Source organism: Mastigoproctus giganteus, chromosome 5, assembly GCF_048544385.1.
Source record: "Mastigoproctus giganteus isolate SK-2022 chromosome 5, ASM4854438v1, whole genome shotgun sequence".
Taxonomy (NCBI): Eukaryota; Metazoa; Arthropoda; class Arachnida; order Uropygi; family Thelyphonidae; genus Mastigoproctus; species Mastigoproctus giganteus.
In genome coordinates, this window is record NC_143579.1 from 103,018,058 (window position 1) to 103,238,427 (window position 220,370).

The 220,370-nt window shown below is 38.1% G+C and overlaps 1 protein-coding gene across 1 annotated transcript; it reads right to left on the reverse strand.

Moving 5' to 3' along the window:
- Positions 1-58,590: 58,590 nt before the first annotated feature.
- On the reverse strand, positions 58,591-213,095 carry LOC150085599 (condensin-2 complex subunit D3-like). Its single transcript, XM_090374612.1, has 6 exons — positions 211,239-213,095; positions 165,562-165,902; positions 134,006-134,241; positions 113,144-113,295; positions 85,720-85,909; positions 58,591-60,531 (listed from the first exon to the last, which is right to left on the reverse strand). Exons 1-6 carry the CDS (start codon positions 213,093-213,095, stop codon positions 58,616-58,618), a joined length of 4,692 nt encoding a protein of 1,563 aa, XP_090230738.1. The 3' UTR covers positions 58,591-58,615.
- Between the last annotated feature and the right edge of the window lie 7,275 nt (positions 213,096-220,370).

Genomic DNA, 220,370 nt, shown 5'->3' on the forward strand with positions numbered 1-220,370 from the left:
CACACACACACACACACACACACACACACACTTAACCCATCTTACCCTCCAAGAATTTGTCTAGTTCTTCCTTGAATCTATACAAACCATCCTCTTCCACAACAACAGATGCAAGCTTTTCCAACAATCGACCACCTGCTGATTGAAGGTAAACTTCTGCACATCTATCCTGCAACCATCTTATTATTATTATTAGCCATATGGTGCAAGGAAGCCCGATAATTATGCTGCACTGGCCAAACAAAAAAACCTGAGTTACCCTGAAAGAGAGTCAAAAGTAAAAAGGAATCACCAAGAAAGAGAAGAATGATGATATCCTACTCAGGACCCTGGGTTTGCCAAGCCCATACTCAGTCATTTGAATTCAGCTTACTCAGTCCATTCAAGGCCATAAACACATCAATCAGATCAAATCAACCCACAGGTGCCTAGTCTCCAAATGCTGCAATTTGTAGAACTAGCCTTTCTAGGTAAGAGCACCCTTTTGTTATCTTCACCCTTCTCCACACCCTATGACACTATAGATGCAGCCTAACCATGGCCTTCTACAAAGGGATAATCACCTTCTTATCCCTACTAGCAAAGTTTCTGTAAATCATTGACAAAATCCGATGAGCTGTCTTGGGACCATGTCTGCACTGCTTAGAGACTTTCATATCTGACTGCACAATTACCCCCAGGCCTATTTCATTTTCCATTACCCTGAGTGTACTACTAGGCAGTTGATAAGTTACTTTGGGATTACTGCTACCCATATGCATTTGCATATAGGTACCTTGCATTTGTCAATGTTAAACTTCAACTTCCATTTCTCAGCCCATCAGCCTAATTTTTCTAAATCTTGTTGCAGTAGCAAACTGTCATTAACCACCCTGCCAATCTTTGTATCATCTACAAACTTTGACATTAAGCCTGATATACCTTTAATAAAAACATTTATAAGTATTGAAAACAAACAAAGGGCCCAGCACGGAATCCTGGGGAATCCACTAATAACATTAGCCCATGCAGAGCAGTGTCTATTGATTTTCTCTCTCTCTCTCTCTCTCTCTCTCTCTCTCCCCCCCCCCACTCAACCATCCCTTTATCCATATTAGCAACTTGCCCTTAATGTTACATTGCTCCAGTTTATATAGTAGTCTTTCATGTTCAACAGTATCAAAAGCCTTCCTGAAATCCAAGTATATGATATATCAAAATTATTATTTGCATCAAGTTCCTTGGCAAATTCATCATAGTAACCTATCAGATTGATTAGACAAGACTGCCCCTTAACAAATCCATCGCTGACCGGGCTAGCAAGGTGGGTAAAGTGCCTGCCTGGCAACCCAAAGGTAAAGTGCGTTTAGGGTCAAACGGCACCAGGGGTTTCCCCCATCTCCGCGTTGCTTTCATTGTGGGTGAACCAGTTCGCTGGGAAATGCCAGAGATTTAAAAGTGTATGGATATTGTATATGTGTAGTGTCATGTACCGTTGTTCATCTGGTCGTTTAGCCGCTGGACCCCTACTGAGGCCCAATGTTGCCCCACTTTCGCCCCGTGGAGGCAGACCAGGAAACACCAGTAGACTAAGATTTACTCTGGCAGGTCCTGCTGCTTAATTTCCTGAGATTTCGGCGGCTAGGACCTAAAAAAAAAAAAAAAAAAAGAGAGAGAAAAAAAAATAATAATATATATGTATATTTGGTAAATTCGATGAGGAATAACGCTAAATTTTGAAAGGCCGAATGTATGGGCGAAAAATGTAATTTGGAGATGATTAAATCAATTCCGAAGTGTAGGGCATTCGCTTGCATATGTGTGGGTTGAGTGGGTGGGGAGACTGAAGCCTGGGGGAGAAAAGACAGAAGTATGGAGTCGAGAGGAGGCAACCCCAAGTCACAGTGGGTCATGCCCATGCCCCATCAGAAGGGAAAGTGGGAATGGCAAGGAGGGGAGAAGACAGTAAGACCGTCTCCCCCCACCGGGGATAGGGATATTAAAGATGAAGGAGGCTAGGGCGCCCTCTTCAAGTCGCCAAATGGCGTTTGGCAGCTGTGCTGCGTTGTCTCTTTTCTTCAATGTCGAGTCGATTTCAGTCCAGTCGCTCATGGGGTAAGCCCCGTCCTTGTGTTTTTCACTTTCTTGTTTCAGGGTTTTTCTCTGTAGTAACTCCATTGGATGGTATTTTATGGTCTTGTATAGTTTAACTTGTGGTGGTCTTTCTTCAGACACGATTTATGGTAATTAGCAGTTTTCTCCTCTCGAAAAGGTCCTGCGCATATTGAGAAAGTGCTCTGTATTCCTCTTCTGTGTCAATGAAGTGGGATTCCAGTCCTTTCGGAAGGTAGTGTATCTTTGTGATCAGGATGCCTCTGAGATCTTCATACTCTGGGCAGTCGTAGACCAAGTGATTCCAGTTCTCGACCTCCCCACACGTGCAGTTGGGGTCCTCAACAAGGCCGAACCCGAGCAGCTTCTCCTTAAAGGGGCCATGACCAGTAAGGAGCGAAGTCAAGTGCTTCCCTGGAAAGTACCAGGCCGGTTGTTGCTTGGGCCATATTTTGCTGAGGTCGGGGAGGAATTTTCTTGTAATTTCTCCTTTTGTTGTATCGGTCCATCTTTGTTGCCACTCCCGAAGTAGGTAGGTAGGCCTGCAATCGGACTTTTTCTGTTTTAGTACTACTCGCTGGGTCAATTATGAAATCCTGGAAGGTGGCAGCAACCCCCTTGGCGTGCAGGAAGAGCAAGCCAGCTTTTACAGTCTCCAAATCAAGGGGGAGTGCTCCAGCAAGCACCTGCAATGCCAGTGTGCTTACTGTTCTGCATGCTCATGTGGTTGTTAATAAAATGGTCCTTTGTATCATATCCAGAGTTCTCCTGTTGACTGCAAGCGTTGTTTTGCTGTACCACACTGCAGCAGCATAAGTTATCACAGGGATGAAGGTTGCCTTATAATACATCATTAGTGCTGTTTTTTTTAATCTCGTCTTTTCTCGTAACCCTCGCCACCATTGCCGAGTAATGTCTTATCTTCGTCCTTATATATTGTAGGTGAGGTTGGAAGGATAAGTTTTTGTCTAGGATTACTCCTAGATGTTTAATGGTCACACCTTCTATTTTAATTTGGGGTGGGCGCCGTATTTGCAGGGTTCCTTTTAGTAGAATAGATGTGGTTTTTGTCGGTGAAATTTTTAACTGGTTTCTTGTAGCCCAGTTTTGTATTTTCTGAAGAGCTTGGTTTGCGGTGGTTTCCAGTTGGGCTCTTGAGTCAGCCTCAATGGTAAGAATAAGGTCGTCCGCAAAGGCCTGGGACCCAATCAGCCCCAGGTCCAGGAGCTCGTTGAGGACCATGTTCCAAAGGAGTGGCCTCAAGGCAGACCCCTTCTTGTACAGAAGGGGTCTGTCTTGGGGCCACTGTGTACAGATCTTGTGACTTTTTGGTAGTTGGCATTTATTTCTACTTTCCTGCAAGATAGGTAGTCCTCCATTACCTTGTATAGGTTGATAGGGACTGCAGCCACCCTTAGTCTGCCCAGGACGCTCGGCCACCATAGTGAGTCGAACGTCCTGGCAAAATCAATTGAAATGACTAATAGGTATTTTTTTCTGCATTCCTGTGCCTTCTGAAGCAAGTTTCCAAGTGCATCCACTGTGGAGGAACCCGGCTTAAATCCGAACTGATTTCTAGCTGCCAGGCAACCCAAAGGTCGCGGGTTCGAATCCCGCCTTGGGCTTGGATCACAGTAAAATTCAAAAACCTTGGGAGGTGCATTATGGCCATAGAAGCTGATGCGCCAACAACTAACAAAAAAAAAAAAAAAAAAAATCCATGACTGCATTATAATTGCATTCTTGTCCAGATGGTCTTGCATTACTTTAAACCGTGACTACATTATTTTCCCTGGAACTGACAATGAACTGTTAAGCTGACAAATCTGTAATTGCTCATGTCACCTTTTGACATGAGCAATTACAGATTTGTCAGCTTAACATCAGCTTAACATACAGGTAGTTCTCAACTTTATGAGTTAATTCGTTCCTAGCGTGCGCTCGTAAAGCGGGAATTTATATGACATAGACATAAGGTTAAAAATAGGGGTTACGTTCTCAACAATGAAATTAGTTAGCTAATTAGTTTGTTTAAACAATGATTGATTTATCCAAAGAAATTAAAACATAGCCTGTAAAATCAAGCAAATTATAATAATAGAGAAATTATTTACGACTTACAAATGTTAAAGAATGTTTATTCTTCATCATCGACTAAATGCACACTCGGTGATCACTGATTATTGGCTCGGCACTCGGTTTGTTGCACAAGGAGTCGTCGTCTTCAGAAATGTTTCAAGATGCAAAATGCATCTTTGCAACGTAATCTCTTAATTATTTTAATTATAAATCTCTCTCTTTTAATTATATATTTCACGATTGCATGCATAAGCATTTTTTAATGGCAAACACAAATTGCAACTAACACGATTCGCGTGGAGTAGCAAGTTTACGAAACTTAAAAAAAAAAAAGAAACGAAAAGAAGATTCTGAAAATTTATTTGTTTTTTTTTTTATATGATTGAAGATTTCAGTTAAGGGGAAACACATTTTACCATAATAACGTAAAAACCCACACAATTCCAGCTATTGGTATTTTCACAAATGCAAGAAGATCGAGTTTACTACCCGTTTATAATTGCTTGCACTAACAGAAAACCCCAATAAACTGGAAAGTGCAAATTGTTTTTATTGTTTTATGGTCTCCAGAAATGTGCTTTAGAAAAATATCGCAAAGCCATTCAAAATTGGTTCTTATAACGGAACATATGATAATGATGAAAGTGTAGTGCATTTTAATGATTTGAATTGATAACTAATACAATTTACAAACTATGTATGACCATATAAAAAGCCATATACGACCTTTTATATGGCCTTAAGGTCACACTCATCACCTTAAAAATGACATTTTAGAGAGAAATCGCTTAATTATACAGCGAAAATTTTAACTTCTGAGATCTTGAAACGGATTACCAAAAACAATGTGTTATTGGGTTCACATTACAATATTTTGACGATACGATGGTGTCTCCGGAACTGATTATTATCGTAAAGCTGGGTACATTGTATTGTATAGCTATGCACATAGTTTGATATGTGGTATTTATGAATGTTTAATTCACTTTTTTCCAATTAATATTCATATTTTCGATTTTGTTGATACTTGGGAAAAAAAACTCATAAACCTGAGAACTCGTAAAGCAAGAACTGCCTGTATTTGTACATATCCAGTACATATGGACCTCCCCTGAATCCAAGGATACTGTTAATTGTGGCTGGGATTTGCTCACCTCCTTTGCTGCCTTAATATGATTGGATAGATCCCATCCACACCAAGTGCCTTTTATCTGTTCAGCTTCAATTTCTCTCCCACTTTCCTTTCATTTATCAGAAAATCATTTAGCTGCTGTTGAAGTTTGATAAACTTTTGACATCCCCTCTCATAAAGAATTCCTCATGTGTTAATTTAGATGGAAAATATCTATGCAACCTGAGCAGGGTCATCAACAGTTACCGTATTGTCATCAAGTGGCCCAATGTGATTTAAGTCTTTTCTTCTGCTGTTAAAATACGCATAGAAGTCTTTGCTGCTTTTTTGGCATTCTTCACCAGAGACTTCTCATTATCTGCCTTAGCTTGCCTAACCTCCCTTGTGAGCAGGGTCATCAACAGTTACCGTATTGTCATCAAGTGGCCCAATGTGATTTAAGTCTTTTCTTCTGCTGTTAAAATACACATAGAAGTCTTTGCTGCTTTTTTGGCATTCTTCACCAGAGACTTCTCATTATCTGCCTTAGCTTGCCTAACCTCCTTTGTGACTTGATTACCAACCATTTTATATGTACCATAGGCTTCTGAAACACCTGATAATTTGTATGCAACCGTGCAATTTTCTTCTCTGCCTCGTGTCTCAGTAGTTCATCTGGCATCATTTAGGTCTAAACCTTAACAGTGTTTCTTCACTGTTATGAAAAGCCAAGTAGCGTCTTTCATTATTTTCCTGAATGCTTCCCATTTAGAATTTGCTGTTCATAACATCATCACTTGGTCTCACTGCATAGAATTTATAAACTATTTGAGACTAATGTAATCATCCTTAAGAAAGCAAAAGCCTTTACCTTTGACAGTAGTAATGTTTTAAATTAAATTCGGCATTAGTACACTGTGAATGCTGCCACCCAGTGGGTCTTTTCATGCATATAGAGTCACTGCTGATAATCAGACCAAGACTGTTGCTTTCCTAACATGCTGCTCTAGAAAACAGTCATTCAATAAAAACACAAAAGTCTTGCTAATGTGTGAGTAACCAACCTACATATATTGTGGGTTTGTCAACCAACATTGCCTTATATCTTTGTATAAGGCAATGGTCAGGTCACACCTTGAGTACTGTATACAGGTCTGGAGGCCTCATTTTGGGAAGGATGTAGAATTGCTAGAACGAGTACCGAGAAGGGCAACAAGATTGGTGAGAGGAACAAAGGGGTGCACTTATGCAGAAAGGCTTAAGTTGTGCATATTGCAGCATCTGGAGACTAGGCACCTGCGAGGTGATCTGATCGAGGTTTATAAGACTGAATGGTTTGAGCAGGCTCAATGGTGACGAGATATTTCTGCTTTCTCAGATTAAGACCCTGAGGGGGCATAGATTCAAATTGAGGAAAGACAGTTGTAGAATAGATGTGCGTAAAGTTTGCCTTTAGCCAGCGGGTAGTTGATTGCTGGAACAGGCTTCCATCTGTTGTGGTGGCTTAAATAAATTTAAGGTTGAACTAAACAAACATTTGGAGTGACTGGATGGGTGAAATGGGAAGGGATTTTTTTTTTTGGCTGATGCTGTATAAGCTTGCTTTCTTGCATCATAGGCCTAAATTAATGATAATGCTAATATTCCAGTCATCTGGAAAGTTAAAATCCTCCATTACGAGACATTCTGATTTGCTGGACCACTCTATTTCTCTGTATAGCTGTTTGGTATACTCATCACTGTCATTAGGCCTATAACACACTCTTACTCAATTTTGTTTTCTCACTGCTTATAGACTGAGTCAACAATGCACTGGTAACCCGTATTGACTGGATACACTGCGTTAGATTTAATATTTTTAACTAAGAGTAATACCTCCACCCCTGTCCTTCTTGTATACATTGTACTAGCATTAGCATTAGTAGAGGCATTTGATGCAAGAAAGCAAGCTTATGCAGCATCAGCCAAAAAAAAAAAAAACCACATCCACTTCACCCCTCTGTTCGTTCAAAATACCTGTCCAGCTGAGCCTTAAACTTATTTAGGCTATCAACTTCTACGACAAGGGATGGAAGTCTGTTCCACCAACCAACCACCCGCTGGCTAAAGGCAAATTTCCGCACATCTATCCTACATCTGTCTTTCCTCAATTTGAATTTATGCCCTCTCAGGTGATTATTCTGAGCGAGAGGAAGAATCCCATCAGCATTGAGCATGCTCAAACCATTCAAGGCTTTATACACCTCTATCAGATCACCTCGCTGGTGCCTAGTCTCCAGACACTGTAATTTGCAAAACTTAAGCCTTTCTTCGTAAGAGCACCCCTTTGTTCCATTCACTAATCTTGTTGCCCTTCTCTGTACTCGTTCCAGCAGCTCTACATCCTTCTTGAAATGAGACCTCCAGACCTGTATACAGTACTCTAGGTGTGGCCTGACCATTGCCTTATACAAGGGAATAATCACCTTATCCCTGCTAGAAAAATTCCTATATATCATTGACAATACACCATGAGCCACTCTTGCAGCCCGTCTGCACTGCTCAGAGAACTTCATATCTGCCTGCACAACCACCCCCAGTCCCTTTCATTCTCTACCACTGTCAGTGTAGTACCACAGAGTTGATACGTTGCTCTGGGGTTGCTGTTTCCCATATGTAGTACTTTACATTTGTCAATGTTTAAACTTCATTTGCCACCTCTCAGCCCATCTGCTCAACCTTTCCAGATCCTGTTGCAGCACATAGTGTCAGTAGTGTCCTTGACATCCCTGCTAACCTTTGTATTGTCTGCAAACTTGGACATTAAGCTTGATATACCATCATCAATATCATCTACAAATACAGAAAACAATAATGGACCCAACACTGAACCCTGAGGGACTCCACTAATAACATTAGTCCACGATGAGCAGTGTCCATTGATTACCACTCTGTCTTCTCCCCCTCAACCCTTTATCCATAGCAGCAATTTGCCTCCAATGCCACAATGCTCCGATTTGTGCAGCAGTCTTCCATGTGCAACAGTATCAAAAGCCTTTCTAAGATCCAAGTATTAATATCAAAGTTATTCCCTGCATCCAGTTCCTTTGTGACTGCATCATAGTATCCAGTCAAATTGGTCAGGCAAGACTTTCCCTTAACAGAACCATGCTGTGTCTGAGCTATAACTGAAGTCTTGTCTAAATGTTCCTGCAGTGCTTCTTTAACTAGTGCCTCCATTAATTTTCCTGGAACAGAAGTTAAACTCGCACGTCTATAATTACTTGTGTCAGCCTTTGATCCTCCTTTGTGAATTGGGGTCGCATTTGCACATCTCCAGTCTGTGGGTACCTCCCCTGAGTCCAAGGAAGCTCTCATAATTATGGCTAAGGGTTTGCTTACTTCCTCTGCTGCATCCTTTAATATAACTGGATAGATTCCCACCACCCTGCCCATATTTAAATTCAGCATCACTTATGTTTGAGTGACACCATGTCTCTGCAACCCTTACAATGTCTGCATTTGATGACTTAATCACTACTTAAAATTCATTGAATTTATTTGCAATGCTCCTAGCCTTGGTGTTCTTGCAAATGTACATGTTCTTACTTTTAGTTACCCTTACATTCACTGGTTCCATAATGACCCACAGTAGGGCCTGTAATCCCCGACACCTTGCTTCTCAGGCTGCTGGAAAGCAAAATATCTTTCCAATGGAAACAGTACAAGAATCGCCTTCACCTCTGCATGCAACTATTATTAATCTATTGGTCTGTGTATCCCCCAAGCTACCAGTTTTCTGACCTACCTAGCAGTGCCCCAATAGCATCACCAAATATTCTTGCACCCTTTTTATTTAAATGTATCCTATCCTATCCCTGTAAAAACAGTCTCTGTCTCTCCTGTTAACAAGCACAGACCAAGCCAAGAAAAATTCTACCCCATGAGCCTTGCACATTGTCTCCAGGGCTGAGGTGATTGACAAGGCTCTCAACATGTATTCCCTCCTATTGCGTCAGGGCAGATTTGCAGACACTTTTGAATTCAATCCTAACTCATGACTTTTTCCATACATTGCTCTGTGCTTGTTGAGTCGTCAGATCTCTTACTCTTAATATTATTAGTGTCAACGTGTACAAAAATATCACCTTTTGTGCCCTTAAAAGATGATATCTGCCATAGTTCATCTGCCATCCATTTAGGTCTAAGCCTTAACAGTGTTTCTTCACTGTTATGAAAAGCCAAGTAGGTTCTTTCATTATTTCCAAGGGCAAAAGTTGATAACAATGTTAACAACTTTTGCCCTTGACAGACATACCTTGGTCCTATTCCACCCATACGCTTTTGGCACAATATATTTCCATTTTCTTGACAATAGAGCCACCGACAACAGCTAGCTACTGTGGGACCAGTACATTCTGCCCTGGAGATTGCCACTGTGTTGCCTGATTATCAAGTGCAAGCTCTGGCATTGATCTGGGCAGCTGAGAGCTGGATGGGCCCCTCAATTTAAGTCCTTCGAGGGCATTCACCCTGTTCTTCAGACTCACATAAAAGCCCATAACAATGCTGAGTTGGTGCCTAACATCCTCACACTCTCTACATCAAGCACACACAAAGACATCCCCCTTGCAATATCATGTCCTGTTCCAGAAAGTTCAGCAAACATTGCACAAGTTGCACATTTTGTTAGGATGTGATTCATAGAAGAATCGCCCCTTCAGTTTTCCCCTGAGCCACAGCATTCCGTCTGCTTTGTGCGTGTTGCTTTGCTACTCTAGTGTGAGCATGATTTCTGTTTAAATACAGTTTAATTGATCATCAGTGAAAATTAATAAAATTTAATCACTTGAGTGATACGTATTACACTATCGAGTTTTACATTATACCTTCTCTTTAACATTAAAGATATACGTTACACTACCATTACGATCACAGTTTTAAATTACCTGTATCCTTACTAAAAAGGCGCCTCCGTAGCCAGGTGGGAAGGAGCAGCAGTGTGTAGCACACGCTTCTTGATTAGACCGGGGTTCGAGCCCGTCACCACCAAATACGGAGGATGTGGAAATGTCAGGGAAATGACCACTGCATATCCCAGAGCAATATGGCCTTAGTTGCTAATGCTCCAAAAACCACATAACAACTAGAAATGAAAATTTCCTTACTAAAAATTAAAATTTCCTTCAGCTAAAAACAAAAAAAATATATATGTAAGCATAACAAGTGATTAGAATCTTTGAGCTACTTATTTATCACAATTAGACCCTACTATTCCACTAAACCTCAGGCCTCCGTATCTGAGTGGTCATGAGCAGGAGTGCAGTAGCACATTCTCTTTGAGTAGACCGGAGTTCAAGCCCCTGACTGCTAAATACGGTTGATCTGCCAACCCACACTGGACCAGCGTGGCAGATTATGGTCTATTTCCCTCAGCATGAATTGTTGAGGAGGCTTTGATCCTGCAGTGGGTTGATAATGGCTGCAGTTTACCTTTTTTTTTTTTTTATTCCACTAAACTAGTTACATATTACAATATTCATGTCAAAACAGCAATACTATAGCAGTACAAAAATTTGTCGTAATTTACAAAGTCACTAGCTAAATTTAAAAATAAGCTAACAAACATGCCAAAGACTATTAAACCATTTGGTAAACATAATTTAAGATGTTAATTAATCAGAAATATGGTAAACATTTCCAAATAACTTATCCATTGCCACAAGCTCATTTCGTAACATTATCACTTGGTCTCACTGCATAGAATTTACAAACTATCTGAGACTAATTAGTCACCCTTTAGAAAGCAAAAGCCTTTCCCTTTACACTTGACAGTAGTTATGTCTTTAAAATTCTAAGTATCAAAATTCTTCAACCTCATTCTAATAATACTCTTGTAGCAAGATGTAAACTAACCATAATATAGTAAACAAATTGGATGATCTTCTGCTTAGGTCATCAAAGACAGATTTTGGGGTTATCAAAAACATGGTGACACTTAGATATAAGAGGTGCAGAATTTGAATATAATGAATAGAACGTGGACAGAAGAGTTAAGAAGCACATAAGGATCTAAGGTAGTACACTCACTCGATGTGGGTGGTAGGTGCAATGTTGAGTCATTTGGGTGTGACATAAGCATAGGGAAAACAAAAATGAAAATAGGAGTGTTTAGGATAAATAGACTTTCCAAATATTGACTGGAACTTGTTGGTTCTTCACTTACACAATAGCAAACCTTTTCTGGATTTATTGGATGACCATTTTCTATACCATCATATTAGAGAGGCATCAAGGAAAGGCTGTATTCTTGCCTGATTATTGGCAGTGACTCCTCGTGCATTAAGAATATCAGATAAAGGAACTACTAGATAATAATGATTATAATTTATTGATGTGGGATCTACTTAAAGATATAACTACTGTAAGTGGTAAAGGGAAATGTTTTGGTTTTCATAAATTCTAAATGGGAAGCATTGAGGAAGGTAATTATAGAAGCTGTTAAGCTTTTTATGCTTACTAACAGATCTGCAACCTTTAGGGATGCCAAATGAAATAATGAGACTGGTGGGAGAAAAGAAAAATGTACAGAATGATTATATAAATTAGCAGCAGTCACAGAAATGTACAGTAAGTACAAACGTATACAATGAAGTCACTAGGGGGGGGGGGGTTAGGCAAGCTAAGGCAGATTACGAGGCCTTTGGCTAAGCGTGCACATGAAAAAATAACAAGGAATTCTTTGCTTATATTAACACATGAAGGAAAGAGATTGCCCTAGATTCAAATGATATAACTATTGATGGTCCTGTTCAGGTTGCTAATGAACTGAATAAAAATGTTTTGCCTTTACATTCACGCAATGAGATGTTTAGAGATGGGAATACTAGAGGTACACTAAGTTATAACTGGAAGCAAAATGATTTTGTGATAACTTGGTGTACCTCTGGCATTCCCATAGAAAAGAAATTGTTGAGTGAAAATTAAATAAGGTACCTGGGGTGATAGGATTTATCCAGTTACATTAAAAGAAGCAGCAAACCTTTAGCCATAGTTATGAGGGCATCCTTAGATTCACGGAAGTCCCTATGGACTGGAGATATACAATTGTCTCTCCAATTTAAAAAGGATAGTGAGTGATTACAGACCTGTATGCTTGACTTCTGCTACAGAATGGGGTCACTGGTTAAAGGGGTAATCCAGGACCATTTAGATAGGAATGGAAGGTATACAGCAATCACAGTGAATTTTAAAGAGCAATCTTTTCTGACCAATCTTATTTGTGGTAACAAAGGAACTGAGTGCAAGAAAAAATTTTGACATATACAGTCAGTCCTTGTATAGCACGATAGTTGTGTTCCTAGAAACCCTCGTGCAATATAAACAACAGGCCCTATGGGAAAAATAGGGTTAGGTGCTGACTACCCAAGACTGAACACACATTTGTTACCAAAACATTACCAAGCAATGTTTAAGTTCTTACGTATTTTATTACGACTATTACATAATAAAATATTGCTAATGCTTTTGCTTCTACCGTAAGAAAACTTTTTTGTTTGATTTTCTATCCAAACAGATGACAGCCATTCCATCTCTTCCAATTCTTTGTGTCTTAATCTAATGGATTTTAATTACACTTTGAGTTGTTCCTGCTATGAAAGTTTTTATTTTCTCTGCATTCTTTGTAATTTAGGCCTGTAGCATGTGCAATATCACATGGTCTTTCATTTCGCTCAAAGTGTTTCACAATTTCATATTTTTTTTCTCTATCGACAGAGGTGGACTGGCCATAAGCCTTGCCAGGGAAACCACGGTGGGTCGGAGGCTGGTGTGATTTTGGCCATAAATGCTAATATGAGGCCACTACAAATTTTCCCGGGTTAAGAATTTTTGACCCAATCTGCCTCTGTTTATTGACATTGCTTTTCTTTTTCTGTCTCTGAATCTGTAGTGTCTTCACCAGGACGCTTCCTTTTCACACATTTTAAGTATTTTACTCATTTTTAGGGAATAAAGCACAATTACAAAATGAGGAGCGCTTGATACATATAAACAAAGCTGTACACGTGTAGCAACTGAATAAACAACACCGTAAAGGCAGAGACACATTATGAACACCTCACTAGCTCACATTTAATAAAGCACATTTCTGGGGGTTACTTGTTTGTTTATTTGGTTTTTAGGAGCATTAGCAACTAAGGCCATATTGCTCCGGGATATGCGGTGGTCATTCCCTGACCTTTCCGCATCCTCCGTATTTGGTGGTGACGGGCTCGAACCCCGGTCTAATCAAGAAGCGTGTGCTACGCACTGCTGCTCCTTCCCACCTGGCTACGGAGGCGCCTTGGGGGTTACTACCATAAAACAATAAAAACAATTTCCAGTTGCGTTTCTGCTAGTGGAATCTGTTATAAACTGGTAATAAACTCGATCTAATTGCATTTGCAATAATACCAATAGATGGAATTTTACGTTATTATGGTGAAATGTGTTTCCCCTTCACTGATATAAAAAACATAAATACATTTTCAGAATCTTCTCTTCATTCCTATTGTGTTGCGCTTAGTTGGGGTTATTCCGCATCCAACTGCCATTTCTTGTAAAACACAAAGGCAAATCGTGCATAAGCGAATTCGGTTCGTGTTATATAAGATATCGTTCCCCTATTTATAAGTCGTGTATGATCGAATTTGTGTAGTGTAAATACGTGTTATATGAGGACTGACTGTACTTTGATTTCAGAAAAGCTTTTGATGTTGTTGCACATAAGACTGCCATGCAAATTGGAACTGTGTGGCAATAGGGCCAGGCAACTGCTCTGAATAAATTCTCAGTGAGAATTTATTTAGAGCAGTGAGAAATGACAGAAAGTAGTCATCAATGGGCACTGATTTTCTTGTACTAATGCTCTTAGTGGGGTCCTCTAGAGTTCAGTGCTGGACCCATGGTTGTTTACAATATTTATTAATGATATTGATGTTAGGGCTGCCATCCGTCCTCATTTTTCCGGACAGGTCCTAATTTTTTATGTATCATGGACTGTCCGGGAGGAATTTCTAAAATTTTGAAAATATCCGGAATTTTGGCTCTTAAAATTTGAAAATCTCCTGATCCTTATCATTGGTAAAATTTGTAAGGCATATGCCAATCATCTTTGCAGAAATAATCCCAAGAATCTCCACTTCAGGCTGTAAACAACGCAGATCAGACATTGAAGAGTTTATCATGCATTCAGAGTTATTGACATTTTGTTTGTGCAGTTTGACTTTTTCACTCCAGTTTTTTTTTTATTCTCTTTTACATTCTTGGTGAGTAGACAATTCAGAATAAATTTTCTCTCGTTATTTATTTTACCTGAAATTCATTTTTTTTTTTTTTTTTTTTTTCCCTCACCTTTTTCCCATTTTATATATATATATATGGAGTCAGCGTTTTATTGTTTTGGCATGAAATTTTTACGGCCGGATGCCCTTCCTGACGCCAACCCTCACACTTTATTCGGGCTGGGGATATGCGGTGGTCATTCCCTGACCTTCCGTATTTGGTGGTCATGGGCTTGAACCCCGGTCTAATCAAGAAGTGTGTGCTGCGCACTACTGCTCCTGTCCACCTGGCTATGGAGGCGCCACCTGAAATTCATACTAATTAAGTGAATTTATTCTAAATTAAAATTACGTTTTTTAAAGAGATCTCACATTTTCTATTCTTCTTTCAGCAGTTCATATAAACATTAATTTGATATGTCCAGCTTCAATTCGTCATATTTATTTACGAGTAAGCATAGTTTTCGTATGCAATATTTCTTAATTATCAGTTGATGAAATAATCAGTCGCTTCTTCAAATAATTTTTTATTTCTACTATTTAAACTAAAATAATTCTTTAATTTACATAAATTTAGGAATACCCATTTTGCTGAAAAGGAAGTGCAAGTTTATGGATGACTTGAGGATGAAATATCCAAGTTTTTGAAAGGGAAGCATAAATGAGGAGGCAGAATGCATCATTTGCGGTCCAGAAAGCTACATCTTGGTTGCTAACAAGGGTTCAGGTGATTTGGACATACGTGAATTCAAAGAGACATAAGAAGAACATTAGATTTGAAAAATCTTGCAGCAAAAGGTAATGAACTTTTTAGTAAAATGCCCCTAAAAGGCTTGATGCAAGAGTTTCTCTTGCTGAAGGAACCCTTGCCTTTCATACAGTGGCACATCACCACAGCTATAAATTGATGTCTTGTACAGCAGAATTATTAAAGTCACTAATGTCACTAATCATGGATTTCTGATGTCATTGAATCACTGATGTCACTAATCATGGATTTCTGAAAATTTTCCCTATTCTTTTGCATTATTTTGACTGGAAAAATGGTGGCTGAAAGGTTAATTAAACTAATAGAATTAAACAGAAAGTCAGATGAGACTGCAGCTGGTATTTGTGGCTATGTTTGTGAGACCTTGTGTAAAAGTGGCCTGGATAAAAAAGAAATGTATTACATATGGTGGAGATAATTGTAGCACCATTTTTGGAGAAGTGTGGAGATACAATGGGAATAATGTATTTTCAAATTTACATAGATTATTTGGTCGATTGCTAATAGGAGCGGGCTGCTCCGACCACATTCTGCATAACTATCGTTATGGAGCACATGCAGTTGTAGAAATTGACTCCATTGTTCTTAAGATTTTTAATTATTTCAGTGTCTACACTGTACATGTTGAAAACCTAAAAAAATTCTGCGAATTTACAGAGGCTACCTATAAAAAACTTCTGTATCATACCAGAACACGCTGGCTTTCTCTATTACCTGCAATTGAAAGGATTATAAGTATTTATCCAGCCCTAAGGTCTTTCTTTTTTCTCAAGAAAATCCCCCCAAGATTTTAAAACTTTTCTTTGAAGATGAGTTTAGTGAAACCTATCTTGTTCATTGCCAAACTGTAATGTCAGTTTTCAATTCACATATAATGAGCACTAAAGGAATGACAATTCTTTGATAGAAGTTATTAAAGCTCTTGCTTCCGTAAGGGATATTCTGTCAGAAAGAAATAAATGTTAGTTCGTTTCCCTCAAAGTAAAGGAAATTTGGAGAAGAGGCAAGAAGAGGGATATACAAAGAAATGTGGAGTTTTCGGGAGAAATATTCAGAACTTGTATTCCTCATGAACTTGGACATATGGTTGAAACCACTCGAAGAAGTTTCTTCATTCAGGTGGATGTCTTTAAGAGTGCCATTTGAATGGGATAGTGCGGTTTCAACAATTAGGTACCTTCATACAAAAGGAGTGTGTGTGGATGATGTTGAAGTGCTTTGATCAGTTTTGTAATTTAAAAAAAATTATAGCAGAAATTAAGGATACTGATGTTTCTTTTCCTTGTAATGCAATATGGACTAATTATTTTAGCCACTGTAAGAATGAAGAGTTTTTCTCAGAGCTGTTAATAATTGCTCAATTTTTCTTTTCCATACCACCACATAATGCATTTATTGAAAGACTGTTTTCAATGATGGAGAAGCAGTGGCCTAAGGAAAGAAACTTGTTTACTATTTACTCTAATCCCTACAAAATTCAATTTCAGTGACATGCTGTTATTGGTTATTTGGTTTTTTTTAGGAGCATTAGCAACTAAGGCCATATTGCTCCGGGATATGCGGTGGTCATTCCCTGACCTTTCCGCATCCTCCGTATTTGGTGGTGACGGGCTCGAACCCCGGTCTAATCAAGAAACGTGTGCTATGCACTGCTGCTCCTTCCCACCTGGCTACGGAGGCGCCTGTGACATGCTGTGACATACATGTGAAACCCTCGTGCAATGCAAAATCGTGCAATATAAACAACAGGCCCTATGGGAAAAGTGGGGTTAGGTGCCGACCACCCAAGATTGAACACACATTTGGAACCAAAACATTATAACATTGAACACACATTTGGAACCAAAATCGTTATAAAATACTTACGTATTTTATAACAATTAAAATACGTAATAAAAATAATATTATATTATAATAAAGTATTTTTAGTATTTTTTAATACTAAAAAAGTATTTTTTACGAATAAAATACGTATTTTATTCGTAAAAAATTTATTATATTAAATAAAATAGTCGTAATAAAATACTTACGTATTTTATAATACGTAATAAAATATTGCTAATGCTTTTGTTTCTATCGTAAGCAAACTTGCTTTTTGTTTGATTTTCTATCGAAAGAGATGACAGCCGTTCCATCTCTTCCAATTCTTTGTGTCTTAATCTAATGGATTTTAATTACACTGAGTTGTTCCCGCTATGAAAGTTGTTTTTATTTTCTCCGCATTCTTTGTAATTCTCGGCGTTGCCTTATTTAGGTCTGTAGCATGTGCAATATCACATGGTCTTTCATTTCGCTCAAAGCATTTCACAATTTCATATTTTTTCTCTATCAACAGAAGCGGAATGGCCATAAGCCTTACGGGGGAAACCACGGTGGGCCGGAGGCCGGTGTGATTTTGGCCATAAACCGTAGAATGAGGCCACTATAAATTTTCCCGGGTAAGAATTTTTGACCCAGTCCGCCTCTGTTTATCCATATTGCTTTTTTTTTCTCTCTCTGAATCTGCAGTCTTCGCCAGGACACTTCCTTTTCACACCTTTTAAGTATTTTACTAATTTTTAGGGAATAAAGCACAATTACAAAACGAGGAGGCACGCTTAATACACATAAACAAAGCTGCGCACGTGTAGCAACTGAATAAACACTGTAAAGCCCGAGATACACTATTAACACCTCACATTTTACTAAAGCACATTTCTAGGGGTTACTACCATAAAACAATAAAAACATTTTCCAGTTGCGTTTCTACTAGTGGAATTTATTATAAACTGGTAGTAAACTCGATCTAATTGCATTTGCGATTATATCGATAGCTGGAATTGTGTTGGTTTTTACGTTATTATGGTGAAATGTGTTTCCCCTTCACTGATATAAAAAACATAAATACATTTTCAGAATCTTCTGAAAATGTATTTATTCATTCCTATCGTGTTGCGTTCGGTTGGGGTGATTCCGCATTCGACTGTCATTTCTTGTAAACACAAAGGCGAATCGTGTATAAGCGAATTCGGTTCGTCTTATATAAGATAACGTTCCCCTATTTATAAATCGTGTATGATCGAATTCGTGTAATGCAAACACATGTTATACGAGGACCGACTGTATTTTGCCAGTGACTGTGGTATTACCCTATTATCATAATAAACTGTTATTAAAGACATAGGCATTTTTGAATAGACTGTAAGAGAATGCAAGGTGTGTTTTGGTACAATAGGGAAAGGCGTCCTCAAAAGTCCCGAGTTTTCTGCCCAAATGTCGTCATTTTTAAGGTTAGAAAGGCGGAAGCCTAATTGATGAAAGCATATCAGGCTTGATGTTTAGAGATGATATAAAGGTTGATTAATGACAGTAATCAGGATGCAACAAGATCTAGAGACAAATTAGGTAGATGGGCTAAGAAGTGACAGTTGAAGTTCAACATTGGCAAATGCAATACTGCATGTGGTAGTGGTAATTCCAGAATAACTTACAAACTGTGTGAAAACAAACAGAATGAAAAAGACCTGGGGGAAATTGTGCAGTTAGACATTGAGTTCTCTGAGTGCACTGGCTGCTAGGACAGCTCATGGCATCTTGTCAGTGATATAAAAGAATTTTCTAACAGGGATGAGGAGATAATTGTTCCACTATACAGGGTGATTCACTACCAGTGCGACAAACTTGCAGGAGGTGTAGGGGGCACAAAGACGAATCGGAATCACATAGCATTGCAGGGTCCAAAATGCCTTCGTCATGCTGTAGAGGACGTTGAACGGGAGGTCGCGTGAACAGCGATCCCGCTGGAAGTCAGCATTTGCGAACCGGTTCCCGAGGCTGTAGGATGGACGAGTATTCAAACGTTGAACTGGCTGACATGCACCTCGTGTATGGAGCTGCGGACTGTAATGGGCGCGCTGCTCTGCGCTTGTACCAGGAACGTTTCCCGCACAGGCATGCTCCTCATCATACGATTTTCGCATGTGTGCACAGAAGGTTTCGTGAGACTGGTTGTTTCACGAGAGGTACCATGAATCGAGAGCAAACGACGAGGACACCAGACAATGAGGATAATGTCCTACGTCTTGCAGAAGGCAATCTGAGTACGAGTACTCGAGCGATAGGCCAACCAAATGAGTTCATACCATCTGCAACGCTTCCAGTCAGTGGAGCCTGCGGATTATCACTCTGGAGGACTTTTGCTACTTGGTTTCTTCAACAGAAACGGTTCACAAATGCTGACTTCCAGTGGGATCGCTGTTCACGCGACCTCCCGTTCAACGTCCTCTACTGCATGACGAAGGCATTTCGGACCCTGCAATGCTATGTGATTCCGATTTGTCTTTATGCCCCCTACACCTCCTGCAAGTTTGTCGCACTGGTAGTGAATCACCCTGTATAAGGAAATGGGATGGCAACATATTGAGTATTGCACACAGGTCTTAGAAGCCTTATTTTAGGAAAAATGAGTACAGAGAAGAGCAATGAGATTATGCTTGTCACAGGGCTCTTACCAAAAAAGACCAGTTTATTGCAGTGTCTGGAAACTAGGCACCTGCAAGGAGATCTCATTGAGGTTTTTAAGACTTTCAGTGGAATGGGTAAGCTAAATTTTGATGACATAATCTTGCTTAGACAATACACGTAACAGAGCATAATGTTAAATTAAAAAAAAGGATGGTTGCATAAATGTGCTGAAGTTTAATTTCATCAGCCTGAGAGTAGTTATAACAAACTTCTATCAGGTGTGGTGGAAAAGGTGGTGGTTTGAATAAATTGAAGGAGGAATTAGACAGATTATTAGAGAGGATGTATGGGTGATGTGGGGTGTTTATTTTTGACTGATGCTGTCTAATCTTGCTTCCTTGCATCATTCCCAATACTAATACCTTCATTTTTTCAAGAGAGGCAATGTGCTGGAAAATTCTGACCAACAGCCACAGAGGATATCCCATATTTAGGAATGCAAGTTTGCTTTTTTGATTTCTTTGTATGAAATTTTTATTCCTAAATGTGAGGTATCTGTTAAACTGTTATTAAAATTTTGGCCTTCTTTTGCTTGCATTTGTCCTTTCTGTACTTCTCATTTTTGCTACTGTAATATATAACATGTTTTGATCATTGAACTAAGGAAATATCCTGCATTTAAATCAAAATTAAATGCATTTAAGTTTATTATATGATTAACTTTTATTCCTCTATTCAGAGTATAGAGCTGATTTGAAAGTGTGTGGAATCTTGGCTGAGCACAAGAGGAAGAAGTTATTTTAAGGGAGATAATGCCTGTTGATTATATATGATTAGCTACTATGAGGTCACCACAAAGCAGCTGGATAAAAAAGAATAATTTTAACATTATATACTTATTTCAGATATAGTTCCACATGAAAGAAATTGTTGTATAATTGGAGTAATTTCATAAGGGGAAAGTTACTAGCAGTAGTTGAAGGCATATGATGCAAGCTTATGTAGCATCAGCAAAAAAAAAAAAAAAAAAAAAACAAACATTTCACACATCCATTCCCTCTAAAAGTTTGTCCAATTCTTCCTTGAATTTATTTAAGCTATCAACTATTAATGATGCTATTGCACTTATATATACATAGCTATCAACTTCCACAGCAACAGATGTGGAAGTTGATATTCTATAACCCTCTTTCCTCAGTTTTGAATCTATGCCCCCTCAGGTTTGTAATCTGAGCAAGAGGAAGAATCCCATCAGAATTGAGTCTGCTCAACCCATTCAAGCCATTATACACCACAATCAGATCACCTCGCAGGTGCTGAGTCTCCAGATGCTACAGTTTGGAGAACTTAAGCCTGTCTTGGTAAGAGGACCCCTTTGTTCCTCTCACCAATTTGTTGGCCTTCTCTGTACTCGCTCAAGGAACTCGACATCCTTCCTAAAATGAGGCCTTCAGATCTGTATGCAGTACTCAAGGCATTGCCTTATACAAAGGGATTATTACCTCCTTTTCCCTACTAGCAAAATTCCTTTAGATAATTGACAATACCCCATGACCTGCTCTGGCAACCTGTCTGCACTGCTCAGAAAATTTCATGTCTGACTGCACAATTACTCCTAGGCCTTTTTCATTATCTACCACGCTAAGTGTAGTACCAAACAGTTGGTATGTTTCTCTGGGGGTTACTTCTACCCATATGCAGTACTTTGCATTTTTCAAGGTTAAACTTCAGTTGCTACTTATCAGTCCATTTGCCCAACTTTCTAGATTCTGTTGCAGTAGCACACTACAATTACTGTGATTAACAACCCTGCCAACCATTGTATCATCTGCAAACTTGGACATTAAGTGTGATATGCCTTCATCACTATCATTGATAAATATACAAAACAACAGTGCGCCCAACACCGAACCCTGGGGGACTCCACTAATAACATTAGTTCACGAAGAGCCGCATCCATTAATTACTACTCTCTGTCTTCTCCCACTCATCCACCCTTTTATAAATTGTAGCAACTTGTCCTTAATACCATACTGCTCCAATTTGTACAGTAGTCCTCCATGTGCAACAGTATCAAAAGCCCTACTGAAATCCAAGGATATTAAATCAAAATTATTTTTTGCATCCAGTTCTTTTGTAACCACATCATAATATCCAATCAGATTTGTTATACAAGATTTTCCCTTAACAAACCCATGCTGTGTCTGAATTATTACTGCAGTCTTGTCTGGATGATCCTCCAATGCTTCTTTAACCAGTGACTCCATTATTTTCTGTGGAATAGAAGATAAACTAACAGGTCTGTAATTACTCGTGCCACCTTTTGTGAATTGGGGATACATTTGCACATCTCCAGTCCATGGGGACTTACCCTGAGTCCAAGGATGCTCTCATAATTATGGCTAAGGGTTTGCTTACTTCCTTTGATGCCTCCTTTAATATAATTGAATAGATCCCATCCACCACAGGTCCTTTCTTATATTTAACTTCAACAATTTCTCCTCCACTTTACTCTCAGTTATTATAAAATCATTAAACTCCCTGTTAAAGTTTAATAAGCTTCTGACCTCCACTTCCCTATAGAATTCCTCATGTGTGAATGTAGATGCAAAATACTTGTTCTGTTTGTCAGCTATCTGAGCAGGATCATCAACAGTTGAACCATCAATATCAAGTGGACCAACCTGATTCATCCCCTTCCTTCTAGAGTTTATATAAGTAAAGCAGTCCTTGCTGTTTTTGTTAGCATCATTTGCCAAAGATTTCTCATAATCTGGCTTTGCTTGCCTAACCTTATTATTATTATTAATAGCCATATGGTGCAAGGAAGCCTGAGGCTTATGCTGCACCGGCCAAAAAAAAAAAAAATTTTCCTATTATCCTGAGAGAAAGAGAGAGATATCACCAAGAAAGATAAGAATGGTGATATCCAGCTCAGGACCCTGGGTGTGCCAAGCCCATACTCACCAGATGTGAGCCCCTGGGGGTAAACTCCTACAGATTAAGGGATGGTTAAGTGACAGGAGACAAATGTGTGATTATAAATTGCCACTTTTCTTCATGGACTGATGTGATAACACAGGGTCAGTGTTGTGCCCTTTACTGTTTATAATACCAGTTAACAATAGTGATGTATGAATTTCAGGTTTTATATCTAAATTTGCTGCTGATAAATTTGCTGGCGAGGAATGTTAACACTGATGACAATAGTAGACGAGTTTAAAAATGGCAATTCAGATTTAACATAGATAAATGTAAAAGATTGCATACCATTTGAGTACAAGACTCAAGGTAGTTTGTAACAGAAAAGACCCAGGGTTAATTATTTTCTCATGAAGTTCTCTGAATAATGTAGATAAGCTCCTAGGATAGCACACATAATTCTGTTAATGATATATAGCAACTTTCCTGAACTGACAAAGAGGTGATTATCCCATTGTATAAAGCAGTGGTTAAGCCACATCTTCAGTAGTGCATACAGATTTCAAACCTAAGTTTAGGAATAAAGGTGGATAGATCATTTGTAAAGGGTCAAGATATTGTGGTTTTGCTCCCAATTTTACCTGTTCATGAAAGTGAACCAGTATTTATAACAGGTATGAACATACACTTGTTAAGACATGGTAAAAAATGGTGCATTATGGAGTAAGTTGCTGATGAGTCTGAAACCCAACAGCAACAAGACAAGGATGTGCTTGTTCGATGCAGCTGACTTTCAAACACAAAAAAAAAAAAAAACTCTGCTTCTTTGGGCGTTCTTCTGGCTGTTATTGCAAATTATAATTTAAATTAATTATAAATAATATCAGTAATTATTTTAATCATATGAGTAAATGTAAAGTGTATTGATGTCTAACGGCATCAGGGGTTCCCCCCCATCTCCATGTTGCTTTCATTGTTGGTGTACCAGTTCACTGGGAAGGCTAGAGACCCCTGCTGAGGCCCAACATTGCCCACACTTGGCCTCATGGAGGCAGACCAGGTATACAGTAGTATGAAGTTTTACTCTGGCAGGTCCTGTCACCTAGTTTCCTTAGATTTCAGCACCTAGGGCATATGTAAAAAAAAAAAAAGAAAGAAAAGATAATGCAACATGCGGCAATTTTCGGGGTAAGACGCTAAAGATATTATTAGAGACCAGAAGGGCATTCGTGACTTGCTTTGAGCAATTAAAATTTTGGTAGTGTGAGACATACGCTATGATGTTTAGTCAGAGTGGGGGAGAACTGAAGGTTAGGGGGGGGAATGTCAGAAATATGGGGTCAATGGGGAAGACGACCCCAGAAAAGGTCAGTGGGGCATGTCCATGCCCCACCAGGTGGAAAAGAGGTGATGGGTGAGGGGGAGAGGAAACAGCAGAGCCGTCCCCTCTCGCCCAGGATAAGGAGTAAAAGCACTGCAAGTGAGCACAGGTGTAGGATCGCCTTATGATGTCGGCAGCATAGCTGCGTGTAATCACAGTAGTTGAAGTGTCCAAGCCATGAAAGTTCATCATTCCTGGGACAGTCCCATCCCGTCCGGTTGTTAGTTTATCCACTTCTGTGCAGGAGTGGGTATCCGCACATGTGTCACTCATATTTCTGCGTCTCTATCAGGTAGGTCATTGTCGTAAGAGTTGTGTTTTGCGCTGGAGGGGGAAAACAGTTCCTGCGCAAATTTCTTATTATTGTGGTTCCCTGTGAACAGCAATTTGTGTTCTGTTCTGGGTAAATAACTCCTGCGCAAATTTGGTTAGTGCCTTGTACTCTTTGCATGAATCTAGTAGGAGCGACTCGAGATGTCTTGGGAAGTATGTGGTTGCTGTCATAAGTCTGCAGTGTAGGTCTTCATGGTTGGTGCATTCATACATTATGTATGTCAAGGTTTCTGGCTCCCCACAGGAGCAGCGTGGGTCCTCTAGGATTCTGAAAGATGCTAATTTTGTGTTGAATGTCCCATGGCCTGTCAGCAAATAGGTTTTGAGGAGGCTGGGTTGAAAACAGGGTGGGGACTTGGGGTACACCCTGTCTATGGTGGGCAGAAATTTCTTTGTAATTTTGCCTTTGGCTGTGACAGTCCATCGCTCCTGCCATACCTGCTATAAGGTTTTTTTTTTTTTTTTTTTTTTATGAGAACCCCAAACACGAGAGGTATTGGAACCTATAGTACTTAGTACCGTGCTTGGGTTGGAGGTTGAAAAGACGAAAGAAGATATTTGTTGACATTGGACTTGAACCTCTATAGATTGTAATTTTCAGGAAATACGTATGAAGGAAGGTTGTTCCAGAAAACGGCAGTTGAATGAATAAATGAGGAAGATGAAAAGTTGGTTCTGTGGGTTTGAAGCTGGACAGTAAATGGATGTTGGCTGGTGGCAGCACGTGTTCGGGCTGTTTTGAAAGAGAGAGCGGGAATTATAGAAGCCAATTCAGAAGAACAGTGCCCATGGAAGTATCTGTAGAAGAGGCATGCAGCAGAAACAGTACGTCTATGAGAAAGCGAGTGGAGAGACTCTGTTAGAGATGAATCATTAATTAACCAAACTGTCCTCTTCTGAATGGAATCAAGACGCCTGAGAGAGGTTTTGGGGGCACCACCCCAGATGTGGGAACAATATTCCATGGCAGGGCGGATTTGCGATTTATACAGAGTGAGCAGCTGTTTGGAAGAAAAGTAATGCCGAGAGCGAAAGAGAAAACCAAGTTTTTTAGATGCAGAGGAAGCAATATTTGTAATGTGCTTGTGCCAAGAGAGATTAGAAGTCAGGGTAATCCCCAAAAGAGATATATCATTTTGCCTAGAAATCGGAGTGTCACTAAAGATAAGCATAGGAGCAGAAGAATCCTTTTTGCGAGATATAAGACAAGACTGAGTTTTAGAAGGGTTGAAAATCAACTAAGTTGTCTTTGCCCCACTGGAGAATCACCTGAAGATCGGCATTTAAGGAATTGGCAGCAGATTTTTGAGAACTTGAAGCTGATTGAGCAGGACAAGGTTTCTCAAAATGGAAAGTTGAATGCAATGTGCTATTATTGGCAAAACCATGGATAGGATTTCCAGTCAATGGAAGAAGGTCATTGATATACAAAAGGAAAAGAGTGGGGGAAAGAACTGAACCTTGGGGGACACCGGCATTAGTGGAGAAGTTAGAAGACAGAGAGCCATCTACCATCACCCTCAGTGAGCGATCAGAGAGAAAACTGGATAACCAATTACTAAAAACAGTTGGCAAACCATAAGATGGAAGCTTGTTTAGAAGACCTTTATGCCAAACACGATCAAAAGCCTTTGAGATGTCAAGAGCAACTACTTGTGTTTCACCGAACCTTTCCATTGAATTAGTCCATAAATGGGTAACATAAGCCAGAATATCACCAGTGGATCGACACTGACGGAATCCATACTGTCGATCGTTGATCAGACGGAAGGTTTCTAGGTAGTTTAAGAGTTGCCGGTTAATTGATTTCTCCATTACTTTAAAAAGAGTAGAAGTCATTGCAATGGGACGATAATTGGATGGGAGGGATTTGTCACCCTTTTTAGGAACTGGCTGGATATGAGCAAATTTCCAAGCAGAAGGAAAAACACCTTTGGAATAAGAAAGTGAAAAAAGGCGGCAAAGAATAGGAGTAAGTTCAGGAGCACAGGTTTTGAGAACAAGTGGAGAAATACCATCAGGACCTGGAGCTTTCTTAGCATCAAGATTCATCAAAATCCTTCTGATATCCTTTTGACGGAAGACCACAGAAGGCATTGAATGGAGCGTGTTAGGAATGGTGGGAGGTGTTTTACCAAGATCATTAATACATGAGCTGGAAGAAAAATGGGATGCTAGCAGGTCAGCTTTATCCTTGGCTGAAGTGACAACAGAACCATCTGGTTTGGACAGAGGTGGGACAGAGATGGGCAAAAGTTGCGGCCAATAGCTTTGGCAAGAGACCAGAATGCTCGGCTACCATTAGGGCAAGAAGCAAGTTTTCTACTCTTAGCCTATTCAAACTCTAGTTTGGACCGATTAATAACTACTTTACAATTGTTGCGAGCTTTGGTGTAGGCAGAAAATGAAACTGAAGAATTAGAAACAAGCCAGTTACCATATGCAACATTCTTCTCTTGGACAGCCTTAGCACATTTGTTGGAGAACCAAGGTTTAGATAAAGGACGAGATTTTAAAGTGGAGTGTGGGATAAAGGATTCCATTCCTGCAAGAATAATTTCACTGACACGATCTGAGCAAACGTTGACATCAGAAGTTTTGAAACAGTAATCAGACCAAGGAAAAGAAGAAAAGAAGTCTCGCAGGTCATCCCATTTTGCATTCTTGTAATGCCAAACAATACGAGGTTGGGAATAGCCATGAGATTAAGGTTCCATTGGAGAAGAAACAATCACCAAGTTGTGATCTGAAGTGCCTAAAGGACCTCTCACTTCGACCTTGTACTTAGAAGGGTTGTTTGTGAGAAAAAGATCAAGCGTATTTGCTGTATGATTAGGATTGTCCGGTATTCTTGTAGGTAAATGAACAATCTGTGCTAGGTCATTAGTAATTGCAAAAGCCTCAGCATCTCGACCTGCTGGGTCGGTGTAACTAGAAAACGGAAGCCAGCTGGAGTTGTGAACGTTAAAATCACCAAGGAAAATTACCTCACTGTTAGGAAAGTTGGACTGGAGAAAGTCAAGTTGCAAAGAGAGGAAGTCAAAGAGCTCCAAGTGATTAGTGGAGTTGGGAGAACGGTAGAGACAACAGATGAATTTGACACAATGAGGTAGAGAAATTTTAAGCCAGAGAAGATCAAAGAGAGGAGATTCCAAATTGCCAAGTCTCTGACAGGGAATATCAGAACAGACATATGCACAAGTACCACCTTTGAGGCGAAAGGAATCATGCAGCAAATAATTTGGAGATCTGAGATGAGCAGTAGTTGAATCAACTGATAACTGAGATTCAGTCAGAAAAAGTACATGGGGTTTGGAAGACTGCAAGTGGAAATGGACATCGTTGAGATTGGAATTGAGACCACGTATATTTGTGAAATGAATTAGGAAGTCCTTGGGAGGTTTAGATCTTTGAATGAGTATTGAATGATTCAAGGGGAGACTTTTTCATTGCCAAATGAAATAGATGAGTCCGCAGATAAGCTTGCTCTATTATTTTGACAATTCATGGTGTATTCAATAGTAAGAAAAAGTGGGTGGGACATGCTGTATGAAGTAATGAAATTTTTGGATATGGCGTACATGTGGTAAGAATATACCCAGATCCTTGACATAACGTGGCCTCGACAATGCTCCCCGCATATACACTATTCGGACTCCCTCCAGTCACTATCTGGCAGAGTAGAGGTAGCAAGATTATACACTAGCTGATCCGGAAGCTTCCTAGAGAGTTACCAATAGGTTTGGTCCGGTGTACTATCTAGCGGCCAGCCTGTGAACACCGTTTTAGAGCTGTACCCTCGAAATGTAAGGAATATTGGATCTCGCCGTGACATTCATCATAACCTCAAAAATCATCAATCATACTGCATGATGGAAGAGATAGGGAAGGGTTGACCGGAACTAGCTCTAGAGACTAAACATGGGTTCCACCACTTCAAGCCTCCAATAAGCAAAGTGGTGGTATTTCACCGGTTGATGAGAGTCATCTACCACCTAGTACTGCCTGGTAACATAGAGGGGCGGCGTTCCTCCATGTGGTGTGGGCGCCACACCACATGGAGTGCCTTTGTAGTCTGATTTTTTTCTTCTTTCTGATTCGCAGCTGTGTTTACTGTAAAGCCAAGGAAGGTGCAGGGTTGTCCTTTTGCAATGTTGTGAGTGATACCACAACAAATTTTTTAGAGAAGCCTCTAAGTTCAGGGGGAGGGCCACTGTTAATACCTGTAGGGCAGAAGCGCAGTGCTGGTGGTACAGCGGGCACAGGTGATGGTTAGCAGTGTTGTCCGTTGAGTGGCGTCCAGTGTCCATCGATTTACAGCGGTTACATCTTTTTGAAACCAGGCTGGAGAGGTGTAGGTTATTGCTGGTAGGAAGATTGTTTTATAATACAGTGACAGGGTGCATTTGTTTTGAGCCCCCAATCTCATCTTGTGATTTTGGCCACTAGTGCAGAGTATTTCTTAATCTTTGCTCTGATGTGTGTCAGGAATCTTTGCTCTGATGTATGCACTTGAATGATAGTTTAGGGTCAAGTATAAGGCCGATATGTTTTAGTTGGTCCACCAGTTTATTTTCCACTTCGATTTGTGGTGGCCTGCGTAGGTCAAGTGTTCCTTTGAGCAAAGTCGAGGAAATTTTGGTTGGTGATATCTTCAATAGATGAGTCTGCATCCACTCCTGAAGTATCCTTGGCCTGGTTCGCCTTGTTCTCTAGTTGGGCCCTCCTGTCTGCAGCGACCGTCAAGATTAAGTCATCCACAAAGGGCTGGGAGTGGACTGCCCGTGTCCAGGGTCAGGAATTTATCAAGGACCAGGTTCCACAGGAGCAGGCCAAGAACAGAGCCCTGTGGACCAGTGTCCACAGGGATATAGATGTTTTCTGCCATGTGGGTGGGCCCACGCCAGAAAACCTCTATCAGACTATCAAATTAAGTCATGAGTATTGAATGATTCAAGGGGAGACTTTTTCATTGCCAAAACACTACCTATTCAGTTTGGCCTTGAACCGTACCAAACTTGCCATCTCAACCACCTTGAGGAGTAATTTATTCCAATGAACTATAGCATCCTGGATGAAAATTACTTCATGACATCCAGCCATTTTCTGCCCCTAACATTTTATTATTTGTTTCCCCCATTATTATCTGCCTCTTACTAGTTAAATTCATTCATTTTGGTGCCTTATTCATCACTAAATCAGATTTCCTCTAAAGAATCTTGTGGCCAAGTTCTGTAATCTGCATCTTCTAAACTATTCCTCATAAAACAGTGATTATCAGGGCCTACAGTGATTACATATAACTTAAACACATTACAGCTTAGGGACTTACATTGCATGAACTTGGCACATCATAGCCTTAGTTACCCATTTGGGCCATAAAAACAAAAATCACTCACTCACTTACCCCCCCCCCCCAACACACACACACATTACAAGGGACCTCACTCCATCTTAAAAAAATCCTTTTTTAATATTGCAACAGGGGAATTGCAAGCATCACAAAATCATGATAATTTTTGTTATGGTTTTGACTATCATTGTTAATCATTAATCAGTTGCTTCTTTAAGTGACTTGCTTGCCAACAATAGTAATCAATAGAATGAGAATGTTCTGCTGTTTACTGATTTTTTTCTCTGTTGTCTATTTTTCTTTCTACCAAAACCAAAGAATTTGTGCAAAGAATAATTTTTGTGATGCTGTCACACACGTGTTCTCTCTCTCTCTCTCTGTGGTATCTCAAGTTGGGCTTGCTACCTGGGAGTCTAACATTGATGGAACTGATATTCAGTTGACACTGAAGTCAAGTGGACCGAATTTCAGCGAAGCCCGGTTGGTCTGTGACAATTAAATCTTCTGCTTGCACTTCACAATGGTGAGTCTGTTGGCAGCCCTGGTGATTATACCCATATCCCTGGGTATAACCCTATGTGTAAGTCCAGAAATATGGCATCTAGTATACTGCAGGCGACCACCCAGCTGTTGAACCAACCTAAGCAGGAGTAAAGGTGTGGTGGCCACGCCACATGGACAGTGGTGTAGCCAGGATTTTTTCTCAGCAGGTACATTCACAATAAAAGGTGCCAATTGCTTTATAAAAAGGTGCGACAATACCAGATTTCGGTGTCAGGAGGTACAATGTACCTGCTGACCCTTCCCTAGCTACGTCACTGCACACGGATGAATGGCACCTCTCTGTGTTACCAGGTCGTAGATCCCTCATCAACCAGTGCAATACAACCGATTTAGTTATTGGAAGCTTGAAGTGGTGGAACCCATGTTTAGTCTCCAGAGAAAAGCTCCAGCAATCCCCCCCACCAATTCAGTATGTCTTTTGAGGTTATGATGGATATCATGGCAAGATCCAATCTTTCTTACATTTCAAGGGTACAGCTCTAAAACTATGTTCGCATGCCGGCCACTAGATAGTCCACTAGACCAAACTATCATTGTTGGTAACTCTCTTGGAGGCTTCCAGATCAGCTAGTATATCACCTTGCTGCCTCCACTCTGCCAGATAATGACCAGCAGGTATCAGAGTAGTGTTTATGCAGGAGGCATTATCAATGCCATATTATGTTGAGGAGCTGGATATATTCTTGCCATTTGTAGCCATATCCAAAAATTTCATTGCTTAATACGTCTTCACCACCTTTTCTTACTACCGAATACGTCATGGATTCTCAAACTAATAATACAAACCTATCTGTAAAAAGATCTAAACCTCCCAAACATTAGCTTGTTCGTTTCTCAAATATATCTGGTCTCAGTTCCAATCTCAATTTTTTTTTTTTTTTTTTTTTTTTTATGAAAACCGCAAACACGAAAGGTATCAAAACCTATAGTACTTAGTACCGTGCATGGGTTGAAGGAGAAGTATGGGGGGGGGGATGCCGGAAACTTTGCTCTAGAGACTAAACATGGGTTGCATCTATTTCCACTTAGTCTGCTAACCACACATACTTTTTTGACAGAATCCCAATTATTAGTCGATTCAACAATCACTGTTCATCTCAGTTGTCCTAATTATTTGCTGTATGGTGTACATTTGAAGCAAAATACTTTTGCTTCAAATGTGGTACTTGTGCATATATTCTCACTGATATTCCCTGTCAGAGAGAGTAATTTGGAATCTCCTCTTTTTGACGCTCTCTGGCTTAAAATCCCTCTATCACATTCTGTAAAATTCATCTGTTGCCTCTATTGTTCTCTCAACTCCAGTAATCACTTGGAACTCTTTGACTTCCTCTCTAAGAAAGATCCAGGTCCTGATGGTATTTCTCCACTTGTTCTCAAAACTTAGTTTATAAAATATAAACTAAGGTAACTATTAAAGTAACTATTTAAGTAAAAAACAGTGAATCAAAGGAATGTCAAGTTGACATTAATACAGATCTATTTTTTAAATATTATATATATTTATAATGGTTTCTTTCTCCAGTCCAGCTTTCATAAACAGTGGGGTAATTTTCATTGATGAATTTAATGTTCACAACTCCAGCTGGCTTTGTTCTCTAGTCCACATGAACCCAACTGGTCGACATGGAGGCTTTTGCAATTACTAATGATCTGCACAGATTGCACATTTACCTACTTGAATACCATACAATCCTAACCACACAGCCAACATACTTGATATTTTGCTCACAAACAATCCTTCTAGGTACACAATCAAAGTGAATGGTCCTCTAAGCATCTCAGATCACAACTTGGTGATGGTCTCTTCTCCACAAATATGCATTGTGAGTAATAATGCATATTTGTTTTTTAAAAAAATGTGGTAAATTGGTATTAATGCTTGCCTTTCTAACCCTAAGCACTTACCTTTAATTCAAGTTTAGAATTTCATATTCAGCCTATAAGTCAACCATGAAATTTTAGTCATTTAAATGTCAACTTAGGGTATGTATGTTTAGAAAGCAGATTGAAAAGACCTTCATCTATTATCAGACCTAGAACCACATTAACCTGAGTAGCGACTATGGATACATAGTACCAGGAACTCTTCTTGTGAAAGCCATCAAATGTGCCACTCTTTGTGAGTAGCACATGAGTAGGAATGCAAACTTCTAAAAATCCTTAAGTAGGGTGATTTTTAAGATTCCAAAAGTTGTCCATATTTTTGATATTAAAAAACACCATCACAAACTACAAGTAGATTAGGACTGCCACATATCTAGGTTTAAGCCAGACAGTTTTTTGCTTTCCAAACAGGGTCCTCCATTGGATGCAAGTTGTCCAGCTCTCAAAATTAATATAAAATAAAATTCAAGTAAATAGGTGTGTGTGGTTTTGTAAGATTCCTCCTAGTTTGACACCATTCTGAGTGTTTATTCTAATTTGTCCCCATCCAATTTCTTTCGGATACATACTGGCTATCAACTGACACCTGTGCATATACAGAGTAATCTTATTTTGGTGCAATTCACAGAAACTGCAGGCACTGTTATGTGACAAATGTACTGGTTAGTTAGTGTTTGATTGTGTTCCCATATTAAAAATGCTAAAACAATCAGCATTATACTTATAATCATGGGGGAAAAGGATATCCTTGTGTAAACAAAGTGTAATGAAGACCAAGATTATGCATACTGTTTATTGTATAGGTGTGATATTGAGGGGACCATACTAAGGTAACTATTAAAGTAACTATTTAAGTAAAAAACAGTGAATCAAAGGAATGTCAAGTTGACATTAATACAGATCTATTTTTTAAATATTATATATATTTATAATGGTTTCTAAAAATTGTGTGTTATATATTGGAATTCCATATTTCATTCAGGGGAAGAAAAAAGAAGAAAAGTTTGATAATTTTTTTGGAGGAATTCACCAACTTTGGTGCCTTCCTTTTTAGATTGTAAAATGTTGCAACTTTAATGTAGATTGTACATTAATGAAAAACTACCTTTTAGTCTTTCACTTAAAGCATGTACATTAATTTAACTGCATCGTTGATTGTTGAATCAGGCTGACGTTCAGTATAACATAATGCTGCATCTAGGGCATTTTTGACTGCTGCATGAGAAATATTTGGCTCTGGATGTGAGCCAGTCTTCATATTTAAATCAATCTGTTTCTCTTATGGCATGTATGATTTTTTTGCATTGTCTCTAACTTCATTTTCCAAGAAATCGTGACCATAAAGCTGTTGTATATCTTATTGCTATTGGAACTTTTGGTTTTCCAGAAATCTGTTGATTAAAAACAAAAACAAAAAAATTCTTGTTTATATTCCGGCATGACCACCACAGGTCAGAGGAACTTACGATAAATCATGAATACAATCATTAATCATATTTAGTGGTCACAGGCTTGAACCAGTTAGTCCACTAATAACCTGCACACCTGTGTGTAGGTTATTAACAGATGTCATGAATGTCTTGTTAACCCTATGCAAATGCTACTACATTTGTGTGTAACACCACTTCGTAATTAATTGTTTTTGCTTATTTATATTGGACTAACAGATGATTTTAAACTTGTGGAACCTAAGATGTTGGGAAACATGTTACACTGAACCTGGTGTAAAATCATTCTGAACATTGATAAAAATGGTTTAATACTTGATAAACTTTCCTGCTAATAATATTTATTTAGAGAAAACTAAAATTTATTTAGTTTGCAATTACAAAAAGTAGTATAGATGATTATATTGTGTTAGTTATAAATATATTTAAAAAAAAAAGTTCTGACATGCACTTACTTTGTACTTTCCATTAATTTACGACTCATTTAAGCTAAGTAGAGATGCTGGTTTCCTAGAAAGCATGCTACCTAGTTTCTCTGTGTTCTTACCATTACATTCTGAAATATACTATACAGCGATTTATTTTCTTTGGGATATTTCTTTTTACAAATTTAAGGTTGCACTTGAGTATTTTATAATAAGTCATGAAGAATGCAAGGAATATTAGATTATTGGTAAGAACAATATTTTTCTTTTAAACATTGGTAATCTCAAGGAATAGACTAGCACCCTTTAGACTAGCATGCAGTCATTACACAATCACCATTACCCAGCTGTGCTGGTAGCAAAGAAGCTAGCAGGGTACGAGACGTGCCAATTTAATTCGTGGAAAAGGTTTTTTGACTTTACTTGGATAATATCAATAGTTTATATTTTCTTAATTGATTGTAATACAGGGTTTCTCTCCCCCCCCAAAGTTTATTATTAGAAAAGTCCATAACTTTTGAACAGTCATTTACATTCATTGTTTTGACAATTACAAATAATAGCTGAAAATCTTGAGTCTCCCCCATGTAGCTCTAAGGATGTCAAATCTATACTTGACCTCATGCCATACATTGCCTAGCATTTCAGGCAAAATCAAAGAGATTTTTTCAAATATTTTGTCCTTAATGTGGGAAAATCAGGAGCTGTTGTGAATACCTTGTTCTTAACATAACATACAAGATAAAATCAAGTGATTTCAGGTGACTGAGGTGGTGGCTATTCAAATGGCCCACCACAACCAATCCAGTGATTTGCAAAAACACCATCCAGATTGTTACGTACAGCAGAATACTAATGAGGTGGTGCCCCATCCGTTTGAAAAAAAACATTTGGCTGATATTCTACTAGTTGTGGGAGTACATAATTATCTAAAAGGTCACCGCATCGTTACATTAATTGGTTTCGAGAAAACTTTATTTAATTTTCTCTAAATCTAAATGGAACAATAATCTGATCATGACAAAGCCCACACCACATATTGGCCTTCTGACTGGACTGTCATGCAATTTTTCACACATTGCATATGGGTTCTTTGACCCCCAGGTGCAAACATTTTTGCCTATTTTCATGTCCTGAAACATGAAAAGTTGCTTCATCAGAAAAGCATTTTTTCTGATGAAGCAACTTTTCATGTATAATAATTTTCTAATTTTCATTAGAAAATTATTCAATTAACCTCATTATTGTGATGTCAAGCAAACCATGTGCTCGCCTGTCTGTTGGTAATGACTGCTACCCCTTGAAATTTATAAGCAAATAATTGAAGCCTTTTATGAAAACTGTGTACTGTTGATTTTGGAATTTGAAATTCTCCTAAAACATTGCATTAACATCTTTGGTTTTGATAGGGTGCTGCATTATGAATGTTCTCCTGAACTTTGACAGAGATTCAAAGCTGTCCAAGACCTTTATCATGCAGCAACTCCAGTTTCCTTGAACATAAATCCATACATAAGAGGTTGGTACACTTGGTGGAACCTTTCTAAATGCCCAGCGATAATTGCGTTAAACTGAATCAGTGAATTTGTGGCAGTAAGCCACAAAGCATGTTGGTCTTTCTCTTGAGCAATATCCATTTTGTTTTATGGCCTACTGTAGTGCTGGCTTCGAACCAATGGAAAACAAAATGAATTTATTGTAATTATGAAAACTACAGCTAATATTTCATGTAAGATTTCATTTCTAATAAAAGTTTTTTTCAGACACACTCTGCTTATTGTGTGTAACTATTTTTTTAATATTTTTTTTTTTTTTTAATTGAAAGAATTGTTTTTTTATGCATTTCATTTTCAAAAGGATGTTGAAAGTTAAAAAAAAAAAAAAAAAAAAAAAAGAGCATTTTAGATAAAATATAAACATGAATCTAATAGTCCCTACCATTTTCCACTTTAAAAGACCACTAAATGTGCATAAATAGTTTAAAAAAAATTAAAAAATCTATGGAATATATTAGATACAGTACACTGAATAGACAAAGAAACCAGAAATCATGGGATACCTACCTACCTAGTAACAGGTAGGCCCACATTTCACCCAGATAAGGGGAGGCACTGAGTTCACGAAAGCATCCATGCTTGCTGCACCACTGTCCATAATTCCGTCGCATTCCTGGGTGGTGGATCCAAAGCTCGAACAGACCTATCCACAGCATTCCAAAGATGCCCTACAGGGTTCATGTCCGGTGAACAGGGAGGCCATTCACCACAGCTATGTTGGGAGGCGCAGTGCCCTGTAGGTGCACAATGATCATAAAGGCATACAGATGATCTGCAAGGATGGACACATAACCTGCACTGCTCAGAGATGCATCTAGACGTACCAGAGGTCCCAGTTTGAACATGCCCCAGACCATTACCAACTGTCCACCTGCTTAAACAGTTCCTTGTTGACATCACGGGTGCATAGCTTCGTGCAGTTAACGTCAGATACGCACCATCCCATCCGCTCAAAATAACTGGAAACTGGACTCATCGGACCAAGAGACCTGTCTCCAATTGTCCAGGATCCAGTGCTGATCCAGTCTTTCACCCAGTTGAGGTGTTAAGAGTCCTGGGTCATGGTGTTAGCAATGGGACTCTGGTGGGTCAGCAGCTCCCATAACCTATTGTGGCTAATGATCACCTGATGGTCTTAGTGCAAACGTTTCTGGCACCTCCCTCATTGATTTGTGCCACTGTCACTCTCCGGTTGGCTGAAACAATGTGAGACAGACGACAGCCATGTTCATCCACCACCTTTCTCCGCCCACAGCACTGTCCACGATGATATGTTATTCCAGAAATGGCGTATTCCAGATACACTCTTGATACTATCGAACAAGGATAGTACAATTTCTGTACCACCTCTGCAATAGAGTGACCGGCTCCTCTGTAGCCAGGTGGGAAGGAGCAGCAGTGCGTAGCACACACTTCTTGATTAGACCAGGGTTCGAGCCCGTCACCACCAAATACAGAGGATGCGGAAAGGTCAGGGAATGACCACCGCATATTCCCGGAGCAATATGGCCTTAGTTGCTAATGCTCCTAAAAACCAAATAACAACAACAACAATAGAGTGACCCATGCGTCATCCCTCTATCAAAGTCGGTTAAGGTTTTGAGAGCAAGTGGAAAAATACCATCAGGACCTGGAGCTTTCCTGCAACAAGATTGTTCAAAATCTTGACATCCTCTTGATGGAAGAACACAGGAAGCATTAATTGGAGTATACTGAGAATGGTAAGTGTAGGTTTACTAAGCTCATCAATAATGAAGTTATAAAAAAAAGTAGGATGCCAGCAGGTCAGCTTTATCTATGGCTGAAATGGTAACAGAACCAACTAGTTTTAACTGGTGGGAATAGAGATGGTCAAAGTTGCAGCCAGTAGCTTTGGCAAGAGAGCAGAATGCTTGACTGCCATTTGGACAAGAAGCAAGTTTTCTACCCTTGCCCTTTTCAAAATCTAGTTTGGATTTATTAATAACTGCTTTACAATTATTGCGAGCTTTGGTGTAGGCAGAAAAATGAACCTAGAGATAGGGATACAAGCCAATTGCAATAGGCAATGTTCTTATCTTGAACAGCATTAGCACATTTATTGGAAAATCAAGGTTTAGAGAAAAGGTGAGATTTTAAGGTGGAGTGTGAAATAAAGGTTTCCATCCCTACAAGAATAATTTCACTGATATGATCTGAGCAAATGTTGACATCAGGATATTTCAAACAGTAATCCGACCAAGGAAAAGAAATTTTGCAGTTCATCCCATTTTGCATTCTTGTAATGCCAGACAACAATAGCCACGAGAGCAAGACTATTTTGCAGAAGAGACCAAGTTGTGATCTGAAGTGCCTACTACCTTGACTGCATATTGAGAAGGATTTGTGAGAAAAAGAGTGTTGGTCACATGGTTAAGGTTGTCTTGTATTCTGGTGAATACAAGACAACTTGGGCACTCACCAAAAGAATGGAAGAGACGCTAAGAACTACACAGCGAAGAATGGAACGAATTATATTGGGAATCAGACTGTTAGATAAGAAGAGAAACACATGGATTAGGCAGCAAACTCAAGTAAAGGACATTCTTATCAAAACTAAAGAACTAAAATGGTCTTGGGCAGGACACATAGCTCAAAGACATGATGACAGATGGACTAAGAAAGTAACAGAATGGTACCCAAGAGGAGCTAGAAGAAAACCTGGAAGTCAAAGGCGGAGATGGATAGATGAAATTCATGAGTTTTTGAGTAGTAAATGGATGGCCAGTGCTCAAAACAGAAGGAACTGGAAAGTTGCTGGAGAGGCCTTCATCCTGCAGTGGATTGAAAATGGCTGATGATGATGATGATGTATTCTGGTAGGTCAAGATGTGTTTGTTTTAAGGTATTTGGTCTCCAGGGTTTCACCTATATGCCGCTGCAGCATCTGAAAAGGCCAAGGCCAGAAAGTGTATGTACATAGGTGTGTAAGTATGTGTGTTGTTATGTTGAGTGCCAGCACCCGGTAGGTAATTGAACAATCTGTTGATATAATTAGTAATTGCATAAGCCTCAGCATCTCAACCAGCTGTGACTTTTCTGAGCAGCTCATGGTGTCTTGTCAATGATATACAGGAATTTTTTTACCCAGGATAAGCAGGTGATTATCCCCTTAGTATTAGTAGAGGCACATGATACAAGAAAGCAAGCTCTTCATTTGTTCCAAATACCTGTCCAGCCCATCCTTAAATTTATTTAGGCTATCAACTTCCACAACAAAGGATGGAAGTCTGTTCCAGCAACCAACTACCCACTGGCTAAAGGCAAACTTCTATCCTACATCTATCTTTCCTCAATTTGAATTTATGCCCTCTCAGGTGATTACTCTGAGCAAGAGGAAGAATCCCATCAGCATTAAGCATGCTCAAACCATTCAAGGCTTTATACATCTCAGTCAGATCACTTTGCAGGTGCTTAGTCTCCAGACACTAATTTGCAAAACTCAAGCCTTTCTTCGTAAGAGCAACCCTTTGTTCCATTCACTAATCTTGTTGCCCTTCTCTGTGCTCATTCCAACACCTCTACATCCTTCTTAAAATGAGGTCTCCAGACCTGTATACATACTCAAGGTGTGGCCTGACCATTGCCTTATACAAGGGGATAATCACCTTATCCCTGCTAGAAAAATTCCTGTATATCATTGACAAGACACCATGAGCTACTCTTGCAGACCATCTGTACTGCCCAGAAAACTTCATATCTGCCTGCACAATTACCCCAGGTCATTTTCGTTCTCTACCAATGTCACTGTAGTACCACAGAGTTGATACGTTACTCTGGGGTTAAGATATGTAGTACTTCCCATATGTAGTACTTTACATTTGTCAATGTTAAACTTCATTTGCCACCTCTCAGCCCATCTGCTCAACTTTTCTAGCTCCTGTTGCAGCAGCAGCGTACTGTCATTAGTGTCCTTAACAACCCTGCCAACCTTCATATCGTCTGCAAACTTGGACATTAAGCTTGATATACCATCATCAATATCATTTATAAATACAGAAAACAACAATGGACCCCAACACTGAACCCTAAGGGACTCCACTAATAACATTAGTCCACGATGAGCAGTGACCATTGATTACCACTCTCTGTCTTCTCCAACTAAACCATCCCTTTATCCATAGAAGCAATTTGCGTCCAATGTCACACTGCTCCAATTTGTGCAGCAGTCTTCCACGTGCAACAGTATCAAAAGCCTTTCTAAGATCCAAATATATGATATCAAAGTTATTGTCCAGTTCCTTTGTGACCACATCATAGTATCCAATCAAATTGTTCAGGCAAGACTTTCCCTTAACAAAACCATGCTGTTTCCGAGCTATAACTGAAGTCTTGTCTAGATGATCCTGCAGTGCTTCTTTAACCAGTGCTTCCATTAATTTTCCTGGAACAGAAGTTAAACTAACATGTCTATAATTACTTGTGTCGTACTTTGATCCTCCTTTGTGAATTGGGGGTCACATTTGCACATCTCGAGTCCATGGATACCTCCCCTGAGTCTAAAGAAGCTCTCTAATTATGGCTAAGGGTTTGCTTACTTCCTTTGCTGCCTCCTTTAATATAACTGGATAGATCTCATCCACCCAAGGTGCCTTTTTAATGTTTATCTTCAACAATTTCTCCTCCACTTTCCTCTCAGTTATTACAAAATCATCTAGCTCACTGCCAGAGTTCAATTCACCTCTGGCATTTTCCCATCCCTAAACAACTCCTCATGTCATTAGGCCTATAACACACTCCTACTCTCAATTTTGATCTGCCAATGCTTATGTCACACCAAACTGACTCGATACTGCACTGTTCAGCGATGTCGACTGGCTTCACTTCCTTGGATTTTATGTGTTTCTTAACTAATAACATAACCTCTCCTCCCTTACTACATACATTGTACTTCCCAAATTCCAGTTCTGCATTCTTTATATCTGTTTGACACCACGTCTCTGATATCCCAACAATATCGGCCTTTGATGTTTTGAACAATACCTCAAATTCATCAAATTTATTAACCAAACTCCTAGCATTGGTGTATATGCAAGTATACATGCACCTGTTCCTCTTCTTAGCTACCCTAACAGATCCCATGTGTTTACATGTACCGTAATGACTCCCAGCAGTCTCTGAAATACCCTGCATCTTGTTTTTCAGACCCTTGTATAAGGCAATGGTTAGGCCATGCCTAGAGTACTGTATACAGGTCTGGAGGCCTCATTTTAGGAAGGATGTAGAGCTGCTGGAACAAGTACAGAGAAAGGCAATGAGATTGTGAATGGAACAAAGGGTTGCTCTTATGAAGAAAGGCTTAATTCTGCGAATTTCAGTGTCTGCAGACTGGGCACTTGCAAGGTGATCCGATTGAAGTGTATAAGGGCTTGAATGGTTTTGAGCAAGCTCAGTGCTGATTGGATTTTTCTTGCCCAGATTAATCACCTGAGGGGAATATAAATTCAAATTGAGGAAAGACAGTTGTAGAATAGATGTGCAGAAATTTGCCTTTAGCCAGCATGAGTGGATGATTGCTGGAACAAACTTCCATCTGTCGTGGAAGTTGACAGCTTAAATAAATTCAAGACAGAACTAGACAAACATTTGAAGAGAATGAATTGGTGAAATGGGGTTTTTTTTTTTTTTTTTTTTGGTTGATGTTGTATAAGCTTGCTTCCTTGCATCATATGCCTCTGCCACTGCTAATGGTGTTATTTAGACCATTGGAGTGCGGGGCACTGTTCGACAGAACCGGTTGAACACACTTGTGGGCAGCCCTGCCTGGAGGCCCAAGAGGAAACCTTTATAGCTGGAATTAATGCATTTTGCAGCATTGGTGGCAAAAGTATTGATTATAAAGGGAACTATGTAGAAAAGTAACATGTTACTAGACTTCTCAAATAAACCGTTCATACCAGCCCACGATCTTTTCAAACACCCCCAGTATGTGTAAAACTTCTTGTCTCCTTTCTTTGCTATGTTAGCCAACGATTTTCTTATAGCTTCTGTCAACATATGGTTTGAGGGTACAAACTGCATTAGCATTAGTAGAGGCATATGATGCAAGAAAGCAAGCTTATGCAGCATCAGCCAAAAAAAAAACAAAAAAAAAAAACCTTTTTTCCATTTCACCCCTCCGTTCGTTCGAAATACCTGTCCAGCTGAGCCTTAAATTTATTTAGGCTATCAACTTCCAAAACAAGGGATGGAAATCTGTTCCACCAACCAACTACCTGCTGGCTAAAGGCAAATTTCCACACATCTATCCTACATCTGTCTTTCCTCAATTTGAATTTATGCCCTCTCAGGTGATTATTCTGAGCAAAAGGTAGTATCCCATTGGCATCGAGCATGCTCAAACCATTCAAGGCTTTGTACATCTCTACCAGATCACCTCGCCAGTGCCTAGTCTCCAGACACTGTAATTTGCAAAACTTAAGCCTTTCTTCATAAGAGCAACCCTTCGTTCCGTTCACTAACTTTGTTGCCCTTCTCTGTACTCGTTCCAGCAGCTCTACATCCTTCTTGAAATGAGGCCTCCAGACCTGTATACAGTACTCAAGGTGTGGCCTGACTATTGCCTTATACAAGGGAATAATCACCTCCCTATTCCTGCTAGAAAAATTCCTGTATATCATTGATAAGACACCATGAGCTACTCTTGCAGCCCGTCCTGCGGTTGAAGAATTGTGAGCTTTTGGAAATGGATATGTTTTTTGAAAAGTTTTGCCCTTTTTTTTTTTAATTACATTAAATTGGTTAAATGAATAGTTTTAATAGTCCTAGATATGTTCAACAGCTTTATCTAGCTAGAAATTTTGTAAGTTACAACTTATTATTCGACTTAATATCGTATCTTGTGACTAGTAGTTAGTGGGAATGTGGTGAATAGGTGGAACGAAAGTTTTGATTGTAGGTTGACATATGTTATGTTTTTTATTGTTAGGTAATATAAGATAATTAATAGATAATTTTGTCTATAATTAATTTATAACTACAAGCGTAACAGAATAGCATAATATATAATGTAAACTTGCTAGAATAGTACGTATTGTATTATTGTTGCATAAGTTTATATAAAGTCACAGAATAGTAAGATACAGAGTGGACACTCTCATAGGCAATAATGTTAATTCCTTTTACACGTTAAAACACAGAAAGTGGAGCCCATTGTATGAATATAGAGATGGGCTGGAACATTGCAGAGTTCCTGAAGAATTTTCTACAGTTTTGTAATTGCGGTGGACAATATGTTGTTTCACTGATTATTAGTATGAGATAGTTGCAATTAATTATTATTCCAATACAAAAAAGATGCTATGAAATATGGAAGAATTGCGAAATATAAACATAGGTAAAGATTTCAAGAAGAATATAATAACGGTTGTAGTGGCTGTGTGGTAACATTGAACAGAGCTATTTTGTCCTTCCTGAGTTCAAATTCTTCCATTTTCACCCCTACCTTTTTCTCTCCCTTTTTTTCTCTCTTCTGTACTTAAATTAATTTCTCCTAATATGTAATTTACTTATGTTTTCACATATACACACACTGGTGTTCAAAGAAAGTACATCACCTAGGAATTTCACATTTCTTACCCTTTTTTGCGATTATGTTACATTAATAACTAGCGTCACAAATAGAAATAGAAATAAAAGATATTTATTAATAGTTAAGGCAAAACTAAGTAATATTTGACAGGCGCTCTCAAAATATTCCAAAATGAGCATTTGCAACCGTTATACAACGGTTTTTGGTAAACGTGGCAACTGTGGCTGAAATGTTATCAGAAGCGATCAATTTGCTTCAGTTTATCATTTTAAATGAAAAACAAAATGAAAAGTTCATCAGGTGCAAATTAATATTTAGTTGAACAGCCTCCGACCCTGATGACAGCAGCACACCATTAAGGCATTGACAAGATCAATTTCTGAAGATAATCAACTGATAGTTCATGGTTCCAAACATGAATTATGGCTTCCTGAAGTTCACGAAGGGTCTTTGGTTTCTTTCTGGCAACTGCAGATTCCACACGATGCCAACAGTTCTCTCTAGGATTCAGGTCTGGGCTGTTTCCTGGCCAGCTAAAAGTTGTAATGGACCATTCTTCCAACCATTCTTCCACCTGTAATAAATGTAAACACATTACTGTCGAACCTCTAATGCAGAAATGAAGCTAAAGTAACTACAGAAGTGCCTACTTACAATTTTCCCCCGATAACAAGGAGCAGAGTTGTCCTGAAAGATGCAGTTACTTGGCAGGTTGAAATGGACTCTAATGGTTGGCAGCAATTTGCCTTCCAATATAGCCAGGTATCAGTAGCATAGCTACCCTTTTTCGGGCGCGGAGGCAAAGAACATGTTCGAGCCCCTACTTAATTAATGAAAATTGCAAAAAGAGAAGACGGCGGGGGCCCGAAGGCAATTGCTTTGCCTGCCTACATGGTAGCTACACCACTGCCAGGTATCCATTGACATTTACGGAACCTTTTATAAACTGCAGGTGACCTACTCCATGATACAAAATGCACCCCCATATCATATGGCTGGTAGGGAATTTCGCTGTAGACACCATACAGTCTAGATGGTATTCTTCACTACATCTGCAGCGCATGGGATAAACTGCGAGACTTCTTTTCCTTGGTCTGATTACTGTTTCAAAACTTCTGATGTCAACGTTTGCTCAGATCGTGTCAGTGAAATTATTCTTGCAGGAATGGAATCCTTTATCCCACACTCCACTCTAAAATCTTGTCCTTTATCTAAACCTTGGTTTTCCAATAAATGTGCTAAGGCTGTCCAAGAGAAGAATGTTGCATATCGTAATTGGCTTGTTTCTAATTCTTCAGTTTCATTTTCTGCCTACACCGAAGCTCGCAACAATTGTAAAGCAGTTATTAATCAGTCCAAACTAGAGTTTGAACAGTCTAAGAGTAGAAAACTTGCTTCTTGCCCTAATGGTAGCCGAGCATTCTGGTCTCTTGCCAAAGCTATTGGCCGCGACTTTTGCCCATCTCTGCTCCCACCTCTGTCCAAACCAGATGGTTCTGTTGTCACTTCAGCCAAGGATAAAGCTGACCTGCTAGCATCCCATTTTTCTTCGAGCTCATGTATTAATGATCTTGGTAAAACACCTCCCACCATTCCTGACACGCTCCATTCAATGCCTCCTGTGGTCTTCCGTCAAAAGGATATCAGAAGGATTTTGATGAATCTTTATGCTAAGAAAGCTCCAGGTCCTGATGGTATTTCTTCCTTTGTTCTCAAAACCTGTGCTCCTGAACTTACTCCTATTCTTTGCTGCCTTTTTTCACTTTCTTATTCCAAAGGTGTTTTTCCTTCTGCTTGGAAATTTGCTCATATCCAGCCAGTTCCTAAAAAGGGTGACAAATCCCTCCCATCCAATTATCGTCCCATTGCAATTACTTCTACTCTTTCTAAAGTAATGGAGAAATCAATTAACCGCCAACTCTTAAACTACCTAGAAACCTTCCGTCTGATCAACGATCGACAGTATGGATTCCGTCAGTGTCGATCCACTGGTGATATTCTGGCTTATGTTATCCATTTATGGACTAATTCAATGGAAAGGTTCGGTGAAACACAAGTAGTTGCTCTTGACATCTCAAAGGCTTTTGATCGTGTTTGGCATAAAGGTCTATACAAGCTTCCATCTTATGGTTTGGCAACTGTTTTTAGTAATTGGTTATCCAGTTTTCTCTCTGATCGCTCACTGAGGGTGATGGTAGATGGCTCTCTGTCTTCTAACTTCTCCACTAATGCCGGTGTCCCCCAAGGTTCAGTTCTTTCCCCCACTCTTTTCCTTTTGTATATCAATGACCGTCGTCCATTGACTGGAAATCCTATCCATGGTTTTGCCAATGATAGCACATTGCATTCAACTTTCCATTTTGAGAAACCTTGTCCTGCTCAATCAGCTTCAATTTCTTTGAAAATCTGCTGCCAATTCCTTAAATGTCGATCTTCAGGTAATTCACCAGTGGGGCAAAGACAACTTAGTTGATTTCAACCCTTCTAAAACTCAGTCTTGTCTTATATCTCGCAAAACGGATTCTTCTTCTTCTTCTGCTTATCTTTAGTGACACTCCGATTTCTAGGCAAAATGATATATCTCTTTTGGGGATTACCCTGACTTCTAATCCCTCTTGGCACAAGCACATTACAAATATTGCTTCCTCTGCATCTAAAAAACTTGGTTTTCTCTTTCGCTCTCGGCGTTACTTTTCTTCCAAACAGCTGCTCACTCTGTATAAATCGCAAATCCGCCCTGCCATGGAATATTGTTCCCACATCTGGGGTGGTGCCCCCAAAACCTCTCTCAGGCTTCTTGATTCCATTCAGAAGAGGGCAGTTAGGTTAATTAATGGTTCATCTCTAACAGAGTCTCTCCACTCGCTTTCTCATAGACGCACTGTTTCTGCTGCATGCCTCCTCTACAGATACTTCCATGGGCACTGTTCTTCTGAATTGGCTTCTATAATTCCCGCTCTCTCTTTCAAAACAGTCCGAACACATGCCGCCACCAGCCAACATCCATTTACTGTCCAACTTCAAACCCACAGAACCAACTTTTCATCTTCCTCATTTATTCATTCAACTGCCGTTTTCTGGAACAACCTTCCTTCATACGTATTTCCTGAAAATTACAATCTACAGAAGTTCAAGTCCAATATCAACAAATATCTTCTTTCGTCTTCTCAACCTCCAACCCAAGCACGGTACTAAGTACTATAAGTTCTAATACCTCCCGTGTTTGGGGTTCTCATAAAAAAAAAAAAAAAAAAAACATCATTTGTCTCCCATCAGAGCCATGCAGGTTGAATTTCTTCTCATCTGAGAAAATAACTAACTTCCACTGCTCGGGGGTCCATTTGACACACTCCTTACACCAAATCAATTGGGCCTTTTTCATTTTTTGTGTGAGGAGGGGCTTCTTAGGACGACAAGCTACAAGTCCATTTTTGAAGAGGTGTCTTCTGACTGTTACTGCATTTGCTACCACTCCTTATGTTCTTCCCAACATCTTTTCAGCTCAGAAGAAGAAGCTTTACAGTTTTTAAGGCATAAGCGCTTGAAAATGCAATCCTGTTTTGGCGTAGAGACTCATTTTAGTCCACTTCCTTTTTTCCTATCAGCAGAACCAGTACTCTTGCGTTTGGAAAGAAATCTCACTGTCGACTAATTACAAGACACTCTATAAGCAATATGACTGGAAGAACAGCCTTCCTCACATAAAGCAACAATAGCACTCTTTCTTTGTGGCGTCAATTGCATGTAACTTGCCATCCAGACACAAACAAGAAATAACTGCAACTCTTGCAGAGCGTGCTTATATAATTAAAATTAACAGCTGATGCAATATTACATCATCACCTATGTTTGTCAATCTTATCCAATGCAATCTGTAAGAAATATTGCTATATACTTACATTATTCAGACGACAATTGCAATTTTAAAGGGTGATGCACTTTCTTTGAACACCAGTGTATAATAATTTAATAAGTAATATTTTTAAATATTTTGAATGATTTTCATAATATAACGGCCAGACGTTGACTAAAATGCACAGAGGCTAAAATGTAGCCTAGAAGGAGGTTAAGATGACATTAGTGTTAATGTTTATTGCAACTGGTGCATATGACTGTCATCTGAACTTCCTTCTAGGCTGCATTTTAGCCAATGCCTGGCCATTATATTATATTTTACCATAAATCTACATCTGGTCACTTTGACTAATCTCAACTCTTGTTTTAGGTTTCTTTTTAATGAATTGAACTCCTTTTGATTTCAGTTTTAATTTTTAATTCTTTTCCTTTATTTATTAATTATTTGGTAACATAGTGGCCGGTAGTGGAGGAAAGGGACTTTGGTGTTAGGATACAGTCAGACACGAAGTTCTCCGAGCATTGTAGACAAGTTTGCAAGGAAGGCCCATGGTGTCCTATCGATGATTTATCGAACAATTGCTAGTAGAGATGTCATAATCCCATTATATAAGGCTAGTGTTGACCACACTTGGAATATTGTGTTCAAGTATAGAGACAGCACCTAAAGAAAGACAATGTGCTTCTTGAAAGGATCCAAAGACGGATAATGCCTGGTGAGATCGTCAAAAGGGCATCCATACGAAGAAAGACTTCAAATATGTGGGTTGGAAACCAGGCACCTTAGAGGAGACTTGATTGGGGTGTTTAACCTTCTGATGACTGGGTGACCCAAACACTACCTTTTATACAATATTTATCCCAATTAATGTCTTAGAGGCTATCTTTTTAGCTGAGTTTTTCACCTTTTTCTAGATCTCTATGGGGTAATTGCTTAAAAAATTTAAATACCTAACTTAGAAAAAAATAATTTGTTGATCGGGGTCACCTAGTATCCTGTCATGCTTGATTTCAGCAGTCCGTAGCTAGATGATGTCGCATAAGTATCTCACTGAAGCTGAACTTGAAAAGTTAGTAAATGAAGAGTTTGAGGATATTCCTGATGAACTGGAATTGTTGGAAGATGAAGATGTGTTACTGGAAGCCATTTCACAAGTCCAAAGGCAAGAAATTAGCAATTAATCCAATGAAGATGGTGAAAGCAATAATTCTGCACATGCTAATGATAATGGCAGTGAAAATAATAATTCTGCAAATACAATTTTGACTAAAGATGACACTCAGTGATCAAATAACCAACCATCTGCATGAAGACGTCTTGCAACAAACATTGAACAAAAAACATGAAAAAACATTACAAGTTATAGTGAGATTATGACACCCATAGAAGCATTTGACTTATTCATAACTGACAATACAAAAGTTTTGATATACAGCCAGGCCTTGCATAACGCAAGTTCGATTAACATGTTTCAGTTACTGCTATTTGAAAAAATTATACCACTTTTCACTTTACATGATGCAAATTTCCAGTTAATGCGATCTTTTTTTTTATGTGATAGTTGAAAAAGATTTGAATCGCACGTTAATTTTTTTTTTTTTGTTAGTTGTTGGCACGGCTTCTGTGGCCACAATGCACCTCCCTAAGTTTTTACATTTTACACTGATCCAAGCCTGAGGCAGGATTCGAACCCGCGACCTTTGGGTTGCCATGCAGGCACTTTACCCACCTGGCTAGCCCGGTCAACTCGCGATTTGGACGGGCAATAAACAAACGTTTGCCTGCTGCCCACCTCAGTGTGTTCAATCAACCATTGGAAGGTGATGGATGGAAGTAAATCAGTAGAAATGAAAGCATTCGTAGGCCTGTTGATTATTGCTAGTTCACTCAAAGCATTTCAGGAACTCATTCTAGAATTATGGAGCCTTTTCTGCAACCATGTCACGCACTAGAATCAAGGATTTGCAAAAGATTCATTAGATTTGACAATACAGAGACTCGCCCACAATGGCGAGAAGAGAGTAAGTTAGCAGCGATTAAGGATATATTCCATGGTTGTTTTGAATTGTAAAAAAGTGCATATTCCCGGTGGCGACTTATGCATTGATGATTAGCTTGTCCCATTCTGTGGCCGGTGTCCATTATGTGTTTATATGAAATCCAAACTGGCCAGGTATGGGATAAAGATATGGACCTTATGTAATGTAGATTCTTATTGCTGGAACATGCAAGTTTATACTGGAATGATGATGGCACATCCGAAAAGGAACAGGGCAAGAGAGTAGTATTAGATTTGGTAGAGGGTTTGTCTTCAGGTTATAGAGTTACCACCAATAACCTCTTTATATATTTTGCTCAAGAATTATTGAAGTAAGGTAAAACACTAAATGGAACTATGTGGCTCAATTGAAAAGGTTCCTCAAGAATTTTGCCCAAATAGAAACCGTATAGTGCACTCAACTAATGCTGTATTTACTAAGGATGCTATGATTTCCTATGCTCCCAAGAAAAATAGGAGCATAGTTACTATCAACTCAGCACTTTGATTTGAATATATCAGGAGAAACAACTGATTTCAAACCCCAAGTGATACTAGACTACAGTAAGTGCAAAAGGGCTGTAGACACTTTGGATCACATGGTAGATAATATACATGCTCCCGTAACACTAAGCATTAACCATTGGTGATATTTTTTCAAATTCTGAATTTGGCAGCAGTCAAAGGATTTGTTCTGTTCACAAAGAAATACGAAAGTTACAAAACATGGGCGGTAGAGGAAGATGCCTATTCCTTGAAGAATTGGGAATGAATTTTGTAAAACTGCTAATAGCTGCACATTCTCAAGAACGGCTACCCAAATACATTAAAAATGCTATTAGTATGATTTTGGAAACTGAGAATGCCAAGGTTTTGAAAAACAGGAACCATGTGGGCAAAAGAAAACACCTGGAACTGGTGCGAAACACGGTCGCTGTACTGCATGCACCAGGAACCACGCCACTGTAATAAAGTCAACAATATGCCAATCATGCAAATAACCAGAACAACTAATTTCAATTCAGTGGAATGCATATCTACCGAAACTAGTTAATGTTACAGAACTATTTTGTTACCAGTATTTAACTTAGCAACTATGTTTGATTTAATTTTTTGTGTTATTTCTACTAATAAATGTAGCTTTGTATTGCACTTTATTTCGTTTATTTACAGTAAATATTTATTGCTGGGGTCACTTAATGACCCCACCTGGTCATTTGCATTATATTTTTGATGAGGTCATCGGAAGGATAAGACTCTCAGAGGCATAAGTAAAATAAATTAGGATGAAATTTTCAGTTCTTAACTGGAACTAAATTCAAGTTACCTGGGGAAATGTTTAGAATGGATTGAAGGAAGTTTTATGTCCCCCCCCCCCAGCTCTAGAATCATTTATAACTGAAAATTTCATCCTCATTTATTTTACTTATGCCTCTCAGAGCCTTATCCTTCCAGTGACCTTGTCAAAAATATAATGCGAATGAACAAGTGGGGTCATTGGAATAAGTTACCTACATGGGCGGGAGAGGCTGACAATTTGGGGAAATTCAAAATTCAGCTGTATAATTACCTACGGGAGGAGGGAGACATATAGGTTGTCTATTTCCTTTTTTCTTATTTATTTTATTTTTATTATTTTTTTTGGCTGGTACAGCATAAGCCATAGGCTTCCTTGCACCATGTGGCTAATACTAATACAAGGAGGGATCAGGCTTTAAATTCTAAGAAATAAAATAAAAATATTATTGCTGGTTTCTCTCATTATTTCATTCTCAGCCTCGTGATGTCTGGCATTACATGAATGCCAAACATTATCTGTGAAATTTCTTTTCTTCTTTCTCCTGGTTGGATTGCTATTTCAAATCTGATGTTGACGTTTGCTCAGATCATGTTACTGAAATTATTCTTGTAGGGATGAAATCCTTTATTCCACACTCTACTTTAAATTCTAGTCTTTTATCTAATCCTTGGTTTTCCAATAAATGAGCCGAAGCTGTTCAACATAAGAATGTCACATATTGCAATTGGCTTGCATCCAAATTTACAAGTTCATTTTCTGATTATATCAAGCTCGGAACAATTGAAAGCCAGTTATTAATCACTCAAAACTAGATTTTGAACCATCTAAGAGTAGAAAACTTGCTTCTCATCCAAGTGGTAGTTGGGCACTTTGGTCTCTTGCCAAAGCTGTTGGCCACAGCTTTTACCCATCTCTATTCCTACCTCTGTCAAAATCGGATTGTTCTGTTGCAACCTCAACTAAAGATAAAATTGGCCTGCTAGCATCCTACTCATCTTCTAACTCTTGTATTGCTGATGTTGGTAAACAACCTCTAATCATCCCATTACACTCCACTCATTACACCTTCCATCGAAGGAATGCCAGGATTTTGAATGGTCTTGATGCCAAGAAAGCAAGCACCAGGTCCGAATGGCACTTCTCTCCAATTGTTCTTAAAACCTGTGCTACTGGGCTTTCTACTGTTCTGTGTTGCCTTATATAGTTTCTATTCCACCATTGTTCTCACATCAGCTTGGAAATTTGCTCATACCCAGCCCGTTCCTAAAAAGGGTGATAAATTCCTCCCATTCAATTATTGTCCGATTGCACTTACATCTACTCTTTCTGAAATAATGGAGAAATCTGTTCAGTTCTAACTTCTAAACTATCTACACTGATTGACAAAATTAATGGAACAAATGTTTTACATGAATATTTTATTGTGGTGTCACCAATTTCATATAATAAGGCATCCTGGCATGCAAATTCAGTATCCAATAGAAATTGATATAACACCCTACAGAGCTGCACATGCTGGAAATTAGCATTAGTAGATCTATACGATGCAAGAAAGTGAGCTTATACAGCATCGGCCAAAAAAAAAAAAAAAACACTTCCCATTTCACCCACCCATTCCAAAAGTTTGACCAGTTCTTCCTTGAATTTATTTAAGCTATCAACTTCCTCAACAACAGATGTAAGTTTGTTCCAGCAATCAACTACCCGCTGGCTAAAGACAAATTTTCACATAGCTGTTCTACAACTGTTTGAATTTGGGACATATGGATGCACTGGACAGTTAATGTAGCAAGCTTTGATTTCATTAGAAGATGGTGAATTGAATGTTAGAATTTATGTTTCTCGTAGGAACAAGTTTCCCATCCCTAGGCATGAATATTTGTTTTGCAGCTGTCACTCAGAACAGATTGCCTCTTCAGACACATCCATGAGATCCCATTCGACAATCACACCACGGAATCAGTTCAGTGTCTTGTGTGGGGAAGGGGGGTAACTGTGAAGTCGTTTGAGAGATTAAGCTTGCCACCTCTTCCAAATCCTTCTAGATAAAGAAAAGTGGCATTTTTCCTATAGCTTTCTCACTTGTACAGTGTATTATCAAGTAAAAGGGTGTTGCAACATGATATTCTCTATTTTCTGCCTTTTTACTGAAGTGACATTTAGCATTAGCAGAGGCATATGATGCAAGAAAGCAGCTTATACATCAGCAAAAAAAAAAAACTTCCCATTTCACCCATCCATTTGCTCCAAAAGTTTTTCCACTTCTTCCTTGAATTTATTTAAGCTATCAACTTCCACAACAGATGGAAGTTTGTTCCAGCAAACAGCTACCTGCTGGCTCAAGGCACATCTGTTCTACAACTGTCTTTCAATTTGAGTTTATGCCTCCTCGGGTTTGTAATCTGAGCAAGATGAAGAATCCCATCAGCATTAAGCCTGCTCAAACCATTCAAGGCTAAAGGCTTATACACCTCAACCGGATCACTTCACAGGTGCCCAGTTTCTAGACACTGCAATTTACAGAACATAAGCCTTTCTTGGTAAAGTCACATTTTCATTCCCTTCACCAATCTTGTTGCCCTTCTCTGTACTTGTTCTGGCAACTCTACATCCTTCCTAAAATGAGGCCTCCAGACCAGTACACAGTACTCAAGACATGGCCTGACCATTGCGTTATACAATGGGATAATCACTTCCTTGTCCCTGCTAGCAAAATTCCTGTATACATTGACAAGACCCCATGACCTGCTCTGGCAGCACATCTGCACTGCACAATTACCCCAGGTCTTTTTCATTCTCCACCTCCCTGAATGTAGTACCACACAATTGGTACATTTCTCTGGAATTATTGCTACCCACATGCACTACTTTGCATTTGTCAATGTTAAACTTCAGTTGCCACTTCTCAGTCCAAGTTTTCTAGATCTTGTTGCAATAGCGTACTGTCATTAACAACCCTGCCAACCTTTGTATCATCTGCAAACTTTGACACTAGGCCTTATATACCTTCATCAATATCATTGATAAATATTCAAAACAATGGGCCGAACACGAAACCCAGTGGAGTCCACGAAGAGCAGTGTCCATTGATTACCACTCTGTATTCTCCCATCCATTGTAGAAATGTGCCCTTAATGCCATATTGTTCCAATTTGTGCAATTATCTTCTATTTGCAACAGTATCAAAAGCTTTCCTGAAATCCAAGTATATGATATCAAAATTATTTTTTGCATCCAGTTCCTTTGTGACCACATCATAGTATCCAATCAAATTGGTCAGACAAGACTTCCCCTTAACAAACCCATACCGTGTCTGAATTATTACTGCAGTCTTGTCTAGATGATCCTGCAATGCTTCTTTAACCAGTGACTCCATTATTTTTCCCGAAACAGAAGTTAACCTAACAGGCCTGTAATTACTTGTCACCCTTTGATCCCCTTTTGTGAATTGGAGATACATTTGTACATTTCCAGTCTGTGGGAACTCCCTTGACTCCAGTGATGCTCTCATAATTATTAAGGGTTTGTTTCCTTCCTTTAACATCAATGGGGTCAGTGTCAAGGCTTTCAGGTGGGGGACCGCATTAATGCTCCTGAAGGAATAATTTTATCAGGATTCATGGTTTTGATTTTGTTCAGCACCTGGGCCCACCACCTAGCCCAAAGGGATCCCCGCTGCCCAGCAAGCAATAAATGCACTCAGGAATAGGACACCAGGGCTACCCAAACACAATACCCGCACCACTGCCAGCCCGAATACTGTCTCTCAGACCATGAGAATAGGGGACAGCATTGGTATGGTTGACTCTTGCAGGTGAACCCCCACTAGCCAGTTGATCCTGGCTGAGCCATCCAGGACCACCAGTCTTGTCGAAGCTGGGCCCTTGAATCACCAAGATCCCCCTTTTGGAGTTTCCACAGGTTGCAGGGCATACCAAGCATGCTAGCTTCCTATGGTATTAGCTTGGAACTTAGGCTGTTGGCAGTGAATCCCAGTGATGCTATTCTCGAGGATCACCAGCGCATCACTGGAGGTCCCCCTCACCACATACAGGTGCCCACATCGAAGGGAGATATCATTGGACACTGCTCTTCAAGAACCAATGTTATTAGTCGAGTCCCACGGGGGTTTGGTGAAGCGTCCATTGTTGTTTTCTGTATTTGTCGATGATATTGATGAAGACATATCAGCCTTCATCAATAATTACATCAATTAATGTCAAAGTTTCCCATGATACAAAGGTTGGCAGGATGGTTAATGACAGTATGCTACTGCAATGATCTAGAAAAGTTAGGCAGATGGGCTGAAAAATGGCAATTGAAGTTTAGCATTGACAATTGCATATGGGTAGCAGTAGGCTGCTGTAGCTGAGTGGTCAGGCGTGCAGGTGCATAAGTACACATGCCTTGAGTGACCAGGGTTTAAGTCTGTGACTGCTAAATATGCTGGTTTCCTGTATTCTGTGTATCTTGTCAACTCTGACTGTTTGGTCGTCCCGGAGTATAAACAGAAAATTTATTTTATTTTAACTGCAGAATAATCAACTGCGTACTACACTCAGAGTAGTGGAAAATGAAAAAGCCTGAGCAATGCAGACAGGCTGCCAAGACAGCTCATCGGGGGAGGGATTGTCAATGAAACATACAAGAATTTTGCTAGCAGGGATAAGGTGATTATTTCATTGTATAAAACAATGGTCAGGCCCCCAGCTTTGAATGGTTTTATCAAGCTGAATGCTGAGAGAAGCACAAATTCAAATCGAAGAAGGATGGTTGCAGAATGTGCAGAAATTTGCCTTTACCAGTGAAGGTTGATTGCTGGAAGAAACTTCCATCTGTTGTTATGGAAATTGATAGCTTAAATAAATTCAAAGAGGAACAATCTATTGGAGTGAATGGATAAGTGAAATGGGAATTTTTTTTTTTTTGGCTGATGCTGTATATAAGCTTGCATTCTTGTACCATATGCCACTACTAATGCAAATATTTATCCATGAGTTGACCTAAAATTACATAATTTTTAATTGAATAACATCGAGATAAGTTTGCTATCCATTAAAAATGGATAAGGTAAGAATTTTTAAGTAAGGGCTATACTAGACGAGCGCTTGAAACACGAGCATAAGCTGGCATCGTGAACACCTCCAAAACAGCAAACTACATGTGCTCCTAACATCAGATTGTTTCAAACTAGATGGGGCACTTCTAACATTTAATTGGAAATCGCCAGCAGCTCACTTTTTCTATTCCCAATTTGAAGATGGATGTTGTTCAAGTTGCATGTATTGCATATTCATGTATAGTGTGGATTGCAAGTAGAAAGAGACAATGGTGGATTTATCCAGCAAATTCAAATTGGTTAAGAAAAGTTTTATATTATGCTTGAAACACACAGGAAGTCTCCCAAGAATTTTTTTTTTTATTTTACAGAATGTCTATATAGAGTTTTGATGAACTTCTAATGTTAATTAGTGTGTGTGGGGGGGGGATGCAAAATTTGATACTATAATGCAGCAATCAATACCAATGTTTGCATCTATCCTTTATGTGCTGTACCGACAGGCCAACTCCCACTAATTGAAATATTCCTGAAATGTTTTCTTTGTTTGTAAAATTATTTTATTTCTACACCTACTATTCTTATTCAGAGATTAAGATATTTGTAAGACTGTCTTACAGAATTACTTTCGGTAACATAAAGGTAACTTCCTATTTGATTTTACCACATGGGACTTCTCAGAATAAAACACGTATGTTCCTGACTTTCCACCACTCATTATTTCCAGATCGAATATTGACGAGTACTTTCCATCCTTTTGAAGCAGAAAACATTCTCCACTAACCACACTGTAACAGAGTATTTTTCGTGCAATAAAGAATTAGTGTTGTTTGATTTTACGAAAGTTCATGAGAAAACACCTGTTTTCGAAGTTTGAAATGCAGCTATCAATAGAAATATTTTCTTGAAATTTTGTTAGATCAAATATCCATTTAGAAAAGGTGCTGTACTGATATTGATACCTAAAAACAATTACAATAAAGCAAACTTTTTTTTTTTATCAAATGCATGTTGCAGTGTTATCAGTTTTACACCGGTTTTTCCCGTTTCCAGTGTGGCTTCCAATAAATGAATTTCCTCGATTTTGTGTTAGGATGCAATACACATTGAAGAAAGGAAGTGCAATCTTTTCGTTTTTCAAAAACAATGGTTGGTAGATGACTTTCATCAACCGGTGAAATACCACCACTTTGCTTATTGGAGGCTTGAAGTGGTGAAACCCATGTTTAGTCTCTAGAGCAAAGTTTCCGGCATCCCTCTCCCTCCATACTTCTTCTTCAACCCATGCACGGTACTAAGTACTATAGGTTTTGATACCTTTCGTGTTTGGGGGTTTCATAAAAAAAAAAAAAAAAAAACCGTTGCAATTCTTTCGGTCATGTTTTTTATGCCAAGAAACAGTTGCAAGCATTATTTTATTTATTATACTTTTTTCCCCTGTATCACACTGGCAACGACTGCACTTTGTGGCTTACTGTGTGCTTTCACAATACTTGTCAAAAAAGAAAGACACCGAAGTTATGTTTGAAACAAAAGGTTTTCAAAATTCGTCTTGGAAGAAGACAGAGACCGCACATGATTCTCATTTGTTAACGCCGCCGACATTAGTTGTACTTTTTTTTTTTTTTTTTGGTAGTTGTTGGCGAATAGGCTTCTGTGGCCATAATGCACGTCCCAAGGTTTTTGCAGTACATTGAATTAGTTGTACTGTTACAGTCAATATTCTTCAGCAGTTTTCGTCTTATTTAATAATAATAAGGTTCTTTATTAACTTAATGTACATTCGTGATTCCGTACACAGATAACCCAGAATCTACCAATAAATTGTTTCTGCAAGTGAACAAACTTGTATTTTGTATAACTAATGAAACAGTATTAAAATACAAGTAATATTTACAATAAATATAAGGATCAGAATTGAGCTTTGATTCTTCTCATCATTACATAGTTCATCCCAGTTTGGAAACATTTATTTTCCAATTTCATTACAGCACTTTGCCTTTATTTCTTTGCTGGAGTAGTCTTTTAATGATGCATTGTACATTTCAGGCCTCCTTTCCACCTCACAAATAAACTCCTCTGTGTCAAACATTGTCTTCCTCAAAGTATAATAAACAAACCAATTAGAGCCATGCATGGGGAGAATGTCTCCTCAGGCTATGCAAACACCAAGGCATATGTGCTTGTAATGCGTTGGCAGGCGTTTTACGCCAGTTTACGTTGTCCTATATGGCATTCGAAGTGCCCATCTAGTTTGCATGCCTTTACCCTCTGCTTCCTGTAAAACTGGGCGTTGGAAGGCATCACCAACACCGCACTTCAAGCACTCATCTAGTATAAGCTCTAAAGGTCTTGACAGACCTTCATTAGTAGGAGTGTCAAAAAGGCCCAGAAAATCAGAATTTGGAGAATCATTTGTTATTTAATTACTTCAATGCCCACATATAAAAACCCTGCTACTTTACTAATGCCAGCTCATTGTTCTGTGGTGTATACAGGCAAATGTAGTGTCTTCAAGACTAATGTAAATGGAACGAGCAATCATATTTTGCATGATTGATGGTTCCCTGAATTCACACACAGTGCATAAGAGTGAGTGGAACTGGATATGAACATTTTTTGGCAGCTTGTCATAGTAGAACAATGCTGAAATGGCATGCTGGTTATGAATGTATTAAACATGATCTCCTATCTCCATAACTAATACGTGTCAAATAATGGTTACAAAACATTTACTTTTATCCATACTCAAAGAGATCACCATGTATTATTAAAAGTAGAAATTAGTAAGGCACTACTGGATTTAAAAATAACATTTTATATGAAGTGAATGGCCAAATTACCATTCTTTTCAGAAATAGTTTTAATATACAAATATTATAGTTACCATAATAGAAAACTGGTAAAATGTCTGTTTATATTAAACTATATAATTACTCTGTATCACAGTATTGGATTATTTCCATTTGACAATATAAATACATAGTACATTTTCTTTTTAAAAAATGAAATTAAATTTCAGTACAAAACATTGATTTGTAGAGGTATCTGTCCTCAATTGATTTTCTTCAGGAATGAAGCACAGTCATTTACATCCTGATTTAAATAACAGTTTGCAGCTAGATTTTTTTTTTTTTTTTTTATCAGAATTAATTCCTTTGGGGGCCACTTTTCCTAACACTGGCTGCAGTTTTTTCTAGGCAAACTACAGGTCTCAAAAATGACAAGTGTTTATGAAAAGATCTGTGAGATGCAACTGGAGTAGTGCTGAATGAAGGTATATTAGAAATTTGTGGTGCACTTGGAAAGCACTTATTATTTTGATTTAAAATCTTCTCTATAAATTCTGGATCAAGTTTCTCTAGACAAACTATTGGCTGTAATTTCACTATTTTTTGACAGATTTTTGGAGATTCAAAAGTAGGACTAGAATTTGATGCAGAACTACAACTTTGTTGCTTGATTACCAAACATTTATTGTTTCCATTTTCATTCCAGTTTCTATTAGATGTCTCACAAATTTGACTGTGACTATTTTCACAGTACAGACTTCTTTCTTGCAAAGTATTTATTAAAGCTGGATTTAATCTTTCTATGCAAACTACTGGAATAAGTGTAGAAAATTTGTCTGTAAGTCTACTTTTTGAAGACTGTGATAACTGCTTGTGATTGTTCTGAAGTTTAGGTGTGGTCTTATCACTTTTCACAGAAGAAAGTATTTTATGACAAGTTCTTTCCTTTCCATGTAATTTATTGTCTCTGCTATCATTTTGTAACATTCTGGCATTTTCACATTTATTAATAACAACAACTGCCTCTTTAACCACTGACTTGGTTCTTTCTACAGATTTTAACAAAGCAGCTGATAATGACTGTTCAATTGTAGTTCGTGATTGAGCATTTGTATTTTTACAGGGCGTCCGATTTTCAATAAAAATTGCAGAGTCCACAATATCATCCTTCCTTTGTTGCTTTTCAGACCATCGAAGATCAAATTCAATTTCATTTGCAAGCTGCCTATCAGTAGACATTATCTCTTTTACCTCATTCTTATAATCCTTGAATAATTCATGCAAAAATATCATTAAATCCTTCAAAAGAGGAGATTTAATCATTTCCAAAGTATGCTTCAGTGCAATAACTATTGGCACAATATTTTCAATAACAGTTTTCCTTACAACTTGAGATATGGTTTTTCTTGCAGTTGCAGCAATAGCTACAACAACTTCGTTTTCTTCCAACTCCTCTTGTGGGCATGTCATTAATGAAGACAGTTTTATTTCTTCTGAGCATAAAATACTTAATGTGTCTTGCACAAGGCAGGTACTATCTTGATTAAGAGGTATCACATTTTCTGTTATAGCAGCAAGAATATCTTGGCATAGTTTACGATTTAAAGTAAATCTTTCTTCATCATTCATGTATTCTAACATGAATTTATAAATTACCATCCGTTTATTTTTATTCTGCACCCCTGGTAGTCCAAAAAGACTGATTTCTTGTTCACTGTGGTCAAAATTATTATATGTTCCATGATCTAAATAGCAATTCAAGTAAAAAATACACTCAATGAAATGCTGATAAAAAATATGTGGATGCCGCTGAAAAAGTAGATGTCCAAGACTATACTCTGCAAAACTGCAAATTTCTTGATCAGCATCTACAAGTGTTATTAACATGCGAAAGAAAACCGTTCCTTTCCATTTGATATAATCTTCTTGAAGTAGCTGAGTCAAAAGAATTAATGTTTGCTGCCTAACTAATAAAGATTTATCTTTCAAACAAGATGTAATATTTGAGATATATGGATCAACCAACAACGGATAACGGATACATAAATCAGCCATAATAACAACTACATTATTTTTCACTATAGCACATTCTGATGATTCCAATTCTTTAGCCAAAGCAGCAACCGAATTCTTTGCAACTTCTTCATTCTGGAGACATATCTTACCAAGAGTAATAAAAGCGTGAGCTCGAACTTTTCGAAAGGAAGGCAATTTCAGCTGTGACATACTTGTTTTGGAATAAATTTGGTTTGTTTTAAAGTTTCCAGAAGAGGCTGTGGAGAAAAAATAACCATAATTAGGAATCCATAAAATTTTAAATATTTTCAATTTTATTATTATATTTTAATTTCATGTCTTTGAACTACACACACATTTTTTAAAAGATAATCCTATTAACTCCAAAATGGTCCTCAATTTACAAACATAATATCCAGATCTCGGGTGGTGATAATGGGGAAATAGAACAACAGATCTTTCCATTATGACAAAGCAAAATGGATTAATTAGAATTGCAGGTGTGACAAATGTTTATTTGTTGGTATTAACATGCATTTATAACGTAAGCTTTATCTGTTTTGAATGGTTATCGATTAATGTTGTTGTTGTTGTTGGTGGTGGTGGTGGTATTTGGCTTAACGACACAAGGGCTACTGAGGCCAAATTGTGTCTGTTCATAGTTTAGATGTTAAATTAAATACTCCTGTATAGGCCAATACATTTTAAAAAGATTATAAATTCTTCTATGTTTGCATAATTTCCAAGGATATGAGTTAAATCAGGTGAGACGTTCAGCCTAGAGAGTGACTGAAAAGAGGTTGAACGTATGGTTGAATAAAGGGGGCAATCAAACAGAAAATGCCTAACAGTAAGTTGACTGTCACAGGATGAACACTGGGGTGGATCTTCTCCCAGTAGCAGGAACAGGTGGGTATGATGAGTGTGTCCAATTCTAAGTCTTGCCAGTACTACTTCCTCTCGTCTGTTTCATCGAAAGCCTGAGAGCCACAGCTTTGGTTCTGGCTTTATCTGGTAAAGTTTATTGTTGGCGTTAATTTTCCAGATCTGTGACCAGTTTTAGTAACTTGTTTTGCAAATAACAGGCTTATTCAGTGTTAGGAACGTGAGGATGTTCTGTGACAGCTGGCTGAGAATGCTTAGCTGCGAGATCCGCACTTTCATTTCTGGGAATGCCAGAATGGCCAGGGATCCAGCAAAAACTGATTGAACACACTGCAGGAAAATAGCTGAGAATGAATGTTTCAAGGTAGGATGAGAAGATGAGAAATTCTTCCTTATGGCAGACACTGAGGGCGTCGGTGAAACTTATGCCAGGTGAGATAGAAAGTTCAATAATTTTACTAAGTGCTAATTTGATGGCATATAATTCGGCTGTGAAAACGCTGCAGGCTAATGGTAGTGAGGCTGTAACCATATGAGAAGGGAAAACTGCAGCAGCACCAACCGTACTGGCTTTTTTTTGATCCATCAGTATAGATTTTACAGGCACAGGAGTTCAGAGTAGTGTGAGCTAAGTGCAACTGCCTGATATTAAACAAAGGTACAGTATTCTTCCCCCGCTCCAGAAAATGTGTATCATGCGAGGCAGAAACAAATGTCCAAGGGGGAACAGGTGCAGTTGTGTCCTGAAAAATATCGCTTAAATTGATATTCCAACTCTGGGAAAGTTCTTTAATCTTGAGTGAAGGTCTGTTTTCATTTGGCTTTCATATAACAAATCCCACCAAGTATTATAGAGATACTCTCAACTGGGGTGCGATGGAAGACTGTATCTTAGCTACGTAGTGGAGCAGTAATGATTTCCTACGAAGATGTAATGGAGGATCATGTGCTTCGATATAAAGATTCTGGATTGGAGAAGTCCTAAAAGCACCCAACGCAGCCCTGAGAGCACTGTGCTGGATAACATTTAGATGTTGTAAAGTAGTGCTCCTGGCAGAGTCATAGACTGGACAACAATAATCTAGCCATGAATGGATTAAAGTTCTATAAAGATGCAGTAGAGTATACTGATTAGCGCCCCATGACATAGCCGAGACTGATCGCAGTATATTCAGATGCTTTAGACATGTATTTCTTAAATGAGAGATGTGAGCTTGCTGTCTAATATCAGTCCAAGAAATTTAACGGCACTTACAAGCGGGTTTGAATATTGTTTATTTGTAGTTCCGGATCGGGATGGAGAGCTTGCTCCTTGCAAAAGTGAGTGACGGTGCATTTCTTTTCTGATAGTCGGTAGCCATTCCGTGAAGTCCAGGATTGTATTTTGTTAATAGCAAGTTGGAGCTGTAGTTCGATGGTATTCATACTGTGAGACTGACAGGAAATGGTAAGGTTATCTGCGTACATGTAAGTTTCAATAGTTTTTGGGATATCTCATGTTATGCTGCTAATTCGGATTGAAAATAGTGTTGGACTAAGTATCGATCCCTGCAGGACTACTTCTTCCTGAATGTGAGATGCAGAGAGTACGTTTTTATATTGGACCTGAAAAGAACGCAATTGCAGAAAATAACGAATTATTTTCGGCAAATGGCCCCTAAGCCTCAGATAGTAAAGGTCCATAATAATCCCATGACGCCATGTAGTGTCAAATGCCTTTTCAAGATCTAGGTTGACCATGACTAGATGTCGTTTCATGACAAAGGCATTGTGAATATGAGATTCGGCTTTGATAAGCACGTTCAGTGTTGATCTATTCTTCCGAAAGCCATATTGATGATCTGGAAGGAGATTCTGTGACTCTAGGATGTAAATGAGCCTAGTATGAATCATCCTTTCGAAAAATTTTCACATGCGGCTTGTAAGAGATATTGGCCTGTAATTTTCAAAACAGGAATGATCTTTTCCTGGTTTTGGTAAAGCAATAATGAAAGAATGACACCAAGAAGGATAGTCATATTCAGTTATAAAAGATTAACACGGTACTCAAATCCTCTTCAAATAAATGTTTCAGCATAACGTAGCGCACTCCATCTGGGTCTGCGGCACTATTTGAAGATCTGTTTAACGATTCTTGAAGTTCTATGAGTGTAAAGGGTTGGTTGTACGGGAACGAGCGGCGTGTGAAAAAGTTGATTTTTTGTCTTTCTACGTGAGCTTTGATGTTCTGAAAAGTGGATGCATAGGAGGCAGAAGCAGAGATTGTAGCAAATGATTCTGCAAGTGCATTAGCAACTTCTTCAGCTGTAGATAGGTCTTTCCCTTTTCAATGAAGTATTTGAGAGGGCAGACAAGCGAATTTCCCATTTAGTGCCTGTATTCTTTTCCAAATGAGGCATGTGTCGATGTCTTTTGTGATTGTTGAGGCAAAAGCAATCCACGAGTCTTGTTTCGCTTTCCTTCTAATTTGCCTTGCTTTTGCTTTAAGCCTTTTATAAGCAATAAGGTTATTAGTGGTGGGATTATTAGGGAAATTATTCCAAGTTCAGTTTTTTTTCTGTTTCACAATGAAGCAATCTGTATTCCACCAGTGATTTCGGTGATTGTGATATGTTCTGGAATATAGGTATTAGCAGCAGTCAGAATCTGATTGGTGATGTAAGTATTTACATCATCAATAGATTCTTTTTGAACATAAAGTTAGTCTAGAAATATTTGAGCAGAATAGCCATCCCAGTTCGCCTTTTTAAACTTCCAAGTGGATCTTTGATTAGGATTTGGAGTTACCCCTATTTGTAAGGAGCAAATAATCGGAAAGTGATCGCTGTTAAAAGGATCTGTTAATACACACCATGTCATGTTTGGAAAGATGGATGGTGAGCAGATTGGAAAGTCAATTTCAGAAGTAGATCCTGTAGGTAGGTGGATGTAGGTAGGAGATCCAGAGTTTAATAAATTCAGATCATTATTATTTATAAATTCCTCAATCAACTTGCCTCTTCTGTCCATTGTAGCTGATCCCCACAATGGATGGTGTCCATTAAAGTCACCAAAAAGACAAATTGGAGTTGTGTAATGAGATTGTCAAGTTCTGAAAGGGCAAGTGGTACAGATGGTGAAATATAAATCGAAACAATGGTAACTGAAATACCAACTGCAATCCGAGCTGCCACAGCTTCTAGGGTGGTTCTTAATTGGATTGGTCCGTGCATGGTATGTTAGAATTTACAAGAATGGCTACTCCTCCACAGGCAGGAAACTCTGGGCTCCTAGGCGAAACTTGGGGTGACAAGAATGTTTCCTGTAGGCATATACCTATAGCAGGAGTGGCCAACTTAATTTGTGATGCGATCTACTTTTTTCCTTCAAAATGTGCCACGATCTACCATCTCAAAAATTTCATTGCACAAGGTGCACAAATCGAGGGATGACTGTCATCGTGATTGACCGAAATTAAATCCGCGATCGACTCATTGGCCACCCCTGACCTATAGGATTGAATTGAGAGATTAAATCCCTTAAGTCACCAGAATGGCTGCTTAGTCCTCTACAGTTCCACTGTATGATGTTAGGCATTATTTTGGTTTGGCTGAGGATGATTCATCTGACTGTTTTTTTGTATGCAGAGTATTTTTTTTTCCTTTTTTTGGGAATAAGGGGCATCCGGTATTCATAGTGTCATTGGCATGGAGTTCTAGGATAGGTTCTTCATAATTTGGGTGTATATCCACTTCCATAGTGTTGGTGGTGGATCAGTTTCCTTACAGTCTTTAGTAGGTTTAAACTTTTCTGTGTCTGTTTGTTATTTGGTTTTTAGGAGCATTAGCAACTAAGGCCATATTGCTCTGGGGACATGCGGTGGTCATTCCCTGACCTTTCCACATCCTCCGTATTTGGTGATCATGGGATCGAACCCTGGTCTAATCAAGAAGCGTGTGCTACGCACTGCTGCTCCTGCCCACTTGGCTATGGAGGTGCCTTTTCTGTGTCATTCGAAACTGTCAGAGTATCGGTTAGGATACTAATTGGGGTGTTGGTGGCATTGCTAGTTTTAGTTTTAGAATTATCTTTTCCAGTGGTTGATAAAGTTACTTTTACCCAGTTAGATAGCGAGACGTTGGGCAGCATTGACACATCTGTTTGAATTGCAGTTGTATGAAAACTGGGTGCGAGAGGCGTAAGATGGACTAGGCATGGTCAACATTATTTGCCTGCGTGCCTCAGGATGTGACTTCATGTTCTACTTTGTATTTTTGGATTTTCCTACCTGTTTTCCACAATTCACATGATTTAGAAAAGGCAGGGCATGATTTAGAAAAGGCCTTTGCAGTTGGGGCAATTGGGAACTGCTGCTGGACAATCTGCTTGTGTATGATCTTTTGATCCACAAATAGGACAGATGGCATGCCTGCTGTGAATGGCCATATTTCTGGCACTTAAAACAGCAGAGAGGATTTGGGATGTATGGGCAAATTCGGCAGTTTAAATATCCAGCTTTTACTAAGGATGGCAAATCAGGAGTGCTAAAAGTTAAAATGATGGATCGAGTTGGAATGAGATTTTCATCTTTTTATGTCATAATTCTTTTAGCAGTGATTACCTTTTGATGGCTAAGTTCTTGAACTAATTCCTTCTCAGACACTGTAATTAAGTCCCATTCTGTGATAACTCCTTTAGATGAATTTAAGGTATTGTGAGGAGTAACAGACAATGGCAATCCTCCAACTGTTGTCGTCTTTAATAGCCACTCAGAATGTTTGGATGTGGCTGTTTCAACCAGATCTCCTGATTGTAGTTGCTTCACCATTTTTGGTGATCCTGCAATAGATTCTAGATGTCTTTGAATCATAAATGGTGATAACTTGCCTACGAGCTGCGTGGACAGAGAGTGTATCACCAGAAAATTAGGGATGTCTGGACACTGCTTCTGTATGAGGCCTTTTTGGTTGACTAGTGTTTTCATGACAGGATACTTGTCTTGAGCTTGAAGGCTCTAAGGGTGGAAAATTGTTAGAATCCATGATAGCTCCTTTTGGCCCTGGGAGTTTATCTTTACCACCCAGGTTACCGGCCCTGCCAGGGGGAGGCAGGAACAGTGCCACGAGGTGACCAAGTGGCTGAGTTAGTAAGTTAGTACTAATAGAAAAAAACTGAAAGGTGCCTACTTCTTGTAGTGCGAGAGAGCTACCATACTATAGAAATCAAGAAACCAGTGTTTGAAACTAAAAATAGAAAACTGTTCGCTTAAATGCTCTCTGTAGAAAATGCTTTGAATCGCACTAGAATCGCTTGGCACCTGGGGCTTATCGATTAATCAAGAACCCAAATGTTACATAATGACCTATCTCTGACATTTGTTTGTATATCTGATGCAAAGTCCTTAAGACTATAATTATTATTTACTTAATTCCCAGTGCAATATTTTTGATTGTTTTTATTATACAAAGGGTACTAGGAAAGTTTTGCAATACAGCTTTGTTTATTTAATTTTTTCAAAGTAATTTCCTCTACATTCAATACACCTCTCCATCCTCCGAAACCAATCTTTAAACCAGTTCTGCCAAGTTTCACTAGGGAGTAAAGCACACTCGTTGTCCCAAGCCCGTAGAAGGTCCTCATCACTGGAAAACCGCCTCCCTTTTAGCTTCATTTTCACATGCGGGAACAGTGCAAAGTCGCAGGGAGCAAGGTCTGGACTGTAGGGAGGGTGCTCGAGAAGTTTCAGTCCTGTCGTGGTCAAAATATTCGGTGCAGGCTTTGGCGCGGTGAGCTGCAGCATTATCGTGATGGAGCCCAGGTGTTCATTCTTGACTTTGGCCACAGGTTCTTCATAGATCCAATGACTTTAGGCAGGCATTGTTCAGTATACCACTTAGCTGTGACTGTCTTCTGCGTGTCCAAAACGACACGTTCCACAATTCCACTCGATTTGAAAAATACAGCTATCATTTTCTTCTTTACAGATCGGGATTTTCTGACAATTACGGGTGTGTCATCATCATCAAAGACCCAAACTTTGTTTTGAGCCTTGGTCGGCAGATCGTAATAGTACAGCCAAGTCTCGTCACCTGTCACGATGTTGTTCACATACCGAGATTGTCCCTTATCAAACTTTTTTAACATCTCCCGGCACCAAGTCACACGTCGTGTCATCTGCTCTTCAGTCGGTTGATGCGGCACCCAGAGAGACCAAAGTTTCTTCATGTGCAAATGATCTTGCAGAATCGAACGAATTGCTGGTGCATTTAGGCCCAAACTATCCTCTATCTGTTGGTAGGTCACTCGCCTGTTTTCGTCAAGCATTTTCCTCACAGCAGTAACGTTTTCCTCCGTAACTGACGTTCATGGCCTTCCCGGCCTCTCAGAATCCTCCAGAGTGAAATTTCCCCTTTGGAATTCTCTATACCACCTGATGTACGATGTGGACAATCATCATCTATTGCAAGAGTCATTTCTTCTAAGCACTGGCCTATGGTTAAACCACGCACGAAATTATACCGCAAAACTGTCCTCATCTCATTTCGTGACCACGATGCCATCGCAAGCACTTTACACTCTCACTACTAATGAATAACTGAGCCCCATCGACTTGGCGCGGCGGCTACTATGCACGTATGAACATGTCTCAACATGCAGCAACAAGCAGCTTCCTGTGATTCATTGTTGCGTCATATTGCAAAACTTTCCTAGTACCCTTTGTGTATATATATATATATATACAGGGTGTTTCAGTTAAACGTTTCAGAACTTCTAAGAGGGGTAGGGTACATCCTGACAACTCGAAATCATATAGCAATGTGGGGTTGGAAATGCTTTCCTGAAGCGGTGTTGTACACAGAAGCACCATAAAAAGAAAAGAGACCGTAAGTGAGAAATAGTTTTAATAATACATGAAAAGAAGCAAAAGGTACATGGATTAAAGTAAGTGTTCGAAGTTTCTTCAACCTCGTATTGCTTTCGCACAGTGGTACCTTGGAAAATGTGCTACAAATCCCCTTTTTCCTGCTGAAGTGTTGTTTTCCGATGAGGCATCCTTCACAAGGGAAGGAATTTTCAACACGCATAACGACCATATCTGGACGGTCGAGAACCCGCATGCAATACGACATCGTGCAGCACAGATTCGATTTTCGGTCAATGTATGGGCCGGTATTATGGGAGATCACCTCATCGGATCTTACCTGTTACCGTGTCGTTTAACCGGACCTATCTACTTGATCTTTCTGCAGCAAGTATTGCCACAACTTTTGAGAGATGAACAGATTTCTGCATCGACGCAACAGACAATGTGGTTCCAACACGATGGAGCCCCTGCCCATTATAGCAGAGATGTTCGTAACTACCTGGATGTCACATTTGGTCAACAGTGGATCGGACGTGGTGGTCCCGTGCGTTGGCCTGCTCGGTCACCCGACCTATCATGTCTTGATTTTTATTTCTGGGGTCATATGAAATCGCTAGTTTATGACACCCCTGTTGACAATGCTGAGGAGCTGGTCGCAAGAATCGCAGTAGCTGCCGAAAAAATTCGAAATTCGCCTGGAGTATTCCAGAATGTTCGGATGTCCATGCGTCGGAGATGTGAGGCGTTCATTGTAGCCCGTGGAAGAAACTTCGAACACTTACTTTAATCCATGTACCTTTTGCTTCTTTTCATGTATTATTAAAACGATTTCTCACTTACGGTCTCTTTTCTTTTTATGGTGCTTCTGTGTACAACACCGCTTCAGGAAAGCATTTCCGACCCCACGTTGCTATATGATTTTGAGTGTCAGGATGTACCCTACCCCTCTTAGAAGTTCTGAAACGTTTAACTGAAACACCCTGTATATACAGTGGATTCCGGTTATTTGGGCCACCGGTTAATCGGGGCAGCCATTTATTTGGGGCAAATCTTAAAAAACAGAAACCAGTCGAGAAAATAGCCAGGGTTTACTTCGCTTAATTGGGACAGCATGCCGTTTAATCAGGGCAGGAGACCGCAGCACTGGAGATTACCCTACGACTGTCTCCGACGGTATCACGTTGTTTGTTGTTGTTTGTTATTTGGTTTTTAGGAGCATTAGCAACTAAGGCCATATTGCTCCGGGATATGCGGTGGTCAATCCCTGACCTTTCCGTATCCTCCGTATTTGGTGGTGACGGGCTCGAACCCACGGTATCATGTGGTTCGGTCGAAATTCTGGAGGTCACAACCATAATAAAAACAATTAGCAGTCACCTGTTTATTGGGCTTTTCTGTTAGTGAAATCTATCATAAACGGACAGTAAACTAGATCTTACTGAATTTGCAATAATACTGACAGCTGGAATTCTGTGGGTTATTATAATGAAATGTGTTTACACTTCCATGAAATCTTCAATCATATAAAAAAATTAATTTTCAGATCTTCTCTTCATTCCTATTTTTAAAGCTTTGTAACTCGTTACTCTGTTTTCACTTGCGCATATTGTGTTACTTGCAATTTGTGTGTGCCATGTTCTTTGTTATTGATTGCTTATCTTTTTACTGTTTTAAATTTTAACCCCCCACCCCGCCCACAAATGTCAGTGAACAGAAATGTCAACTAGTTCGTATGTACATATTACAGTGTGTATTAATTATTCTGACTATCACGTATATTCTTCTGATTTTCACGTATCACTTAATTTTTTAATTGGTAAGGTAATAAAGGGTAAATTTGTGCTTAATATATTTTTGCTTTTATAGCCTGTGGATAATATTCCTCCTATTTTTGCTAATTAGAATTAAAATTCAATTCACAAACGTGATCACAATGACCGGCACTTACTGCACATCGTATAGTGAACGGTACTTTACTATTTTGAGTTCGTCGTAACGTGATTTGATTGTACAGTGAACCAATTGTAAAGGGGGGAGAGGTACATTGTATTTTTAACTATTTATGTGAAACTTCGGATAATTGGGGCAGCCGCTTAATCGGGCCAAAATGCACTAGACCCGATGTGTCCCAAATAACCAGAATGGACTCTGTATGTATATATATATATATATAAAATTCTCTCCTGAGTTTGCCAACAACTGAAATAATGCAAGCTGAATCTAAGACCAAGCTTTGAGGTAGATGTAGCAGTTCACTTTAAAGAAAAGAAGGGAGTTATAAGACCTGAAGATTAAGATTCTGAGATGAGTGTGGAGGAGGCTTGAAAGAATACAATGGACAGATAAAGTTAGAAAATGAAGAAGTACTAAGGAAGGTAGAAGTATGTAAAGGCTATAAGGAAAAGAGAGACAAACTGGACTGAACACATAGTGAGGGGTGTGTGGGTACAATTTTTTAAGGAAACACTCCATTTCTCCTTTATGAGAGAAAGGAGAAATGGAGTGTTGAATTAGTTGGCTGATGGATATATCATGGGTTGAAGGAGAGGGCTTAGAGACAGGGAATGGTGGAGTTCTGAGTTCTGGCCATCACAGACAACATAACAAAAGAAAAAAATTTCTATGCCCAAAGGGACCAGAAAAGTTCCCAACTTTATGGTGACTGCTTTATCACATTTAATGATGGTCTGCACATTTTTACACAATACACAATTTTTTTTTTTTTTTATGGGGTTCAAAAACCAATGCATTATCAAGCCAAGATAATGTTTTAAATTTCTGTTACTCAAATTAATTTTAACACTGGCTTCTTAATTTCATTACATGATTTCAGAAACAACCTTCTCCTTGCAGTTCTGTTCTATTTCAGCTTTCTTTCTACAAGTTGGCAGGCCTTTCAGAACAATCAAATCTGTGTTCAGTGTAGAGGTGAAGATGATTCTATTCTCTAGGAGTTGACATGGAATTTTTCTTGCAGATTTTTGTCCACTCTTCCACTGTACGCTCATAAAAACAATATTTTCTTTAACTGAAGCCATCTATTGCTTTGCATACACCAACAATTTCAGTGTTTTTTGACATTCCTTTAGTCCTAATTTTAGTAGCCTTCCTAGAGGTAATATCAATTTTTTTTCCTGTCATCCCTATTTTGAAGAGCTAAATCACTTCAACAAAATTACAGGATTGCACTTACAAACAGAACAGCTCACTGATGGCTCAGAGCACACTGCCTTAAAATGCATACAATCTACCATAATGCATACAGAATAGAGTGGATTAATGTGTAAAGTTGTAAGACGTGACTGATGTCGAATAACAAACAATACCAGTCCCAACATGAGCAACCTGAAGCAAATACTGTCACTGTGGTGAATAGTATTTGGCAGGTCAGTCTGTTGGCTGTGAAATGCCAATTCTTGGTTTTATGATTATTGTGGTCTGTCTCTCTCCAAGATTGATAAGTTTTTTGCAAAAGTACAGTAAAATACACTTTCAGTATGGACACTAAACTATCAACAGAATTATTTTAAAGAACAAATCTTACTGGCTGAAGGAATGTGGCAAAGAATAATAGCCCAGTGATCAGCACTTTAGTAAGAAGAGCACTTGTAATTAGCTTCTAAACTGATCAGGGAAATAAATATTCAATAAATATTCAATCTTCAATTGAATACATTCCATGACACTGTTTATCTTATGAAGCTTTGTTTACATGCAGGAGTAATTTATCATTTCTTGTGCTTTTTAAAGTTTGTCTTCCTTTGGTAGGGTTAATATTTAAATTATAATTAAAAATATAGATAAAAGTTAATCAGGGAAAAATTTTAAAAACTTTTAATTTTCACACAGTTTAATGATGAACAGACTGTCCAATATCATAGTATAGCATTAGCATTAGTAGAGGCATATGATGCAAGAAAGCAAGCTTATGCAGCATCAGCCAAAAAAAAAAAAAAAAAAAAACTTCCCATTTCACTGATCTATTCATTCCAAATGTTTGTCTACTTCTGCCATGAATTTCTTTAAGCTATCAACTTCCACAACAACAAATGGAAGTTTGTTCCAGTAATCAACTACCTGCTGGCTAAAGGCAAACTTCTGCACACCTGTTCTACAACTGTCTTTCCTCAGTTTGAATCTATGCCCCCTCAGGTTTGTAATCTGAGCAAGAGAAAATCCCCTCAGCATTAAGCCTGCCCAATCCTTTCAAGGCCTTATATACCTCAATCAGATCGCCTTGCAGGTGCCTAGTCTCCAGATGCTGCAATTTGCAGAACTTAAGCCTTTTTTCATAAGAGCACCCCCTTTGTTCCCTTCACCAGTCTTGTTGCCCTTCTCTGTTCTCGTTCTAGCAACTCCCTTCCTAAAATGAGGCCTCCAGACCTGTATGCAGTACTCAAGGTGTGGCCTGACCACTGACTTATACAAGGGGTTAATCACCTCCTTATCCCTGCTAGCAAAATTCATTTATATCACTGACAAGACCCCATGACCTACTCTGGAAGCCTTTCTGCACTGCTCAGAAAACTTCATATCTGACTGCACAATTACCCCAAGGTCTCTTTCATTGTCCACTACCCTGACTGTAACACTACACAGTTGGTACAATGTTAAACTTCAGTTGCCACTTCTCAGCCCATCTACACAACTTTTTCAGATCCTTTTGCAGCAGCAAAAGGATCTGGAAAAGTTGTGTAGATGGGCTGATCATTACTGTTATTAACAAATCTGCCAACCTTGCATCATCTGCAATCTTTGACATTACGCTTGATATACCTTCATCAATATCACTGATAAATATACAAAACAACGAGCCCAACACCGAACCCTGAGGGTCACCACTAATAACATTAGTCCACGTAGAGCAGTACCCACTGACCACCATTCTCTCTCTTCTCCCACTCAACTTACCCATAATGCCATACTGTTCCAATTTGTAAAGCAGTCTTCCATGTGCAAAAGTATCAAAAGGTTTCCTAAAATCAAAGGATATGATATCAAAATTATTTTATTGCATCCAGTTCCATTTGTGACTATATTGTAGTATCCAAGCAAATTGGTCAGACAGGACTTCCCCTCAACAAACCCATGCTGTGTCTGTAATTATTTGTGTCACTCTTTGATCCCCCTTTGTGAAATGAAGATACATTTGCACATCTCCAGTCCGTGTGGACATCTGTGAGTCCAAGGATGCTCTCATAATTATGGCTAAGGGTTTCTTTACTTATTTCGCTGCCTCCTTTAATATAACTGGATAGATCCCATCCACCCCAGGTGCCTTTCTTATGTTTAACTTCAACAATTTCTCCTCCAATTTGCTGTCAGTTACTAAATCATTTAACTCCCTGTTATAGTTTGATAAACATCTGGCCCTCTTCTCCTTGAATAACTCCTCATTCGTGAATGTAGGTGCAAAATACTTATTCAGTTTATCGGCTACCTGAGAATGATCATCTACAGTCAAACGATTGATATCATGTGGACCAATCTGATTCATCCCCTTCCTTTTAGAGTTTATATAAGTAAAGAAATCTTTGCTGTTTTTTTTTGCTTTGCCAAAGATTTTTCGTAATCTGCCTTCGCTTGCCTAACCTTCTTTTTGAGGACGCCTCCGTAGCCAGGTGGGAAGGAGCAACAGCGCATACCACATGCTTCTTGATTAGACCGGGGTTCGAACCCATCACCACCAAATACGGAGGATGCGGAAACGTCAGGGAATGACCACTGCATATCGCGGAACAATATGGCCTTAGTTGCTAATACTCCTAAAAACCAAACAACAACATGCATACCTTCTTTTTGATTTGATTACTGACCAGCTTGTATCTACCACAGGCTTCTGTGTCGCCTGACAATTTATGTGCATGCCATGCATTTTTATTCTCTGCCACGAGTCTCATTAGTTCATCTGACATACATTTGGGCCTGAACCTAGAGCAGTATTTCTTAGTTGGAACAAAAAGCCTAGTAGCTTCCAAGATTACTTCCTTGAATGCTTCCCATTTAGAATTTGCTGTTGGTAACATAATCAGTTGGTCCCACTGTATAGAACCTAAAAAAATCTCTGAGACCACTGTAGTCACCTTTATGAAAACAAAAACTCTTCCCTTTACTCCTGATCGTAGTTACATCTTTAAGTAAATCCCACATCAATACACTATGATCACTGCTACCTAAAGGTAAAAAAAAAACTGCTACCCAGTGGTTCCTTTATCCTTTATCTGTAAATTCTTAATGCATGAATAATCACTGCTGATAATCACATCAAGAGTTGTTGCCTCTCTAACATGCTGCTGTAAAAAACAACCATCCAATAAATCCACAAAGGCCTCGCTTGTGTGCGAGTGACCAACTCACAAGCTCCAGTCTTTTAACTGGGAAGTTAAAATGCCGCCTTATAAAACACTCTGATTTACTGGCCCACTCCATTTCTCTGTATAATTGTTCATTGTACTCATCAGAGTCATTAGGGCTAAAACAAACTCCTACCCTCACTTTTGATTTCCCAGTGATCATGTCACATCAAACCGACTCAACGTTGCACTGTTCATAATGGATGCACTTCCCTAGATTTTATGTGTTTCTTAACTAACAGCATAACCCCTCCTCCCTGTCTATCCTTTCTGTACACATTTTACTCCCCAATTCCAATTCTGTATCTCTTATATCTGAGTGGCACCAAGTCTCCGATATTCCAACAATATCTGCCTTTGATGTCTTAACCAGCACTTCAAATTCATCAAATTTGTTTACTATACTCCTAGCATCGGTGTAAATGCATCTGTATACAAGTATACATGCATCTGTTCTTACTCTTAGTTATTCTTACACAGCCCATGTATTTACTTATTTCATGACCCTCAGCAGTTCCTGAAATCCCCAGCAACTGGCTTTCTGGGCTGCCACTCATTCCAATAGAAGCAGCGCAAGAATCATTTCCACCTCTGCCTGTGGCTACTGTTAAAATATTAGTCTGTGAATCCCCCCCAAGCTAGCAGTTTTCCGACCCACCTAACATTGTCTCGATAGCATCAAATATTCTGGCACCCTTTCTATTTAAGTGTATCCCATCCCTGTAAAAGCAATCTCTCCTGTTAACAAGCACAGACCACACTGAGAAAAATTCTACCCCATGAGCCCTGCACAATCTCTCCAGGGCCAAATTGATTGACAAGGCTCTCATGATATACTCCCTCCTATCGTGTCTAGGCAGGATTGCAGACACTTTCAAATTTGACCCTAACTCGTGACTTTTTTCCAGCATTGACCTGTACTGTCTTAATAAATCCGCAGATATCCTACACTTAATGTCATTAGCGCCAACATGTACAACGATATCACCTTTTCTGCCCTTATAAGTTGATATCTGCTCTATGTCATCATCAACTTTTGCCCCTGGCATACATATCCTGGTCCTATTCCACCTATCCTTTTTGCACAGTATATTTTCTGTTTCCCTGACAATTGAGTCACCAACAATAACTAGCTCCTGTGGGACCAGCACATTCTGCCTTGAAGGTTGCCGCTGTGCTGCCTGGTACATAAGAGTGTATTCTGGAGTTGAGTTGGGCAGCTGAGAACTTGATGCCCCCCCCCCATTTTAATTCCTTCGAGGGCATCCTGACTCTTCAAGCTCTCATAGACGCCCATCAGAACACTGAGTTGGCACCTAAGTTCTTCACATTCCCTGCACCTAGCACACACAAAGACATCCTCCATGGCTAGATCATGTTCTGTTCGAAAGATTTGGTTTGGTTTGGTTTTGGTTTTATTGGCGCATTAGCTACTAAAGCTATAATGTGCCAAGACCAGGTCATTTGTAAAAAATTTTAAACTTGCAGTGACCTAATTAGTTAGGTCACTATGTCAAAAGGTATAGCAAATATATAAAAGAAAAATGTAAAAATTTTATATACGAGTAAAAATGTTTATTGAATTTAAAAAGCTAAAAACAGCAGACACATTGTCATTGTCAGATAAAATCTGACTGAGTGTATATGGCTCAGTCAGATGGTTAAAAGCGGTACAACGGATATTGCTAAAATCTGGACATTCAATTAAAATGTGATGAATAGATAAAATGTTGCCACAGTTCTCACACATAGGACAGTCATCTGCCCTCAGCAGAAAAGAATGTGTAAGATGACTATGTCCTATTTGGAGGCGAGCTAGAACAACTTCCTCCTTACGATTCCTGCGCAGGCTAGACTGCCACGGTTCAATTACAGGCTTTATACAATATAGTTTATTTCCAGTCTGTCTATTCCACGAGTCCTGCCATTGGGAGTGTATGTTTTGGTGTATTATTTGCCTGTAGTACGTATAGGGGACTGACAGGCAGCGGTTATTATTGGGAATTGCTGATTTGGCAGTGGCGTCAGCCAAATCGTTTCCCCTAATCCCAATGTGGCTGGGAATCCAGCAGAAGCGGATGTCATATTCGCGTTCATGGAGCACGTGAATCTTCTGCTGAATGCTAGACAGAACTGGATGAGGATTATACCTCAGAGATATTAAAGCCTGTAACACACTGAGAGAGTCAGAATATAAAATGAACCGTTGGTATTGGCATTCACTAATGTGATCCAAGGCTAACTCTATAGCATGCAGCTCTGCAGTAAATATACTGCATTCAGAGGGAATCTGCTCCGATGTAGTGCTGTCTGTAAAGACAGCAGCAGATCCCACGTATGATTCCGACTTCGAACCGTCTGTGTAGACTGGCGAGAAGTCAGAATGTTCAGCTCGGTGTGCTGAATAAAGCTGCAGGTAGACTGATGATGGAGTATCCGACTTTCCCCAATTTCTAAGGGACAAGTCACATGCCGGGACATGAGCAAGCCAGGGTGGAAAGGGTTGCTTTGGTGTTTGGGCAACCTTGTCTACCTTCATATTAAGTTCTTTGAGTAGCTCTTGGAGACGAATACCAAAAGGACGATTGCAAAAGGACGGGTATTGTACAAGTTTTCCCATCGTGGCTCAAAAACGAAGGGCCACGTAGGATGGTCTGGCAGGGATTTCAGTTTTAAAGCGTACTTTAAAGACAACTGCTTACGTCGAAGCGATAACGGTGGTTCGTTTGCTTCGACGTATAAACTCTGGACAGGAGATGTTCGAAATGCTCCAGTAGCGATACGTATAGCGTGATGATGGACAGGATCCAGCCATCGAAGTACACTGTCTCTGGCTGAAGAATATACTTGGGACCCATAATCTAATTTGGATCGCACAAGTGCATGGTAAAGCCGTAGAAAGGGTCTGCACCCCAAGATAAGGAGGAAAGCGAGCGGAGCATATTAAGGGCTCTTGTGCACTTTGTGCGGAGTTGACGAATATGATCCAAAAAGGTTAATTTTTTATCGAATATGAGTCCCAAGAATTTTGTGTTCGCTGCTACTGGAATAGCATTTTGTCCGAGCCTTAATTCAGGTTCAGGATGAAGATTACGCTTGCGACAAAAGTGTACGCAAACGGTCTTCTCCGGCGAGAACCTGAAGCCATTAGCAAGTGCCCAGGAATTCAGACTATCAATGGCTTTCTGCAGTTGTCTTTCAATAACCCTCATGTTGCACGACTGGCAGAAAATGCTAAAGTCATCAACATAGAGGGCATTGTTTACAGTTGGAGGAAGTTGTTCTGTGATGGAATTTATTTTGATGGCAAAAAAGCGTGACACTTAATACTGATCCTTGTGGTACTCCCTCCTCTTGGCTAAAGGAGCGAGAGAGTGAGGATCCCACACGAACTTGGAATGATCGATTGGCTTAAAAGGTTTGAATAAAAAGGGGGAGATGCCCTCTAAGGCCTAGGCTATGTAAATCTTTTAAAATGCCAAATCTCCAAGTTGTGTTATATGCTTTTTCCATGTCGAAGAACACCGACACCAAGTGTTCGCGTTTTAGGAAAGCATCCCAGATGGATGCTTCCAATTTAATAAGATGGTCCAAAGTGGACCGGTTCCTTCGGAAACCGCACTGGATGTTGGAGAGAAGGTCATTTGATTCAAGATACCATATTAAACGAGAATTAACCATTCTCTCCAGGATTTTGCACAGACAGCTAGTCAGAGCAATAGGACGATAATTGGTGGTGACTTTTGGATCCTTTCCTGGCTTAGGGAAGGCAAGAATGATTGCCTTTCACCAGGAGTCCGGAAACTGCCCTTCAGTAAAGATTCTGTTATACAGAGAGAGCAGACAATCCATAGATTTTGGTGATAGATGTTTAATCATTTCATAATGGATGCCATCTGGTCCAACGGCACTTGCTTTGGAAAGAGCGAGAGCTCTTTCCAGTTCCTGAATAGTGAAATCCCCGTTGTAGGGATAAATGCTCTTAGATTTAAAGCTAAGTGCCTGTTTTTCGATTTTATATTTCAGGACCAGGAACTCTGGGGAATACGAAGATGTTGCAGAGATGTTAGAGAATGTTTCCCCAAGAGCATTGGCTATTGCAGTTGAATCTGCAATAGCACATCCATTATAGTCTAGGATTGCAGAAGGGTGGGATGTATATTTTCCCTTGATTTTCCGGATTTTATCCCAGACTACCTTAGAGTTGGTAGACTGGTTAATAGATGATGTAAAACGGATCCACGATTCCTTTTAACTCTGACGGCGGATATATCGTGCTTTGGCTCATGCACGTGTAAAGGCTATAAGGTTGGTCGTGGTGGGATATCGGCAGAATATCCCCCACCTTTGTTTTGAGCCTTTTTTGCTGCTGTGCATTGTGAATTCCACCAAGGTTTAGGAAATGGTGGAAACCGGGCAGATGTTTTTGGAACAGCATTCGCAGCTGCTTGGACAATATTTTCTGTGATGTACTTAACTGCATCATTGATAGGCTCTTGACTGACTGTGCTAAGATCAAAATTTGCCTGATGTTGGAAGGCGGTCCAGTCAGCCTGACCAATCTTCCACCGTGGTAACCTAAATGGAAGACATGGCCTCCCACTGTGTAACAAGGTTATCACGGGGAAGTGATCGCTTCCGTATGGATTCTCCTCCACTTCCCAAGTGAGTGAAGGGAGTAGAGAAGGGGAGCAGATAGAGAGATCAATGGCAGAAAAAGTACGGGTAGGTATGTGGAAGAAGGTGTTTGTTCCAGTATTTAGAAGGGAAAGGTCATTGTCATTGAGCATATGCTCTATGACTCGTCCCCTTCCGTTGATGGTAGCACTACCCCACAGGGTGTTATGTCCGTTAAAATCCCCGAGAAGTAAGGAAGGGGGAGGCAGCTGCATAAGAAGATCATCAAGGTCTGCCTGGGAGATGTCAGTCCCAGGTGGCAAATAAATGGAACACACAGTAAATAGAAATCCCACTGAAAGGCGAATTGCAATAGCCTCTATGCTGGTTGTAATTAGCAAGGGCTGCACTGGGGTCTGGTTACCTACAAGGATAGCCACTCCCCCATGTACAGGGCCATCCACAATTCTATCCTTTCGAAAAAATGTGATGTTGTGCATGGTGGGATCATCATTTGCCTTTAGATATGTCTCCTGCAAGCAAAAGCAAACTGGCTCGTGCTTTTGCAGGAGGGCCTTGATGTCATCAATATTTCGCCGGAATCCACGACAATTCCATTGTAGGAATTTAGCCATTATTTTGGCTTGGTGGGTCCATCAGGCGGCTTCCGAGGTGCTGAGGGCTTACTTTTATCAGTCTTGGATTTATCTTTTTTGGGGAAGAATGGACGCTGTCCCGTGTCCATTTCCTCCTCCGCAAAGAGTTCCAAGACTGAATCTTCGGGTACCTCCTTCTGCTCGACATCCATCTTTTCTTGGGTACTAGGGGCGACTTCCCCTTTCTTATTCTTTTCTTTCATAACTACCTTTGTTACTTGTGGAGCATTAGGAGGTACCGATATAGGAGTGGCAGCTGATTGGCCCTTTTGTGCAGGTTTTTGAGAACTTAACAGATAACGCGCAATGGGAGTGAAAGACTCCTTTGGAGGAATGGTCATGTCCGTCTGAGTTCCGACGGAACATCTCCCTGCTACCTTCTGGGCGTAGGTAGGTTTGTTGATATTCAGGGGTTTGACCAATTTCCTTGCCTCCTGGTATGATATATTTAGCTCTGCCTTCAGCCGTTGAATTTCTTTTTCTTCTTTCCACCTCTGGCATGCTCGTGAGTAGGCCGGATGTTCGCCTTCACAGTTAATACAGGTGGGTTTTGCGGCTGAACATGCTGTTGTTTCGTGGTCCTTTGCACCGCATCGAGCGCATGCAAGGGCTCCACGGCAGGCCATTTGAGAATGTCCATACTTCTGGCATTTAAAACACCGTAACGGGTTCGGAACGTATGGACGCACTGAACAGTTGATGTATCCAGCTTTAATCTCGTCAGGAGGTTTAGGAGAGTTAAAAGTCAGGATAACGGTCCTGGTTTTAACAATTTTTCCTTCCCTTCGCGCAGCAATTCTCTTGACGGCAGTAACTCCCTGTGGTTTTAATTCGGAGCAGATTTCCTCCTCGGTTACGTCAAGAAGGTCCCACTCCAAAATGACACCTCTCGATGAATTGAGTGTTCTGTGTGGTGTCACTGTTATAGGGATTCCTCCAATTGATGTTACTCGGAGTAGATGTTCAGACTGCCTGTCATTTTTTGTTTCAATCAAGAGGTCCCCAGAACGGAGCCTCTTAACTGACTTGGGTGAACCTGCTAACCCATCCAAACCTTTTTGGATAAAGAAGGGTGACATTTTTCCAATCGGTTTTTCACTTGTTGAGTGCATAATTAGGAACCTTGGGACTGGCCCTGATGGTAGTTCGGTTCGCTGCCTCTTATTAGCAATAACGCTATCTGCTTCTTTTTCAATTGTTTCAGATAGGGACCGGGTTGGGGCCCCTGAAGAAGTTAGTTTATCAGGATTCATAGAGTTTTTTATATGGTTCAGTGCCCGGGCTCCCCACCCACCACGGAGCCCAAAGGGACGCCCACTACTCAGCATGCAATAAATGCGCTCGGGAGTGGGACGCCAGGGCTACCCAGACACTATACCCGCACCGCCGCCAGCCTGAATCCTGTCCCTCGGACCATGAGGGTAGGGGCGTGGCATTGACACGGTTGACCCTCGCAGGCGAGCCTACTAGCCGATTGATCCTAGCCGGGCCTTCCAGGACCACCCATCTTGTCGAAGCAGGGCCCCTCAACCACCAGGATCCCCCTTTCCGAATTTCCACGGGTCGCAGCGCACGGCAAACACGCCGGATTCCATTGATGTAAGCCTGGAACCTGGGCTGTGGGCGTTGGATCCCAGTGATGCTAGTCTGGAAGTCCAGCAGCATCACTGGGAGGTCCCCTCACCACGTACAGGTGCCCACGTCGAGGGGCTGTTCAAAAGAGATCTGCAAACATGTTGCATTTTGCACATTTTTTTTTTTTTTTTTAGACTGTGATGCGTTGGATTGTTTGTTATTTGGTTTTTAGGAGCATTAGCAACTAAGGCCATATTGCTCCGGGATATGCGGTGGTCATTCCCTGACCTTTCCGCATCCTCCGTATTGGGTGGTGACGGGCTCGAACCCCGGTCTAATCAAGAAGCGTGTGCTACGCACTGCTGCTCCTTCCCACCTGGCTACGGAGGCACCCGATGCGTTGGAGAATCGTCCCCTACAGTTCTCCCGCAAACCACAGCACTTTAGCTACTTTGCACAAGTTGTTTTGCTGCTCTAGTCTAGGGCATGATTTCTGTTTAATAATAATTATTATTATTAGCCATATGTTGCACCAGCCAAAAAAAAAATTTCCCGCATTACCGTGAAAGAGAGAAGTAGAAGGGAATCACCTAGAACACTTGAGTTGATCTGGTTTAGCACCATCCAGTTCTGTCACTAAAGATTGTAATATATTATAATAGTCCTGAGTTTTGAAGGTATTAGCCATTATAAGTCCATTCATTTCAACTTTTTTTAAGCAGTGATAAATACAATTTAATTAACAATAAAAATTAAAAGGATTTATAAATTTAATTGATTAATTGCCAATACTATACTAAGCTAACAGATTCCTACTACAATCCTATGTATTATGCTATCTAGTTTTACATTAAGCATATATATCTCAACTTGAACAGCGTTCAAATTGAGATATACGTAATGCTATTCCGTATTGATACTACACAATGGTGACAAGTTTCGAACGGTACAAGTTTTACCAATACTAAGTAATAACTCACAAAACCTGTAAGTTCAAAATAAACTAAGTATTGTAGCTAGGAATATAAAGCTACTTCTAGAAAATAAATTAATATGCCAATTTAGTAATATTAATTTACCAATTTAATTTAAAGTAAATTAAATTGGTAAATAAATTAATTAATTTACCAATTTATGGTAAAAATTGAAGAAAAACTTCTCTATCTGCTGGAACCGTAAAAACTTTGCCCGCACCGAGCTAATCTCGTTCTCACTCCTATTATATGCATTGACTGCCAAAAAGCAAGGTAAACATCAGTATTTCCACATCTTATCCACCACCTGAAGAGTTTGCCGAATAACAGATGTTTCAAAATACTTTTTTCTTTTTTTTTCTTGTATGCAAATGTCTTTCCTACTCACAGAGTGAAAATCAAATGGAAAAGTGAGTTGTTACAGACCTGTAAACCTGACTTCTGTTCTAAGGAAAATAATGGAGTCATTGCAGGACCATCTAGACAGAAACGAGAACAGCATGGATTTTTTACGGGGAAATGTCTGACAAATCTGATTAGCTACTACGACACATTAACAAAGGAGCTGGATGCAAAAAAATAATTTTAACATAATATACTTAGATTTCAGTGAAGCATTTGATATTACTGTTTGCGAAAGACTGCCGTACAAATTAAAGCAAGCTACTGCTTTGGATAAATGGATGGCTGAATGACAGAGGTTAGTTATAAATGGGCTCCCTTCTTGGCCTAATGTTATTAGTGGAGTCACTCAAGGTTCAATAAAGTAAAGTGCAGCCATTATCAACCCACTGCAGGATGGACGCCTCCTCAACAATTCATGTTGAGGGAAATGGACCATAATCTGCCACACTGGTCCAGTGCGGGTTGGCAGATCGACCGTATTCAGCAGTCAGGGGCTTGAATCCCGGTCTACTCAAAGAGCGTGTGCTACTGCACTCCTGCCCACTCGGCAAGGTTCAATGCTGAACCCTTACAATTTTCGATATTTATTAATGATATTGACGAAGGCATATCAAGCATATTGTTTAAGTTTTTCTGAGGTTTCTAGTTTAGTTTGAAAAGAGAAGAGCAGCAATTAATTTGGTCAGCATTTTGTTTGTTTACTAATGCTCATATAAGTTAACTATATCATGACTGAAGTATGCAGCATACATACATATATATATATAGTAAGCGCCGGTTATAGTGATCACGTTTGCAAATTGAATTTTGATTCTAATAAACAGCGATCTAATAAGCGAAAATCAACAAATATTATCCAGAGACTATAAAAATAAAGATATAAAGCACAAATTTACACTTTATTACCAAGGGTTTGTTACCAATTAAAAGATACATAAAAATCTGAATATTCTTCTGATTTTTACGTTCCAAACAAAATAAAAATAAATTTATACTTACATACATAGCTTAATTAATATACATATAAATTAAACATAACACTTTGTAATATGATTATAATTTAAAGTAGTCACTTATTTTAGATTGCTTTAAATTATTACTACAAAGTCTATTTATAGATTTTTCAATATTGTATAACAGTCTATATTCACCATCACTTGCACCAGTTTCTTCCAATGCTCTCCTTAAGATGGCTATAGCTTCACGAGTTTGCCATTTTGTAACTGGAATTCATTCAGGTTCATCTTCATTTTCCTCCTCCTCGGTGAAATTATCAGAAACAGACTGGGTAATTTCTTTATCTGTTAAAGCTGTAGTAACTTGTAGATCACCATCTATGTCCACCCAATCATGAAACTCCTGTTCACCCATGTCTTTAGGCTTTTCAATGATCAGTATCGTCACTTAGTTGCCCATCATGAATAATAATCCACATTTTTTGAAACGGTTGCTAATGCAGGTTTCGGAAACTTCATTCCAGGCATTCGTTGTCATGTGAAGTGCATCTAGAACAGTTATCTACTTTGCAATATTGGATGATGTTCCCAAACCATCTATAAACTGGATGATTCTTCGCCTCATATCAGATCTATAAAAGGTCTTAAAGGTTTTTATTATTCCCTGGTTGAGAGGTTGAATCAGTGATGTGGTATTTGAAGGTAGAAAAACTAATTCAATATTTTTGAAAGTCAACTTTGGACGTGCTGGGCAGTTGTTCAAAACCAATACAATTTTTTTGTTTTTCTTATCCAATTTGAAATCCCATTTACGAAGATAATCTTAAAATAAAGAAGCTGTCATCCAAGCATTGGTATTATTGGCATATTCAACAGGCAGCTGTTTTACTCCTTTAAAACACTAGGCAATTTACTCTTGCCGTTAACTAATGGCTTCATCTTGATTGTTCCCGTCATGTTGCATGTTAAAAGAACTGTAATCCTGTCCTTGATCTTCTTTCCTGCAGACTCAGAGGAATTTTTAAAAATCATGCAGTGGTCTGGGGTAGTACAACCCTGTGTCATCTGTATTAAAAATGTCTTCAGGATTATAAGTGCTTAACACAGTTTGCCAAGAGTTTTTCAACCAGGTGTTGGCTGCAGAACTATCAGAATCCTGTTTTTCTCCATGAAGTTTTTCTAAACAATATCAATGCCTCTCCTTCCATCTTGTTAGCCATCTGTCCATCGCTTTAAACTCTTCGTGTAGTTTTTCAGCAAAAACATTTGCTTTTTGAAGAAGAATGCTACAATTGATTGAACATTAAATGAGTTGGCATGTTTCCCTTCATGCTTCCTTTTTCTGGTTTCGCTAATCACATTAGTGTTTAATGTGTGACGTGATTTTAACAATTTTGATAAATACGACTGAGATACTCTTAATTTTACTGCCGCTTCTCTTTGAGACATTGCCTAAGTTTAATTTATTGTACGTTTCTATAATTCGTAACATCTTTTACACTCAAATTCACTCTCTTTCTGTTCACAGATTTTTTTTTTTGGTAGTAAAATTTAAACCACAGTAAAAAAAGATAAGTGTCAATCAATAACAAAGCACACGGCACACACAAATTGGAACATGGCACACGCAAGTGAGACATAGAAATGAAGAGCAGATTTCAGTGACGGGGAAACACATTTCACCATAATAATGTGAAAACACGGAATTCCAGCTATTGGTATTATCGCAAATGAATAAGATAAAATTTACTACCTGTTTATTGCACTAACAGAAAAGATCAATAAACCAGAAACTGCAAATTGTTTTTATTGTTTTATGGTTGTGACCTCCAGAAATGTTCTTTAGAAAAATATCACAGAGATGTTCAAAATTTATTCTTATAACCGAAAATGTGATTCTAGTAAACGATGAAAGTATAGTGCATTTTACTGATTTGGATCAGTTCTTTGAAATTTGATTCTATTGAGCGCTGATTCTAATAACAAGTGATCACTATAACCGGCACTTATTGTACTTATAAGCTCTATATGGTCTAAATACTAAACTTTCGATGGTGTTCAGACCATACAAAATCTATCTTTACATAACTGGATTATATTTCTTGTAAAAAAATACATTAAAATAATAATTATATTTGGTAACTCACAACAAATTAAAGTTTCAGTAAAGCAATACAAACCATTAATGTATGGGAAGGAGGCAGCTATTATGCTCTGAATAACAAGTAAAAGTCTGGATGAGAAACCACAAGGATATGACTGTACTACTTCACCAATGGTGAACAAGTGTTTTACAATGGTTTCTTCTGCTTCAGTTTCTAATGCTGATTTATCTTCTAGAATAACTTGAGTAAGATATTTTTCAGAAGCCTAAAGACAGTTAACAGGTAAAATATTAAAGTGAAAAAAAAAAAAAAAAAAAAAACATATATATATATATATATATATACAGGGTGTTTCAAAAGTGATGGTCAATAATTTAAAGGTGAACTGTACAAACTACAATATGCAAAAATAGCCTACTAAACATGGGTCCTTAAGTGAATCGTTTTCAAGATATTGCACATTCTAGTTGGGATCTACCAGTGACTTGTTTGTTTAGGTTAGGTTATGCTCATTCTCTCCCTTTCCCAATGCTCTGAGATGTAGCAGGCATACTAGTACTTGTCAAAGGATAGTCAACATGGAAAGAAGTTAAGCCATGAGGTTGTCACAGACATTCTCTCAGATATGCCAGACAAGCTGTACTTGCTACCTGGGAGTCTAAAACGCTGATGGAACTGATATTCGGGTGACACTCAAGTCACGTGGATCCAATTTCGGCGAGGTCTGAATGGTCTGTGACAGCCAAATCCTCTGCTTGCACCTTCACGATGGTGGGACTGTTAGTAATCCTGGGTATAACCTCCATGCACAAGTACATGGTGGGTGACCACCCAGGTGTGAACCAACGTAAGCAGGGGTCGAGGTGTGGCACCCACATCACATGGAGGAACGCAGCCCCTCTATGATACCAGGCAGTACTAGGTGGTAGATGACTCTCATCAACCGGTGAAATACCACCACTTTGCTTATTGGAGGCTTGAAGTGTTGGAACCCATGTTTAGTCTCTAGAGCTAAGTTCCGGTCAACCCTTCCCTATCTCTTCCATCATGCAGTATGACTGATGACTTTTGAGGTTATAATGAATGTCGTGGCAAGCTCCAATATTCCTTACATTTCGAGGGTACAGCTCTAAAACGGTGTTCGCAGGCCGGCCGGTAGTTAGTACACCGGACGGAACCTATTGGTAACTCTCTAGGAGGCTTCCGGATCAGCTAGTGTATAATCTTGCTACCTCTACTCTGCCAGATAGTGACTGGAGGGAGTCCGAGTAGTGTGTATGCGGGGAGCATTGTCGAGGCCCCGTTATGTAAAGGATCTGGGTATATTCTTACCACGTGTACGCCATATCCAAAAATTTCATTACTTCATACAGCATGTCCCACCCACTTTTTCTTACTATTGAATGCACCATGAATTGTCAAAACTAATAGGGCAAGCTTATCTGCGAAAAGATCTAAACCTGCCAAGCACTTTCTAATTCATTTCACAAATACGTGGTCTCAATTCTAATCTTAACGATGTCCATTTCCACTTGCAGTTTGCCAAACCCCATGTACTTTTTCTGACAGAATCTCAGTTATCCGTTGATTCGACTACTGCTCATCTCAGATGCCCAAATTATTCGCTGTATGATTCCTTTCGCCTAAAAGGTGGTACTTGTTCATATGACTGTTCTGATATTATCTGTCAGAGACTTGGCAATTTGGAATCTACTCTCTTTGATCTTCTCTGGCTTAAAATCTCTCTACCTCATTGTGTCAAATTCATCTGTTGTCTCTACCGTTCTCCCAACTACACTAATCACTTGGAACTCTTTGACTTCCTCTCTTTGCAACTTGACTTTCTCCAGTCCAACTTTCCTAACAGTGAGATAATTCCTTGGTGATTTTAATGTTCACAACTCCAGCTGGCTTCCGTTTTCTGGTCACACCGACTCAGCAGGTCGAGATGCTGAGGCTTTTGCGATTACTAATGACCTAGCACAATTGTTCCTTTACCTACAAGAATACCGGACAACCCTTCTAAGTACACGGTCGAAGTGGAGGTCCTTTACCCACTTCAGATCACAACTTGGTGATTGTCTCTTCTCCGATGGAACCTTTATCTCATGGCTATTCCCAACCTAGTGTTGTTTGGCATTACAAGAATGCAAAATGGGATGAGCTGCAAGACTTCTTTTCTTCTTTTCCTTGGTCAGATTACTGTTTCAAAACTTCTGATGTCAACGTTTGCTCACATAGAGTCAGTGAAATTATTCTTGCAGGAATGGAATCCTTTATCCCACACTCCACTTTAAAATCTCGTCCTTTATCTAAACCTTGGTTTTCCAATAAATGTGCTAAGGCTGTTCAAGAGAAGAATGTTGCATATCGTAATTGGCTTGTTTCTAATTCTTCAGTTTCATTTTCTGCCTACACCAAAGCTCGCAACAGTCGTAAAGCAGTTATTAATCAGTCCAAACTAGAGTTTGAATAGGCTAAGAGTAGAAAACTTGCTTCTTGCCCTAATGGTAGCTGAGCATTCTGGTCCCTTGACAAAGATATTGGGCGCAACTTTTGCCCATCTCTGCTCCCACCTCTGTCCAAACCAGATGGTTCTGTTGTCACTTCAGCCAAGGATAAAGCTGACCTGCTAGCATTCCATTTTTCTTCCAGCTCATGTATTAATGATCTTGGTAAAACACCTCCCACCATTCCCAACACGCTTCATTCAATGCCTCCTGTGGTCTTCCGTCAAAAGGATATCAGAAGGATTTTAATGAATCTTGATGCTAAGAAAGCTCCAGATCCCGATGGTATTTCTCCAATTGTTCTCAAAACCTGTGCTCCTGAACTTACTCCTATTCTTTGCCGCCTTTTTTCACTTTCTTATTCCAAAGGTGTTTTTCCTTCTGCTTGGAAATTTGCTCATATCCAGCCAGTTCCTAAAAAGGGTGACAAATCCCTCCCATCTAATTATCGTCCCATTGCAATTACTTCAACTCTTTCTAAAGTAATGGAGAAATCAATTAACCGCTAACTCTTAAACTACATAGAAACCTTCCGTCTGATCAACGATCGCCAGTATGGATTCCATCAGTGTCGATCCACTGGTGATATTCTGGCTTATGTTACCCATTTATGGACTAATTCAATGGAAAGGTTCGGTGAAACACAAGTAGTTGCTCTTGACATCTCAAAGGCTTTTGATCGTGCGTGGCATAAACGTCTTCTAAACAAGCTTCCATCTTATGGTTTGCCAACTGTTTTTGGTAATTGGTTATCCAGTTTTCTCTCTGATCGCTCACTGAGGGTGATGGTAGATGGCTCCTGTGTTCTAACTTCTCCACTAATGCCGGTGTCCCCCAAGGTTCAGTTCTTTTCCCCCACTCTTTTCCTCTTGTATATTAATGACGTTCTTCCATTGACTGGAAATCCTATCCATAGTTTTGCCGATGATAGCACATTGCATTCCACTTTATATTTTGAGATACCTTGTCCTGCTCAATCAGCTTCAACTTCTCGAAAATCTGTTACCAATTCCTTAAATGCCGATCATCAGGTAATTCTCCAGTGGGGCAAAGACAACTTAGTTGATTTCAACCCTTCTAAAACTCAGTCTTGTCTTATATCTCACAAAAAGGATTCTTCTCTCCTATGCTTATCTTTAGTGGCACTCCGATTTCTAGGCAAAATGATATATCTTTTTTGGGGATTACCTTGACTTCTAATCTCTCTTGGCACAAGCACATTACAAAGATTGCGTTCTCTGCATCTAAAAACTTGGTTTTCTCTTTCGCTCTCAGCGTTACTTTTCATCCAAACAGCTGCTCACCCTGTATAAATTGCAAATCTGCCCTGACATTTAATATTGTTCCCACAACTGGGGTGGTGCCCCCAAAACCTCTCTCAGGCTTCTTGATTCCATTCAGAAGAGGACAGTTTGGTTAATTAATGATTCATCTTTAACAGAGTCTCTCCGCTCGCTTTCTCATAGATGTACTGTTTCTACTGCATGCCTCTTCTACAGATACTTCCATGGGCACTGTTCTTCTGAATTGTTTTCTATAATTCCCACTCTCTCTTTCGAAACAGTCCGAACACGTGCTGCCACCAGCCAACATCCATTTACTGTCCAACTTCAAACCCACAGAACCAACTTTTCATCTTCCTCATTTATTCATTCAACTGCCGTTTTCTGGAACAACCTTCCTTCACACGTATTTCCTGAAAATTACAATCTACAGAAGTTCAAGTCCAATGTCAACAAATATCTTCTTTCATCTTCTCAACCTCCAACCCAAGCACGGTACTAAGTACTATGGGTTCTAATACCTCTCGTGTTTGGGGTTCACATAAAAAAAAAAAAAAAAGCAACAAAGAATATGCAGACATTCACTTCATGTATGGTAAAGCCAATGGCAGTGCACTCAAGGCTGAACGTTTGTACCAAGAAGTATTTCCCATCCCAATAGGTGCACTATCATCAGGGTACATTAACGCCTTAGAGAACATGGGCGATTTGCACATGGAGTACGAGCAGGTGGGCCCACAAGCATAACACCTGATGTTGAAGAAAGGGTGTTTGAAAGAAAAGAACAAAATCCAGGAATTTCGACAAGGAGAATTGCTCTGTAAGAGCATGTACTGAGTCATAGCAATGTGTGGCAAATTTTACATCACCAATTACTGTACCCTTACCATATCCAGCGTGTACAAGGTCTCAGCAATACAGACTACCCTCCAGAATGCTCCCATAGTCAGTGGCGGATCTTAACAAAAAATGTGCGTTATCTCCAAAACGGTTCATTTGTGGCCCGATGTTCACTGGGACTTTGTTTGCTTATTTTAGTTTATTCTTTTCACCCTTAAATTATTGCCCACCATTTTTGAAACACCCTGCATATATATATATATATATATATATATATAAATAATGAGATACCAAATATAAACATGAGTTTTAACAAGAAGCGGCAGTTGCACATGAATAAGCAAAGCAGCAATAAATGATGCAAAAGTATATATATGCATGGAGGAATTAATGTTAATGGGTTTGATAAAAGTGCAAAGATGGAAGTGAAATTTACACAAAATACCAAAAACTAATAGGGGAAGGGTAGCAGAAATAAGAAAAGTTGTAGTTGTGAAACGAGAAGGAAAGAATGTTAAAAATCCTATATGTTAAAATGAATTATGAGAATTATAGGCTAAATTGAAAAGCCAATTAGAGAGGAGGGAACTGTAAAGTAAAACAATTAATACAAAGTGATTAAACAAATAAAAGGTGAACTAGCCAGCATCAGAAATAGGTGGGCAAATTTAGCTATAAGACGGAAGAAGGGGGTAGCAAAAATGCAAAAATCTGATGTTAGCTAAAGTAAATACTGATAAATGGTCAGGTATTTCATCAGGGTATCAGGTGTTTCACCTGACCATGTATCAAGAACTGCATATCTATACTTGTCCATATCAGTGGAAGAGAAGCAAATTAAAGAATAAAACTATAAGTGGGATAAAGTAGCATTTTCTCACAAAATATGGACAAGGCAGTCCCCAAAGCAGTGTAAGTTATATAAAAATTAAGGTGAAATTAAGATAAAGCTGAAATAAAATTAAAATATAATTAAATTAAATAAACACAAAAGGGTAATGTAATTTAGAATAAATATTGGTATTGGAATTTAGTGCAAAAAGTATATAAATTTGATAAATTTAGAACAAGCAAATGGTGCAAGAGATTAAATTGAGGATAGGGAAAGGATAAAGGTGTAATTAAATAGCGACAAAGATAACGAGACATTAAGGATAGTTGGAACATTCTTATCACCATCATATTGCACTAATAGCTTTAAGAATTGGAAAAAGGTAGAAGTAGAAAGTAAAAAGATAAAAAGTAAAGAAAAAAGATATTAAACATACTAGGCTAGCTGGGGTTGTAAAGCCCAACCTTTTAGTAAGGGCCCTGACTTTGTAAATGTTAGTATAAAACAAGACTAATACCAGATGCGTGTGGAGAAGGGAAAATGAAAGTAAAATGAGAAAATAGAGTATAAAATCGATACCTGGAATTTTCAAGTAATGCATGGTGGAAGGAAGAAGGCAAGGAAAAAATATTGCAAACATATTCAGTTGAGTTGATAAATGTATCTAAAGCAGTACAGTACCACATTAGAGACTGTGCTTTAGACATATAATTATTTATAGTAAAAGAATGGATTTAATGGAGAGTTGTTAAAAAAAAAAAAAGAAATTAGTTACCTCTATAGTCATATTTTGATAAAATATGTGCATAGAGATACATAAGTGGAGCATTGATAAAGAGAAGGAATTATCTATAACGATAATTATAATGCAGATATGTGGTTGGAATAACTGAATTCTGCAGACAGAAAGGCAAAAGATATATAGAAAATAAACATAGCTCAGTCTAAAAATAAAAAATACATATTGAACTCAGCAGTGACTAGTCTAGTAAATCAGAAAGTAATAAAATGTCTGTTATGGGTATAAGTAAAAAGGTTAGAATTAAGAAAAAGTAGACCAAATGGTATAGCTACTATATATCTAAAAACTTTGGAGGTTGTATAAGTAAAACCTTGTAAAATAATTAAAGAAATTTTACAAACCAGGGTAGCATTGTTCACATATAAAAATATTTAAATCCAATATTTAAATCCAAATGCAATGAATAAGGGGTCGTGTAGCTATATAAGTGATATGAGGGAACTTTTGAAGTTGCATTTTTTTAATGCACTAAAACTGAATTTTCACATTAATGCACAAAAAAGCTACACATTAAAAACAAAACTTTAATGCTATGTTTACTGTATTTCTAATAAGCCAAATATGCTTTCAAAATGATTCCTATATAAATATATTTGCTTGTATATATTTAATATAATTAAATTAATTAAATATATTTATTATTTATTACTGATGGTAAAACTGACATTTAAGTAAAAAACAAAGCAGAAATTTCTACTACTACTACTACTACTGTAAACTAGAAATATGCAGCAGAACTTATTTGAAAATTAATGTTCTTTTACAATAATTATAAGCAATATTCATTATAAACAAATTTCAGTACAGCAAAATGGTTCATTGTAATGTAACAAGCTTTTACCACAATTGTAAATAATGTGCATCGTCTGGCCACTTTATTAGGACCAGACAGCCTTGGGGCTATATGCAACAATCTATGCAAAAATATATAAATTGAGGTCACATTGTGAATGAATCAACTAGTTTCCAAATAAATTTGTATGAAATGGGGAACAGGCAGAACCTCATGGACTTTGAACAAAGCAAGATTCTTAGTTAGCATTTAACAAGTGCAATTTAGCAGAGAGGAAGGCTGCATATGTTGAATGTTCAAAGACTGGTTAAAAAGCACTAGAATGGAAAATCACATTCATAAACAGACACAAATGCAAAACAATGTGCTAAGTCATGGAACTAAGCATCTGGAATGGATTACCAAGTATACTTTTCACCAAACAATTTACTGGTGCATTAAATCAACAGTCATCACTACCCATACCAAAGAACACAAGGAATGCACAACAGAAGTAGATCTTCTTGGTAGCCAACACTTTCAGTCACCAATCAGTAACGTCAGACCACAAAGGGTTAAAAAAGTAATCTGTGCTTGTTTTTAAGAAACCATGCAAAAACACATTAAAGGACAACATAGTTGTCCTTTAATGTTTTGTAGTCAGCAGGATTTAAACCACATAGATAATACAATGGTCTTAATTCTCACAGCAGAACAAACTTGCTCTTGCAATGAGTCACTCTGCCATTGCACTACTTTTAAACAGATAGTTTAGATAAAAAGTTAATTTGCATTTATTATTTCCAAAATGAAGGAAATAATAAATGACAGCCTCATCACTCTCTAGACAGCAGAGTCTGTATTGGCAACATGTAGACAAAATAATTATAAAGAAGTTGTTCAATATGAGCTGCTATGCAGTATACAAAATCAGAGTTTTCAAAGTTGTAATATTGCTAACTATCTGTTTTGTTGGAGTGTTGTTGTTGTTGCCAGAGACCACTTGCAATCAGTGAGGGACTAACTGCTCCTGAAACAGGCTCATATAGCAATCCCATCTTTTAAACAAATAGGCAATTTTCAGCTAGGCCATCAGTTTGAAATTAGTGCAACAGCAGGGTAGCTAAGACCACTATATTATCAATTAAGTTTAAATTGTCCTGGCCCCAAAACAGATGAAAGGACAAGACAGTCCTATAAAAATCTTATAATTTCCGAGGCCATATATAATGAACATAGTATCTGGGAAGTTAAAATCCCATGTTATAAGACATTCTGATTACTGGTCCACTCTAATTCATTGTACAACAGTTTGTTGTACTCATTAGATTCATTATGCCTATAACAGACTCCTATTCTCATTTTTGCTTTCCCAGTGCTTATGTCACATAAACTGACTCAATATTGCTCTGTCCACCCATATCAACTCGATGCAGTTCCTTAGATTTTATGTTTCTTAACTAACAGCATAACCCTCCTCCCTTCCTATCCTTTCTGTACATATTGCACTCTCCAAATTCCAATTCTGCATTGCTTATATCTGTGTGACACCAAATCTCTGATATCCAAAAATATCCACATATGTCTTGACCGGCAATTCAAATTTATTTACGATACTCATAGCATTTTATGTACATGGAAGTATACATGTACCTGTTCTTACTTTTAGTTATCCAAACATAGCCTATGTACACTGAGTGGATAGAAATCATGGGATACCTGCCCCAGACCATTAGCTGCCCTAACAGTTCCTTGTTGACAAGACTGGTGCATAGCTTTGTGCGGTTTCTGCCAGATATGCACCATCCTTTCCACTTCAAATAACTGGAAACTGGACATTTGGAGGCCCAGCTCCAAATGTCCAGGATCTAGTGCCGATGTTTTTTCACACAGTGGAGGTGTAGAGTTCTATGTCATGGTGTTAGCAATGGGGCACTGGTGAGTCAGCAACTCCCATAATCTATTACGGCTGTTGATCGCCTAATCGTCTTGGTGGAGACGTTTCTGGCACCTCACTCGTTGAAGTTGGTGGTGATTTGTGCCACTGTTGCTCTCTGGTTGGCCATGTTCATCCACCACTTTTCTCCACCCACAGTACTGTCCACGATGAGATGTTATCCTGGAAATGGCGTGTTCTCGATATACTCTTGATACTTTCGAAAGGGGATAGTGCATTTTCTGTTCCCTCCGCAATAGAGTGACCCACGTGTCGGGCACTCACTATCATTCCTCTTTCAAAGTTGGTTAACTCATGACATTCATCCATACTGACATCAAATGACCATCTTTGTGAATATAGTGATGCAGTGTACCTCTATATACCTGCCAAGCGGTGATTCGTCCACTAGCAAGAGGAGTGACAGCATCGCATTGCCCAGGAACCAGATATCCCATGAGTTCTGTCCTTTCAGTGTATTTACTTGTTCCATGATGACACCTAACAGTCCTTGAAATCCCGAGCACCTTGCTTTCCAGGATGCTGCTCATTCCAATAGAAGAAGTGCAAGAATCACTTTCGCTTCTGCCCACAGGTAGTAAAAGGTAGTACCACAGGTAGTAATAGACTGTTAATCTATTAGTCTGTGAATCCCCCCCCCAAACTAGCAGTTTTCTGACTTGTCTAACACTGCCTCGACATCAGCAAATATTCTTGACCCTTTCTATTGATGTGTATCCCATCCCTGCAGAAGTGAACCTTGCACAATCTTTCCAGGGCTGAATTGATTCACAAAGTTCTCATCGTATACTCCCTCCTATCGTCTCTGGGCAGATTTGCAAACGCTTTCAAATTTAACCCAAACCCAAGACTTTTTTTTTTTTACATTAACCTGTACATGCCCTTAAAAGATAACTGCTCTACAACATCATTAACTTTTGCTCCTGGCAGAGTCCTATTCCACCTATCCTTTTTGCACAATATATTCCCCATCTAAACTGACAATAGAGTCACCAACAATAACTAGCTCCTGTGGGACAGTGCATTCTGCCTGGAAGATTGCCGCTGTGTTGCCAGATGCGCAGGAGTGAGCTCTGGCGCTGAGTTGACCAGCTGAGAGCTTGATGGGCCTTTCATTTTAATTCCTTCGAGGGCATCTATTCTACTCTTCAAACTCTCATAGTGATGCTGAGCATCATCTCTTAGTGATGCTCACTAACAACAGATTTAATTCAACATGACCAAGTTTTCTTGCCACTACTGTATCTAGTCATCCAGCTCATCATGCACTTGACTAAAGTAGGGAGGAAAACAATGAGCTGCTCAAAGTCGCTCACTTGGCTTCCCACTCTGTACTAATATTAGAGAGGATAATACCTAAAGTATAATGTCAGCAAAAATGAAATTTAGTTATCTTTGTTATTAAGTGTGAAATTGAATTTCTGCAGAGGATATTAATAAAATCAAAATGTCATATAAATTAATAAAGACTGACTGTACCTTGTTAAAATTATTCCTTAAGAAGAATTTTTTTTAGTGAAGCGCATTAATTGATATTCTCTCTCTCTCTCTCTTTGATAACACTAGGCATGCATTTAAAACTGAAAAATTTGCTGTCACTCTGTTTATTATCAATTTATTAAAAAAGTCGAAACGGAAGTTCCAGTACGGTCGTACAAGTGCCTTTGATGAGCGAAGAGAAGGAAAGCCATCAACATCCACAGGCTGTGAGAGTTTTGCAAAGATTGAGCAGCTGGTGCTGAGTGACAGACATGTGACAATTCATTTCATCGCAAATGCAGCGGGAATTAGTTATGGGTCTGCCCAAGGCATTTTACATGACTATCTGCACATGTCTAAGGTCTCCGCATGATGGGTTCAAGATTGCTGACACCTTTGCAGAAGCAATGTCGAATGCAACATTCTTGCCAACTGTTCGATTTGTGTGTAATGCAGATGTTGAGAACTTTTTTGATTGGTTGGTGACAAATGCTGAGTGTACCCGTATGATCCAGAGAAGATGATGTTATCCATGTTTTGGGACAGAAAAGGGGTTTTTGTGACCTACCTCATGGTTCCACATACAGGAGAATACAGGTAACCCTTGTATAACATGGTAGTTAGGTTCCTATAAAATCTCGTGTAGTGCTAAACCATTTTATACGGAACTAAGAACCAGTATAAAAAAGGGGGTTACATTCCAAAAGCTAACAAAAATACATCATTTCGTTAAATTATGTTAACAAAACTGACAAAAAAATACACCATTCTATATTTTGTGTATCTTCTGCTCTCTTTAAAAAATCACTAATTTGGGTTTGTTTGATTTTGCTTGATAGACCTTTGTAATTTCATCGTGTGGAACTAACCATTTTTGAAGCTCCCTTTTGAGCTTTGGGCTCCTTTCAGTCAAAGAATAAGATTCTAATTGTTTGGCTAACTTTATGCCTTTCTGTATACTTTTTTAGTGTAAAATTTGGAAATTCAGAATTTTCATCTGCGCTATCATCCTCTGAATTGATTTGTCTCCAATGCCATTTCCACCAAATCCGCTTCACCAGCCTCTTTTTGTACCAATAAAAGGAGCAGCGGCGACTAAGGCTATGTTGCTCTGTGTGTTCAAACCGTGTGCATTCTGAGGTTGATTTTCTATTTTTCTGGACGAAAAACCAGAGTTTCTGGGAGAAAAAACCATGTTACTCTCGCCTGAGACCGACTAACTCAGCCACGTTAAAAAAAATACACAAAAATTCCTCTCGTTGGTCATCGACGGGATTCGAACTTTGATCTTTTCCATCTGGGTGGGGTGGGGTGGCGGCGATTCTACAAACTGTACTAGCCACGAGGGCTTCAGTAGTCATATCATCAAAACCTTTCCCTCCTACTGACTTAGCAAGTTCTATTACCGCATGGATTCTGCTTTCTGTCGGTTCAACCATATTTCCTGAATGGACTGACTCTGGCCATACATTTTTCCAAAACGCATTTAATGTTAAGGCATATAGCAGAAAATTTTTACTTCTTTGAGCAACAAACTATGATTCTGATACTGATACAGCCCACAATTGAAAAATGTTTCCTTCACTTCAGTTTTCCATCAATTCAATTCAGAATCAATCTTTTCCAAAATTCATTGCAATGATTTTCTGCTGTAATGAGTTTCAAAGGTAGATATAATGCCTTGATCTAATTAAAGAAGTTATACTAGGTAGTATTTTCTGCTGTAATGAGTTTCAAAGGCAGATATAATGCCTTGATTTAATTAAAGTTATACTAGGTAGTAGGAACATTACTTCAATGTTTGGATGACTTAAATCTTTTGGATGGCCTAGCATGTTATCCAATAGTAATAACACTTTGAAATCTAGATTTTTCCACAAGTTCAACAAGTACAAGTTCAATAGCACAGAAAATGGGGATTTCCCAATAATTTTTTTTTTGCATAATGATTAGCCAGCCAAAAGCAGAGATTCACAAAAACGAATGGAAATGTTGAAAAATTGCATCCAACAGAATAGCAAAGTTTTTCTCTGCACAAAAGCTCAAAAATACCGTATTATGCGAGTTGCCAAAATTCTCTTAACGGTATTATATAAGTACTATTTTCTGCAAGGATTTCCACACTTTATTAATCGTGTTAAAACAAAACCATGTTGTAGAAGTACTGTGCTATACAGGGGTTGACTGTACTACAGAAATCTTTTGAAAAAGTTACCTGTTGCTTTGAAGGTGAAAAGCTGTGGAATGTTAACCAAAGGTGTCCATCTTCTGTCAGACAATGCACCAGCTCACATGGCTGCTGCCACTGCCAACTTTGTTGCCTAGTGCGGCTTTGAACTACTGCAACACCTACCCTATTCTCCTGACCTAGCACCATCAGACTTCTTGTTTCGAGAAACGAAGAAACCATTGCGTGGGAACTGCTTTGATTCGTCTCGAGAAGTCATATGAAGTGGAATTGTGGTTTCAGGCAAAAAGTACAGATTCTACGGTCAAGGCATTAAACAACTGATCCATAAATGGGAGAAATGTGTTACATGGAGAGTACATAGAAAAAAATTAAAGTTCCTGTGAAGTTTCACCTTTCTAGGGCTATTTTTTCTAGGTAAGGGTATGAACCTTTTTGATATCCCTTCATAAGTGTCATGGCAAGGTGTTGCAGGGTGCCCTGTGGTGCTACCCATGCACTGCATAATGCAGTCAGTAATACCTATACATTGTCAAGTGGATGGCCATAGCACTGAATGTCTTTTCTCAGTTGGTTCCAAACATAGCTCAACTGAGTTGAGATCAGGTGAGTTAGGGAGGCCATGGGAGGATGGAGAATTCATTGTTATATTCCTGAAAGCAGTTAGCAACCTGTCATGTCTTATAATATGGCATGTTGTCTTGTTGTTATATGTCAGAGTTGTCACTATCATCGCTATGGTTCGGATTTTTATGTATTATCATATTCATTTTTCGTTTACATAAAGGCATGAAACTTAGTGTGTCCATGTTACATGGTCTGAGGACCCTAATGAAGCGTGTTTGTAATTTTATATTTCTTCATATTTTACACATTAGGTCATAATTTCAAAAAATATCATATTTAATAGCATGTTTTATACTTGTCGACATAAAATTTTCATATTTCGTCTTACGATAATCGATTATTTATCAAATTGATTTAAAATATATTTCTAAAAAACCATGGGTATTTACATTTAATCATTTCACATTCCAGCATGGGCGAACACAAGCGACTAAATCCCAAAGTTATTTTGATTGGCTCTTTAGTCACTCACAACGACACCGTAGTGTCATTTTAGCTATAATTTAAATAAAAAATTTAATTTTTCTGTTTATACTCTGGCACGACAACCAAGTCAGTAGAGTTTACCATAAATCGTCAATACAAATATTTATCATATTTAGTAGTGACGAGCTTGAACCCTGGTCCACTCAAGGCTTGGGCTTGGTTTGGTTTTTAGGAGCATTAGCAACTAAGGCCATATTGCTCGGGGATATGCGGTGGTCATTCCCTGACCTTTCCGCATCCTCCATATTTGGTGGTGACGGGATCGAACCCCGGTTTAATCAAGAAGTGTGTGCTACGCACTACTGCTCCTTCCCACCTGGCTACGGAGGCGCCGGTCCACTCAAGGAACGCGTGCTATGCACTCTTGCTCCTGACCACTGGGCTACGTCAGTAGTTTCGCTTTATACTGAGTTCAACAAATTATTCGTTCAACTTATTTTATACAGTAGAAACTTCAGCTGTTGGCGAAATAACACCAAAATCGAGCAAAATTCAGCTTTTTAGAAAATGGATTTGTTCTGTGGTGAAAGAAGAGTCCAAAGACACATACCAAAAGGATGAAAAAATAATATATTGCAATGCGTACAATAAAGAGGTATGTAATTTAATTAATGAATATTATATTGGTGTAGATACACCATAGATAACTCTTAAAGAACAACTACGATAGTAGCGTGAAAGGAATCATTTCATCTGTATCTCATATTGTGCTCTTCCTTCACTATGAGTTGCCCATGTATTGCACTACCTCGTAGAGAAGTCTACTGTTACTTGTTAATAGAGAAGTTTACTGTTACTTCAGTGAGTACCATCACCCAGAAATGGCACCGTTTCAAAGCTAGTTGACTTTTCATTGGAGGGTGGTGGTAAGACAAGTAACAATAGTCTTCTCTATTAGTGAAGCATTACTTATTCGAGGTAGTGCAATACATGGGCAACTCGTTTTGAAAGAAGAGCACAATATGAGATACAGACGAAATGATGCCTTTCACACTACTATCGTAGTTGTTATTTAAGTTGTTCTTAATCTATGGTGTATCTACACCGATATTATATTATATAGAATCTTAAAATCTTAAATATTATGCCTTGCTGCATTTAGTTTATTTAAGTAAATTAATTAATAACCTGGTAATAGATCTATCATAATTTTTATTTTTAGTCATGCATATTTAGATTTAATATGCATGACTTGTACTTAAGTTGGTAAAGTACTTAGCAACTTAAGTGTTAGCAGCATAGTACCTTAGCCTATACATTTTGGTTTTTGTATGTTTAAAAAAATTTATTTTAATGTTTATATTTAAAAAACACCTTGCAATTTTGATATTGTCATTATATTACTTGTTAGAAATTTGTATAACAAGTCGTACCACTTTAAAAGAATGAAAAAAAAGTAAATATTATCATTTATACGGTATGTAAAGGTAAATTATTTAGTCATATTTAAGGTCATATTCTCCTTCTACTTGATATAAATGTAAGAAAGGAAAGGAAAAAACTGACTCGAGTAAATAATACAAAAGTCTTTGAGATAACAGAAGAGGAGAAAAAGCAGTATGTACTGGAACTTAAGAACAAGTTTGAGCTTCTGCAGACTGCTCAGGACCAAGATATCGACAAGGAATATTAATTTTCTGAAAGTGATAGAGCCCAAGAAACCTATAGGGAAAAAGAAATCCAAAGAAGAAAAAAATTAGTCAAGAAACACTTGATATGATGAACCGAAGGCGAAAAATGAAGAGCAAGATAAATACTAACAAGGAAAAAATTGAGTATACTGAGTTATGCAAAGCCATTAGAAAGAGACTCAGAGAGGACATAAGAAGATTTAACACAAGAAAAGCAGAACAAGCATTAAAGGAAAACAAAGGATTTAAATCAGCAGCCATGAGCAGTATTACAGAAAAACAAATGATACTGAAACTGAAGAATAGCGATGGTGAACTTATAAACAGCAGAGAAGGCATAATTCAAATAGCAGAAGACTACTATAGAGAATTATACAAGGAGGAAAGGTTGATTTGATTTGATTTGGATTTTATTGGCGCATTAGCAACTAGGGCTATAATGCGCCAAGACCAGGTAATTTGTAAAAATTTAACATCTCAGTGACCTAATTAATTAGGCCACCATGTCCAAGTCTAATAATAAATATATAAAAAAGATAAATCAATAAAAGAAATAACAACAACATATAAATTTTAAATACGATTAAAAACCTTTATTGCTTTCAAAAAGCTAAAAATCGCAGACACATTGTCATTGTCGGATAAAATCTGACTGAGTGTATAAGGCTCAGTCAGATGATTAAAAGCGGTAAAACGGGTGCTGCTAAAATCTGGACAGTCAATTAAAAGGTGTCTGATCATTAAAATTGTGCCACAGGACTCACACACATAGGAGGGTCATCAGCCCTCAGCAAAAACGAATGAGTTAAATGACTGTGTCCTATGCGGGTCCGGGCAAGAACAACTTCCTCCTTACGATTCCTGCGCAGACTAGACTGCCACGGTTCAATAACAGGCTTTATATGATATAATTTATTCGCAGTCTGTCTATTGCACGAATCCTGCCATTGGGAATATATCTTTTTGTGTATTATTTGCCTGTAGTCTGTATTTTTTTTTTTTTTTTTTTTTTATGTGAACCCCAAACACGAGAGGTATAAGAACCTATAGTACTCAGTACCGTGCTTGGGTTGGAGGTTGAGAAGACGAAAGAAGATATCTGTTGACATTGGACTTGAACTTCTGTAGATTGTAATTTTCAGGAAATACATATGAAGGAAGGTTGTTCCAGAAAACGGCAGTTGAATGAATAAATGAGGAAGACGAAAAGCTGGTTCTGTGGGTTTGAAGTTGGACAGTAAATGGATGTTGGCTGGTGGCGGCACGTGTTCGGACTGTTTTGAAAGAGAGAGCAGGAATTATAGAATCCAATTCAGAAGAACAGTGCCCATGGAAGTATCTGTAGAAGAAGCATGCAGCAGAAACAGTACGTCTATGAGAAAGCGAGTGGAGAGACTCTGTTAGAGATGTATCATTAATTAACCTAACTGCCCTCTTCTGAATGGAATCAAGAAGCTTGAGAGAAGTTTTGGGGGCACCACCCCAGATGTGGGAACAATATTCCATGGCAGGGCGGATTTGCGATTTATACAGAGTGAGCAACTGTTTGGAAGAAAAGTAGCGCCGAGAGCGAAAGAGAAAACCAAGTTTTTTAGATGCAGAGGAAGCAATGTTTGTAATGTGCTTGTGCCAAGAGAGATTAGAAGTCAGGGTAATCCCCAAAAGAGATATATCATTTTGCCTAGAAATCGGAGTGTCACTAAAGATAAGCAGAGGAGCAGAAGAATCCTTTTTGCGGGATATAAGACAAGACTGGGTTTTAGAAGGGTTGAAATCAACTAAGTTGTCTTTGCCCCACTGGAGAATTACCTGAAGATCGGCATTTAAGGAATTGGTAGCAGATTTTCGAGAAGTTGAAGCTGATTGGGCAGGACAAGGTTTCTCAAAATGGAAAGTGGAATGCAATGTGCTATCATCGGCAAAACTATGGATAGGATTTCCCGTTAATGGAAGAAGGTCATTAATATACAAGAGGAAAAGAGTGGGGGAAAGAACTGAACCTTGGGGGACACCAGCATTAGTGGAGAAGTTAGAAGACAGAGAGCCATCTACCATCACCCTCAGTGAGCGATCAGAGAGAAAACTGGATAACCAATTACTAAAAACAGTTGGCAAACCATAAGATGGAAGCTTGTTTAGAAGACCTTTATGCCAAACACGATCAAAAGCCTTTGAGATGTCAAGAGCAACTACCTGGGTTTTACCGAACCTTTCCATTGAATTAGTCCATAAATGGGTAACATAAGCCAGAATATCACCAGTGGATCGACACTGACGGAATCCATACTGGCGATCGTTGATCAGACGGAAGGTTTCTAGGTAGTTTAAGAGTTGGCGGTTAATTGATTTCTCCATTACTTTAGAAAGAGTAGAAGTAATTGCAATGGGACGATAATTGGATGGGAGGGATTTGTCACCCTTTTTAGGAACTGGCTGGATATGAGCAAATTTCCAAGCAGAAGGAAAAACACCTTTGGAATAAGAAAGTGAAAAAAGGCGGCAAAGAATAGGAGTAAGTTCAGGAGCACAGGTTTTGAGAACAAGTGGAGAAATACCATCAGGACCTGGAGCTTTCTTAGCATCCAGATTCATCAAAATCCTTCTGATATCCTTTTGACGGAAGACCACAGGAGGCATTGAATGGAGCGTGTTGGGAATGGTGGGAGGAGTTTTACCAAGATCATTAATACATGAGCTGGAAGAAAAATGGGATGCTAGCAGGTCAGCTTTATCCTTGGCTGAAGTGACAACAGAACCATCTGGTTTGGACAGAGGTGGGAGCAGAGATGGGCAAAAGTTGCGGCCAATAGCTTTGGCAAGAGACCAGAATGCTCGGCTACCATTAGGGCAAGAAGCAAGTTTTCTACTCTTAGCCTGTTCAAACTCTAGTTTGGACTGATTAATAACTGCTTTACAATTGTTGCGAGCTTTGGTGTAGGCAGAAAATGAAACTGAAGAATTAGAAACAAGCCAATTACGATATGCAACATTCTTCTCTTGAACAGCCTTAGCACATTTATTGGAAAACCATGGTTTAGATAAAGGACGAGATTTTAAAGTGGAGTGTGGAATAAAGGATTCCATTCCTGCAAGAATAATTTCACTGACACGATCTGAACAAACGTTGACATCAGAAGTTTTGAAACAGTAATCCGACCAAGGAAAAGAAGAAAAGAAGTCTCGCAGGTCATCCCATTTTGCATTCTTGTAATGCCAAACAACACGAGGTTGGGAATAGCCATGAGATAAAGGTTCCATTGGAGAAGAGACAATCACCAAGTTGTGATCTGAAGTGCCTAAAGGACCTCTCACTTCGACCGCGTACTTAGAAGGGTTGTTTGTGAGAAAAAGATCAAGCGTATTGGCTGTATGATTAGGATTGTCGGAATTCTTGTAGGTAAATGAACAATCTATGCTAGGTCATTAGTAATTGCAAAAGCCTCAGCATCACGACCTGTTGGGTCGGTGTGACTAGAAAACGGAAGCCAGCTGGAGTTGTGAACATTAAAATCACCAAGGAAAATTACCCCACTGTTAGGAAAGTTGGACTGGAGAAAGTCAAGTTGCAAAGAGAGGAAGTCAAAGAGCTCCAAGTGATTAGTGGAGTTGGGAGAACGGTAGAGACAACAGATGAATTTGACACAATGAGGTAGAGAGATTTTAAGCCAGAGAAGATCGAAGAGAGGAGATTCCAAATTTCCAAGTCTCTGACAGGGAATATCAGAACGGACATATGCACAAGTACCACCTTTGAGGCGAAAGGAATCATACAGCGAATAATTTGGGCATCTGAGATGAGCAGTAGTTGAATCAACCGATAACTGAGATTCTGTCAGAAAAAGTACATGGGGTTTGGCAGACTGCAAATGGAAATGGACATCGTTGAGATTAGAACTGAGACCACGTATATTTGTGAAATGAATTAGGAAGTCCTTGGGAGGTTTAGCTCTTTTCGCAGATAAGCTTGCTCTATTATTTTGACAATTCATGGTGTATTCAATAGTAAGAAAAAGTGGGTGGGACATGCTGTATGAAGTAATGAAATTTTTGGATATGGCGTACACGTGGTAAGAATATACCCAGATCCTTGACATAACGTGGCCTCGACAATGCTCCCCGCATACACACTACTCGGACTCCCTCCAGTCACTATCTGGCAGAGTAGAGGTAGCAAGATTATACACTAGCTGATCCAGAAGCCTCCTAGAGAGTTACCAATAGGTTCGGTCCGGTGTACTAACTAGCGGCCGGCCTGCGAACACCGTTTTAGAGCTGTACCCTCAAAATGTAAGGAATATTGGATCTCACCACGACGTTCATCATAACTTCAAAAGTCATCAATCATACTGCATGATGGAAGAGATAGGGAAGGGTTGACCGGAACTTAGCTCTAGAGACTAAACATGGGTTCCACCACTTCAAGCCTCCAATAAGCAAAGTGGTGGTATTTCACCGGTTGATGAGAGTCATCTACCACCTAGTAATGCCTGGTAACATAGAGGGGCGGCATTCCTCCATGTGGTGTTGGCGCCACACCTCGACCCCTGCTTACGTTGGTTCACACCTGGGTGGTCACCCACCATGTACTTGTACATGGAGGTTATACCCAGGATTACTAACAGTCCCACCATCGTGAAGGTGCAAGCAGAGGATTTGGCTGTCACAGACCGTCCGGACTTCGCCGAAATTGGGTCCACTTGACTTGAGTGTCACCCGAATATCAGTTCCATGGGCGTTTTAGACTCCCAGGTAGCAAGTACAGCTTGCCTGGCATATCTGAGAGAATGTCTGTGACAACCTCAAGGACTAAATATAGTCAGTCCCCTATACTAAATATAGTATAGGGGACTGACAGGCAGCGGTTATTATTGGGAATTGCTGATTTGGCTGCGGCGTCAGCCAAATCATTTCCCCTAATCCCAATGTGGCTGGGAATCCAGCAGAAGCGGATATCATATTCACGTCCAAGGAGGAAGTGAATCTTCTGCTGAATACTAGACAGAACTGGATGAGGATTATATCTCACAGATATTAAAGCCTGTAACACGCTGAGAGAATCGGAATATAGAATGAACCATTGATATTAGCATTCACTAATGTGATCCAAGGCTAACTCTATAGCATGCAGCTCTGCTTGTTTGTTTGTTTGGATTTTTTTGACGCATTAGCAACTACGGCTATAATGCGCCAAGACTAGGTAATATTTAAAATTTTTTTTTTTTTTAAATTCTCGGTGACCTAATTAGTAAGGCCACCATGTCCAGATATATAATAACAAAGATATAAAAAATAAATCAATAAAAACGTAACAATACAATTAAAAACTTCTATTAATTTAAAATAGCTAAAAACAGCAGACACGTTGTCACTGTCAGATAAAATGTGACTGAGTGTATACGGCTCAGTCAGATGGTTAAAAGCGGTAAGACAGATATTGCTAAAAACTGGACAGTCAATTAAAAGGTGTCTAATCGTTAAAACTGTGCCACAGGACACACACATAGGAGGGTCATCAGCCCTCAATGCAGCTCTGCAGTAAATATACTGCATTCAGAGGGAATCTGCTCCGATGTAGTGCTGTCTGTAAAGACAGCAGCAGATCCCACATATGATTCCGACTTCGAACCGTCTGTGTAAACTGGCGCGAAGTCAGAATGTTCAGCTCGGTGTGCTGAATAAAGCTGCAGGTAGACAGACGATGGAGTGTCCGACTTTCCCCAATTTCTGAGGGACAAGTCACATGTTGGAACACGAGCATGCCAGGGTAGAAGGGGTTGCTTTGGTGTTTGGGCAACCTTGTCTACCTTAATATTAAGTTCTTTGAGTAGCTCATGGAGACGAATACCAAAAGGACGATTGGCAGTCTTACGGGTGTGTGTTGTACAAATTTTCCCATCGTGGCTCAAAAACGAATGGCCACGTAGGATGGTCTGACAGGGATTTCAGTTTTAAGGCGTACTTTAGAGACAACTGCTTACGTCGAAGTGATAACGGTGGTTCGTTTGCTTCGACGTATAAGATCTGGACGGGAGATGTTCGAAATGCTCCAATAGCGATACGGAGAGCCTGATGATGGACAGGATCCAGCCATCGAAGTACACTGTCTCTGGCCGAATTGTATAACAGGGACCTGTAATCCAGTCTGGATCGTACAAGTGCACAATAGATGCGTAGTAGGGTGCATCCCTCTTGTGCACTTTGTGCGGAGTTGACGGATGTGATCCAGAAAGGTAAAGAATTTTGTGTCCGCTGCTACTGGAATTGCATTTTGTCCGAGCTTTAATTCAGGTTCAGGATGAAGATTACGCTTACGACAAAAGTGTACGCAAACGGTCTTCTCCAGCGAGAACCTGAAGCCATTATCAAGAGCCCAGGAGTTGAGGCGATCAATAGCTTTCTGCAGTTGTCTTTCAATAACCCTCATGTTGCATGACTGACAAAATATGCTAAAGTCATCAACATAGAGGGCACTGTTTACAGTTGAAGGAAGTTGTTCTGTGATGGAATTTACTTTGATGGCAAAAAGCGTGACACTTAATACTGATCCTTGTGGTACTCCCTCCTCTTGACTGAAGGAACGAGAGAGTGAGGATCCCACACGAACTTGGAAAGATCGATTGGCTAAAAAGTTTTTAATAAAAATGGGGAGTTGCCCCCTAAGGCCAAGGCTATGCAGATCTTTTAAGATGCCAAATCTCCAAGTTGTGTCATACGCTTTCTCCATGTCAAAGAACACCGACACCAAGTGTTCGCGTTTTAGGAAAGCATCCCGGATGGATGTTTCCAGTCTAATAAGATGGTCCAGAGTGGACCGGTTCACAAGGAGGAAGGGAGTGATGCCAGCAGTGGGAAAGATGGATTGCAAAGTAGCAACGCATACGACATACCCGATATTCTTCCTGATGAGGTTGAACATGCATTGAAGAAAATGAAGAATCGGAAAGACCCGGGGAAGATGAAGTTACTGTAGAGTTGTTAAAATTGGGAGGAAAAGACATAACACAAAAACTGGCAAGGCTCTTCACAAAGTGCATTAGAAAAGGTGTGATGCCTAACCAGTGGAATAATGCAATCATAGTTTTGCTGCATAAGAAAGGAGATAAATCAGAAATTGGAAATTATAGACCAATTAGCTTGTTATCCCACATCTACAAGTTGTTCACAAGTGTCATTACTAACAGATTAGAAAGAATACTTGATGAGAATCAACCAAAAGAGCAAGCTGGCTTTAGGACAGGATTCTCAACTATGGATCACCTTCACGTAATATCACAGCTAATGGAGAAAGCAAATGAATATAAAACACCATTATGCCTGGCATTTGTGAATTATGAAAAGGCATTTGACTCCATACAGCATAAGGCAATGTTTTGGGCACTGGAAAGACAAGGCATAGACACCCCACATATTATGATTTTGAAGAAAATATATGAGTACTACCTCCTTTATTGAGAAAAACAGTAGGAAATTTAAAATCGAGAAAGGAGTTCGACAAGGAGACACAATATCTCCAAAGCTGTTTACTGCTGCCCTTGAGGAAGCTTTCAGAAGATTACACTGGTTGCAGAAAGGAGTCAATGTGAACGGGGAGTACCTAAACCATTTACGATTTGCAGATGACATTGTGATCATAAGCCACGATCCCAAAGAATTAGAGGAAAATCTTAATCAGTTATGCACAGTTAGTAAGGATTTTGGACTAAAGATGAATATGGCTAAAACAAAAGTTTTTCTTTTTTTTTTTTGGTGGTTGTTGGTGCATCAGCTTCTGTGGCCATAATGCACCTCCTAAGGTTTTTGCAGTACTTTATCAAAGCCCGAGGCAGGATTCGAACCCGCGATCTTTGGGTTGCCAGGAAGGCACTTTACCAACCCGGCTGGCCCGGTCGGCCCTAAAACAAAAGTAATGATGAACAAGTATGCCACAGAAAAGAAAATTATGATTGAAGGAGCAGTAATTGAAAAGGTGAAGTCATATACTTATCTGGGACAAGTTATTAGCTGTAATAATGATAAATGGCTGGAAGTCAAGAGAAGAATAAATTTTGGATGGACAGCATTCAGGAAATATAGTCACATACTGAAGAGCAATATCCCAGTTTGTCTGAAACGTAAAATAACGAACCAATGTATACTCCCCACTATGACTTATGGAAGTGAAGCTTGGGCACTCACCAAAAGAATGGAAGAGAAGCTGAGAACTACACAGCAAAGAATGGAACGAATTATATTGAGAATCAGACTGTTAGATAAGAAGAGAAACACATGGATTAGGCAGCAAACTCAAGTAAAGGACATTCTTATCAAAACTAAAGAACTAAAATGGTCTTGGGCTGGACACATAGCTCATAGACATGATGACAAATGGACTAAGAAAATAACAGAATGGTACCCAAGAGGAGCTAGAAGAAAACCTGAAAGATAAAGGCAGAGATGGATAGATGAAATTCATGAGTTTGTGGGTAGTAAATGAATGGCCAGTGCTCAAAACAGAAGGAACTGGAAAGTTGCTGGAGAGGCCTTCATCCTGCAGTGGATTGAAAATGGCTGTGATGATGATGATGATGAAGGTCATATTTGGTTAAATTTAATGACATATTTTCATCATGTTTTGACATTTTTAAGGTCATAAAAATCCGAACCCTAATCATCACAAAGCAGTGTACTTGTTCAGTGACTATAGAAAGGCGGGTGTTCCCATCAAGCCATTGATTAATCTACCAAACACCAACAATGCATCCAAGCGCCACAATTTTGCGACAATTCTCCAAATGTCGATATCCCTATCAGCATTGTATAGCTGGAAACATGATTCACCAGACCAGCAATAGATTTCCACATCAGAAGTCTATTGGTGCTCACATGCCCATGCAAGATGCAGTTTCTTGTGTCTTGCGGTTGAGCATGCATATCCATGTTCAATGTAAAAAGAGCAGTGCCCATGGAAGTGTCTACAAAAAAAAAAGGCATGTAGCAGAAACTAAATATTTATGAGACAAAGAGTGGGGGGAACTTTGTGAGAGATAGGTCATTAATTAACCTGACTGTTCTCTTTGGAATAGTCTAGGAGTTTGAGAGGTTTAGGGACACCACCCCAGATGTGGGAACAATATTCCAGGGTAGAACACATTTTAGATTCATAGTCAGTTGAAAAAAAAGAAAATTAAATTTTTTTTGACTCAGAGGAAGGCAACATTCTTGATGTACTGATGCTAAGACAGATTAGAAGTAGGGCTAATTGACAAAGAAATACATGATCTTGCTTAGGAATTAGTTTTTTTTTTTTTTTTTTTTTTTAGGAGCATTTGCAACGAAGGCCATATTTCTCCGGGGAATGCGGGGAAAGGTCAGGGAATGACCAGTGAAAGGTCATTCCCTGACCTTTCCGCATCCTCCATATTTGGTGGTCAAGGGCTCGAACCCCGGTCTAATCAAGAAGCGTGTGCTACGCACTGCTGCTCCTGCCCACCTGGCTATGGAGGCGCCAGGAGGAAAGAATTGCAGTGTCACCAAAGATGAGCAAAGGCAAGCCATTCATTCTACGTGTTGTTCCAAGTTATGCTGATTCACACCCGAGTCCGCCTCCAACACACTGGGTGCAACGTTTTTAGATCTTGCAACCCTGTGATATACTTAGGGCTACATATAGTCCACCATCACAAAGGTGGAAGCAGAGAGCTGTTTGTCACTGAAAGACTGGACTTTGCCAAAATTCAACTCACTTGACAGATGAATAATAATACCCAAATATCAGCTCTAGCAGTTAAACTTGCAAGGAGCAGTAGCAGTTAGTAGTGATTACCTGTAATCCTCTGTAGCCGAGTGGTCAGGAGCGCGAGTGCAGTAGTACACGCTCTTTGAGTAGGCTGGGGTTCAAGCCCCTGACTGCTGAATACGGTCGATCTGTCAACCCGCACTGGACCAGTGTGGCAGATTATGGTCCATTTCCCTCAGCGTGAATTGTTGAGGAGGCTTTCATCCTGCATTGGGTTGATAATGGCTGCACTTTACCTTTTTTTACCTGTAATCACTGGAACAACGCTGAAATAAACCTCAGAGATTGAAGTTGCTGTAGTATTGATGATGCAAAAGCTAAACAGACCTATTTTGGAAAATGAAAATAGAACTTTATAAGGATTTGTAAAATCACACTTGTGTGATAAAAATAAATGTAAAGACAATAAGTGACCTGTATACTTTTGTGATTTTTGTTTCACAAAAAGCACAAAAAGACATTTTCTGTCTGAATTACAAAAGACTAGTTCCAGACTATTTCAGAAAAAAAAATTTTTAGTTATGCAAAAATGAAAAAAAAAAAAAAAAAAATGAGTCAACTGAATCAAACATATCAATTCTATCTAATTACATGTTTGTGATGAGGAAGTCGTTAAAGATTAATACAATGTTTTGAACCATTTATTTATTGAAAATAAAAGTGCAGTATAAATACAAATATAATTAATATAATATCTAAGTTTTTAAAATTTTATTTTCACTCAGATTTCTGAACTATCACATTTTGCAGAAACCACATATTAACCTGTGATCAGAAAAGTTTGTCAACAAACTTCTGGTTTTTAGACACATTAGCATATATGCGTATAGCACCCATTGTCTTCACCACATCAGCCTGTCCCTCGGAATGTAATAACTTGACTCCCATATGGATGGATTTTCATTAAACTTTTTTGGCCCTTTCAGAAAGATTTTTTTTAAGCCATCCCAAATTTCATTAAAATCAGACTTTCTTTTAGTCTAATTTTAATCGGAAATTAATATGTTTCCTACATTTCACATAGGCTATCCATATACTGTAGCTTAAGTGCTGGATATCATGTTTGTTGCCATGCACTGATTGGAGACATGATTGGGCAATTTGGCAGATGTGCAGAAATAATGTTCTTGGTGTATGCAAAAAAGTCATTTTTTTTTTAAATCATGAATTATTACTATTTGCTAACATGCCTGCATAATGTGTACCACACGCCAATGATACACCATGATTGCAACCATGCACCACCCTCTAGAATTTGGACTTCACCCTAAAGTCCATAGATATCTTTTGATCAAGCAGTATCTGAAGTTCAATGAACTGCATCTCGGTGACACCACACATCACTTGTACATAATATATATATATATATATATATATATATATATATATATTAATAGTTATATTAGTGATAAAAGGAAAGCAAGAAATAAAGAAAAGCAAGAAAATTAAAAGACAATAACTAATATTTATGGGTTAATGCAGTTGCAAGCAATCATGCAATACACCCACAATGTCTATAGAATATCATTAGAAAAAGTAAATCAATCCAATAATAAGAATACCATCAAGGACTTAAGAAAACGCAAAAAAAAAAAAAAAAAATTATTATTATCGCTTTTTACCGACAATCTAGATGACTTCAACTGGGGCCAACCACCCAGAATGAAGGCAAAAAACGACAAGAAGTTCTCTGTTTCTGTGATGATCAATATATGCTAAGTAATTTAAATCTAAACCAAATATAAACCAGTATAGGCCGAATAAATGTAGTATGTATTATATATTTAATCTTGTTTTAATCCTTAAATTACGTTCTCTGTCGGGTCAACGATGATTAATATATGCTTACATTTATATTTTACTTATATTTCTTACCTTTGATTCTAATATTTCAAAATTTTTCTTAATTAATTATCTTCATTCGATTTATTTACATTCGATTTATATTCGGCCTATACTGGTTTATATTTGGTTTAGATTTAAATTACTTAGCATATATTGATCATCACAGAAACAGAGAACTTCTTGTCGTTTTTTGCCTTCATTCTGGGTGGTTGGCCCCAGTTGAAGTCATCTAGATTGTCGGTAAAAAGCGATAATAATAATTTTTTTTTTTTTTTTTTTTTTTGCGTTTTCTTAAGTCCTTGATGGTATTCTTATTATTGGATTGATTTACTTTTTCTAATGATATTCTATATATATATATATATATATTTATTTATTTTTTATTTTTTTCATATAATGCATGCTACTGGCAACAGTTTCTAATGTTTGACCAGTATATGTATAATTACAGAGGCAAATTTTTTTTAATTACCTGATACAGTCTTTTGCAGAATGACATTATGAACTTCTGTGCAATTGAGTCATTTATATGTTGTGCCTTGTACACTTTGCATAAAGCTTCTAATGTTGCAGGTATTAGTTTTGGCAGACAACTAAAATGCTGTAACTGGAATTCTAAATCACCTACAATAAAATAAAAAATTTCTATAATAAAGCAACAAAAATGCACTCTCTTGAGAAAAAAATAATATAAATAGTAATAGAGGCATGTGATGCAAGAAAGCAAGAGTATGAGCTTATGTATGTAGCATTAGCCAAAAAAAAAAAAAAATTTCAGACAACCATTCCCTCTAAAAGTTTGTGCAGTTCCTCCTTGAATTTATTTAAGCTATTAACTTCTACAACGATAGATGGAAATTTGTTCCAGCAATTAACCACCTGCTGGCTAAAGGCAAATTTCTGCACATCTATTCCACAAATGTATTTCCTCAATCTGAATTTATGCCCGCTTAGGTTTGTAATCTGAGCAATGGAAGCATCCCATTAGAATTCAGCGCGCTCAACCCATTCAAGGCCTTATACACCTCAATCAGATCACCTCGCGGGTGCCTAGTCTCCAGTCACTGCAATTTGCAGAACTTAAGCCTCTCTTGGTAAGAGGACCCCTTCGTTCTCCTCACCAATCTTGTTGCCCTTCTCTGTATATGTTCAAGTAAATCTACGTCCTTCCTAAAATAAAACCTCCAGACCTGTGCACAGTACTCAAGGTGTGGCCTGACCATTGCCTTATACAAATGGATAATCACCCCCTTTTCCCTGCTAGCAAAATACCTGTATATCATTGACAAAACCCCATGATCTGCTCTAGCAGCCTGTCTTCATTGCTTTGCTCAGAAAACTTCATATCTGACTGCACAATTACTCCCAGGTCTTTTTCATTTTCTACCACCTTAAGCATAATACCACACAGTTGGTATGTTCTTCTGGGATTACTTCTACCCATATGCAGTACTTTGCATTTCTCAATGTTAAATTCCAGTTGCTATTTCTTAGCCATCTGCCCAAATTTTCTAGATCCTGTTGCAGTAGCACACTGTCATTAACAACCCTGCCAACCTTTGTATCATCTGCAAACTTTGACACTATGCCTGATATACCTTCATCAATATCATTGATAAATATAAAAACGACACACCCAACAACGAACCCTGTGGGACTCCACTAATAACATTAGTCCACGAAGAGTAGCATCCACTGATTACCACTCTGTCTTCTCCCACTCAACCACCCTTTTATCCATTGTAGCAGCTTATCCTTAATACCATTCTGCTCCAATTTGTACAGTAGACTTCCATGCGCAACAGTGTCAAAAGCTTTCCTGAAACCCACATATATGATATCGAAATTATTTTTTGCATCCAGTTCCTTTGTAACCACATCATAGTATCCAATCAAATTATACAATAACTCATTGTGATCCAAATAAAACATTCAAAATCTGAATCCAGAAGCAATAGATTTTAGTAAGCAGGTTATGATACAAAACACCTCACTCATTATTAGATACTGTTAACATAGCCATATATGATTTTTTCCACCACTTAAAAAAAATAATAAAAAAAACATTTTGCCAGCAGAGACCATTTTAAGCTACCCTGTTAAAATATATGTTCAATCATCATAACAATATTTAAAAAAATAATTATATGTAATTTCATCAATGACATGTAATAATGTCATACCAATTATCAGACCAATCCTTAGAAATTCTATTCACTTTTATTATCAAACTGAAAAAAAAAATAAATAAATAAAAAATAATAATAATAATAAAACAAATAAGTGGGCATTAACTTTGTTGAAATCCCATCAAGTAAGTCAAAAGGAACATAAAGCACTATAGTATTAAAAATAAACATTACAAATTAAAAGCAAGACTTAAGAAAGTATTAAAAATTAGTATTAAAAATAAACATTACAAATTAAAAGCAAGACTTAAGAAAAAGGTTATATTAACATAGAGAACTGGACTCTTCACTGCACAAAATTAAAATAAAATTCTATTATTTTATTAAGGTTATAAGTGAAATAAATTGATATCATACACCTTGGTACTTCTCCATATGCCACAATATAAGATCTTGATTTCTTCGCAGAACAAAATTCAATACAAATGAACTAAAACTTACTATTAAGATTAAATTGCCATTACATTCCTACTTACATGAAGTCACTTTACACCAAAACCTTTAATTACTTTGGTTGCATTCATAAACATGGTTGGCCATCTGTCTCATAGCAATCCTTGAAGGAATGTCTGGGTTTGGTGATGTCACTGGCTGTGTGGGACTGTTTCTAGTGGTAGCCTACTAGTTAGTTGGGACTATGGTTTTCTGCTGTTCTCTTTCAAGGATATTTCTCTGGTTGTAGAAGTCCCCTTTCTAACAGATAGAAGGACTGTTCTAATGCCAGGAGAAGCAAATAGCCTGGAGAAAAGAGCTATCATGTGGAGGAAAAAAAATGAGTGAGAGAGAATACTGTAAATTGCTCAACTTTACACTTAAACTGAATGGTAAGACAATCCTCTTCAAGGCCACATGGCCATGGCATTACAAATAGGTAATGCAGATTATTCTATTTTATATCCTTATAGGATATAAAATAGAAATTAAAACAGTTTTCAGGAAAGTTGAAAGGTCAGTCATGCTGTCTGTGATGACTCACTGAGTTGAATCAAGTCTGCATAGTGGTTAAGATTTATGATTATTACCATTCATGATGTATCCCTATATCAAGACTGGGACAAAAACCGCTTGTTGAAACATCAGTGTCATAAGTGTTGGATGTTGCACACTGAATTGTCCTGCATTGGGTTAGGCAATCAATAGAGGTGGATGTAGCTAGTGTGTCTCTTTATGATGCACAATCGAGTGGTCTGTGAGCCAAAGGATGTGCTTTCTATAGGTGTGGTTGGTAGCAACTGTTATGAGAGCCTCGTTGATTTCTTGGAAAGCATGTGGTCAGGGCTTATGAAATCTGATAGGGTGCAGGAACTAGAGATAGCATATTGTTAGGGCTGCTTTAAGGTCAAGGAAGCAGAATCCTCCATCTACAGTGATCCCCAGAACAAGGCAGATGTGAAAAGGTCAATGAGCATCTTAACTATAATAAGGAGTTACCATTCATCTAAAAGAGAAAGGAACCTAGGGATGACTAAGAACAAGGTTATTGCTGTGATAGAGTTGTCAGTGGGTTTTAGGATCATCAACAACTTAGAATATATTGCACCATCACGTATTATGTTTACAAGTATATGTTAATGGGCTGATCTGCATGCTGTGTGGGCTGAAAAACAGAATAGCTTAGGGGGATGGGGGGGCCTATTCCCAATTCCCGAGATTGGATAACTTCAGTTGGATACAGCCTTAATTAAAGAGAACTTTAGAAATTCCTCTAGTCATTGATAGGAAGCAAACCCAGACCACAAACAAATGGATAGAACAACTGTTCTGATGAACAGTCCGATCCATTTGTTTGCAGGAAGATAGAACATTCTTTCCCCCATTGGTGAAAAATGGCCATCATAAGAGGCAGAAGAAATGTTCAAGGTGCAACAGATAATGTGGCATCCTTACACATTTACGTGTATTAGTATTCCAAATTTGAATCAAGTTCAAATGAACTACATTACTTTCTGTATTTTTTCTATCATAAAAATCAGTCCCACTAAGTATATACAGGGTGTCTCAAAAATATTGGTACAAACGTTTAGGGGAGGTAGGTAACATCTAAAGAAATGTGAATCGCATAGGAACCCATAACCGGAAATGTCATGGGAAAGTAGTAGCAGAGGCACAAGAAGCAGAAATGACACAAGACAGTAATTAGTGGCAAACATTTATTTGACATAATATTAACAATGGACTACGAGATGAATGCATTTCGTGAAGTTACAACAGATGCTCGAAGGTTCCACCATGACTCGCGATGCATGCGTGACACTGATGCAGCATGGATTGGTGGAAATAGTCAGACACACCAGGAGTTTCTTTGACAGTAGCAGCAGCAGCGCAGACGAGTCTCACCACGAGATCCATTTCCGTCTCCACAGACGATTCATACACGATAGATTTGAGGACCACCACAGAAAGAAATCAAGGCTCGATAAATCAGGTGAGCGTGGGGGCCAGGCAACGGGTCCACCACGGCCAATCCACCAATGCCCAAAACTCCTGTTCGAATGGTCACGAACACACCTTCCATAATGGGCAGGCGCCCCGTCATGCTCTTCGTGCGGCGACTACTGCTTGAATGAGTAAACCAGAAATTTTCCCTCTCGTGAACTGATGAACAGCGCCGTCTACTGACTTACAGTGACGTTTCTGGTTATGGGTTCTTATGCGATTCACATTCCTTTAGATGTTACCTATCCTCCCCTAAACATTTGTACCAATATTTTTGAGTAATTAATTCTGTCACTCTTTTATTCCCCTTTAGCTAGTTGGGGAATATACCACATCTCTAGTCCTTATGAACCTCAGCCAAATCCAAACATACTCTAATGATTATGGATACAGGTTTGCTTATACTCTTTTCGCAACCCTTAATATAATTGGATAAATTTCATCCGTCCCAATACATCTTTTATATTTACTTTCAACAATTTAGCTTTCACTTTCCTTTCAGTTATTATAAAATCATTTAGCTTCCTATTAGAACTTGAAAAATTGCTTGTACTAGCTTTCGTAAAGAATTCCTGTCATGTGAATATGGATGCAAAATACCTGTTCAGTTCGTCAGCAATGTAAGTAGGATCATCAATTGTTAAAGCATCGATAACAAGTGGACCAGTTTGCTCATCCCTTTCCTTCTGGTTCTTAAGTAAAGGAGTCTTTGATGTTTTTATTTCCATCTTTCGCCAGAGATTCCTCGTAATGCGCCTTGGCTTACCTAACGTACTTTATGATTGATTTCAAATCAGTTTATATCTATTGTATGCTTCCATATCACCCGATAATTCATATGCATGCCATGCATTTTGTTTATCAGCCACTGGTCTCCTTATTTCATGTGCATTTAGATCTAAGTATAAAATGCCTAGTAGTTGGTTCCCTGATTACATGCCTAATTGCTTTCCATTCAAAATTGTTGTTGTATCACCTTTACGAATGCAAAGCATCCTTTCCCTTTATGATAATTACATCTTAATGTAAATCCGACATCAATAAACTGTGATCATTGTGTTTTTAATTTATAGATTCTTAGTGCATGAAGGCGAGCTGATAATCAGATCAAAGGCATTCCATTTTCTTGTTGCCTCTCTAACATGTTGCTGTAGAAAATATTCATCCAATAAATTCACAAACGTCTTGCTAGTATGTTGGTGATCAACTCAAAAGTTCCAATCAATATTTGGAATGTTAAAATTGTCCATTATAAGTTATTCTGATTTGCTGGCTAATTTTATTTCTCTCTACATTTGTTTGTTATTATTAACCATATTAAATATGATTAATATTTAACGTGCTCCTAGTCTGATTTTTGTTTATACAGTGCTTATGTCTTATCATATCTACTGTGCATTGCAGTGGTCACTCATATCACCTATATGCACTGCCTTACATTTTATATGCTTCTTAACTAAGTGCACAACACCTTCCTGTTTTTATTCATTCTGTAAGTTCGTGTGAGCACAATCCTCTACTCAGGCCAGAAAAGATCCATGTTTGATCCAGTGGATCCAGTGAATGATGCTAGTAATTATTGTGATCTGTTTTCACTCTGTAGCGTCTCAGATGTGAATATCAATTTCTCCTCCCCCCCCTCTCCGAATTCTCAGGTTTTTCTTCCAGCAGCAACAAGCAAATGGATCAGAGAACATATGCATAGACATAGTACTTATGAAATATAATTTAGTTGTTATGTGGCCCTATTATGTCAGTTTTTTTGTTCTTTTTGTACACATTGTAGTCCCCAAATTCAAATTCTGCATACCTTATATCTGAGTGATACTACTATTCTGATATCCCTAAAATGTCCGCATTTAATGACTTAATATGTACAGTACTTCAAATTTATAAAATTCATTTACTATGCTCCTGGTACTTGCACACTTACCCCCTTAGCGTACTTGCACATGTTTTTAATCATGTTTTAAATTCGCCTCCAACGAAAAATAGTAATTTTTATTTTAATATTCATTCAAAGACCTCGGACGTTGAAATTTTCACCACATTTTTTGTTAAATTTTAAAAGATATATGCTTTACGTTGTCAACTTTTGCCCCTGGCAGATATACCCTGGTCCTATTCCATCAGATTCTAGACGTTCTGAAGTGAAACTTCTTTAGGCGCACACTAAGCAGCTTTCACATGGAAGTAACAGCAGCGACGCACAATGCAATCAGTACCCCTACAGTGCGCCCATGGTGTAACTCGCACACATGTGTTGCTGTTGTTTGTTATTTGGTTTTTAAGAGCATTGGCAACTAAGGCCATATTGCTTCAGGTTATTTTGTTAGTTTGTTATTTGGTTTTTAGGAGCATTAGCAACTAAGGCCATATTGCTCCGGGAATATGCGGTGGTCATTCCCTGACCTTTCCCCATCCTCTATATTTGGTGGTGACGAGATCGAACCCCAGTCTAATCAAGAAGCATGTGTTATGTACTGCTGCTCCTTCCCACCTGGCTACGGAGGCGCCATTGCTCCAGGGATATGCGGTGGTCATTCCCCGACCTTTCCGCATCCTCCATATTTCGTGATCACGGGCTCGAACCCCAGTCTAATCAAGAAGCTTGTGCTACGCACTGCTGCTCCTGCCCACTTGGCTACAGAAGCGCCCTACACATGTTGCGTTTACATTTCAAATCGCTACATCTCAGCTTCTATCAGTCCGATTTTGAAAATTTAAAAACAAAAATATTTCTTTTGTCATTCTCTACCGTATTTCAGAAAAAAAAAAAAAAAAAATATATATATATATACAATTCAACAGGCCGAAGACTAACAGTGAGTGTTGTAAGGAGCATAGAGCACGTATATGTGCAATGCAACCACCGAAACCACCTCCATTAAGTACAAAAGAGAAATCTCAGAGCGGTCTAACCATGAATAATGATCCGAAGATTTAAATAAGATCTGGAACAACCATCGATGGAGTATTTCAACGACACTTAGACTTTTAAATCTGAGATTTATGCATCATATTTCAGCTATCATAAGTCAATGTATTTACAGATTTTACAGATTTACAGTTTTTACAGATTTACCATATTAAATCTGTAAAAACTTTGTATTAAACTATATATATTTTTAATTTCATCTGGAGACCACCAGGAATGCAGCACCATTCCTCCATCATCAGAGAAAGGGACATTACAGTGGAGGTCGTGTTTTCGTGTGGCCGGAATAATGATCAACGGCTGTACTCTTCATGTTTTTCATAGGGTCTGTAACTATGCAGAGGAACCGAGAACAGATCCTGGAAACCTATGTGCCACATTTTAGGGGTGTGGCAGGCCTAAGTTTTCTTTTCATGCACCACAACGCCCACAGAGCTCAAGTGGTGGAGGAATATCTTGAAACTGAAGAAATGCAATGACTGCCGTGGTCAGCACGATCAAATGACTTAAACCCAATCAAACATGTTTGGGGGTGCCCTTGGGCATCATACTGTACGCCGACAGCTAACCATTCTGTCACTTCTGGTGAGCTAAGGTCTGCACTGGTGGAAGAATGGGATTTGTTGCCACAGAATCTTATAGACACCCTTATATCGAGCGTGGTTCATCACTGTCAGGCGTGGTTAGTCGTTGGAGGGGACCATTTGCCATACTGATGTCATGTGACCATATTTTTGAGCATCTTGTATCGACTTCTGTAATGTGACCTTTTTGGTAATTCTTATACAACTCCTATAAATATCTCTTCTACCTGTAAGAAGTTTCTCGCTTCTCATTTCATCTTTATTCTAGGGTACACCACAATACCAAATTTTGTCACACTTCATCACAAGCTGATGAAGTTACACCAGGTTGTCTGCGTGTTCTGTTAATTTTGTCGAGTAGTGTAGTTGCTCCTTCGCTCTCCATCGAAGGTAATTGAACTGTTTTAGTAGGTGCTCGATGCCGCATTTATATTTACGTATGCGTGGGCGCGCATGTCCATTTCAGAATGCACATGTCTATTTACGTATGCGCACACCCATTCACGTATGCGATTGCGCACATCTATTTATGTATGCATGTGCGCATGTCCATTTTGGTATGTGAACGCACATGTCCGTTTCAGTATGCGCGTGCACATGCCATTTACGTACGGGCGGTATTTTCTGGACAAAATTATTTACGTATGTGCGTGCTCGTGTCCATTTTGGTATGCGCAAGCGCATCTATTTATGTATATAAATAGACATGCACGTGGACATGTCTATTTATGTAAGTGTTTGGCGCATACATAAAATGTCCATGTCCATATTCTGGTACATTATGATACAGCTGGTACATTAATCTGGGATTATTGCTCCCCCACATGAAGTACCTTGCATTTGTCAATATTCAAATCTCAGCCTATCTGTCTAACTTGTCTAAATCTTGTTGCAGTAGCATACCTTGATTACTGTGATTAACTATCTAAAGTTGTTGTTGAAATGCACCAAAAAAAAAAAAAAAAACAACATTCTATCCTATTTACAAAGGGGGTTACAAAATATTCATATTATGCTTACTTTGTAACCTTTTACATTCTACTTGACTTCTTTTTTATTTCGTTGTAATGGCTTAAGGCTCAGGCAACAAACTTTTTTTTTTAATTTAAAATTCCCAATATCGATATCGATTTGCTGTATGAAGAATATGTTCTGTTGAAATCATTCCACAAAAATATTGAGACAAAAGACCTCCAAAATACCACAGATGTTTGGATAAAAATTTTAAATGTGTACGAAGTACGTAATACAGAAAAAAATATTTTATTTTTGCTTTTCCTCACTCAAATGCAATGCATGAGCAAGTATTTAATAAGGATGTTGAAGGAGAACTGTTGCCGAAAACCAATCACAATGTCTTGCAAAGAATTTTACACAAACACACTAAAAAAATGAAAAACTGTTAAAGAAAATTCGCTCAAATGAGAAGTATTGCTAGGTAAATATTTTCTTTTCGATAAAATAAATCAGGTGTGTTGAATAAGTATTATAAACAATTATGTAAATCATTTGATGTTAATATTTATAAAAAGTTTCCTTTAGTATTTACAACTCTTGCAATAAAATTTTCCGAATTAAACGAATTAAAGCACAGGCTATGCTTCGGTTTAAGATAAATAGCCTAGTTATACGGGGAAAATTTCAACTTCCGAGGTCTTGGAACAAATTATCAAAAAAAAAAAAAAAAAAAAAAAGTGTTATTGGGTTCACATTACGATATTTTTACAATACCTCCATTTATTCCTATGGAATGCAAAATATGTTTCCACGATTTTTCTAAGTTTGCACCGGCTGGCAAAAACTTACGCAAAGTTGAATTTCCGTAAGTCAAGTATTATGTAAGCCGGGGAGTGGCTGTATATGATCTTGCTCACAAATTGATGTGCCATTGAAGATAAGCATAGGAGCAGAAGAATCCTACTTGCAAGATATAGGACAGAAGTAAGTTTTAGAAGGAATGAAATCAACTAAGTTATCTTTGCACCACTGGAGAATTACCTGGAGATCAGTATTTAAGGAATTGGTAGTGAATAATCGAAAAGTTGAAGATGTTTGAGCAGGGGGCAAGGTTTCTCAAATTGGAAGGTTGAAAGCAATGTGCTGTCATCAGCAAAACTATGGATAGGATTTCCAGTCAATAGCAGAAAGTCATTAATATACAAGAGGAAAAGAGCAGGAGAGAGTACTGAATCTTGGGGAACACTGGCATTAGTGTAGAAGTTAGAAGACAAAGAGACATCTACCATCACCCACAGTGAGCAGTCAGAGAGAAAACTGGATATCCAATTACAAAAAACAGTTGGCAAACCATAAGATGGAAGCTTATTTAGAAGACCTTTATGCCAAACATGATCAAAAGCCTTTTAGATGTAGTAGTAATAGTAGTGGCATGTGATGCAAGAAAGCAAGTGTATGAGCTTATGCAGCATCAGCAAAAAAAAAAAAAAAAAATCACACCATTCCCTCCAAATGCCTGTCCAGTTCCTCCTTAAATTTATTCAACCTATCAACTTCCAACACGACAGATGGAAGTTTGTTCCAGCAATTAACCACCCGCTGGCTAAAGGCAAATTTCCGCACATCTATTCTACATCTGTCCTTTCTTAATTTGAATTTATGCCCCCTTAGATTCTTAATCTGAACAAGTGGAAGAATCCCATCAGAATTCAGCATGCTCAACCCATTCAAGGCCTTGTCAAGGGCAACTGCTTGTGTTTCACCAAACTTTTCCATTATATTTGTCTTAGATAGTATGAATCAGAGCTGTAATACTCAATACGCTCTACATTGATATTAATATTTGTAAAATAATAAGAGGAGTTTACCTCAATATAGTATGTAGAACACTTCCGTATGATGCTCTCCAGAAATTAAAACGAAAAAAATCGACAACTTACATTAGAGTAAAATATAAATAATTAAAAACCAATTTAACACAATTTAAAACAATTAAAAATCAATTTAATGAAATTAAAAAGAATCTAAGGAAAATATTCGTTATATTTACTAACGAAAAATCGTTTTGAATATTTTCGTTAGATTCTTTTTAATTGCGTTAAATTGATTTTTAATTGTTTTAAATTGATTTGAATTGTGTTAAATTGGTCTTTAATTATTTAATTATTTATATTTTACTCTAATGTAAGTTGTCGATTTTTTCGTTTTAATTTCTGGAGAGTATCATATGGAAGTGTTCTACGTACTACATTGAGGTAAACTCCTCTTATTATTTTACAAATACATTATATTTGCTATAGATGGGTAACATAAGCCAGAATATCACCAGTGGATCGATACTGACGACCGTTGATCAGATGGAAGGTTCCCAGATACTTTAAGACTTGGTGGTTAATTGATTTTTCCATTACTTAAGAAAGAATAGAAGTAACTGCAATCAGACAATAAATAACTGGATGGAAGAGATTTGTCACCCTTTTCAGGAACTGGCTGGATATGAGCAAATTTCCAAACAGAAGGAAAAACACCTTTGGAATAAAAAAGTAAAAAAAAAAAGGCAAGGCAGAACAGGAGTAAGTTCAGGAGCACATCATTTGAGAACAAATGGAGAAATACCATCGGGACCTGGTTCCCTCCCATTCATCAAAATTAGGTCCACTTGACTTAGCGTCACCCGAATATCGGTTCCATCAGTTTTAAACTCCCAGGTACACAACTTGGCATATCTGAGAGAATGTCTGTGACTTCAAGGACCGTGTGTGTGTGTGTGTTGTGTGTGTGTGTGTGAGATTCATAATTTTGCAAGCATTACTCCTTCCCTACAATTTCTTCTGTTATGGGGGGTTTCGTATTTATTGGTTATGTTTTATTTCATGGTATTTGTTCTAGGTTTATTTCTCCATAACTGACTCCATTCATCTTTACTGGCACATAATGTAAGGAACAGTCGCCTCTTTAAGTAGCACTTGTGAAGCTGACTTAGATGCACTAATCTGCTTTCTCATTGCCTGCCATACTTGGCTGTGCTGCGATTTTCTGACAGATTCTTTGACATTGATTAGAGTGAAAATTGCCTGTAGGAAAGGGTGTGTGTGTGTGTGTGTGAGAGAGAGAGAGAGAGAGAGAGAGAGAGAGAGAGATATTTAGCTTCTATGCTTAGACAGCATGGAGAGAATCAAAAGAAGTTATTGTAGGAAGTGTTGACATATTTCAATTAATGCAGGTTCAAATAGCATATAGTTCTGCAGTAATTAAGCTGCATTCATTTGGGAGGGCCTATACTACTATATATGAAAGAAATACAGCTGCTGTACCTGTGAGATGGACTTAGAACCATCTGTATAGATTATGAGTTTTCCAATATATTCAGAAGCATGTACCTGCCAGATGTGCACATATACTTGAACATACACCAATGCAAGGAGAATAGTAAATAAATTTGAAGTGCTGGTCAAGACATCAATGGTGGTATTGTTGGGATATCAAAAATGTGGTGTCACAGATATAAGGAATGCAGAATTGGAATTTGGGGAGTACAACGTATAAAGGAAGGATAGCAAGGATAGGAAGGGAGGATGGGTTATGTAGTTAATTAAAAACAAAATTAAAGGCAGTGCATCCAGTTAACATTGGTGGACAGTACAATGTTGAGTCAGTTTGGTGTGATATAAGCATCATGAAAGCAAAAATGAGGGAATGAGTATGTTATAGGCCTAATGACTCTGATAAAGTATACTATGATGTGGTTACAAAGGAACTGGACGCAAAAAATAATATCATATACTTGAATTTCAGGAAAACTTTTGACACGGTTGAGCATGGAAGACTACTGTACAAATTGGAGCAGTATGGTATTAAGGGTAAGTTGCTACAATGGATAATAGGGTCATTGATTGGGAGAAGACAGAGAGTGGCAATCATTGGATGCTGCTCTTAGTGGACTAATGTTATTAGTGCAGTCCCTCAAGGTTCAGTGTTGGACCCAATGTTGTTTTGCATATTTATCGATGATATTGATGAAGGTATATCAGGCTTAATGTCAAAGTTTACCGATGATACAAAGGTTGGCAGGGTTGTTAATGACAGTAATGGCAGTGTGCTGCTGCAACAGGATCTAGAAAATTCGGCAGATGGGCTTAGAAGTGGGAACTGAAGTTTCACAAATGCAAAGTATTGCACATGGGTAGAAGTAATCCCAGAGAAACATAATAACTGTGGGTTACTACACTAAGGGTGGTTGAGAATGAAAAAGATCTGGGAGTAATTGTGCAGTCAGATATGAAGTTTTCTGAGCAATGCAGACAGGCTGCCAGAGCAGATCATGGGGTAATGTCAATGATATACAGGTATTTTGTTAGTAGGAAAAGGGAGGTGATTATCCCTTTGTATAAGGCAATGGTCAGACCATGCCTTGAGTACTGCTTACAGGTCTGGAGGCCTCATTTTAGAAAGGATGTAGAGTTGCTTCAGCATGTACAGAGAAGGGTGAGAAGATTGGCAAGAAAGGCTTAAGTTCTGCAAATTGCAGTGGCTGGAGACTAGGCACCTGCGAGGTGATCTGATTGAGGTGTATAAGGCCTTGAACGGGTTGAGCATGCTGAATTATAATGGAATTCTTCCACTTGCTGAGATTATGAACTTGAGGGGGGCATACAGGAACTCCCCAACTTACGTAAGGGTTGCGTTCCGCGGAATGCTATGCAAGTCAGATTTTAAGTGTCAGAATTTCCCTCATGCTTGTGCAGCACTCAAAACTGTACTCGCTTAATTCATTGAATCAAAAAAGAAATGAACATGTAAATAGAATTATTTATCGTATTTATTCAATTTTTTATCTCATGTGCAGGAAAAATTACAAAAGCATGCAATTTTTAAAAATTTCAAAATTATAAAATTACAAAAAAAGAGAGGGGATAGGCATAATACCAGTAAGTTTTACCTCTCAAGCATCATTGCCAGAATCGATGTCTTCAGCTGATAAGTATGTTGCTGTGGAGGTTAAGGGCTGTGGAGGTTTAGAAGGGGTCAGCCACTCAACCTTAAGAAAGAACATATTAATGGATGACTGGACAGTAGCTGTTTTCTTTTCATCAATAAATTTATTTGTAGCAAGCAAGCATATAATTCACCCCACTATTTTAACTTTTAAGAATTGTTCGCTGTCAGGATACATCTTCTCAAACCTCGCCATTGCTGATACAATTTGACGAAATGCCACTGCTATTTCTCTGGCTCCTTATTTGGTTCATCACGAGTTTCGTCAGCATATTCTTCTTTCACTATTGCTGCCTGCAAGTTAATAAGTTTTTCGTTAGATAATTCCTTCTCCTCTTCCTCTATTAACTCTTCCATGTCTTTGGCATCAACCTCCAACTGAAGTAGCTCTGCAACCTACAATCTTATCTGTAACCTCTTTATATGATTCATTTTTTTCAAACCCTTCAAAGCCGTTTATGTGCCGTGGGCATATTTTCTTCCATGCACCATTTAAACAACTTTTAGTAATTTCCACCCAGGCCTTATTAATGTTTAAGATGGCGTGGTAAATATTGTAAGATTTCCAAAAGTCTCTTAACATAAACTTTTTCTCACTGTCTACTACAGACAATGCCTGAGCAAATGTTATGCATAAATAGTATGCTTTTAAATTGGAAATAACATCCTGATCCATAGGTTGGATGAGTGAAGTTGTTTGGCAGTAGAAATATGACTCTCACATTCAAAATGAAATCATCTAGGTGCACAGGATGTCCAGGAGCATTATCTAATAGAAGGAAAATCTTGAAAGAAACGTTGTCTTTACAATATTTTTCAACCTCGGGAATAAAGCAGCATTTAAAACAATCCTCAAAGAGAGATATTGTTATCCATGCTCTCTGGTTCGATTGGAAATGCACTGGTAGTGATGCCCTTAAATGCTTGAGGATTTCCAAAATGGTGCACAAACAGTGGTTTTAATCTGTAATCTTCCGCTGCATTAGCCCCAAGTAAGAGCGTGGGCCTATCTTTTGACACCTTGAAACCTGGCATTGTATTTTCCTCTTTGGCAATGTATGTTTGATCCTGCATTTTTTTCCAAATCAGAGCAGTCTCGTCAACATTAAAAATTTGCTGCATTGAATAGCCACCTTCATAAATAATTTTTACCATCACATCACAAAATGTCTCTGCAGCTGCAGAATCAGCACAGGCGACTTCACCGCATACTTTAACATTGTGGAAACTAGCGCGATACTTGAACCTATTAAACCACCCGTTGCTTGCCACGAACTTGGGTTGGGGTTTGCTATACTTACCCTTAATATCTTTATAAATACTTCTTGCTTTTGCTTGAATGGTCATTAGACTCAGGGGCACTCGCTTCTGAATCTGATTTTCCATCCATATTATTAACAGCTGTTCCATCTTCGATATAGTACCTGAACGCTGTTTTGTGATTACTATTGATCTTAAGTGAGTTGATCCTTTGACACGTTCTTTTTTATGTGCACTGTCCTTTAAAATAGTATTCACTCTTGAAGCAGTGAGACCTAATTCCCTTGCAATAGATGATAAACTTTGTCCTGCCTCGTACTTATTTATCATTTTCATTTCTAAATGAATTTTGTTTCGTTTCCCGACACTACCACAACTTTCACTTTTCGTTGGTCACTTTCCCTTTATCATTGTAATACGTAAATTGGAATGAAGAGAAGTTTCTCAAAATTTTGTTTTTTATACGATTGAAGATTTCAGTGAAGAGGAACACATTTCACCATAATAGCGTAAAAACCTACACAACTGCAGTTATCGGGATTATCGCAAATGCAATAAGATTGAGTTTACTACCCGTTTATAATTAGATGCACTAACAGAAAATCCCAATAAATCGGAAAGAGCAAATTGTTTTATGGTCATGACCTCCAAAAATGTACTTTAGAAAAATATCACAAAGGCATTCAAAATTGATTCTTTTAATGGGAACATATGATAAAGATGAAAGAGTAGTGCAATTTCCATTTTAAATATGACTTTGTAGAGAGATAAATAGCTTAGTAATATAGCGAAATTTTCAATTTCCAAGGACTTGGAATGAATTACAAAAAAAAAAAAAAAAAGTGTTATTGGGTTCACATTACAATATTTTCACGATACCTCTATTTATTCCTACGGGATGCAAAATAGGTTTCCACGAGTTTTTTAAGTTTGCACTGCCAGCAAAAACTTACGTAAAGTTGAATTCGCTTATGTCAGGTATTACATAAGTTGGGGAGTTCCTGTAAATTCAAATTGAAGAAAGATAGCTGTGGAATAGATGTGCAGAAATATGCCTTTAGCCAGCGGGTGATTAATTGCTGGAACAAACTTCCATCTGTCGTTGTGGTAATTGATCAGGCATCTCTCATATTGTGGATTTATACTTTGCAACTGGGTTGTCATCATTGCAACACCAGGGTACCTGCCCACCCACTGATGAGGAGCCAATAAGCTCTGAAACGGTGCCATATGGGTGTGGTATCCGCTGAGAATAAGTAACAATAGTCTTCTCCTATGGTGAAGCGTTACTTATTCGAGGTAGTGCAATACCATGGCAACTCGTTGTGAAGGTATTCACAATATGAGATATATTGATGATGATGATGATGATCATCATCATCAGCCATTTTCAATCCACTGCAGGATGAAGGCCTCTCCAGCAACTTCCCAGTTCCTTCTGTTTCGAGCACTGGCCATCCATTTACTACTCAAAAACTCATGAATTTCATCTATCCATCTCCGCCTTTGTCTTCCAGGTTTTCTTCTAGCTCCTCTTGGGTACCATTCCGTTATTTTCTTAGTCCATCTGTCATCATGTCTTCGAGCTATGTGTCCTGCCCAAGACCATTTTAGTTCTTTAGTTTTGATAAGAATATCCTTTACTTGAGTTTGCTGCCTAATCCATATGTTTCTCTTCTTATCTAACAGTCTGATTCCCAATATAATTCGTTCCATTCTTCGCTGTGTAGTTCTTAGCTTCTCTTCCATTCTTTTGGTGAGTGCCCAAGTTTCACTTCCATAAGTCATGGTGGGGAGTATACATTGATTCATTATTTTACGTTTCAGACAAACTGGGATATTGCTCTTCAGTATGTGACTATATTTCCTGAATGCTATCCATCCAAAATTTATTCTTCTCTTGACTTCCAGCCATTTATCATTATTACATCTAATAACTTGTCCCAGATAAGTATATGACTCCACCTTTTCAATTACTGCTCCTTCAATCATTATTTCCCTTTCCGTGGCATACTTGTTCATCATTACTTTTGTTTTAGCCATATTCATCTTTAGTCCAAAATCCTTACTAACTGTGCATAACTGATTAAGATTTTCCTCTAATTCTTTGGGATCGTGGCTTATGACCACAATGTCATCTGAAAATCGTAAATGGTTTAGGTACTCTCCGTTCACATTGACTCCTTTCTGCAACCAGTCTAATCTTCTGAAAGCTTCCTCAAGGGCAGCAGTAAACAGCTTTGGAGATATTGTGTCTCCTTGTCGAACTCCTTTCTCGATTTTAAATTTGCTACTGTCTTTGTCTAGTCTAATAAAGGATGTAGCACTCTCATATATTTTCTTCAAAATCATAATATATGGAGTATCTATGCCTTGTCTTTCCAGTGCCCGAAACATTGCCTTATGCTGTATGGAGTCAAATGCCTTTTCATAATCCACAAATGCCAGGCATAATGGTGTTTTATATTCATTTGCTTTCTCCATTAGCTGTGATATTACGTGAAGGTGATCCATAGTTGAGAATCCTGTCCTAAAGCCAGCTTGCTCTTTCGGTTGATTCTCATCAAGTATTCTTTCTAATCTGTTAGTAATGACCCTTGTGAGCAACTTGTAGATATGGGATAACAAGCTAATTGGTCTATAATTTCCAATTTCTGATTTATCTCCTTTCTTATGCAGCAAAACTATGATTGCATTATTCCACTGCTTAGGCATCACACCTTTTCTAATGCACTTTGTGAAGAGCCTTGCCAGTTTTTGTGTTATGTCTCTTCCTCCCAATTTTAACAACTCTACAGTAACTTCATCTTCCCCTGGGGCTTTCCGATTCTTCATTTTCTTTAATGCATGTTCTACCTCATCAGGAAGAATATCGGGTATGTCGTATGTGTTGCTACTTTGCAATCCATCTTCCCCACTGCTGGTATCATTCCCTCGCTCCTTGTATAATTCTCTATAGTAGTCTTCTGCTATTTGAATTATGCCTTCTCTGCTGTTTATAAGTACACCATCGCTATTTTTCAGTTTCAGTATCATTTGTCTTTCTGTATTACTGCTCATGGCTGCTGATTTAAATCCTTTGTTTTCCCTTAATGCTTGTTCTACTTTTCTTGTGTTAAATCTTCGTATGTCCTCTCTGAGTCTCTTTCTAATGGCTTTGCATAACTCAGTATACTCAATTTTCTCCCTGTCAGTGTTTTTCTTGCTCTTAATTTTTCGTCTTTGGTTCATCATGACAAGTGTTTCTTGACTAATTTTTTCTTCTTTGGATTTCTGTTTCCCTATAGGTTTCTTCGGCTTTATCACTTTCAGAAAGTTGTAATATTTCTCGTCGATATCTTGGTCCTGAGCAGTCTGCAGAAGCTCAAACTTGTTCTTAATTTCCAGTACATACTGCTTTTTCTCCTCCTCTGTTATTTCAAAGACCTTTGTATTATTTACTCGAGTCAGTTTTTTCCTTTCTTTTCCTACATCTTACCATTCTGTGATCACTTCCAACATTTACCTTATTCAGGACGGTAACATCATTCACAATATATCTTCTGTTAGTGATGATGAAGTCGATTTCATTAGTTGTTAATCCATTTGGACTCTTCCATGTCCACTTTCTGTTCACCCTTTTCTTGAAAAAAGTGTTCATTACTGACATTCCTTGAGATTCTGCAAATTCCACAAGTCTTTTACCTCTTTTATTTCTTTCACCAATTCCAAAATTTCCTATAGTTCCTCTTTCTGCGCTGTTTTGTCTTTTTCCAACCTTAGCATCGAAGTCCCCCATAATAATAGTGTAGTGGGTTTTCTGCTCATCTAGAAGGCTCTCAATTTCAGTGTACATTTCTTCAACCTCTTCATCATCATGGCTCGATGTTGGTGCATAAATCATTATAATCTTTAGCTTGTACCTCTTAGAAATCTTGAGTATTAGTCTTGACACCCTTGGTGATGTACTTTTGAATTCCAAAATGTTGTTTTTAAAATCTTTATGGACCAGAAACCCAACTCCACCTTCACTTCTTTCACTGTTTCCATTGGTGTACAGCAGATTTCCACTTGATAAACTTATAAGTGATTCATTTCTTCTTCTTGTTTCAGCCAAACCAATGATATTCCAATTCACATTTTTTAATTCCTTTTCCAGCTCTAATATCCTGTCTTCACCGATGAGTGATCGTACGTTATAACAGGCCAAGTTCAATTTCCGTGCATGGCAGCCTGGTCGTACCCAGAGATTCTTAGCACCCTCTGCTTCCACTCTGATCCTCTCGCTGCCGTAAGAGGGAGAGTGAAAGCTGCTGGGGACTGAGGGCCATTTGTATTGTTGTGCTCTCATTGCTGGAGGGTTTGGTCTTTTCCTCTTCACGCTGACCAGGCGTCTTGAAGAGAACCACTCTACACGTTCGTTGCCACCTAAGTGACGTAACAGGGCTTACCATCGAGAAGGTGTGCATGAGTGGATTTTAGGGAGGCAGGCCAACCGGACTTCTCCTAAATCTTCTGTAATAAAGAGATATTGGATCCATCAGTGTTTTAGGCTGAGTGTCTGATAACACACAGGATACCTGTTCCCCTCTAAGCCCCTTAGAAGCTTAGAAGCATATTGATGATGCCAATTTATAACTACTTATATAGTTTCTAAAGTAATCAATTACCCAGTAACTCAAACTATCTAGAAATCTTCCTTCTCATCAATGATAGCCAGTATGAATTTTGTTAGTGTCGATCCACTGGTGATATTCTGATTTATGTTATCCATCTATGCACAAATTCAGTGGAAAAGTTTGGTGAAACTCAAGCAGTTGCTCTTGTCATTTCAAAGGATTTTGATTGTGTTTGGCATAAACATGTTCTAAATAAGCTTCTATCTCTGCCAACTTTTTAGTATCTGGGTGTTTAGTTTTCTCTCTGACTGCTCTGTCTTTTGACTACTCCACTAATGATGATTCCTCATAGTACAGTTCTTTCTCCCACTCTTTTCCTCTTTTATATTAATGACCCTCTTCCAATGACCAGAAATCCTACCCATAGTTTTGCTAATGGTAGCACATTGCATTCCACCTTTTCAGTTTGAGAAATCTTGCCTTGTGCAAACAACTAAAATGCAACACGTGGCATAGATTTTCTGTAATTAATAAAATAAACAAATAGTAAAAAGTTATTATTTATATATTTAGTAAATTAATAAAAAAGCACTCTTATCTTCTAAAAATTAAAAAATCAAATAAAAGTTGTAGATAAAAAGATGTTTTTTATTGTTAGATTTATGATTTATCTGATTTTAATGAAAACATTATGGCTCAAGCACTGTTTCTGAAAGAACCAAATTAAAAAAAGTCATCAAAATACATTGGTGAATCTAATTAGGCCCTTTAACATTCGCAAATGTGCAAATGCATTAAAGGGCATAAAAAAAAAAGTAAAAAAATTTTGCTTTCTGCAGTTAAATCAATAACCGTAATATCTTTCAACTCAATCGGGAAATTTTATAAACAAACAAGCACGTCACTCTCACTCCCGATGAGGCTCAAAATGAAACGTGACACATCAAAGTGGTAGAATGATCCTAAGATGATAGCTTCATTTTTTATCTTAATGAAAATAACATACATTTTCAAAACCGTGTACGTTATATGATAATCTTCAGTCTAGTCTACCCCCCCCCCCCCAGTATTTTTATCTTCACATTTTAGGTAATATGTTAGCTAGTTAAAATATTAAGGACTTTTGAAGACAACATATTTATTGTTACTATTGTCTAGAGAGAGAGAAAATAAAAAAAAGTCAAATGAATTTTTAGGTATGATGCTAATCTTGAGCTAAACAGCAATGAAAAATAAAGTAAGTCACATTAAAGCTTTAAAGGCCACTAAACAGAGAAATGTGCCTATATGAATGGTTACAAAATGCTAGAGTAACTTAATGAAATGGGGAAAGGAAGGGAAGAGAAAGGAAGAGATATACAAATATTTCTAACTTACTTTGAATATCCTTTAGTCTGTCAGTGGAAACTTGATTTGCACAAAACTTTATTACTTGAAGAATTCTTTGCATAGTTAACACATTCACTTCTGCATTCTTATACTTCTCCCAGTACTCGATTATGAAATCAGGATTTGGTATACGACTATACATAGATATCTGAGACAATACTAACCATGCTGCCATACTATTCTCGCCACCCAAATGAATTTTCAGGTGGGATATTAATCTTGAACTAGAGAGTAACGAAAAATAGAGGAGATTATCACATAAAAGCTTTATATGCCACTAAATTACTCAATTTATTAGCACGTTAATTAACTAAATTCAAAAATAGCAAAGGCTTAATTTTTTTTTCAGTACTCACCTTGATCGATCTGCAATTGTTATTAGTCCACTGTTACAACTATTGGCTTATTCACAATTTAGAATATTAATTTAAATCAACTTCATGACAACCAAGGGCGGAGTAAGTGCACTTCTACTTCCTTGCACATATTTTAATCCCATTTCCACTGTAACTATCATTTACCCGTAACTTATCCCCTTAACTTAAAAAACTAATCACCCTAAAATTAGCCAACCTCTTATTATTCACCCTAATAACAATTGCAGATTGATCAAGGTGAGTACTGAAAAAATTAAGCCTTTGCTATTTTTGAATTTAGTTTAATTATACAGTACTTTAAGACTTACTATAACTATCTAAATATTAATTAACTAAATTAACTATATTTTCCGCAAATAAGCTTAAAAGATTTCAGTCTGTGAAGGAATCAGACTACAGGACAGTTAATACATAGATCATAATAATTATTCAATTAGATACCTCTAATGAATATACCACTGGGTCGGAAGAAAGTGTCCACTTTGCAGAAGTCAGTGCAGCCAGTTTCGATAATTTAGAAAAATGAAATTCACAGTAACTGGTTGCTTACTCAGTTTTTTTTTTTTTTTTTTTTAGGAGCATTAGCAACTAAGGCCATATTGCTCCGGGAATATGTGGTGGTCATTCCCTGACCTTTCCACATCCTCCGTATTTGTTGGTGACGGGCTCGAACCCCGGTCTAATCAAGAAGCGTGTGCTACACACTGCTGCTCCTTCCCACCTGGCTACGAAGGCACCTTGCACATATGTGTTTCAATTAATTAACTTTTAATAAATAACACAGCTTTTGGTAAAAAAAATAAATATAAATGGTTCTGTTTAGAGCATCTCATTTTCATTAAGACATGCAACTACCACTCATATCTGCTTTTTGACTTCTGTCAGAACACAGATGACAGATTATGCCTCCATATGCACATTACCAAACAAAGGGGACACAATTATTTGCATCCCTTCGTGGCTAGGAGATTAACACATTGCTAATTTCATCCAGTGTCTCTCTGAAGCTCATCCCAGGCAGGCTACTGTGCTTTTGAAGAATTCAACTCCAAGCCAGATAACTTCGCTCGGTGAAATTTGCAAAAATTTGATTCGTGGAAACATACCTGTCACTTCCTAAGAAAAACGCAACCTTGAGCATAAAAAGCTTCTGCATACACTCGAATATAAAAAGGTTGAATTAAAAACCCGACAGAAATAAATCCACTAGCAAAGCAGCGGTGTCATTTCCTCTTTTTGTAATCAAAGGCCCTTTATAGGGTCTTTGATTACAAGCCTAATAAGGAAATGAATGATTATTTCCGCAAAATTTCTACTAGTCACAGCTCCACCAGAGTAACGGAGACTCGTGTCTTTAGACGAATAGATGTCATCTATTTTAAAGACAGGATCTGCCTGCAGAATCAAAAGTTAAGATCGTACTTAGGCTTGAAAATGACTGCTGCAATGCAGAAATGTATCTTGATGCCCAACGTTCAGCCTGAAGAGCCGATGGCTGTAGAGATAAAGAAGAGAAAAAAAATCGGGCAGCAGAAATACATAGTACTCACTTTGCCTCGCTGCCTAAGAAGCAAGTTTCATTGGATTGGAATGTAAGTATGATTTTCAATAGAGACTTTTTAACATTAAAAATGTTTTTACTGGCATTATTTGGAAAAAAGCATTACGTTACCGACAAATCGTCACGAAACCCGATGCACATGTGTTGTACTTGTTGCGTGCAGTGATGCAACAAGTACAATGCATGTGCCCAAGAAAATTCAATTGTACACAACAAGTGCAGTGATGCAACAAGTTGCAGTGATACAAGTACAATTGGGTAGTGATGTGCTACATTACACTGTTATATCAGCATAATGATTAATATGTAAGTGACTGTGCCAAAATCTACAGCCCAGTGTTCAAAGGAATATCGTGAAAGAAAGAAAGGGAAGTTAGACAAAAATGTGAATCCAGATGAAATTCAACAAGATTATGCCTGGGAGTCCTCAAACTGCACCCAAAAAAACCCGAGTTGAAATAATGAAGGAATATCGTGAACAGAAGAAAAGGAAATTAGAAATTCAAACTATTCCGAATCATAATGAAATTCAACAACAGAGTTCTACTATGCCTGATACTTATCAGGAAACTAAAACTCCAGCAGAACAAATGAAGGAATATCGTGCATGAAATAAAGCGAAATTAGAAATGGCTAATAATGAGATTCCTGATTACATCCCTATAGTGTCTACACGAGTTGACAGTGAGTTTGAAAAACTAGTGTACAAAAACACATTTGGATTTAGTTGTAATGTTTGTGATCGTTTATGGTTTCAATTAGATTTGAAACCATTTCCAACAACTTCATATGAATTACTTCAAAATAAATTTCATTTACAATTTCAATTCAATTAGATTTGAAACCATTTCCAACAACTTCATATGAATTACTTCAAAATAAATTTCATTTACAAGAAGTAAGTACTTTCATGACGTGTAATACACATCATACTTCATTGCAAGAGGGACGGATACCAACTATGGCCACGTCAAATGGATTTATATATCCAACATATCCTACTCATTTGCCTCCACTGGATGTTGTAACTGAGCGTTTGATATCACCACGATTACCCTTTATGCAAATTCGTTGTTTATGTTATGAACATGGACAATATTGGATCACTGGACGAGTAATAAATGTACCAGTTAATGTAAATACGATAGTTCATCAATTATCTGAGAATTAGTGATGATTATGCCATTAATGTACTTAGATATTATGAATCAGAGCTGTAATACTCAATATGTTCTACGTTGATAATAATATTAGTAAATTAATAAGAGGAGTATACCTCAATATAGTACGTGGAACACTTCCGTATGATACCCTCCAGAAATTAAAACGGAAAAAACGAAAAAATCGACAACTTACCGGTACATTAAAGTAAAATATAAATAATTAAAGTAAAATATAAATAATTAAATAATCAATTTAACACAATTCAAAACAATTAAAATTCAAATTAACGCAATTAAAAGAATCTAACGAAAATATTCAAAACGATTTTCCTTCCCGAAGCTGAATGCTTTTCGACCGACTGTTGTGATCACAGGAATGAAAATTACCGAATCAGGCTAAACCTGCAACTTAAATAGTGATTATGTGTCTTCGCGCATGCGCGTAAAGGTCCACGCATCGGAGATCAAATATGGCCGCCGAACATTAACAGAATTCTCGTGTAATTTAATTTCAACGGTTTCTGCAATTAATAGTCGCGTATAATTACGTTGAACGTTAAGTATTTTGGCCTCGTTAAATAAAAAAGTATGTTTTTCGTTAATGGCATGAAAGGCTAATTCTGACGCTGCTGAACGAGAAGCACGAACTGAGGCTTCGTGTTGATTTACACGAATATTAAGAGAAAACCGCGTCGAACCCTGATAAGACGAGTCGCAATCACCGCAAGAAATGTTGTATACTAGATCATTAATTTGTGTTGCGAACGCGGAAAGAACCGAGCGATTGTTCAGTATAGTGTGTAACTTCCGTATAGGCCTAGCTATAATTTTAAATTCGGTATCTTTAAAGAAGTATCTTTCATTCATACTATCTAATTAATTTTCAAACTCTTATTGACTATTTCATTCACTTCCTGTCTCTCCAGTAGTATACAATCGATACACACAATTATGGGAGATTTTTTGAATGGCTTGGTACAAAATTACATTAAATCTACACTAAGGTAATCGGCCCAAAGTTACCATATTTCTTTCCTAAAATATTGCCTTCAAAACAACATCGTTCCGAAGTTTGCCAAGGTGAATTTAAATCAAAAAATTTCAGGCGTAAAACAACTATCACTGGCGACATCACGTAATATTGTTAAGCTTGCCTTAAAATCTCGATATTCGGATAAACAAAAATACCTTTCCCAGGTTAGGAAGCTTCGCGATAAATTAAAAAATTATCTACATCCGAACGATTGGTCTGTATTGAAGACCTCCATAGATTTGCGACGGGAAGCACAAGCCTCAGAAATAAAAAATAGACACGTTAATAAGTTGCAAACATTATCGAATAGTTCAAGACACGTTCATGCGAATTCTAACACATTGTCACGAGCTTGCGACCAAGTTCACACGAGTTGGGTGACATCCCCCCACAGACACATAACGCACTACCACAGAATATGTTGGCTGGTTCACGAACACCCCCTCACCCAGTATCCAACGAACCGACATATCAACAGGTTACAAATCTTTCCTCGTGTACACTATCGCAGGACCAGATTTCACTTTTATCCAAAGGATTAAATTATAATTTACCACCTCGAAAGCTGCCAAAAAAACAATGCGTAATTGATATTGAATTTGGACTTCGTAGTGTTCCACAAAAAGATGTATTTATTCAACAAGTTAACCAAGTAGTGAATAACATAAAAGAAACGCGACTTCCTAAATTGAATACACATGACAGTTCAGCTTTACGAGAACTTCGAGAAAATAAGGACATTATTATACAGAGGGCAGATAAAGGAGATACAGTGGTAATACTAGATAAACATGATTATATTAATAAGTTAAATTCAGTTGTGTCTGATACCTCCACTTATCGTGAAGTGGACCCGACACTGTTTACCAATTTGGTAAATCAATACAATAAAACGTTAACCACATATCGTAAAAACGACTACATTACTATGGTTCAGTTGAAGGAATTGAAGTCCAGAACATACAATATTCCTGCACTTTTTGGTCAGGTAAAATTACACAAGCCTGGATTTCCGATTCGACCTATTGTTTCCTACAGGAACTCGGCATTTTCAGCCTTAGCCACACATGTATATAACATTATAAAACCTTTTAGACAGGTTATACAATTTGGGATTAAGAATTACGATACATTATTTAATAATCTTAAAGACTGTAGACTCGGCGACAATGACAATTTATTCTCATTAGATGTTACCTCATTATATACGAATGTAAACGTTGAATACACATTAGATATTACTTGGGATATGTTAAATAAAAACTCGACACCGATTAATTATACGAAGCTGCCTATTAAGGAAATTTTTCACTTAATTAAACTATTAGTTGAGGCTAACTACATCACCTTTCGAGACAAGGTGTACAAACAATTTTTGGATTACCAATGGGTTTGAGCCTGAGTGGCTTAATGTCAGAGATCTATCTCTCAACGATTGAGCAGATACATTTGACACCTTTTCGTCCACGTATCACATACTATGGGAGGTATTTAGACGATGTTCTAGTTATTACCGATAGTAGTACTATCCAAGACATTTTACATTCGTTTAATAATATTCATTCTAGACTCAAATTTACATTGGAAAGGGAAGATACGGATACTAAGTCATTAAACTTTCTAAATTTCACGCTTACCCGGGACTCGAACAAAATACAATTTAGCATCTATCGAAAACCCACAAACACCGGTATGCTTCTACATTATAATAGCTACCACCCATTCACCTACAAAAGATCGATTATCTTTAATCAATTTCTAAATGCCTATAAATATTCAACGACGGATTCTGCTTTGGACTCAGAAATACAAATATTAATTAGCAGATTCTTGAACAGGGGTTATCCCATTAACACAATAAATCGAATTAGGGTACAAGCTAAGGATAGGATACAAAATACTGCACCAATCAACAATAGTAATATCAAAAAATACTTTATTTCTGTCCCATATGTTGAACAGTGGCACAAACAGCTTAACAGATTCTTTAAAGATACCGAATTTAAAATTATAGCTAGGCCTATACGGAAGTTACACACTATACTGAACAATCGCTCGGTTCTTTCCGCGTTCGCAACACAAATTAATGATCTAGTATACAACATTTCTTGCGGTGATTGTGACTCGTCTTATCAGGGTTCGACGCGGTTTTCTCTTAATATTCGTGTAAATCAACACGAAGCCTCAGTTCGTGCTTCTCGTTCAGCAGCGTCAGAATTAGCCTTTCATGCCATTAACGAAAAACATACTTTTTTATTTAACGAGGCCAAAATACTTAACGTTCAATGTAATTATATGCGACTATTAATTGCAGAAACCGTTGAAATTAAATTACACGGAATTCTGTTAATGTTCGGCGGCCATATTTGATCTCCGATGCGTGGACCTTTACGCGCATGCGCGAAGACACATAATCACTATTTAAGTTGCAGGTTTAGCCTGATTCGGTAATTTTCATTCCTGTGATCACGACAGTCGGTCGAAAAGCATTGTCAGCTTCAGGAAGGAAAATCGTTTTGAATATTTTCGTTAGATTCTTTTAATTGCGTTAATTTGAATTTTAATTGTTTTGAATTGATTTTGAATTGTGTTAAATTGATTATTTAATTATTTATATTTTACTTTAATTATTTATATTTTACTTTAATGTACCGGTAAGTTGTCAATTTTTTCGTTTTTTCCGTTTTAATTTCTGGAGGGTATATCATACGGAAGTGTTCCACGTACTATATTGAGGTATACTCCTCTTATTAATTTACTAATGCCATTAATGTACATATAAAACGAAGACTCATACATAAATCATATCTACAAGGATGTGTGCAGAAGAAAATAGTGAAAATATGGTTACAGTATTTGATAAATTTACCTTTGTATAAATTCTATGGCATAAAAGTGAGTGACAATTTCTTGGGGACAAACGATGATAGTGAACAGGAGCATTCAAATGAAATTGTGGAACCTGTCAATAATGATGATGAACTATTGATAATTCAATAACAAACATTATTAAGGTCTGAAGATAAATATTTATGAATCATCCCCGACAAGTTTCATATTTTATATACACACAGAACTTTCTTTTCCAGCTATATATTTGGGAGATGCACAAAAATTTAAAAATGGATTGAAAATTACTCCCTTTATGATGGCATCGAGTGAAATTCGTATATCTGATCATCGTGGAGTAACTCCCCAACATTTGCTATATATAGCGATGAAAATTACGCGAATGCGTACCACAGAAATTTTGAAATTTGCATTTAAATCAGTAGGAATAACAGCTAAAATTACTCAATCTATACTGGAATCCAAAGAATTTATAAACAAGTCATTAGAGTCTAACTTGCCATTTCTAAAATAAATTCCCAATTCAGCATATTATTGGAGTCAATGAAAATGAGATGGTGTTTGCCATGATTTGTCAATTAGGAATACCTACGTTCTTGACGTTCAGTGCATGTGAACCAACACAGCCCATATTACTATGCAGGTTATACAAATTCAGATATAAACGAGAAATTACAACTAACGAAGTTAGGGATCTACCTTACATGGAAAGAGCTACATTAATAAATGAAGACCCCATAACGTGCGTCATATATGTTAATAAAATTGTTGAGAGTATACTAAAAATTTTAAAATCGAAAACCTATAGTCCTTTTGGGAAATATTATGTTGTGAATTTCTTTAAATGCATTCAATTTCAACATTGAGGAAGTCCACATGCACATATATTATTATGGATTAACAATGCACCCTCTGCACCATTAGAAGAAAAAGAAGATTGGATGGAAGAAGCAATCGAAATGATAGATGCATTATGTTCTATAGAGAAAACTTCAGATTATTCAAATTTACAGCAACATAAACATACTTTTACCTGTTATAAAAATAATAATGCAAACCGACGCGAATGTCAATTTGAAGCACCTTTTTGGCCAATGTCGCAAACTCGTATGTTGATACCGATGGCTGCAGATGACAATTGAAGATTAGCTTATTGCAAAAAATATCGTAAAATGCACAACTCATAGGAATTGGATAATCATGTTAATTTTGAAGAATTCCTTAAATGAAAATTAATGCCAATCAGAAGAATATTTAAATATTTTGAGGGCTGGTATCAAAAGACCATGTGTATTTCTTAACTGCAAGATAGAATAGAAATTTATGAATACAGCAGACTCTCAATTAACCGGGACACTTCAAGATTCAAAATTAAAAAAAAAAATAACCAGAAATCATAAAATTCAAGTAATAACTAGAATAGGTATAAACAGATGTTTTGCAAGTCATAAATAAGCGACAAGCAGCAGAGTTATAAGTTGTCATTGAGAGATTAGTGTACCTGTCATCTTGTAACCCCCGCTGTCTTCACACACGCTGCTCAAAAAAAAAAAAAAAACCCCCAAATGTTTAGTTTGATTTAGTGCATCGCATCGATTGTTATGTTCTGTCGCACCACAAATGGACAAATTTTGTTTCATTATTTATGTCAGAATTTTTTTTATAGTAACTTTTTTTTTTTTTAGAAATCGCAAAAATGATGGGCAAATGCAAGGGTTGTGCTTTCAATTAAAGAAAAACTTGAAATTATTCACAAGTTTGAAAACGGTGCATCCACAATCTTTAATGAACCATTATAATGTTGGTGACCAAACCATATACGACATCGTAAAAAATAAACGGACGCATTATATTGGACACGTGAGTAGTGCGTGGTAAGTTTTTTTCGTATTTTTATCTATCTATCGCTATACTTTTTACGTAGGTTGCTGACCATTTTTCGATACAGTAAGTCCACGACTTACGTTCGTTATTTCTATTTTTTTTTTTTTTTTTTTTATGACTGAAGATTTCAAGTGAAAGGGACACACATTTCACCATAATGAAAAAACTCACAGAATTCCAGCTATCTGTATTATCGCAAATGCAATAAGATCGAGTTTACTACCCGTTTATAATTAGATGCACGAACAGAAAAGCCCAATAACCTGGAAAGTGCAAATTGTTTTTATTGTTTTATGGCAGTGACTTCCAAAAATGTGCTTTAGTAAAATGTGAGTGATAATAGCCAGTTTTCACCTTAAACCTGTGAAGTTCTTTTCAGAAAATTTCGTTTTTGACCGTTATTATTGTGCCGACTAAGAGAATAAGTGACACCGGTACTAGTAAATCTACCAAGAAAAGGAAAGCGATCGAGTTGGATCAGAAAATTAAAATAATAACGATGTATGAAAATGGACAAACATTAACAAGTATCGCGCAGAATTCAGATTTGTCAGTGGCAACGGTGAACACAAAAAAGGAGAAAGACAGAATATGAGAAGTGGTCGGCACCAATAAAGGTCAACTATAATAATCAAGGCTACGAAATACATATCACTTTTACAGTACAATAACGTGCGTTTTTTTCTTCCTTTTATGTTTCCTTTTCTTATGTGCCACTTGGGCTACTTCATCACTGTCCCCAGATGAAGTTTTTTTCATTGAACTAATTAAAAATATATAACCATTTTTCTTCATTCTTCTGATGACATAGCAGCAATATTTTATTAGTCATTCCTGAATTACGTAAAATTCAACTTACGTAGGAAGTCCTGGAACATATCTCTTACGTAAGTCGAGGACTTAACTGTATTTTTGGATTTTACAATCCTTGGATTGTAATTAGGGGTGCTCAAGTCCAATTCAGATTTACAATTTATCGTAGAAGAATATTCATGTGCAGCATATGTAGCTGAATATGTGAATAAAACCGAGGAATAAGCAACTTGCAAAGAAAATTATAGAACTATAAGAATATCCTGATATGGATATAACTGATCTAACACGAGCATTAAGTGTAGATGTACTGAATTCTGTGAAGATGACAGGAGGCAGCTTGGTATTTATTACAATACCCAATGTCCGTGTTTTCAAGAGCGATTGATTACATGCCAACGGTATGGCCACATCAGCATCAGAAATTACATAAATCAAAAGCTGGATTGGATGAACAAGTTGATAGTGAGTCTTTCGATATACGGAAAGATGGTATTTTTGATAAATACGAAAAACGGGGCAAAACATTAAAAGATATAACTCTTACATAATTTACTGCTCATTATTGAAAAGGAAATGGGGGATGGGTGAAAAGAATTTCCTAAAATAATTCGGTATCAATTATAATACATGTCTTCATGAACACATACGTAAAATGGTAACTTTACACATTATTAGTTACTGAAGTAAAGACGTTTTTAACGGCTGCCACTGAGACATTATCAGTGACACTATCAATCTCTGAGTAGAGTGGTAGCAACTCGTTATGTACCTGGTACATATTTTTTTTTTTTTTAAACATTCTTTGGCGAAGGTAAAAAAAGCCTGCACAAGAAGTACGCAAAAGTTCGATGAAATTTACCAGTAAAAGTACTTTGCCATAACGGCATTTGTATTGTTGCTCGCTCAGTAAACATACAGTGGGTGTTATTAGTCAGGAGTAGAAATTGAATCCCATGAGAGATTGAAACCCTCCCAAAGTGGAGGGGGTAACCTGACCTTTTTTTCTTTAGAATCACTAATGAATAAAAAAAAAATTTATGAAGGGGAAAAAAAAAAAAAAGGCAAAGGAAGCCCCACACGACACGAGAAGCACGGTAAACTTCAAAAAAGTTTACCGGTGAAACTATGTTACGACACCAGAACTTCCAATATGACTCTGTTAATGATTCAATTAGTGATTCTAAAGAAAAAAGGTCAGGTTACCCCCCCCCCTCCACTTTGGGAGGGTTTCAAGCTCCCGTGGGATTCAACTTCTACTCCAGAACGATAACACCCACCGTCTGTTTACCAATGGGCAACAATACAAATGCCGTTACGGCAAAGTACTTTTACTGGTAAATTTCATCGAACTTTTGCATGCTTCTCATGCAGGCTTTCTTTACCTTAGCCCATTCCTTTTATTTGGGTAATAAATGCTGAATTACATCTAAAGTGGCAATTACATTGTTCACCCACAAATCTTTACAATAATATTGGTTTACAATCTTTTGCATAGATATGCCTCCACATCAATGTGTTCAGAAAACTACACAGTAAAGTACACAGGCCACGGATTCTGGATGTTGAATTAACATTTGTTATAAGTCCATTTCTTGTTCTTCCTGCTAAGAAAGGCAGCAATGTGAACTGGCGGTGGTCAGGCAAAACTGTCAAAGTATTGGCTTTCAACTTTTCCAAGGAATATACACACCCAGTGTGTGTGTGCTTGGCTACTGCAAAAAGTCTGTGCTCACTACGAGCTGAGCCAGCCTTTGATGTATTCTTCACGGAAACTTCTAACGGGAGCACACACCAATAGGAAGTTTTCCCAATTCACTATCGCTTTCTAAAACTCTTACGATTTGTTCAGTGTTCATAGTCAATGAGTACGGATCTGTCTTTAGTCACAGAAAGAATGTTTTCGAATTTGGAATATAAAATCAGAGTTATGTACTCAGGAAGAGATGATGCAAATTTCATTTCAATTCGAACACTTCTGCGACGTGTAGAGCTCACATGCTCAGTAAAGCTGTTCTGATTCGGAGTTAAATAGAATGCATAAAGCACATTACCTTCTGCGTAATCCGAGTACAAAATATCATTCCCTGCATCGAGGCTCCACTTGTTTAAAGCTGTAAAAAGCGACAGGTAGCACCTTGTGTAATGTCTGTGTTTGAAATCAGGCAGTGGTGGGATAGAAGGATACTGAACACCGTTCGCAGTCAGAAGCAAGTAACACAAGTTTTAGTGGGAAAAATTAAACAGGTTGGTTTTAAAGGAGCCGTTGAAGCTTTCACTGGACACAATACCTATGATCAGATGTACAGGGATCTGCCCCTGCCCAACTGTGGTTAAACTGAAACCACAGTTGAATTTGTGGTTTCAGTTTAACTTGGCAGACAAAAATACACGCTGTATGTGTATTTTTGCCATGGAGTCAGGCAGTAGTGGGATAGAAGGCAAAATTACAGGGAACTGCGAACCATTCTCAGGCAGAGTGATAGGTTGTTAATGATGTATTTGGCTTGATGCCACAAATCTAGTTTGAGATGCCCCAGCAGTTCTAAAATGACTTTGAAAACTTCATCTGCTGATGCATACTGCTCAGTCTTGGAAAACATGTCCTACGTCACAAACATTGTCTTTAACAAACAGCTCCATACTAAGTTTTGAGTTTTTAGCTCCGTGATTGAGGTTCAAAAGCATTTCTAGATAAGCACAGTATGCATAAGTGTCTGAGGCGAGATTGACAAGTTAATCCTGCACAAAAAGGTCGATGTCACTAAACAAGAAGTGGAAGAAATTATTAACAACACCCACGTTTTCTTGTATGTCTTTATTTTTGTGGATAGAGGGAACCCTGTCCGCCAATGTAAAGGGGAATAAGGAATTCACAGATATAAATGCAAAGAAGAGAAGGACAAACCAGATCGGACCCTTACGTAATGGACGTGGGTAGTATTAGATACCCCAGCTGAACTTGCAGATAAACTCAACAGTTACTTTGCATCAATATTTACAAAAGAAAAACCCTTTACATCAATGAGAAATTATGGGAGTGGGGTTGAAAAAATGTAATTAATGATGTTGAAATTTCACTTGTTTATTTAATGAAAACATTTTCAAGCCTAGAGGCCAGTAAGGCTCTTGGGATTGATGGCATTTATCCTATAATCTTAAGGGACAAATGAGTGCATTGAACCATTGAGGCTAATTATGAAAGCATCACTGGACTCGGGAATGATTCTTTTGGATTGGAAAAGTGCCAATGTATCTCCAATACATAAGAGTGGTTCTAAGAGTGAAGTGGGAAATTAGTGGCTGGTTAGTCTAAATTCAGTAGTAGGGAAAATCAGGGAAACGATGATCAGGGATGGAATTCGGGATCACTTAGATAGAAATCGAATCCTGAAGGATACTCAGAATGGTTTTGTAAAGGGAAAATCATAGTTAACTAATCTGGTTAGCTATTTTTACAGGGTCATCCAAGAGCTGGACTTAAGGAATAATTTCGACATTTTATTTTGATTTCAGCAAAGCATTCAACTCAGTCCCACATGAGTGGTTACTTCTTAAACTGGAACAGGTTGGAATCACGTGGAAAATCCTTAGATGGATAGCTGGATGGCTTCAGGGCAGGAGGCAAAGGATTGTGATAAATGGTTATTCCTCAGATTGGGTTGATGTAAGAAGTGGGGTTCCCCAAGGATCAGTATTAGGACCACTGTTGTTTTCGATTTTCATAAATGACATCAATGAAGGGAAAGAGGGCATGATGTCTAAATTTGCAGATGATGTAAAGATTTGTAGAGCAGTTAATGAATGCCGCCAAGCAGGGCTTCTTCAGAATGACCTAGATAGACTTCAGGGATGGTCAGAAAAATGGCAGCTATGCTTTAATTCAGCAAAGTGTAAGGTATTGAACCTGGGAAACAGTAATCCCGAAATAACTTATACACTTGGAGTTGAACTAAAGCCGGTAGTGGAGGAAAGGGATTTGGATACTGCGATACGGTCAGATATGAAGTTCTCCGAACATTGCAGATTGGTTGCAAGGAGGGCCCATGGTGTCCTATCAATGATTTTCGAACATTCGCTAGTAGAGATAAAGACATCTTAATCCCATTATATAAAGCTATTGTTAGACCACACTTGGAGTTGAACTAAAGCCGGTAGTGGAGGAAAGAGATTTGGATACTGTGATACGGTCAGATATGAAGTTCTCCGAACATTGCAGATTGGTTGCAAGGAGGGCCCATGGTGTCCTATCAATGATTTTCGAACATTCGCTAGTAGAGATAAAGACATCTTAATCCCATTATATAAAGCTATTGTTAGACCACACTTGGAATACTGTGTTCAAGTATGGAGACCACACCTAAAGAAAGACATTGTTCTTCTTGAAAGAGTCCAAAGATGGGCAACTCGCCTGGTGAGATCAGCAAATGGCCTTCAAATGAAGAATGACTTAGAATACGTGGGTTGCAGAGCTTGGAAACTAGGCACACAGGAGACTTGATTGAGGTGTTTGAGGTTCTGAGAGGCATTAGCAAATTGAATAAAGATGAAATTTTCACAGTTATGATTCTAGAACAAGGAGCCATAATTTCCAGTTACGGGAGAGTTGTTTAGAGTGTATTGCAGGAAGTTTTATTTTAGCCAGCGAGTTATAAATTACTGGAATAAGTTACCTACATGGGTGGTAGAGGCTGACAGTTTGGGGAAATTCACAGGTCAATTGGATAATTACTTAAGGGAGGAGGGAAATGCATAGGTTGACCATTTCCTTTTCTCTTATTAATTTATTTTATTTATTTTTCGTTATTTTATTTTATTATTATTTTTTTTGGCTGGTGCAGCATAAGCCACAGGCTTCCTTGCACCATGTGGCCATTATTAATACTAACCCTGCAACCCACGGAAAATAATAAAATACTTTGAATACTTTATATATTTTACCATCACTCTGGGAAAGCTGTACTTTGAGGTGCAAATAAGTTTTTCCTAGGCCTAGATATTTCTTCCGACTGGATGAAAAATTCAGTTCGGCCTGGCGTACTCACCAAAGCAATAGGAAGGTGACGTATGAAGAATGCTCAATGCATAGACTAGTTGTGGGTTGAGCAAATAGATCCAGTTCTGACATCATAAGCTCTATTATTGGAAAATATCATGTTTCCGAAGTCGGCCTTCTTTCTGATGGTGGACTTTTTTGCTTAATGCATGATTTATAAATACTCATTTCACGGGCACTGCAGAAATGTCAGCGTCAAACATATTATGCCCCAAAGACAGAACTTGCTGACCAATGAATCTAGCTGTGGGTTTCAGAAGAGGGGGAAAGAAATGTGTATGTGGAAAGAAAAAGACTTCCTAGCCTGTTGCCTCTCTGGATTGGAGACCCCTCGAAGTATGGACTTCCCCCGCTTGCACTGAGTAATATTGAACATACATTCATATCGATTGGAAATGCAGCTTAATTAAGGTTCATCCTCTGAAGATAAAAAGCTGGCTGCTGTCTGTGCATATTTGTATTTGAATGGATATGGAGTGGAAACTTTAAAGTAATAAAGGATAATAATCTAAATGTGAGAATTCACCTTTGTTTCTGAACAGTACTACACGCAAAAGAGGTGTATTGGTATTGCCTACAATCCAATCTTCGTTCACGTTGCTGTATACGATTGACACCTCTATTTATATCGTTCAGACATTTAGAACACACAGTTCCTTCAAAGTTGGTACCCAGCTTGTCAAAGCCTAGCCTCTAGCATCTTGCTTAGCCTATCTTAGGCAAACAAAAAAATACGTTGCTTTCGATTTCAAGAGAAACAAAACCGTGGGTATTTACACTTCCCTTCATTTTAGGAACAATATTCATCATAGCCTGTAGGATTTCGGAAGCAGCGTTGTAATTACTGTGTTTAATTTACACTCGAGTTGGGCCCCATTCGAAGGCCCACCAACTGCGATTTTCTCCTTTTGTCAGTGTTCGACGAAACATAATTTTACCTTTAAGTATCCATTTTCCGACGTGTAACTCCTTTGAAAGGTCTGCTAATGGAACTTCCCACTTGCCAGTAAGCGACATAGCGTTAGGCAAAACAGCAGCAAAATTACACTACATATTTTTCGGATGTAAATCCACACATGCATCACTTCGAAGCGTTATGTAGAACATCATTGGCATTAATCCAAGAATTATACAAGGCAGGATATCCAGTCCACTTTACAAGTAACTGACACCCACCATGTCTTATTCTTTCCTTAAATACTTTTTCCAAACCGGAAAACATCTGAAGGCCATTCATCTTTGAGATTAACCTTTTCCAGTTGTTGCTGATAGAATGTTCCTTTGATCATTTCGCCGATACGGTCTTTAACTCTGTACACCATTGGTCGTCTTAGTTTCACAACTTGAGAAACTGTAAACACTTCTCTACTCCAGTTGCCCCAGAATTCTTTGCGGAACGAATGAGCACCACTGCTTAACACAACACAATCGGCTAGCTAAAATTTAGGAATCTATTCTTTGGGTTTTTTCAAGTACAACTTTCTATAAACATCTCTTTGTTAAAAGTGATATCTGTAGGCGGCATGAAATGAATAGTTTGGTTATAAGTGTCGACAATGTTGGGGAGGACGTGAACATATTTCTTACTTTGAGAAAAAGCTATCCATTTAAAGATTTTTGCTTTCAGGGTTCAAAGTGTTCGGCTATTGTTGCCTTTTTTTTCTCGATTTAGTCGTATAGAAATTAATGTTAAAAGATTTAAACAATGCATGTACAGCTTTATTTGTAAACTCCTTTCCCTGGTCAGTGTTAATGTTAAACAGTATTTCTTCTTTAAAGATCGACTTGAATGCCTTAACCATTGCTGTGAAGTCTTATTTTTAATTGGTCGCACCCTCATGTATCTCGAAAGGCAGTCTATACAAACCAGAAGCATATACTCCCATTCTCTTTGGGCAGATTAGATACTTTGGCTAAATCGCACTGAAATGTGTGATGAAGTCCGGGAACTATTATTTTGTTCCTCAGAATATTAACACTTTGAGGCTTATGTCGCGAATAAGCCAGCTGACTGGTCAAGTACTCTTTCACGATATGTCGGGGTAACTTTGTATGTTTTTGTAAAGCATTAACACCACCGAAACTACCCACAACACGAGGGTCATTGTAATTGTCAAACGCATTCTTTTTTCAGATAATGGAACTATAGGAAAACAAACACTTTGTTGTTCTAATGGCCGGTCCTTATATTGCTTATCATTGGGGAGATTTACAATGTGCTACTAGATGAACTGCAGAGATGTGTGAACGTCAAAATATGTGTCCATAAGGGCATTAAATGTGTTATTGGCCAATTCCCTTAAATGGAAAATACTATCGGTTTTCAATAAACTATGCTTTTGTAAACTTTATCAGCCTGTTTCCTTATTTTTTAGGATAATTACTGTTGAGCAAAATAAACTTTAAACTTAACTGCTAAAGCGGTTAAATGTTAGCAAAATAACTAAAAATAAACTTAAAAACTTAAACTTGGTTTCAGAAAACACCCTTATTTGCTGATTTAAATATACACTTTATTCTTGGGAAGAATTCAAATTGTACAGGTCAGATTTTTTTCACCTTTCTACCAAAAGATGGAACCACAGAGAAATTTTTTTGTGAAAATTCTAAGCTTAATGGCCACAAACACTTGATTTTTTCAGCTTTCAAACAAAAGCTGGACAGGTATTTCAAACGAACAGAGGGGTGAAGTGGAAGTGGTTATTTTTTATTTATTTTTTTTACTTTATTTTTTTTTTGGCTGATGCTGCATAAGCTTGCTTTCTTGCATCAAATGCCTCTACTAATGCTAATGCTAAAAGATGGAGCCACAGAGGAACACCTTGTCTTTTGTGAAAATGTCTACAAACAAGGTGGCAGGGCCCTGTCTGGGAAGCAGGCAGCAGATCCTCACAGCAACCAAATCAACTTTCAAATCCCACAGGATGAGCCTAATTAAACATGTACATTTTGCTTTCGATGTCACAACCGCTATATTCAAATGCCACCTCTAACCAGAAACTACCAGAAGACCAGTCAACTGTGAGGATACGTCACCAGCAAGCAAGCATGCTGACCCAGGATCAAGACCACCTCAGGTAAAAATAAAAATGAGAAAAATACCACTAACACCATCTAGTAAAAAAAAATATAATAAATAAAAACTAAAAATAAACCTGGTGGAATAGAAAATAAACACACCAGTAGTAAGTAGTGCACCTACAGGTAGAAAATAGAAACAAAAATTTTCCCCCCTGTCCACTGGTGCCAAGAGTATTGAATGGTAGTTTTTGTCATCTTGGTTGGTTTCTACTGTGTTTCTATTTGCTTTTTTCCCTACTCTTCAGCACGACTTGAAGAGCTCTACCTCCAAGCGGTCTGTGCCAGGCAGCTGGGGGCAACCCCAGCTGGCAGAGTGAGCTAGTTTTGGCAAACCTATCTAAATTTCATGTTTGTTTTAGCATAGTTCTGTTATTAAATTCCTATTGTATTAATTTTAAAATAATTTAGTTTAAGTTAGATAAATTAGTGGTTAAGTTTGGTTCTTTTTCTTATTCATTAATGACTTCAAGGAAAAAACATGTATCCTCAGAAGGAGGAGTTTTATACGCACGAAGTGGCGTTGGAATATATTACATGGGTCAAGAAGGAGCCAAGTGCTCCTAACAAGGCCTCTCAGAGGGTCCGGCTCAGAGGAAACCTTTAAAAAGAGACCTAAGATGAGACCAAAGCCAAGAGCAAAACCTACGGTGGGGCTGCAGGAAGAAGAGGTTACAGAGGTCCGCACTACGAGACCTATGCTGGCTCATGCAGCTTCAGAGGGAGACACCAGAAGACCCTGAGAGGGAGGCTTCGGGTGGATCCAGTGCAGAGACTATATCAAGAACTGGACCTCAAATTGTTATTAAAATCAAAACCGGGATGGTTTTGATTTTAATAACAATGGATTTGTCGTTGCCCAGAAGGACAATAAATGATATCCTAACCCTTTGGGATAGGTTGGAAGTTCTCCAGAACACTTTGCTGGAAAACACCGTGTTAAAGGCCAAGTTAGCAAGACAGGTAGAGGTAAGGCAGCCTCCAATAAAGCCATATGTTGACATAGTGGGATTACCTGCAGAGACATGACAGAAGACCAAGATGGTGATTATCGAGGCAAAGATGGACACATTCGCTCCAGTTACGTCAAAGTGGAGTTGCTCAAGATGATCAAACCTGCTTTGAGAGAGAGACCAAAGTGATTTCTGTTACACAGATAAGAGATCAAAGTGTAGCCTATGGATAAGGATATTGAAAGGATTATTCAGTATCCAAAAATCGCTGAGGTAGGCCTAGAGGAGGAAGCCTAAGGTGGTGTTTATGACATAGACAAAGACGTGACTAGGGACCATCTGATGGATGAACTCTGGACTAGGAATCTTTGTGACTGTAGTGTCTCAGAGGAGTGGGATTGCTCACAGACTAATATTATAGTGGGAAATAAAGCCAGGGGAAAGACTGGCTATGATTTCATGGTGGAAACTTCTGGTGAGATCAGAAGATTCCTGGTCTCTAAAACTAAAATACATGTTGACTGGAGTGCCCACAGGGTTAGTGACCTCCTTATGTCCACTCAACTTTATCGATGTTTGGCGTGTGGGCATGTTGCCAAACATTGTGGGTGTGATTCGATCTGTGTCACTGTGCTGGATGTCTATAAGGTTTGTCCAAAGTGACAGGACTATTCAAGTTGCATCAATTTCTGCAGGAGGAAGGTCGCCTCTGACCATTCTGCTATAGATAATGCAATGCCCAGAGTTTTCACGGGCTGTAGATTTACTAAAGCATAAAACCGATTATGGGGAGCGAGAGTAAGCACACCATAATGCAGGTTAATGGTCAGAGTGCAATGAATGTTGCCTCACAGTCAGCGTACGCCATTAAGGAGATGGGGTGAAGGAGCTTTTTTCAAGAATCATATGTCTTGCGTAACCAAGTGGTTGGTTACCCTAAACATTACAGAGGGGGTTGGCTGCATCAGTCTCCATATTCAGCAATTGTTATTGTAGACACAGACCTGCATTTGTGCTGAAATTATTGGGGGTTTGGGCCCCACCTATTTTATATCTTTATATTGTAGGCCTTCAGAGTTAATTGAGGTCTATACTGAGTACATGGATCAAGCCTTGCAGGTGCTGGGTCCGGGTCCTGTGGACCTCAGAGTGGGAATGGACTCAACTGCTGGATTGACCTTGTGGAGAGGTCGGGGTTCCAATGAGAGAGGGCAGGACCTTGAGGAATTCCTGACTTTGAATCTAGCGGTTTTGAATGACACTGGGCAATTACCCACATTCTCCTCACTGGCTGGTGAGTCGTATATCAATGAGATGGTTTGTTTACAATCGTTTTTGAGATGGATAAGGAACTGGAAGGTTCATGGTTATGTGACCACCAGTGATCACAGAGAGTAGAACAACCAACCAGATCACTTTTGATCTGATTGGTTGCTCTCCTTCCAGAATCTGGAGGGAGATGGCTAGATTTTCCATTAAGGGTGTTAGACTGGGCGAGGTTTCTCCCCCCCCGTGGCACTCTGTCTTGGAGTCTTGTGTAAATTGGTCCGGCTTTCTGTGAAGTCAGAAGGCTGAGTATGTAACTAAAATATTGCAGGAGGTTAGTTTAAAGTGTATGAGAAAGAAGTGACGACCATTGAGGAAGGTTCTGTGGTGGAATGCGGAGCTCACGCAGCGAGCTCGTAAAAGATTCCAGAGGGAGAGGAGAAATTTTTCTTCTAATGGGCTACCTCAGTTAGACTATTTCAAGAAAAAAAGCTGTATTCCAAGAAAATCACTCCATGTAGGAAAGCTACGTGGCAAAACTTTGAGAGGAAGGTGAGCTCCGCCGATTAGTGGCGGAGCTCATGCGCGATATATAAAATCATTACTGATAACATTCAAGGTAATCAGTTAATGTCTATGATTGTGGACATGGAGGGGGAGACCATGGGATGAGCTGACTTCGTCTTCCATATTTTGGATTCATTGCTGATTAATGATGAACCAAATAATGACCAACAATTAGTAGTAGTAGTAGTGGCATGTGATGCAAGAAAGAAAGTATATGAGCTTATGCAGCATCAGCCAAAAAAAAAAAAAAAAAAAATCACACAATTCCTTCCAAATGCCTGTCCAGTTCCTCCTTAAATTTATTTAACCTGTCAACTTCCACAACGACAGATGGAAGTTTGTTCCAGCAATTAACCACCCGCTGGCTAAAGGCAAATTTCCGCACATCTATTCTACATCTGTCTTTTCTTAATTTGAATTTATAACCCCTTAGGTTCGTAATCTGAACAAGTGGAAGGATCCCAACAGAATTCAGCGTGCTCAACCCATTCAAGGCCTTATACACCTCAATCAGATCACTGCACAGGTGCCTAGTCTTCAGCCACTGCAATTTGCAGAACTTAAGCCTCTCTTGGTAAGAGGATCCCTTCATTCCCCCTCACCAATCTTGTTGCCCTTCTCTGTACACGCTCAAGTAAATCTACATCCTTCCTAAAATGAGGCCTCCAGACCTGTACGCAGTACTCAAGGCTTGGCCTGACCATTACCTTATACAGAGGGACAATCGCCTCCTTCTCCCTGCTAGCAAAATTCCTATATATCATTGACAAAACCCCATGACCTGCCCTGGCAGCCTGTCTGCATTGCTCAGAAAACTTCATATCTGACTGCACAATTACTTCCAGGTCTTTTTCGTTTTCTACCATACCACCTTAAGTGTAATATCACACAGTTGGTACGTTTCTTTGGGATTATTACTTCTACCCATATGCAGTACTTTGCATTTGTCAAGGTTAAACTTCAGTTGCCACTTCTTAACCCATCTGCCCAAATTATCTAGATCCTGTTGCAGTAGCACACTGCCATTACTGTCTTTTTTTTTTGTTTTTTTTTTTTGATTTGATAGTTGTTGGCGCATCGGCTTCTGTGGCCATATTGCACCTCCCAAGGTTTTTGCAGTACTTTGATCCAAGCCCGAGGCGGGAATCGAACCCGCGACCTTTGGGTTGCCGGGTAGGTACTTTACCCACTCGGCTAGCCCGGTCGGCTGCCATTACTGTCATTAACAACCCTGCCAACCTTTGTATCATCTGCAAACTTCGACATTAAGCCTGATATACCTTCATCAATATCATTGATAAATATACAAAACAACAGTGGACCCAACACCAAACCCTGTGGGACTCCACTAATAACATTAGTCCACGAAGAGCAGCACCCATTGATTACCACCCTCTGTCTTCTCCCACTTAACCATCCTTTGATCCATTGTAGCAACTTACCCTTAATACCATTCTGCTCCAATTTGTACAATAGTCTTCCATGCGCAACAGTGTCAAAAGCTTTCCTGAAATCCAAATATATGATATCAAAATTATTTTTTGCATCCAGTTCCTTTGTAACCACATCATATCCTATCAAATTTGTCAGACAAGACTTTCCCTTAACAAACCCATGCTGTGTCTGAATTATTGCTGCAGTCTTGTCTAGATGATCCTGCAATGCATCTTTAACCAGTGACTCCATTATTTTACCCAGAACAGAAGTTAAACTAACTGGTCTGTAATTACTCGTGTCACCCTTCGATCCCCCTTTGTGAATTGGGGATACATTTGCACATCTCCAGTCCATGGGGACCTCCCCTGAATCCAAGGATGGTCTCATAATTATGGCTAAGGGTTTGCTTAGTTGCTTTGCCGCCTCCTTTAATATAACTGGATAGATCCCATCCACCCCAGGTGCTTTTCTTACGTTTAACTTCAACAATTTCTCTTGCACTTTGCTCTCAGTTATTACAAAATCATTAAGTATCTTGCTACAATTTGATAACCTTCTGCCATTTTCAAACCTTAATAATTCCTCACATGTGAATGTAGATGCTAAATGCTCATTCAGTTTGTTTGTTATCTGAGCAGGATCATCAACAGTCGAACCATCGATGTCAAGCGGACCAATCAGATTCAGCCCCTTCCTTTTAGAGTTTACATAAGTAAAGAAACTCTTGCTGTTTTTCTTAGCATCTTTTGCCAAGGATTTCTCGTAATCTGCCTTCGCCTGCCTAACCTCCTTTGTGACCTGATTACAGACTAGCTTATATCTGCCATAGGCTTCTGAGTCGCTTGATAATTTATATGCATCCCATGCATTTTTCTTCTCTGTTACGAGTCTCATTAGTTCATTAGATAACCATTTAGGCCTAAACCTTGAACAATATTTCTTAATAGGTATGAAACTTTTAGTAGCATCCACGATCAATTCCTTGAATGCTTCCCACTTACAATTTACTGTTGGTAACATCGTCAGTTGATCCCACTGTACAGAATTTAAAAACTGTCGGAGACCACTGTAATCACCTTTACGGAAGCAAAAACCCTTTCCTTTAACCCCTGATGGTAAGGAAAGGGTTAGTGATAGTTAATGATAACTATAGTTAATGTACTGAAGGGAGCGAGCCTCCCAGGCCAAGCTCAACTACTATACAGAATACAAAGGATGGTAAGGCTATGGGACTGGATCAAATTGAAACCAAAGTAGTGAAAAAGGTTTCCCAGACGAGTTCTGGGGTACTTTTGGATCTCTTCAATTCCTGCCTCCAGGAGGGTGAATTTCCTCTGGTCTGGAAGAGGGCAGTTTTGAGGGTTATCCTCAAGGGTCTCGAGAAGCCCATGGATGAACATTGATTATATCAGCCAATCGCTTTGCTCCCAATTTTGGGAAAACTGTTTGAGCGGTTCATCCTTGGGTGCCTGGTGGCCCGCTATGGCACTCAGGGGTTGACCTCGAATAAACAACAGGTTTAAGTCTGGCTCATCTTGGAAGGATGTCATTGATAGAGTGATTACTCTGACCAAAGAACTTCCTGATTGATATGTCCTGGAGTTGTTCATGGACTTTCAGGGGAGGGGGGCCTTCGATGCTCTGTGAAGTGAAAGTATCCACCACAGGGCTAGAATGGCTCTCTATCTGGGAAACCTATATCATCTTCTAAACGACTACTTCCACAGGTAGTTGTGAGAAAGAAGTATAGAGACCTGGAGAGGTCGGTAAGTAAGGGATGTCCTCAGGGTTTCAGTTCTGGGAACCATTTGGAATTGGGTATTGGATGAATATCATGAGCTGCACCGTGTGGATGGCACAGATGAAGTAGCCTATGCAGATGACGTAGTCATCCTTGTGGGAGGGAATTCCAGCAGGGAATTAGAGGAACGGGTGACTGCCTGTTTGACTCAATTACTGACTTAAACTGAATGGCTGTTCATAAACTGAAATTGTTGCACAAAAGTCTGTGGCCTTGCTACTGAGGAGATGGCTCAGCTGGAATAGGCTGCCAGTGTGCCAGTTGGGAGATTTCTCTTAGAATGATGAAGATCGTGTACCTTGGTGTATGCCTAGAAGAGAGACCAAATTTTGTGGTGCATGCTGCATACTTAAAGAGACAAGATCAAAAGACTGTATGTCAAGCTCCAGTCATATGTGTAGATTGGGGTATAAAGGGGGATGCCCTTCACCTCCTTTACGATAACGTGTTACTCGAATCCTGACTGCTGGGGCTGGGGGGGATGGACAAAACATTCGCATGTCCAAAGGATCTTGACCTTGCCCTTCTAGGCATCACTAAGGCTTGCAGGAGAGTTACCACAGTCGTTGAATGTGTTAGCTGGGAAAATCCCAGAGCTTGTGAAACAGTATTCCCTGCGTTATGCTGTCAAGAGATTTTCTCCCAACAGATTTTCGGGCTCATGACTGGTGGATCTGCCTCCCAATTTGACACTCCAAAGGAGGCACATCAATAATGAATTAGAAACCATTTGGCATGTACAATAGACTAATTCTGCAAAAGGTAGATATTTGTTTGCCTTTTCCCTTCTGTTAATTCTGTGAGTCAGAGACGATGTTCCTGGCTCCAGTTTGGGTTCAGACTTTTCTAGCTGGGACTTGTTCCCTTGAAGTTGTGTGAGTATGGTGAGCCCGAGACTGGCCTTCAAATTTGGCAGCAATGTTCGTTGTATGTGGATTTGCAAGTAAGGCTTGGGTGAAGGGTGCTCACTCTTGCTACCTCCGATTAGGAGTTGTCAACTAGAATTGCTTATGGCAGATTTTTCAAATTTGTTAGATTTTTCTTTTTGCAAAGGGCAAGACCCAGATAGTAGTGACCTACCTCCTTGTGGTGGGGGATGTGATTACTTGTCCCCACCGGGAGGCCAAATGGTCAATGATACTGATTTTGTTTTGTTATTTCAATTGTGTTGACCAGTTGGTCATTTTGTGTTGTTGATTAACTTACCAGCTGTAGTTAATAGTTCAACTGCTTTCAAAACACAATAGAAACTGGGTCGCATATGGACAGAAGCCCAGAAGTCGATTCAGCTTCAAATTTCCCCAAATGACAAATGCCCTGTCTGCCATTACGCTGGTTCAAACCTACTGCTGATACTACTGACCAGGGTATGTCTGCCATGGGCAAAAGTTGATGTACAAGAGCAGATATCTTTTAAGGGCACAAAAGGTGATATTCTTACACACACGTTTGGCACTAAGAACATTAATGTTAGAAAAAACCCACAAGTTAGGGTTAAATTTGAAAGTGTATACAATTCTGCCCAGATACAATAGGGCGGAGTATATGAAGAGAGCCTTCTCAATCAATTCAGCCCTGGAGAGATTGCGCAAGGCTCATGGGGTAGAATTTTTGTCAGCATGTCTGTGCTTGTTAACAGTAGACACAGCTTCTGCGGGGATGGTATACACTTAAATAGAAAGGGAGCAAGAATATTTGCTGATGCTGTCAAGGCAGGCTTAAGTTGATTAGAAAACTGTTAGCTTGGAGGGATTCACAGATTAATAGTAGCCACAGGCAAAGGTGAAAGTGTTACTTGTACTTCTTCTATTGGAATAAGCAACAGCATGGAAAACAAGTTGCTGGGGATTTCAAGAACTGCTGAGAATCATCACTGAACAAACAAATACATGGTCTGTTTTAGAGTAACTAAGAGTAAGAACAGGTGCATGTATACTTCCATGTACACCAATGATAGGAATATAGTAAATAAATTTGATGAATTTTAAGTGCCGATCAAAACATCAAAGGCGGATATTGTCCGGATATCAGAGACATGGTGTCACACCGATATAAGGAATGTAGAATTGGAATTTGGGGAGCACAAGGTGTGCAGAAAGGATAAACAGCATAGGCAGGGAGGAGGGGCTATGCTGCTAGTTAAGAAATGCAAAATCTAAGGCAGTGCATCCAGTTGATATGGGTTGTAACATTCGGTCACTTTGGTGTGATATAAGCACTGGGAAAGCAAAAATGAGAGTAGGAGTGTCTTGCAGACCTAAGGACAACTCATGAGTACAATGAACAACAGTACACAGAAATAGAGTGGGCCAGTAGTAGTAGTGGCATGTGATGCAAGAAAGCAAGTGTATGAGCTTATGGAGCATCAGCCAAAAAAAAAAAAAAAAATCACACCATTCCCTCCAAATGCATGTCCAGTTCCTCCTTAAATTTATTTAACCTATCAACTTCCACAACAACAGATGGAAGTTTGTTCCAGCAATTAACCACCCACTTGCTAAAGGCAAATTTCCGCACATCTATTCTACATCTTTCTTTTCTTAATTTGAATTTATGCCCAGTTAGGTTCGTAATCTGAACAAGTGGAAGGATCCCATCAGAATTCAGCGTGCTCAATCCATTCAAGGCCTTATACACCTCAATCAGATCGCCGTGCAGGTGCCTAGTCTCCAGCCACTGCAATTTGCAGAACTTAAGCCTCTCTTGGTAAGAGGATTCTCTTACCAAGAGAGGCTTAAGAGGCTTGTTGCCCTTTTCTGTACACGTTCAAGCAAATCTACATCCTTCCTAAATTGAGGCCTCCAGACCTGTATGCAATACTCAAAGGCATGGCTTTTTTTTTTTTTTTTTTTTTTTTTAGGAGCATTAGCAGCTAAGGCCATATTGCTCTGGGAAGTGCGGTGGTCATTCCCTGACCTTTCCGCATCCTCCGTATTTGGTGGTGACGGGCTCGAACCCCGGTCTAATCAAGAAGCATGTGCTACGCACTGCTGCTCCTTGCCACCTGGCTACGGAGGCAAAGGCATGGCCTGCCCATTGCCTTATACAGAGGGACAATCACCTCCTTTTCCCTGCTAGCAAAATTCCTATAAATCATTGACAAAACCTTTCATCAGAACACTTTTCATCTCACAACATATTCATGGAACAGTTATGAAACACAAGTTTAGCAGGAGTCAAAGAACTATTTGCTAATGTTTTATTACATATGACATACTGCGCATCAGGAGCATCTTTATTTCCAACACATGTAAAGCCGAAATTCAAATAACTGCCATTATACTTTCGTTTTGGTCTTTTATTAGTTGGTTTCTGTTTTTTCACTTCAGAATTTTGGGGAACAAAAGGCTGTGATCGTTCATTCTCACTTTGAAGTGTGACAATATTGTGTTTGTTTACATCGACCACAGTTGCACTATTAGAAGTACTTTGCTTCTCGTTTTAAAGTTCCTTTTTTCAACCACTAATCCATAGTCACATATTTTAATAATAATATTTCAAAATACTAATAGCTATTAAAAAATTCTATACAAGAGTGAGTTTAGTTATGATATCAGTTCGCTTCCTCCTCTCCTTCAACAGGTGTACTCCAGGCTAAATCGTATACGAATGGCATACTAGATCACCACATTGCTACTTTTTTGTAGGTGTCATTACCTCTACATATACTTCTCTACGCAAATCCTGCCAAAATAAAGTGTTCCATGGTCTATTTGATTATTAGCCTATGCCAGTATATTAATAACTGAAAAAAAAAAAAAAAAAAATGTTAAATATTATAATGATACAAACCTTGTGTACGCTACAAACATGCAAAATTTATTTATTTTATTATTATTATATTTAATTATTAATTACAATTTTTCAGGGAACACTTGTTCACATCTCATGGAACAGTTTGAGAAATGCTGATCTAAACCTTGGTTTTCGAATACATGTGCTAAGGCTGTTCAAGGGAAGAATATTGCATACTGTAATTGACTTGTTGGCGCCTCCGTAGCCAGGTGGGAAGGAACAGCAGTGCGTAGCACACGCTTCTTGATTAGACCGGGGTTCGAGCCCGTCACCACCAAATACGGAGGATGCGGAAAGGTCAGGGAATGACTACCACATATCACCGGAGCAATATGGCCTTAGTTGCTAATGCTCCTAAAAAAAAAAAAAAACAAATAATAAATTGACTTGTTTCCAAATCATCAGTTTCATTTTCTGGCACCAATTCAAAGGCAGTTATTAATCAGTCCGAACTAGATTTCTAACAGGCTAGGAATAGAAAACTTACTACTTGTCCAAATGGTAGTCAAGCATTCTGGTTTCTTGCCAATGCTATTGGCTGCAACTTTTACCCATCTTTGTTCACAGCTCTGTCAAAACCAGATGGTTCTATTGCCACTTCAGCCAAGGATAAAGCTGACCTGCTAGCATCCGATTGTTTTTCCAACTCGTGTATTAATGATCTTGATAAACCACCTCCCGATATGCTCTTTACACTGCTTCCTGTGATCTTCCATTAAAAGGATGTCAGAAGGATTTTGATGAATCATGATGCTAAGAAAGCTCCAGGTCCTGATGGTATTTCTCCACTTGTTCTGAAAAGCTGTGCTCCTGAACTTACTCCTGTTCTGTGTTGCCTTTTTTTCACTTTCTTATTCCAAAGGCATTTTTCCTTCTGCTTGGAAATTTGCTCATATCCAGCCAATTCATAAAAAGGGTGACAAATCCCTCCCGTCCAATTGGTTGGGAGGGAAAACTCGTCCCATTGAAATTACTTCTAATCTTTCTAAAGTAATGGAGAAATCAATTAGCTGCCAAATCTTAAGCTATCTAGAAACCTTCCATCTGATCAACGATCACCAATATGGATTTGGTTGGTCTATCCACTGGTGATATTCTGGCTTATGTTAACCATCTATGGACAAATTCAATGGAAAAATTTGGTGAAACTCAAGCGATTGCTCTTGACGTTTCAAAAGCTCGTGTTTGGCATAATGGTCTTCTAAATAAGCTTCCATCTTATGGTTTGCCAACTGTTTTTTGTAATTGGATATCCAGTTTTCTCTCCGATCACTCACTGTAGGTGATAGTAAATGGCTTTCCGTCTTCTACCAGTGTTAGTGTAGAAGGTAGAAGACAGATGGCTCTCTGTCTTCTACCTTCTACACTAACACTAGTGTTCCCCAAGGTTCAGTTCTTTCTGCCACACTTTTCCTATTGTATATTAATGATCTCCTACCATTGACCAGAAATCCCACCCGTAGTTTTATTGATAATGGCACATTGCAATCCATTTTACTGTTTGAGACAACTTGACCTGCTTAAACAGTTTCAACTTCTCAAATATCCACTACCAAGTCCTTAAATGCTGGTTGCCAGATAATTCTCCCATGGTGCAAAGATTTTGTTGATTTCAATCCTTCTAAAACTCAGCCCTATCTCGCAAAAAGGGTTCTTCTGCTCCTATGCATATCTTTGATGAGCATTCCGATTTCTAGGCAACATCATATATCTCTATTGGGGATTAACTGACTTCTAATCTCTTAGCATAAACACATTAAAAATACTGCTTTCGCTGCATCTGAAAAACTGGGTTTTCTCTTTCGCTCTTGCCGTTACTTTTCTTTCAAACAGCTGTTCACTCTGTATAAATTGCAATCCACCCTAACATGGAATATTGTTCCCACATCTGGGGTGATGCTCACAAAACCCTTTCTCAGTCTTCTGCACTCCATTCAAAAGAGGGCAATTAGGTTATATAATGACTTATCTCTAAGAGTCTGTCCACTCTGCCTCATAGACATTGTTTCTGCTGCATCCCTTTTCTATAGATACTTCTATGGGCACTGTTCTCCTGAATTAGCTTTTACAATTCCCGCTCTCTTTCAAAGAAGTCCGAGAATGTACCGCAACCCGTCAACATCCTTTTACTGTCCACCTCCAAACTCACAGAACCAACTTTTCTTCTTCCTCATTTATTCATTCAGCTTCCGTTCTCTGGAACAACCTTCCTTCATACATATTTCTTGAAAACTACAATCTATAGAAGTTCGAGTCTAATGTCAACAAATATCTTCATTCATCTTCTCAACTTCCAACCCATGCACAGTACTAAGTATTATAGTTTCAAAAACCTCTCATTTTGGAGTTTTCATAAAAAAAAAAAAAAAAGAGGTAGCATCTGAAGTTTGGCATTAACAAAAGTACTGCATATGGGCAGCAGTAACTCCTTAGTAACATAAAAACTGTGCAGTAGGATGTGATAATTCCATTGAATAAAACAATGGCCACACCATGAGTACTGCATACAGATCTGGATGCCTCATTTTAGCAAGGATGTGGAGCTGCTGGAACAAGTACAGAGAAGATCTACGAGATTGGTGAGAGGAAGAAAGAGTTGTTCTTAAAGAAAGGCTTAAGTTCTGAAAATTCAGTCTCTGGATAATCGGCACCTGCGAGCTGATTGAGTTGTATAAGGTCTTGAATGGTTTGAGCAAGCTCAGTGCTGATAAGATTCTTCCTCTTTTGCAGATTACACACCTGAGGAGACATAAATTCAAATTGAGGAAGGAAGGTTAAAGAATAGATGTGCAAAAATTGCCTTTAGCCAGCAAGCGGCCGATTGCTGGAACAAACTTTTATCTACTGTTGTGCAAGTTAATCTTCTTCTTCTAGTCACATAGCTCCCTGAGGAGCTGTTGTGGCTGGAAGAAGAAGTTTGTTGATCATGTGCTATATGAGCAGCATCAAAAAGTGCCATGCCCAGAAGTTCACTAATACCATCCTTCCACCTAGTCGTAGGTCTTCCTCTGCACCTCTTCCCCTCGGTTTTTCCTTCTTACTATATGACCAAAAATCTTGAGTTTTCTTTTGGTGATGCTATGAAGAAGAATTTAAGCCTGCCAATTTTATTCAAAGAACCAGACAAACTTTTGGAGGTTTTTTTTTGGTTGATGCTGTATAAGCTTGCTTTCTTTCATTATATGCCTCTATCAAAAGATTGTGCTTGTGTTTATGCCTATAGCTCAAATAACAGCTGTGAAAAGCAGTGTGCATCTAACACTATGGCATCCTCATCTGCAGCATCTCTTACCTTCCATTTCGTATTTATGTATAATTGGAGTGGGGTATGAAAATTGTTCCCAGCACAACTACTCCCCTGGTGGAGGTTTTTTTTTCCAACTAATCTTGTTTTTCATCTTATTCCTCATCCTCCAGAAAACACAGATGCTAAATCTGATTGCATTTCTTTCGTTTAACTGTGCTCCCGGTAGCTGTATATAGGGATACTTAGATCGCTACCACCCAGTATACAACTTGAACCCTCATACCTCAAGTGATAATCTAAGTTGTATTTTAAGCATTTTTTTTTTATAGCATGCAATAAATATTAAGTCAACTTAGCTTAATGCTTCAAGAAATGTACACAAGTTATTAAATGCACATTTTAAATCTGGTGCCTTTCCACACCCCTAGCAGTGAAGACTATTGAAATTCTTCCAAAATGTATTAGCAATAATCTTTACTAACACAATACATACTGTTGACCAAAACACTAGGTTAGCTTAAGCTTAACTAACCTAAACACCATTACACCTAACCGTAATATTAAATTAAAAATATAATCCAGAATTTAAATGGAATTCACTATTTGAAATTCATTCAACAGAAATTATTAATTAAAAATAGGCAGAAAAGCAACACAACTTACCTAATTTTATTATTTTTAATCCACAGAAATATAGCTTTCTGGAGATATTTTTGATAACTCTGGTGGTTTTGACCTGCAATATGTCCCAAAATATTCCATGCTGCTCCCTGTTGATGTACAGATGTACTCCAAGATACACCATCAAGAAGAACACTTTCCATTGCTTCAAGACACTTTTCTTGAATGGATGATTCATTATCCAAGACCATTGGTACAACGGCTTCCAACCAACAAATCTGCACCATATTATTTTGTATATAAGCATCTAATATGTTCATCAGAGAATGCAAAGCTTGTTTTCTCATTACCACTGAAGGATCTCGACAATGCTCCTGAAACACCTATATTTAATAGTTAAATAGTATTAAGTATGAATCAATAAGTGAAAATATTAATATAGTAAAATTCTGATAAAAGATATTACAAAACTATATATGTACTTTATCAAACATAGTGACACCTCCAACAACATGAGAGCTATGTACCAAGAAGATATTACATTTTGGAAATGTGTGTGGGGAGACATTAAATTAATAAGTAAAACAGTGTTTGGTTCTAAGATTGACAACATATAAATTATTATTTTTGCTGAAAATACTTGTTTACAATTACTTAAGGATTATATATAGCATACAAAAAAATATTCTATATATAATCCTCAAAGATAATATAATGGTTATATTATATCTTACATTATATAATATAAATAAATATACATTCTCTAGCCATTTTATTAGGAGTATGAGCTAATAGTATGGGAAGTGACAACTACAGATAATTCCATAACAAAACTGTCCACAATTCCTAGAGTGATACAGAAGTTTCCTTTCCAACTCATCCCACAGATGCTCAGTGAGGCTGAGTTCAGAGATTGGGATGATAGGGCAGATGCATAACATCTTCCTTTTGTTCCTCAAACCACTTTCACAATCCTATCTGCAGGGGGTGAAACATGCAACAATGCCATATGTACCTGACCTGCAATGATGCTCAGATATGCTGTGGCATTCAGTGCCCTCCAGTGGGTTTAGGGGACCAAGGGTATGTCGCAAAAAAACGTGCCCCACAGCACTAAACATCTTCCAGCAGCCTGTACTGCAGGTAAACAAAGGATGTTCCTGTGCTTTTGTAATTTCTTCCATGTGCACTCTGGTGCTGATGCTTAAGTGTAAATTAGAAGTGACTCACAAGACCACATGACTTGCCTCCTGACATTTTGCATCCATCTCATTGTTCTAACACCAGTTCAGCTATATCTTCTGGTTGGTGTACGAGATCCATGGCTTCTGTCAAGGTCACCTACTCCCATAATGCATTCTTTTCAAAGATGCTTTGTGATGCCTTGTGACAAATCAAAAGGCATCAGTGTTGTATGTTAAATAAAGAATTTAATTATTCTGCCATTTAGCAACAGATATACTTCATAACTGCTCAACGTATATAGTCATGCTGTCGTGTTGAGAACCACACCCTGTCACCTTATATTTGCAGCCCAAATTGCATCCAATTCACAAACATATTCCAAAAACTTGATTATATTAGTCTTTGAACATTCTTGGTGAATTATTTTCAGCACTAGAAGGGTCCCGTGTCATTATAACACTTTCCTACATATGTACATACTATAACCACTTTAATTTACATACTTTTTTCTGCATAGACTGTTGCATAAAGCACACACATCCACAGTCCTAATGAAACTGGTGAGTATGGGCTTGGCACACCCAGGGTCTTGAGCTGGATATCATCATTCTTCTCTTTCTTGATGATTCCCTTCTACTTCTGACTCTCTCTCTCTCAGGGTAATTCAGAATTTTTTTTTTTTGTGGTGCAGCATAAGCTTCAGGCTTCCTTACACCATATAGCTAATAATAATAAAGTGTCCTTCATTCTTCATAAAGACTTTTGCAAGAATTGTTGCTGAAGTGCACCTACCCTGGGGCCATCAAAGGAAAAAAAATCATACTAAAATGAGATGGCAGAAAATTAATATCAGACATAAATAAATATAATTTTTGCAATAAAAATAGTTAATATCACCAATTAAAATCTTGCAGACATGTAACAAGGATTACCCAGAGGCAGCTCACCAAGGAGTAAATCCTAAAATACAGATTATCTGTATGCTTTACTCTCTGATAAAAGTGACCAATCAATCAATAACACTGATCTGCACAGATACTGATGTTCCCAAAAGTCGTGTTTCTGGGTATACTTTCAGTGCTCATTCTAAAAATCCACTCTTTTTACCTATCACTAAAGCTTTTTTATGAACAGTAAAAATTGTTTTCTTAGATATACATTACATGTATACTTCCTGTGCGACTGACAGGTATAGACATTCTCAGACATGTCAAGAAAGTGAAATGTTTCATCCATATTCAGTTGCTTCCTGGTGCAGTTTTGCTAACTAATACCTGCTTCTAATGTGATTATCACATTCTGTGTCTTTGACAATGGAAACTTATGGTTGGGCGAACAATCCAAATATTTTGTTGCATCTGTGGTAACTACTTTTGATACCATTGCACATGGTACACCACTGTACAAAATGAAGCAGTATGGCATTGAGGACAAATTCCTGCTATAGATAAAGGGATAGTTGAGTCAGATAAGTGGGAGTAATCTTGGAAGCTACTAGGCTTTTTGTTCCAACTAAGAAATACTGTTCTAGGTTTAGCATTAGTAGAGGCATTTGATGCAAGAAAGCAAGCTTATGCAGCATCAGCCAAAAAAAAAAAAATAAATAAATAAAATAAATAAATAAAAAATAGCCACTTTCACTTCACCCCTCTGTTCGTTCGAAATACCTGTCCAGCTGAGCCTTAAACTTATTTAGGCTATCAACGTCCATGACAAGGGATGGAAGTCTGTTCCACCTACCAACCGCCCGCTGGCTAAAGGCAAATTTCCGCACGTCTATCCTACATCTGTCTTTCCTCAATTTGAATTTATGCCCTCTCAGGTGATTAATCTGAGCAAGAGAAAGAATCCCATCAGCATTGAGCATGCTCAAACCATTCAAGGCTTTATACACCTCTATCAGATCACCTCGCTGGTGCCTAGTCTCCAGGCACTGTAATTTGCAAAACTTTAGCCTTTCTTTGTAAGAGCACCCCCTTTGTTCCATTCACCAATCTTGTTGCCCTTCTCTGTACTCGTTCCAGCATCTCTACATCCTTCTTGAAATGAGGCTTCAGACCTGTATACAGTACTCTAGGTGTGGCCTGACCATTGCCTTATACAAGGGAATAATCACCTCCTTATCGATTTTAGAAAAATTCCTATATATCATCAACAATACACCATGAACTACTCTTGCAGCCTGTCTGCACTGCTCAGAAAACTTCATAGCTGCCTGTACAACCACCCTCAGGTCCCTTTCATTCTCTACCACTGTCAGTGTAGTACCACAGAGTTGATACGTTGCTCTGGGGTTGCTGTTTCCCATATGTAGTACTTTACATTTGTCAATGTTAAACTTCATTTGCCACCTCTCAGCCCATCTGCTCAACCTTTCCAGATCCTGTTGCAGTAGCATAGTGTCAGTAGTGTCCTTGACAACCCTGCCAACCTTCGTATCGTCTGCAAACTTGGACATTAAGCTTGATATACCATCATCAATATCATTTATAAATACAGAAAACAATAATGGACCCAACACTGAACCCTGAGGAACTTCACTAATAACATTAGTCCACAAAGAGCAGTTTCCATTGATTACCACTCTGTCTTCTCCCCCTCAACCACCCCTTTATCCATAGCAGCAATTTGCCTCCAATGCCACACTGCTCCAATTTGTGCAGCAGTCTTCATGTGCAACAGTATCAAAAGCCTTTCTAAGATCCAAGTATATAATATCACAGTTATTCCCTGCATCCAGTTCTTTTGTAATTGCATCATAGTATCCAATCAAATTGGTCAGGCAAGACTTCCCCTTAACAAAACCATGCTGTGTCTGAGCTATAACTGAAGTCTTGTCTAGATGATCCTGCAGTGCTTCTGTAACCAGTGTCTCCATTAATTTTCCGGAAACAGAAGTTAAACTAACAGGTCTATAATTACTTGTGTCACCCTTTGATCCTCCTTTGTGAATTGGGGTCACATTTGCACATCTCCAGTCCATGGGTACTTCCCCTGAGTCCAAGGAAGCTCTCATAATTATGGCTAAGGGTTTGCTTACTTCCTTTGCTGCCTCCTTTAATATAACTGGATAGATCCCATCCACCCCAGGTGCCTTTCTTGTATTTATCTTCAACAATTTCTCCTCCACTTTACTCTCAGTTATTACAAGATTCTCTAGCTTACTGCCAGGGTTGAATACACCTCTGGCATTCCTCTCGCTGAATAACTCCTCATGTTTGAATGTCGATGCAAAATATTCATTTAGTTTGTTAGCTACCTGAGCAGGATCATCAACAGTTGACCCATCGATATCAAGTGGACCAATCTGATTCATCCCCTTCCTTCTAGAGTTTACATAAGTAAACTCTAGAAGGGTTTAGCCCCAAATGAACGTCAGATGAACTAATGAGACTTGGGGGCAGAGAATTTATATGCATGGGTGCATATAAATTATCAGGTGACATAGAACCTATGGTAGATATATGCTAGTCTGTAATCAAGTCACAAAGGAGGTTAGGCAAGTGAAGGCACATTATGAGATATCTTTGGCAAAGGTTACAAAGAAAAACAACAAATATTTCTTTACTTACATAAACTATAAAAGGAAGGGGATGAATCAGATTGATCGATTTGATATCAATGGAGAGGGCCAGATTTTTTATCAAACTCTCACAGGGAATTAAATGATTTTGTAATAACTGAGAACAAAGTGGAGGAAAAATTGTTGAAGTTTTTTTTTTTTTTTTGATTTGGTAGTTGTTGGCGCATCGGCTTCTGTGGCCATATTGCACATCCCAAGGTTTTTGCAGTACTTTGATCCAAGCCCGAGGCGGGAATCGAACCCGCGACCTTTGGGTTGCCGGGCAGGTACTTTACCCACTCGACCCTTGTTGAAGTTAAACATAAGAAAGGCACCTGTGGGGGGGGGGGGGATCTATCCAGTTATATTAAAGGAAGTGGCAAAGGAACTAAGCAAACCCTTAGCAATAATTATGAGAGCATCCTTGGAATTCGGGGAAGTCCCCACAGACTGGAGATGTGCAAATGCATCTCCAATTCACAAAGGGAATCAAAGAATGACACGAGTAATTTCAGACCTGTTAGTTTGACTTCTGTTCCAGAAAAAATAATGGAGTCACTGGTTAAAGAAGCATTGTAGGATCATCTACGCAAGACTGCAGTAATAATTCAGACACAGCATGAGTTTGTAAGTGGAAGTCTTGTCTGACCAATTTGATTGGATACTATGATGTGCTCAAAAAGGAGCTGGATGCAAAAAAAATAATAATTTTGATATCATATATTTGGATTTCAGGAAAGCTTTTGATACTATTTCACATAGAAGTGTACTGTATAAATTGGAGCAGCATGGCATTAAGAGCAAGTTGCTATAATGAATAAAAGGGGGGGGGGGTTGAGTGGGAGAAGACAGAGAGTGGTAATCAATGGACACAGCTCTTTGTGGACTAATGTTATTAGTGGTGTCCCCAGGGTTCAGTGTTGGGCCCATTGTTGTTTTGTATATTTATTAAAGATACTGGTGAAGGTATATGAAGCTTAATGCCAAAGTTTGCAGATGATACAAAGGTTGGCAGAGTTATTAATAACAGTAATGACACTATGCTGCTGCAACAGGATCTGGAAAAGTTGGGCGGATGGGTTGAGAAGTGGCAACTGAAGTTTAACATTGACAAATGCAAAGTACTGCATATTGGGTAGAAGTAACCCCAGAGTAACATATGAACTGTGTGGTACTACACTCAGGGTAGTGGATAATGAAAGAGATCTGGGGGTAATTGTGCAGTCAGATATGAAGTTTTCTGAGCAGGGCAGACAAGCTGCCAGAATAGGTCATGGGGTTTTGTCAATCATATACAGGCAACTCTCGGTTTACATAAGTTCAATTTACGAACATTCACTATAACGAACATCACAATTCATTCAAAATGTCAAAGTCACCAATAGATAGAGTTCCTTATAAAACAAAATGCCAAACGTATAGTGAACATAATTGCAAGATTTAAACAAACAAGCTTTTAAAAAATGTATTTATTGCAATAATTATCAGAAAATTATTATATGATAATTATACTGAACTGTTCTTGATTAATAAATTAACCTAGCCAGTAAAAAAACCATTGGTTTATGTGGCATGCCTCATAGAATGTTTTTCATCTGCACCTAGTATCACTTATGTGGAAAATGTTGGACTGATGAAGATATTGATGAGTAAAAGTTGAATACATATGTATGTACAGTACATACATTATGTTAGTATTCATTTTCTTTATTTCTATTCTGTAACTCTATGTTTTTAATTAAAATTAAAAAGTACGATATCTTGTTTTTTATTCTTTTATTTTACATTACATATTGTATATGATAAACCATAACCCATATATACATTATAATAAAACTTATTGTATAGACAAGGGGTTGGCAACCTGCTTCTCTTTGAATATATAACTGCGGCTCTCTAACTTTTAGCCCACAGGTACGACAAGTGCAGCGGGCGACAACGTGAATATAGTATTAGTTTCAAACATTTTCGAACATGAACTATATTAAAAATAAATCATGAAACCATCTGAACAATGCAAATCTCTCAATATTTAAAGATAAAATTACGACATAATTGCCTATAGTTGAGAGACTCGCTCAAGAAATTCAGCAGCAAAAGTCACATTAATTCATATCTAATTGGATGTTTGTTACGTTTTTTCAGTATTAATAAATAATATTTCAAAAAATATAGTTTGTTTTTAATAAAACATTTCCCACTCTATTCCATTTCTTAAAAAACTCCCCCTACCCCAGCTCGAGCTGAGGTGCAGCTTGTTGGATTTTTTTTTTAATTAGATCAAAAATGGCTCTATACTCAAAAAAGGTTGCCGCCCCTGGTACAGACCATTCGATGTTTAGACATGGTTTTAATGCTTTAAAATGGCTGCTAACGTATACAATATGTATCATAAAAGCTCAGGAATGCACGACACACATAATGAATAACCTCTTGGAACGGAACTTGTTCTTAAAAACCAAGAGTTCCGTGTAAACAATGTTGCGAGCAAGGATAAAGAGTTGATTATTACCTTGTTTGAGGCAAAGGTCAGGCCACACCTTGAATACTGCATACAGGTCTGGAAGCCTCACTTTAAGAAGGATGTAGAGTTTCTAGAACAAGTACAGAGAAAGGCAACAAGATTGGTGAGGGAAGGGAACAAAGGGGGTGCTCTTATGAATAAAGGCTAAGTTCTGCAAACTGCAGTGTCTGGAGACTAGGCACCTGCGAGGCAATCTGATTGAGGTGTATAAGGCATTGAATGGATTGAGCAGGCTTAATGCTGATAGGATTCTTCCTCTTGCTCAGATTACAAACCTGAAAGGCACAAACTGAAATTGAGGAAAGACAGTTGTCAAATAGATGTGCAGAAATTTTCCTTTAACTAGCAGGTAGTTGATTGCTGGAATAAACTTCCATCTGTCGTTGTGGAAGTTGATAGCTTAAATAAATTCAAGGCAGAACTAGACAAACATTTGGAATGAATGCATGGGTGAAATGGGAAGGATTTTTTTTTTTGGCTGAAACTGTATAAGCTTGCTTTCTTGCATCATATGCCTCTACTAATGCTATGACAGGGTGGTAATCAATGGACACTGCTCTTGGACTAATTTTATTAGTGGAGTCCCCCGGGGTTCTGTGTTGGGCCCATTGTTGTGTTCTGTTTATTGATGATACTGATGAAGATATATCAGGCTTAGGCCTGACGTAGCTGAGTGGTCAGGAGCAAGAGTGCATAGTATGCTTTCCTTGAGTGGACCGGGGTTCAAGCCCGTGACTACAGAATACGATAAATACTTGTATTGATGATTTATTGTAAACTCTACTGACTTGGTTGTTGTCGCGGAGTATAAACAGAAAAGTTATTTATTTTAGGCCCGACCTAGTCGAGTGGTCAGTAGCAAGAGTGCATAGCACACATTCCTTTTTTTTTTTTGTTTTTACTAAGATAATGAGTATGTGTGTTATTTTTAGTAAACGTTCTGCATCATGCTATAAAATTTTCCCATAGTTTCCACTAATTTTAAAAAGTTCCACTAATTCTAAAAAGTATCATGATGGAATAATTTATCAGCTTTTCCTCGAAATGCTAGTGATTGACCTGCCAAAAATTGCACAACACTAATTAGTCTCTCCATGCCAATGCCTTTTTTCAGCATCGATTAATCTTTGGTTTTCACAATGTGGTTTTTTCTGTTCTAGGATGCAACACTAACTCTTTCCAAATTTTAAAAGATTTGCTTTTTATTATTTTTATTTTTTTGTGCATTTCTAATGTGGACCTAGATTTTTCCACACTGAAAAGCCTTTACTTGGCCAAGCACACCTGTCGAAGGAAAATAGTTCACAACAAAAACAATAAACTTAATCATTTGTTATGGAGTAAATAAGGCAAGATTTTTCAATCACTTCATTGTTACTTAAGTTTCTGTTATAAAAATTTATTGAAAATTGCCAACCATCATTTTGGGGAAACTTAAAATTTGAGTCAGACACTTTCAGAGTCCTTTTTTTACAATAAGTTGTCTAATATTATCATTTAATATGTTTGGCCACAAAAATGGATCATTAGAAATTTGAGTAGTATCACTATTAATAATTACTGATACAACTTTTTCTACATCTTGCACACAACATATTGGAGATTTGTTTTCTTTATTCTCGCAAGTACGCAACAAAGAAGTTGAAGATGAAGGGAGAATGCCAGTTTCACAAGAAGTTTTGTTTGTTGTAGAAATTTTACTCAATATAAAGCGATCCATAGCTTTCGACTATTTTTCATTCTGCTCGTTTCTGAATTTTTTCTTTTTGATGTTCTCCCAGCCGCTCAGTTTTCTTTTCACGCTTCCACCCGTTAATTCAGGATATGTACTTTTTGAAAAGTTTCGACCAGCTAACAATAACAGACATATTGTAAAACGCATTTTGACAAAATTACACAAAACCAATATTGAAATTAATTAAATTAATGTATGATAATTTCAAATTTATAAAATAAATCCACGGAAAAATTCAGTACAGTAAAAAAATAAAAGTTAATATATTTAAATGAAGGTTCTTCAATAAACAAACAAACTAAAATGTAATATAATTTATTACTGAATTTTTACAAACATACACGAATGCCATATGTAAGTAAAACGCAGTAAACTATAATGTCCTCTGGAACACGTTTAAACTTATTTAAGATTTTTCACTATTATGACATAGAAAAATAAAGGCTTTACCTTAAAATCAAAGAAGCCAGTTCCTTTGCACGTTGATAAAAATATATTTGCTTCTTTGCAGTTCGACATATGCACTTAAGTGAGATGAAAGGAATAAATAATTTTCTTTCTTAAGATTATTACTATAATTAATGCCACTCATATACCATGTGAAATTAATAATATGGTTTATTAAGCTAATCGCCTAAACCACTATACATTTAAGGTGGCATTTCAGGCATCTTGCCAATGCCATCATCAGACCATTCCGTTTGGGGCAGAAAACTATAAAGGATTACAAATTTGAATATATTACAATTGCATATAAGTTAATTAATTGTGAATTACAAGTCTAAAGTATTAAGTTCGATACCATTACAATAGAAAACAGATATTAAATTAAGAGAAACCAAATACACGATTATGTTACCTGCTGACAGACTCCTCTTGCCGATGCTCTCAGAAACTTGATGTGCATACAAGAAAGGGGTGCTGCCAGCAGTTAATTTATAGGTAAAGGATTAAGACCATTAGAAAAATGGAATGGTGCAAAGTTTTCTACCATGGATCTGGTGGTTCTGGGGAAGTGGAAGCCTAGAGTGACCATTGCTCTCATACTCCGAACATCAGGGTTGGTGTGCGGGCTGGTTCTGCGGGTCTGAAGGGGGTTTATGTGGGCCATTCCTCTGGATATCTGGAATATTTTCTGCTCCCCAACAGCATGGTCTGGTCTGATGATGGGTGCCAGTAAAATGCCCGAAACGTCACCTTAAATGTATAGTGGTTTACGCAATTAGCTTAATAAACCATATTATTAATTTTACGTGGTGAGTGGTATTAATTATAATAATAATCTTAATGGAAAACAACCACGTAACATCCTTCCCTAACTATATTTCTTTCTTAAATAATTGTCCTTAAATGCAAGAGGGTGAGGTGTGAATATTTACTGTAATTAAATTTTAAGCCTTCATACCTACCCTACCCACACTTTTGATAGAATAATCAAGGCCTGCACTCAGCATTACAAGGGTATTACCAGAATTTTATGGTCCGACTAACAGTATACCAGCATGTATTTCCAGACTCAACGTCATTGAAGGATTATGGATTACTGTACCCATCGCTGTGTTATATTTGTATAATTGTAGATAGTGAAAACATAATAGCACAATAAATAATAAAAGATATTTTGTATTTTGGGTAGAGAGAAAATAAAAATTTGATATTAAATGTTAAATGTAAAACATATTTCATTAATGGCGGGGCAGATATTTTAGGCAGTGCCTGTGGCAAGTACCTCACTTGCACACCCCTAGTCCCGGCCTCATGTCCCATCAATAATTTATAAAACATTTGCTCATAGAGATCCCTATCTCTATGAGCAAATGGATCATCCTAGGTCATAATGCCACTGTATAAGGCAAATGTGGGACCACACTTGGAACACAGTGAACAAGTATGGAAACCACACATAAAAAAAGAAATGGAGCTTCTTAAAGGGTCCAAAGACAGACAACATGCCCAGCAAGATTGGCAAAAGGGTGCTCATATGAGGAAAGACTCATATGAACTCTGTGTGCTGTAGAGCTTGGAAACTAACAACTTAGAAGAGATTGGGTGGTTGAGGCTGTTAGCTTGGGGAAATTCAAAGCTCAGCTGAATAGATAACAGGCACTTATGTGACAAGGAGTCAAATAGGTAGATTATTTATTCTTTTTTTTTTTTTTTTTTTTTTTGGCTGTAACAGCAAAAGACCAGAGCTTTCTTATGCCATATACCTAATATTAATGCTAAGTGATGTCAACATCATCAGCTCATGCAAGCGCCATAATTTATAAGAACTTTTTTTTTATAAATTATGTTTTCTGCTTTTGTGGGCAGTAGAATTTAAACTGCTCATAATACAATGTTCTTAATTCTCACAGCAGAACAAACTTGCCTCTGTAACAAGTTATCTTGATTATACTTCTTTCGAACTGATGACTTGCCAAAAGTTCGACTGTTTGTTTAAGATGAGATAAGGCTGCTGTTAAAGTATGTTTCAAAACTAGCTGGTCCCTCATCAAATAGCAGGTGGTCTCTAGTAACACTTAGACAAAACAGACTCTCATTTCATATACCACATGCTCAAACATCTAATAACTTCTTTAACTGGCTTATCTGAGTGTTCCTACTATAGACCATCTGCTATCTGATGAGAGACCAACTGGTACTGAAAGGCTGTCATAGCAGTCTTATCTGTTAAACAATGGAAAATCAACCTTTTGATGAGGCATTCTGTTTGAAAGTAATTAAATACCATGGCAACTTATTGTAAAGCTAAGTTTGTTCTATTGTGAGAATTAAGACCACTGCATTGTCTATACAGTTTAAACTGTTTTTGTGGCTAGCAAAATTTAAACAACAAAAACAATACTGCAAGTACCTTATAAAGTAAAAAATGTCACCCTTTTTATCTTGGATTCTTAAAAATAAATGCAATCATTGGTACCAGTGCTTGACATTTCTGGATTTTAATTTTTTTTTAAATGTGATGGATTCTACAGAATTTATAGTGTTTCATTTCTTGCATTGAAATAAAAATGCCAGTTCTTTACTAATCTGTATGTAATTGATTAACAGGATCCTTTCACAGAAATGTGTTATCTTTGGACAGTTCTCAGTCATTTCAGGATATTTTTTATTTGCTATATCAACTGCTCCTTTAAACCAAAGCCCTTTAAAACACTGGGCTTTAACTACAGCAGCAACAACTGGGCTTGTTGTTGCTGCTGTAGTTAAGGTTTTTTGACACACGGGAATCCTGGTCTATAATGTGCCTATTCACAATCTACTTGTCACTAAACCTTACATTTTATGATGATTAGAGCCAATTATATAAATTTGTGCATAAGTAGTGAAACAGTTCTTCAAAATGCATCATTACCAAGAATGTGTGATAAAGTTAATGGTTCCTGCAAGTTCAATAAAAAGGTAAAGATGGGTTCCCATATACTTGACTGTTGAAGACATTTAACAAGGATGTCTGTTAGCTAGGATTGGCAGAATGAACAATGAGGATGGTTCTTTCCCATTAGCAAAAGCAGATGAGTTGGATGGGAATGACCAATGCAGTCTTGCCAGAATTACTTCTTTTCACCTGCTTCAGTGAAACTAGATGTCCACAACTGCAGTTCTTTTTTTTTTTTTTTATCTGCAAGAGTTTATTATTGATTTAAATTTGCCACAGTTAAGGCCAGTGATTCCTACATGCTGTTTTAATAATGGATTTAATAAGTGTAGAGCACTTTCAGGGTGACAGGAGGGTCCAGTGTCAGGATGTTTCCCAGCACAATCCATATTCATTACCTGGGATGCCAACATAACCCAGGATCCAGCAGAAGGTGACCATCTGGTTGAATGTTTGATAGTGACAATCTATATCAGATCTGTTTCAGGATGAGATAAAAGGGAGAAAAATATAGGCTTAAGGAGTCTGTGTGTGTGTGTGTGTGTGTGTGTGTAGTAGTAGTAGTAGTGGCATGTGATGCAAGAAAGCAAATGTATGAGCTTATGCAGCATGAGCCAAAAAAAAAAAAAAAAAAAAAAATCACACCATTCCCTCCAAATGCCTGTCCAGTTACCTATCAACTTCCACAACGACAGATGGAAGTTTGTTCCAGCAATTAACCACCCGCTGGCTAAAGGCAAATTTCCACACATCTATTCTACATCTGTCTTTTCTTAATTTGAATTTATGCCCCCTTAGGTTCATAATCTGAACAAGTGGAAGGATCCCATCAGAATTCAGCGTGCTCAACCCATTCAAGGCCTTATATACCTCAATCAGATCACCGTGCAGGTGCCTAGTCTCCAGCCACTGCAATTTGCAGAACTTAAGCCTCTCTTGGTAAGAGGATCCCTTCATTCCCCTCACCAATCTTGTTGCCCTTCTCTGTACACGCTCAAGTAAATCTACATCCTTCTTAAAATGAGGCCTCCAGACCTGTACGCAGTACTCAAGGCGTGGCCTGACCATTGCCTTATACAGAGAGATAATCACCTCCTTTTCCCTGCTAGCAAAATTCCTATATATCATTAACAAAACCCCATGACCTGCCCTGGCAGCCTGTCTGCATTGCTCAGAGAACTTCATATCTGCCTGCACAATTACTCCCAGGTCTTTTTCATTTTCTACCACCTTAAGTGTAGTACCACCCAGTTGGTACGTTTCTCTGGGGTTACTTCTACCCATATGCAGTACTTTGCATTTGTCAAGGTTAAACTTCAGTTGCCCCTTCTTAGCCCATCTGCCCAAATTATCTAGATCCTGTTGCAGTAGCACACTGCCATTACTGTCATTAACAACCCTGCCAACCTTTGTATCATCTGCAGACTTCGACATTAAGCCTGATATACCTTCATCAATATCATTGATAAATATACAAAACAACAGTGGACCTAACACCGAACCCTGTGGGACTCCACTAATAACATTAGTCCAAGAAGAGCAGCACCCATTGATTACCACCCTCTGTCTTCTCGCACTTAACCATCCTTTGATTCATTGTAGCAACTTACCCTTAATACCATTCTGCTCCAATTTGTACAATAGTCTTCCATGTGCAACAGTGTCAAAAGCTTTCCTGAAATCCAAATATATGATATCAAAATTATTTTTTGCATCCAGTTCCTTTGTAACCACATCATAATATCCTATCAAATTTGTCAGACAAGACTTTCCCTTAACAAACCCATGCTGTGTCTGAATTATTGCTGCAGTCTTGTCTAGATGATCCTGCAATGCATCTTTAACCAGTGACTCCATTATTTTATCCGGAACAGAAGTTAAACTAACTGGTCTGTAATTATTTGTGTCACCCTTCGATCCCCCTTTGTGAATTGGGGATACATTTGCATATCTCCAGTCCGTGGGAACCTCCATGGAGTCCAAGGATGCTCTCATAATTATGGCTAAGGGTTTGCTTAGTTGCTTTGCCGCCTCCTTTAATATAACTGGATAGATCCCATCCACCCCAGGTGCTTTTCTTACGTTTAACTTCAACAATTTCTCTTGCACTTTGCTCTCAGTTATTACAAAATCATTAAGTATCTTGCTACAATTTGATAACCTTCTGCCATTTTCAAACCTTAATAATTCCTCACATGTGAATGTAGATGCTAAATGCTCATTCAGTTTGTTTGTTATCTGAGCAGGATCATCAACAGTCGAACCATCGATGTCAAGTGGACCAATCAGATTCATCCCCTTCCTTTTAGAGTTTATATAAGTAAAGAAATCCTTGCTGTTTTTCTTAGCATCTTTTGCCAAGGATTTCTCGTAATCTGCCTTCGCCTGCCGAACCTCCTTTGTGACCTGATTACAGACTAACTTATATCTGCCATAGGCTTCTGAGTCGCTTGATAATTTATATGCATCCCATGCATTTTACTTCTCTGTTACGAGTCACATTAGTTCATTTGACAACCATTTAGGCCTAAACCTTTAACAATATTTCTTAATAGGTATGAAACTTTGTGTGTGTGTGTTTAGGATTGAGATTCATAGTGGTGTAAGTCAGTCTATTCTGATTTTTGAGAAAAGGTGTTTTGTGTTTACATTCATAAAAAACTCAAAACATTTAATTTATTGAATTGTGATACTCCTGGAGGTAAAAAAACTAAAAATTTACATGAGCTTGACAATTTTCGTTAATATTCAATTTTTTGGTCAGCAGTGTTTATATAATTGACCTACACCATTATGTTTCTAAGTAGTTTACCTATTTTGAAATGGTAAATTACTGTAAGGAAATGATGACTGTTACCAAAACTATGATTTCATACAGAAAAGATTATATTTTTTTCCTGTAAAAAGTACACTACAACAAAAATTTTAAAAAACCTGACCAATAGGCACATTTGGAATTTTTTGTCAGTTAAGTTAAGATTGTCTTAGTTGCTGCAGAATGATCATAAAAAAACTAAGATGAACACAATAATTTAATTATAATGTAAAAGATGATCACAAAATTTTAAAAAAATTATAGTTGCTTTTTATTCTCATTTTTTTTAAAAAAAGCAATTAAAAAGTCATCATCACTAATTTGATAATCATAAAACACTTTCACCACAAACTACTGTTTATGCTTCATCTTCCTCGTAGTCAGATAATGGACCTAGATAATCAACTTTTTTTGAGCTTCTAATACCTTTAAAGAAGGCATGGTGAACTGGAGGAATGTATTTGAGAAGGTATAGCATGTCTCTTTTCTTTAGAAAGTTCAGCACTCTAGGACCATCATACAACTTTTCTTGTTCAATACTTTTCAAGCTCTTAGGTCAACCTTCCTTATTGGGTTTGACATTCAGTTCCCTGAAAGGGATGTCTTCATCCAATGTACACTTGTAGAAAATTGTGAATGGGTTTTCCTTTTTCATAATGGAGCCACTGTATCTTCAACCAGTTTACATGTTTGCCTTCAACATTCTTCTTCCATTTTGTTATGCCTTTTTCGAGAGCTTCTGTTTTCAAAAAGTCATATTGTTGCATCTTTACAACCATAAATCAGACTTCATAGTATCATACCATCTGTCCGGAACATAGATAATCTTGTTTTTTCCAGCTTGCGTAATCAGCCCAAAGTCTGAGTCATTTCGAAGGTAAGAGTGGCCAGAAACCATGAACTTGTAGTCTATGACTTCAACTGAAGTTTCTTGAATCAGTTTCATTAACAATAAGGATACCTCGAAGTTCTGATTTTGGCAAGTGCATGTGCCACTGTATATCATCACGTTTTTTTTTTTTTTCTGTTCAACTTAATATGCTTAGTCAGGCAAGAAGCAATCTCTTGTGAACCTCTGGACGCAATGGTCTCATCCCAAATGTAGCCAAGATTATTTGTGATGTCATGCAAACCTAAATTATAGCAGTATATATTGTCTATAGTAGGCCTCAGAAACAGTTACTTTTGGCAGGGCTTTTTGTAAATCTATCATGACTGTATAGATGTCAGAATTTCCTCAGACCTTTTTCCCATTAGCCCTTTAGTTTATTTCTTGCTTTTTCTGCTTTTGCCATATGCAAAACATGTTGCCCCTCCAAATCACCTGTCCTTTTTTTTGTCCTTTTCTACATCAATCGACTGTTTATATTTGCCACAGGCCTTGCAAGTGTCCTTTTGAGGAAAGTCAAAATGTAAATTAAATTCTGTGTTGAAGACATATCCATAGTAATACTCTTTAAGAAGTTCAGTCTCTCTTTGCTCACACCATTCATAATAAAGCACATACATTTTTCTTACATTCAAGTCAGGGCTAAGGAACTTCTTGTTCGGATTATCTTTTCGAGTGTAATGACTTTGAAAATATTCGAAAAATATTAATGTGATCCTTAAGTAACTGTTTTGTGCCGCTACACGTTTACCCCTTAAATCTTCTCCTGCAGACTTCCCCTTCCTTACTTTTTCTAAAGCTCGTGTCACCCTTCCATCAGATACAACTTAAAATACAACATCAGATACAATATAAATGAAAAAGACCTGAGAGTAATTGTGCAGTCAGATATGAAGTTTTCTGAGCAATGCAGACAGGCTGCCAGGGCAGGTCATGGGGTTTTGTCAATGATATATAGGAATTTGCTAGCAGGGAAAAGGAGGTGATTATCCCTCTGTATAAGGCAATGGTCAGGCCACGCCTTGAGTACTGCGTACAGGTCTGGAGGCCTCATTTTAGGAAGGATGTAGATTTACTTGAGCGTGTACAGAGAAGGGCAACAAGATTGGTGAGGGGAATGAAGGGATCCTCTTACCAAGAGAGGCTTAAGTTCTGAAAATTGCAGTGGCTAGAGACTAGGCACCTGCGCAGTGATCTGATTGAGGTATATAAGGCCTTGAATGGGTTGAGCATGCTGAATTCTGATGGGATCCTTCCACTTGTTCAGATTACGAACCTAAGGGGGCATAAATTCAAATTAAGAAAAGACAGATGTAGAACAGATGTGCGGAAATTTGTCTTTAGCCAGCGGGTGGTTAATTGCTGGAACAAACTTCCATCTGTCATTGTGGAAGTTGACAGGTTAAATAAATTTAAGGAGGAACTGGACAGGCATTTGGAGGGAATGGTGTGATTTTTTTTTTTTTTGGCTGATGCTGCATAAGCTCATACACTTGCTTTCTTGCATCACATGCCACAACTACTACAACAACAAAAGTGTCGAGAAAGAATATTTTACAACACGTACTGTGATAGTTTCTTTTTGAATGTCAGACAGATTTGTACATTGCTTTCCTCCCTAACTGCCATTCCAAGGTTCATGATGTATAAGATTGCATAAATATGCATTTTGCCGAGAAAAATTGGCCATAGATATAAAATTGCTTTCTCCTTTCCTCTTCTGTTAAGGACTCTATGCATCTTTTTTTTACGACCACAATCTAAGTTTTCAAACTGCTTACACTCAACTTGTATTCCTTTTGAGTTCACATACGCCTGAGCTGAACTGTGAAGTCTTCTGGCTACAGCTCTTTTTGACTCTTTCCTTTTACATTTTCTAGGTCTGAAGGATATTTTCCTGGAATGCTTCTTCTACTTGGTTGGTCTCTTTACATGCTCCATTTCTCGAGATTAATTATAATTAATCTCCAGAAGGTTTTTCTTAAACTTAAAGGACATCTTGCTACATGAAAACGTGAAATGCGAAAAGACATCTTGCTACAACAATACAAACTTGAAACAACCTCCATCATACAAGCTGTTTAGGATCAGAATGGAGTAAGTCAAACTTACTTCACTATGATTCTAAACCTTTTAACTATTCAAAACTATTAACTATTCAAAATAAGTATTCAAAACTATTCAAAATAAGTGCTGACATCTCTTGGTTAGAACTGCAACTTTGACTTAGCTATGAAACTAAACAGTGGACACCTAGAGAAGGCAGGAAATATGAACAGCTCATATTTATAAAATTACTGACTTACACCACTATGATTCTCAACACCCCATATATATATATATATATATATATATATATATATACAGTGCTTTTTTTGAGATGGTACGCCGCAACGGTATGGTGTAGCGGCAATTTATTAACAGTGACATGTGACATTTGGATGCTGTACACTTCAAAATTTGTAATATTCCGTAAATTTTTTCGCATGTTTACCTACTTTTCAAATAAGCTTAAAGTTATTTAACTAAAGTTGCATCTCACTGTCTATTGTTAAGATATCTACCATATAAAACTTTATAACCATTTTTAGAATTGTAAATTTCTCGGTCGGACCTCTGTTTAACTAACTCCTTTTAGAGCAATTTTTTTTGAATCCCTTGGAAATTACATTTAAAATAGTTTCAGTTGAGCGAAGAAAATTTTCATATAACGAATGGCTTAGGAGAGACTTAACTGCATACACACTGTTCGTACTTTTGGCCTTTGGGCAATTTAGGAAATTAGTGCTGCTGCTAAGCAAGAATTGAGAGATCTAAAGGAATTACCATTCTACAGCTTAGTGGCACCTAGTAACTTAGTAAAACCTGTCCCACATACGGAGAAGTCGCGCTGGTCAACAGTGAGCAGATCAAGGGGTATTCCCAATGAAATGTGGTTCACGTTCTACTGCAGTGGTGTCCAACCATTTCTCATACCAGGGGCATATTCAAAGTTAGAATTCTTTCTGGGACCAACACAGTGATTTGAGAAAAATTTGTGTGTTACATTTTTTTTCCATATCTTGTTACATGTAAAAGGAAGTTGCTGTTTTCATGTTACTGTTTTTTATTTTCAGGTTATATATAAAAAATACAAATTCCCAATACTTTTATGTGTAACAAATCTATGTAACTAATTTATTTTTTATATTTTATTAAAATTATAAATAATGTGGCTTTCTTTTGTCTTTCAAAAAAAAAAAAAAAACCCTTACTTTTGCCCTTTAAATGATCACTTAATGAGAATTTTTTGATAATTAGCAAAATTTAAAATGCTGTTTTAATTCACTTTCTGCGCTGGCCGTAGGTTGGACACTGGTGAGAATCAACTGTAAGCGCCCCGTTCGAGAATTAGGAGGGAGTGATTTTCTTTTACCCCCACAAATCGAAGTGAAGGAGAAATCATTTGTTATCCACATTTTTCCATAAATTTTCCCTATCTCTGTTTACATGGCCACAGTAGCTGAATATCCGAATAATGCCGACATTTTGGACAGTTTCAATAAAAAATAAAAAATTTAAAAAAAAATTCAAATTTAAGAACTAGTGACAATATTGATGATGAGAGAAACAAAATGAGGACAACAAAGGTATTAAACCTTCTAAACATGAAATGTTGGCATTTGGTGAGAATGAATTTAGAAAATTGTCAATTAGGCTTAAGTTAAATGAAAGAGATACAATTCATCAGGAATACCTAATCAGGAATTCATTTCAGGAATACCTAATCGAAAAGACGGTTTTTGGAAAAATTGAAGAGCATCTGATGAATGCTCTGAGTACGATACCAATTTCGTCGAGTGAATGTGAATGAGGATTTTCACAAATGAATCTGATTGTCGGCCCAACCAGAGCTTCGTTGATGATAAAAACAGTTTTCACTACTGTTTCTTAAAATTGTGGCCCACCGCTGACCCAGCAAAATATGTCGATTCGTGGCTGCTTCGGAAACATCATTCAGACACAAACAGTAAGAAGTTGGCATAGTGTGTTGGATGAGAACTCAATAAAAATTTGGAATATTCTATAAAAACTTGATTATGAAATTATTTTTATTTATTTTTTTACTAATTTTTTATATGCTTGAATAATAAATTTATGCTTAATAAACTGTGTTAATATACTTAATTTGTTGTTCTTATTCCAAAAACATTACTACTAAGTAACAATATCAGGAAATAATTTTTTAGAGTACTGTACTTTTCATGTCCTTTTAATTTTCCTGTTAGCAAAGAATGAGTACTGGCACCTATTTTTTTACAAAAAAAGCACTGTGTGTGTATGTGTGTATATATATATATATATATATATATATATATATGTATATATATATAATATAATAATTTATTTAATATAATATAATAATTATTTAATAATAATAATAATAAAATTTAATAATAAAATATATAATAATTATTATATAACTTAATAATTTTATATATTTGTAACACTTAATAATGTTATATATATTTTACAATTTAACTCTGGAATATTTGGATTCTATATATATATATATATATATATTGAAAGTGTGAAGGAGAAAGCTGTTACTGTTGAATTTATGGTACACATGAGAAGTTAAAAAGAGATGAGGTAACACAACTATAAAGAACAAGAAGAAAAGAATAAGAGATGAGGTAAAATAATATAAAATAAAATAACAGGTCAGAGGTCATCCACCGAAATTATGAGAAAGAGGGCAATACGTAAGCCCTGTTTGAGACATAGTCTGTATGCTCATGAACGTGCTGTGAAATGAGTTTGAATTTAGTGGCAGAAATAGGGCCGAATAAGGTATGCCAATAATTATATATAGAGCATATAGATCGTGGATGAAATCCACGATCTATATGCTCTATATATGATCTACATGATCTGTAATCATGTAGAAAGGTGTACTTTCCTGGCTTCAGGAAGGCTAATTGAGTGATGCCAGGAGTTCAGATGAGTATTTTCCAAATATATTTGATTACGGAATTTTAACAATCAGCTTTTTGCTTTGACATTATGCAGTAGGTTCCATGTGGGCCAGCAGCACTACTGGATGTTTTGTTGAGAGATTCTGAAAGTTCTGTTGATGAGAGTGGCTGATTGTGCAGGTGTGCAACCATAGCAGAAAAATACATTCTACATTGTTCTACAGATGCCTTAACTTTTTGAAAGATTAGGTTTTAAGCAGATACTGCCGATATACTAGCAAATGATTCAGCTAAGGTGTTCAAGTATTTGTGCCAGTGAGGAAAACTCCTGCCCCTTTCTAGCTTAGTAACAATGCTGGATGGGGACTGCACATATTTGCCATTAAGCATTTGCCTCCATATGACTCTAGTGTTCATGTCCTTGTTAATGGTTGATGAAAAACTAACACAGGCATCTTTCTTTCTTTTTGGCAGAACTTGGTTTTCAGTCTTTTAGATATAACGAAAGTACCCTACAACTACATTAGTTGTAGGGAATTTTTAAAACAAATTGTACACTCATTTTTTCCTGTTTAATGTGCATACATTACTGATTCTACCAGTAATTGTTGTCTTTGCATTTTGCTGCAAAAGATTTTTATATTACAGAGGTATCAGCTTGTAAAATCTGTTTAGTTATATATTCAGTGTCATTATATATGGGCCGAGATTGGACTTATACCATCATCAAATTGAATGCAAAGGCATATCCATTCCAGTGTGCCCCACAAAATTTCCAAATTGCAATGCAGTAGAGCTGAGTGCAGAGAATCAGTAAATGGTCACCATTTAGTGGATTATTAAGGACTGACTACTGTGTATTAGTATATATGGCAGGAGAACAGATTGAAAGGTCTATGGCAGTCATGGATCCTGCAGAAAAATGGTTATAAGTAGACTCAACAGTATTCAACAGGATTAAGTTAATAAGCAACAAGCAGTAATTCCATTAGCTTACCTCTCTTGTCAAATACTGGAGATCCCAGGTAAGCAGAATTGAGAGAGCAGTTGAGCTATTAGATTTTCTTGATCATCTGAGAAGAATGAGAAATTAGGAGGGGGATATATAGAAACTACTGTAAGACTGATACCAACTACAGTGCACACTGCCGCTACTTCTAAAGAAGTTTGAAAAGAAACATAATTGGATAGAATATTGTTTCTAACAAGAACCAGCACACACCACAAGCTGGAAAATCAATGCTCCTATCTCGTCTAAAGATAGTAAAATTTTTAATGGTGGGATACTAGTGAATTTAAATAAATTTCCTGCAACAATATGCCTTCCTGCTCAAATCAATCAAAAAGATTGTGTAAATCTTTCTTTGCATTGGATTCTTCCCATTATGTGGGTTTGATGGGTAATTTTCGATTCTGAATGCTTTTTAGATGTAGATTGCTTGTGCCGATCTGTTTTGTAATTTTTCAGGAAAGAAGGGATATGTTATATCCTTCTCATTGTTCACATGGGGTTCTAAAATTCCATCACATGAATCATTTTGTTTGTCATTCTGGTGGAGTGTGATGGTTTCTGTCACTTTTTATTTTGTTGCCTTTAGAGAAACATTGGCTAAAATGGAAATTGGAGTATTACTGGTTTGTTTGGTTGTTTGTTGTGAGGGACACTGTTTGGAATTATGGAGCAAGAAACATGCTCAATCAGCAATAGACATATCTGAAGGAACTGATATATCTGTTTGAATACTTCCTGACTTAAAATGCTGAGCAGCTGTGGCATACATACTTTTACTCTGTTTTCATTATTTTGTCTTCTTGCCAATAAGTATGAGTCTTTGTTCTCCATTTTATATTTCTGAATTTTTTCCTCTTCCTTCCAAAGCAGGTTTTGGAGAATGCTGAGTTTGGGCAAAGGAGAGAGGTAACATTGCAAACAGCTTGGTTGTGCTCTTTGGATTGACAATTAGGACATATTGCCTGACCTCAGCATGCAGTTTGGGAGTAGCTGTATTTTTGACACTTGTAGCACCTGATGGAGTTGGGGATGTAAAGTCAGACAGCAGCAGAAAAAGCCTGCTTAATGCTTTGTTGGAAACAAGACTACTATCTTTTCAAGTCGTGATTCTCCTTGCTTGAATGATTCTTTGTTCACATAGCCCTGCTCCAATATAGTTAATAAATCCAATTCTGTTATTACTCCCTTTGGGGAGTTTAAGGTGGCAAGATGGGTAGCTTTTATTGAGTTTGAGCCAAAGGTAGTAGCTTAAAAGCCTTACATAATGTTGGGAGTGAGTAATCTATCCCATGAGATCATCAGACCTAGAGTCACCTTATTGTTTTCAGTGAACCTGAGGCAGGCTCAATACAGTTCTGCATAAAGAAGGGAGATAATTTATCCAGAGGCTCTTATCACTTCTTGAGGTGTTGTTTTCAACTTCTTGGGTGGAGAAAGTCATTTTCAGTATCAGTCAGGTCTTGGGCTTCATGGCTCTAAAGGTAGAAATACATTATTGTCCATCTTTGCTCCTTTCAACTGGGAGAGTGGATTTCTTATCTCAGGTTTCCAGCCCAGCCATGGGGAGGCAGGAGCAATGCCACTAGAGTGACCAAGCAGTAAAAATGTTAGTGTCAATTTAAAGGGGAAAAAAGAAAAGTGATTTTCTTTTCTGAAATTTACTTACAATTCATAAGACTAAATTTATTATTAATTAATGTGAACACAAGAAGACCTTTTAACGAACAAGAACTGTAGTTTTGAGGAAATGCTCTATAATTCACTTAGAGAATCACTTGATCACCATGCTCGGCACACAGGGCAAAAAATGGGTAATGGCTTCTGCAGATACACTGTGTAGCCAGGCTTGGAAACTTTATTATTTTTTTTTTAATCAATCTGTATCCAGCAATTTAATACTAATACACACTAGTTATTTGCTTTTCTGATTACAGAAAGTTTAACCTTTTTACTGCTAGTTAAACTGGAAACAACAATTACTGTTATTTGTCCTTTGTTGCATTTTCCACCAAAACATAGAAAATGCACCACTTTTAAATGATAAAAGTTTTATTATGTAAACGCACGAAAAACATATTCATTTCATCAGCACTGAAAATGTCATTACCATCAATACTGCTCAAGCAGTTTTACCAAAATATTCAATTTCCATAATGTATAGGCTTCCACCTTATTGTCAGCACTTTTGTTGCATATTACTTTGTGGACTAAACCATGCATTGGCTGAAAATTGTCCAGCCAGCAGAAGTAGGCTTGAAAGTTTGGATAATTCAGTGCTTCTGCAGATTCAAAAGCTTTTTTCTTTAATGATTAAACTAGATATAGGGAGAATTTTGTCCCTGATGATGATCCATTTAAACATGGCATCTTCAATCTCTTCAAACACAGTTTAAATTTTCCTATCACAGCTCACATTCTCTGCTTGTTTGTAATCAAACCCTAGGTTAGAGAATTGTTGAAAGAGTGTTCACTGGTATTCAAAAAAAACTTTCAGCAATATCCTTTTTCTTAACTCTGTCTACTTCTGTGATTTGTAATTTCTCATAAACACTCAAACACACTTAATCATTCAAATTAGCATTAGCATTAGTAGAGGCAGTTGATGCAAGAAAGCAAGCTTATGCAGCATCAGCCAAAAAAAAAAAAAAAAAAGACACTTCCACTTCACCCTTCTGTTCATTCAAAATACCTGTCCAGCTGAGCCTTAAACTTATTTAGGCTATCAACTTACACGACAAGGGATGGAAGTCTGTTCCACAAACCAACCACCTGCTGGCTAAAGGCAAATTTCCCCACGTCTATCCTACATCTGTCTTTCCTCAATTTGAATTTATGCCCTCTCAGGTGATTATTCTGAGTGAGAGGAAGAATCCCATCAGCATTGAGCATGCTCAAACCATTCAAAGCTTTATACACCTCTATCAGATCACCTTGCTGGTGCCTAGTCTCCAGACACTGTAATTTGCAAAACTTAAGCCTTTCTTCGTAAGAGCACCCCTTTGTTCCATTCACTAATCTTGTTGCCCTTCTCCGTACTCGTTCCAGCAGCTCTACATCCTTCTTGAAATGAGGTCTCCAGACCTGTATACAGTACTCTAGGTGTGGCCTGACCATTGCCTTATACAAGGGAATAATCATCTCCTTATCGCTTCTAGAAAAATTCCTATATATCATTGAAAATACACCATTAGCTACTCTTGCAGCATGTCTGCACTGCTCAGAGAACTTCATATCTGCCTGCACAACCACTCCCAGGTCCCTTTCATTCTCTACCACTGTCAGTGTAGTACCACAGAGTTGATATGTTGCTCTGGGGTTGCTGTTTCCCATGTGTAGTACTTTACATTTGTCAATTTTAAACTTAATTTGCCACCTCTCAGCCCATTTGCTCAACCTTTCCATATCCTGTTGCAGCAGCATAGTGTCAATAGTGTCCTTGACAACCCTGCCTACCTTTGTATCGTCTGCAAACTTCGACATTAAGCTTGATACACCCTCATCAATATCATTTATGAATACAGAAAACAATAATGGACCCAACACTGAGCCCTGAGGGACTCCACTAATAACATTAGTCCACGACGAGCAGTATCCATTGATTACCACTCTCTGTCTTCTCCCCCTCAACCACTCCTTTATCCACAGCAGCAATTTGCCTCCAATGCCACACTTCTCTAATTTGTGCAGCAGTCTTCCATGTGCAACTGTATCAAAAGCCTTTCTAAGATCCAAGTATATAATATCAAAGTTATTCCCTGCATCCAGTTTCTTTGTGACTGCATCATAGTATCCAATCAAATTGGTCAGGCATGACTTCCCCTTAACAAAACCATGCTGTGTCCGAGCTATAGCTGAAGTCTTGTCTAAATGATCCTGCAGTGCTTCTTTAACTAGTGCCTCCATTAATTTTCCTGGAACAGAAGTTAAACTCACAGGTCTATAATTACTTGTGTCAGCCTTTGATCCTCCTTTGTGAATTGGGGTGACATTTGCACTTCTCCAGTCTGTGGGTACCTCTGCTGAGTCCAAGGAAGCTCTCATAATTATGGCTAAGGGTTTGCTTACTTCCTTTGTTGCCTCCTTTAATATAACTGGATAGATCCCATCCACCCTGGGTGCCTTTCTTGTGTTTATCTTCAACAATTTCTCCTCCACTTTACTCTCAGTTATTACAAGATTCTCTAGCTTACTGCTAGAGTTGAATACACCTCTGGCTTTCCCCTCGCTAAATAACTGCTCATGTGTGAATGTCGATGCAAAATATTCATTTAGTTTGTTAGCTACCTGAGCAAGATCATCAACAGTTGACCCATCAATATCAAGTGGACCAATCTGATTCATCCCGTTCCTTCTTGAGTTTACATAAGTAAAGAACTCTTTGCTGTTTTTCTTTACATCCTTTGCCAAAGATTTCTCGTAATCTACCTTCGCCTGCCTAACCTCCTTTGTAACTTGGTTACAGATCAACTTGTATCTATCATAGGCTTCTGTGTCACATGTTAATTTGTATGTATCCCATGCAAGTTTCTTCTCTACCATATGCCTCATCAGTTCATCTGACATCCATTTAGGCCTAAACCTTGAACAATATTTCTTAGTTGGTATGTAAAGCCTAGTAGCTTCCAAGATAAGTTCTTTGAATGCTTCCCATTTTGCATTTGCTGTTGGTAACATCATCAGTTGGTCCCACTGTATAGAATTTAAATACTGTCTCAGTCCACCATAGTCGCCTTTATGAAAGCAATAACTCTTCCCTTTACCCCTAATGGTAGTTACCTCTTTGAGTAAATCCCACTTCAGCACACTGTGATCACTGCCAACTAGTGGTTCATTTATCTTCAGATTCCTAATGCATGAAGAATCACTGCTGATAATCAAATCAAGAGTATTACTTCCTCTAGTTGCCTCCCGAACATGCTGATGTAGAAAACAATCATCCAATAAATCCACAAAAGCCTTGTTAGTGTGTGAGTGACCAGCCCCCAAATTCCAGTCAATATCTGGGAAATTAAAATCTCCCATTATAAGACTCTGATTTACTGGCCCACTCTATTTCCCTGTACAGTTTCTTATTATACTCATCAGAGTCATTAGGCCTATAGCACACTCCTACTCTCAATTTTGATCTCCCAATGCTTATGTCACACCAAACTGACTCGACACTGCACTGTCCAGTGATGTCCACTGGCTTCACTTCCTTGGATTTTATGTATTTCTTAACTAATAGCATAACCCCTCCTCCCTTCCTATCCAGTCTATCCTTTCTGTAGACGTTGTACTCCCCAAATTCGAGTTCTGCATTCCTTATATCTGTGTGACACCACGTCTTTGATATCCCAACAATATCTGCCTTTGATGTTTTGAGCAATACCTCAAATTCATCAAATTTATTTACTAAACTCCTAGCATTGGTGTACACGCAAGGATACATGCACCTATTTCTATTCTTAGCTACCCTAACACAACCCATGTGTTTACTTGTACCGCAATGACTCCCAGCAGTCTCTGAAATATCCTGCATCTTGTTTTTCAGGCTTCTACTCATTCCAATAGAAGCAGTGCAAGAATCTCTTTCACCTCTGCCAGTGGCTACTGTTAATCTATTCGTCTTTGTCTCCCCCCAAGCTAGCAGTTTTCCGTCCCACCTAACACTGCCTTGATAGCATCAGCAAATATTCTTGCACCCTTTCTATTTAAGTGTATCCCATCCCTGTAGAAGCAATCTCTCCTGTTAACAAGTACAGTCCAGGCTGAAAAAAATTCTACCCCTTGAGCCTTGCACAATCTTTCCAGTTGCGAATTGATCAACAAGGCTCTCATCATATACTCCCTCGTATCGTGTCTGGGTAGAATTGCAGACACTTTCAAATTCAACCCTATTTCACGGCTTTTTTTCAACAGTGACCTGTACTTGTTAAGCAATTCTGCCGGTCTCCTACTCTTGATTTTGAAAAAGCAAAGGGTAAAAACCTAAACCTGCATTTTTTTTCTTATTTCCCAAATGTGAGAGAGTGACCAATCCACAAGTTCCAGTCAATATCTGGGAAGTTAAAAACACCCATTATAAGAAATTCTTATTTACTGCCCACTCTATTTCTCTGTCCAGTTGTTCACTGTACTCATCTGAGTCATAAGGCCTATAACACACCCCTACTCTCATTTTTATTTTACAGTGCTTATGTCACACCAAACTGACTTAACATTGCACTGTCCACTCATGTAACTGGATGGACTGCCTTAGATTTTTATGTGTTTCTTAACTAGCAGCATAACCCCTCCTCCTTTCCTATCCTATCTATTCTTTCTGTACACGTACTCCCCAAACTCCAATTTTCGATTCTTTATATCCGTGTAACATCACGTCTCTAATGTCCCAACAATATCCACCTTTGATATCTTGACCAGCACTTCAAATTCATCAAATTTATTTACTATACACCTAGCACTGGTAATTCTGCCCATGCACGACTTGCATTTCTTCGTGAATGTATACATGCAACTCTTCTTTACTTATATAAATACTAAAATGAAAGTGGTGAATCATATTGCTCCAGTAGATATGAATCGTATAACACTTAATGATCCTGCTCAGATTGATAACAAAGTGAATACTTAATTCACATCTACATTCACACAAGGAGCTTTTTAGGGATGGGAATGCTGGAAGTATATCAAATTACGTGAAGCTAAATGATTTTTGATAGCTGAGAGCAAGAAAAATTGTTGATGATATATGTAAATAAGACACCTGGGACAAATCAGAACTATCTAATTATATTAAGAGAAGCAACAAAGAGGTCAGCCATAATTAGAAGAGCACCCTTGATTCAGGTGAATCCCCCAAGGACTGGAAATGTATGAATGTATCCCAAATTTGGTGGGGGGGGGGAGGAATCAAAAAGTGAAATAAGTGATTAGACCTGCTTTATTAGTCAAAAAACTAATGCAACACCATGAGAATACAGTTATATGGCAAGAATAGAATGGATCTGTTAAGGAAGAGATCTTGACTAACCACTCTTATGGATACCCATGGTCCAGTACCAAAGAAACTGGATGCAAAAAAATAATTCTGATACTATACCCTTAGATTTCAGAAAAGCTTTTAACACTGTTCCACATAAAAGATTACTATACAAACTGGTGAAGTAGGGCAACAAGAGCAATTTACTTTGAGGGATACAGGAATGGTTGAGCATGAGAAGACAACATTTATCAATGGTCACAGCTCTTCTTGGATCAATGTTATTAACAGAGTCCACATTATTTGGTTTGATTTGGTGCTGAGCCCATTGTTATTTTTCAACATTTATTAATTATATTGATGAAGGCATAACAGACTTAGCATTAGCAAGGCCTATTTACAAGAAAATAAGATTATATAGATTCAGCCAAAAAAAATAAAAATAAAATAACCTTTCCCATTTCACCCATCCAGTGACTGCAATTGTTTGTCCAGCTCTGTCTTGAACTTATTTAAGTTGCTGACCTCCACTATGACAGATGGAAGTTTGTTCCAAATATCAACCACCCGCTGGCTAAAAGCAAATTTCCACGCATCTATTCCACGATTGTCTTTCTTCAATTTGAATTGATGCCCACTCAGGTGAGTAATCTGAGCAAGAAGAACGCCATTAGCATTGAGCCTGCTCAATCCATTCATGGCCTTATACATCTCAATTAGATCACCTTGCAGGCCTCCAGACCTGTATCAGTACTCAAGGTGTGGCCTGACCATTGCCTTATACAATGAGTCAATCACCCCCTTATTCCTGCTAGCAAAATTTCTGTATATCATTGACAAGACACCATGGAGCTACTCTTGCAGCCTTTTGCACCGTTCAGAAAACTTCATATCTGACTGCACAATTACTCCCAGATCTTTTTCATTCTCCACTACCCTGAGTGTAGTACCACCCAGTTGATACAATACTCTGGAGTTACTGCTACCCGTATGCAGTACTTCACATTTTTCAATGTTAAACTTCAGTTGTAATCTCTCAGCCCATCTGCTCAACTTTTCTAGATCCTGTTGCAGTAGCATACTATCATTACTGTCAATAACAATCCTGCCAACCTCTGTATCATCTGCAAACTTAGACATTAACCCTGATAAACCTTCATCAATATCACTGATAATACCGAAAACAACAATGGGCCCGACACCAAACCGTGGGTGACACAATAACATTAGTCCATGAAGAGCAGTGTCCATTGATAACCACTCTCTACCTTCTCCCACTCAACCACCCTTTTACCCATTGTACCAACTTGCCCTTAATGCCATACTGATCCAATTTTTGCAATCTGATACTGTGGGACATTGATCCAATCAATGTCCCACGGTATCAAAAAAACTTTCCTAAAATCCAAGTATATGAAAACAAAATTATTCTTTACATCGTATTCCTTTGTGACCACATCTAAATATCCAATAAAACCTGTCAGACAAGACAGGTTTTATTGGATATTTAGATATGGTCACAAAGGAATACGATGCTGTGTCCGAACCACAAATTTATAGCACATTATGGTTTTACATATGTAGCACAAATAATCACACTGTTTAATAATCAGTGCACAGGTAACTTGTCTAATGCACACTGGAATCTGGCCAGTGGTGTCCTGTGAGTGAGATCCTTTCTTACTTAGCCTCATTTAGATCTGATGACAGCATTTGAAAAAAAAAAAAATCCTGAAACATCCCCAGATAACAATTTGGTGTTGCTATTGTGCTTGTAAATAATATCAGTATCAACAAAAAAACTAAGTTGTTTTATCCAATCTGCATGGTATAAGATTGCCTTGATATATATTTTATGTTAATAGATATTTAACCATAATATATATTATGGTTAAATACCCATTAATTATTTAATCTGAATATATTATTTCATATTACAACTGAATCCATTTATAACAAAGTTGTTTCTAGCAAATTTATGGGTATAACAAAAAAGGTTTAATTTCATTTGACAGAAATTGAATTAATGTGTGTGCCACGTGAAACACTATGTACAGATTGGAATGTAGCAAGGGATTCAAACTGTATCCCGCAATTTAATACCTATACACACTAGTTATTTGCTTTTTCTGATTACAGAAAGTTTTTACAAGACCTCGTGTGTGTGTGTGGTCTTGCTCAGACCACACACGAGGGGACACAAATTCAAACTGAGCAAGGATGGTTGCAGAATAGATGTGCAGAAGTTTGCTTTTAGCCAATGGGTGGTTGATTGTAAAATTGAAACAAACTTCCATCAGTTGTTGTGGAAGTTGATAGTTCAAATAAATTCAAGGAAGAACTAGACAAACTATTACAGGGAATGAATAGGTGAAATGGGAGGAGTCTTTTTTTTGGCTGATGCTGTATAAGCTTATCTTTCTTGCATATTTACCACTGCTAATGCCTCAAACACAGTTTTAAGTATGGTAGAAAAAGCAAAAATAATAGTGAAATGTAATAAAGGCCAGGAAAAAAGGCTGATATGTCAAAAGAATACAGAAATTTGATCTAACTACTTTTCAACAATAATTACAAAGATTTCATACAATTTTGCTTGAACTAGCTAAATCTAAAGATGCTAACATTAGAAAGATGTGCATTGTTTTGTATCATGATGGTAAAGAAGCTCTTCTGCAGTGGTTCTCAGCAGCAAGGAGTCAAAACCTAATAGCACGAGTGAACCAATTTTACAAGCAGAAGATTACAAAAAAGAATTTTAAGGATATGAAAACTCCGAACCAGAGATTTGCTGGTTTCAATGATTCATAGATCAGTACAATATACTGCGAAGCTGTTGCAGCCACTAATGAGTAGATTTCATATTGTGAATGCATCTAAGTACTTTAATGAAAATGTATAACATTAACAAAATAGGGTTATTTTATCACTAGCCTTCTAAGACTGTTTCTGAGGAGAAAGGTGTGCAAAGACTGAAGCATACAAACAAACAATGGATGGTTTGTCGAAGTTGATAGGTCAAATAAATTCAAGGAAGAAAGAAAATTCATAAAAGAAAACTACTTGTCAGGTGTAAATCAGCAAAGCCTTGTTGGATTAAGGAAATTGATTTGATTAGACTTTCCATTACATATTACAATAACAACACATATATTCAGTGAATGGCTAGCAAAATTTAATTGAAAATGGCTGCAAATGAAAAGTTTTGCTCATGCTTAACAACTATACAGCAATAATGTGTTCTTTGTATGTTTACTGCAGTTAAATTAAAAGTCCCCCTTCAAGAAACACCACCTCAAAAAGATTCAGCAAAAAAACCAAAACATAATAGTAAGATTTAAATGCTGTTACCAAAGACATGTAAAACACCCATAAACCAAAACATTATGAGCAACATTGTCTCCATGTCCACATGACTGTACGCATCCCACAGCAACCAAGAGTGAATGGTAGTACAGATAGTGACAGCATGGGTGGTGTCTGTCAGTTCGTCAATACAAAGCCCATGCAATGAGGAAAGGGAAGACCTTGGCAGAGTTTAAATGGGGAATGATTTGCAGTGCTAGGAAGGCAGGGACCAGCCTCTTAGTAATCAGAGGCATTATCAGTTAAACAGCTGATAATGCCTCTGGTTGCTGGCTCTGAAGGCTGCCACTGTAAAGGTGTGGTGGGAATGGTCCAAAGGGGGACACACAACTAATCAACATGCTGGGACAGGGAGACAACCACCACTGGTTGACAGTCGAATTGCATGGTGGTTGGCACATGCTATCTGCGGCAACAACCAACTCACGATCCCTCACTTAATGAAAGACTACACAACTAGGATACACAGCAAAACATTTCTGGACACACCATCCAGAGGACGCTCTTGGGGATAGGTCTATGGAGTAGGCAACCTGTTCATATGCCCACGTTGACTGGCTGTCATCAAAAGGCACCAGGAGCACCTTTCCTGGTCATTGGATAACTGGAAAAGAGTCACCTAGTCTGATGCTTGATTCATGTCCAAGCATTTCAATAACTTGGAATAATCATATTCATTTCAATAACTTGGATAATCATATTCTAGCATTTTGTGTGTCCTCCTGACATCAATATCGAACATTTGTAGGATGCAGTGAATTCAGCATTTGCCAGTCCCTTACTCTGTTGCCAAAATCCAGTACATCCTTCTGTCCAGTTGGTCCAGGATATCTGAGGACACCTTCCGAGGTCTTGTGGATTCACTGCCATGATGGGTGCAAGCAGTTATCATAGCAAATGGTGGTCCAACATGCTATTAGGCAGATGGTCATAATGTTTTGGCTCATGAGTGTAGAGTGCCTACTTCTGAATCTGGCAAAGACTCACAATCAAAGATGGCCATTGAGTCTGTGTAGATTGCAAAGTACCTATGGTGAAAACCTGTTTTTAGAAGCTGGTTTTTACACACAACTGGAAATTAAATAACATATGATGATGCAGTTACTGAAGAAGACCTGTGGGATGAAAGTGTCTACCATGAACAGTAGTACTACTCTGATATTTTCACTGCCTTTATGAATATAAGTGTGAAACGGCACTAGGAGTGATGTGCTGCAATACATATCTGCATTCAAAATGCACCCAAGCACTATGCCATAACATGCACAAGTGGTCATTCTTAAGTAGTCAACCAACAAGTGCTCTAAACATACAGTCGCATAAAATTTCCAGTTACTTAGTACTGGCATACTGAGAGCTTGGCAGTGCAGTAATACTTTGCTTTTGTTTATGAACTTGGCACAAGTTATATTTGTTTTTTTGTTTGCTTGTGATGTCAGTTTATGCACATGAATAAATGTTTTATAAAATTTTAAGATTTGTTCTGATTTACAGCTCAGCACAAAAATGTTCGCTTTTAACAACGAATTCCAAACTTTTAATTTTCAACCATTATGTACAAATTTTCGGAATGCTGGGGATGTCAGAATGTTGATTTTTTAAACATTTCAAAAATGGGTTCTCTCACATTTAGGTGGTAGTAATGTTAAAGGACCTTTGTACTTCAGAAAACTTGTTTCTAATCTGTTTATATATAGATGTTGAAATCACTGCTAAAGTTCTAAAAGAAAATGATTTCAGGCTGCAGAAGTAATCTCATACATGCATTTTTTTGAGATTTTGATGGTATGAGTCATGCAAATGAAGAATGGTGAGCCAAACTACACCTTAAAATCAAATGAAAATTTGATCGTAAGGTGCAGTGAGAAAGAAAAAATAATTTTAATACTTAACTTAAAAAATAGGTGAGTTTGAACATTCCAATTATGTTTACATGATCCTCCGTTTGTTTTATCACTTTTTTTTTCCATAATGCTATAAGTTTATAATTCCAATTATTTTGCTGAAGTTATTTTTATAATGGATATAGCAAAATTTTTTATCAACCCCCTTTTTTTGATTTTGTTATAAATGGCTTTAAAATAAACTTGAAGGGGGGGGGGGAATTAGTGAGAGGAAAGAAAAGTGAAGCATGAAAAGAAATGGGTATTCTCCACAAGAAGAAGGAACTAAGTCTAAAATGAAAAGAAAGAATTAGTTCAACTAATTATCCTAGGTTTTCCATGTCCATACTCACCAAGAAGACCTGAGTTAAAAACAGCTATTTATAAACATCAGAAACAATTCAGAAGGCTGTTTTTATTTATAACTTATAAACTAATCTTTTTGAAAGATTTATTTGAAATATCCATTTAAAAAAAAAAAAAAAAACATAGAAACTAATTATCACTCTGAATAGAGAATTAGCAACATGAGTAACAATCAAATTTCACTCTCTTCATCTCATACCAAATTTGAAATAAATTTTAAAAAAAATTTTAAAATGAAAGTGAATTGCATCAAACATATGCATTTCTTTAAAGTTTTTTAATAAAATATTTATAAATATAGTAAGTAGAAATATATGTGCATGCACAAATTTTAAATTTCATTCAATATGGTAATGATCCTATCGTCTTCACCATGATATCCATCTGTCCTTGTGTAATAACTCTGCTCACTGCAGTTTGATTTTCATGTAATTTTATGTATGTGCCTATTAAAAAATTTGTTCTCATCCAAATTTCATTAAAACAAGATCAATAGAAATCCAGTAACTATTATTTATTTGTCTGCCCATCTACATATAATAACTCACTCCCAGTCATTTCACACAGGCTATCCATACTAGGGCTCACAATACCAGTATTTCGGTATTTTTAATTTATGAAACCGGGATACCGGTATTCCAATAAAAAACATTTTTCGCAAAAATTTTTGATGACAATTAGGTTCAATAAAATATGGAAAAACCAAGTAATTACTCGAATTCACGTTTTAAATCAAAGTTTTATTACAATAATAAATATTCTAGCAAAAATCAGAAATTATATAAGACTATGTATGCAATAAAAATGCACATGAAAGCCAAGAACTGACAAATATTAGCATTATCAGAGGCATAAGATGCAAGAAAGCAAGATTATACAACATCAACCAAAAAAAAAAAAAAAAAAACCCCTTCCATTCACTCCAAAAGTTTGTCTACTACTGCCTTGAATTTATTTAAGCTGTCAACTTCCATGACAGATGGAAGCTTGTTCCAACAATCAACCATCTGCTGGCTAAAGGCAAATTTCTGCACATCTATTCTACAATGGTCTTTCCTCAATTTGAATTTATTCTCCCTCAGGTGCAGAATCTGAGTAAGAGAAAGAATCCCATCAGCATTGAGCCTGCACAAACAAACACAAACCTTACTTATAAATGTCAATCAGATCACCTCACAGGTGCCTAGTATCAGACACTGCAATTTGCAGAACTAAGCCTCTTTTAGTAAGAGGATCCCTTCATTCCCCTCACCAATAGGTGATATGAGGCATATGGCAGAGAAGAAAAATGCATGGGATACTTACAAATTAACACATGACACAGAAGCCTATGACAAATACAAGTTGATATGCAACCAAGTTACAAAGGAGGTTAGGCAGGCAAAGGCAGATTACGAGAAATCCTTGGCAAGGGATGCAAAGAAAAACAGCAAAGAGTTCTTTACTTATGTAAACTCTAGAAGGAAGGGGATGAATCAGATTGGTCCACTTGATATTGATGGGTCAACTGTTGATGATCCTGCTCAGGTAGCTAACAAACTAAATGAATATTTTGCATCGACATTCACACATGAGGAGTTATTCAGCAAAGGGAATGCCAGAGGTGTATTCAACTCTAGCAGTAAGCTACAGAATCTTGAAATAACTGGGAGTAAAGTGGAGGAGAAACTGTTGAAGATAAACACAAGAAAGGCACCCGGGGTGGATGGGATCTATCCAGTTATATTAAAGGAGGCAGCAAAGGAAGTAAGCAAACCCTTAGCCATAATTATGAGAGCTTCCTTGGACTCAGGGGAGGTACCCATAGACTGGAAATGTACAAATGTGACCCCAATTCACAAAGGAGGATCAAAGGCTGACACAAGTAATTATAGACCTGTGAGCTTAACTTCTGTTCCAGGAAAATTAATGGAGGCACTGGTTAAAGAAGCACTGCAGGATCATTTAGACAAGACTTCAGTTATAGCTCAGACACAGCATGGTTTTGTTAAGGGGAAGTCTTGCCTGACCAACTTGATTGGATACTATGATGCAGTCACAAAAGAACTGGATGCAGGGAATAACTTTGATATTATATACTTGGATCTTAGAAAGGCTTTTGATACTGTTGCACATGGAATACTGCTACACAAATTGGAGCAGTGTGACATTGGAGGCAAATTGCTGCTATGGATAAAGGGGTGGTTGAGGGGGAGAAGACAGAGAGTGGTAATCAATGGACACTGCTCATCGTGGACTAATGTTATTAGTGGAGTCCCTCAGGGCTCAGTGTTGGGTCCATTGTTGTTTTCTGTATTTATAAATGATATTGATGATGGTATGTCAAGCTTAATGTCCAAGTTTGCAGATGATACAAAGGTTGGCAGGGTTGTCAAGGACACTACTGACACTATGCTGCTGCAACAGGATCTGGAAAGGTTGAGCAGATGGGCTGAGAGGTGGCAAATGAAGTTTAACATTGACAAATGTAAAGTACTACACATGGGAAACAGCAACCCCAGAGCAACGTATCAACTCTGTGGTACTACACTGACAGTGGTAGAGAATGAAAGGGACTTGGGGGTGATTGTGCAGGCAGATATGAAGTTCTCTGAGCAGTGCAGACGGGCTGCAAGAGTAGCTCATGGAGTATTGTCAATGATATACAGGAATTTTTCCAGCAGGGATAAGGAGGTGATTATTCCCTTGTATAAGGCAATGGTCAGGCCACACCTAGAGTACTGTATACAGGTCTGGAGGCCTCATTTCAAGAAGGATGTAGAGCTGCTGGAACGAGTACAGAGAAGGGCAACAAGATTAGTGAATGGAACAAAGGGGTGCTCTTACGAAGAAAGGCTTAAGTTTTGCAAATTACAGTGTCTGGAGACTAGGCACCAGCGAGGTGATCTGATAGAGGTGTATAAAGCCTTGAATGGTTTAAGCATGCTCAATGCTGATGGGATTCTTCCTCTAGCTCAGAAAAATCACCTGAGAGGGCATAAATTCAAATTGAGGAAAGACAGATGTAGGATAGACGTGCGGAAATTTGCCTTTAGCCAGCAGGTGGTTGGTTGGTGGAACAGACTGCCATCCCTTGTGGTGGAGGTTGATAGCCTAAACAAGTTTAAGGCTCAGCTGGACAGGTATTTTGAACGAACAGAGGGGTGAAGTGGAAGTGGGTTTTTTTTTTTTTTTTTTGGCTGATGCTGCATAAGCTTGCTTTCTTGCATCAAATGCCTCTACTAATGCTAATGCTAATGCAATCTTGTTGCCCTTCTCTGTACACGCTCAAGCAAATCTACTTCCTTCCTAAAATGAGGCCACCAGACCTGTACGCAGTACTCAAGGTGTGGCCTGACCATTGCCTTATACAAAGGGATAATCACCTCCTTTTCCCTTATAGCAAAATTCCTGTATATCATTGACAAAATCCCTTGACCTGCTCTGGCAGGCTGTCTGCATTGCTCAGAAAACTTCATATCTGACTGCACAATTACTCCCAGGTCTTTTTCATTTTCTACTACCCTAAGTGTAGTACCACACAGTTGGTACGTTCCTCTGGGGTTACTTCTACCCATATGCAGTACTCTGCATTTGTCAATGTTAACTTCAGTTGTCACTTCTCAGCCCATCTGCCGAAATTTTCTAGATCCTGTTGCAGTAGCACACTGCCATTAGTGTCATTAACAACCCTGCCAACCTTTGTATCATCTGCAAACTTCGACACTAAGCCTGATATACCTTCATCAATATCATTGATAAATATACAAAACAACAGTGGGTCCAACACTGACCAACACTGAACCCTGTGGGACTCCACTAATAACATTAGTCCACGAAGTACAGCACCCACTGATTACCACTCTGTCTTCTCCCACTCAACCACCCTTTTATCCATTGTGGCAACTTACCCTTAATACCATTTTGCTCCAATTTGTACAGTAGTCTTCTGTGCACAACAGTGTCAAAAGCTTTCCTAAAATCCAAGTATATGATATCAAATTTATTTTTTCATCCAGTTCCTTTGTAACCACATCATAGTAACCAACCAAATTTGTCAGACAAGACTTTCCCTTAACAAACCCATGCTGTGTCTTAATTATTGCTGCAGTCTTGTCTAGATGATCCTGCAATGCATATTTAACCAGTGACTCTATTATTTTATCCAGAACAGAAGTTAAACTAACTGGTCTGTAATTACTCATGTCACCCATCAATCCCCCCACTTTGTGAATTGGGGATACATTGGCACATCTCCGGTCCATGGGGAACTCCCCTGAGTCCAAAGATGCTCTCATAATTATGGCTAAGGGTTTGCTTAGTTACTTTGCCACCTCCTTTAATATAACTGGATAGATCCCATCCACCCCAGGCGCCTTTCGTATGTTTAACTTCAAATAGAATCCAATCAAATTGGTCAGACAAGAATTCCCCTTAACAAATCCATGCTGTGTTTGAACTATAACTGCAGTCTTGTCTAGATATTCCTTCAATGCTTCTTTAACCATCAACTCCATTATTTTCCACAGAACAGAAAAACATAACTCTTTGAGTCATACAAATCAATGATTAGCAACCTACGAACTGCATGTCAATAGGTGATCTATCACCACGGTTTGGTGACCCATTAATTAAATGGTCAAAATATTGAATTTGCATATTTTTAAAAATACAGTGTACAGTTATTGTAATCGTGGATAATGTTATCACTTTTATGAAGTCCTAATCATTAATTGTAATCAGTAATTCAGTTTGTTACTGCTATTTTGCCTTATCACAGTTTACACAGTGCAGTAGAAGTGAAACTCTGACACACTGTGCACCTTACTGGTGTTGAGTTGTTCAGTTTAGTATGGCTGTCAGTGTTGTTACTCTGTGATAGAAAGTACAGTACTGTAACTGTACTCCTACCCATCTGTTTTATAGTAGAGCATTAACTCTTCTAATTCTTATTTTTAATATTTTATTTATATGAGTTAGTTAGTTAGTTATTTTGGTTTTTAGGAGCATTAGCAACTAAGGCCATATTGCTCCGGGATATGCGGTGGTCATTCCCCGACCTTTCCGCATCCTCCATATTTGGTGGTGACGGGCTCGAACCCTGGTCTAATCAAGAAGCATGTGCTATGCGCTGCTGCTCCTTCCCACCTGGCTACGGAGGCACCTTATTTATATGAATTTAATGGTTTGTATGGATTTCCAGAAATTATAGCAGATTCATTTTTGTTGATGACTTTCTCAAAGAAATTGTGGACAGTCAAATTGAGCTATTTTTATTGCTTGATTTTCATATTTTCTTTCTGTCCTCTTCCACACTTTTTTCAACTCTGCATCAAGAAACAGCACTGAACAGCCACATTCTCATTTCTTTGGTTATTATTATCAACTGAGCTTCATCTCGAAGTGATCACAATTTTTTTTGCCCCAAGGGCTCACATCTAGTGAGTATCAGCTTGGCATACCCAGGATCCTGAGCTGGATATCATCATCCTTCTCTTTCTTGGTGATTCTTCTACTTCCGACTCCTGTTCTTGTTCTCTCTCTCTCACAGACATTTTTTTTTGGCTGGTGCAGTAAAAGCTTCAGGCTTCCTTGCACTATATGGCTAATGATAATAATAAGTGGCATCCACTGTATCTGAATATCATAAAACATAAAAATATTTTTTAAAAAAGCAGTACTTCTTAAACAGTGTTTCTTAAATTCTGCATCTACATTCACACATGTTGAATTCTTCAGGGAAAGGAATGCAAGTTAATGAAACTCTAATAAAAAGCTAAATGATGTTGTGTGGTACTACACTCGGCATAGTGGAAAATGAAAGAGTTGGAAGTAATTTTGCAGTCAGATATGAAGTTCTCTGAGCATTACAGCTCATAGGGTTTTGTCAACGATATACAAGATTTCTGCTGGTAGGTATAAAGCAGTGATTATCCTATTGTATAAGGCAATGGAAGAGTGTAGGGCTGCTGGAATGGGTGCAGAGAAGGGCAACGAGATTGGTGATGGAACCACAGGGTTCTCTTACGAAAAAGGTCTTCAGTTCTGCAAATTGCAGCATTTGGTGAACTGGCACCAGCAAGATGATCTGACTGAGACATTTAAAGCTTTGAATTGATTGAGCAAGCTCAATGATGTTGAGATTCTTCCTCTTGCTCAGAATACAAACATGAGGGGACATAAATTGAAACTGAGGAAGGATGGTTGCAGAATAGATGTTTGACTTTAATTTGCAGGTGGCTGATTATCAGAACAAACTTCCATGTTTTGTTGTGGATGTGAACAGTTAGAATAATTTCAAGTAAAAACTAGATATTCTATTGTAGGAAATAGACAGGTGATGGGGGAAGTTTTTTTCTCTTTTTTTGCTGATGCTGTATAAGTGTGCATTCATGCATCATTCACTACCAATAAACAAAAAAATTCCAGAAAGAAAATCTTTCATGTACTTATTTATTCATTATTTCTTTATGTGTTTACTTAAATTCAATTTAAAAATGTAATTGAATTTAAATGAATAAAAGTATTTTGAAGATTTTAATCACTTTTTGGCCATATATCTTTTGTATTTAGCTAAGGATATAACTAATTTAACATTGTGATCGTTACGTAATATATATAGCATAACTTGATAGCATATATCTTGAATTTGGTAGCTAAGGTATAGCAAAAAATATACAGCGTCTCAAAAATACACGGCATAACTTCAGGAATGAGTTCCTCATATGTAGACAATAAAAATATTTTATATCAACATATTTTATTGGTATTATTAATACCAATAAATTAATAATACCAATTATTAAAACCAATAAAACACACTATTTCCATATTGTACATTGAACAATGGTACAGGCAGCTTAATAAACTCTTTAGAAATATTGAATTCAATATTATAGCCAGGCCCATGCAGAAGCTCCAATATATATTTAAAAAAATCACACAATTCTTCCTTCTTGCTCGGCAAATGATCTTGTGTACAAGATTTCGTGTAGCCAGTGTAATTCTTCATACGAGGGTTCCACTCATTGCACGTCAGATTTACGTATTAAGCAACATGCTGCTTCTGTCCGCACATCACGCACAAACACGTCAGAGTTGGCCTTTCATACGGTCAATGATCGTCACGTATTCCTATTCAAAGACGCGGTAATTTTAAATATACAACACAATTACATAAAATTATTGATTGCTGAAATGCTTGAAATGAAACTACACGAAAATTCTATCCATGTGCGACTTATCTAATTTTGGATTTCTGGTCTTTTTTGAGCAAGCGCCAATATAAATAATCTCTCTATATTTCAGAGTCAAATACACACACAAACGCTTCGCAATATTCCCATCCTGTGAACACGGTGATCAACCAAAAAGTGTGGTCTTCTTAAGGAAAGGAAACAGCTGTGCATTTCGTTTAATTTGAGTATTCATCCAAATTGTAACTTTTAATCAATTTAATTTTAATAGTTTTTAATTTTTTAAATTGTGATTTTAATTATTTATTATCGGAAGCAGTTTTAACTATTGATTCTGACACAATGTCTTCTCGCACTTATGGTCTTGCTGCAGCGGTTTGATGTGTTTCGGGGTTGAGTTGGGGCTCTTGGCTTTCAATTCCACTGCACATCGGATTTGGTCGTATCTCTATGAGTGAGGGAATTCATCAATTCGTTTTTTCATCACATATGGGAGAGAATTGACTGGAAGCATTCCACGAAAAAGACTGATGTAATATCTTACTTTTTAATGTACAGATAGGATAGACAAGATATAAAGTGAGGAGGAGTGATGGTGTTAGTTAAGAAACAAAATCTAAGAAAGCATATCCAGTTGACATGGGTGGAGTCAGTTTAGTGTGACATAAGCACTGGGAAAGCAAAAATGAGTGTACTAGTGTGTGATAAGGCTAATGACTGATGAATACAATGAACAGCTGTACAGAGGTGATTATTCCATTGTATAAGGCAATGGTCAGGCCACACCTAGAGTACTGTATACAGGTCTAGAGGCCTCATTTCAAGAAGGATGTAGAGCTGCTGGAAGTACAGAGAAGGGCAACAAGATTAGTGAATGGAACAAAGGGGTGCTCTTACGAAGAAAGGCTTAAGTTTTGCAAATTACAGTGTCTGGAGACTAGGCACCAGCGAGGTGATCTGATAGAGGTGTATAAAGCCTTGAATGGTTTAAGCATGCTCAATGCTGATGGGATTCTTCCTCTAGCTCAGAAAAATCACCTGAGAGGGCATAAATTCAAATTGAGGAAAGACAGATGCAGGACAGACGTGCGGAAATTTGCCTTTAGCCAGCGGGTGGTTGGTTGGTGGAACAGACTTCCATCCCTTGTAGTGGAGGTTGATAGCCTAAATAAGTTTAAGGCTCAGCTGGACAGGTAGTGGGTTTTTTTTTTTTTTTGGCTGATGCTGCATAAGCTTGCTTTCTTGCATCAAATTCCTCTACTAATGCTAATACTAATGCAGAGAAATACAGTGGGGCAGAAAATCAGATTGTCTTATAATGGAGGATTTTAACTTCCAAGATATAGAATGGAAGTTGTGGGTTGGTCACACACACTAGCAAGACTTTTGTGGATTACTTGTTTCCTGCAGCAGCATGTATGAGAGGCAACCAAAGAGAATAACACTCTTGATCTTCATACATTAAGAAACTGAGATAAAGGAACAACTAGGTGACAGTAATCACAGTGTACTAATGTGGGATTTACTTAAAGATGTAACTACCATCAGGGGAAACGGGAAAGATTTCTGCTTTCATAAGGGTGACTACAGTGGTCTCTGAGATTTTTTAAATTGTATACAGTGGTAACAACTGCAAATTCCAATTCACAAAGGGGGGAGGGGATGAAAGGGTGACAGGAGCAATTACAGACCTATTAGTTTAACTTCTGTTCCAGGGAAAATGATAGAGTCACTGGTTAAAGAAGCAATGCAGGATCATCTAGACAAGACTGCAGTTGTAGTTCAGACACAGCAAGGGTTTGTGAAGGAGAAGTCCTGTCTGGCAAATCTGACTGGATATTACGATGCGGTCACAAAATAACTGGATGCAAAAAATAATTTTTATATCATATACTTTGATTTTAGGAAACCTTTTGATACTGTTGCACATGGAAGACTACTATACAAATTGAAGTATGGCATTACTACTATACAAACTGAGTACTGCATTAATAGCAAGTAGCCACAATGGATAAAAGGGTGGTTGAGTACGAGAAGACAGAGAGTGGTAATCAATGGACACTACTCTTCGTGCACTAATGCTATTAGTGGAGTCCCCCAGAGTTCGGTGTTGGGCCCAATGTTATTGATGAAGGTATATTAGGATTAATGTTTAAGTTTGCAGACGATACGAAGGTTGCCAGGGCTGTTAATGACAGTAATAATAGTCCACTACTGCCAGAGGATCTGGAAAAGTTGAGCAGATGGGCTGGAAGGTGGCAACTGAACTTTAACATTAGCAAATGTAAAGTACCGCACATGGGTAGCAGTAACCTCAGAGTAAAGTACCAGATACAAAGTTTTCTGAGCAGTGCAGATGGTCTGCAAGAGTAGCTCATAGTGTCTTGTCAATGATATACAGGAATTTTTCTAGCAAGGATAAGGAAGTGATTATCTCCTTGTATAAGGCAGTGGGATTTACAGTGGGATTAAGAAGGATGTAGAGCTGTTGGAGTGAGGGCAGAGAAGGGCAACAAGGTTAGTGAATGGAAGAAAGGGTTGCTCTTATGAAGAAAGGCTTAAGTTTTGCAAATTAGTGTCTGGAGACTAGGCACCTGCAAGGTGATCTGATTGAGGTGTATAAAGCCTTGGATGGTTTGAGCATGCTCAATGCTGATGGGATTGTTCCTCTTGCTCAGAATAATCACCTGATAGGGGATAGATTCAAATTGAGGAAAGACAGATGTAGGATAGATGTGTGGAAGTTTGCCTTTAGCCAGCAGGTAGTTGGTTAGTGGAACAGACTTCCATCCTTTGTTGTGGATGTTGATAGCCTAAATAAATTTAAGGCTGAGATGGACAGGTATTTGGAATGAACGGAGGGGTGAAATGGGAGCAGGTTTTTTTTTTTTTTTTGGCTGATGCTATATAAGCTTGCTTTCTTGCATCATATGCCTCTACTAATGCTAACTGGGTGGTACCACACTCAGGGTAGTAGAGACTGAAAAGGACCTGGGGGTAATTTTTTAGTCAGATATGAAATTTTCTGAGCAGTGCAGAGTGGCTGCAAGAGCAGCTTATGGTGTCTCGTCAATGATATACTGGAATTTTGCTAGCAGGGATAAGGAGGTGATTTTCCCTTTGTATAAGACAATGGTCAGGCCACATCTTGTGTACTGCATACAGGTCTGTTGGCCTCATTTTAGGAAGGATGTAGAGCTGCTGGAACAAGTACAGAGAAGGGCAATGAGGTTGGTGAGGGGATCAAAGGATTACTTCTACAAAGATAGGCTTAAATTTTGCAGATTGCAGTGTCTGGAGACTAGGCACCTTCGAGGTGATCTAACTGAAGTGTATAAGGCCTTGGTTTGAGCAATCTCAATGCTGATGGGATTCTTACCTCTTGCTCAGATTACTCAATTACTCTTGCTCAGGGGACATAAATTCAAATTGAGGAGAGACAATCGTAGAACATATGTCCAGAAATTTGCCTTTAGCAAGCGGGCAATTGATAGTTGGAACAAACTTCCATCTGTTGTAGTGGAGGTCAACAATTTAAATAAATTCAAGGCAGAAGATAAACATTTGGAGTCAATGGATGGGTAAAATGGGTAAGTTTTTTTTTTTTTTTGGCTGATGCCATATAAACTTGTTTTTTTGCATCATATCCCTCTAATGCTAAAAACAAAATTATTCACTTTATGTTTTTATTTATTTAAATAAATAATAACTTTATATATTTATTTAAATTTGTTTTTTTATAATTTTTCTTTTTCAGTATCGAGCTTGCCAAGTCAAACTTGGTACTGAGTGAAAAATTCCTAAAAATAACCAAGATTACAATGAACTTCATATTGATCTACATGCTAAATTGGCACATTTTAAAATGATTTTAATCTACATAAAATATAACGAAAAACTTACTTTTACATTATAACTAGTAAGAAATAATTGCTTCAAACAGACAAATCTCTCCAATGCATGTAAAGCTGCCTTTCTGGAATTCACTTTCATATCTCTTACTCTACTGTGTAAAATGTTTAACATTTTTCCATAAAATACTTTACAAAAATTGTGAGATATCACCTCCATTGGACCAGCATTTTCTGAATTTCTTGGCACTTCATTAAATTTACAATTATAAGTTTTCATTAAATCCACACTGGAGTCTGCATTCCTTTCTTTCATTACTATGCCATCAGAAGCAGATATGTTGCATACATCCATACATTCTAAGATGATTTCTGCAGACGAAGCAATAATGCCCAGAGCCTTAGTTCGAACAGATGGTGACTTATCAAGGCATCTTTCCAAAATAGAATAAATAATATTGACATGTGACAGACATGAAATTAAGTCTGTAGGCAATTCTTCAATACAATTTCTTTCAGGCTGTAACAGCAACTGAGAAAATACTTCAAGTCCAAACACTCTGTGCTGCACTTTAACATGATGTACAAATCTATGCAACCACTCTAAAATTTTTGCATAAAGTTTTACAGGAAAAAAACTTAAAATCCGACAAACTGACACAGCAACTTTAACCCGAAATTCTGCTTTATCAGTAACTTGGGCACATAACTGTTGAACAAGAATGTATGCACTTTTTAATGCTCCCTCACTGTTAATCTCCAAAATGTAACATATAAATGATACACTATGGTCTTTAACATTTTGCATATTACGAGTTATTGCCTGATGGTATCCAACATGATGAAGTAATATACTAGGTATTAAGTACTTAAATACAGTACAATAATTGTGATGAGAATTTCCATGTATGGATTTACATATGAGTAATAGAGCCTTGTAGGAAAGGATGGCAATAATGAAATATTTACTTCGTTTCTTGCTAACTCTCAAGCAATCTTCTATGTCTATATTAAAGGGTAGATCAGCGTGTTCAGATTCGAATGATGTGAATTCAACTAACCTTTGAATAGTCTGTTCACGTAAACAATTTTCATTCTTGAGGGAAACTGCCTCTAAAACTGCGATTAAGGCTTTCAATACAGAAGGCAAGTAGGAAAGTAATTTCTGAATATCACGCAACTCAAATATTACACTATCGTCATCAATTTCGTCTTGCCCATCATCTAAATTGTCCTCTAAACATTCCATTTGTGGTTCTGCATCTTCTCTACGAAGGCGTTTGGTAGTACTGGTACATGTTTTTAAAGAAGAGAGAGGCCGTCTCTTTGACAATGTTCGTACTTCAGGCAATTTTAATGAGTTCACAGCAACCTCAAAAAGATTTGGTTGATACACCCTGAAAGCAGCACTTCCAGGTATTATTATCATGTTAAAATACAACCACGCGCAACACATTCCAACTTCTTTTTCCAGTAAAGTAGCTGAATTTTTTTTCCCGCGTTCTAAAAATAGGTACAAGAACACAAGAAGGTGCTTACTTTGAATGCCATTTTCTAATAAAATCGTCCACAAATCAGAATAAGAATCTGAATCCACAAATGAAACATAATTTACCACAATTTCTGGTTCACCTCCATTAACATTTGTTACTGCTTCTTCAACAAGTCTGTCTGAAGTTTTTTTATTATTCACTAATAATTCACAAACAGAGACGGCTTCACACAACAGTACTTTTAAACTGTCAAGATAATCATCACCAAAATCACTTTGAGCTGGTAAAATACTATTTTCAAAATCTGTAAAGCAATTTTTCCAGATTTCTTCACAACACGTTTCATCTAAGTCATTCACGGGTAACTTCAGAAAAGTCTCAATAGCGCGTTTCACGGTATTATCAAAATATTCCATTTTATTAACCCACACATTGAGCAAAATTAAATAAAGCCGCCATCAATAAACCTTCGTTTTCATTTAAAACAAACATTTCTTTCCCCAATTCACACTTCCATTCTTCCCTATGCCATCGTAGATTAGAAAACGTTTCAAATCAAACGAGACAGTAAAAAATACTCAATGATTTTTAAAATAACAAAAAAAAAAAAAAAAAAGACTTTTAAAATCAGTTCCGTAAACATTAATTCCAAATCTCGACACATAAATGCCAACGTTTAGGAAAGAGTAAAAAAGTAACTGGTTTTGACATTGTTAGAAAATAAGCATCGTTTACAGTGTACGGAAACAGGAGCAAAACAGATGGCGAGGGATAGTGATAGTAATAATAAATGGCAGAAAGCAAGCGTATGAGCTTATGTAGCATCAGCCAAAAAAAAAAAAAAAAAAATTTCACACGTCCATTCTCTCTAAAAGTTTGTGCAGTTCCTCCTAGAATTTATTTAAGTTATTAACTTCCACGCCAACAGATTTCTGCACATCTGTTCTAGCTGTCTTTCCTCAATTTCAATTTATGCCCCCTTAGGTTCTTAATCTCAGCAAGCTGAAGAATCCTATCAGAATTCAACATTCTCAACCCATTCAAGACTTTCTACACCTCAATCAGACCACCTCGCAGGTGCCTAGTCTCCAGCCGCTGCAATTGGCAGAATTTAAGCCTTTCTTAGTAAGAAAGGCTTAAATCTTCCCTCCCTTAATCAATCTTATTGGCCTTCTCTGTACACGATCAAGCAACACTATTTGCTACCTAAAATGAGGCATCCAGACCTGTACGCAGTACTCAAGGCGTGATCTCACTACTGCCTTATATAATGGGATAATCGCCTCTTTTTTTCCATACTACCAAAATTCCTGTATATCATTGACAATGGTACTGTCAATTTCTGAGCAATGCTGCTCTGGCAGCCTTGTTCGGAAAATTTTTCACCTGACTGCACAATTACTCCCAAGTCCTTTTCATTTTTACCACCCTAAGTGTAGTAAAATGTACCACACATTTGGTACATTTCACTGTGGTTACTTCTACCCGTATTCATTACTTTGCATTTATCAAGATTGAACTTCAATTGCAACTACAAAGCCCATCTACGCAAATATTCTAAATCCTGTTGCAGTAGTACCATTACTATCAATAAAGACCGTGCGGACTTTTGTATCATCTGCAAACAGAGGCGTAGCTAGGTTTTCGGTGTTTGTGGCAAATTTCATTGGCTACGCGCCATTTTTTCGATAATTGGTAAAATCATATAAATAATAAGTACAGTCGGACCTCTGTTTAACAAATTTCTTTATAGCGAATTTTTCTATTTAGCGATAAATGTTTTCGCTTTATCGAATTTTTTTAGAATTCGCTAAATAGAATTTTGTTCTTTACCGAATTTTTTTATTTCTTCGTTCGTAGAACGAAGTAAATTTTCCATATAACGACTGCATTACGAGACTTAACTGGGTACACATCGTTCGCACCCAGCGACTTCAAAAAACAATAGTGCTGCTGTCACGCCCGAATTAAAAGATAGGGAGATTACCATCTGCAACTCAGTGGGCCCCGTAAAACCTATCCGACTACCTGTCCCACATACCGAGAAGACGAGCTGATCAACTACTTTCTGTGTATCCATAGCCAGTGGGCAGCCAATGTGTATTAAACATTCGAACAATAGGCTCTGGTCAACATTCTATTGTAATCACCATGTTAGAGATTTAGAAGAGGGCGGATTCCCTTTATCCCGACAAGCGGTCATCTGTTATTTCGTAGAAGTGAAACGGTACCGTTTCAAAGCTATTGGCCTATCATCGAGTACAATACGAGATACAGAGGAAATGATGCTTCCCACACTACTATCGCAGTTTTTCCTTAAGAGTTATCTATGGTGTATCCATACCGATATTAAATAGATATAAAACTCTTACTCTTAACGTATTATGCTTTGTTGCATTTAGCAATTTTAAATTATTTCACTTCGTACTTCTGTTGCTAACAAATTAATAAATTCATTCTGAATTCCTGGAGATAAATAATTAGTGTGGTGTTTAATATACGATTCCAAGGCATTTTTCATACCAACGTAAAATTGGCTGACAAATTTTATCAAATTCAAAAATACGCCACAATTTTTTTCTTCGGTATCTAAATTACTAGTATGTCCACGAAATGCCAAATTATTTTCAGCACAGAACAATATACATTTCAATTTATGACGTCATTTCGAGATTTCGATTCTTGGTGCTGCTTGTAGTAGTAGTAGTGGCATGTGATGCAAGAAATCAAGTGTATGAGCTTATGCAGAATCAGCCAAAAAAAAAAAAAAAAAAAATCACACCATTCCCTCCAAATGCCTGTCCAGTTCCTCCTTAAATTTATTCAACATATCAACTTCCACAACGACAGATGGAAGTTTGTTCCAGCAATTAACAACCCACTGGCTAAAGGCAAATTTCCGCACATCTATTCTACATCTGTCCTTTCTTAATTTGAATTTATGCCCCCCTTAGGTTCGTAATCTGAACAAGTGGAAGGATCCCATCAGAATTCAGCGTGCTCAACCCATTCAAGGCCTTATACATTCATGTATTAAGAATTTGCAGTTAAAGGAACCACTAGGTGGCAGTGATCACAGTGTGCTGAAGTGGGATTTACTCAAAGAGGTAACTACCGTCAGGGGTAAAGGAAAGGGTTTTTGCTTCCGTAAAGGGGAGTACAGTGGTCTCAGACAGTTTTTAAATTCTGTACAGTGGGATCAACTGACGATGTTACAGACTGTTGATGATCGTGCTCAGATAGCAAACAAACTGAATGAGTATTTTGCATCTACATTCACACGTGAGGAATTATTACAGTTTGAAAATGGAAGAAGGTTATCAAATTGTAGCAGTGTGCTTAATGATTTTGTAATAACTGAGAGCAAAGTGGAGGAGAAATTGTTGAAGTTAAACATAAGAAAGGCACCTGGGGTGGATGGGATCTATCCAGTTATTTTAAAGGAGGCGGCAAAGCAACTAAGCAAACCCTAGGCCATAATTATGAGAGCATCCTTGGACTCAGGGGAGGTTCCCACGGACTGGAGATGTGCAAATGTGTCCCCAATTCACAAAGGGGGATCGAAGGGTGACACGAGTAATTACAGACCAGTTAGTTTAACTTCTGTTCCGGGTAAAATAATGGAGTCACTGGTTAAAGATGCATTGCAGGATCATCTAGACAAGACTGCAGCAATAATTCAGACACAGCATGGGTTTGTTAAGGGAAAGTCTTGTCTGACAAACTTGATTGGTTATTATGATGTGGTCACAAAGGAACTGGATGCAAAAAATAATTTTGATATCATATACTTGGATTTCAGGAAAGCTTTTGACACTGTTGCGCATGGAAGACTACTGTACAAATTGGAGCAAAATGGTATTAAGGGTAAGTTGCTACAATGGATAAAAGGATGGTTAAGTGGGAGAAGACAGAGGGTGGTAATCAATGGGTGCTGCTCTTCGTGGACTAATGTTATTATTGGAATCCCACAGGGTCCGGTGCTGGGTCCACTGTTGTTTTGTGTATTTATCAATGATATTGATGAAGGTATATCAGGCTTAATGTCGAAGTTTGCAGATGACACAAAGGTTGGCAGGGTTGTTAATGACAGTAATGGCAGTGGGCTACTGCAACAGGATCTAGATAATTTGGGCAGATGGGCTAAGAAGTGGCAACTGAAGTTCAACCTTGACAAATGCAAAGTACTGCATACGGGTAGAAGTAACCCCAGAGAAACGTACCAACTGTGTGGTACTACACTTAAGGTGGTAGAAAATGAAAAAGACCTGGGAGTAATTGTGCAGGCAGATATGAAGTTTTCTGAGCAATGCAGACAGGCTGCTAGGGCAGGTCATGGGGTTTTGTCAATGATATATAGGAATTTTGCTAGCAGGGAAAAGGAGGTGATTGTCCCTCTGTATAAGGCAATGGTCAGGCCACGCCTTGAGTACTGCGTACAGGTCTGGAGGCCTCATTTTAGGAAGGATGTAGATTTGCTTGAGCGTGTACAGAGAAGAGCAACACGATTGGTGAGGGGAATGAAGGGATTCTCTTACCAAGAGAGGCTTAAGTTCTGCAAATTGCAGTGGCTGGAGACTAGGCATCTGCGCGGTGATCTGATTGAGGTGTATAAGGCCTTGAATGGGTTGAGCACGCTGAATTCTGATGGGATCCTTCCACTTGTTCAAATTACGAACCTACGGGGACATAAGTTCAAATTAAGAAAGGACAGATGTAGAATAGATGTGCGGAAATTTGCCTTTAGCCAGCGGGTGGTTAATTGCTGGAACAAACTTCCATCTGTCGTTGTGGAAGTTGATAGGTTAAATAAATTTAAGGAGGAACTGGACAGGCATTTGGAGGGAATGGTGTGATTTTTTTTTTTTTTTTTTGGCTGATGCTGTATAAGCTCCTACATTTGCTTTCTTGCATCATGTGCCACTACTACTACTACTACTACTACTACTACACCTCAATCAGATCACCGCGCAGGTGCCTAGTTTCCAGCCACTGAATTTGCAGAACTTAAGCTTCTCTTGGTAAGAGGATCCCTTCATTCCCCTCACCAATCTTGTTGCCCTTTTCTGTACACGTTCAACCAAATCTACATCCTTCCTAAAATGAGGCCTCCAGACCTGTACGCAGTACTCACGGCGTGGCCTGACCATTGCCTTATACAGAGGGATAATCACCTCCTTTTCCCTGCTAGCAAAATTCCTATATATCATTCACTAAACCCCATGACCTGCCCTGGCAGCCTGTCTGCATTGCTCAGAAAACTTCATATCTGACTGCACAATTACTCCCAGATCTTTTTCATTTTCTACCACCTTAAGTGTAGTACCACACAGTTGGTAATTTTCTCTCGGGTTACTTCTACCGATATGCAGTACTTTTCATTTGTCAAGGTTAAACTTCAGTTGCCACTTCTTAGCCCATCTGCCCAAATTATCTAGATCCTGTTGCAGTAGCACACTACCATTACCAACCCTGCCAACTTTGTATCATCTGCATACTTCGACACTAGGCCTGATATACCTTCATCAATATCATTGATAAATAAACAAAACAACAGTGGACCCAACACCAGAACCCCGTGGGAGTGCAGAGGCGTTAATAAGTCCATCCTTTTTGAAAACCCTTTTCTAATAATTTCCATTTTATGAAATTTTTTATGTGTTTTAATGAATTCTCATGAAAAAGAACGTTTGGATTTAGATGTTTCCAATGCTTAAATCCATCTGAACTTCAAAATGGAACATTATTTTTGCCAGCTACAAATAAGAGGCATGGAAAAAAATATATTGCATCTTTGTTTTGCAATAAAATAACCATTTGCTCTCTTTTTTTTTTTTTTTTTCAATACCTTCATTTTTGTATTTCAAGGAATTATTGAAACATCGGCCATTCGGTACAGAATACGTATTTAAGACTAAATGTTCGGAACCGTGTTGCACCATAAGAGATTAGTTTTTGTCGGTATTAAAGTTCCATGTGGTCGGATCATTAAAATTCAGATTTACCTGTTCCATGTTAATATTATTGTTGCCATTATTTTCTTCTTCCAACTGTTGTTGGTATTGTCCACACTTTCTAATTCTTTTAAAATAAATTCAACTGTTCGAGCTTTTCTTGGACTTCCATTTCATTGGCATCATAATTTTTTCATCTTCATTCGAATCATGTTCCTTTCCTTTGTCACTTTTAGGTTTGGAGTGGCTTATTGTAAGCCAGTTTTGTAAACCAGCAGAATTTTTTTTTTTTTAATTTCCTAATCTTTTCACTTTTTTCTTTGGTGGCATGTCTAAAATTAATTTGGTATCGTTTTATTTAAATTATAAATCAGAATATTCACGATTACCTGTTTATGCAGCAATCACAAAAACACTATAAGTTATTTAGTTTGTACACAATCCGTGAATTGCAAACTACAATGCATGCGCTGATGAAGCGATTGCCTGATTGGTCCCTGCAAAGTTACATTCGAGACAGCAAATAGATCTATGATGTTAGATAGTATGTACTCAGTTGTAAGGAGGCATGCTGGCTTGAATCACCGTGTGAAAAGTAATTTTCATCCTTCTTGTGATGTCATCTTGATTCAACATCATCCTGGGGAGTCATTTCGTCAGCTAGCCTCGGGTGTCGAAATAGCTTGACACTGTACTGATGTAGTCTGTCAGTGGCGCCCTTCTTCTGTCGACCCTTGGCACCTGCCCAAATGCTAAGGCGTTCCTACGCCACTGTCTACAAACTTCCACATTAACCTGATATACCTTCTTCAATATCATTGATAAATATAAAAAAACAACACAGGGCACAACCGTAAACCCTGGGGGACTCCACTAATAACATTAGTCCACATAGAGCAGCGTCCATTGATCACCACTCTCTGTCTTATCCCAATCAACCACCCATTTATCCATTTGTAGCAACTTAACCTTAATATCATACTGCTTCAATTTGTACAGTAGTCTTCCATGCGCAACAGCGCCAAAATCTTTCCTGAAATGATATTAAAATTATTTTTGTCAATACTCTTATAACCACATCATAGAATTCAATCAAATTTGTTAGACAAGACTTTCCTTTAACAAACCCATGCGTGTCTGAATTATTACTGCAATCTTGTTTAGGTGATCCTGCACCACTTCTTTAAACGGTGACTCCATTATTTTCCATGGAAAAGAAGTTATTATTATTATTATTATTATTATTATTATATTATTATTATTATTAGTCATATGGTGCAAGGAAGCCTGAGGCTTATGCTGCACCAGCCAAAAAAAATTCCCCAAGTTACCCTACCCTGTGAGAGAGAGAGAGAGAGAGAGAGAGAGAGAGAGAGAGAGAGAGAGAGAGAGAGAGAGAGAGAGAGAGAGAGAGAGAAGGGAATCACCAAGAAAGCAAGAGAGAGAAGAATGATGATATCCAGCTCAAGACCCTTAGGTTTGCCAAGCCCATACTCACCAGATGTGAGCCCCTGAAGTTAAACTAAGTAGTCTGTAATTACACCTGTAACCCTCAGATCCTTCTTTGTGAATTGGAGATAGATTTGCGCATATCCAGTCCGTGAAGACTCCATATGCGGCTGGTAATCATCAGTGGTGCGTTATCCGACAGTGAAAAAAAAAAAGAAATCTGTCTAGGGCCTGATCAGAGGTGGTCCCCAAATCACTGTTTCAAAAACATATCGCTTTGTTTTACTA

Bases quoted from the DNA above. Each gene is read 5' to 3' on its own strand.
- LOC150085599 (XM_090374612.1), bottom strand. From the start codon at position 213,095: ATGGAATATTTTGATAATACCGTGAAACGCGCTATTGAGACTTTTCTG. The intron at 134,242-165,561 runs GTAAGTTGTGTT...GTTACTCTCTAG, and splicing joins ATTAAAAATAATAAAATTAG to TTCAAGATTAATATCCCACC. The intron at 85,910-113,143 runs GTAATTAAAAAA...AACTGTCTTTAG, and splicing joins TCTGCAAAAGACTGTATCAG to GCTTCTGAAAAATATCTTAC.